General features: G+C 45.9%; 7 protein-coding genes across 18 annotated transcripts in view; 3 read left to right on the forward strand and 4 right to left on the reverse strand.

The window, feature by feature from the left end:
• Nucleotides 1-13,907: 13,907 nt before the first annotated feature.
• Nucleotides 13,908-17,574, reverse strand: KBTBD13 (kelch repeat and BTB domain containing 13). Its single transcript, XM_043555159.1, has one exon. It carries the CDS (start codon nt 17,531-17,533, stop codon nt 16,154-16,156), a length of 1,380 nt encoding a protein of 459 aa, XP_043411094.1. The 5' UTR covers nt 17,534-17,574; the 3' UTR covers nt 13,908-16,153.
• Nucleotides 17,575-22,435: 4,861 nt separating this feature from the next.
• On the forward strand, nt 22,436-40,960 carry RASL12 (RAS like family 12). Its single transcript, XM_043555160.1, has 5 exons — nt 22,436-23,592; nt 25,463-25,519; nt 31,753-31,826; nt 32,522-32,712; nt 35,352-40,960. Exons 1-5 carry the CDS (start codon nt 23,490-23,492, stop codon nt 35,725-35,727), a joined length of 801 nt encoding a protein of 266 aa, XP_043411095.1. The 5' UTR covers nt 22,436-23,489; the 3' UTR covers nt 35,728-40,960.
• Nucleotides 37,420-48,681, reverse strand: SLC51B (solute carrier family 51 subunit beta). Of its 2 annotated transcripts, none has more exons than XM_043555162.1 (4): nt 48,240-48,681; nt 41,170-41,270; nt 40,041-40,131; nt 37,420-37,807 (listed from the first exon to the last, which is right to left on the reverse strand). In XM_043555162.1, the coding sequence occupies exons 2-4, from the start codon at nt 41,264-41,266 to the stop codon at nt 37,594-37,596; spliced, it is 402 nt and encodes a 133-aa protein (XP_043411097.1). In that variant the 5' UTR covers nt 41,267-41,270; nt 48,240-48,681; the 3' UTR covers nt 37,420-37,593. The 2 variants fall into 2 exon arrangements, with proteins under 2 accessions (XP_043411097.1, XP_043411096.1); XM_043555161.1 differs by having other exon boundaries at nt 41,170-41,381.
• A 14,395-nt stretch (nt 48,682-63,076) lies between these two features.
• On the forward strand, nt 63,077-87,190 carry MTFMT (mitochondrial methionyl-tRNA formyltransferase). Its single transcript, XM_043555164.1, has 9 exons — nt 63,077-63,340; nt 65,122-65,331; nt 67,835-67,957; nt 69,953-70,055; nt 71,193-71,268; nt 75,908-75,999; nt 83,181-83,259; nt 84,109-84,191; nt 86,747-87,190. The coding sequence occupies exons 1-9, from the start codon at nt 63,120-63,122 to the stop codon at nt 86,942-86,944; spliced, it is 1,185 nt and encodes a 394-aa protein (XP_043411099.1). The 5' UTR covers nt 63,077-63,119; the 3' UTR covers nt 86,945-87,190.
• A 9,344-nt stretch (nt 87,191-96,534) lies between these two features.
• SPG21 (SPG21 abhydrolase domain containing, maspardin) lies at nt 96,535-117,063 on the forward strand. 6 transcript variants are annotated; one of them, XM_043555167.1, is made up of 10 exons: nt 96,565-96,818; nt 97,433-97,589; nt 100,350-100,436; nt 103,138-103,299; nt 107,373-107,453; nt 108,719-108,864; nt 111,317-111,440; nt 112,242-112,349; nt 114,407-114,547; nt 116,357-117,063. In XM_043555167.1, exons 3-10 carry the CDS (start codon nt 100,374-100,376, stop codon nt 116,471-116,473), a joined length of 942 nt encoding a protein of 313 aa, XP_043411102.1. In that variant the 5' UTR covers nt 96,565-96,818; nt 97,433-97,589; nt 100,350-100,373; the 3' UTR covers nt 116,474-117,063. The 6 variants fall into 6 exon arrangements, with proteins under 6 accessions (XP_043411105.1, XP_043411100.1, XP_043411102.1 ...); XM_043555166.1 differs by lacking the exon at nt 97,433-97,589 and adding an exon at nt 98,944-99,202; XM_043555168.1 differs by lacking the exon at nt 97,433-97,589 and adding an exon at nt 98,944-99,202 and having other exon boundaries at nt 96,566-96,818; nt 111,332-111,440.
• Nucleotides 117,064-120,929: 3,866 nt separating this feature from the next.
• Nucleotides 120,930-154,633, reverse strand: ANKDD1A (ankyrin repeat and death domain containing 1A). 6 transcript variants are annotated; one of them, XM_043555176.1, is made up of 15 exons: nt 154,571-154,633; nt 152,430-152,535; nt 149,566-149,699; nt 144,419-144,523; nt 143,583-143,681; nt 138,870-138,968; nt 138,375-138,473; nt 136,136-136,234; nt 129,499-129,597; nt 128,371-128,469; nt 127,244-127,339; nt 127,133-127,143; nt 124,830-125,008; nt 122,565-122,696; nt 120,930-121,608 (listed from the first exon to the last, which is right to left on the reverse strand). In XM_043555176.1, exons 1-15 carry the CDS (start codon nt 154,616-154,618, stop codon nt 121,547-121,549), a joined length of 1,467 nt encoding a protein of 488 aa, XP_043411111.1. In that variant the 5' UTR covers nt 154,619-154,633; the 3' UTR covers nt 120,930-121,546. The 6 variants fall into 6 exon arrangements, with proteins under 6 accessions (XP_043411111.1, XP_043411107.1, XP_043411108.1 ...); XM_043555172.1 differs by lacking the exons at nt 127,133-127,143; nt 152,430-152,535; nt 154,571-154,633 and having other exon boundaries at nt 124,830-125,034; nt 129,499-129,594; nt 149,566-150,028; XM_043555173.1 differs by lacking the exons at nt 127,133-127,143; nt 152,430-152,535; nt 154,571-154,633 and having other exon boundaries at nt 122,628-122,696; nt 124,830-125,034; nt 149,566-150,028.
• Nucleotides 154,634-199,946: 45,313 nt separating this feature from the next.
• The window catches only part of PLEKHO2 (pleckstrin homology domain containing O2), a 24,022-nt gene continuing 7,844 nt past the window's right edge, over nt 199,947-216,124 (reverse strand). The window contains exons 3-6 of the mRNA XM_043555177.1: nt 213,143-213,259; nt 206,848-206,952; nt 205,204-205,302; nt 199,947-202,902 (exon numbers count right to left, since the gene is read on the reverse strand). Of these exons, the coding sequence (XP_043411112.1) occupies nt 201,898-202,902; nt 205,204-205,302; nt 206,848-206,952; nt 213,143-213,259 (1,326 nt within the window). The 3' untranslated portion in view covers nt 199,947-201,897. The remainder of the gene's footprint in view (nt 202,903-205,203; nt 205,303-206,847; nt 206,953-213,142; nt 213,260-216,124) is intronic.

Raw genomic sequence — 216,124 nt, forward strand, 5'->3', positions numbered from 1 at the left:
TCTGGTCTCCTTCAATACTAAAACAATCAGCTGAGAGTTGAAAGTGTTTGCTTCTGGGGAGGGATAGAGGAGGGAGCATGGACAAGGAACTGTGTTTTTTCATACAAGCCTTGTAAAACTACCTGTATTGGACTCTCTGTGTGCATTAGTAATTTTGATTTTAAGAATACTAAAACAGGGGCACCTGGGTGGCTCAGTTGGTTGAGCATCCGACTTTCGATCTCAGCTCAGGTCTTGATCTCAGAGTTGTGAGTTTGGATCCTGCATTGGGCTCCATGCTGGGTGTGGAGCCTACTTAAATAAATAAATAAATTAATTAATTAATTAATAAAAATAAATACATGGTGAGCAGTTCTTTTTGGTCCTGTGGGCTCCTGGTCATAGTGTGGAAAGAACATCTAACTGGTTCAGAAGACCTAATTCTTATTTTGTTTCTGCTAATGACTGGCTCAAGGCCTCTTTGGGCCTTAGTTTCCCTGGGAAAAGTGGAGAGACTGGACATGGCTACTATCCATAAAAATCCCCTGGAGAGTGTGTTAAAGAGTCCCAGGCCCTACTCCTGGGTGATTTGATTTAAAAAGTCCAGTTTGGCAGCCCCAGGAATCTGTTTTGTTTTTGTAAGAAACTCTCCAGGGTTGTTTTTTGGGTTTTTTTTTTTTTCTTTTTTTTTTTTTTAATTGCTTTTGTTGTTGTTGACCTCCTGCACCCATTTCTTCCAGCCACTAATCTGTTCTCTGTATCTCCAAGCTTGGTTTTTGTTCTTATGGTTTTCTTTTTCAGATTCCATATATAAGAGAAATCATTGTGGTATTTGTCTTTCTCTGTCTGACTTATTTCACTTAGCATAACACCCTTGAAGTCCATCCATGTTGTCTCAAATGGCAAGATTTCATTCCATTTATGGCTGGATAATATTCCATTGTATATATACACCACAGTTCCTTTATCCTTTCATCCATGTATGGACAGTTAGGTTGTTTCCATATCTTGGTTATTGTAAATAATGCTGCAGTGAACATGGGGTGCATCTATCATTTTGAGTTAGTGTTTTTGTTTTCTTTGAATAAATACCCAGAAGTAGAACTTCTGGATCATATGGTAGATCTATTTTTAATTTTTTGAGGAGCCTCCCTAGTGTTTCCCATAGTGACTACACCAGTTGCGTTCCCACGAACAGCGCACAAGGGTTCCTTTTTTTCCACATCTTCACCAACACTTGTTATTTTGTATCATTTTGTTAATAACCATCCTAACTGTTGTGAGATGACATCTCATTGTGGTTTTGATTTGCATTTCCCTGATAATTAGTGATGTTGAGCATCTTTTCATGTACCTGTTAGCCATCTGTATGTCTTCTTTGAAAAGATGTCTATTCAGATCTTCTGCCCATTTTTAAATAGAAAAAAAAATTGTTGTTGTTGAGTTATAGGAGTTCTTTACATGGTTTGGACATTAGCCCATTATCACATATATGATTCACAAATATTTCTCCCATTCATTAGTTGCCTTTTCATTTTGTTGATGGTTTCTTTTGCTGTGCAGAATCGTTTTCTTTTCCACTTGTTCATTTTTGCTTTTGTTGCTTTTGCTTTTGATGTCAGATTAAAAAAATCATCACCAAGACCTATGTCAAGGAACTTACTGCCTATGTTGTCTTCTAGGAGTTTTATGGTTTCAGGTCTTACATTCTAGTCTTTAACCCATTTTCATTTAATTTTTATGTATGGTATAAGATGATGGCTGAGTTTTATTCTTTTGCATGTGTCTGTCCTGTTTCCCCAGCCCCATTTATTGAAGAGACTATCCTTTCCCCATTGTATATTCTTGGCTCCCTTGTTGTAAATTAATTAGCCATATATGTATGGATTTATTTCTGGGTTCTCTGTTCTGTTGCATTGATCCATGTGTCTGTTTTTACACCAGTACCTCTGAGGATTCTTATTCAATATAATGGGCCCAAGCCCAGTGTGTGTGACCCTCAGGGCCAGCAGATCTAGGCCTTCTTCTGCTCTGACAATCTGGCAGTCTTTCCTCATTTGTGGAGCAGACAGGTTGGGACCAGAATTATCTCCAGTCACCCAGGCCTACCCTCTGGAGGACCCCAGGCATTGAGGGGATCAGTTGTGGGAACTGTTCCATGATGAGGCAGCAGAGGTCAGAAGCCAAGACACTAGCGCCCCCGCCCTTCCCAACTGGCCCTGTGCAAAGACCTGCAGCAGTTACCAGAGAATCAAGACCTCTCAGACATCTCCACCCAGCGAGCAGGACTGGACCTGGAGCAGAGGCCCGTAAAAAAAACAAAATCTTCCATGCTTCTCATGGCTTCAACCCAGACACCTTGTTGGAATGTGTAGTGAGGACTTCTGCAGGCCTATACAGGCCTAAACAACGTCTGGGACCAGAACCCAGGACTCCTCAGGTCTATCCAGCCCCTGGGTGCTTTCCACTAAGCCTCAATGCCTGCCAACTTGAAATCACATTAAAAATATTCTTTGGCCTTAAAACTTGCTTTGAGTAACTTGCGGGCAATGCAAAACTATTTGAGAACGTTGGCAAGACGGCATAAAGTTGGTCAAAAACAAAACTGCACTTGAAAAGAATAAAATTCAAGTTCAATTTCTAAAAAAGCAGTGTTAAATCCAAACCCATTTGTATTCTGTTTGTTCTTAAAGATTTTTTAAGTAATCTCTACATCTAGCATAGGGCTCAAACCCACAACCCTGAGACTGAGAGTCACATGCTCCATTGACTGAGCCAGCTAGGTGCCCCTCAAAGCTATGTGTGTTTTGATTAAGGTAGTCTGGCCTCGGCCTGCCACCTTATTAAGTGCCCTTGATTAGAAGCGGCCAATTGGTAGGCTCCTCACTCATGTTGCACGTCCTTCCGCCATGCCACTCCTCCCATCCTTCGCCCACCTGCACAAAACTTCCCACTCCTAGGAAACTACTGCCTGATTTAAAATGGGGCATCAATCTGACCCCTGATTTCAGCTCAGGTCATGATCTCTCAGTTAGTGAGTTTGAACCCTATATCAGGCTCTGTGCTGATGGTGTGAGGCCTGCTTGGGATTTTCTCTCTCTCCCTCCCTCTCTTCCCCTCTCTGCTCACACCCTGTCTCTCAAAATAAATAAATAAACTTAAAAAAACAAAACTACTTTGTTAAAAAAATAAATAAAATGGGGGCATCAATCGGCACATTATAAATTTAAAATGTTTTTAGGAGGTGGGATAGTGTAGTAGTTAAAGGCATGGGTTCTGAAGCTGAAGGTATAGATCTGAGCTGAAACTGTAGCCTTATCACTAACTAGCTGTGTCACCTCTAGAAAGTCCCATATCCTCTCTGTACCTCAGTTCCTTATCTATCAAATAGGGATTCTGAAACCTCCCAGTTGGGATGACTGAATGAGATAGTACACAGGCGGCTTGTGGCATGGTATCTAGTAGCTATTTACTGGTTTATACATATTTATACCCTGCTGTGGTTCTGTAATCACTGCTACCTTTACTCTGATCATCCTCCTCATCACTGTTATGGTCAACAAATCTCTAGCATTTATAATGGAACTCAGAAAACCTGAGAGAACGCCTCCAACCCCACCCATGACTCAGCCTCTCTGGTCAGCAGGGTGTAAGGAAGCCACAGCAGAGGATTCTGGGAGTACCACCTGAGAGAGTAATCTCTACAGCTAATACTAAGGGTCAGGTGACTGTATTGGTGGCCCCTTGAAACAGCAGCAGATGACACACTTTGCTACCTGAAGGCAGGATCTTAACAAGATGACTCTTGGAGAGGGGGCCAGGAGGATGGCGGAGCCAGGGCACTGGGTGGCAACCAAGGTCTGGCCTGGAGAAGCAGAATGAAGCAAATTCTACCTTAGTTCTTGCTGTCACTTCTTTCCCCTCTACTCTGCCTCCTGTGTTCCCACCATGTTCCCTCAGAGCTCAGTGCCAGCAGATTGAAGAAGGCCTCCTGACTCTGGGAGTTTGGGGGTGGGGGGAGGTAGTGTCTCATAGACTATTTCTGGCTGAACTCTCAAGTTCTTTGCTCCCTTTCCGGGGGGGGGGGGGGGGGGAGGTGTGCGTAGATTGCCCTCTAGCTGACCCTTCTGCCTCCTTCTTATAAGGACCTTTTGTGATTACATCGGACCCACCTGGATAATCTAGGATAATCTCCCATCCTGAACCCTTAACTTAATCACATCTCCAAAGTCCTTTTTACCATGTAAGGTAACATAATTCCAAGGATTAGGACATGGATGTCTTCAGGGGACCATTATTCAATGTACCACAGAGGGGCAATGCTTAACCCAAAATAATATGTGACTAATGGTGGAATTTCAAGCAGTCACATAAAGGAGTTTTGTTGTGTTTTGCATTACTCTTTATACAAGGGACGTTTCTATTTTGGAACAGAACGACTACAGAGCAGGCCTTACCCAGAGGCCAGGGTCTCAGGCAAGGCTGGGCGCTCACCAGGCTCAAGCTGACAGCTGGCTCCACTCTTCTCCCACCTCTGGTAGGAGCCTCTGGGGGCTCTTCAACTTGAGTCAGCCTTCTGCAGCTGACAACAGTCTCCTGGCACCAGGAACAGCACCAGCTGAGGGGCTGCCAGAGCCTCCTCTCAGCCCCTGACCTTTCCACTCTGGGGACGGTGGAGGGGGTACACCCTCAGGTGAGGGCTGGCCTCTAACGATCAAGTGGAGAAGTCAGGATCCTCCCCTTCCTGGACCCTTCTTCTCTCTCAGCCCCCTTCCCTCCACACTTCCTCCCAGTCCCTCCCCAGGCTGACCTCTAGCTGCCCTGTCCTCTTATCTGGTGATTAGAGAATTCCTTTGGTGGCCCCTGCAGGGAGCACTCTTAGCCTGTTAAAAGAGGATTTAGGTAGAGATCAATGCTTAACTCATGAATAGTGGCTCTTAAGTGATGGTTTTTAGGCCCAGTAAAAGCTGGCAACTGGAAGGGGTGACCCTCCCGTCTCTTCATCTCATTTGACTATCAATTCTGTCTGTTGTAAAACTCACTGTAAGGAGCATCTGAGGCTCTAGGGAGCTCTGGAAATGAGCTAATCGGGGATGGGGAGAGGTTTCCAGAGCACCCCCCTCCTCCCCAGCATGGGACCTCCCAGTACGTACCTCTCCTCACTCTCCATTCTCAGGGCCAGGGCTTTGTTCCCAGACATGCTGGGGTCAGAGGAAAGCTTTAAGAATCAGGACTCTCCCAGAAACTCTCTCTGGTACGCACACACCCACTGGCCTCAGGGAGGAGTTGTGGGACATATATGGCTGCGTGCTAGGGACAAGGGTGGTCCTGAGTGGGCAAGAACTGATCACTCAGTCCTATTCCAGAGAGGACCCACTCAACTACCAAATCTTTTAAGCGTCTCCCATGAATTCAGCCCGGCACTAGTCCCTCTAAGAAGACACAGCCCCTGTTTCTAGGTGCTACACTCAGTTGGTATAGCCAAAACTACCACCAAAGAACCATTCACTTACTAATTCTTCCACCCAACAAACCTTTATTGCATACCAGCTGGGTGTCAGGCCTTGCTGGACCCACAATTAGGAAAAGGTGGGAAGAAGAATGAGAAATGGCCCGGCCTGGGGCAGGCAGGTCACCAGTGCTAGGTTGGCCAGCGTGGGGTCAGCATGGCAGCTGGCTGAGAGCAGGTCAGCGCCTGTGCTGGTGACGATGGCAGTGGAGGCAGAAGCACAGGCAGGTTTTGGGCCAATGAGGGCGCTGGAGGTTGCACTTTGCCAGCTCCCCCTGTAGACCTGGGTCCTAGCCAGCACCCCTGCTGGCTCTGCTCCCAACTCAGCAGTGGGGCACTCACCCCTGTCCCTGCCTCTCTCCCTCTCCTGGCGAGTGGCCCTGCCTCCTGCCCATTCTCTTCCTGAACCTGTCCTTATAAGGCCACCCACTCAGGAGACGTGTGTGTTGTCTGTCCTCTGGGAAGTTGCCGACACAGCGTCATCGGCTGTTTTACTGTTCCAGATTTTTAATCTATGATTTTATTTATTTATTTATTTATTTATTTATTTATTGTCATTAAAGGAATGTTTTAAGGCTTTGCAGAGACATTAACTGGGTGTTGGGTGAAGGCAGAAGGATGGAAGCCTGGGGCCCAGGACCCAGGATAGACTGGCCCCAGGGCATGGCTTAATCACAGATTCTGAATACCCTCAGCAGTCAAATAATCCCATGAACCTCAGCAGGCCCTGTGCTGAGCACAAGGAAGAGAGGGAGGATGGCCGTCGGAGCGGGGCATCGGGGACTCCACCATGAGGACAGAAAATCCATAAGCCACCAATTCTGGTGCAGCGAGGGCAGCCTCCAGGCAGAGGTGAGACCCCATGCTGCAGGAGCTTTGTGCCTGGCTGGGAGATCTAGGAAGGGGGCACAACTGAGCCAGGCCTGGCAGGATGGGCAGGAGTTCTTCACACAGAGAAGCGGAGGAAGGACATTCCAGTCTGCAGTCACCCAAGCGCAGGACAACCTGGGGCCGGAGGGGAATGGTGAACTCGTCAGTGTGCCTGGACCATTGTGGCTGGCCCTTAAGGAGTCTGGGCTTGGTGCTGCCGCCAGGGAGCAACAGTCAACACAGTGGAGCCAACAAGGATGATGGAAGAGAGACCTTAGCAGTCACTACAGTTTTCTGGACACCCACCTACTCTGTTCCCTTCTACCTATTCCATTCTATTCCAAGGTCACTCCCAATTTTAAGTGACACCAGTGAACATGGAGGAATTTCCTCCCCCAGCTGTGGGCCATCTTAGTGGGTCATCAGTCAAGATGCCCTGTCCTCCCCTGACCAGGGCATGGGCATGTGCCACCCACACAGCACCAGGCTGACTCTTCTGTGTAACCTTGGTATCTTGAGCATACTCATTCTGGCTGCAGCCTCGGAGGGCTGTAGACAGTTCCTGCTGCAGTGGATCCTTGCCACTGATCGGCTCCTATCCTTTCCCAGACAGGTGCTCTGGCCTTCCTGGGAAGCCTGGAGCTGCCCCAAGTCCTTCCAACAGAATCCTGTTCTCCTTAACTTAGCCAAAGATGATTGCTCTTGCTGACAGCCACAGCACCCTGATGGATGCAGTGAGAGAACACGAGTAAAGGCAGCAGCCAAATGGGGTAGGGAGTGTGTCCTATCACTTCTAGAACCTAGAGAAAGGTCTAAGAATGTAAAGTGGGATGAGGGAAAGGTGGTTGGAGACTTGCAAGCCCTGGTTCTCACTGAAGGGACTTCTCTCCGTCAGGGAGCCTACCTTGTGGTCCTATAACTGCCAAAGGGGCTGCCTCCTTCATTCCTCTGTGAAGCCCTGGGCACAGGGACTAAACCTGGTTTGTCTCTCTGACTCTGGTGCCTGCCACAACCGGTGGTTAGAGAATGTGCTCCAAAGTGTTTGCTGAATGAAGAGGAAGGAAGGAAGGGAAGGAGGAAAACCCACGAAAGTTAGCCCACTGAAGGGTGGCCTATACTCAAAGGTAACTGACTTCCACAGAGGTTTCACCAAATTGCCAGGTGAAAGACTCACCAGAAAGTATTAAGGAAAGCTCTGGGTACCTGGGATAACACCATCAGTGAAGTGATTTCAAGGGACAAAGGCAGCCAGTCCCCATTTCTTAAGTGCCCTGCCTCTTAGAGCCTGAAGGGACCACATGCGGGGCCTGGTGGCTACTGGGAGGGGCCTGGTGTTAATTGGCACAAGGCCTCCTAGTACCTCAGGGAAGGGATAGAGGGCCCAGTTGACTCATGACCCCTGGATGTGCTCTTTTGGAGAGAATGTGGCCCCTTTTAGATTGGCAGCAGAGCTGAGCAGAGACAAGCATGGGTCACCGTCCCACAGGCCAGAAGCAGTGACCACACTCTGTGTGGTGGACCAGGCTGAGCTCTGAGGAGAAGGGCAGGTGCTGCAGGTCGAGGAAGGAACACCTCTGTCTCTATGATGAGGGCCTCTGCTCTCTCCATCCCAACCCCAGGCTAGGTGGAGATAGGTGACCAAGGAGATGGCCTAGCAGCAGTTCAGGGCTGTTTTCCAGGTTTCTAGGTCACTACTTCTGAAGCTAAGTGTTGGGCGTTCCCCCAAGGGTTCAGGGCTTTCAGTTACTGGGACCAAGAATATAGGGCTGATACTTTTCAGTATGTGGTGAGAGGACTCACATGCCTGCCCCTCCACCTTACCTGGGCCTATGTCCCTAAGACAGTGCAGGGTCAAGGGGTTATATTCTGGAGACAATGCCTAATCAAGAGGAATGGTGGCAGATACCTTCAAGGCCAAAGCCCCACTCTGGCAATCTCAACCACACCATATAGTCATTAATTACCTTCTCCATCTGGAGTCAGAGCGACTACTACTGGCAGGACAACCCACTGCCCTCGCCTAAGGGCACAGGGCTTTCTGGTTTACCGGCACTTGCTGTGGGCCTCACACTGTCCTAAGCTCCTTCTGTGTACTATCTCACTCACCTCCCAACAGCCCTCACTGACAGATGCCACCTGAGGCTCCGAGAGGTTAACAGCTACCCTAGGTCATGTGGTCAGAAAGTGCTAGAGTTAGAATCCAGAAGGTCTGAGCTAGCAGCTGGAGTATTCTGGCTCCCCTCACCATGGGCCTGGCACACACATGCCCTCATCTGACCACATGACAAACATGTGCACAGATAGGCTATCATCTTCAGTGACAGATACAATGGAGGGCTCAGAAAGGTAATGCAACCAGGCCAACATTACTCAGCAAAATGGATGGCAGCGAAGGTCTCCAGGGTCCCCCTTATGTGTCCTGTAGGATCCCTTCGTTAAACCTGGTAAAGGTCAGGTCTGGCCAGGGCTGCAGGGAACCAGGCCCTACCTAGAGGCCGGGGCTGCAGAACTGCCTGGTCCCTGGCTTGGGATGGGACAGCAGAAGCTGTGCTCCCTGAAGCTCATGCATCTGGTCCTGTTTCCGTTCCCAGCCACTCCTCAGAGAGCCTCTAAAGGTCACTTTTTTCCCCTCAAATTCAAGTGGCTCGGGAGGCAAAGGCCCTAGCTTCCGGACACGGAGGCACCACCCCTTCTGGTAAGATGTTCTTCTGGTTCCCATCACTGTGTAATCAGGCCAAGGCCTGATGGACATTTTCCAGTATCCTTTGCTGTGCCCAAACCTAGCCACTCAGTGATAGAAGCCTGGAGAGACCAGGGCCAGAGGGGACAGGGCATGTATCTCAGCAGGAAAGGATGGCACACTCAAATTGGGTCATCAGAGGCTCTTTGCAAGGGCTGGAAGGCTACTACAGGAACAGTGCAAGACTAATGACAGAGAGGCTCTCACCACTCCTGGGCCTGGAGAGTGAGTGGGAGAGGAGCTGTAACTTAGGCCACTGAAGGGAGATCAGTGTGAGGCAGCCCTCCAGGGAGGGGGCTGAGAACAAAGTCCCCTGACTTCCCATCTTCCCCACCCCTCACCTTCTGCTGGTGCCTCTCTTCTGAACTGGAGTCAAGGGAGCCCAGTGATTTACCCCCCAAGGGCAGCCTCCTGGGGTGAGGAGCAGGAGAAGGGGAGAGTGGACCTGGAAGGGCAGATGGGATCCGTGCAGCAGAGGGCAGGGTGAGGGGCTTGGCACTGGAACTCAGGAAACATGTTATCTAGTTTCCATATTTACCACCTCAAACACCTGCTGTGTCTCCCCACTTCCTACAGAATAGGGACCAAGTTAGCCTGGCATTCAAGGCTGTTTACACTCAGATTCCAACCTACCTCCCTAATGGGAAGGCTAGTGGTGCCTCACATAAGTTATCTGCACAACGACTCTGTATACGGTTAAGTCTTATAATCACAAACATTTCAAAAAGAAACCAAGTTTGCCCAGGTGACACAGCTGGCAAGTGATGGAGCTGGAGTATGAACCCAGGTCCCCTGATGCCAAAGCTGATGCTTACTGATCATGCCATCCTGTCTCCTCACTGAGTGATAAATGCACAGACTACAGGACAGTACTTGGCTTGTCCAAAGCCTGCCTGCCTCATGAAGAGAGTCCTGATAAAGGGAGCGGGTGGAGAAAGGGATGTGGAAGGTGAGCATAACACATGGTGGCCTGTAGGTTCTCACATCACTCTTACCAACCCTCCGGGGCAGGAACTGTCCTGTTTGGAGCTGAGACACATTCATTTTAGCAACATGAAGGTACTTAGCTGTGGTCACAGGGCAGTTACTGTCAGAGCTGGGGTTGACTCCAAGATGAGCTGGCTGCCTGGCAGACACAGCTGGCCCTCTGCTGAGCCTGCAAGATCCTCAGTCCCTTCTTTCCACCCCCACCCCACTAGCAAGCTCCCTTTCTGAGCACCTGCACTTCTCTCTGCTAATCAGGACTGGGGGTGGGGGGGTTAGGCGCATCTACAGAAAGCCCCTGTTAGAATGAAAATGTTACTGAAAAGCAAAGCACACTGGGCCACGCTCAGGATTATCAAAATTAGTGTGTGTGAGAGAGATTTGAAGGGCACAGGTGCCCAGATCCCACATTAGAGTTCAATTCCTTCGTCTCTGTCCACTGAATGAAAGCGGAGGGCTGAAAGAATGGGACGCCAGAAGGGCGAGACTTAACTAGAAAAATAAGGATGGAGGTTTGGAATCAGGGAGGGTAGGCCTGATCGGTCATTTGGGGGGACCTCCCACAGGTGTCCTGCAGGCAGCACAGAGATGCAGCATGGTGTGATGGGAAGAGGATTCTGGAGATGTGGGTTTTAGCTCAGGGTGGTCCCCTGCGTTGCTGTATGTCTCCGGGCTGGTTACTTCCCCCCAACCCTGACTTCCCTTTCCTCCCTGTAAAAAGAGACAGAATACCCTTGCACGAGATGTTTATACCCTGGCCCAAGACCCTGCAGCCTCACGGTAAAGAAGGCTCCCTTTACCTTGTGTTAGTTGCTGAGAAACCAGAGAGGGGGTTCCACCTTTCCATGCTTCCCACTCCAGCTGGGGCCGAATCATGTGGGTTGCAGAGGACACCACATGGATGAGTCCTTAAAGACCCCTCCACGGGAGTCCCATGTTCTGTGCCCAGGATCAGGTGCTCAGAGGAGGACTCTGAGCTGGCATCTGTTTCTCCCACCAGCACAGTTAGCTTGCCCCTATTACTGGCAAATGACAGCAACCTGAAGCAAAGCAATTAGGGTGAAAATGAGACCCAGCTGCTTGGGGCCAAAGGAAAATAAATGGACAGCCCTGTGCATATTCCAGTATTCCACTGCCGAGAGGAGCGATTCCTCACAGGATGATTAGCACTTCCAACTCCAGTGTCCTCCCCTCTACTGAAGGCAGAGAAGTGAAGGCAGAGCTGCTGTTGTTCTCAGATCCCACTCTCCCCTGGAAGTACAGTGAACCCCACAGCGCATCACCTCCCCATGAAAGCCTCCCCTGGTCGCCTGCCCTGCCCCTGCCAGAAATGAGACTCCTCTCCTCTGAAATCTGACAGCCTCTATGAATTTTTCCTCTGATTGATCAGTTCATTCATTCATTCTTTTGACATTCATTGAGCACCATTCATTCATTAAATAATTAAGCCCCTACTATGTTCTAGTCACTGTTCTGGGTCCTGGTGATAGAGCAGTGAAAATCTCTGCCTTTGTGGAGCTCAAGTTTTAGTAGGAGGAAACAGACACTAAAGAAGTAAGTTTAGCATGGTAGATGATGCTAGATGCTATGGAGGAAAATAGGAGAAGGGAGTAGAACAGCAGAGAAGGGGGAAGTAGATTTTATGGCGGGGGGCCGGGGGGGCTCAGGAAAGTCCTCAGAATGAAAGTGATATCTGAGCAAAGGCCTGTAGGAGGTAAGCAGTCATTCAGGGGCTAAGTGGGGGAGGTATGAGTGACACAGGTACCTGTGCAAAGGCCCTGAGGTTGGAATGTGCTCAGTGTGTTTGAAGCAATGTGGCCTGGGGGAGAGTGGTAAGAGATGAAGTGAGGGAGGAAATGGGGCAGGGGATTCTGAAAGGACTTGGGCTTTCACTCGAGTGAAATGAAGAACCACCCAAGGGCCTGAATGGAGAAATAACAAGGTCTGGCTAATATTTCATTAGTATGGCTCAGGCTGACACATGAGCAGACTGAAGGGAAGCAGGCCCTGGGTGGAGGGTGGGAAGTTCCGGCTTCTCCTTCTGCCTCTGTGAGGCAGGCTATATAACCAAAACAGGATAGTTTCCAGGGAAAGGAAAGCTTGGGGTGCAAGGCTTCCAGAGTCTGGGTCAAGGAGAAAGTGTGTGGTGGATTGGAGAGAGATCCAAAGAATTGGGCTGCAGGGCTGTCATGGAGGCTCAGGAAAATGCTCCTTACTGCATTAAGCTCTGTGTGTGTGTGTGTGTGTGTGTGTGTGTGTGTGTGTGCGCGCGCGCGCAGATCTCTCTGGGAGGACAGACTTCTCAAGAGTGGGTTTCCAAGCTGGGACAGAGAGATTTTTTTTTAAATTTTTTTAATGTTTATTTATTTTTGAGACAGAGAGAGAGCATGAACAGGGGAGGGGCAGAGAGAGAGGGAAACACAGAATCTGAAACAGGCTCCAGGTTCTGAGCTGTCAGTACAGAGCCCGACGCGGGGCTCGAACTCATGGACTGTGAGATCATGACCCGAGCTGAAGTCGGACGCTCAACCGACCAAGCCACCCAGGTGCCCCCAGAGAGATTTTTTTAAACCCTGCCATCTGGGTTTAGTAACCCCTAGGTGTCTATGTATATTTGCCCACCTGTCCCTGGTTTGGCCTCCCAAACACCTTCACATGTGGTCAAGTCTAGGTGCCAGGGTATAAGAGGCTGAGAATCCCAAGTCCTTGCTCTTCCACTTGACTGGCTGTGTGACTTTGGGTGACTCATTTGAGCTTTCAGGTGGTTTGCTCACCTGCACACAGACATGGTGAGCACCCTTGCAGTGGGTGGTGGGAGGAATGACAGAGCCTGACCTATAAGGTCAGAGAAGAGGGGCTGTATTATGAAAACCTCTCCACACCTTGTGAAAGGGAGGGACAATCTGTGAAAGTGCAAACAGCCCTCAGAGCCTTAACAAGTCATTAGCACCCTCAGGAAGCAGGCTCTTAGAATACCAGCTAGATCCTAAGGCAAGATAACCCAGGAAAGTTAATTTTCCTATGACAGGCAGAGGGAAAGGGCATTTAGAGGAGCAGGTAAATCCCAATAAGAGGTGGTGCAGAGAGAAGGGTAACAGGGAGAAGAGTGCTAAGGAGACTGGCAGAAACACTCTGTCCATCTCAGAATGTCCATGAAGGAGGGAAGCAGCTACAGACAACAAACATGTGGCCTTGGGTTCAAAGCTGGGCTCTGCTACTTCCTAGTTATGCCTCTTCTAATTACGTGACCTTTGAGTGTTTGGATTTTTTTTTAATCTTCAAGAGTAGGGGTTTTGCCAAGTTGTGTACCACTTAAAATTCTTACAGAGCTTAAATAAACCAACTGTAGGAAAGCTCACTGTGAACACTGCCATTATCATGCACAAAAGACATCTCAGAAAGGGCTGCTCTGAACCAAGGAATACCACCACACCAGGAATACCACCCCACCCTGTGGACAGGTTCACACAGTGAGCTGCAAAAGCTGACAAACACAAAGCTCTGTGGTTTGAGAGGACAGGTGAGCTGATGGATCTCAAGATGACAAATCTCAGGGTGTTCAGCACTGGTCGGGAGGAGTAAGGAGAGTGCTCTAAACTGTTAACAGAAATTATCCAAATAAAAAAAAAATAAGAAAAACACAAAAAATAAAAATAAAAAAAAATAGAAATTATCCATAACTTAGGAATAGGTAGGGGCACCTGGATGGCTCAGCCAGTTAAGCATCCTACTCTTGATTTCAATTCAGGTCATGATCTCATGGTTTGTGGGTTTGAGCCCGCATTGGGCTCTGTGCTGACAGGGTGGAGCCTGCTTGCAATTTTCTCTCCCTCTCTCTCTCCTCACCCCTGCTCATGCTCTCTTTCTCAAAAATAAACATTAAAAAAAAGAGAAATAGGCAAAAGGACTATATATCTTTTCAATGTCATTGTGGGGCAGAGTTGAACAGTTAAGCATTATTTAATTCTCTCGGGAAAAATTAAATACCTCTGTTTTACAATTTACTATTGATTAGAGTCCTGACTTTGCAAAGCTACGTGCTAACTAGTAGCTGCATGTATAAATAGGTATATGCGTGTATGTGAAGTCCAGTACAGAACCACCAAAGTTACAGTTTTATTGTCCTGGAAGACACTAACCAGCTTCACCTCTTATTGTAGCAAAGGTACTTCAATATGTCTTTTCCAACTAAAGACACAAATCTCAAGTGGTCCTCTGAACCACTCTTTTGGTTCTCTTGTTAATGGGTTAAATAAACCTTTGACATGTGATAAAAATTATACTTTGACAGAATCAAAAAGTGAGAGAAGGTATCCAACTCCCACAATGAGGTAGGACTGGAGAGGGAAGACGGATGTGAAAGTACTTTGCGCGTTATTCACAGGATGCAAAAATCAGGATTTATTGTTGTGATTCATCAGATTAGGCTATTCCAGGTCCTGGGCTTCTGAGGGCAGCGTTCTCCAGGGCCTGGGACATAGGTCAGGGAAAAAGGCAGCTAGAGCAGCCCTAATGCTAGGCTCCATGCTGACACTGCATTCTAGGCTTGTGATGAGGTTAGGATCTCCTATGGGTCTCAGGTCCAAGAGGATGGAGACCGTTCGGGACACCCAGAGAAGTCTGCCCAAGGGCATGGAGAAGCTGGAGGACATCTGACCAGAAATCAGGGCAGGAATATTCTAAAGAAGGCACAAGAGTCCTCATCCAACACCAGGTTCCTAAGGAGTACAGCCTTTACAGCCTGAGGTTCTTTCAGGACCTCATTATTTGATTCTGTAGGTGGGAAAGTGCTCAGGTCAGTTGACAGCACAATAGGATCTCTGCGCTTGCCATCTGCACACGTGCATGGCTTCACACATAGAATGATGTCAGTCAGGGGTCCAGTGAGCAATGCAGGTAGCCAAGGTCAGGAACAGCCAACCCTGCACAGAGGAGGTGGGAACAGAGCCAAAAGAAGGGTGAGGGGTGGAGAAGAAAGGCATTCCAGGCCCAGAGAATGGCAGGAGCAGAGGCTAGAGGAGAATGAACCTGCAGAAGGTGGAGGAGGGATACAACTGAGGGAGATGTGACAGTGAGACCCAGCCAGGACTGGGCTCCTACCTTGAGTAACCTACAGTCATTGAAGTTAATAATCCACTGCCCGAAGGGTGATGGTAAATAAGTAAGTGGGCAAGGGGCTTGCAAATGAGCTCTCCCCTGCCAGTCCACATCCTGTAAGGGGGTGTGGGGAACCCTACCACCCCTCCACATCTCACTCCAGGTTTAACTCAGTTATTGTCTCTGCAAGCCATCCCAGCCTCGCCTCCTCCCCAAATGCCTCCATCCACAGCTGTTCCACCTTAAAGGCTGGGCTCTCAGAGCCTCTTGCCACCTGGCCCAGCTTTCCCCCATCTCCTCTTCTGAGCTCTGTCTGCACCTTCTGAGCCTCCCCTGCAGCAGCTAATTATCCTGCCTGTCTTCTCCATACACTTTGTATACGATTCTCCTTCCTACAGTTACCTATCTTTCCTCTCCTTATTTTCCCTTTGCCCAGATTTCTTCAATATTTTGTTTTATTCCATTGTGAAGGTTTTTGTTTTGCCTGTTGCCTTTAGCCCTCGTGGATCAAGACAAGTGTGTGTAAACCTTTTGTTGTCTTGGATTAGACTCTAGGGCTTTGTGGACCCCTCTGGCAACTACAGCTACATTAAGCCTAACACTGCTGGGCACACAGTGGGTGCCTAATTTTTGCCTACTGACTGGCAGTTCGATTAACATCACCTAACTCACTCCTAGCCATTCTCAATTATTGGCCCATTCCCATACAAGCCTGAATTACTGAAATCCTACCCCCTCACTGGCATTGTGACCCACCATCTCTCAGCAGAGCCCAAGTAATTTGAGGGCTCAGACCCTGGCGTTGCCCTAACTCTTTGAATTTCTTGGACATGTTCATATCACCAGAATGCCCAAGACCTGGATGTCTCAACAAGGGAGACAGAAGTTCCACACAGCTCCAAAGGCCGGCTTTATAGACTCTGCCATGGCTCAGTGAAGACTCCGGGATATCCCCTCCTAAGACCAGCCCAAGGTCACAGTTCTGGTGTCGTTGAGGCCACAGGCCCCGGGGCGCCAGGAGGCAGCCTAAGAAGAAAGGTCTGCAAGGAGCCGGGCCTTGGGAAACCGGCCTTCTCCCTGAGCAACCTCCAGGTGCCACCCTCGATGGCATAGAGCAGCGTAAACATGCGGTTGACCGTATAGACTGTATCGCCGCGCACCACCGCTGTGAAGAGAGCTCCCTTGCTGTTGACAAACTGGCCAGGCAGCGCCGTCCACTGGCCCGTGGCCAAGTTGAAGCAGTCGATGGCGCAGTGTAGGAAGTCGTCGGAAGGTCCATTGCGCACCACATAGAGGCTCTCGCGGTGGGCCACCATGCAGTGGCCGTAGCTCTGCGGGCGCCGCAGCTCGGCCACCGGCAGCCACGTGTCGGCCCGCACAGTGTACTCCACTATGGCCGTGGTGTCAGCCGGCCTCCATAGACACACGAAGAGGCGGCCACACGCTTGGGCGCAGGGCACGCCGGCAGCCGGCTGCGGAAGGTCGGCTACGAAGCTCCAGCAACCCGCAGCGGGGTCGTAGCGCTCCACAGAGCTCATGGGCATCCTCTGGAACTCGCCGCCTATGGCGTAGAGGCGGCCATCGAAGCCAGCCAGCGCCGTGTCGTAGCGCGGCTGGTGCGGGCTGGGGAATTCGCGCCACGTGCCGCTGGCCGGGTCATAGCAGAAGCCCAGTTCCACCACCTCCTTGCTGGCGCCTCTCACGCCACCTACGATATACAGCTTGTTGCCCAGCGTGGCTACACCCGCCAGCAGCGTGCTGGCCTCCAGGGGCAGAGCGGCCAGCGTGCGCCACGCGTCTTCCTCCTCATCTAGGTAGCATAGCGTGCGCGACGCGTCCTCCAAGAAGCCGGGCGCTGGCGTGTGCGTGCTCACGGCCACGTAGCTGCTGGGCCGCAGCGCCGCTACGTAGGCGCGCGCCTCGGGCAGCGCCAGCTCAGCCGCCAGGTCGTGCGCGCCGTCGCGGATGAAGAGCGCGGCGCTGTGGAACACGTCGTGCAGGCCGAAGACGGCGGCCGCGTCGCACAGCAGCGCGCAGTTGTCCGACGTGAGGCTGTGCTCCAGAAAGCGCGCCAGCGCTGGCGCCTGCAGGAAGGCGGCGCACTCCACGGCCTGCAGCAGCTCGTCGGCGGCCGCCAGCGCCGGCCGCTCGCCGCGCAGCACCTGCAGCATGGTGTGGAAGCCGCCGGCGCTCAGCGCGCCCAGGCGCACCTCGGCCGCGCGCGTCTCCCGCATGCCGGAGCGGAAAAGGCCACGGAAGAAGCCGCAGTGCTCCACCAGCAGGGCCCGCTCGGCCTGGAAGAGCTGGCCGCCCACCCACACTTGCACCGGGGGGGCCTCTGGGGCCCGCGGCATGGCGAGCCGGTCGGGCGGGGGGCTGCCGCGGGGGCCTGGATTCAGCGGCCACCGGCTCTGGGGCTCCCCCAGAGCGGAAAAAAAACTTCCCGGGGGATATAAATATCTCCTTGGCTAAAGATAGTATGGCTCATGTGATGTGGTGGCCGGCAGGCTGGATGGCTGCGGGCCGGAGGGCATCTGGGAGTCCTGCAGGGTCACTCACTTCCGTGTGGGAAATAGAAACAATAGTGACTACATATGGAGCACCTAATGCATGCGGGGCACTGTGAGAGCTGCTTACAAAGATACCCCCTTTTAACCTGTACTAAAGCGACTGTATGCTCCTGTGCAAGTACCCCAACTCGGCCTTGTTTCCTCAGAGTGTGACCAATAAGAACATCTACCAATTGGGATAATATCTGTAAGATGTTTAAAATGAGGCTGAGAGAATTTACATGACTTGTTCAAGCTCATTCAGCTGGGAAGAAGCAAGGACAGGATTAACATCTAGCCCACCCCACTGGGTTGGGGGGTAGCTAAGTTTCTTGGACGCTGGAGGGAGAGGCAGCAGAGATAAAGCAAATAGAGTGGACCGGACTGGGGTCGGGAGCAGGTTCTAATTTAGCCTGAACCTCTGCCCCTGGCTCTGGGCTGGTTCAGTCTCCTTTTCAGCCTTGATTTCATTCTCTGTAAAAAATGGGAGGGTAGCAGGTGAGCGTCCTTCAAACCTCTGAATGTGGAAGTACTCCTTGACTTGAGCTAGGAATAGGAAGCTGATGTCTGCTCCCCACTCGTCCCTCCGTTGCTGTGTAGCTCTGGACCTTGGGAAAAGGTAAGTGGGGCTGATGAGAGGATCATAAGTATATAGATGGGAAGGGGAGGGGTTCTTGAAATAATATTAGTTAACACTTAATTTGCATGGTATGTCAGGCACTTTCGTAAGCCATTCGACTCCTGTCATTCCTGCAGTAATCCTATGAATAAATACTCTCATTTTTCCTCATTTAATAGATGTTATCCATGTATTGCTCACAGAAACACTATGAGTCTCTATTTCATGGATGAAGAGACTATGGCACCACGAGTTTAGTCACATGCCCAAGGTCACATGGCAAGAGAGTGGCAGAGCTAGGACTGGCTTGCAAACAATCTGACCATAGAGAGTGTTCCCCTGACTACTGTGCTCTGCTGCCTTTCTGTGCTACAAATGCTGGGTATTCACCTCTTGACAGGAGGTCACAATTGGAAGAAACTTCAGGCTCCTGTGGTTTAACCCCTTCATTTACAGTGGAGGACCAAAAAGGGAATTGGCCTGGGTCCTGTAGCTTGGAGCGGACAGCCCTAAGCCTCCTGCTGCTCACTGCAGGGCATTTTCCCCACTGCAAGAAACTTCCTTGAGTGACCAGCTAAGACTTTGGGTTCCAAAATGTCAGGTGGAAGAGAGCTTAGAGACTATTTTCTTCTGCCACCTTACTTTACAGGTGGGGAAACTGAGGCCCAGACCTGTGTAGGATGGTATCTGCCATTCAGGACATGTTCAACTCCAGGCTTTCTTTAGGAAGATGGAGTGGCTCACAGTGACAAAGCCAGAGTTGGGAGGGGGCAGGGGAACTTCTCTCACCGTTAGGACACACACACATGCACAGATCCTCACGTATGAATCTGCAGGCCAATGCAAATGTGCCTCTTCTGCCAGGGAACTCCCACCCAGTTCACTCAATCAAAGCAGGGCAGGGATATGGGGACCACTTGTGTGAGCCTGGGAAGCCAAAGGCCTGGAGGAGGCAGCCAGAAATATCCAGGACGCTCTGCCCCAGGGACCAGACAGGAAGAGTAGGAGGAGATAGAGGGGGTGGGCAGGAGTCCTCACAAATACTATCCCAGGCCCTCTGCCAGCCTCCCTCCTTCCCTGAAGCCAGACATTGGCTGAAAGCCTGACAGTCGCCCTCCTGGAGGAAAGTGGACTCGGCGGTGCCCAGTCCTGATTCTGTCCTTGCTGGTGGCCTCAGGGGTGGGGAGAAGGTATCCAACTGTTCCCATTTCACAGATGAGGAGAGGAAGGCCTATAGATGGCTTGGGCTTTTCCTTGTTATGAACGGAGATGTGGGACAGGGTTGAATCCTGTCCACTGACCCCAGGCCCCAGCCCTGTACTAGCCTTTTCTTAGAGGAGGGAAACAGCTGCCTCCTGCCAGGCCCAACCTAAGGGACAGGGGGACACAGTTCTCCCAAATGGCCTATTCCAGGCACCTGGTAACTGGCAGATAGAGACACTGGCTGACCCTCTCCTGAGAGGAGTGGAAGGAGAGCAATTCTTCCTGGCTGAAGCTGGCTCCCAGTCCCAGTTTTTCACTAGTCCTGCTCTGGCTTCAGTGGGTTGGGGCACTGTGTACACACCCAGCTCTGGCTTCAGCAGCCAGGCAGTGGGGAGGGGGCCACCCAAGGGGGGGTTCATGGCTCTAAGACTGGCCTGAGGATCAGCCATTTGGCCCTCCTCCCAAGGCCCCAGTGGGGTGTTGTCTGCAGCTGGTGAGAGTTTCCTCTACCAGACAGTGAGCATCCCTCTGGGACTCGGAGAGGACGAGGAACTATCCTGGCTGTAGGCAGCCCACAGAGTTCCCAGGCCCTGCCCGACCTCACACCAACCTCTCTCTCCACTTTGCACCCCCATACTGTGTGAGGTTCAGGGTGGGGGCAAGGAAAGGGGGAATCTGTCTGTGTCAGACTCTGAGCCTTTGTAGAGCACTCACCTAGCCTTGTTCATCTCTCTATCCACAGTACCTGGCACCAGGTCTATTAAGTGGACTCCTGGGCCCTAAACCAAGTGGGAGTCCCCAGTGTGATGGAAGAGACACAACCCCATTCCCCAAAGTGCCTGCAGTCTCATAAAGGAGACATAGCCACAAGATGCCCTGAGCCTGATGGTGGACCCCTGGCCTTGCCACCCATGGCAGTGTTTCTGCACACAGGGTAGTGAAGCGCTTGCCTGGGCCTGAGGAAGAGCAGTGGACTAGGAGGCAGGATTCTTGCCAGGTTCTAATGCCAGTACCACCACTGACTTGCAAAAGCTACCCAATCTCTCTGGGCCTTAGTTCTTCATCTGTGAAATGGAGCTTGGATCTGACTTCGAAGGTTCTGTTTAGCTTTGACATCTGAATTTATCACTGAACGACCCCAGAAGTGTTTGTCATATTGTGCTTCCAGGGAATACAGTGATGTCACAAAGGGGTCCCAAAAGCTTACTTTTATGTGGAATGGCTCCTGGGAGGTGAGTGGCAAGGGTAGGACCTGGCATCTGGAAATCTTCACAGGCCCTACCTGTCTAGACCCGTACATGTCCTACTCATTCTCTCCAGAGACATCTATCGAACACATGCTCCAGGTCCACTGCTGGGCAGGGTCATTTTGAGCGCTTGAGGGCCCCTTATAGGAGCCTCAAAGATTGGGTGTAGGGGATAAGGAGGGTCGGGCTACTTTGCCCTGGCAGAATAACCTGTCTCTTGACTTTCAGTGTCCGAACTTCTGTTTGCTAAACAGTTGTGGCTTCTTGGTAGATGGGTGAGAAGTACGTGCTATTCATGTCAGGGGAGTGGAGAAAACTATCTTTTGCTTTTGTGGGCCATGGGCCAAGCTCTGGGTTGGGACACTTTCATGTTATCTCATCTAATCCTTAATATTATCCCTGTTTTAAAGATGAGAAACTGAAGCCCGGGAGGGCAAAGTAGTTGATTCCATGGTCTGACAGTAAATGGCTCATTCCAAAGGCCTTTCCGGTCCAGAAGTGCAACTGGCACTTCTGGGTGGACAAGCAGCCTACAGATGAGGAGACTGAGGATGGGGAAAGGGGCTGGTTGCAGTTGTGAGGCTCACACTTTTATTCCCAAGCCTCATACCAGAGGCAGACTTTGGGCACTTAGCAGTCACAGCTGAGGGCTGAGTAACCAGCTGGCAACTTGTTCAAATAGTCTCTGACCTAGATGAGAGTTAAGGGTCATCTCATCCCATCTTGCAAGTCATGATGGAGTCTCCTTACAACACCTCCTGGAAGTGGTCACCCCCTTGGTTGCCTTCAATATTGGGGGGCTCACTTCCTCTAAAGACAGCCCCTTCTAACTACAGCTCAGATGGTTAGCGTTCACACACCAACCTGGAACCTGCCTCCTTACAGTGCCCATCTATTGGTTGGTCTGCATTTTAAAGGAAAGTAACTTGCCCAGCATCACAGGCAGGGACCTAACAGAGCCCAGGTTTACACCTAGTTGGATCTGCAGGGGTCCACAGCTTACCCTCCAGCAGTTCGCCAATGAGATTGGTTCTGTTCCCATAGACCCCTCCAGAACCAGTCTGTCCTCTCAAGACTGGGGCCAGCCCAGGGAAATGGCTGGAACTTGGCTCCCACTTTTTCTCCACCTACAACTCAAAGGAAAACCCTTGGGCATTAGCTCTGAGAGTGATTTTGGCCCGAGGGTGTAATCTAAACAAATTTTTCCCAACACCTTTCAGTCTTAACACAGCTGGTTTACCATTATCTCCTACGAATACAATTAGGCTGAGTCAGTATTCATGTCCTATTCTGGGAAAGAATTTTCCTTCCTGGTTGAGAAGTTATTACTATCAGGCTCTGACCCCAGACTGCCTTCTGATCTGGCTTTCCATGATTTCTTTTCACATGGGTGGGTAGATTAACTGGGGGAAAGAGAGGGAATTGGGGATGTGGGGTTGGAGGGAGAAGGGCTGCAGTGAGAGGTCTCAGACTCCTATGCCCTTTCCCACTCTAGCCTGGAGTATATTTCAAAAGAGAGGCTCCACCTGGTTCTAGAAAGTACTCAGACCTAGAACCTAGTGATGCTGTCACTCTCAGGCTTGAATCACATAATGGGATTTTGGATTTATTTTCCCCTTTCTTTAGTATATAGATGGGAACACCAATGCTCATAGAAGTGAGGTGACTTGCCCAAGGTCACCTAGTGAAAGAGCTGGCATTAGATTCCCTATGTAGGCCCTTTGCTCTGTGTCCATCATGATCAGATTTATCCTGGGTCCCAAAAGAAATGTCAGGTGACCCCTACCAAGCTCATCCATCAATCCTAGAATCATTATAGGCATGAGAGGGTGCCAGGTTTTAGGATAAGTAAAATGCTCCGTTTACACACTAGGCCACAAACACATGCAACTCATTAACTCCCATCAGGAGTTAATGTAATCCATCGTAATCCAGGATGGGTTAGGTTTCTTGAAGCTGGATACATATTGACCATGAAATGTTAGTAAAGAAGTCTTTTCCCCTTCTCAGGAGTCAGGGTTCTGCCTGGAGTTTGCAGTGATGCCTGAGAGTCCCCACACCGAAAGGCAGGGTAATGTCGTTGGGGAAGTTGTGTGCCAAGGCTGCGCTGGCTGTGACTGTGACCTAGAGAAAGGGCAAGGCTGGGAATTGAACCGGGCAGGCTTCCCGGAGGAGGAGGCGGGGCCAGCTGCGTAGAACAAAGGAAGGAGTGGATTTTTTTGCAGGTGGAAAGAGATTGCACGGAGGTTCAGACTACGCTGGAAACATCCTTCCCCTCACTCCGCCTACCCCAGCCTCTCTCTCTCCGGTCCCGGGCCTTGCCTGCAGGGTCCCGGGGAGCTCCAAGTGGCGACAGCGCTGTCTTCCAGGCGAAGCCTTGCCGTGGGCTGTACGGCCGGCCGGCCAGAGCTCCCTCCCAGCGGGGGGCTCCCGCAGCCCTTACAAGGAGTTTGGCGGCTCTCCTGGCAGCCCCGCCCGCCAGCCTCTACGGGCCCCTCCTCCCGCCCGGCTGGGCCGGGCCGCGGGAACGCAGCCCTCTCCGCTCTCGACGCCGGGCCCGGCGCGGACATCGACGGGCCCGAGCCCGCGAGTGTGAAAGGAGCCGGCGACTAGCTCCCTAGGGCCCCAACAGGCGGGCACGCGGCTCGGGGCCCTTCGGCAGAGGACTCGTGACCTTCTCAGCAGGGTCGCCATGTCCTCGGTGTTCGGGAAACCCCGCGTGGGCAGCGGGTCGCAGAGCGCGCCTCTCGAGGTCAACCTGGCCATCCTGGGACGCCGCGGGGCTGGCAAGTCCGGTGAGTTGGGTAGCGGGACGGAAGACAAGGAGTTAGGGGAAGACCCGAGAGACGGGGAGCAGGTGTGGACGCTGTGGACTTGGTTGCAGGCAGGCTCTCCCACTGGCTTTGGGGCTTCCTGCGCCCAGGTGGGTTGAGTGAGACACCGCGATTTTCTTCTTTGCCTCAGTTTTTCTGTTGCTTGTTTCTCTACTATGTTCTCAGCTCCTCCATCTCTCATCTGTCTTCTGTTCCTTGCCTGTCTTTCCCTTTGTGTCTCAGACACCAGTTGTCTTTCCTCTCTGCTTGTATCTGTGTCTCACGGTCCTCTGCTGATCTCTCCCTTGCTGTTCACTGCTTTCCATCTCCTCTCCCTGGGGCGAGCAGTCGGCCCTGGTGACTAGCACTGCAAGGACATGTTAGGGGCTGATCTCTAGCTCAGGTCCCTAGGAGCTTAGTTACAGCCTTGCTATTCTTCAATTTAGTCTGGGGATGAAGGGAGGTGGTAGAGGTCACTGGCTATTGGGATTTTCCAGGGAGGGGCCACCCCAATTCAATGGATTCTGGAACAAAGTGTGCATTCTTATCAAACGTAATTTTCAAGTTAGACCCCTCTCTTGACTTTCTGGAAACCCCTTAGACTACCATCCCAGGTGTCTGGGCCTTGTTCTTGATGAACCTAGATTTCGGGTTGCCTCTGAGATCATTTCTGTCAACACCGAACTCTGGCTTAAACACTCCTGGCAGCTGTCACCCAAGTGAAGCCCAGGTGGGTGGGTGTCCCCTTAGGCAGAGACCCAGAAAAAGGTTTCGTTCCTCTGTCCTGCCACTTCACAGTCCCAGGCAGCTAAAGGTGGGAGGGCTGTTTTCCAGTTACAGCCATTAGTGACTGGCCAACAAGGGCTCAGTTAGCTATGTTTCTTTCCCCAGAGTGTTCTTTGAGACTCGCTGGGATCCTACTCTCCACTTTTGAAACCAGCCCCCTGACTCAGAGAGGGGACTCTGAATCATGTTTTCCTACAGAAAAGATTTGCCCTTTTCCCTTTGAAAATCAAATTGTAGTTCTGTCTTTGGTATAGTTTAGCCAGTGACTACATGAATGAAGGAATTTAAATTTTAAAGTATGTGTATTCCCTGGGTATTAGTTTGCAGAATGACACTGTAAGGAATCTTGGGAAAGAATTTTAAGGATTTTCTTTAAAATCTCACATTTCTTTTTAAGAGTCCGGCACAATAGTTGGCTGGCCCTGGGGCTTTATGTCACTAAATTCTGAACAAAATCAAAGTTCTATTAATGAAGTACACTTGGGGAGAACTTCATTTTAGGTTTTCCATTCTTTGGGACATCCATGATGAGTGTGGAGGCCCTAGTTGGAGCCAAGACTTGAGATACAGAGGACCAAGGGCTAGAATGTGTTTACTTGAGACATGGGTGTTCATACTCACCCTGGGGATCACAGACTGATCAACTCAGCTCTTAGTCTTTGGTGTATAGCCAAAACTGGAATAAAAGCCCCATATTTCAGAATTTTCATGACTTGACCAGGGTGGGGGATGTTTAGGTAACTGGTTGAGTGGGTCCTGGACCCCTCAGTTTGAGTCTTTAAAAACACCTGTTAGGCTTGCCTCTCATGGTTTTTCTTGCCATAAAAAAAAAAAAAGCCAGGATGCAACCAGGGGGACATGGTTCCTTGTATTTCTGGTTTCTTCTGAGCTTCTTGAACCAACTCCCCAGCTTCTAGACCCATTCCCCCAAAGAGCTGAGCTTAGTGTCAGCCAGGAGTCACAGAGGCTAGATAAGTCCTCCCTAAAATGAGAGGAGCAACCTCTGGGAACCAGCAGCCAAAGACAGCAGGGGATGACTGAGCCAGCTTCTTTCTGTTTCCTGCAGCTCTGACCGTGAAGTTTCTGACCAGGAGGTTTATCAGCGAATACGACCCCAATTTGGGTAAGGAACCACTCCTCCCCATCCTCCTACTGTGTCCCACTTGGATCCCCCCTACCCCTGCCCCCATGCACCCACCTACACTGTGGTGGGCCCAGACCTGACCAGGATTGAACATCTGGGGGCAGAGGGGAGGAACCACCCAGGATGACTCAGCCCGTGGGACAAAATGTTTTACATGCCAGAAATACATCCTTCCACAGCCCACCCCAGACAATTTGGGGGTTGGCTTAATTAGGAAAACTGAGATAGGCTGATTTATCCTAAATTATGAGGTATGTTGAGACTTAAAAAAAATCAAACATAACAGAACGTCTGCAGCCATTAAGTGTTGGTCTTCAAGATGGCCACTCAGTATACTTTTCCAGAAAAGCTGGACAAAGCATTTGAGAAACTATCTAGTGCTACTGGTTGCTGACCCATTTTTGAACCACACAAGAAAACTCATCTTGTTTTATAGCCATATCATGGTATATTGGAAAAAAGGATGCTCTGGTATCAGTCAGAGCTAAGTTTGAACCCTAGCTCTGCCATTTACTGGCTGTACAGCCTTGAAGCAGTCACCTAATCTCTCTGAGCTTCTGTTTCCTCATCTGAAAAGTGGGCATAAAGATGCCTATCTCAGAAAATAACTGTGAGGATTGAAGAAATGACACATGTTAGCCTAGTATTTGACTCACATTAGGCACAATGCATATTCGTTTTTCCTGCCCTTTTCCTTAACGTTTACATTTATTTTTTTTAATTTTTTTTAACGTTTATTTTTGAGACAGAGAGCATGAACAGGGGAGGGGCAGAGAGAGAGGGAGACACAGAATCTGAAACAGGCTCCAGGCTCTGAGCTGTCAGCACAGAGCCCGACGCGGGGCTTGAACTTACGGACTGTGAGATCATGACCTGAGCCGAAGTCGGACGCTTAACCGACCAAGCCACTCAGGCGCCCCATTAACGTTTACATTTATAACATTTGTTTTTTGTAAACTGTTCACTGAAAAAAATGGTGTGTCTGGATACTCTTAGCCTTTTGAAAATGGGGGGTTGCAGTCTGGGATTCTTTTTCACTCATTCCACTGATAAGAATGAAATGAAGCATTTGTGGGACCCTGGGGGCTCTCCAGGGAATCCCAGGGCTGTTGGGCACAGGCTGGAAACCGCAGTATAGCAGGGTGTGCAGCAGGGCCCTGAGGGAATGTGCTGTAACACCTGAAGGAAAGAGCCCCTTAGCCCCTTGGTGCCCTCAGTTCACACTGGAATATTGAATCCCAGTGACGGAGCAGGAAGGGACCTCAGGGCTATTTAGTCTATTGGGTTCTAGAATTTTTTCCCTAAGTAGCAGAATCCCTTCTTCCAAGGTGATCTTAAATAGAACCCCAAGATGTCAAAGAGAAAGCAGAGGGGGTCCCCTCGTTAAGTCAAGAGTACAGGGCAGGCGACTTACTGATAGTCCCTAAGGGATTTGTTTTCTCAAAGTTTGGTTTGACTACCTGCGCTATGACACAGCCCCTCAGTAGAACGGTGGAAGAATTAGGCCCAGGGAGCTGAGGCTTCTGGGCCAAGGTCACACAGCAGGTCTGAGGGGTCTTTTTCTTTTAATGTTTATTTATTTTGGGAGAGAGAGCAAGCAGGGGAGGAGCAGAGAGAGAAGGAGAGAGAGAATCCCAAGCAGGCTCCATGCTGTCAGCGCAAAGCTGGACACAGAGCTTGAACTCACAAACCGTGAGATCATGACCTGAGCTGAAATCAAGAGTTGGAAGCTTAGCCATCTGAGCCACCCAGGCGCCTCCTGAGGGGAGCCTTCTTGATTAGCAGAGGTCAATGCCCATGGGGGTGGGAAACAGGATGTAATTGTGTGCTGGTCAGGGGAGTGTTGAGAGACACCAGAACATGGAAGCAGAAGCAGTGGGGGAATTGAAGACAGGGAGGAGGTGGGAAGGAAAGCCATACAAGCAGGGGGTATTTGGGAAGGGAAAATGAGGATTTCCAAGGGCGGTTCCTCAAAACACAGATCCTGCCTAGCTCAGATATTACATGGGGAATACTTAGGGTAAAAAACATTAGCTGTTTATCTGAAATTCAAATTTAATTGGTCATCCTATATTTTATCTGGCATCCAGCCTCCAGTTTCTTCATCCCTGCCCCCAATTCATACCTTTCCTGCCGGGTCTCGCCAGAGCCTACTACAGTAGTGGTTTGGGCTTCCTGATTGAGTAATTTTGGAGTTCTGACCTGATAGTGGAATGTGTGGTCACACTGTCTGGGGGCGGGGGGGGGGGGCAGGGCAGCCCTCCACAGTGGTCAGTCACCCCAGCCTTAGGTCTCTCTCCCTGGCCCGAGAGCCTGTCAGCTGGAGAGATGACCAGATGCTCCCCTTCAGCCATTCTGGGAGACCAGTCCCACTCCTCCTTGGGATTCTGCCCCAGCATCTAAACATTCCAGCCACTATCCCATGACTGCCTGCAGCAACAGTGGACTCTAGGACCAGAGCCTTTCTTTCTGTGGAGAAAGACCAAGGAGACCAAGGAGAGAGTTAGCCATCAGGACATGTAAAACAACTCTTGCTCCTTTTCAGAGGTCTTCCTTGAACCCAAAGTGAGCTTCTCAAGCATGGAAACCTGTGTTATTCATTTCCGTTTCTAGCATGGAGTGCAGTACTGGGCATGACATATGTACTCTTAAACATGAGATTGAATTTTGGTTTTAGGTTTAGCCTTTAAAGAAGAGCTATGACTATTATCCCCATTTTATAGGTAAAGAAACTGAGGCAGAGAGGGCTCAGTGATTTCCCTATGGAGAACCTCAGGTATAAAGGAAGATGAGTATCACTCCAGTGCCTCTTCACTTAGGATGGCCTTATGTTCTAGAGGGCCTGGAACCAGAGGTCTGCATAGCACTAGGCTCTGGTTTCCCCATCTGGAAGATGGGACCAATAGCTTGTACTCTGTCTGCATAAGGGTTGTGGCTGGGAATGGTGCACCCGGGTGGCTCAGTCGGTTAAGCATCTGACTTGGCTCGGGTCGTGATCTCATGGTTTGTGGGTTTGAGCTTCGCATTGGGTTCTGTGCTGACAGTGCAGAGCCTGAAGCCTGTTTCAGATTCTGTGTCTCCCTCTCTCTCTCTACCCTCTCTCCCTTGTTCATGCCCTGTCTGTGTCTCTCTCTCTCAAAACTAAATGAACATTAAAAAAAATTTTTTTTAAAGCGTTGTGGCTAGGATTGCTGGTAGGAGCTGAGAGAATCAGTGCCTGTGGAAAGGCTGTGCCTGTGCTGAGCACTCCAGGAAGGGCAGGGGTCCCCAGGAGGGAGTCCTCTCAAGGAGGAGCTGGGGAGCACCTTGCCTGGCTTTCTCAGGGCAGAATGACAGCTTCTCACCTCTCTTGCCCTCATCCTGTCCAGCAAAGATGCAGGCACCATTTCTGAGGCATCATTCTACATGCACTCTGACCAGAGCTCCTTTGGCACCTTTATTATTATTATTTTTTAAATGTTTTTATTTATTTTTGAAGGAGAGAGAGACAGAGCATGAGCTGGGGAGGAGCAGAGAGAGAGGGAGGCATAGAATTTGAAGCAGGCTCCGGGCTCTGAGCTGCCAGCACAGGGCCCGACGCGGGGCTCGAACTCAAGAGCCGTGAGATCATGACCTGAGCTGAAGTCGGACGCTCAACCGACTAAGCCACCCAGGTGCCCCTCCTTTGACACCTTTAAAAAGACTATTACTGGGGCGCCTGGGTGGCTCAGTTGGTTAAGCGTCCGACTTCGGGTCAGGTCATGATCTCGTGGTCCGTGAGTTCAAGCCCCGCGTCGGGCTCTGTGCTGACAGCTCAGAGCCCGGAGCCTGTTTCAGATTCTGTGTCTCCCTCTCTCTCTGACCCTCCCCCGTTCGTGCTCTGTCTCTCTCTCTGTCTCAAAAATAAACGTTAAAAATTTTTAAAAAATAAAAATAAAAAAAATAAAAAGACTATTACTGTAAATGAGGGGAAAATAGTTTGGGAAAAGAAGCTTCTCTCAGCATGAAAGTCCCCAGAATGTTATTTAGAACTAGGAATTATGAAACCCATGTGATTAAGGACCCCAGAATGCTCTGGAGAGCAGGACTTGGTGATGGGAAGATAGGATAATACTGTGACTTGGAAAGGACCCCCTACCTCACCTGCCATGGGGGAGGAAGCCAGATAAGATGACATCTGAGGCTTCCCCAAGCTCACCCATACATGTTCCTCCTCCTCAGCTGGCCTGGGAGCTTCTGCTCTTCCCCTGTGCTCTGCCCAGAGTTGGACGATCAGCTGGTCCCCTGAGCAGAGGGTGATGGGCGGCCCCATGCCTAGATGGGGAGGCAGCCCAGTCTAGAAGGCCTGAGTTCACATTCCTTCTACTGATGGAGTGCTGTGTGGCAGTGGGCAAGGTCCCTCCTCCTCTGGGCTTCATCTCTCTCTAGTGGTGCTAACAGTAACTTTGAAAGGCTGTTATGCTGTGAAGAACCACAGGAGACCAACACTAGGCTAAGATTTTCCCCGAGACTGGGCAGGACTCAGTGACTGTTTGGGGAGGGGGGGTGTGGCACAACTAAAAAGGGTGCATCAGACAACTTTGGCAGGAAAATAAAGAAAAATCTGAACAAGATGTAGGCATCTAGGGGCAGCTCTTCTTGCACTAAATATAGTTAAACATTTGGGGCATATTTTCCATTAGATTTTTTTTTTTGTTTTTGAATAAGAGTAGCTATTTATCCAAGTCCCCAAACAGGCTGGGGATGGGAGCTGTCTGTGATTCCTGCTGGCTGCTAGTGGACCTGGCATGTGTCCAGGCCTGGCTCGACTGCCAGTGGCCCTCAGAGAAAAGTGGTGGTGAATTCAGCCAGGGTTGGGGAGGTGGAGGAAAGCAGAGAGGGCCCCAGTTCTGCCCAGGGGCTCTTCTTGGGGTCACTTGGGGCACCCAGGGAAACATGATGGCCAAGTGGACTTATACACATGGGCCAGTGGCACAGGGGAAGGTTGGAGATAGAAAGAATGTCAATATGACAATGAGGTCATCTTTGCATGCCAGGCCATCTGCTGCTTTCTCAGGTTTGAGGGTGTGAGATGCAAAAAAAAAAAAAAAAGAAAGAAAGAAAGAAAGAAAAAAAGTTAAAATTCATGAAATCCAAATAAAGTCAGTAGTTTAGTTCATAGTATGGTACCAATATCAATTTCCTGGTTTTTATCATTTTACTACGGTTATGTAAGGTGTTAACCTTGTGGGGAGCAGAGGGAAGGGCACACAGGAACTCTCTGTACTATTTTGCAATTTCCACACAAGTCCAAAATTATTTCAAAAGAAAAAGAAAAAAAAAATATCAGCTAGGAATGTGAACCTGCCCTGTCAGCTTTGGAGCACCACAGTCCCCTGTCCTTTACCAGACATGTATGATGGGCCAGGCCCCATGCCTGGGGGCCCATCCAGTCCTCACACAGCCCTATGAAACGCAGAAACAAGCATTTAGCACAATGCCTGGCACAGAGTAAAATCTGAAAAATGTTTAGCCAATGTTATGTTATCCCCATTTTAAAGTGAGGAAACAGAGCCTCAAAGAACTGCTTCAAAGAATTGGCCAAGTCACATAGCTAAAAGGTAGCTGAAGTTGGGTTTGATTCCACATTTCCAACCTAAAACGTTTGACTATGCTAGAGTCCTCTGCTATTATTTTGATGAGGAATATTTGTAAAACCTTCTTGGGACTTCTGGACACACACACACACACACACACACACACACACACACACACACGTTGTGTGCTTTTCTTTTCCCATCTCTTGTACCACTGAGTGCAGGAGGATTGTCCTTGGGGGCTTCCTGGGGGCCAGGTATTGTGGTCAGAGGGAAGAGAGTGCAGAAGCTTGGGGTTTGGAGGGGATAGGCTGGCAGTGTAGCTCCAGAGGTCTCTGCTGCTAAACAAGACCATGGGCCACACACTTGATCCTATAGGCTTGGTGGCCAGACCCAGAACACAATCCCAACTCCTATGGCATGTTCTGTGAGTGACCTCTTATGATCTGAACCCTGACAGGTAGAGCAGCCTCTCCTCAGTGGGAGGTTCTGTCTGTGTTCTCCGTTTGGGTGCCAGCCAACGCCTCCCCAGTTGTCCCAGCTCATCCGGCTCCAGAATAGATCCCCCAGGGTCTAGCACAGGGAGGTGGGGACTCAGACCCAATCACCCACTGAGCAGCCTGCACTGCCTCTGACCTGGCTGACCATCTGTTGCAGAGGACACCTACAGCTCCGAAGAGACAGTGGACCACCAGCCTGTCCACCTGAGGGTTATGGATACTGCAGACCCGGTAACAGTACCCCCATTACCCCTGGAGAGCTGAGAGTCCATGCAGCCTCCTGGGAAGTCCTGGTCCCAGAGTGGATGCCTCAGATGGGAATGTGTAAACTTTTTAAGCTCTAGTTTGCTGTGTGACCCTCAATGAGGTGCTGACCTCTCCATTCCGGAATCTCTTCGTTTGCCTAGTGAGAAGGGATGGGATGGGGCCTGGGGAGACCTGATGGTTGCTGACATCAACTCAGAGATCCTCTCTTCTGGGACTTGATGCTCACATACACATGGAGACAGGTGCTTACAAGTGTTTACACAGAGACCCTCTTCGGCCCAGGTCCCCTCAGTGCACACATTCTCCCTATGTTCTCACCATCCCCTGCCAGGACTGGATACCAGTTATTCTCAAAAGCCAAGGGACACCATCAACCTGATGCAAAACCAGCAGTGCCCAGGGATAGCCAGGTCTCTGTAGCAGCCATGCCAGAGTCTTGGCTCTGTGCCTCAGAGGCCAAGGTCTCCAAGTCTCTGGGTGGTGGGAGTGAAGCTTACGAGACAATGTCTCCTTTCACACCAAGCCAAATCCACACTCAAGTGCCCCTTTAAAAAGGGCTCTGTTGGGAACAATATACAAAGACCCAGAGAATGGGGAGGTGGGTGGGCAGCTCAGGTGAAGGCCTTTGCCCCCACCGAGGCTTCCCTCCTTCACCCCAGGATACCCCCAGGAACTGTGAGCGCTACCTGAACTGGGCCCACGCCTTCCTGGTGGTATACAGCATGGACAGCCGCCAGAGTTTCGAAGACAGCAGCAGCTACCTGGAGCTGCTTGCTTTGCACGCCAAGGAGACACAGCGCAGCTCCCCTGCCCTCTTGCTGGGCAACAAGCTGGACATGGCCCAGTACAGGTGAGCACAGACAGTTTGTCCTCCTCTCTGGAGTTCACTTTCCTCATTTGTAAAGGCTGGGTGTCATCATTGGGGATTGTTTGGCTAAATTTGAATAATCCCCTCAAATTTAGGTTAAAGGTAAGTGGTCTTCCAGACAGGCAAGGGCAGGAAAGGAGGAGCTTCTGGCCCACACAGGGGTTGGACCCTGAAAGTTAGAAGAGATGCCACCCCTTCCATCCTCATGGGGCTTTGTGGTCTTTCTCGGCCTCACCCTTCTTGCCTGTCTCTAGGACATTCCATCCTCACTCTCCATAGCTTGTTGATTATTCAGTGCCCAATTCCAGGTCTGAGAAGAAAGGCTGTGATTGGCTCCTGTAATCAGGTGTCTGCTCTGGTCCAACCAGCTCTAGCCTCACCCAAGCATGGCCCGAGGCTCACTCCCACAGTTGGCTGTGCTGAGGGCAGGTTCTCTTAGACTGAGTTGGACTTGAATCAGAGGTCACAGACTGGGCCAGAGGGCAGATTACCAGCAAATACAGCAGCGTTTTGCTTGGCGAGCACAGAGTTTTAAAAGACCTAGAATTGGAATGCTTTGAGGAGGGGCATGCTCTCTCCAGCTGACCACAGGCCTTACCACTCCCCATGGCTTACCTCCACCCTCCCTATACATTTGAGCTGCTTGCCTGGCCCCTGAAAGCATGATGCTTACACTTGATGAGTGACCCCACTGGCCTTCTTCAACACTGACATTTGTCCTATGTGGCCAGCCCACCTTTGAAGTATGGCACCTTCCACCCATTTTCCACCTGTCCCTCCCTGTGCATGGCTAGTACCCTGCTTCCCCAAGCCTCAAAGGCCCATTCTGGTATTAGCAGGGAGGGGACTTAGGTGCAGAACAAATCAGATGGGCAGTGGGACGGGGTGCAGTCTCATGAAGAGGGGCCACGGTAGGAGCCTTTACTGGCCATTCAGCCCTCAGACCAAGACAAATTTCATCTCAGGAAATGAAGGAAGTTGTGTGATCTTAAAACCAAAAGGTGATCTTTGAGGAATTATAGAGCTCACAGTGCCTGCCAGAGGGGTCAGAAGACTGAATTGTGGTAAGTTGTCTTCAGTATGAGGAAAAAATTTAGACAACTGTTTTGATCCTGATCTTTGCCAAAGGGATTGTCTAAAAATGGTTTGGTAGCAAATAACAAAGATTATGGGACTCGAGCAGTTTCAATTCCCTAAGAAAAGTCATGACAGTTATCTTCATTTCCTTCTTTGATCAAGTCCTGAGGTTAGTGGGTCAGGATTTGATGAGCAGTAAAACTTCTAGCTGAGCATTGGTGTGTCTCCCATAATTGTCTTGCAGCTAGAAGGTAAAACATAGGTTAGAGCAGTGGTTCCTGAACCACTGATAAAATTGTCACCAGGCTGCAACAAAATAAGAGGATAATATTACATACCTGTGTCACCCATTCACAAACATGTATACATGTACGGGGTGCTGCATATTCTAAAAATTCACGTTTCAAGCCTCCAGAGTGACAAATCTGTAGATTCAAGCCCATCATAAAAGCAAATAATACCAAGTATTCCTTCAAAAAGGTTTCTTAGGAAGCAGTGAGCTTCCAGACAGGACATCAGCCATGGGTGGGGAGTCTAGATGCTCTGCCTCTGGCCCTTTTTGTCCCAGTTACTCTCTGTCTGATACTCCCCTGGGCAACTAGCCCTCTCCCAATCCCCCTCCCCCTGCCAATTTAACTTTGGCTCAGGAACCTCTTCCCACCAATACCCACCTGTCTCATGGGCTCTGCCACTGTCCTTAGGAATGGCGGATGGGGTGATCAGCAGTGCAGGGTGATCACCAAGATCCAGCCAATGGAACCTTGGCCTCAAGACCTCAGGTACCCCCTACCCCTTCCTTCTTCTGGACATCTGACCTACCCAAGAGCCAATTGTTTTCCTCTCACCTTTAGTCCCATGGCTTTCAGGTCCAAAACTTCCAGGACCTCCCCAGTTAAGTATTCGATCCCACCGTCACAAAAGAGGAGTATAGGACGAAGCTGACAATCGGTGCTGTTCCCTCTCTCCTTTTCTCCCTCCTTGTAATGAAATGCCACCCTTGCTCTCTCTTGCCCCTCCCCTGGACAGGCAGGCAAAACTCCCCATGGGCCCTGAGAGCTCTGACCACAGGCATCCTGAGTCACCTCACCCACCCTGCCTCTGTGGGTCACACCCTTCAGTCCAAACCACTGCCTTTCTCTAGAGTCAGTCCCACAGACCTGGGCTGAGGGTGGCTCATTTCCTGACCAAGGACCCATGCTGGCATAGACGCAGGGCTGGGAATGACCATCTTCCTCGGTGCACAAACAGGGTCTAACCAGTAAGCTTCTCCCTTGCCTACAGCTTTGTTTCTAAATTCTGGCTTTGGTGAGGTCAGCCATCATTCATTGAGCACTGACTCTGTGCCAGGTACTACACTAGGCACACAATACAAGTGGTTTTTCTTAGTTCTTTTAACAACCCTGAGAGGTAGAGGTCACTATCCTGTTGTACAGATGAGATGACTCCAGCTCACCAAGCTGGTGAGTGGGGAGCCGAGTGCAGGCCCAGGCCTGCCCCACTTGGATGCGTGCTCCTGACCCTGCCTCGCCCTGCTTCCCCACCAGGCAGGTCACCAAGGCAGAGGGTGCAGCCTTGGCTGGCAAGTTTGGGTGCCTGTTTTTCGAGGTCTCTGCCTGCCTAGACTTTGAGCATGTGCAACATGTCTTCCACGAGGCCGTGCGGGAGGCGCGGCGGGAACTGGAGAAGAATTCCCTGCCCCGGCCCCTCTTCATCTCCGAGGAGAGGGCCCTGCCACACCAGGCTCCGCTCACTGCCCGGCATGGGCTGGCCAGCTGTACCTTCAACACACTTTCCACCGTCAGTCTGAAGGAGATACCTGCCGTGGCCCAGGCCAAGCTGGTCACTGTGAAGGCATCCCGGGCCCAGAGCAAGCGCAAGGCACCTACCCTGACCCTGTTGAAGGGCTTCAAGATCTTCTGAGGGCACCCCTAAGGATCCCAGACTTAGGGGCTGTGCAGGGCTGCAGGATAGGGGCTGACTTCTCACCACTGGCTTTCCCTCTGATGGAACAATAGCCCTCTGGCGGACAGTTGATCCCTCTTCGAGCACCAAGTAATTTCCCTGACACCCAGCTTACTGTGTGAGCTGGAGGGACAGGCAGAATGCTGCTCTTAGTCCCTCCAGGCCTTGGTTTCCATGGTAACTACTGCTGTTCCCCCACCCTGAAGGGAAGTAGCCACAAAACAACACGGAGACCTGGGTCTGGCTGAAGTGGAAGGAAATTGCAGTGTCCATCATGGTGCCATCACCCCTTCCTGCTCCAGCAACAGCCAGGCCAGATGTGGCCCCTAGTGGACAGCTCTGGATGTCTGGTCAGCACCAGTAGGCCCTGCGTACAAAGAGGCCGAAGAACATTCTACAGGAGCAGACTTGAAGTCCTGGCACCACCTAGTGGACGGAAAGGGCAGAGCGGCTACAGGTTTTGGGTGGCCTGAGCCTGGCCCTCCTGTTGTCTTCTGATTTCACAGAAGCCCCAAGCACCAAACCCCACAGTTTATCCAAGTAAAATCTAGTTTAAATAATCCTATGGGACAGCCTGTGAGAAGCAAAATTCCCAGGAAGGGCTGTTTCTGGTACTTTGCCTCTCAATGAGGATAGAAGGTTGGGGGCTCTAGGTTGCCTTGGGTAGTGAGCATCCAGTGTTTTAGTCACCAGGAAGCAGCCCTGCCTTGTTTTCCCATCTTAAATTAAGGATTCTCTCCACAGACCCTCAGGACCAGCTTCCTGAAGCTTAATGATCGAAGCTGCAGAAAAAAGTCATTCTCTCTAGTGACCATCACACAGGATCCAGAGAGCCTGTAACTGGCAGTATCAGACATCCGGTGGGCACTGTTAGCCTGTCCCAGGCTCATAGGCAGAAACAGTAGAGCAGTTTGTAGTCTGGTCCAGCAAGACCCAGTACCTTTGGCAATGGGTCTGAATGTTCAAAGTCCACTTTTGAAAGATAGAACCTAAAGCATTTTTGGCCACCATAGCTTATACCATAACACTGTGGCTCGGATGTGGGATCAGGACAGCACTCTTGGGATTCCATTGTTAGCACAGGGAGCTCTATAGTTTTCTAACTCTGTTTACCTCAGGGCCCCTGGCCCAAAGGAAATCTCTGGTAGACCCTCAGCAGATAAGCAGGTAAAGGAAATGGTTCTGGTAGGAGGAAGGGGTGGCAAGGGAATTCTGAGCCCAGAATCCTGCTCTTGGCAATTCCAGGAGCTTGGATTAAGAACAACGGCTCTAGAGGTACCTGGGTGGTTCAGTCAGTTAAGCGTCGGCCTTCGGCTCAGGTTATGATCTCGTGGTTTGTGAGTTCGAGCCTCGCGCCAGGCTCTGTGCTGACAGCTTAGAGCCTGAAGCCAGCTTCAGATTCTGTGTCTCTTCTCTCCCTGTCCCTTCCCTGCTTGTGCTCGCGCTCTTTCTCTCTCTCTCTCTCAGAAAAAAAAAAAAAAAAAAAAAAATTTACATTAAAAAAAAAAAGAGCAACAGCTCTAATCCAGCCTTCAGCCCCATTATGTAGATGGAGAGGTTGAGGTCAGAGAGAGGCTATGAACTCCTCAAAACCACACTAGAAGTCGTGGCCTGGCTTCCTGACCCACAGGCCGGCTATGGATTTTGCGATTTTGCTCCAAGCCCCTTGTGTTGAACCACCCCCATTGGAACAAACTGCATTTCCAAATGCCCACTTCAGATGCATTTTAATTAAAAGGAGGGTTTTTTTTTTCATAACAATATTTTGATTGCAGTTCATTCACTGAATCTGCTGACAACATGGGGCGGTGCTCTGGACCCCTCCTAGCTCTCGGATTCTTGTGGGTCTGGAAGGAGAACCAGTGACACCTTTCTCCCTTTTAACTCAGTTTCCACCTGGGCCAAATTTTGCTTTTCTGAGAGCAAAGTCTCTCTTAGCATGTTCAGGTTGTTGTCCTCTCTGGCTCCGGCCTCAGCCAAGTCTTGGACTTCCAGAGTTGTTGTTTCCGGTTTGTTTTTCCTCAGTATCTTTTGATTTCTGGGAGGAGAGAACACGCTGTTGAATCGGGGTTCCCTGAGCTGGGGGACTGAGGGGCTGGGGCAAGACTAGGTCTCGCAAGTGGACTAGCGAGGTGGAAAATCCAGTGGGCAGTTCTGGGAACTGCTGGGGGAGAAAGCCAAGATAGTGTGATGTTCTTTTGGTAGAGAAACAGTTTATACTCACCGGTGCATCGTCTCCCCAGATTCTCATTGCCACCATGAGCTCAACTATTATTGCTACAGGCTCCCCTTCAAGGTGACATGTGGCTCAAAAAGGTCAAAAAAGCACACACCTTAGACTTGCATTTAAGTCTCCTGACTCTGGGTTCCGTGTTCTTTTTGCCAACCCACACATTTTCTATCCCAGGACTTCATTCTACTTAGTGCAGGTCCTTGTTACCCCACACCCCATCTCCACCCTCATCCCACCCCATCCTCAGACAAACTACTTTAGGGAAATTCCTAAGTAACCTTCCTGCTTCTAGGTCCTTGCTTTTCCAAACCAGCCCCCATGCACCAGTCATGTTTCTAAAACTGCAGTGTGCACACATCACGCCTTAACTCAAGCATCTTTAGTGGCTCCTGACTGCCCATGTCCTTAACCTGGCATTCAAGACCCAGCCTTCCTTCCGGTAACTCCCCTAAATGACATCTCCCCGAAGGTGGTTTTACTCAAGGTACCCCTAGACTTCCTGGCCAGAGTAGAGGGACCGAGCTGTGGTAAGAGCTGACTGCCCAGAGAATCTGCTTGGGCCCCAGGAGGAGTAGCTCATTGTCTGCCTTTCCCATGGACAGCCACTTTGCTCCCGAGTTGACCTTGTTGAGGGCAATGCCTCCTGACAGGGTAAGAAAGGCAAGGTCACCTTTTTAGAAGCTATATCCCTTTGGTTCCTCTTATGTCCTGCATCCAGACTAACCTTGCTAAAACATAAGACTTTCATGTCCCTGTTCAAAGCTATTCCCTGGCTCCCCAGTGCCCATGAGCTAGAACCTGAATACCTTGGCATGGCCCCCAGGACCCATACATTCTGGGTCCTGCCCCCTTCTTGTCCTCCCTCTATCCCCATCCCACTTCACATGCCACAGCCACATGGCTGGGCCCTCCTCCTCCAGCATGTCAAGCTTGATATCTGCTGTCCCTCAGTCTGGAAAGCTTCCTTGGCCCACCCTCCCTCTATCTCTTTGCCCTGAAGGCCCCAGATCCCACTACTGTGCTCCCACTGTACTCTCTATGTCCCGTACTGAGCACCTGTCACTCTGAACTACACTTGTCCCTCTACCAAACTGTAAATTCTATAAGGCAGGGGCTGAATCCCTCTTGCCCGTGACTGTGGCTCCCACTCTCAGAACAGAGCTTGGCACTGAGCAGGTGCTCAGCTCTTACCTGCAGAATGAGTAGTGAATGAGGCCACAGCAATTCATAAGTACTAGTTCTCAGTGTGAACAAAGGGCACTGGGTTTGTTTTTTGTTTTTTACTTTATAGCAGAACTGTGAAGAAAATTCATGCATAATATAAAAGCAGAGAAGGAAGAGCACAGAAGCTAGGCCAGCACTTCCTTAGATCCTCAATTACCTTATTCTGTACAATGGAAATAAATAACTTGTGCCTGCCCTACCTTACAGAGCTGTCTTGAGGGTCAAATGAGAGAATGTGAAGATACTTTTCAAATTGTAAAACATGGTACAGATATGAGGGAAGGGTTCTCATTGTTTTTGTTTGAAAGTTACTGATAGTGATGACTGGTGGGTATATAGTAATTGTTGAAAGAAAAATGGAAGGGAGGGAGGGAGGGGGGAAGATGTGTGAACCAAGCATTTATTGAATCATTTCTAGAACCCAACACTGCCAGTCGCTTGGGGAAACAAAATTGAGTCAGATGTGGTCTGTGTCCTCAAGGAGCTCTCAAAAGTCAGCCCTGGAAGTTTATCATCCAGGGAATTTAGCAAAATGCCAATGACCACCCCAGACCCTTTGTATCAGAATCTTTTACTCACTTGTGAGAGTGGCAGAGCTGGGATTTGAACCCAGACCTATGTGACTCCAGAACCAGAGATCCTGACCTCTGCTTGCTGGCCAGGGACAGGGGGTAGTTTTTCAACAGCTTTGTGTTGTCAGAGGACCCCAAAGGCTGCATTTTGCTGTCCCAAAGGGTGGCTAGCCAAGCCCCTATGTGACCCCTCCCTAGATTTCCCCACCTCCCCAGAGACCAGCCCTAGGCCAGCTCCTCACCTGTTTGCCTGGATGCTCTTTCTCAGGAGGACGATGCTTATCACAATCACCACACCCACCAGGGCAAAGATGGAATAATTCCAAGGAGATGCTGGGGAAGGACACACAGAATGGAGCCTTGAGGAGAGGCTGGGTGCCCCTCAGGCCCACCAACAGTTGGGGCTTGGGCTCAGCCTCAGCTCACAGCACTAATCGTCCTCTGCTGTAGGCCGGGTGTTGTAGAGAGACCCCTGCCCTGCAGGAACTTAGTTGTGGGGGAGAGAGACTGGGAGGCATGATTTCTGCTCTACAGAAGCCCTAATCTAAAGAGGGACAGCACGGCAGTTGGATAATCGTGTGGAAAGCGGGGTGTGGGTGGACATAAACTTCACACTCTTCAGAGTTGTGCCAGAGGCCAGCCCTGTGCAGTGCGAGGAAAGGAAGGAAGGAAAGGAGGCTGGGGGTGGGAAGGAAGGGATGGCTGTAAAACTGTTCCACAACTGCCGAAAGAGAACACCTGAAGTGGCTAATCTGAATTTGGATAATAAGATCTGTCCACACAGTGCCAAAGTGAGGCAGAGTCCAGCCTCAAAGCTATTGCATTAGCTGTTCCCCTGCCAGGAATGTTCTTCCCACACATAATCTGCGTGGCTAATCATTTCATCTCCTATAAGCCTTTATGCAAACAAGAGCATCTTAGTGAGGCCTTCCTTGACCATAGTACCTACCCTTCTATTCCCTTTCTGTGCTTAGTTTTTCTCCTTATTACTCATCACCAACATACTATGCATTTTACTTGTGTGTCTGGTTTCTTTTCTGTTTCATTAGAATGTATGCTCCATGAGGGCATGGACATTTGTGCTTTATTCACTGCTGTAACCTCAGTGCTGAGAACAGTGCCTGCTGCACAGAAGGAACTTAATAAATACTTGTGAACGATTAAATAAATGAGTGAATGAATGACCACACCCCAAGGAGAGGAGGGTGCGGGTAGGCCAGACCCCTTGGGGAATTAAGACCCCTCAGCCTCGGTCCCCACCTTGGAGGACATGTGCAGCCTGAAGGATGAGGCTGTGTCAGGGGGCTTCAGCCAGATTCCACTCTGTGTTGAGGACAGACCCCCACCCCCCACCAGTCCCCCACCACTTACCATCTTCTACTCGAAAAAACCAAAGCATTTCTTCCAGCAGTTCCTGAGGCACCACGGTGCCAGCTGGAGCTTGGATGACCCCGTCATTGTGGTCCATGCCCCTGTTCACGGTTGGGATATGTTTCTGACAATGAAATCCTTAGGCCCCTTTGTTCCCAAGCTGCCCACCGGGCCTCCTAGGTTCTGGCCCTTGAGCAAAGCCCTGAAGACCCCTGGAAACAAAGCAGAGAGCATGGATGGATACCCCACCCCAGTTTGACCTCCCTTACTACCCTAACCCAGCTCTCCTCTGGCGCAGAGTTACTGGACCAAGACTGCCTCAGGGCAGGTGGGGTCTGGAGAGGCAGAAACCATTGAAGTGGTGACACTCAAATATTTATTGAGACTCATCATGTGTGGAGAGGAGCACTGACCTGGGAGTAAGGAGGATTGAGTCGCTGGCAGGCTGTGGGACCCTTGTAAGGGACATTTTTCATTTTTGCCTGCCCAGCATCCCCATCCAGCTTCTGCAGCCCAACGCACTAGGTCACCCGGGTTTCTTAGCAAATTGTCCCACCTCTCACCATTGATGCCATGTAATAGCCTATCACAGGCTCCTGTCTCCCCACAAAGCCTGGGCCTATCGGCCTCTCTTCTGGAGACCTGAGACACAGAGCTGAGAATAGGAAAAAGTGTCAGAGAAAGGTAGTCGCCAGCTCCTGCTACTGAAAGCTGGGCTCTCCTCTTTCTCCATCACCATTCCTAGGCCAGATTGGTCAGTCCTCAGCAAACCTCTGATAACTTTTTTTTTCTTTCTCTTTTTTCTTTTTCTTTTTCTTTTTTGGACATGTTGTCAGAATTGTTTTTCTGCCATTTGCAACAGAAAAAACTGAACTCATGCTCCCTGGATAAACCCCTTCCTTAATTTGAGGCTGTTTCCATTCCCACAAAACAAAACAGGTTAAGCTAATTGTGTTTACCAAACCTCAGTCAGTCTCAAAACAGTCACACATCGTGCTTGACATGTTCTTGTACTACCTGTGCTATTACTACTTCATACAAAAATTCCCACTCTCCAGATTAAAATAAGAAGTAGGTGCAATTAACTTTGTTTAATCCAACATATTTTGTTTAATCCAACATATCCCCAAAAGTACCATTTCAATGTAATCAATATAAAAATGGTTGATATATTTTGCATTTTTTTGTACCAGGTCTTTGAAATTGGGTGTAAATTTTACACTTATTGCATGTCTCAGTTCTGACTAGACAGACACATGAGGCTTCTGTATTATACATCACAGGTCTGTGCCCAGGCTGGGGCCCGGCTGTGGCAGCTGATTCTCCCAGCTGTTCTGGGCTCCTGACAGGAGGCCTCAGGCCATGGGAAGTGAGCCTTGATCTAAGACCAAGGGGCTGGCCCCTCATCTGGCTCTGCCTCTGGTTAATTTGTCTAGGCAAATCCCTGGGTCCTCTGAAGAACAAAAAAGGAAATAATAAAAATAGAGGTAGAAATCAATGAAATCAAGGCAGGGGGGAATTGACAAGTTGAACAAAACCAAAAACCTGTTTTTTAAAAATATATTTATAAATAAATCTCTGGCAAGATTGATCCAGAAAAAGAGAAAAGATACAAATAGAACCAAAGTTAGACCAGAGATTTAAATATATAGAAATGTGTTTTGAACCTGGGACACCTGGCATCCAACTCTTGATTTTGGCTCAGGTCATGATCTCATGGTTCATGAGTTCAAGCCCTGTGTGGGGGTCTGTGCTGACAGTGCAGAGCCTGCTTGGGATTCTCTCTGTCTCCCTCTCTCTCTCCCCCTCCCCTGTTCTCTCACTCTCTCTCAAATAATGTTTTTAAATGTATTTTGAACTATATACTAATAAACTTGACAAACCAGAAATGGATGAATTTCTAGAAAAAAAGAAAATGTCAAAACTAGACAAGATACTTGAAACTCTCAGACAAATAAAGTCCAGGTTTAGATGGCTTTAATTGTGAGTTCTAATAAACTCTCAATAAGCAGATAATTCTTACTTTAAATAAGTTGTCCCCCAAAATGAACAGCACCAATTGGATTGTTCTTTTAACACTGGTTTCAAAACTACATGAAGACCATGCAAAAAGAAAAGATGATAGGCCCACTCACTTATGAAAGTAGATGAAAAAATCCTAAATAAAGTACTAATTGCTCAAATTCAACAATGTATTAAGAAAATCATTACCAAGGAAGCTTAATACCAGGAATGGAAGGACAGTTTGACATTAGAAGCTTGTATGATATAACTCTTATGTGGATTCTAAAAAAAAGACTTAGGGGCACCTGAGTGACTCAGTCAGTTAAGTGCCTGACTCTTGGTTTTGGCTCAGGTCATGATCTCATGGTTTGTGAGATCGAGCACCGGGTTGGGCTCCATGCTAGGCATGGAGCCTGCCTGGGATTCTCTCTCTCCCTCTCTCTCTCTCTCTTTGCCCCATCTTGCTCATGTTCTCTCTCTCTCTCTCTCTCAAAATAAAGAACTTAAAAAAATGAATAAAAATAAAAAATGAAAAAAAATTTAAAAGTCAAACTTGTAAAAAATGGAGCGAAATGGTAGTTGCCAGGAAATGTTGGGGGGGAGATAAGCTTTATATTATTTAAGGGTACAAACTTGCAACTAGTAGTACATAAGCCATAGTGATCTAATGCATAAAATAGACAATAATATTATGCTATAATTATGTAATGTGATAAATACAATTACAAAGACAATCATATTACAATATATAAATGTATCAAACTAATGTACACATGAAATTTACACAATATTATATGTAATATAGATTCAATTAAATACATGAATACATAAATAAAGTGTAAAATTTGATAGGAAAGATGTAAAACTCATAATTCTCAGATGACAAGATCATCTACTTAGAAAGACACACAATTAGAACTAATAGAAGCATTTAGTAAAGTTGCTATATACAAGTTCAATAGCATTTCTCACAATATTAGTGAAATTGGAAAATTCAATAAAAATGAGACGCCACTCATAATAGCATCAAAGCCATAAAGCATCTAGATAAACTTTTCCAAGCATAGAAAAGACCTCTATGAAGAAAATTAAAACTGTAGGACAAAAAAAAAAGTTGGTCTGAATAAATGGAGAGACATCTATGATTTTGGAAAGGATAAATATATTATGAACATGTCAATTATCCCCAAGTTAATCTATTAATCCAGTACAATTTCAATCAAAATTCTAGTTGGACTTTTTGAGGATCTTGATAAACTTATTCTAACATTTATATGGAAAAAGTAAACATATAAAAGTAGCTAAGTCAATCTTAAAAAAAAAAGAGGAGAGACTGACCCCACTAGAGGTTGAGACATAGTGATAAAAAATGTGGTTTTGGGGTACCTGGGTGGCTCAGTCACATGAATGTCTGACTCTTGATTTTGGCTAAGGTCATGATCCAAGGTTGTGGGATGGAACCGGCATCAGGCCCCGAGCTAAGCCTGGAGCCTGCCTAAGATTCTCTTTCTCTCTCTCCCTCTGTCCCTCTCCCCCACTCACGTGCTCTCTCAATCTCTCTCTAAACAAATTTTTAAAATATGGTTTTGACACAAGACCAAATCACTATACCAACGGATCAGAACAGAGATTTCATAGAGACCTATGTACACGTGGGAACTGGACACACTAACCAGTAGGTAAAGGAGGAATTGTTCAGTGGATGATGTCAGGGAAACTAGCTACTGATGAAGAAAAGGAAGACGAGGTGCACATCTAACAAACAGCAAACTGAAGTAGACTCCAAAATTAAAAACCTAATTGGAAGAGGAAAAAATATATGTTAATAGAACCAAGGTAGGACTTCTTAAAAGCTCAAATCTTCAATAACAAAAAACTGATGGATTTGATTATATCAAAAATAAGATTATCCGTTCAATGAAGAATACCCTCAATAAAGTAACAAGCACATTTCCAGTTGGGATAAGATATTGATGACGCTTAAAATCAAGAAAAGACTGATATCTAGAGTATACAAAGAATTCTTGCAAATTAACAAGAAAAAGATAGGAACCGTAATAAAAGATAAAGGATATAAACAGGCAATTTACAAAATCAGAAACCCAAAGGCTAGCAAGCATATGAAAAAGTGACCAATCTTTTGGTAATCAAAAGAATGAAAATTAAAACAAAAATGAAATAGCACTTGACATCTATCTGATGGACATAGTTTAAATGGTAGATAATGCTGTGTGTTGGTAGAGCTCTGGGACTATAGCCTTAGGCACTAACAGAGGGCGTGTAGACAGGCCGCCATCTAGAGCAAATCAGCCAAAGTGTACACGACTCACGACACAGCAGTTCTGCTCCTGAGTATGTATATATCCCAAAGAAATTATCCCCAACAGATAAGGGGGCATGCCATACCACTTATGAAAATTCAAAATATATGCACACAAAACTACACGTTTCACAAAACACATTTTTAAAAAAAGATACACATTACACATATTAGGATAGTTATCTCTGGGGGAAGAGGAAAAAGGGGGCAGGAATGGAAATAAAAGTAAAGAAGTAAAACAGAAGAGTTTTGAACAGACCCACGGTGAAAACGTCATGGGGCTAACCAAAAACAAACACAAAAAGAGAACAGAGGGTCTCGGAGGCAATCTCAAGCGCCCCTCTTCTGATACGGCTTTCTGCAATAGCTTTGGACGCTCAGTCAGGAACATCCAAAGATAGCTGGATGGCAAACAGCCAACTAGAAAAACAAAGTATTAGTAAAAGGATTGACATCAGAGTTTTTTTCCAACTCTAAATGCTCTGCGAGAAATAAAGAAGCATCTATATATTTTGAGGGGAAATATTTTGACACAAATATAATACTAAGCAAGTTTGGGGCACCTGGGTGTCTCAGTAGGTTAAGCGTCCGACTTCAGCTCAGGTCATGATCTCACGGTTCATGGGTTCGAGCCCCACATCGGGCTCAGTGCTGACAGCTCAGAGCCTGGAGCCTGCTTTGCATTCTGCCCCTCCCCTGCTCATTCTCTGTCTCTATCTCTCAAAAATAAACTTATAAAAATTTTTTTTAAATACTGAGCTAAGTTTTTCATATATGAATGATCATTTGCGTGTCAAGATAGAGATGGAAGTCAAGGAGAAAAAGTGTTTTATTTTATTTTATTTTATTTTATTTTATTTTATTTTATTTTATTATTTTAAAAAATTTTAAGTAGGCTCCATGCCCAACGTGGAGTCCAATGTGGGGCTTGAACTCATGACCCTAAGATCAAAACCTGAGATGACACTTAGTGAGCCACCCAGGAGCCCCCAACAAAGATCTTTTTTAGACTTTCCTGGACTTGGAAGCTTACTACCTACTTATTACTTACTGAACATCTGTTGAATAAGGAAAAGACAAAGTTACAGGAATGGCTAATGTATGATTTGCTGTTCCAGCTCTAGCTGTCTGTCCAGAGCACTTGCTAAGAAGGGTTGTGATTTTCTGTCCAGTCTCAGATGCAGGAGGGTCTGGATTAACTAGCAACATTGGCCATAGGCTCCTGTCACATATGCAGACCCCCCCCCCCCAGACCCACAGAGAAAAGAGCGTGAAGGTCAAGATAGCCAACACTGACTCTTTCTGGGGAAGTGGATGGAGCCTGGATATGTGGGGTGTTCACTTTGAACATTTCTGTACTGTATACGTTTCTCATGAGTACACACTACCTTCATGCAAACAATACATGTAATTATATATTTTTAAATATGTGTTTTGTATGTATATTTTAAGTATATATTTAGCGTATTTGTATTTTTTTAGTGTTTGTGTATATTCTATCTTTTGAGACAACAGTTCCAATTTTGGATGTTTAATTAATGGAACTAATAAGATGTCAGTTCTTCCCAGCTTGATCTATGGATTCAGTGCAATATCAATCCAAGATCCCAGCAAGTTATTTTATGGATATGGACAAACTGATTGTAAAGTTTATATGGAGAGGAAGACCCAGAGTTAGTCAACATAACACTGAAGGAGAAGAGAAACATCAGAGGACTGATGCTACCTGACTTCAAGACTTACTATAAAGCCACAGTGGACAAGACAGTGGCGTACAAATCTGCATGTGGGCTGATGTCCACAGTGGAATGTGTGTTTTAAATATGTATAATATTGTTATAATAAACATACGCCAACAAACAAACAATGATAACATGAATACAAGCCTAGAACTGAGAGCCAGCCCTCCCTGCTTGTGTTAGAGGCCACAGGAACAAAGGACACGTTTCCTTCAGAGCGCTTATCCAGTTTCCTTCTAGAATGGGCATTGTATTAATATACCTGCTTTAAAAAAAGTATTAACTAGGGGCACCTGGGTGGCTCAGTCACTTAAGTGTCCGACTTCAGCTCAGGTCATGATCCCACAGCTCGTGGGTTCGAGCCCCACATCGGGCTCTGTGCTGACAGCTTGGAGCCTGGAGCCTGCTTCGGATTCTGTGTCTCCTTCTTTCTCTGCCCCTCCCCCACTCATGCTTTGTCTCTGTCTCTCTCAAAAATAAATAAACATTAAAAAATTTTTTTTAGGGGCGCCTGGGTGGCGCAGTCGGTTAAGCGTCCGACTTCAGCCAGGTCACGATCTCGCAGTCCGTGAGTTCGAGCCCCGCGTCAGGCTCTGGGCTGATGGCTCAGAGCCTGGAGCCTGTTTCCGATTCTGTGTCTCCCTCTCTCTCTGCCCCTTCCCCGTTCATGCTCTGTCTCTCTCTGTCCCAAAAATAAATAAACGTTGAAAAAAATTTTTTTTAAAATAAATAAATAAAAAATAAAAAAATTTTTAAATTATTTTTTTTAATTTTTTTAAAATTATTAACTAAACTTCATGATTTATTTGGCTTTCATTTTTCTGTGAGTGTCTTTTTTCCTATTCCAGGGTCCCATCCAGGATATCCCATTGCATTTAGTTATGTCTCCTTAGGCCCCTCTGGGAGATTCCTGTGTTTTACACAGGGCTTAACCATCTGCCATGGGACCATGATTCCTGCCAAAGAGCCCAAGCCACCCATCCCCATGGGAGGTTGATGACACTCACCTGGGATCTGACTTCTGGGCCTGTCTTGATCTGCTGCTGGGAGCAGCGTTGGTTTCTATGTCCTCCCCTTACCGGAGCACTAGGTGGTCTCTGCGCCTGAGCACCCGTCACAGCCGTCACCTGGGGGAACAGTGCTGTAGAGCCTGTGGCAGTGGGGCCCAGCTGGTAGCTCTGCCCTTAGCACACGCCCAGGCCTGGAACCTCCTCTGTCACTCCAGAGTGAATGACCTCTTGAATGAGTGGCCTTAGATGACAAACAGGCTCTGCCTGGCTTTCACGATCTGCAAGAGCCAGCAGCTCCATACTTTCCTTCCTATATGTTGATCTGAAGTAAAGAGAAAACATGTGGACTGTCTTGCCAGCCCAGGCAATGGGCTGGGGAAGACCCTCAGTCTGGGGGTTCCATTACTGCAGGAGGATATGTGGTATACCTGCCCCAGGCCTCTGTTTCCTGCTAGTATCAATATTTAACCACAGAGCTGGGAGCCAAGCCTGGCCTTTTATAGCCTGTGCTTTCTCACAGTGAAGGTCATGGTCTTGTGTAAATTCCCTACAAGAAGTTGTAAAATAAGACCTTTGGAGGGCTAAGTGTTGGGGGAGGCAAGGCAAGTGACCCAGAGAGGAGGAATTCCACAGACTAGGTTGAACAGCATCAAGTGGGAAGGACTTGGTGGGGAAGCAGAGCAAGGCCAGACCCATTTGATTTTTTTTTTTTTTTTTTTTTTTTTATGTTTTGTGAGAGAGAGAGTGAGCTGGGGAGGGGCAGAGAGGGAGACACAGAATCTGAAGCAGGCTCCAGGCTCTGAGCTGTCAGCACAGAGCCTGATGCAGGGCTCGAACTCACAAACTGTGAGGTCATGACCTGAGCCGAAGTCAGACACTTAACCGACTGAGCCACCCAGGTGCCCCCAGACCCATTTGATTCTGATTGTCAGTGGGCTCTGGGCTTTCCCACCCACTGGCTTCTTGCATCTCCAACAGTCTTTGGAGTTGGCTCAGCAAGGAGTTCCCATTTCACAAATGAGCAAACAAATTGAGTGAGGTCAGGTGACAGGTCCAAGTTCCTCTCTAAGTTAATACTGGTTAACGATGTGGATGACGGCGTGGTGCAGAGAAAAGGAGACCCACTAGGAGAACCTAGTCCTACATGGAACCCCAGCTCCTCATCATTTCCTAACTCATTCATTCTTTCAATAAATACTACTTGAGCACCTCCTGCGTGGATACATGGATACAAAGACACTGCTCTCCTGGAGCTCTCTCTTTAGGGGAGGGATGGACAAGCAATAAAAAAGTAAACAAAAACAAGATCATTTCAGCTGGTGACAATTTCTGTGAATAATTTAAACAACAAAATGATATATAGAGAGATTGGGTGGGGGAAATGTGATTCCTATATGACTATGCTAAAAACCGAATGCCAAGGCCCATGCAAAGATCTGGGACAGCAGGTGCAAAGGCACTGAAGAAATAATGAGCATAATGAGTTTGAGGAAAAAAATGGGGGAGGGGTAAAGGAGTTGAGAGATAGTGATAAGGGGAAGTGACCAGAGATAAAGTTAGAAGCGGATTATGCAGAGCTTTGTAAAACAGGATGGGTTTGGGTGAGATGAGAAATCACTAGACAGGAAGTAACGTGGTCTGACTGACATTTATCTAAGATCACTTGGCCTGCTGGGTGGAGAATGGATTGTAAAAGAGCAAAAGAGGAACTAGAAGACTGTTGCATTCATCCCGGCAAGAGACAGCAGTGGTTTGGATCAGGATAGTGACCATGGAGACAATAAGAAGTGCTCTGATTCAGCGTGCATTTTGAGGAGAAAGGCAGATGATAGTTTTCATGAGAGAGGAACTCAACACTAATTCTCTTAAGCACAGAAGGAACTCAAAAGGAATTTATTGGCTCATAAAACTGGGAAAGGCAGGGTGGAGCTGACCTTAGGGATAGCTGGAACCAAGAGCCTGAAGATCCTTCGCTCTTTCTTCAGCTCTCTCCCTGCTTCTTTCTGGATATCAGGCTCCTTGTTCCCACAGGATAGTCATCTCCAAGAACCTGGACCAGGCTGCAGGAAATCCAGGCTCATATCTTTATGGATGGAAGGGAAGGAAGTCCCTTTTCTCAGATCCAGTTTGGCAGTTCCTGAAAAAGGGCTCTATTTGTCCTGGCCCTGATCATATATCCATGTTCTGGATCAGTTGTTATGGCCGGGAGGTGAGGTACCTTGGATGGCTCAAATCTCATGCCCATCGCATAACCATGGCTGTGAGCTGGATAGCTACTCCAGTGTGGGTCCCTGGAGTGACTCCTTGACCTCAATCTTCCACTATCCTCCCTGTCTTGGAGGAATGTCATGGGGGCCTTAAGAAATAAAGCATTGCCAGAACTCAGAAGTCTTCTTGTGTCCACTTCTTGTCACTATCCCCCACAAAGGCAACCACTATTCTGACTTCTAATACCATAGATTAGTTTGGCTTAGTTTTATACTTTATGTAAATTGAATCAATCAAGTATGCAATCTTTTGTGTCTGGCTTCTTTGGCTCAGCATTAAACTTATAGCATTCATCCATGTTATTGTGTGTAGTTGTGGTTCATTCATTCTTATCTACATAGTATTCCATTGTGTGACTATGTCACAGTATTTTTTATCTATGGATCTTGTTTTCAGAAGAAAAATTTCAACCCATCTACTTCTTTCCATTGTCTTGAATACAGATAAAATGGTGAATAGGACATTTAAGGACAGAGGTCATTATATTACAACCTATGAGCCAAATTTGACCTGCGGCTTATTTTTGTAAATAAAGTTTTATTGGAACATGGCCATGCCATTTGCTTACATAATCTCTATGGCTGCTTTCACACTACATTAGCAGAATCAAGCAGTTGTGACAATGATTGTATACCCTGCAAAGCCTAAATGTTTACTCTTTGGCCCTTTACAGAGAAAGTTTGTGGACCCAGGCAATGAGATAAAGGAATCTGGCTCCCTGAATGACCTCATGGAGCAGAGCAGCCTACCTTCCCTGGACCAACTGACTACCTCTGGAGTGTTCTATGTGAGAGAAGTAAACTTTGACATGATTCGAGGTCGAGGCACTGTGCTTGGGATCTCTTCACTACAAAAATCTAGCTAGTACTGTAACTAATACATACATTATTTGTGGCTAATAACTGCTGAATAAGTGAATACCATAGCATTAGAAGAACTAAGTTCTAATCCTGTTCATCCTTGCTACAACCAGCCATGCACCCCTGAGCTTGTCATGTGGACCTCTTTTTCTTATCAAACTGTATAAGCTTCAAAAAGAAGTAAAAAAGAAAGGTATTTTAGAAATTGTTATCAAGAGGAGCCAATTATGTGATGACAAAACACAGGCCCTTTAAACTCAGGAGATTTTCCCCTGGCCCAACCAGTTAGCTTTTCTGTTTTAAAACAAAAACAAAACAAAGAAAAAGAGGAACTCCTGGGTGGCTCAGTTTGTTGAGCATCAGACTCTTGATACTTAAAAAAAAAAAAAATGTTAAAAAAAAAAACCCACCATGAAAAGGGACTTTTTTCCTAATAACAACGGGTGGTGAAAATAGAAAAATACACACTGAGTTGTCTAGGGTCTTGACTCCTCCGCTCAGGGCACTTTAATCTCAGCCCAGGGTTAAGGTACCAGGTAGGGTCCTGCCCTGCTCCAGGGTCTAAGGATAAGCATCTTCCTGCCCTCAGTCTCCTGCTTCTCACACTGAAGATATGATGCCCTCGAGGCTGACAGCCAGCAGAAGCATCAAGGTGGTGGAGACTGCTCTGTATTTCCAGGTCAGCCTATTCTGCTCCTTGGAGTGGGCCATCTATCATCAGCTGATGCCAGGAAGGGCAGACAAGCCCTTGTTTGTTTTTACCTCCATTTTCTTAAGCATCACATACTCAGAAGCCAATTGAATAATTCAGTTCAAACAATAATTCTGGAAAGTCCCCAATAGCAGCACATTCTCTTCTCAGTAAAGAAAACTTAATGGAACATAAAATGAAATCTAGGGGCATCTGGGTGGTTCAGTTGGTTAAGCGATGGACTCTTGATTTTGGCTCAGGTCATGATCTCACAGTGGTGAGATCAAGCCCTGCTCTGGGCATTGAGCCTGCTTAGGATTCTCTCTCCCTCTGATCCTCTCCCACTCATACACAAGCACTAAATAAATAAATAAATAAATAAATAAATAAATAAATAAATAGCAAAGGAAATCTAAAAGTAGTGATGTAAGGAAATGACAACACATGGGAGCTGAGATGGATGGATAAGGATGAAATGTTCAAGATCTGGGAAGGGGTTAAATTATGATACCAACAGAACCACATATTTCTTCTAGGGGCCAATTTTTGTATTAAACCTGGAGGAAGGAAACATATAGTAGAATCAGTGGGGCATTTTTTGAAAAGGTAGGGCAATTAAGTCCAAAATTACTCGTGCTTAAGCCCTGACTTGATGCCTCCATCTGCAAGATGGTGGTTGAGAAGAGAGATGGGTATCCAAAGGGAAGCCATCTTTATGCTGAAGTAAAATGGTATAAGAGAGCAAATTCTTTTTCAACAGATCCATAACTTGCTGGAAGCATTTCAGGAACATTTGCAAAGTATTGGAAGTTTGGGCAGACTGGTGTATAGCAATGGAACAAAGTATGTACTTTCTCCAAGAGAGGACATTCTGCAGCCACCACTTTCATCTTAGCTATAAGCATTTGAAACTTTCTATGTTGCTGACCCTTCTTTATAATCCTCACTTTTCTTTGACCTTTTGCTCCTGGTTACAGTCTAACCAGTTATCTCCTTCAGTTCCTGACTAAATCAAAGTCCAAGAGTAAGCAGAATAAAATCAGTCTCTCAGCCTTTCATTTTAATTATATGGGACATGTGAAGTTTAATCATTCCCGTAGACAGCCCTGTAGGAATAGCTTCGTTTGAAAATGAATTGCTAAGTAATGTGAGGAATGACTAACCATTTGGTAAGAAAGCCTTGTGTATTAATCTATCTGAATTTTGTTGTTATCACCTTTCACAAGCAAGTATTCTTTCAGGGGAACTACATAGCATACAGTTGGCACCAGCATTAAAGGAAACACTTTTTTTTTTTTAATGTTTATTTATTTATTTTTGAGAGAGAGAGAAAGAGTGCATGTGTGCTCATGAGCAGGGGAGGGGCAGAAAGAGAAGCAGAGAGAATCCCAAGCAGGCTCTGCCTGTAGGTGCAGAGCCCAATGCAGGGCTCCAACTCACAAACCATGCATGAGATCATGACCTGAGCTGAGATCAAGAGTCAGATGCTTAACCGACTGAGCCACCCAGGTGCCCCAAAGAAAACACTTCTGACACTTTAGTTAGGACCATTTAAAGTTTTATTACAATCTTGCTATAAGGGGAAAGGCCTCTGGCACTCCTAATTTACAAATTCACCTTTGGTAAATGGTTAGATAATCATTGTTAGACTAGATTTTTAAAAGGAGAAGAATGTTTGATGAAAAGGTCACTAAGACTCTTAACTGGTGTCAGTTGGGTGGGTGGGTGACCATTTTCTAGAACAAGTCTTAATTGTCTTAAATTTAGCAGAAAATTTTCTAAGCATTTTTTTTTTTTTACCAGGAATCATAATTTCTTTCCCGAAGGAAGTTGTGATTAAATCATTAAAAAAGGAGAAAAGTTCTTTCCTCAACCAGGTTTGGGACAATTTTTCTTTTTCTTTTTCTTTTTTTTTATTATGAAATTTGTTGTCAAATTGGTTTCCATACGACACCCAGTGCTCGTGCCAACAGGTGCCCTCAATACCCTTCACCCACCCATCCCTCCCTCCCACCCCCCATAAACCCTCAGTTGACAATTTTTCTTTTAAAGCCTCTCCTTTTGTCTCAGATTATTTTTAAAGATCTGTCTTGGTAAAAAAAAAAAAAAAAAGAGCTGTCTCTATGTTAATTACATTTCTTACCTAGCTGATCACTTTTTACATCTTTTAAAATTTATTTATTTATTTTGAAAGAGAGAGAGAGCGAGAGAGAGCATGCGCACACAAGCTGGGGAGGGGCAGAGAGAAGATCCCAAGCAGGTTCCGTGTTGTCCACCCAGAGCCCCATGTGTGGCTGGAACCCATAAACTGTGAGATCATGACCTGAGCTGAAATCAAGAGTCAGACACTTAACTGACTGAGCCACCCAGGTGCCCCTGCATTTTCTTAAAAATGGAGGCAAGTAGGCATACAAAACATACACAATCATCGTTGCCAGAAGTATTCATGATCACATTAATATTATTCCTTTCAACCAGCTTTGCATATTTGGGAAGAGTTTCTAAATGAATATTGTATGATGATTCATTCTGGTGGTAACAATTTCATGCAGTTTACGAGCCTGAATTATTTAAGTGTTATTCTATGTAGCATGTTTTATTTATTTTTTTTTAAGTTTATTTTTATTTATTTTATTTATTTTTTTTTTGAAACATATTTACGTTTTTATTTAGGAACAATCAAAAGATCTGGGGGCGCCTGGGAGGCACAGTCGGTTAAGCGTCCGACTTCAGCCAGGTCACGATCTCACTGTTCGTGAGTTCGAGCCCCGCGTCAGGCTCTGGGCTGATGGCTCAGAGCCTGGAGCCTGTTTCTGATTCTGTGTCTCCCTCTCTCTCTGCCCCTCCCCCGTTCATGCTCTGTCTCTCTCTGTCCCCAAAAAAATAAACGTCGAAAAAAAATTTTTTTTTAAAAAAAAAGATCTGAAGTACCATTTCGGCCCTTTTTTTTTTCTTTGAAACATATTTATGTTTTTATTTAGGAACAATCAAAAGATCTGAATTAAGTTTATTTTTAAAAGAGAGACAGAGAGAGTGAGCAAGGAAGGGGCAGAGAGAGAAGGAGAAGGAGTCCGAAGCAGGCTCAGCATTGTCAGCACAGAGCCCAATGTGGGGCTCAAACTCACGAACTTTGAGATCATGACCTGAGTGGAAACCAACAGTTGGATGATTAACCGACTGAGCCATCCAGGTGGCCCCTCTATGTGTCATGTTTTAATTCACAGATCCAAAAGAGGCATCAATAAATGCACAAAGACCTTGCTGAATGGTGAGCCAAATTAGAACCATAAGATTAGAAGCAGAAAATTAACTCTTCCCTGTAAATTTTATAAGGCCTTGGGGGCAAATTTCCATTCTTTCCGTGGTGCCAGAAATGCTTTCTACTGACCTTATCAGTGTGTTTGCTCTGAGGCCAGAAAACAAGCACCATCTAATCACCTCACCAGGTTTGGTCATCAGTTTCCAAATCTCTTCTCTAGCTCCCTAAAGTTTGTCAGTGTTTCTGGCCTGCCCAGAAATGGCAGCCTTTACTACCTGTAAGGTTATGAATCCATAAGCCATTTCCTTGGAAGACTTTGTGGTGTCATCTGTATATATGAAATGAGGAATCACTTATCATTCTGTTTGTTTGCTTATCATTGTTTGCAGATTTTATATCTCCAAAAACTTCATGGAAGTTAATGGGTTCTTTTAATAGTCTACATTTTGGAAGTTACAACAAAAAATTTCTGTCATCTATACAAAGGAAAAATAAAAATGTATTTCACTACCCCACACTGACTCACGACTATATATACACACAGTCAGGCATGTGATCAGTGTACTAAGTTGCATTATTAATACTCTATTATATATAAGCACCCCAATTATTTAATTAATTTTGATATACCTACTACATGTGTATTTTAAATAAGTCTACTAAATATACCTCATTAAGTGTACTAATATGCCTCATTACATATATATTTTAAATAAGTGTACTAGGGGCACCTGGGTGGCTCAGTTGGTTGAGCGTCTGACTTCTGCTCAGATCATGATCTCACACAGTTTGTGAATTCGAGCCCCGAGTCGGGTTCTTTGCTGACTGATCGGAGCCTAGAGCCTGCTTCCGGTTCTGTGTCTCCCTCTGTCTCTGCCCCTCCCCTGCTCGTGCTCTGTCTCTCTCAGAAATAAAATAAACATTAAAAAAAATTAAATATAAATAAATAAATAAGTGTACTAAATAATGATAGGTACAATATTGTTTAAAGCTTTAAATTTTGGTTTAAAAAATAAAATTATCCTTGTGAAGTGTATGTTAAGACAATTTTACTGCATTAATTTTATTCTTGTAACTTGAATATGAGGCAAAAAGTACATTTCATACATACAAGAGTATCTGAAAACAACTTTTAAACAGGTTTATTGATTTTTTACATAGCATAGCATGATTTTTTATATAGCATACAATTTATTGATAATTTATATAACATACAATTCACTCATTTAAAGTGTACTTTAGGGGTGCCTGGGGGGCTTAGTCGGTTAAGTCTTCAACGATTTGTTTTTAATATTTGTTTGTTTGTTTGTTTGCTTTAATTTTTAACGTTTTTATTCATTTTTGAGAGCCAGACAGAGAGACAGAGTGCTAGCAGGGGAGGGGCAGAGAGAGGGAGACACAGAATCTGAAGCAGGCTCCAGGCTCTGAGCTGTCAGCACAGAGCTCGATATGGGGCTCAAATCCACAAACTGTGAGATCATGACTTGAGCTGAAGTTGGATGCTCAACCTGAGCCACCCAGGTGCCCCAAACCTCTGACTATTGATTTCAGCTCAGGTCATGATCTCTGGTGAGATTAAGCCCTGCATTGGGCTTTGTGCTGACAGTGCAGAGCCTCCTTGGGATTCTCTGTCTCTATTTCTCTCACATAACAAATAAATAAACTTAAAAAAGAAAAGAAAAGAAAGTGTACTTCAATGGCTTTTAGTATGTTCAGAGTCATGTAGCCATTACCAACAATTAATTTCAGAGCGTTTTCATCCACCCCAAAAGGAACCTTGTGCCAACGGCAGGCACCCCTCATTTCAACCAACACCGACCCCTGCCCTACTTTCTGTCTCTATAAATTTGCCTGTTCTGGACATTTCATGTAGATGGAACCCTACATTTATTTGGTCTTTGTGACTGGTTGTAAAATATATTGTGCAATCTCCAAGTATTTGTATTGTCTCAAGCTACTTCTTTTAATTACTTAATTTTTTTTCAGATAACCAAAAATTCATTTATTAATTATTTTAGATTAATATGCCTAGCTCTTCAAGTTAATTGGTTATCTTGGAATTATGATTTAAATTGACATTAACTACTAAATGAATAGCTGTTGGTATTAAATACACAAGCTAAATATTACTCAGGTAATGCAAGCAACGTAATTCTGTGGTTCCACATGGTTTACAACATTGCCTGAGGTTTACATACTATACTTGTTATTATAATTAAATGTAGCTGAGACCCCATGGTTATATCTACATAGTCTTATTTTTTAGCGTTAACAATTTCAATGGCTGTAAAACAAGCACAGTGTAAGGAATTTGGAAATTTCAATTAATTAGGCTTATCAGAATGTAAATCCAATCCTTACATGAGCTAAAATGGCTTTTTTGGCACTTTACTTATATTGTTATAAAATCAGAGTCTTTTTAAAAATTGGAGTATACTATACACATAGAATCCGTAAGTCACAAATGCATACCTTGATAAATTTTCACAACTGTGCAATCAGCTCCCAGACCAAGAAATGGAGTGTGTCAAGCCACCTAGGAGCCCTCCTGGGCTCCCTTCCAATCACTGCTACCAAACTCCCTACAAGGATAACAACTGTCTTGATTCTAACACCGTGGATTAGTGTGTGTTTTGAACTTTATGTAAGTGGAACCACACAGAATATATACCCTTTTGTGTCTGGCTTCTTTGACTCAGTGTTATGTTGGTGACATCTATCCATGTTGTTGCACGTAGGGATAGCTGGTTCATTCCCATTGCTGTATGGTGTTCCAATTTTTGACAAGTCCATAAATTGTTTATCCATTCGATTGCTTCCAGTTTGGGGCTATTATGAAGAGTCTAGCTATAACATTTGTGAATTTGTCTTTTGGTAAACATGTATACACTAGGAGTGGAGTTGCTGGTCACAGCATATGCATATTTTCAGCCTTAGTAGACACTGCTAAATGATCTTCCAGAGTAGCTCTCCCACCGATAGTGTATGAGAATTCCAGTTGTTCTACATCAGTGCCAAAATTTGGTATTATCTTTTTTGGTTTTGGCCATTCTGATAGTCATGTGTTTATATCTCATTGTAGTTTCAATATGCATTTCCTTGCTGACTAATATGCTTATTGACCCTTGGGATATCCTCTTTTGTGGGGCGTCCAGCTCTTTTTCCCACTGGGTTACCTGCCTTTTAAAATCGATCTATGGAAATTCTTTAATATTCTGAATGCAAGCCCTTTTCTAGATATATGCAATGGATTTCTTTTAAACCATATTTAACACCTATTTAAAACATATTTAACTTGTCCAAGTACTTACCATAATCAAAGAGTTTTGTTTGTTTTTTTAAGTAGAGCACAAGTGGGGGAGATGGACAGAGAGAAAGAGAATCTTAAGCCAGCTCCATGCTCAGCACAGAGCCAGACGTGAGGCTCGATCCCATAACCCTGGGATCATGAGCTGAGCCGAAATCAAGAGTCAGACGCTTAATCAACTGAGCCACCCTGGCGCCTCACCATAATCAAGAGTATTAAGTGAAACTATAATTTTGTTTAATCTTGTTCTATTTGTTTATCAAGTATTGATACAACTTTTATTTTTTTTTTTAATTTTTTTTCAACGTTTATTTATTTTTGGGACAGAGAGACAGAGCATGAACGGGGGAGGGGCAGAGAGAGAGGGAGACACAGAATCGGAAACAGGCTCCAGGCTCTGAGCCATCAGCCCAGAGCCCGACGCGGGGCTCGAACTCACGGACCGCGAGATCGTGACCTGGCTGGAGTTGGACGCTTAACTGACTGCGCCACCCAGGTGCCCCGATTGATACAACTTTTAAGACGTTGGTTTAAAAGTCATATACAGAAAGATTTCTTAGGACTGGCCTAATATCTATTTGGATATCTTTCATTCCTTACATTGTAACCAGACACTTTCTATTAACAAAAACTCCATTGTTCTTTTTTTTTCCTCCTATTATTTTCCCAGCAGTTCTTGAGACCCTTATTCTCAAGAATAATTTTTATAAATGGTTACCAGTCTCTAGACCAGTCAAATTATGAATTCCATGAAATGTGAGAGGTATTACTATCTTGTCAATTTCCTTGCAGAGCTAGGAAAATGTACTTTATAAAAAAAGAAATATTCCTTCCCTTTGTTAATATTGTACAGCTCTTTGCCTGGGGGGAGGGGAACCAAAGATTTTAAGATTTGATCTCCTTGTGTCTATTTTGGTATTTCTCTTGGTTTACTAGGTTACCTACAGCAGCAAAGGAAAACTTCCTTACCCTTAGGCTGCTCCTCATTCCCATAGTACCACAACTGGCTTCCCTTCCTGGGGCTCTGACATTCATCAAATGTCATTTGATCTCTCCAATCTCTCTCCTCAAGGACACCCAATCCTGTGGGCCCACGCTGCCTCTTAAGCTCTTTCCTGGGACGGAAGGACACTCAGGCTCCTAGCAGGGGACAGTCTGTCCAGAAAACAGCCTCCTTACTATTTGTGTCATCATCTATAAGAGGTGGTTGGGGCAACCTATCCCTGTCTGTCCCCAGCAGGTGGCCTTGCAGTCCCAGTCCTGCTTTACAGAGCAGCTGGACACTTGATGAGGGACGTCTACTGAAAGTAAAGAGGGCAGTAACAACACTGACAGCCAAATCTAAGTGAAAAGCACTGGAGCTTGTGAATTAATTGTCCAGCAGGCTCAACGACAGGAAAGGTTGGTGAGCAGTGCCCCCTTGCGGAATTCTGATGCAATCACAGGCAGAAGGTGGTAATAACATGGAACTTCTCACTAAGGGGTTGGCATCCCAAAAGGCTTCATTGGACTGCACCCTGTGGTTGGGTTCCTGACTGTGGCACTGGCCAGATGCCTGTGTACGGTAGACCTTCTCCTGGTCACATGTGGTATTGCCATCCAGACCACATTCAGGAATTCTTGTGGATTCAGGCATTGGCCATTTTACCAATCAGAGCTCTGACCATTTTCCTCCTTGTGCCCCTTCTCCATCTTTCCCAGTGCTCTTGCTGTTCTGTTCCTCCTTTTTGACTCTCAGCACTAAAGGGCTGATCACACACACACACGCACACACAGAAATTTAATCTGTAACAGGTCTCCCCACTCCTCAGAAATCAGATACACATATTCAGGATTAGGGTGAAATGATGGGGAATAGGGAGAGGAGATGTTCCTGCTTCCTCTCTAGATCAGCTCTTCCACCCACCAGACATTAAGGTCAATCTAACATTCTAGATTTCCACCAAACATCTCCACTTCCGTTCCAAAGCATATGAAGCTGAACCGTCATCACAGTTACCACCGAGCAGTCTTCCTGTTTGTCAATGACCCTGCTCTTGTCTTGTCACCCAGACTAAGAACGTGGAGAAATTTCATTGATTCAGCATACACACTAATTCCGCTCATCAGGAGAGAGAACTCCCTGGAAACTGGAGTACCAGGGTAATATTATATCCCAGTCCTCTTGGGTGTGCTTTCTGGACATCTTAAGTTATTACCTAAAACTCCTTGCCATCAGGGGCTGGAGTTCACATTGTCTCTGTGTGCTTTATTGTAGTTCCATCAATGAATTTTCTGGATGTAGAAGTGGACCTCCCCATACATTCCTAAATTACTACCACGGGTTTCAGAAATATTTCCATTTTAGCATCATGGGAAAACTTCAGCCATTACAATCATATCATGTTCAATTTTTTAAAAAGAAGTTTGCTGCAAATCAAAAGATCACCCACTAGAGGGGCGCGTAGGTGGCTGAGTCGGTTGAGAAACCGACTTCAGCTCAGGTCATGATCTCATGGTTGATGGTTTAAACCCTGCATTGTGCTAACAGCTCAGAGTCTGGAGCCTGCTTCGGATTCTGTGTCTCCCTCTCTCTCTCTCTCTGCCGCTCCCCAGCTCGTGCTCTCTCGCTCTCTCTCTCAAAAATAAATAAACGTTAAAAAGAAAAAAAAAGACCATCCACTAGAAAATAAGAAGTCAATGGCAGGAGACAACCCTGTAAGGGAAAGAAACCGGATTGGCCTTGGTCCTCAGACCAAGCAGTCGCTCTGTGGTCGGCAGAGGGCGCTGTGAACAGCTCCTGCAACTCTAGGGAACAGGACTAGCTGTGGGGACCTTGGATTGCAGAAAATTAATCGTAGCATAATGCAGGTTAGCTCAAGGAGATGACGTAAATACAAACAGTCACACTTTAGAGGCACCTGGGTGGTTCAGTCGGTTAAGCGCCCAACTCTTCATTTCAGCTCAGGTCATGATTTCACAGTTCATGGCTCTGCACTGACAGTGTGGAGCCTGCTTGGGATTCTTTCTCCCTGTCTCAAAATAAATAAATAAACTTAAAAAAAAAAAGAGTCACACTTTAGACAGCAGCCAGATTCTGGGGTGAAAACCCAAATGACTATGTGGGTTGCATTTATAGGTCATGTGGTATGGAAAAAGACCATTTTTAACATATTAGAATCATATTTTGCTTACTTGCAGAGGATACTGGAACAAAACTAGATTGAAGGAATAGAAGGTTTGGGTTCCCAGTTCACCCTCCTCATATGTGATCAGATGAGCAGAATCACTGGAAATACAGTCTCTCACTTCCTCTTTGCTTCTCTCTTTTCTATTCCACACACAGATGAATTTGTCAATGTTTATGCATAATAAGACAACTTCCCTCAGCAATTCCAAACTGTGGTGAGAAGCAGTGATTCCCACAGAACATGAAGGAGGCACATGGAAAAGCACATTAAATCCATGCAGGCAAGAGCTAGAGGCTTCTGGGAGCATATCTGAACTTGGTACTGAATAATGGATATCATTTAAAGAGTAAGTGATGTGAGGAGAGCAGTCTAGAAAGAATAGCAAGCAAAGACACAGAAGTAAGGATGTGCAGAGCTCATAATTTAGGGAAGAGGACTGGTCCAAGGTCGGTGGGTCTAAGACTATGTGATGGGAAAATGTGTTAAGAGTAAGATTAGAAAGGAATCTAATCTTCACTCTATAGCCATAAAAAAGATGTGTGATCATACATGAGAAAGCCACTGTGTGGGCCTCCAGAATACAGAATCTAAGCACTAATGGCCCTTACAGGTCTTCTGGAGACAGCTTCTCTGATTTTTTCCCCTGAGAATCTCCCCCATAGCATCGTTCTGTGGGGGAGGGAATCCACAGGATAGGGGCAAGACTGGGGCCTTCGATTCATCAGAATGTGAGGAAATAACTGAGCCTCAGTTTCCTCAGGTACAAAATGGGGGCATTGACTTGCCTGGTACATAGGATTGCGATGAAGACCAAGTGGTTAGGATCACAGACTTTGGAACAACATGAACTAGATGTCAGGACCTCAGGTAGGTAATTCTCTTAATTTCATTGAACCTCGGATTCTCTTCAATAAAATGATATTTACCTTGTATGCTTGATATGAAGATTAACTGATAAAATGGCTATAAAATGCTTAGCCAAAGCATGGCATACAATACTCAGTAAATATTCCTTATCATAATTACTTAATGAATGATATTTTATTGTCTGAAAACACATGATTTGTTCCCAAAAGACTTCTTTTGGGAGACTGCCTAAATCATGCAAACAAATGCAACAAAATTCACGGGGACCCATGAGCCCGCAAATTCCTAGTTAACGCCAACACAGGCGGGCCACGCCTCCAACCGTGCAGGGCACGCCCCTAGTCGCTAGCAGAACCCGCCCTTCAGCTCTCCTCCCCGGCCCCGCCCCTCCGGCCTAGCACGCGCACGCCTCCCATTCCGACGCGCCTGCGCAGGGTAGGCTTCCTTCAGAGGCTATGAGGGTGCTGGTGCGGCGTTGCTGGGGTTCTCGGCCGGCTGGTGGCGGTCCAGACGCAAGGCCGACCCCCCAGTGGCGAGCGCTGGCCGGGCTTGGTGCGTCCCCTGGCGGGGAAGACGGCCGGGGCGTCCGAGTCCGCGGGAAGCCGCCCTGGCGGGTGCTCTTCTTCGGTACGGACCAGTTTGCCCGAGAGGCGTTGCGGGCGCTGCACGCCGCCAGGTACCGGGGCCGGGGCTTGGGGGGCCCGGCTGCCGAAGGCGCTGCTGCCGAGCCACTGCGCCAGCTCCGAGGGCTTGGACTCCTCGTCAGGGATAGCAGCGGCGCCGGAAGGGTCTGGGCCCAGATCTTGGCGTCTCCGGGCGCCCGGAAGGTGCACCGTTCCCGTCTGGTCCCTCCGGTCTACACTCCGGCTCCCGGCTTCATCCGTTCTCCTAGCGCTACCGGGCGCTTCAAGGGGCCAAGCCCGCGCCAGTCGTTTTGCATACCTCATCCACTACAGCCACCACCCCCTTGCCCCATTTGTGTGTAAGGAAACCGGAGCTCGGAGAGGTTAGATTGCCCAAGGTCATCAAATGAGCTGGTTCGGCCTTGAAACGGGGTCTGACTTCAAAGTCCTCCCCTTTCCACTTACTCCTTCTGCCTCCTCTTCATCTAATTTGTACCCTCCAATCCTTTGGGCTTCTTGCGGGTCACAGGCATACCCATGTCTCACTTCCCTGCCCCCCATCTCCTTGTATGCAACGGGACTCAGTTTTCTGGAGCCAAAATGAGGACATAGTCCACAACCGAACTACTTTCAACTGAATAAATTTACAAATCAGAACTCTTAGGTATACATTTAGTATTTCTGAAATTTAACAAATCTTATTTACAGGGGAAAAAATTGAGATCCACTCTGTTCTGAAAGTCCATATGGTATATGGTAGTGGCTCTACCCAAATATACTGCTCTGCCTTCTTTCTCCCAACTTCTGTTATTTCCCCACTCCGTTTCTTCCTGATGTGTCCCCAACACTCATTTCTGCCTTCTCCAAGTCTTCCCTGCAGATTCTACACAGCAGCCCTCCTATTGACTCCCCCGTCAATCCCCTTGTATCATATCCCTCCCTCCAGTGCTCTGCCCTGGCACCCAGAAACACTCCCTTCATACATGTTCCCTTTGCATACCCTCCCTGATGTAATCTCCACATGCTGCTTTCCCCAAATTGCCTGCAGAATCGCACTGCTTGTGTGCTGACCTTTCTGCTGATGTTTCACTTGGCAACTCCATTATTCTTGTGCTTTGTCGCTATATACTCATTTTCTTATTACTTCTCCATACCTGATGCGATACCTGCTAAATTAATTAACCCCACCCCTGGGTACTGGAATACTACACAGCAGGTAAAAAGAAAGTAGTAGTACAAAATGTACTGCTATGAAATGATGCCCATGGGGGTGTGTGTGTGTGTGTGTGTGTGTAAAGTATTTATTGTTTGACTAGCACATGGTTGTGGTACAAAATTCAAAAGGTTCAAAGGATATACAGTGAAAAGTCAGTTCCTTCTGCCTCTATCACTTCCCAGTTCCCCTCTTCACAGACAGCTACTGTTTCCAGTTTTTTATTTTAGAAATGTTCGACAGATATACAAGCAAGTGTATATTTAACCCACTTTTTAAAAAGACTCATAAAATGGTGTATATATAGTGTTAAGAGGAAAAAAACAAAATGCAGAGCAATATATATAATATCCTAGTTGTGTAAAATGTCTGTACTGTATGTGTTTCTGTATGCACAGGAAATTTCTAGAGTCATGCCATCCAAACAGCCACTAGCCACATGTGGCTCTTTAAAAATAATTTAAATTAAATACAAAATAAAAACTCAGTCAGTTGTACTAGTTTTAATCACTTACCCTTAAATGTTTTGTGAATTTAACCACAAAAGTACTGTGGAAGTATGGGAGGTAGTTTAGCTTTGAGTCATTGTCTTAACATTTTCTTCCAATCTTTCCAACGTAGGGAAAACAAAGAGGAAGAGTTAATTGAAAAATTGGAGGTGGTCACAGTGCCCTCCCCATCACCAAAAGGACTGCCAGTGAAGCAATATGCTGTCCAATCTCAGCTTCCTGTGTATGAGTGGCCAGATGTGGGATCTGGAGAATATGACGTTGGAGTGGTAGCTTCATTTGGCCGACTTTTGAGTGAGGCTCTTATTCTTAAATTTCCCTAGTAAGTTTTTTTAAAGGAAATAAAGTATAGAGGACTTGGTCTTTGCATATGGGCCTGGTGTTTAAAGTGCAATGACTTGAATTCTAGTTCTGCTGTCTTTAGTATTTTAAGGTAAAAAAATTGTGTTGGTGTCACGAATATATGATGCTCTTGATCTATGGGCTCTCACTCACCCTCACTTAAATTCCTTGTTTATGGGGACACCTGGGTGGCTCAGTGGGTTGAGCTTCTGATTTCAGCTCAGGTCATGATCTCACAGCTCATGAGTTCGAGCCCCCCATCGGGCTCTGCTCCTGTCAGCACACAGCCTGGTTCCAATCCTCTACCCCCCTCTCTGTGCCTCTCCCCTCCTTGCGTCTTCTGTCTCTCAAAAATAGATAAACATTAACAAGAATAATAAAATAAACTCCATGTATATGCTGACGGCTCCCAAATTTGTCCCTCCAGTTCAGATTTCTCCCTGAATTCCAGGCCGCTGATGCACACTGCCTCCTCCACAGTTCTGCTTGGGTGTCTGATAGGCACCTTACACATAAGATGTCCTAAACTGCATTCCTGAACTTGTGCCCCAAACCTGCTTCTCCCTACATCTTCATCTCAGCAAATGGCAACTCCACCCTTGTAGTTGTTGAGACACAAAACCTTTCAGTCATTCTTATTGCTTATCTCACCCCACACATCCAGTCCATCAGGAAATTCTATTGGCTCTGCCTTCAAATTCTATCTAGAATCTGACTGGCTCTCTCAACACTTTTACTGCTGTTCTCACTGTCATTCTGCAGTAGCCCCCTAACTGGCATCTATTCCTTTCCTTGGCCTTCTCAGTCTTTTACCAACCCAGCAGCCAAGCAGGGGAGAGGCAGAGGGAGAGAGAGAGAATCTTAAGCAGGCTCCACGCCCATCGCAGAGCCCAGCTCGGGGCTCAGTCTCACAACTGTGAAGTCATCATGACCTGAGCCAAACTCAAGAGTCAGACACTGACTGACTGAGCCACCAAGGTGCCCCAAAATGATCCTTTTAAAGCAGAAGTTTGATCATGTCATTCTGCTCAAAATTCTCTGGTGTTTTCCCATCTCAGAAGAGGTCAGAGTCCTTATATGGGCCTACCTACTGGGTTTGGTCCCCTCCTTGCTGTCTTAGTGTTACTCCTTAGGTTCACTCCGCTCCAGCCACACTACACTGGCTTCTCTGCTGTTCTTGAACTTGCCCAGCATTTACCTTCTTCAAGATCTCTGTACTTATTCCCTCTGCCTGGAATATGTTTGCATGTCTTATTCCCACACCTCTTCACATCTTATTGGTAAAATTTTCTGTGACTCCTATTAAAATTGTAGTCTCCTACCTAATACTCCTACTCCTCTGCTTTATTTTTCCCCACAGCCCTTAGAACCATCTGGCAGACTTTTTGCACTTTTTTGTTGTTGTTTCTCTCCCACCCTTTGCGCGTAAGCTCCCTGAGGGCAGAATTTCTTCTCCTTTGGTTCAGTGTTGCTTGTATCCCAGCACTTAGAACAATGCCAGCACATGAACTGTGCTCAGTAAATATTTGTTGGATCAATGAGACTGGTCTGAACAGAGCTTTGAATATAAGACTCTTATCTCTTAGACATACACTCCCAAGTGCATATTCCTGCGGTGGAGACATCATTAAACTAAGATAGCTTCCTTAGTAAATGATTTAAGTTGCGCATCTATGGGCAATATGTGTGTTAGGGTAAAAAAAATACATCATTGGATGGGGATTCAAGAAGCTTGTTTTAGGCATTCTATATGCAAACTAAGTGAAACAAGGGTAATTATGTGACTAAACTATAAACATTCACATTGTCCATGAGATGCACAGTAGGGTTTGAGTAGTTCTTCTCATACAGTATAAAAGGTATTTTTTGCTTTTATTTAAAAACTCCAAGGGGCGCCTGGCTGGCTCAGTCAGTGGAGTATGTGATTATTGATCTTGGGGTTTTAAGTTCAAGCCCCATGTTGGGCGTAGAGATTACTTAAAAAGTAAAATCTTTAAGAACTCCCAGACATCACAGATTATTGTGGAACACCTTTGGAACAGTGAGTTTGTTCTTGTTCTGTTTTTAATTGAGTTTCATTGGCCTTTTATGGTAATAAAGTAAACTTAATCTCTGGCTCCCTTTACTGATGATATAAGACTAGATTTTCTTTTATTTATTTTTGAGAAAGAGAGAACACACGAGCAGGGAAGGGGCAGAGAGAGAGGAGACACAGAATCCCAAGCAGGCTCTGCACTGTCAGTGCAGAGCCCGACGCAGGGCTCAAACTCACCAACTGTGAGATGGTGACCTGAACTGAAATTGAGAGTAAGGTGCTTAACCAGCTGAGCCACCCAGGCACCTCAGGTATAAGACTAGATTTAACTTTGTTTTTCAAACTTTCTCGGGAAGTATAATGATAAAAAGTAGCATATTTGTTTAGGTAGCAGGAACTAAATGGTAAAGCCCATTTGCACACTAATTTCTGCCTTTTTCTGACTCAGTGGCATATTGAATGTCCATCCCAGTTGCCTCCCGAGGTGGCGTGGTCCAGCGCCTATAATCCATACTGTGCTTCATGGAGACACAGTTACTGGAGTGACAATTATGCAAATTAGACCTAAAAGGTAGAAGATATTTTCTTTTCTCTAGACTTTGTAATTTTCAATGTTGCTGTCAATCTGTTTGGAAGGGACATGGAAGTAGATGAATGGATGGTGCTAATTCCCCTTAACTCCAGAGTGCCTTCCCTTTCTGTCTTTTCCTGGTTTCTAACACAAACTATATGTGGTTTTGTATTATGAAGTATCTCTTTAAAGTCCTTGTGAAATGTGTGGCTTGTTGATTGAAATAAATTATACCATTAACAAGTGGATTTCTTTAAAAGATGTGTAAACGAGAGGTGGATTTTTGTTTTGTTTTTTTTTTTTAATTTTTTTTTCAACGTTTATTTATTTTTGGGACAGAGAGAGACAGAGCCTGAACGGGGGAGGGGCAGAGAGAGAGGGAGACACAGAATCGGAAACAGGCTCCAGGCTCTGAGCCATCAGCCCAGAGCCCGACGCGGGGCTTGAACTCACGGACAGTGAGATCGTGACCTGGCTGAAGTTGGACGCTTAACCGACTGCGCCACCCAGGCGCCCAGAGGTGGATTTTTGTATATTAGTTGTTACAAATCTCAGTTCTGTTAGCCTAGGTTTCTGTGGTCAAAAATTTTTGGAACCTGAAATAAGACTATATTGTATGCCAATGTGTAATATGGCTGTCTTAAACATTTAATTTTTTAAAAATCATACTATGCTTTAAGAAACAGGATTATATTAAGTTGCTATCTGTTATCACCTAATGTCCCCATAGAAAATAATTCACAGGTTCACAAGAACAGCTGCATATCTGGGATTTGCTTTAACTAACTTCAGAAAAAGGGAGGAACATGTGAAACAAGTTGCAAAACTTTGATGATTCTAAAATCTGGGTGATGTTATTTGGGGATCAGGTGACAATTCACTCTAGTTTTATGGATGTTTGTAATTTTTCATAGTAAGAATTTTATTAAAGCTTATAGAATAGAAATTAAATTGAAATTAAGTTGGAACTATAATTAACAACCACAAAGTTAAATATTTAAAATAAAGCATATTTCTGGGGCGCCTGGGTGGCGCAGTCGGTTAAGCGTCCGACTTCAGCCAGGTCACGATCTCGCGGTCCGTGGGTTCGAGCCCCGCATCGGGCTCTGGGCTGATGGCTCGGAGCCTGGAGTCTGTTTCCGATTCTGTGTCTCCCTCTCTCTCTGCCCCTCCCCCGTTCAGGCTCTGTCTCTCTCTGTCCCAAAAATAAATAAAAACGTTGGAAAAAAAAAAATTAAAAAAAAATAAATAAATAAAGCATATTTCTAATAAAAGTTGATAGCCAGTATTTACAGAGCTAGATGTAAAAATGTAAGACTATGGGAATGCAAATACACTTGTGCCTACTTATAATCACCAGTGATTATAATCCAGGCAAAACTCTTGTCTTTTGAGAAAGGAATTACAGGAAGAAATCATTATGAATTTAATTGTACTTCCTTGGAAAATCAATTTTTTGCTCTGTGCCTTCATTGTATGAATAGAAACTTTTTAAATACTATTTATTGCTAAAGGTAGAATTATTATTTTTAATGTTTTTTATTTTTTATTTTTGAGAGAGAGACAGTGTGTGAGCAGGGGAGGGACAGAGAGAGAGGGAGACAAAGAATCCAAAGCAGGCTCTAGGCTCTGAGCTGTTAGCACAGAGCCCGAAGCGGGGCTCAAACCCATGAACCATGAGATCATGACCTGAGCCAAAGATGGACGCTTAACAGGCTGAGCCACCCAGGAGCACCAAGGTGGAATTATTTGTAACTGCAATTAAATCCCTAATGTGCAGCTTCATACTTATTTCCTTTGGGAAAAAATAGATTTAAGATCTAAATACAGGCAAGATTTTACTTACTTCAGACTGACCTTTCTCTTTGGCTAATGGCTAACAGTCAAATTCACAACCAGGGTTAAACTATTCTTGTGATGTGTAAACACTCATGTAGACAACCACACTGATCTTAAAAAATAGTAATGTTATCATTTGCTTTTGCTTTTCTATAGGTTTGACGTAGGCCCAATTCTCAAACAGGAAACGGTTCCTGTGCCACCTAAGAGCACCTCAAAGGAACTGGAGGCAGTGCTGTCAAGACTGGGTGCCAACATGGTACAGTTCTCCCATATCCCACTGCTTTCTACTCATTCAGTAGGTCTCCTAACTGTTTATGATGAAAGGAACACTTCCATGATATGAAATTTTCAGCTGTTTTCTTTTAAGTGATTTCTATCCCTGGCTTTCTAAAATTTAGGTTGGCATTTCTCATGTAAGTCTTTGAGAAATTTATCGAGTAGGTGCTTAATAAAGGCCCTCAAATGAAATGCGTGTGTTTCTGTGGTCCACCACACCACGTTTCAGAGGCCTTTAGACTCTTCTTCCCAGTCTCACCCTCAGTCTCATAGAATCACCTGGTGCCCCCGTCAGACTGGCCAGCGGCCATTCACTCGGTGACTGGGCACTTCTCCCACTTCTGTGCCTGTGCAGCCGCCATCGCCTCCACACACACTGGAGTTCTGTGGACCCCCTGGCTATACATGAGCTCTTCAGCTTTGTGTAGCTTGAATCTGCATACAGTAGGTCTGAGTGAATGCTTAGTGACCAAATTAATGATTTTCACATGAACTAGTTAATTTTCTATAGAGGACAGTTTTCCCCCATCTAGATGGTGCTTTCTAATCTAAGCACTCGCCTCAGAAGTGTTTTTGTAATAGTGGCTCTCATTTATCGAGCATTGGCTGGTGTGCCAGGACTATTCTAGAAACTCTGTAGACTTATTATTATTATTATTATTATTATTATTATTATTATTATTTTACCTTCCCAATAAACTTCTCAAATAACTTTTCCACAATACATGCTAGTAGGTGGTGGAATTGGGATTTGAACCCAGAACTGTGTGACTCCAGAGTACATTCTCCTTCTTTGAGGCTCCACTCCCTTCCCTCCCTCAGGGTCAGAGTGTGGATTCTGGAGCACATGCTGTCCTGACACCAGAGCTTACATAGCCAGGCAAAGCTCAGCGTTCTCTAAAAGCATAACATTGCCCCATACCCTGCAGAGAGCAACATCCACACTCAAACTCCATTGAGTAGACACGTGTCATCACAGCTTAAGCCAGTTTACTGCCCTGCCCTGCCCTGCCACACAGCTCCTTCAAAACGTTTGATAGTGTCATGGTACTGAATTATAATGTATTTCTGTTTTTGTTCTCATCTTGAATGTGTTGCTCTCTCTCTTTTTTTTAAGCTTATTTCAGTTTTGAAAAATTTGCCTGAGAGTTTGAGCAATGGAAGGCAGCAGCCAACTGAGGGAGTGACACATGGTGAGCGAGGACTGCGGAGACCCTTCCCTCCTCCATGAGGTTTTGTCTGTCATGATAGCACCTGAACATCCTGACTTCCTCACTTGCACATTTCTCTTAATTTTGACTAAAGATTTAGTGCCCACCTGTATGTCCCTTTCCAAAGAATGGTTGGTATGGTCTCCCTTCCCCTCTTACCCTTATAGCCTCATGAAGGTGTAGAAATTTTTTCCCACTTCTTTATATGGAAAAGTACCAAACAGAGTGAAGTTAAAAGATGGTGAATACCTGTTTTATCCAGAGTCAACAATTATTAATGTTTGGCCACAGTTTTTTTCTGTGTGTGTGTGTGTGTGTGTGTGTGTGTGTGTGTGTGTTTAGTACATATTTTTTTTTAAATCTTTTTTTAATGTTTTTTTTTTTTTGAGAGAGAGAGAGAGACTGTGTGAGTGGGGGAGGGGCAGAGAGAGAGGAAGACACAGAATCTGAAGCACGAGCAGGCTCTGAGCTGTCAGCACAGAGCCTGACATAGGGCTCAAACTCATGAACCAAGAGGTGATGACCTGAGCTGAAGTCTGACGCTTAACCAACTGAGCCACCCAGGCACCCCTATTTAGTACATATTTTTAGATTTCTGCTTAATCGTTTGGAAGTATGCATCGTAACCTGTCATCCCTAAATACTTCAGCATGCATCTCTTAAGAGAAATGAACAGTTCCCTAATAGCATCTAATATCCAGTGCATATTTAAATGTTGCTAATTGTCTAAAAACTTATTTTTTAGCCATTTTTTTTCAAACTAACATCTAATTGTAATTAGTTGTTATGTCTCCTTAATCTAGAGTAATTTCTCCATAAATTTTTTCCTTCCATGTCATTGACTTTTTGAAGAGACCAGGCTAGTTGTCTTTCCTTCCAGTGTTGTTTTAACTTGTTTTTCTAGCCCTTAGATTTCTTGTGAATTGGAAGTTTTAAAGGCTTGATTAGACTCAGGCTTGAAGTTTTTGGAAAGAGTATTTCATAGATGATATTGTGTTCCAATGATATTTGTTTCAGTTTGTTTTTAGTTTTAAGGATTGCTTTTTATTTTTATGATTTGTTTCTTGAACATGTAAAACATTTACGTGATTCAAAAGTCAAAACTGTTTAAAAGGATATACTCAGAGAAGTGTTGCCTCTGTCTACCATAATGTCTACCATATGTCTACCCTGCCATAATACCAGGGTTGTATCGAGGCTGGTGAGGTTAAGTTGGATCACTTGGTTGAGTCCAGTACAAAGATTTGTTTCCGCTTTTGCAGTGGTAGGTAATCTGTGGGGTAATGCTTTGGCACCATGCAAACATCCTGTTCTCTAATAACCTTTCACATAATAATTTTGGCATGGGTTGATGCTTCTTTGTTAAATGATTTATTTCATTAGGGATTGCATAAATGGTGATTTTCCAATTCTTTTTACCTTTAATACTTGACATTATTCTGTAAAGAAGAGCTTTTCATCATTAATTGAAGATGAATTTTAGTTCATCCAAAAATGGTAGGATCAATGCTTGATTCTTTCTGTAACTACCAATTTTTAGAGTAAGAAGTGGGTGCCATAATCACCTTCAATTATGGTAGCAAATGAGATTTTTAAATTATTATATGACTCATGAATTTTCATTTATTGTGTTTTACAGTTAGTTGCATTTATAATTCTTTGTACTGCTCAAGTCATCCCAAATTTGGCCAGTGGAAGCCCCTTAAAGTTGGGTCCTGTATCCTTTATTTTGTTTTTATTAAAAAAAAATTTTTTTTTTAATGTTTATTTACTTTTGAGAGAGACAGAGGACAGTGTGAGTAGGGGAGGGGCAGAAAGAGAGAGGCGGAAACACAGAATCTGAAGCAGGCTCCAGGCTCTGAGCTGTCAGCACAGAGCCAGACACGGGCTCGAACTCTGGATTATGACCTGAGCCAAAGTCAGATGCTTAACCGACTGAGCCACCCAGGTACCCCTGGTTCTGTATCCTTTGACAACCCCAGGTAGTTTTTGAGTGCTTCTTTGCTTTCTTTTTCTAAGATGTCCCAGGCTCACTTTGTGAATTCTCAGCCTTGTTCATTTTAGCAGGGTGTGATATTTAGAAACAGTCTGGTGCAACTGTGTGTTCCAGGTTAAGGTGTCAATAGACAAGGTGAGGCATTATATATATATTTTTTTAATGTTTATTTTTGAGAGAGAGAGAGCACGTGCACGTGTGAACAGGGGAGGGGCAGAGAGAGAGAGGGAGACACAGAATCTGAAAATAGGCTCCAGGCTCTGAGCTGTCAGCACAGAGCCCGACACAGGGCTTGAACTCTGAACAGGAAGATCATGACCTGAACCAAAGTCAGACACTTAACTAAGCCACCCAGGCACCCTGAGGCATTATATTTTTTAAATAATACTTGAGTTCATACTGTTACTGATTTAAATTTTAATTTCAGGGCTTTTCTTATATTTTCTTTTAAACTGTTAATACTTTTTTTTTTTTTAATTTTTTTTTTTTTCAACGTTTATTTATTTTTTGGGACAGAGAGAGACAGAGCATGAACGGGGGAGGGGCAGAGAGAGAGGGAGACACAGAATCGGAAACAGGCTCCAGGCTCTGAGCCATCAGCCCAGAGCCCGACGCGGGGCTTGAACTCAGACCGCGAGATCGTGACCTGGCTGAAGTCGGACGCTTAACCGACTGCGCCACCCAGGCGCCCCTAAACTGTTAACACTTTCAAAAATTAACACTGACCTATTTATTTAATTGCTAGGCATAAAATAGTTTCAAAATTACAACACCAGTATTACTACAAACAGTAAAGCTACTGAGTAATATTTCAGATTTCTCTGCAGTTTTTTTGTCCATAGACTATATATCCTGCTAAGAGTGTGCAGTCAGAGTACCGTGTTCAAAACTTACTGGAGATGATTATTTTTTCCATGTGGTTTTGTTATCTAGTTTGATATATAGTTAAATTTATTTGCTTCAGTTTGTTTTTAATTTTCAGAGTTGCTTTTTTTCCTCTTTATGATTAAATTTGATTTTTTGAATCACATAAAACATCTCTGTGATTAAAAAATTTAAGCCATTTGAGGAATTATACTCAGAGGAGTTTCACTTCCATCCCTAGTTCCTCCTTCCGGTTTCCCTCCCTCTATAAGTAACTAATTTTATGAGTTTCTGATTTAGCCTTCCAGTTGTTTCCTTTTATCAAAATAAGCAAAACCACATATTTTTTAATTGATTTTTCCTTTTTTTCTTTCACAAAAGGTGGCATAAAATATACACTCTTTTGTACCTTTGGGTTTTTTTTAACTTAACAGTGTACCCTGGAAACCCTTTCCTATCAGTAAGAAGAGATTTTCCTTGTTCCTTTTTTTTTTTTAATTTTTTTTAATGTTTATTTATTTTTGAGAGAGAGAGAGTGAGTGGGTAGGGGTAGAGAGAGAGGGAAACACAGGATCTGAAGCAGGCTCCAGGCTCTGAGCTGTCAGCACAGAGCCTCATGTGGGGCTCTAACCCACAAACTGTGAGATCATGACCTGAGCTGAAGTCAGATGCTTAACTGACTGAGCCACCCAGGCGCCCCACCTTGTTCCTTTTTATAGCAGCATAGTTCTTACTTGTGTGGGTAGATCATAATTTATTCAACAGATCCCCTATTGATGGGCACTTTGGGTGTTTTCAAGCTTTTGCTATTTCAAATAATGCCATTGCAGATAACTTGGAGCATATTTTACTTCGTAATCAAATAGATGAGAAATTGCATCTTGGAGTAGTTTTAGTTTACGTTACTTCTATGAGTGAGGTTGAGGATCTTTTTATATGTTTAAGGACTAATTGCATTTCTTTTTTCTGGGAAAGGACATTATATCTTTTGCCCATTTTTCTATCACATTTTTGGTCTTCTCAGCTTTTAGGAGTACTTTATATAATAGATTTTTAAAAATTTTTCTTTAATGTTTGTTTATTTTTGAGAGAGAGACAGAGCGCAAGCAGGGGAGGGCCAGAGAGTGAGGGAGACACAGAATCTGAAGCAGGCTCCAGGCTCTGAACCATCAGCACAAAGCCTGATATGGGGCTTGAACTCAGGAACTGTGAGAGCGTGACCTGAGCCGAAGTCAGACTTCACTTAACTGACTGAGCCACCCAGGTGCCTCTATGTAATAGATTTAAATAAATCTATATGATATAAAGTACTCCTAGATATATTATTATAATATTATATAGATATATATATAGATTAGCATATAACTTATATTTGTTATAAATCTAAAGTATTGTGATAAAAATTATACTTTCAGTTTGTTTTTTTACTTAATTTATGACCTCTCTGTCTTACAAAAGGTTGTTTTTAGTAAAAGCTTACTTTTATGTAGTCATATTTATCATTCTTTAATTGCTTCTGGATTTTGAGTCATTCTTAGGAGGGCTTTTTCTACACTCAGGTTATAAAGAAATTCACTCATTTTTCTTATAGTATTTGTATAGTTAATTTGTTTATTTTTACTTCATATTATGGAAAATTTCAAACATTCAAAAGTTGACAAAATAATACAAGTTCTCTTATATCTATCATTCAGCATCAATGTTACCAATTCATGGCCATCAAACCTGATATTTATTCTTGCTGTTGGCTTTATCTTTCAGCCCCTAAGATTTCTGCTGGTACCAGCTGTATAAAATGGGAGGAGCAAACTTCAGAGCAAATATTCAGACTTTATCGTGCCATTGGAAATATAGTAAGTTGGAAGTCAGATTGCAGTTTTACTTAATTATCTTTGTGTGTGTGTGTGTGTGTAAATATTTTTATTTAGGACTGAATCTCAAACCTAAGAATCCTGAAATTCATTTTATTTTTAAAACTTAAAAAAAAAATTTTGGTCAAATATAACATAAATTTACCATTTCAACAATTTTTAAGTGTATAAATCAGTAGCATTAAGTACATTCATTTCATTGTGCAAACCATTGCCACTGTCCATCTCCAGAACTTGTTCATCATCCCATACTGAAACTCTGTACCCACTGAACACTGATTCCCCCATCTCCCCTTCCCACAGTCTCTGGTAACCACTGTCCTGCTTTCTGTCTCTTAGAATTTGCTTATTCTAGGTACCTCATATAAATGGAATCATACGATATTTGTCCTTTTGTGTCTGGCTTGTTTCACTTTGCATAATGTCTTCAAGGTTCATCAATGTTGTAGCATGTATCAGAATGTCATTCCTTTAAGTTTTTATATGGCCTTAGAATTACAAAGCACTTTTGAATATATATATATTGCAGTTTCCCATAACCAAGTTTTATTACCCATTTCATGGATGAGGGGAATGATGGGTGCCCCATCACTAAATAATATAAATCTCATTCCTAATCTATTGCTTTTTCCAGTACGTCTTTCTGCCTGTAGCCAATTTTTTACAACAGAATTCTTAAATACTCACTTTCTACAGATAGTATACCAAATGGAGTTGTAACTTTAAATTACTTATTTATTACATAATTCTTTATTTGTACTTACAGTATTTATTAAATACTTACTAAAATACCTGGGGTGCTGGGCTGCTTCAGTTAGTGGAGGATGTGACTCTCAGTCTCGAGGTTGTTAAGTTCAAGCCCCACATTGAGGGTGTAGAGATTACTTAAAATCTTTTTTAAAAAACTAAAAATAAATACTTATTAAAATGCCTGAGGGACACCTGGGTGGTTTAGTAGGTTAAGCGTCTGACTCTTGATTTCAGCTCAGGTCATGATCTCGTGGTTTGTGGGTTCGAGCCCCATGTCGGGCTCTGCACAGTGCAGAGCCTGCTTGGGATTCTCTCTCTCTCCCTCTCTCTCTCTCAAAATAAATGAGAATAAACTTTAAAAAATAAATAAATATAAATAAATAAATAAATAAAATGCCTGAGTTAAATTCTCAGTTCTTTGACAAATTTACTGGGTTTTTTTCCCCTTCATTTTGATAGCCTCTTGTGTTGTTTGAACTCCAGGCCTACCAAGTGTGGGATTTTTAATGGACCACCTGTTATTAATGTTGGTTAAAAAGGAGAGCTGTCACTGAATATCTCTAGCATGCCAAGTTCTTCAGTGAAGATCACAATCGCATATTGTGGGTATTATCTGATTTTAAGTTGATGAAATTGAGGCTTGAAGTAGAGAATGGATGGTTATTGAATGATGTTGCACAAGGTCACATTTTTAGTTAGTGAGAGTCGGGTTTTGAACCAGATCTGTCTCACTATAAACCTTGTACTTTCCCCATTGTAGCAGAATGATACAGGGAAAGGAACATGGACTTTAGAGCCAGACAGAACTGGGTTCCCTCTTGTCTCTGCCACTTCCTAGTTTGGTAGACTTGGGAAAGTTATTTAGCTTCTGAGCTTTAGTTTGTTCATCTGAAAATTAGGGCTGATATAATGTATAAGAAGCATCTAGTATAGTTTCTGGCAAAGAGTAGGTACTCATTAAATGTTATCTGCTATTATTCACGTATTCATGCATTCATTAAACAAAATATTTTTTGAGAGCCTATTATGTGTCAGGCATTGTTCTAGGTACTAGAAATACAAATGATGTGAAGATGGAAACAAGCAAATAAGAAAAATATCAGTGTGATAAATTTTTTGATGAAAATTAAAATAGGATAATGTGATAGATTAACTGGAGGTTATTTTAGATTTGGTAGATGGGGAAGGAATCTCTGAACTGAAATTAAGTTTAGATCTGAAAGACAATAAGGAGCCAGTCATGCCAAGATCAGGAAAAGAGCATTTCAGACAGAGGGAGCAGCTAGTACAAAACCTAAGGAAGACTAAACAAGATAAAGACCTCACAAGAAAAGAAAGCCATGTGAATATAGCGGCTTCACAAGAATAGACTTCACAATAAAATAGGCTTTACAATATAGACTTTACAAGAAAAGAAAACCACCTTATGAATATAGCAGCAAAAATCCTCAGCAGAATTACCAAACCAAATCAAACATGTATAAAAAAGGATTATATTCCATGACCAAGTGGGATTTATCTAAGGAATGCAAGATTGAATCAACATAAAAAAATCAATCTATTAACATACCATATTAATAGAATAAAGAGCATATAATTTACTCAATAGAGGCAGAAAAAGCATTTGACAAAATCCAACACCATTTCAGGATAAAAATGTTCAACAAACTAAGAATAGAAGGGAACTTCCTCAACCTGACAAAAACCCACAGCTAACATATTTAATGGTGAAGGCCTGAAAGCTTTCCCCCTAAGATCAGGAATGAAACAAAAATGTCCACACTCACCACTTCTCTTCAACATTCTACTGGAGGTTATAGCTAAGGCTATCAGGCAAGAAAAAAGAAACAATACAGAATCAGACTGGAAAGGAATAACTAAAGCTCTATGTACAGAATCATAAAGAATCCAAAAGAAACTTTTAGAGCTAATAAGCAGTAAAGAAGACCTAAGTAAATGGAGAGACCTCGTTGTTCATGGGTTGGAAGAATATTGTTAAGATGGCACTATTCCCCAATTGATCCACAGACTCAACGCAGTTCCTATAAAAATCCCAGTTGACATCTTTGCAGAAGTTGACATGCTTATCGTAAAATTCATATGGGATCCCAAGAGACCCGGAATAGCCAAAAAATCTTGAAAAAGAAGGACAAGATTAAAGAACTCACCGTTCCTAATTTCAGAACTTACTACAAAGCTTCACTAATGAAGACAGTTGGGTACTGATATAAGAATAGACCTGTTTCTCAATGGGATAGAATTGAGAGCCCAGAAATAAACCTTCACATTTGTGGTCAATCAATTTTTGATAAGGGTGCCACCATAATTTGATGGGACAAGAATAGCCTTTCTTTTTTTTTCAGTTTATTTTTTTAGATAGAAAGTATGAGCAGGGGAGGGGCAGAGAGAGAGAGGAAGAGAGAGAATCCCAAGTAGGCTCTGTGCTGTCAGTGCAGAGCCCGACGTGGCTCAAAGTTGAGATCATGACCTGAGCCAAAACCAAGAGTCGGACACTTAACTGACTGAGCCACCCAGGCACCCCGGGAAGGAATAGTCTGTTTAACACGTGGTGCTTGGACAACTGGATATCCACACTCAAACAAATTTGGATTCCTACCTCACACCATGTATAAAAACGAACTCCAAATGGATCAGAGACCTAAATATAAGAGCTGAAATGATAAGACTCTTGGAAGAAACCTAGGAATAAATCTTCATGATCTTGAATTAGGCAATGGTTCTTAAATATGTTGCCTAAAGCTTAAGTAACCAAACTAAAAATAGAGACATTGGATTTTTTTTTTTATATTTATTTATTTTTGAGAGACTGAGACAAAGTGAGACTGGGGGAAGGGCAGAGAGCGAGGGAGACACAGGATTGGAAACAGGCTCCAGGCTCCGAGCTGTCAGCACAGAGCCTGACGCGGGGCCCGAACCCACAGACTGTGAGATCATGACCTGAGCTGAAGTCGGATGCTCAACTGACTGAGCCACCCAGGCGCCCCAGAAATTGGATTTTAAAATTAAAACCTATTGGGGCTTCAAAGAACATTATCAAGAAAATGAAAAGACAGCTTACAGAGTGGAAGAAAATATTGGCAAATCACCTATCTGATAATTGTCTAGTATCCAGAATATATAAAGATCTTATACAACTCCACAACAAAAAGACAAAACATCGTCATTAGAAAACGGGCCAAGCATCTGAATAGATATTTCTTCCAAGAAGATCTATAAATGGCCACTAACAACATGAAAAAGTGATGATTTTCGTTAGTTGCTACAAAAATACAAATCAAAACTGTACAGAGATACCACTTCATACCCACTAGGATTGCTATAATTAAAAAAACAATAACAAGTGTTGACATGGATAGGTAGAAATTGGGAACCGTCATACATTGTTGGTGGGAATGTAAATGGGTGCAGGTGCTATGGAAAATAGTTTGATAGTTCCTTAAAATATTAAACACAGTTACATTACTATATAATGATCCTTATCTTCTCAACGTTTATTTATTTTTGGGACAGAGAGAGACAGAGCATGAACGGGGGAGGGGCAGAGAGAGAGGGAGACACAGAATCGGAAACAGGCTCCAGGCTCTGAGCCATCAGCCCAGAGCCCGACGCGGGGCTCGAACTCACGGACCGCGAGATCGTGACCTGGCTGAAGTCGGACGCTTAACCGACCAAGCCACCCAGGCGCCCCGATCCTTATCTTCTATAATTAACCTTTTCTCTCTACTGAGAACAAGCTTGTGCTATAACAGAATGAGAACCTAGGAGCCAGGAGGTAAAATTTGATTCCTAGAGCTCCCATTTACTAACCAAGAGCAAAACTCTTTTCTGGGTTTCTGCTTTTTTACCTCTAAAATGGGGTTAATGACCATGTCCACAGCTGCCAAGATCAAAGGAGATAAACCTTGTGAATTAAATCCGTGCAAACATATGATTTTGACAGTAATGATGGTGGATACTGAAATGACTATATTCTTACCATCCCTTTGCTTTCTGTAATGCTGTGATGATAAGGTGAAGATGATCTTTACCCTCCTCAAGAGCAAGAAGAATATATTCTGAACAAGAACTATATGTCTTGCATGTTTATAACTCTCAGTAAACATAAACCTTTTTTTAGTTAGCATGTTTCAAAAATATTTTGATTTCTTTGAAAGAAAGAAGTTACATACATGAAAATTGTTTCATAACTCTTACTGGAAGTGGGTGAAAGAAAAATAAGTCAGCAAATTTGAGAAGAGGATATTGTACTGGGGCGCCTTGGGTGGCTCAGTCGGTTAAGTGTCCGACTGTTTATCTCAGCTCAGATATCGAAATCAGGGTCGTGAGTTCAAGACCCAAACTGGCATGAAGCCTACTTAAAAAATGTTTAAAAATTTTTTAAAAATTAAAAAAAAAAAGAGGATATTGTACCAAGACATGTCACATTGAAGATCATGAACACCTATGAACCAAATGTATTTAATTCTTTGATGCAATGTTCAAATCTTTGCAACAACCTAATTCTTCTGAAAATTAAATGTCCTCTTTAGGGAATCTCATAAAAAGAGCATTGAGCTGAGAATGAGAAAACACAGATTCTGGTGCTTGGCTGTCCTAACTAACTGTGTCTAAACTTGGGAATATAGCTGCATTCTCTGGGCCTCACTTTCCTCATCTATGAAATGGAGGATTGAACTACAGCCTGAAAATCAATTTATTTACTTCAGAAATTTGAGAGAACTTGTGTCCTGGTATGTGTTAATTTTTATGAGTCTAAAATCAAAAGTGACAAAAGTGGCATTTCACACTGTGGGGAAAGGTGAGATGGATTGTCCAGTAAATAGGGTTGGGACAACTGAACTGGTTAGCCATTAGAGGAGGAAGCCCTCAAATCCTGCCTTTCAAAGTCAACATAAAATGTAGATGGATCAAGCATTTAAATATAAAAGAGTAAAGCCACAAAGAACTGGGGAAAAAACACAGTTGAATAATTTTACAATATTAGTAATCTTAAAGTGTGGGATAGCACTTTTAAGTTTGACATGAACCACTGGAGTCATGAGAGAAAAGATTGGCTAATATTACTACAAAAAACTAAAAAAAGTTACACATAGGAAAAAACTACTGTACCCAAGATTCAAAGTCTACACACTGGGAAAAAACTATTAATAGTAGTAAGAAATGGAAAGTAATTGAAATGTCCATCATAAAGGTTTTGGTTGCATAAATTATGGCATAGTCATAAAATGGAATATTGTACAAGTACAGCAGATAAAGACTGAAATAGACATGCATGCACTGATGAAAGTTGCCCACGCTTATTGTTAAGCAAAAAAGTCCCTTTGAAAAACAGTATGCTCTAGATTTTTGTAATATTTGTAGAAAAAACTACAAGGTTATACACATCAAATTGTTAACAGTGGTTACTTCTAGGGATGGGAGTACAGAATACTTACTAAGTTTCTTTAACGTAATTGTGGTAATTTTTTGTAATGAACATAAATCTTACATTAGAAATGTTTGGTTTTTTTTAATGTTTATTTTCGAGAGAGAGAGAGAGCATGAGCAGGGGTGGGGCAGAGAGAGGGAGATGCAGAATCCGAAGCAGGCTTCAGGCTCCGAGCTATCAGCACACAGCCTGATATGGGGCTTGAATCCATGAACTATGAGATCATGACCTGAGTCGAAGTCAGCCGCTTGACCAACTGAACCACCCAGGCGCCCCTTACATTAGAAATGTTAATAAAGATATAAACATTGATTTTTTTTTTTTTTTAGTTTATTTATTGACTTTGAGAGAGAGAGCAAGCTGGAAAGGGGCAGAGAGAGAGAGAGAGAGAGAGAGAGAGAATGAGAGAATCCCAAGTATACACTGCCAGCATGGAGATCATGACCTGAGCTGAAATCCAAAGTTGGTCGCTTAACCAACTGAGCCACCCAGGCACCCCTATTGATTTTTATTTATTTATTTTATTTGTTTATTTAAAAAATTTTTTTAAATGTTTATTTATTTTTGATAGAGACAGAGCATGAGCAGGGGAGGAGCAGAAAGAGAGGGAGACACAGAATCCGAAGCAGGCTCCAGGGTCTGAGCTGTCAGCACAGAGTCCGACGCGGGGCTCGAACTCACGAACCGTGAGATCATGACCTGAGCCAAATTCAGACGCTCAATCGACTGAGCCACCCAGGCGGCCCAAACATTGATTTTAAAAGAGTGTTTTAAGGTCTTACAATCTTGGAGACTTATGTAAAAGGCCACACCTGTGTTCTGTTTTGTAAGGTTTAGAGACTTCGCTCCCAATTCCTCTGTAATGGGGAGAGAAGTCCGACCATAATAATACAAAATAGTAGTTGAAAAGGGTTTGGGGGTTAAGTGTATTCTTTTATTATACCTTCTTTAATTTTCTTTGCAGATTCCGTTGCAGACACTCTGGATGGATAATGCCATTAAACTTCTGGAACTGGTAGAAGTTAATAGTTCAATCCTCACTGGTACTAACTTTTGAATAGCTGATGTGGAAAATGTTTTCACTATAGTCCATTTGAAAATGTGTCTTTTTTACCACAGGTTACAGTTACTAAAAATAAGAGTTCTTTTAGTTTGTGTCAGTTCAATAATTATATTTTATATTCATTTATTGTCTTGCTCTTTGCAGTGTCCATTCACATGTATTTTTTCATTCAGTCATTATAAGAATGTGGGAGGTAGGCAAAGCAGTGTTACTATCCTATTTTAAGCTCTGATTCTTTATATTAAGGTTTTCAGGGAGTGCAAAATGATTTGGTCAGTTTCATTCTGGTGAATATCATAATGAAAATCTTAGTGAGAATCCTAGACCAGGGTGTAGCATTTCATGACACAGTCTGTTCATTCTAAAGCCCATCAGTGCCTCCAAATGTGGTGGACTGAAGGAGTGTGAGTCACAGAGGGAGCTGGCCCAGCACAGAAGGAGTCAGAGTTCCCCAGGAATCTAAGACTTGTTTGGTCATGGATAGAAGGGCCAGCTTAGATCCTAAACTTCCTGTATACCTCTCCACTGGTAGATAGTTATTTCCCCCAAATGGTCAAAATTTCTAAATTCAGCATTTTTAGTTTATCTTGGGAGACTGGGTGAAGGACTCATAAGTTCCTATGCATACTGAAAGCTTCCCTTTGAGTTTGAGATACACACAGCATTATGGCTCCATTGTAAGTTTGGATTACAAAGTCAGGACATCAGCAGGTATGCCCTCTCCAGTATTAGGACTGCCTCCCAGGATGTTTGTTTGATTTTTCAGAAGTGCCATGAAGTTATTTATAATAATTATTTATTCTAATATCCTTTCCCCCCCATTCTTTAGATCCAAAATTAACAGGACAACCTGTTATTCCAGGATCAGTGATATATCACAAACAGTCACAAATACTGCTGGTTTGTTGCAAGGTACATTTTTCTTTTAGTTTTTTTTTTTTTAATTTTTTTTCAACGTTTATTTATTTTGGGGACAGAGAAAGACAGAGCATGAATGGGGGAGGGGCAGAGAGAGGGAGACACAGAATCAGAAACAGGCTCCAGGCTCTGAGCCATCAGCCCAGAGCCTGACGCGGGGCTCGAACTCACAGACCGCGAGATCGTGACCTGGCTGAAGTCGGACGCTTAACCGACTGCGCCACCCAGGCGCCCCTTTTTTAGTTTTAAACTATACTTGTTTTACTGAGTTTAATCATTTTTAGTTAAGATTTTACTCAACTATTTATCCATCAGATTGAACATTGTCTCAATCTGGGCAGTTTTTATTTTTTTTTAAGTATTTATTTAGTTTTTTGAGACAGAGCATGAACGGGGGACGGTCAGAGAGAGAGGGAGACACAGAATCTGAAACAGGCTCCAGGCTCTGAGCTGTCGGCACAGAGCCCGACGCGGGGCTCGAACTCACAGACCGTGAGATCATGACCTGAGTCAAAGTTGGACACTCAACCGACTGAGCCACCCAGGCGCCCCTCAATCTGGGCAGTTTAATTTTCTTAAGAAATAGTTGAATCTCTAGTATAATTTTTTTTAAGTGATGTTTTACCAAAGCATTATTACTCAGATTCAGTAACCTTAGTGTTTTCTTAAAAGAAATTTGTTTATTCTCACTAATCCATTGTAATTAACAAGATCTTGTTAAAACTAACAAGTCTTGGGGCGCCTGGGTGGCTCAGTCGGTTGAGCGTCCAACTTCGGCTCAGGTCATGATCTTACGGTCCGTGAGTTCGAGCCCCGCATTGGGCTCTGTGCTGACAGCTCAGAGCCTGGAGCCTGCTTCGGATTCTGTGTCTCCCTCTCTCTCTGACCCTCCCCTGTTCATGCTCTGTCTCTCTCTGTCTCAAAAATAAATAAAACATTAAAAAAATTAAAAAACAAAAAACTAACAAGTCTTGGGGCACCTGGGTGGATCAGTTGGTTAAGCAACTAACTCTTGATTTTGGCTCAGGTCATGATCTCACAGCTCATGAGTTTGAGCCCCATGCTGATGGCACAGAGCCTGCTTGGGATCCTCTCTGTCCCTCCCCTGTTTTCTCTCTCTCTCTCTCTTTTTCTCTCTAAACAAACAAACAAACTTAAAAAAAACAAACTAACAAGTCTTGTTTAACTAGCAAGTTGTCTTGCTAATATGATGATCACAGAAGACAGACATATGAAAGTATGTAGCTGAACTACCACAGTGCTGGTATCCTACTTGCTTTTAGTGTTCAACAGTGGTTAAAGAGGGGATTTCTTAACTATTTAAAATGACTTGAGGGGCACCTGGGTGGCTCAGTCAGTTGAGCATCTGACTTCGGCTCAGGTCATGATCTCACTGTTGGTGAGTTTGAGCCATGCATCGGGCTCTGTGCAGACAGCTCACAGCTCAGAGCCTGAAGCTTGCTTTGGATTCTGTGTCTTCTCTCTCTCTCTGCCCTTCTCCTGCTCACAGTCTCTCTCTCTCTCAAAAATAAACATTAAAAAATGAAATAAAACAAAATAAAATGACTTTAGAACCATTATTATTTAATGACAGTGGCCTGAGAGCTGTTGCACATTTTTTCCATTTCCTGGTATTTTCCTTCATGGTGTTTATGTGCAATGTTTCATGCTCAAGAGGTTGTGTTTGAAATGTGTGATAAGAGCGCCTGGGTGGCTCAGTTGGTTAAGCGTCCAACTCTTGGTTTCAGCTCAGGTCATATCTCACAGCTTATGAGTTCAAGACCCACATTGGGCTGTGCCCTGACAGCACAGAACCTGCTTGGGATTCTCTCTCTCCCCCTTTCTTCCCTCCCCCACTTGTGCGCTCGCTTGCTCTCTCTCAAAATAAGTAAACATAAATAAATAAATAATAAACTTATTAATGAATGAATGAAAGAGTGGTAGAGTGATCTGACCTACACAGACTATAGATACAGAGCTTCCACATCAACCTCTCTTCATCTTTCTTCAACTTATTCTCTGTAGGGTGCACATGTTTGCTGTCCTTGTCTGGGTCTTTATATATCTGTATTGCAAATCTGCAGTTTACTCTCATAGAAGATGGGGTTGTCTGAACATGTGAGTTTGAGTGCCACCAGTTATGTCACGTCAGACAAATCACTCACCTCTGAGCATCGGTTTTCTCTTCTAAAATCAATTCCCTCTGGGGATGATAGTGGATCTGCCTTTTAGAGCAGTTCTATTTTTGATGACCAGTCATAGTAAGATATATGGACATACTCTAAAAACTGTAAAGTACCATGCAAATATAACATCTTTATTCTGCTTCCTTTATGTTTAAATAGGTTTAATTTATTCAGGTCTGTACATTTGTTATCACTCAGTAATAAATGCAGTCAAAGAAACGTGTATGTTACTTAGTACAGTGCTGTCTGCAGGTAGGCATTTGGTAAGATTTGTAGGTTTGTTTGTTCTCATGATAAAAGTTCTATAAACTAAAATGTAAGAGTTTTGCCACCACTGTCTAGCCACTGTCTTTTGCTCTTTAGGACGGTTGGATTGGTGTTCGATCAGTGATGTTCAAGAAAACGCTAACAGCTACTGATTTCTACAATGGATACCTGCACCCCTGGTACCAGAAAGATTCCCGAGCTCGACCAAGCCAGTGCAGATTTCAGACTCTCACACTGCCAACAAAGAAGAAGCAGGAAAACAAAATTGTTGCTATGCAACAGTGCATTAAGTAGTTAGGAAGTAGATGGACAAGAATCTACTACATATTTGTAATTTATTAAAAGCCTTCTTTACAGGGAATTACCTTGACTTTCAAAGAAGATGACACTGTTGGAGGGAAAGATTATTGTCAAAAGATGAATTACCTCACTTCCCATTTTTTGTTTAACAGTAATTAAAGACTACTTTTCTATTTGAATAACCAAAAAAAGCTTTAAATAAAATTTAATGAAAATAAAATTTTTATTTATAATGTGAAACTCAAGGAGATTTTATCTTTCCATAAAAGCAAATGCAACTAGTGTGTGTGTGTGTGTTTGTGTGTGTGTGTGCCCCCATTGATTATGCTATCATTTCAGCAGTATTTAATCTACATTTCTGACTTTCAACAAGCAGTAAAGTCAGCTCTTAAAAATTTATACACCTTCGGGGCGCCTGGGTGGCTCAGTCAGTTGAGCGTCCGACTTCGGCTCAGGTCACGATCTCGCGGTCTGTGAGTTCGAGCCCCGTGTCGGGCTCTGTGCTGACAGCTCGGAGCCTGGAGCCTGGAGCCTGCTTCGGATTCTGTGTCTCCCTCTCTCTCAGCCCTCTCCCGCTCATGCTCTGTCTCTCTGTCAAAAGTAAATAAACATTTTTAAAAATAAATAAAAATAAAATAAAAACAAAAATTTATACAACTTCTAGTTTTTACAATGTAGTAAACATAATATTTAATTATCTCTGTCACATGGATTTATAGTATTAATTCATATTTTACATCTAGGTTTTCTTAAAGTAGGAATATGCTAACATTTTTCAACTTAATTGTGCAATATAGGTTATTGAGCATCTGGTCTGTACAAATTCATCTCTGTCTCCAAGAAAGTCAAGCACTTCTCGAACAGGAAGGAGATACAGTGGCCAGCTGTTGAATTTTTGAAAATCTTTACATATTGGCTCTTCCTGAAAATCTTCCATTCATTAATTCATCCATTTCACATGTATTGACAGGGTGATCATGTAATTGGTCATTTACATTAGACACATTCGTGAGTAAAGGAAGCACTTAGAAAAATCACTCTTGGACAACAAGCATAAACCAGGACTCTCCTAGGCAAACCAGATTGTATGGACATCCATTCTATTTACTGAACGCTTACAGTGTTACCAGCCTTTATGCTGCTTGCTGGAGATTCAGAGATTAAGTAATACTTGGAATCTTCAATCTACTGGGGAGACAAACATGTAAGCAAATATAATACTGTTAGGAATGACATAATGGAGGCATAATGGAAGCATTAAGTCTCTCTCAAGGGACTTAGTGGAGGCTTTCTAGAGGAGGTAGAGCTGACCTGAGGTTCCAAATGATGAGTTCACAAGGCAGACTAAGGCATTCTAGCATGTGCAGAGGTATGGAGGCATAAAAGAACACTATCTCTCATAGGGGGTTATGGAAATGTTAACTGGATGGTGGGAGCATGATAGCCTTTTATTATCATTTTCTAAACTATAAATTTGCTATGCATTCTCTTCATTGTATGAGCCAGTTACATAAACTTACATATGCAGCTAGCTGGAAAAAAGCTAACTGGATCATGGAAGAGAAACAAATGGCATGTTAAACACGGGGTGGGGGGTGGGATGGGGAAGCACAATGTTTTGAAGAACCTGAAAGAACTGACATGAAAGGAATAGGATGGATGGAGATGAGACTGGAAGAGCAAATCAGGAGGGCCACTTCGCGGAGGGCTGTGAAAACCATGAGAATCGGACCTTTGTCTTGCATGCAATAATCAGAGAAGACCAGATTTGCATTCTGGAAAGGTAACTTTGGTAGTGGGGTGGAAGAGTGGAGGTAAAACCTGTGGCAGGAAGATCTGCTGGGAGGTTAGAAGTATGAATATCTGAGTTATAGCAGCAGTTATGAGGGAGAGGAAAAGGATTTACAAGATTTTTGCTTTCAGACGTGAGAATGTGGGTTATAGTTCGGGTACTATATCGCGTGATGGAGAGTTTTGGCTCCACCACTGACTAGCTCTTTGGTCTCTAACAAGTCCCTTAACATCACTGAACTTTAGCTTCCTCATATGTGAAATGAGGCTGAAGGTTAAACAACAACAACAACAACAACAAAGCACTACCCAAATAGTTTTGAGAATCAGTGACTGTGTGGAAGTGCTTTTTTGCTGTTATTTTTCAGTTAATATGCATGGAGCACTTCCCCCCCTCCTTCCTCCTGTAGGGGCTACTGTCATGTTATTTCAGAGAGAGTGAGAATCAGTGCCATCTAGGAGTCTGCAGGTGTGCAGTAGGAGTGATTGCAGGCGACCTAAGTGCCCACTCAGACACTACCACAGGGAGTGGAGAACCTCACTGAGGGCACAGCTTTCCGCTTATCTCTTCTGATCTCCCACTACCTAATGGTGAATGGTCTCAGGTCTGCACCCCACATTTTATACTATTTCATTAGTATAAAAGGTATTTCATGGTATACCCACTATGCTAATCATGACGTCCAGCTTCCCTTTCCAGCTCACACAGCCTCACTTACAGCCCCGTACTCAGTATTAGGCTGTATTTTTTGTGCAGGTAAAATCATTGGACTGGGCTGGGCCTTGACTCACAGTCTGGCCAAGGGCTAGAGGTGGTCTACCACCAAAGATTCTGCTCAGCAAGGGCAACGGTAATTAGCTAAACAAGACAGTAACCCAAGGCACCCCAAAATAAATAAACTTTAAAAAATAAAATTGGGGCGCCTAGGTGGCTGTCGGTTAAGCATCCAACTTCAGCTCAGGTCATGAACTCACAGTTCATGGGTTCGAGTCCTGCGTTGGGCTCTGTGCTGACAGCTCAGAGCCTGGAGCCTGCTTCAGATTCTGTGTCTCCCTCTCTCTCTGTCCCTCCCCTGCTTGTGCGCTCTCTCTCTCTCTCTCTCTCTCTTTCTCTCTCTCAAAAAAAAAATTAACAATTAAATCTAAAAATAAAACAAAATAATAAAATGTGGATTCCTGGGCCCAACTCCAGACCTTGAATCTGAGTCTGTGAATATGGGACTCTGCCTTTTATCACACTCAACAAATAATTTTTATGCTAGAGTAGTAACAGCTTTAACTAGCACATGGAACTATGGGCTGACCCCTAGGTCCAGGGTCCTCCCGGGATGAGTGGAACACAGCCTATTCTGTACTCTGGCTGAAAGGATGGATTTGCAAAAACATTGCCTCCTTATGCAAGATGCTTCTATTTGAGTTCTTGTCATCGCAGAAAAAAATCAGACTCAAAACAATTCAGTTACTCATTACATGTTGAGTGACCTGGGACAGGTTACTTAAATTCTTTTTTTTTTTTTTAACGTTTATTTATTTTTGAGACAGGGAAAGACAGAGCGTGAACAGCGGAGGGTCAGAGAGAGGGAGACACAGAATCTGAAGCAGGCTCCAGGCTCCAAGCTGTCAGCACAGAGCTTGACACGGGGCTTGAACGCACAGAGTGTGAGATCATGACCTGAGCCGAAGTCGGATGCTTAACCAACTGAGCCACCCAGGTGCCCCAAGTTACTTAAATTCTTTAAACTCTGATTTCTCAGTTTAAAACATGGGTAATACCTACACTGCAGAATAGAAATACATATAGAATATGCCCAAGGAAGTGCCTGGCACAAAGTAGATACTCCATAAGTGCTACCTATTACTGTCACCACAGTCTAACACTGCTATAAAGCCTTCTTTGGGCCTGCAACAATATTTCCTCCTCTGGATGGCAGCAACAGCTTGCTGAGATGCCTTTAGACCAACAGGAGGAAAAGAATTTTAGAGGGGGAAAGGATCTATAATTTAGTAACTCAAAATTTCATTTAAGAGGGGCACCTAGGTGGCTTAGTTGGTCGAGCATCCAGCTCTTGATTTCAGCTCAGGTCATGATCCTAGGGTTGTGAGATGAAGCCCCAAATCGGGCTCTGTCCTGGGCATACATTCTGCTTGAGATTCTCTCTCTCTCTCTCTCTCTCTCTCTCTCTCTCTCTCTCTCTCTCTCAATAAACATTTAAAGAAATCTTTAGGGGTGCTTGGATGGCTCAGTCAGTTAAGCGTCTGACTTCGGCTCAGGTCATGATCTTGCAGTATGTGGGATTGAGCCCTGCATCGGGCTCTGTGCTGACATCTCAGGGCCTGGAGCCTGCTTCGGATTCCATGTCTCCCTCTCTCTCTGCCCCTCTCCCACTTCTACTCTCTCTTCTCTCTCTCAAAAATAAATGAACATTTTAAAAAAGAACAAAAAAAGATCTTTAAAAATTTTTCATTTAAGAGATGATGAAACAAGGACTCAGCAACAGTTTGCTAGTGACAATACTAGGATTAGAACCTCAAGACCACAGTAAATTCTGTTAAAAACAAGAATTTTACTCTTGGTTTGGTTTGGGTGACAAAAAAAGTATATCTGAGCATAAACTCGAGCTCTTGAGAATGGCTGCTGAAAGATGTTTATTGTTTATATTTAAGCTTCTTTTCACCATTTTTCTTAATAGTCATCAAACAATTTCAAAGTAAAGATATACAATTTGGGGAGGCAGAGTCTTAGATTCAAGAAACATGGCATGAGCCCTGGCCCTGCCACTGACCCTAATTCTAGGTTGGTTACTCACCTTCTCTAAATGTGTTTCCTTATCTGTGAAATGAAAATTGTACCGACTTTGCAATGGGTGTCATGAGGAATACATATATATATGTATATATATATATATACATACGTATATATATATATATATATATATATATGTATATATATAATGCACCTGGTACAGTGTCTGGAACGCAGCAGGTTCTCAAAAGCATTATTAGCTAACATTGAGTGCCATCCAGATTTCCAAGGACTTGACCTAAACTATCTCATTTTATCATTACAAATAACCTTGTGAGGCAGGTAATGTTCTCAATCCTCATTTTTCCAGAACATTAAATAGCTAATAAGCGGTACATACAGAGTTCACACTCCACTGGTCTGACACCAGTCTATGAGCCTAACTACTTTCCTACCCTGCCTCTATTTGCAAATGTTTTTATCTTTGATTAGGGAATTCAATGTGTTAGGCCTTAGTGCTCAGGAACAAAGAAATGGGAGCTGTTGTTAATTGAGTGCCTATTATATGCAGGCAATATGCTACACAACTTCTTTCAAAAAGATTTTCTCATTTCAATTACTATTTAATCACTCTCTTTACCACCTCTAAGAATTCATAAAGTTTTCTAGAACCTTACAGACAGAAGCTTATTTTGTAGTATAATAGTGCAGTTCTTGCTTTCCAAGATTCTTTATTGCAGTTTTTCTTCCAGAAGACAGATTATCACTTTGTTATTTACAGAAGAAACATTAATGAGATGCTAAACTGTCACATTAAGAAAAAAAAAAAAGATGTGAGGGGCTCCTGGGTGGCTAAGTCAGTTAAGTGTCTGACCCTTGATTTCAGCTCAGGTCCTGATCTCACAGTTTGTGGGTTCAAGCCCATGTCAGGCTCTGTGCTGACAATGCGGAGCCTGCTTGGGATTCCCTCTATCCCTCTCTCTGCCCCTCTCCTGCTTGCATGTGCTCTCTCTCTCAAAATAAAAAAATAAACTTAAAAAAAATTTTTTTAAAGATTTGATACCTTTGCTCAGGAAAGTTTATATTAAAAAGTTAACAACGGACAAATGTTGGGGTGCCTTGGTGGCTCAGTTAGTTGAGCGTCTGACTTCGGCTCAGGTCATGATCTCACGGCTCAGCTCGTGACTTCAGCCCTGCATCAGGCTCTGTGCTGACAGCTCAGAGCCTGGAGCCTGCTTCGGATTCTGTGTCTCCCTCTCTCTCTGCCCCTAACCCACTCGCATTCTATCTCTGTCTCTCTCAAAAATAAAGAAATAAAAATTTTTTAAAAACAATGGACAAGTGTTATCCAAGAAGTTAAAATATTGTTTCTGTAGAGAAGCATTTTTGTGTGCAGGCTACTTTTTCTTGGTAAGTTTGATTGGAAGGGAGAGGCAGTGGGAGATTATCAGAGAAGAGCAGCTTTGAGGCAAGGCTATTTATAAAGATTCTGTGAGTGCTCGCTTCGGCAGCACATATATAAAGATTCTGTGATATATCTGTCATAAATATATAGAATCTAAAATCTCAGAAAAGGAGAGGCACCTGGGTGGCTCAGTCAGTTGAGCAAGTTGAGTGTCTAACTCTTGATTTTGGCTCAGGTCATGATCCCAGGGTCGTGGGATTGAGCCCCGTGTCAGGCTCTGCACTGAGCATGGAGTCTGCTTAAAATTCTCTCTTTCTCTTTTCCTCTGCCCTTCTCTCCCACTCACGTGCTCTTTCTCTCTCAAACAAAACAAAGTAAAAATATTAAAAATATATAAAATAAAATCTCAGAATTGGAAAGAATTTAGAGATCATTTAGTCTAACCTTGGACTCATTTTACAGAGAAGGAAACCACACTGGAGAGAAGAAATGTCTCGCCCAAAAACAGAACTCAGGTTTCTTAACTCCCAGATGATAATGAATTATTAATTATAAATAACTGTATATAACTTGTTTGATACGACCTTTGTTCGTTAGGAAGCAAGCTATAGAGTAGACATGTCAGCATCTTTCTTGGGCAGTTCCCGAATCCCCATTCTATGTCTGATCCCCATAATTCAGTGTAGTATGTATCTGACACAGACTGGGTCTGGCAATAAGGAAACAGCATTCATTTTTCAGTCTTGGATCTCAGCATAATTTGATATACAATGCTGACATATAATGTATCCTGGACAGCTTTAAAGGATGGTATTCCAAGAACTGGTATTAGTTTAAAAAACTTCAGTGTTTTTTTTTTCTGTTTCACTTTTTCACACATCCATGGTTTCTGAGATAAAATAGAGGTATTTCACTCCAGTGGGTTAAGTGGAGGAGGCAGTCTAAGTGGAGGGAAAAGTATATAATCACCCAGAGGTTTGAGACCTCATTGGGTATTTGGGGTCCTTTCAGAGAGCCTGACCTTCTCTTGCCTATGGACCTTGGACTTTAGTTTGAAGGCAGTAGGGAACTATTAAAGGAAGAGCAGGGTTTAGGGTATGAATATAGTTGCTTTTAATTATTATTTTTTTTATTTGAGAGAGAGAGGGAGGGAGAACATGAATGGGTAAGGGGCAGAGAGGGAGAAAGAGAGATGATCCCAAGCAGGCTCCATGCTGAGCATGGAGCCCAACGTGGGGCTCGATCTCACGACCCTGAGATCGTGACCTGAGCTGAAATCAAGAGTCAGACACTTAACCAACTGAGTCACCCAGGCGCCCCTTAATTATTTTTGAATCACACAATAATATATGAATACATTCTTACATAAATTGAAATACTAAATCTAGAGATGCCTGGGTGGCTCCGTCAGTTAAGTGTCCAACTTGGGCTCAGGTCATGATCTCATGGTTTGTGGGTTCGAGCCCCACATCGGGCTCTCTGCTATCAGCGCAGAGCCCGCTTCAGATCCTCTGTCTCCCTCTCTCTTTGCTCCTCCCCCCCCTCTCAAAAATAAAAATGAAAATGAAAACAAATACTAAATCTAAAGCCAAGGTTCTTTACCCTTCCATCCTCTGGTTTTCCTCAGAGGTAACCACTATTCCATTTGGTGTATATACATACATGCATAGGAGATACAGCTAGGATTATTTTGCACAAGTGTTTTAAAACAGATACTATCCTACCAAAAGATCAATTTGAAGGTTAGAGCTTGGTTTGGACAATTCTGCGAACCAGCTGGCCATCTGTTTACTTTGTTGGTGTTCACAGAGTATTTTGTGAACATTCCAGTTTTTAAGTGAGATTCTCACACAGGGATTGGTGCTGTGGGAACCATCTGGAAGACCCCAACCATGACAGCTGCAAACCCTCAAAGCCATATCCACTGGGTCTGCCTGCACTATGGCCTGCCCTGGGTCAAAAGTTTGCTCCCTGCAGTTGTGCAATTACAGGACAGCTGGAATTCACAGAGATTAAATGTTCCTTGTTCAGATTAGGGAATGGATAATGTGCCTGCCATGTGTTATAGAGCAACTGAATATCCAAACATGACCATGGGGTCCTTTTCTCAGGGGAAAAAAAAAAACATTCATTACTTTGGGTTTGATCTTTTACACTGTAACAAAAGTTCACATGCAACAAAAAGTCTACATAACGAAATGGCTTTTCATTATCAACAGTTGAGTTAAAAATTATTATCAAACTAACAGAATAAGGACTTCTAATTAGGCATATCTATAGCTTAAATCTCATTAGGGCTATTACTAAAGTGAGGTCTGGGGGCGTGGGACATAAGGAAGCCGGAGTTAGGAATACATGTGGATAGATTTATTTATTCTCTCATTAACTCACTGAATATACATTTAGTACCTACTATGAGCCAAATCATGTACTAAGACACTGGTTGAATTACTCTGTTCCTTTTGCCCTAAATTAAAGTTCACAACACACCTGGGGAGACACAAATAATGTAATGAGTACCCATAGTGGTCTTTACGTGCAACCAGTGATTTGCCAGTTATTCCATTCATTAAACTATTCTGAAGTTTTGAAAAAAAGCCACAAGGTTAAAAATCTTCTGTAGAAACATGCCCTATACACTTATGTGGTACTTATAATAAATGACCACTTCCTGGTCATTACACTGACTGGAAATTCTGAAAGAAGTGATGGGGTGAGGAGCCAGAGGCTAACGAGTTACTGTGCTCCTGGGGAATGCATCTGGGATTTGTCAAAGTTCTAGACTAGGACCCAACACTCAAGAGCAGGAAAGCAGAGGTCATGACTAAGGATGCAATTTACTCAGATTCTCCCCTGACCTTAATCCCATAAACAATTGCCTGGGTAAGGGCAAAAACCAAAGGCCTTTAAAGTAGGGTATAAGCTTTCCCTAAAACAAGATTAGGGCAGGCACTTCCAACATGACCTTGTTGCAGGATCACAAAAAGACTTCAAACAAGATTTACATGTTATCCATCCTTATCATACATTCTTTCAGCAAACTGCAAATGTTTTACTGAGTAATCTCCATTACATTTTGCTTAAGAAGAAAGTTTATAAATGTATTAATATTCTCTATTCTTTTAAAGGAAAGTGATGCAGGAGCTGGAGGCTTGGTTGGAGAATGACAGCACAAGTCTGCAAAGTGCTGTGAGGGGTGTTAGAGTGGAGGATATGGAGGGCGACTATGCTCGTGCCAAGAGGAAAAAATCTTGCCAAGCAAAGAAAGTATACAAAGCGCTGCTCACTAAAGCCTGTGACACAAAGGGGGTCGCCTCAAAGCTTTACGTAGCGGAGAGAAAATAGTCCGCACCTGCTTCCTCCAGGAGGGCGCGAACTGAAGGCAGAGGGAGGTCCCAAGGGGCCAGGCGTCCCCTTCTCCCACTCGCACAATCTCTCCCTCGGTGCCCACATCAAATGGGTGACCTAGAGCTGACCCAAAGGGAACTCGAACCTCCTCCCCGCGCCCTCCACCACCTCCAGGGCGGACGCCGACTCCCAACCGGCAGGATGTACCGAGCCGGCCGGGAGTGTCTCACCTTGGTCTCCATCCCTCGCTGTCGTCATGGTGACCGCCGGAGCCACGCAGCCCCGCCCCTTCCTCATGACGTGGCCCCGCCTCCTCCGAACCCGGAAGCGCGAGGCTCGCGCCCACTGCGCGAACCGTTCGGGAGGGGGGAGCGCGGCAGCTGAGGCTCGCCGGGCCGCGCGCCCCGCCCCTCGGAGGCCCGCCCTCCAGCTCGCCCCCACAGCCCGCTGTGCCTGCGGGTACTGAGCGCTCCGGCAGCCGGCGGTGACCCGGACCCAGCCGCCTCCCCGGCCCGCGCCCCTACTGGAGGGAAGAGCCGCCTTGGGGAGGAGGGAAAGGGACGTGGGGGAGGCCACGGCAGGTGAGGGGTGGGCGAGGCCCTGGAAGCAGGGTGTGGGTGTGTGATGTGTATAGGTTTGCAGGTGGGTGTGTATGTACTGTGTGCGGCTGCCTCTGTTGGTGTGACTTTGTTAGTGTGGCCCCTAGTGGGCCGGTCCATGTGATCATGCACGTGACCTCATGTCCCTCTGTGTATGTGTATCTGTCTATCTGTCTGAGGTCAAGTTTGACTTCCTGAGGTGGTCGTTGTACTGTGACCCTGCCTTGTTGTGGCTTTCACAGGCGGGACTGGGAAAGGGTGGGGTCTGTGTTTGGATCGTCTGGGGATGGGGGTGCGGGTCTCTTGACCAGGGCATACTATTGTAATCTGGTCCCGGGGATACACTGCTGCAGCCCGGGAATATGTTTTTCAACTTTTAAGAACTCTGAGCAGAAGCTAGTTATTTTGAAGATTGCACCTCAGCCTGAAAGTGACAAATGTCTTTGTCATTGCTCAGTACCTGGTGTGAGACTTGTGAATGGGGGATGAGGAAAGTAACAGGACTAGAGTGCGTTGCTTTCCTTCTTCTGGCTTTCCTAGGGAGTTGTAAATTCTGCATTTATGCTGCTGCTTTGTCTCCTTGTACAATGTTCCAGCTCCTGTTAGCAGCATGATTCAAGAGACTGAGGAGTAACTTAATAGCTGTGTGCAAATTTCCAAGAGCTTTTATACCAAGACAGTACAAGATGAGGTGTCACAGAAGAAATGTCAAGTTGGCAGCTTTTCCTCCCATGAGGTTTAGACAATAATGGAGTAAGTTCCTGAAGAAAAGAGGGATAAATGTTCCCCTAAAGAAATCTGGAGGAAGAAAGGATAGCTGTGTACTGGTGTGGTGAGCTGTTGAGATTTGCATTAAAAAAGCCAACTGCATTGCCTAGAGACTCTCAGGTCCTAATATTTAGTTACTGCTGGCATTAATAATCACAGACTGTCCATATGTGGATCAACTACAGATTGAGATAAAGGATCCAAAAACCTCTGACTAGTTAATCTGGTTATGTGACTTAAACATTTTTAAAGATGATTTCATTGACTGTAAACTGGCAGGTTCTGTTGAATCCCTGAGGGGTAAGTGCATGTAATTCCTGATGCACACTCACAATTGGCAATTTTATTGTCTAGCACCACAGGGCCAGAGAGGACTGACTGTCCAAAGTACTTCCTGAGGAGGGATTTCTTTAGGCAAGATTAAGGCTGATCTCTGTAGCCCTTTTCCCACCAGCATGAACAGGTGCTTTTGTTTTTGCGAAGAATTGAATTGTGAGAGATCAGATCAGTGTTGAGCTCCTGGTCGACATTCTTTCTTATTTAATACTGACCAGTTTGGTCACAATCTCAGTTAACCTTTTTTTGCCATATACAGAATGTTCCTCTCGTGACTTGGAAAAGTATACCCCTTTAGTGAATGAAAGAGGGCTCGGAGAACAGACTTCCTTTTCATACCACTCACAGCTGCTTTCTCTTTGCAGCAGTGAGTTTTTTTGTTGTTGTTGTTTTTTTAACTTAGATGTCAGTTGGTCAGATGCAACATTTGGTATCTATCTTACCTTTCATGTATTGCCAAACTAACACAAGTGTTAAAATCACTTGCCTCTACAAAAATTTGGTCACAGTTGGGTGGAATCTCTCCATCCAGTGAGATTTGTTATAAAATGTTATACTGAGGTGGTTGTGAATAATGCTGAGGACTGTGGTAAGACACATCTTTCTACTTGTTGCTCTGGGAAGAAGTGAATGTCAGTGAATGTGTGTGCCTGTGTATGATCTGTATGTCTCTGATAGTTTGGTTTGTACCTTGCAGCTGATTCCAAAACTGAATTAATTTATCCCAAGTCTGGCAAATCTAGAAGCTACCTTTCTGGCTTTAAGTAGCTTAGACGTTTTATAAACCTACTGAGTAGATTCCAGTGGCTTAGATTTTTTTTTTTAACATGTTAATATTCGTTAAGAGAAAATGGATATGCAAAGAACGATTTTCTTTATTCCAGGATGAATTATAACTACATCTGTGCACACTGATTTCAGCATAAGACTGGCTAATGATATTCTTGGTACTTTTGAGAACAGCTTATGATTTTAACAAACTTTTCTAAAATTACCATCCTAGCCTTGAGGGAACAGACCATTATTGCAATGTCAAGGTTGTAAATCAAGTTTAATAATGGATGCCTACGTCTCCCATCTCCTTGGGGTTTAGTAACCCCCCCCCCCAAGATTAGAGGTAACTGTTATGATTGCTAAGTTCCCTGAACTCCTGAGTTGGCAGATGTGGAGGGCCAAAAAGGAGTCCCCAGCTCCTGGCCAGTCCAGAGAACTGCACCCGCTGACCAACCACTCAAAATAACAATTCAGAGTCAGCCCAGGAGGTAAGTGTTATGGTCTTGAACACATCCTAGCCTTGTTAGGAAATCCAGACTTGCTCTGGGGGTAGAGGACAGGATACACAGCAAGTATTTGAATCCTTCCAAACCAGGGGGTGGAAGTTCCTCATTTGGCAATAAGAATCTGCAACAGGGAGCTATAATTTCAAGTTCCTGTTACGACAATACAGATGCCTGAGCAAGGAGGGGCAGCCTTTCCCTTGAAGATGCCCAGCCATTCCAAAGCTGTTAGATCCCTGGGTCAGAAGAGACTCTAGGATTGCCTGATCCAGTCTCCTTAGGACATAGTCATCCATTTAGTCAACAGATAATGCCTGTTCTGTGCCAAGCACTGTTCTAGGCTTTGAAAATACAGTGGTGAAACAGTCATAGATGGGAAAGCAAGCTCAAAGAAGGTCAGTGACTCTTCCAAGGTCACGCAGCTATAAAAGCTAGAAATCACTAATCTCACCACAAGAGACTGCGTATTTCTTCTAAAGACCCATGTTTTGTTGCTGGTTATAGTGCCTTCAAGCCTGTCCTGGTATTTGATCATAGATCTTTCAGAGGAGGGTATATCACATTTAATCACATCAAGAACTGCATTAAGAACTACATGTGAGGTTCTGAAACTATGTTCTGCTAGAGTTAGATTTATGGCATTTTGTGACTTGATCAGGACGCAGCTTTCTATTACCCCCTTTCTCTAGTGTGGACTGTTCCCTGAAACTCTATCAGACATCTTTGTTAAAATGGATTCTTAAGATACTGTCAACACATAGGTGATGGTACTGCAGTTTGGAATCATTTACCTAGGACAGGCATTCTGGTGTCAGAACACACTGTCCTACCTCTGGTCCTAGCTCTGCAATAGACAGGAGATCGCTGGTAAGTCATTTAAGTTTTCTAGACCAGGTTCTTCATCCGGAGGAACTAAGAAAGTAATTATCTCTCAGGGCCCCCTCCTGCTCTGTGACTATAGGACTTCACCAAATTGTTTTCTGTAGTTTACGTATATACTGACAAGGTAAAATAGCCCATTTCTTTGGTTTTACCATTTAAAGTATTGTTTTTATAGCTAGACCAGACTCTACATTTGGTTCTGATGTAAACATGAATTCTTGACATGAAACATCACATGCTTTTATTTCAGGGTTAACCTCCATTTCAGCTAATCATGGGAGAGATTAAAGTCTCTCCTGATTATAACTGGTTTAGAAGTACAGTTCCCCTTAAAAAGGTATGTATGGTTTTACTACACCTCTTATTTGCAAAATCTTGTATTGTTTTTGTTTGTGACTTAGATGTTATGCCTTAACAGTGTTTGAGAGTAAAGGCTATTGCCAAATATCAGGAGTCTGGGTCGTAGGGCATAAAGTTCACCCCTTCTTTGTCAAGTGCAGTGAACTCTTGAGACGCATTCAAGAGTAAAAGTGGGTATAACTGTACTCATTATTTTATAATTGCTTTTGTGTATTCAAGCAAACAGGAATATGTGTACTCTGTAGATAGTGGAAAGCTTGCCGCAACAGCAACTATATAGTACGTGCAGTCAGATTCGATTATAAAGCCTTTTCCTGTTCCTCAGATTTAAGATTTTCAAAGGGCCACATTACAGATCCTCTGTAATGGTAGCCATTTTCAGGAAATCTTATTTGCCTGAGGTGTCATTCACAGTGAAGTTTGACTGTCGACTCTGAGTCCCTAATTAATCCCAAATGTTTGGGGATCATACTGGACAAAAGCTAGTTAAGTCACAGAGCAAAGTCTTTGCTGATCCCTTTGCAAAAGTATGAGATGAAAATCATCTATGTCTCTGTTATAATTATTTTGTCAGGGTAGACATCTGTGGAAGTGCCATGCAGGTTTGAATTAACAACAAAACTATTCTCCATATAGAAATTTGAGATTCAGTTCTCCAAGTGTAAACAGAGTATCTGCTAGACAACTGGCACTGTTGTAGGAGGTCAGCAGATACCTTATTTCATTCTTAACAGTTTAACAAAGCTGGTAGTGATGTGCCCCTCTTGCAGATAAGAAAACCAAGGTCCAGAGAGGTTAACATGTTAAAGGTCACTCAGCCTGGTAGAGTCTGCCCATTAAAATCAAATTAATTTGACTTCAGAGTCAGAAGTACTTGACTGCTTACCAAAGGGAGCTGCCCTTCCTTCTTGTTCCCTGGGAAACTCCTGCCCGTACTAAATGATAATTGGGTCTTGCAGTCCCATCCCCTCAAATAATTCATGTGCGCTCATCTTGATAGCTCACTTTCTCAGCAAGATGATCACCAGACCCCAAACAACCCACACTTCTCTAAATATTCTTAGAAGTAGTTATAGGAGGTAGTTTGGTTGATGTGATTTTCTCCAGTTGTGAGATCAGTTTGGTCCACAAGTCATGATAAGTTTGCTTGAAATTTCGTGGTGCTAGATTTTAAATTATCAGATAGATATTGCATCTTCTAAGGGATTTCTGACAAAATTGCCATTCAGAGAACTCTGAGAAAATTGAAGTGATAAACAACTTTTAAGTATTTATGGCTTATATTCAGAACATACTATGTCAATTATATCTCAGTAAAGGGGGGGAGAGAACATGCTATTTTTGTTACTTTTCTCCCAAATAGATTATTGAAATAACTTCCTGGAAAATTTCAGAGATCTAAATATTCTTACCTCATATTAGTTTTATTATTACAAGATTGGGATTTACTGTGTGCCCTGTCAAAAGCCATTAAGAGATTTTTACCACAATCATAGCCTCCCCAAATAAAATAAGAGCAAAATTGTGTGTGGCAAGATGCCAAGGGCAGAAACATGAGTATGAGATATTACTGTCATCATCTGTGACCTGGGGATGTCTCAAAGGGAATTGTTAGGTTCTTCTGGACTGTGCCTTGCCCCGTTTGTCTGCTCCCAGTGATGCCAGTGATCCCAGTCAGTGTGTTACCATCCACAGTGACACCAGGGGCCCACAGCACTGCCAGCTAGGAGCTCTCAGAAAATAGAACCTGGAGGCCTTAAATTTTTTAATGTAAAAGTAGGATAAATAATTGATTTGCACTGGCAAAAGTTCAGGAAGTTCAGGTACTTTTCCAAATATCACGAAAAAGTCAGCCACAGAAAACAAAAAGTAAACTATCATGCAGTGAATAATACTAATATCTAACACTCACTGAAACTCTCCCTGCCAAACTCCACGCTGAGCCCTTGACTTGTCTCAGCTCACTTAATGCTCATCTTTTTTCCCTTTGGGTTAAGAACTACTAATTCAGGAAGGTTTCTGATGCCCTTCCTCCTCCCAACCCTCTTTTCTCAAGAAAACCAGTTTTTTCCTGTGCCCATTCCCTACACCTGACTGACTGGTTTGAAACATTCTTCCAGAACAGGGACACCTACGCCTGCTGTGTCCTTCCTGTTTAGCAGAAGTCTCCCCCTCAAAGACGTGGTGTAGATCAGGTTCCAGAACCATCTCCTGAGTGGTACCATCTCTCCCTAGTTTGTCCCTAGAGCCTGGAGTCTTTCCTCCCCTCCGGACAGCACTGGAGAATGACTGTGCAAATTGCCTCCTACACACACACAAAGCCAGAAGTATGGGGAAGAAATAAGATGCCAATTACAGGGCTTACTGTTTAATGGTAAACAAAACAGGCTTTTATAATCATGGATGGGAAGGAAAATGAAAAACTGATTTTAAAAAAAGCTTTATAGTCTTTGGAAGGATACAAGGCAATTCTGTACAGTATGTTAGCACATAGAAGAAGGAAAAAGAGACCAAAGCAGTTTATTTATTGTACACGCTAGTCTGGGGTGATCCCCAGGGTACCTTGTAACAACCAAGGTGGTGGCATTAAAATTGTCACAGAAATTATAGTGTAAAGTAACAATATCAAACCAAATCCATAAGGTTTTCCATTTTTTTTCTTATAACTTTCCCTCCAGATTATCGTGGATGATGATGATAGTAAAATATGGTCGCTCTATGATGCAGGCCCCAGAAATATCAGGTGTCCTCTGATATTTCTTCCCCCTGTCAGCGGAACTGCAGATGTATTTTTCCGGCAGATTTTGGCTTTGACTGGATGGGGTTACCGGGTTATAGCTGTAAGTATTATTGATTCACTATTACAGTTCAAGTCCACATTTTTTGGGTTTGGTTGTGGGGTTTTTTTTGTTTTGTTTTGTTTTGTATGTGGGTACTTCTGTTCCTGATTAACTATCATAATGGGCTTTTTTTTTTTTTTTTTTAGTTGAGGTAAGATTGTTTTCCTTCTTTAAAATGTGAAATGAAGCCTTTGGAAGGAAGGCGGTGTAGTACACGGACATACAGAGATGCAGAGGGTACAAACTTCTATGGAAACCTCAGTGCCCCGCTTTTATGTACATTCTCTTAACTCTGAATGGTAGGAAGCATTGTCCTTGTTTATAGATGAGGAAATGGAGGTCCAGCCATTTTGGTGATCGTGGCAGGCCATGACCACTAGGTGGTGGAAGGAGAACCAGTCTGAGTCTTCTGACTCCATTTCCACTCCTGGTTCATTACACCACTGCCTGCAAGGGAGCTGAATGTGCAATATTATACAGCAGAGGGGTCTGCTGACATTCAGCTGACTGAAAGCTTGCTTTAACGTAAGTCTTTGACTGTTGGGATGGGTCTTATTATAGCCCATACTCTCAGCATTTACTTAAGAAGTTTTTTGTTTCTAATTGTTATTTTATCACTGAGTTTGGTCTAAATCTAGTTTCCCATCGGTCATTCTTGAATCTCTTCTGGAAGAACAGTGTAGGTGAGGAAGGCACCATTGTTCATGACGCCTCGACTGTGTAACAACGGAGGCTGGCCAGGGGCTCCTGGGTGGCTCAGTCGGTTGAGTGTACAACTCTTGATTTCTGCTCAGGTTTGTGAGATCAAACCTGATCTCAAAATCTGCCTCTCTGTCTCTCTGTCTCTCTGTCTCTCTGTCTCTCTCTCTCTCTCTCTCAATAATAAATAAATAAACGTTAAAAACAAAAAATAATGGAGGCTGGTCTCCTTACTTCTCAGGAAGGAGAGACTCTTGGGCTTTGGAGTTGGCACTTGTTTCCGGGAGCCGGAACAGTAACATGTAAAACGGGTCTCCCTGTGGGAATATTGCTGTTACTGTACATTTTATTTACTATCTGAAGGAGAGAAAATGTGGACCAGATCTCTTTTCTCGGAAGGTAACTTAAAGTTTTACTGGGTTTACCACCAACTGGGGCCACACGGAACAAATCCAGTTCTTCCTCCTGACAGCCCTTCTCGAGAAAACTAGTTATTGTCAGCTTGCTGCCTTCCCCCCAGGTCTTTTCTTTCAGGAGAAATTCTCCACATTCTTTGATCATTCTTCATGTGGCATGTTTTGAGTCTCTGCAACATAATCCTCCCTTGTTCTGGGTTTTCATAATTCCTCTTGGTTGACGGCATTTCAGGAAAGTGGGGTGGCAAGCACACTCATCCCAGCCCTCCACAGCCTAAGACACGACAGTACCTTTCCTGGTAGCCTCTGTTGATCAGCCAGGGAGGGGAAACTGAGCGGCCACAGACGTCTCTCCCACTTCAGAGCACTGTCTGAAGTTGACTGTGTGTGTTTTTGCTCCAAGCTGGCAAGTCCGAATTGCTTTGCCTTTTGGCTGGATATTTCTTCGTGCCCTCAAGCTTCTTGATGTGGGATTTCATTATTTCATTAGCTAGATAATGAATCAAGAAAGGGCCAGGGGCACCTGGCTGGCTCAGCTGGTGTAGTGTGTAACCCTTGATCTCGGGGTTGTGGGTTTGAGCCCCATATTGGGTGCAGAGATTACTTAAAAATAAAACTTAAAAAAGAAAAGGCCAGTGATGTCTTCAAAGTTACTTTGTCCTTATGTGCCTAACCCCACGAAGTTTGTTTTATTTATGTAGTTATTAAAATGTATGTGTTCATTTTTGAGAGAGTGAGAAAGGGGCAGAGAGGGAGGGAGAGAGAGAGAATCCCAAGCAGTCTCCACACTGTCAGCAAGGAGCCCAATGAGGGGCTTGAACCCATGAACCGTGAGATCGTGACCAGAGCCAAAACAGACACCTAACCAACTGAGCCACCCAGGTGCCCCTACCTCACAAGATTTTAAAACTTACTACATACTTATCTAGCAGTTGAAAGGTACCAGTCCTTTTGTCATTTACATTTTTATTGAGATAATTATAGGTTCACCTGTAGTTTTCAGAAATGATACAGAGATATCCCTTTTATACTTTGCCCAGTTTCTCTCAATAGTAACATTTTACAAAACTGTAGTCGGATATTGTAACCAGGGTATGATATTAATACAATCCACCAATCTTAGATTTCCAGTTTCACTTGTACTCAGTTTGTGTGTGTGTGTGTGTGTGTTAAGTTGTGTACAGTTTTATCCCCTATCTTGGGCATAGATATTTTTAAATTAAAGGCTTCATAAAAAAATATTTTTACAATATAGGTTTCTTTTCCTTTTTGTTTTGTTTTTAATGTTTGTTTATTTTTGAGAGAGAGAGAGCACAATTGGGGGTCGGGTAGAGAGAGAGGGAGACAGAGAATCCGAAGCAGGCTCCAGGCTCCAAGCTGTCAGCATAGAGCCTGATGCGGGGTTCAATCCCACAAGCCGAGATAGCATGACCTGAGCCAAAGTCAGACACTTAACTGATTGAGCCACCCAGATGCCCTATAATAGCTTTCTTTTCTATCATCCGACTCCAGTTCTCAGATTATCTGCTAGGGAGCAGCTGTTCTTCATCCTGTCAGAATAGTGGAATCTCATCCACAAATGAAATTTTTAATAGTAAAAGTAACATAATTACAACAAATCTAAAGTTATCCTATTATATACATGATAGTATCGATTCCAGCAACTTGTTAATGACAAAAGGAATCTAAGTTCTTAAAACAACTAGCCTGTCAGACAGGTTTTGCTTATTATTAAAGAGAGTGGAATTCTTTGGTGACAAGCTGGAGTCCTCTAGAAAGGAGGTAGTGACTTGTATTTCTTTTCCTCCTCCTCCTCAGCTTTTATAGGCTACTTAGGGTCAAGCACCATACTTTTTTGGCCACAAATAAAGGTACAAGAAATCAGATATGATGCCTGAGTCAATTAAGAAAAGAGGAACAATTTTATTGAATACGCACTTCAAGCAATGCTGCCAAAAAGAGAGGGAATTCTCCTTAGGATTTTATTTCGAGTTCTCCTGAGCCATACTTTTAGAATTAAATTGGATTAAAGGGAAAACAGTATTTTTTTACTTGAAAGGGTTCTGCTCCTATTCACCCTTGAACCTCGGAGTTTCTTAGCTATTTGGAAAGGAAACAGACATGAATTGAAATTATTATTCACATAATATCTCTTGTGTGCTATTCTTTTTTTAAATTGATCTGTTAGGGGGCACCTGGGAGGCTCAGTCGGTTGAACAGCAGACTTCAGTTTAGGTCTTGATCTTGCGGTTCGTGGGTTCAAGCCTCACATTGGGCTTGCTGCTTTCAGTGCGGAGCCTGCTTCACTCTCTGTCCCCCACTCTCTCTGCCCTTGCCCTACTTACCCTCTCTTTCTCAAAAAATAAATAAAACATTGAAAAAATAATAATAATAAAATAAATTGGTCTAGGGGCACCTGGGTGGCTTAGTTGGTTAAGCGTTTGACTTCAGCTCAGGTCATGATCTCATGGTTCATGGGTGTGAGCCCTGCATTGGGCTCTGTGCTGTCAGCTCAGAGCCTGGAGCCTGCTTCAGATTGTGTGTCTCCCTCTCTCTCTGCCCATCCCCTGCTCATGCTGTGTGTGTATGTGTGTGTGTGTGTGTGTGTGTGTGTGTGTGTGTGTGTGTTTCTCTCTCTCTCAAAAATAAAAGGAGCAGAGCTTGAGCAAATGAGAAATGCTATTATGGGAGTCCTAAATTTTGCATATATATATATTTTTTAATTTTTAAAATATTTATTTATTTTTGAGAGACAGAGTGCAAGTATGGGAGGGGCAGAGAGGGAGACACAGAGTCCGAAGCAGGCTCCAGTCTCTGAGCTGTCAGCACAATGCCCGACATGGGGCTCAAATTCACCAGCTGTGAGATCTTGACCTGAGCCAAAGTTGGACGCTTGAATTGACTGAGCCACCCAGGCTCCCCTATATTTATTATTAATTAATAATGTTATTATTTCAGTTGCAGTATCCAGTTTATTGGGACCATCTTGAATTCTGTGATGGATTTAGAAAACTTTTAGACCATTTACAACTGGATAAAGTGAGTACCCTAAAACTAAATATTTACATGTGATTTTAATGCAGCATTTACATTGTAAAGCCTGGTATTGTCTTTGTTTTGTTTTTAAATGATACTTCTTTTGAGATATAATTCACATACCATTCAATTTACCCTTTTCAAGTGTGTGAGTATGGTTTTTAATATATTCATAGATAGGTACAATATATATTTATATGTGAACATAAATATATTTTATATATAAATAAATATAATATATTCACAAATAGGGTCAATTTTAGGTCATTTTTTTCACCCCAAAAAGAAACCACATATTCATTATTAGTGACTCCTCACCTTTCTTCTCCTACCCCTGGCAACTTAATCTCCTTTCTGCCTGTGTAGATGTACCCATTCTAGGTATTTTATATAAATGGAATCATGCAGTATTCATCTTTTTTTTTAATTTTCTTAGTGTTCATCTTTTCTGACTTCTTTCATTTAGCATAATGTTTGCAAGGCCCGTCTATGTTGTAGCGTGTATCAGTACTCCACCTTTTTATTGTCAAATAATATCCCACTATATAGGTGTACCCCATTTTATTTATCCATTTGTCAGTTGATGCACGTTTGGATTGTTGCCATTGTTTGGCTATTAGAAGTTACACTGCTGTGGGGTGCCTGGGTGGCTCAGTCGGTTAAGCATCTGACTTCGACTCAGGTCATGATCTCATAGCTTGCGAGTTTGAGCCCTGCATCAGGGTCTGTGCTGACAGCTCAGAGCCTGGAGCCTGCTTCAGATTCTGTGTCTCCCTGTCTCTTTGCCCCTCCGCTGCACTCTGTCTCTCTCTCTCTCTCTCTCTCAAAAATAAAAAATAAAACATTTTTAAAAATTAAAAAAAAAAAAGAAATAACACTGCTGTGAACATTCGTGGACACACGAACGTGGACATGTGTTTTCAGTTCTTTTGAGTTTGTACCTAGGAGTAGAATTACCAAATCATAGTTTTCTTAAATATAAATTACTGAGTGGTTTCATTTTCTAGTGTAATCTGTAGATAATATTTTCTTACTTGTATTTGCATGCACAGATTGTTTTCTTGACGGGATGCATAAATTGTACTTAAGTGCAGTGTTTCCTAAATGTTGAACTGCTATCGATATTTTCATCTAAGGACGATGATGACATTATGTATTCTGTGGTTGGTGAGAAGTAAAACTACTTTTTTTTTTTTTTTTTTTTTTTGGTATTTATGTTCAGGATTGATTGTTGTTGTAGTATCCTTCTTGTGTTTGTTTGCAATTAGGTTCACCTGTTTGGGGCTTCTTTGGGAGGCTTTTTGGCCCAGAAATTTGCTGAATACACACACACATCTCCCAGAGTCCATTCCCTCATCCTCTGCAATTCTTTCAGTGACACCTCCATCTTCAACCAAACTTGGACTGCAAACAGGTAAGAACATGAACATTTGGCCAAAATTCTTAGGATTTTCATTCAGTGGAATTTTGAAAATGTTGGCTTGGTGGGGGCGGGGGGTTGTTGCACTAAGCGGTGGGGGTGTGGGGGTGGAAAGGGCTTGTATCTACCTCTGTCTTCTGAAACTTCCCTGGCTTTTAAAACTAGAAACAATCACCTTTGCCAAAGAAAAGAATGGAATGAACTCTGAATTTAGCTATTTCTATTACTCTGAATTATGGGTTAGCTTTGTTTAATATACATTCATGTGATCCTAACAGGTCCTCTTCAGTTGTATATGTAACTAATATGGTGTTCTGCTTGTTCCGCCTACTATGTTGTTAAACAGTTCTGTATATTGACTGACACAGTGTTTTTAGGCATTTTGGCTTCCCCCAATTTTTCATCGTGTTCTGCAAATCATTGTACCCGTTGCTTTTTTCCTTCCCTTTCTGGGTTATTTCCTTGAAATGTGTTTCCAAAAACAGAGAGAATACATTTCGTCTGCCAGCACGTCTTGCACATCATGACACTTTAGTGTTAGTCTGCTTTCGGAAAGATGGAAATGGTGGCCTGCTTCGTGGGGCCACCCATGGGGCGCTTGTTTCCTCTGAGTCGTCCTTTCATTGAAGAGTCCACTTTAGGAGTGCCTGGGTGCCTCAGTCAGTTGAGTGTCCGACTCTTGATTTTGACTCAGGTCATAATCTCACAGTTTGTGGGATTGAGCCCCGTGTCAGGCTCTGCTCTGACAGTGTGGAGCCTGCTTGGGATTCTCTTTCTCTTCCTATCCCCCTCCCCCTCCCCCCACTGGAAAAAGAAAAGTTATTGAAGATAACATTTTGTTTATTTGTTTTTAATTTTTTTCAATGTTTATTCATTTTTTTAAGAGACAGAGACCTAGCATGAGCGGGGGAGGGGCAGAGAGAGAGAGAGAAGGAGGGAGACAGATACAGAATCCAAAGTAGGCTCCAGGCTCTGAGCTATCGGTAGAGAGCCTGACATGGAGCTCGAACCCACAGACCTCAAGATCATGACCTGAGCTAAAGTCGAATGCTTAACCGACTGAGCCACCCAGGCACCCTGAAGATAACATTTTAAGTAATTTGATAAGTATCTAATAGTACCCTAAAGCTAATTTAATGTGATTTTTTTTCATTGCTAGCAAGGCTAGACTCTACCCTAAAAGACAAAGCTCCATGAGTAAACATACCTGTATGATCAGGTTGATTTTTCACAGAATTCTCTAGATAAACATTGTGTTTGTTATTTTCACATTTCTTTAAAATTGTAGGTAGAGCTTGCAACTCTTGATCTCTGGATCATGAGTTTGAGCACCACATTGGGCGTATAGCTTACTCAAAAACAAGTTGTACTCTGTTCTCTTTAAAAATGTTTTCTCGTGTTATCTCAGTAGTTTACTCAGCATTTGTGCAACAATTTCTTACATACATTAGCTACAAATAGTTCATGTCCGGACAATGCACTAAAGCTCACTGATTATTTTTGATGATTTTTAATGTTGTTTTAACTGTCACAAGCCAAGACTGCCCCTACTTTGTTTGTGCCCCTGCATATGAGCTACATTTTATCAAATATCTGAGTGCTTACTTTGTGCCACACATTGAGGCTACAGGGGCAAGCAAAGCCAACAGGGTCTACCCCTCACAGAGGGTACCTAGGCAACATCACCTTGAGAAAATAAGGAAACCCATGGGTGGGATGGAGAAAGTTAACTGAAAGAGGGCCCACTGGCCTTGTGAGGGAAGCTCAACTTCCAACAAGCCAGTCCATTGAGAACACGCATCAGAAGGTGATCTGCACTTTTTATAAGTCATTTTCACCATAGGTTTAGAGAAAGTAGTGTTTACTGTATATAATGGCTCTCAATTCTTGTAATTAATGGAATAAATATCAACTAAAAATCACTTACAGAAATCCATAGATTGAATTGCCTTGAATTAGCCTAATTGAATCTCCTAGGAGAAAACTTTGGCAGTATAACAGCTCCTTCATTTTGCTATTTTGAAATATCAATCAATCAAGGTGATATAAACCTGAAGGTTGGGATCTTAATTTTTCAGTTTTCTAAAGGAAATAGTTTAGCCATTGGAAATAAAGCCAAATAGTAAAAAAAGAAAATAGTAATAATAATAATAATAATGATAAATAATAAATCCTGAGTATTATCAAAATGTCTACCTTGGCAAAGAAACTTGAAATACCACTTATAATTATTCTAAATTCTCAAATAAAACTTTAATCATATTAAACCGTAACTCTTTGGGAGCTCGGGAAAATGTATATAAAAACAAGATGTTTTAAAGCTAGCTCTTTGGAAGAAGAGATAGGTCTTTTTATCTCTAGATCCCAAGAACATAGCTAATACAAAGCTTCAATATTGAATGAATATTTGCTACTTTTGTGTAACCTTGCAAATTTAAATTATCAGGTCCTTGTTTTACAGCTTTTGGCTGATGCCATCATTTATGCTCAAAAAAATAGTTCTTGGAAACTTTTCATCTGGCCCAGTGGACCCTTTGATGGCTGATGCTATTGATTTCATGGTGGACAGGGTAAGGATCATGGCGTTGGGGTGGGGACACCTTATACTAGAAATTTTTGTGTCTCCTTGCTTCCTGATGATATATCTGTCTCATTGAGTATGTATTAGAGATGTTTGCTAAACAGCCTTCCATATTAACTTTAACACAGCCACACAGATTATTACTGTTGGTAAGTAATTCAACAGAATCACTTGGGGGAAGCTTTTAAAAATACAGATTCCAGGGGCACCTGACTGGCTCAGTCAGTATAGCATGGGACTCTTGATCTGGGGATCATGAGTTCGAGCCCCATGTTGGGCATGGAGCCTACATTTAAAAAAAACAAAAACAAAAACAGATTCCAAGGCCTCTCCAGCCCATTGAACTGGAATCCCTGGGTGTGGGAACTGGGAACCTGTATTTTTACTCTGTTCCCCCTCTTTCTCCTTGAGGTGAATCTGAAGTAGCAGGTCTACAGACTTGGATTTAGGGACTACGGGGCTAGATGGTTTTTCTGAGGTCTCTTCCAGCTCCAAAATCTCTTAAAAATGTTTATCTGTCGCTTGTGAGTTATAGGAAGTGGCTTGCTGCCCACAGGTACCTGGTTGAAGAAGCAATTCATGTTGAGGGCTATGGATGCCAGGTTCCCACAGTAGAAAAATGGCACCACCTGGGAGGCCCATGGTCTCACAGATACATTATATTTCCTCCTTGGTGATCTTTCTGGACCCACCACACGTGATACCACCTTTATAAGCACAAATATTACACTTAATGGAAATGTGGGAAACAAAATTAATTCAAAACCTTTGCCTGTGTTTCTTCCTACAGCTGGAAAGTTTGGGTCAGAGTGAACTGGCTTCAAGACTGACCCTGAATTGTCAAAATTCTTATGTGGAACCTCATAAAATTCGGGACATCCCTGTAACCATTATGGATGTAAGCTTCCTTTTAAGTCAAATAGATGCCTTACCCTTTTAACTGTATATATCAAAATCCTCATAATTATTTTGTAATTTTTCAGTGTACCTCTTCCAATGCTGCCTTGGATTTTTTTTACACCCCCCCCCACCCACTTTTTCAGTTCTAAAACAATCAACGTATTGCTTACCCTATTTTTTTCCTGATAGGAATAGCACCATTGAAGTAGGAATAAACATAAACAAACATGGTAGTCCTTACCCATTCTGATATATTTTTGCTACAGTCATCAACAGATATTGCACTTTAGCTATTACACATCTATGTAGCAAAGAAAAGTTGCCTCATGGAGTCAGAGAATCAAGAATTCCATAAAATCTAATTAGCACAAAAGCTTGCTTCTTATATGCTCGAGTTGTGGTAAAATATATGTTACAAAATTTACCATTTTAACCATTTTTAAGTGTACATTAAGTAAACTTAAGTGGCATTAAGTACATTTACAGTGTTGTGCCACCGTCACCATCATCCATTTCCAGAACTTTTCATCATCCCAAACTGAAGCTCTGTACCCATTAAACACTAGCTCGCCATTCCCCCCTCCTTCCAGACCCTGGTACCCAACATTATACTTTCTGTCTCTATGTATTTGACTATTCTATGTACCTCACGTAAGGTACATAGACTATAAGGAATCACATAATATTTGTACTTCTGTGTCTGGCTGAATTCACTTAGCAGAATGTTTTCAAAGTCTATTCATGTCGTGGCGTGTATTAAACGCTGAATAATACTCTCTTGTATGCAGGTACCACATTTGGTTTATCCAGCATCTGTTGATGGACATTTGGGTTATTCCACCTCTGGGCTATTGTGAATAATGCTGCTGTGAGCATTGGTGTACAAATATCTGTTTGAGTACCTACTTTCACACCTTGTGGGTATATACGGAGAAGTGGAATTGCTGAGCCATATGTAATTCTGTTTGACTTTTTGAGAAACCATGATACCATTTTCCACAGTGGTTGTACCATTTTACATTCCCACCAGCAATGCACAAGGGTTCGAATTGTTCCACATCCTCCCCAACACTCGTTATTTTCTGTTTTTTGGTAATAGTGATTCTAATAGATGTGAAGTGGTATTTCATTGTGGTTTGGCTTATTTTTTTTTTAAATCATGTAACTATTTTGCCTCATAAACGGGTTTATTCCTGGATTCAAATAATGTTTTTTAAGAATTGATTTTTGTCCAGAAATTTACAAGCATGTAAATAATAACTTCTCATTCTTCACTGTAATCTCTACATTCCGACATTGACCATGACACAGAACAAGCTTTTCAGTACTGTTGGTAAAATATTTTGTCCTCACAGTGCGTTTGCTCTGTTTGCCCATCTTTCAAAGCTGAGCTCATGTACCCAAAGTTTGGGTCACTGGAAACTGTGTTTAAGCTTTGGCAAGTTGGAAGTGCTGTGTGTGCGTGCGCGCGTGATTAAAAAAATTACTTTTTGAAAAAAAATTACTTTCTGAAAACTTGCTTGAATGTGTGTGTAAACATAAGTTTATGTGGGCAGTAAATGATGTCTAGAATCATACACTCCAAACTGTTAACAGTAGTTCCCCCAGGAAAGGATCTGGACTTTTTCTTATACTCTTAAAAATTTTGTTTTTTGTTTTTGTTTTTGTTTTTCGCTAAGCATATAGTATTTATGTAACTGTTTTTAAGTAGTAATAAAATTTACACGTTCTTTTGGGATTTTAGTGATCTTTTTGAAATTAACTGGCATTTTCAATAATGATTGTTCACTATTAATATTCTTTTAATTCAGTTAACTCTGTTTGAGGGGAAAAAATTCATGGTAGACTTTTCTCCCAAAGAATGCAACAACAAATTCTGTAGCTTATGTTAGAAATCACCAGGGATCAGTAGGAAGAGGTGGCCCAGGCTGGCCAAGGTTCAGCAGCATCTCTTCACAAGAAAGAAATGCTTTGGGAAGCATTTTCCATGATGTGGAAAGAACATATTAAAATACCAGTAGGTTTCAGCCTTTGTTTTTTTTTTTTTTTTTAAAGGTATTTGACCAGAGTGCACTTTCAACCGAAGCTAAAGAAGAAATGTACAAACTGTATCCTAATGCCCGGAGGGCTCACCTTAAAACAGGAGGCAATTTCCCATACCTGTGCAGAAGTGCAGAGGTGAATCTTTATGTACAGGTAAGTCTCAGCTTGGAAGCCAGGGCACTTTGAACCCACAGTGTATAGTTTGAAACACAAAGCTTGTTTTTTTTTTTAATGGTGGAATAGGAGAACTACAGAATTCTCTGTAAGAATGAGGCACTTGCTTGATAAAAGTGGTTTACATTAATAATTTATTTTTTTTTTTTTAATTTTTTTTTTCAACGTTTATTTATTTTTGGGACAGAGAGAGACAGAGCATGAACGGGGGAGGGGCAGTGAGAGAGGGAGACACAGAATCAGAAACAGGCTCCAGGCTCTGAGCCATCAGCCCAGAGCCTGATGCGGGGCTCAAACTCACGGACCGCGAGATCGTGACCTGGCTGAAGTCGGCGCTTAGCCGACTGCGCCACCCAGGCGCCCCTACATTAATAATTTAAAGCAGAATTCAAGCAGGTGTGTTAGAGACAGGTGACTCTCTGCCTACCATCTCTTTTCTAAGAACAGCAGGCCTATATCCACATACCTAGAAGTAGCCATTTGGTATGATGTGACCTTGCTTCCTGGATACAATGAATTCAATCAGAACAGGATACCAGATTCATGAAGCAACTTCCTGATCCATTTTTAGTGCATTAAAATAATACACGCAAAAACTGACAAAAACTGCCACTTTGTCCTCTACCTTAAATGGATATTAAAATAGCAGTGAGGGGGTGTGTGGGTGGCTCAGTCGGCTAAATGTCCAACTCAGGCTCAGGTCATGATCTCACGGTTCATGGGTTCAAACCCTGCATAGGGCTCTGTGCCAACAGCTTGGAGCCTGGAGCCTGCTTCAGATTCTGTGTCTCCCTCTCTCTCTCTGCCCCTCCCCCACTTGTGTTCCCTCTCTCTTTCTCAAAACTAAATAAACATTAAAAAAGATTTTTTTTTTTTTTAAGTTTAAATAGCAATGAGAAATTACTGCTTTGGCAGTTTGGCAAGAAGTATCAAGAACTTCAAAAAACAGTCATGTCCTTTGGTCCTGTCATCCACTTGTGGCAGTGGATCCTAAGTAGAGGACCCTAAATACAGAAAAACTTGATGCCTGGAGCCGTTCGTGATGATCTTACTCTGAACAGCAGAGGATGGGAAAGACCTGAGTCACAGCAGCAGGACAGGAGGGTAAACAACAACTTATGGAGTGGTGTGCCACCATTTAAGATGATGAAATTTATAGGAACTTGGGAGAGACCTGTTACATGTTAAATAAGGAACAAAGATCCCAAATTGTGGGTGTTATTTTTTAATGCTTATTTATTTTGAGAGAGGGGATCGGGAGGAGCAGAGAGAGAGGAAAAGAGAATCCCACACGGGCTCTGCTCTGTCAGCACAGAACCTGACGCAGAGCTTGAACTCAAAAACTGCAAGATCATGACCCAGGCCCAAAATCAAAAATCAGATGCCTAACTGACTGAGCCACCCAGGCGTCCCTCAGATTGTGGTTTTTAAATTTTTTTTTTTTTCAACGTTTATTTTATTTTTTGGGACAGAGAGAGACAGAGCATGAACGGGTAGGGGCAGAGAGAGAGGGAGACACAGAATCGGAAACAGGCTCCAGGCTCTGAGCCATCAGCCCAGAGCCCGATGCGGGGCTCGAACTCCCGGACCGCGAGATCGTGACCTGGCTGAAATCGGACGCTTAACTGACTGTGCCACCCAGGCGCCCCCTCAGATTGTGGTTTTTAAAAATACTTGTTTTCTCTGTGTTTTCCAGTTTGTCTCTTATTAGTACATATTACTGTGTAATTTTAGAAGTATAAAATATGCCATAGTGACATTTAAAAGAACAATTCTATGTTTCTACAGATACATTTGCTGCAATTCCATGGAACCAAATACGCGGCCATTGATCCGTCGATGGTCAGTGCCGAGGAACTTGAGGTGCAGAAAGGCAGCCTCAGCGTCAGTCAGGAGGAGCAATAGTTGTGGTGTTCGTTGTTAATGATGCGTGATCCAGAGAGTTCTTGTACAATCATGGCGTCAGTGCCCGCCTGGCGGAATCTCCATTCGGCTGTCAGGTTCACCGGTTATCACTGTGTTTGGAAGTAGGACTGATTGTCGTCTTTGTGACAGGCGGCAGCTCTTCTAAGCCAGTGTAACTGTTCCGTCTTCGGTTTTTTTAGCTTTTGAATTTGAGGAAGTACTTTTGAAGACTCCCATTTTAAGAATTGTGAAAATTTTGCTACCAAAAGTCATCACCACTGTGTTCTTAAGCAAATATTAATTTCTGAAGTTTGGGATTTTGTGAGGGTTTGTTTCCTTTTTCTTTCCTCCTTTCTTTTTATGTTATTTGCTGTAAATGCTGCACATCCAGACTGTGTATCAGAAGGACATCAGTTATTTTTATGAATTCTTGGTTATTGCCGTTATCAAGTGCCAAGCTGTCACCCTACTGTGTGCTCCCTGCAACATCAACTACTTCTACTTTCCAATTATGCAGAATCATTTTCAGTTTTATCTGTTGTCTTTCTAGCCATTACAGTCATTTGGAATAAAAACTCACTTTCAGCGAATGGCTTTGGTGATTATTGTAGCTGCCCAACTGGGCTACATAGACATAGGAGTTTCTGACAAGAAACCGTGGTGGTGTTGGCCAATTTGGTATGACATTACATAAGTTACTTAATCTCTCTAAGTTGCAGTTTGCTCATTGTAAAGTAACAGTAGGTCTCATTTATTGAGCTGTTACTATGTGCCAGTTACATTTCATACCTTCTTTCTTCCCCCTCAATGGGAATGTGTCTTAAATCTCTTTTAATTTTTTTTTTTTACATTTTTTTTAAAGTAGGTTCCACGCCCAACTTGGAGCTTGAACTCATGACCCTGAGATTGAGAGTTGCATGCTGCACCTACTGAACCAGCCAACTGCCCCAAATCTCTTTCAAACTATATATTCCTTTTTTTTTTCTTGCCATTAATTTGTTGAAGAAATAGGCTCATTTGCTCTATGGAATTCCCCACGATCTAGATTTGGCTGATTGCAGCCTCATGGTGTCCTTTAACTTGTTTCTGTGTCCCTGGTATTTCCCATAAGCTGGTACATACATCTAGAGGGTCAGTCAGGCTCAAATTCAGTCTTTTTGGCAGGAATGTTTCATAGGGCTGCGTGCTTCCCATTTTGTCACTCAGGAGGCACATAACATCTGGTGGTTTCTAAGTGGTTAACATGATGGTTTAGCTGCCCCTGCTTATCACGGCACAGATGTGTCGTTTCATTGGAGGATGCAAAACAGTGACGATAACTCTAATTTTTATCATTCCATTTATTAACTAGAGTTCTCAGATTTAAAAACAAAAATCTTCCCCTCATCAATTATTTGGTTTCTCTGAGGTACAAGTGAGACAGAAAAATCATCATGAGTGCTTCTTTCCCTTTAAGTTTTAAGAATATTGAGTTAGCCATCCTATTTCTGACTTAGTCCCCACCACAACCCTGATTAAACTGATTTTTACAGGTGAGGTCATGGAGACTGGGAGGAGCCAAGAGACTTGCTCACCATCACACAGGAAAGGGCAGAGCTGGGATGTTAACTTGGATCTGACCATCACAAAACCAAGGATCCTTCCACGTAGGCCAGTGTCTGCTCTGACTGTCTTGTGACTCGAGAACAGTCGTGAGTTATGGGAAGCACTTGGGAAGCCATGAAGGTAGGAGCTTAATGTTTTTAACTATTAGCATCTGAGACTCCTTCCCAACCAACAGGAACTCCTATGGGCAGAGCCAGGCCACACATGGCCAGTAGCCCCTTCCTCTCCTGGTACAGCAATGAACTGTGAGACTGCCCTCTGCTTTCTTTTCACATTCTCCCCGTGGGAGCCAATTTTCCCTAACAGCTTTAACTACTCCCTGGTTCTGTGCCCTGAGGATTGCCATTTCCAGCCCCAACGGATTCTGAGCTGGCCTTGAATGCCTGTACATCAGGCCAGCCTTCTACAGGCACACCAGACTCCACCTGTCAAAAGCCACACCCATGACCCCACTGCCCAAATCTAACCCTTCTCTCCTTAACCCACCGCCCCAACTCCCAGCATCACTGTTCCCCAGATGCCCCAGCTAGAAACAGCCATCTTGGATCCCACCCCATCCCCAAGTCTCAAGGTGAAGCAGATACCAAGATGAAACTTTGGGAGCAAGATGGTTATTTAGGGTCAAAGAGAAGAGGTTGTGAAGGGAAGTGGATTGGGCAGGGGAGAAGCTGAGCTGTGACACAGGCATCCCCAAGCACCGGCTGACCACATAGAGGGCTCTTGAGCTAAGAGTGCCCATTGGAATAGTCTCCCGAGGGCTGAAATAGCCAGGCCCTCCTGCCTCTCCAGCTCCTCTCTCCTCTTCTTTCCATGCCTCCTGTGTTCCAACCACACCATCCCCCAAATAGATACATCACACCTCCTCGCCATCGCGCAGACTGGTTTTTTGCTTGGAATGTGCTTCCCCCCACTTCTGCCTTCTCTGTGAGCTTCTCAGACCTTCCTCTCCTTTCCCTTCCCCTTCTCCTTCCTCTTTCTCTTCCCCTTTCCCTTCCCTGAGGAAGAACAAATCCCACAGTTTTCTGTATACACCCAACACATGATAGTACATTATTGTTGTCCCAGCCCCCCCTCACCCCATCACAAGGTCTCAGAGGGCAGGAACCGTGGCTACTCAGCTCTGCAGCCCGGCTCCCAGCAGACTGCCCGGCATGGAACACACTCGGTAAATATTGACTGGTGGCAGAGTTGAGTGGTGTGGTTACAGAGAACCAATCCACAACAGCTTGTCTGACTTGAAATTTTGCCATACTTCTCCCAAACAAAAAAACCATATTGAATGTGAAAGATGTATTTCAACATTTCAATTTTATTTTCTTTAAGAACTTGCTTTTTCGTCTCAAAACACAAAATCCATTTCACAAAATTCATCCAGATAAATAGTCTAAATCCCATGTGGTACAAAATACATTTCCTAAATGGAATATATAGAAGAGAAGGTTTCTCCCCCTCAACACAGCACTTGAAGAGGAAGGGCATAGAGGCCACATGCTGCACTGGGGGTCCAAATCATGCTGTGACTGTGCAGCCTCAGTCCTATAGGTGATTGTGTGTAAAATAGGTTGGTTTCAAAGCCTCTTTTTCTTTCTTTTCATAAGCCTCAGGTATTTTTTAAAAATTGTTAATAGGCTTTATTTTTAAAAACAGTTAAAAATAAAACCTGAGCAGGGATGCCTGGGTGGCTCAGTCACTTAAGTGTCCAACTTCAGCTCAGGTCATGATCTCGTGGTTTGTGGGTTTGAGCCTCGCGTTGGGCCCTGTGCTGACAGCTCAGACCTTAAAGCCTGCTTTGGATTCTGTGTCTTCTCTCTCTGCCCCTCCCCCACTTACACTCTGTCTCTCAAAAATGTTAAAAGTAAAAATAAAAAATAAAAATCTGAGCAGATAGCACAGAGTTCCCATACACCCCTCTGCCCAGCAATTTCTGCCATATTAACTTGCATTGGTCTTGGTATCTAATGTTTGCAGGTTTATCTGTAGGATAAATTCCTCCACGTGGGATTGCTGGGTCAAAGGGCAAATGCATTTGTAATTTTGGTAGATATAATGCCGCCTGCCTTTCAGAGGATTGTTCCACTGTGACCTCCCACTGGCCATGTGTGACGGTTGAAGCCCCTTTCAGCTTTTAACAGTTTTTATTCTGTCTCTCCCTCCTGAGACTCAGACCCAGTGGATAACTCTGTGGGGAGTTTTTCTAAGACAGTGGTCCCTGGGGCACCTGGGTGGCTCAGTTGATTAAGCATCCAGCTCTTGATCTTGGCTCAGGTCTAGAACTTAGGAGTTCAAGCCCCACATCAGGCTCTGCGCTGAGGGTGTGGAGACTGCTTGGAATGCTGTCTCTCCCTCTCTCTCTGCCCCTCCCACCCTGTGCACACGCACTCTCTCTGTCTCTTAAGATAAATAAACTTAAAAAAAAAAAAAAAGAATGACAACTAAATGCAAGATGTGATTCTGGACTGGATCCTGGTCCAGAAAAAGGACATGAATGGTTCAACTAACAAAATTGGAATAAGGTCTGAAGATGAGTTAATAGTATGGTATCAGTGTTAATTTCCTGGTTTTGAAAATTAGACTGTGATTATGTAAGATGGTAATATTTGGGGAAGCTGCATTGTGAAGCATATTCAGAAATTCTTCATACTGTTTCTGCAATGTTTTTGTAAGTCTGAAATGATTTCAAAATAAAATTTTAAAGTTAAAAATAATTCTAGGGGTGCCTGGGTGGCTTAGTCGGTTAAGCATCCAACTCTTGATTTCAGCTCAGATCATGATCTTAGTCGTAGGATTGAGCCCCACGTGGGGCTGTGCACCGAGCATGGAACCTGCTTGGGATTCTCTCTCTCCCTCTCTCCCATGCATGCACTCTCTCTCTCTCTTTCTCTCTCTCTCAAAAAAAATAAATAAATAAATTTTTAAAATTAAATTTCTAAACAAAATGGGAAAAAAAGAATGTGTGTACCTCTTAGAACTGTCAAAGCATATAAATAAGCTTGTGAACAGAAACACTGTTTTTGTAAGCACAGCATTCATTAAAAGCCAGTGAATGAGTTAAAGGAGATCCGTTTTGTAAGTGACAGTTGGAGTCCTTTTGCCAGGCTGGGGAGACAGGAATGCTGGGTTTGGCACCTGACCTCAACAGCCGATTAGCTGCTTATCCATTCTGAGCCTCAGTGTCCTTTCTGAAAAGATGGCCCTTGCATCTCAGGGGACTGCTGTGATGCTCCAAGAGCTGCAAAGGACTGCACCTGTGGGAAGGGATTACCTGCAAAACCTGAACTGGCCCCTGGACTAACCCCTGTGAAAGAGATTACAAACAGTGCCTGCTGGTCCTGCAGGGCTGGGTGTTTCAGTACAAGCAGCTGGAGGTCTGTTAACAGTGATTTTTTAAAAGCCCTTAAATGGTGGTCCTCTTCTGTTCAGGGGCCCCCATTCTGAGTCTCCATGCCCCTGAAGGTCTGGCCTCTCCAGTTACATGGCTGTACACCTCCTGGGGGTACCCGGGTCAGCATTTGCTTTCTTCCTGATGCTTTCTGCAAGACAGAAGAATCCTATTGCTTCATGTTGCCTAAGCTCTGCCTCACAGAGCTGGTTTTAAAAATGTTTTAATTGCCTGCCAGAGTTTGTGTTAAAAAAAAAGAGCAATAATATTTAAGAACGTTTTGAAAAAGAAAAAGTCATCCCTAATTCCTCCACTCTGAAGTGACTGTTTCCCACTTTGCCTGCAGCAGCTGTGAGATACTACAAAGGGGGGCTTTCCTTTTTCCTCTCAATAACATGCTACCCATGTTTTTACTGTTGGTGCGTGACTAACCTAGCCTTCGTTATTATTGGTGACCGCCTAACACCCTGTCCTGTGGTAGCCCCGTAATGCACCATGCCAGGGACGTGTATTACAGTATTTAAGGTTCTTTCATCATGAGCTGATTTTGTTTTTAATGAGGATTAGTACTGAACCTTTTATCTCACTTGCCTGATGATTCCACAGGGTGCCCTGAATCTCAAACCAGGCTTTTGGAATTGACAGACTCAAAAGGTCGTGATGGCCTCAGATATTTTATTTATTTGACCAGCTCTGACTGGTTCAACTCATATTAAGCTACTTCTGGCCTATATATATTACTGCTTGTGAAAAAAGAAGTCTATAGGCTGTTCCAGCCTTATTTTAAACTAGAAACAAAAACAAAAATCAAAGTACAGAGGGCCAGAGATGATAACACCAGTGGCTTTGGGGCTGTGAAAGTTGCAGGCATCATCTAAGCCCAAACCCTCATGGCACAGATGGGGAAATGGGGGCCAGGAGGTACTGTGGTTTGCTCAGGGCTCTGCCTGAATTCCAGTAGACAAGGCTAGGACCAGCAATCTGGAAGGTGCTGCCCCACAGCATTATGGCCTGGGCAGAACTTTGGGGGCCCTGTCACACTCCAAGGTGGGCCATGCAGCTCTGACTCTGGGGCCCAGTATTGCCCTGAGCAGAGGACACTCTTACCAGCCAGGTCCCTCCTGCCAATGGCCACGAGGCCCTCGAACAGTGCTTTGTTGGGGTTCTCACCGGCTATGGCCACACCATGCAGCCAGATAAGCAGCATCCGGTGGCCATGCTCCTGGTAGCTCTTGATGCCTGAGGACCATGAGGAGAGAAAGAGAAGGAGCCAAGTCTGAGAAGATGTCTGTAGTACACATGTCCAGGTGGGAAAGAGCCAAGAGGCCCTTTACCAAGCTCCGGTGGAGCTCAGCCCAGAGATGGGAAGAGGAGGGAAGAGACAGCCTCAGATGGGGTGAGGGTGGAGGTTTTGTATCCTAGAACGTCCCCAACCCCAGGCTTTCTCTTGAGCATCCACCATGCATCCTGTTGGTGTTGCTCTGAAGAGAGAAAGATTTGGCACTTGTTGTTGTGATTCCATGATGCACATGACTGTTCCATTCATCTCTGGCTGCTCATCTGTGCCTTGCACGCTAGCAGCCCTATTTTACAGATGAGAAAACCAGCATAGTGCGAGACACAGGTGGCCATGTTCTCTCCCCTGCACCAGTGATTCTTAGCTGTAACTGCTCATTGGAAACCCTTGGGAAGTCTTAGAAAACAGTGACACCTGGGTTCCATTACCCTCCCCAGAGATTCCAACCTACTTGGGTCTGGGTGCAGCCTGGGCGCTAAGCAGTGTTACATCTTCCCAGGTAATTCCAATGTACAGCCATGTTTGAAAATAATTGCCCACACTCTTCAGTGCCGGAGGAGGGCGTTAACTTGTTACTAAACTCTGTGACAAGGTCTGCTCTCCCAGTCGGGGACACACATGTTTGGGCACAGCCATCAGGGCCGAATCAGTCCATTCACTGGCACATTCAGCAGGCACTTCCTCATGGTGCTGCCCTTGGTGTAGCTGTTTCATTTGACCCATTTATTCACTATTCCTCGCCCCAGCCCCATAATTTACCAGTACTCCTTTATCATCTGTGAAAGTTCTTATCCATCATAGATGCTACTTTTGGACTCCCTGCTCTATTTCACTAACTGGTGTGCATATTTTTATGTTTGGGAAAACATATGTCGGGTATCTCTCTGTGCTTTATTGGAGCTTTATAAAAGGTTGGGTCTGGTTGGATTAGACCCTCTTCACTTTTCCCCCCAGAATATTCATTTAAATATTCCCTCTTTATTCTCTCAAGTGAACTCTAGAATCCTTTAGTCAAGTTTCAAAAACTTTCTATTTTGATTTGATTTGATTAAAACAATCAAGTTTGGGGACACCTGGGTGGTGGCTCAGTCGGTTAAGCATCTCTTGATTTTGGCTAAGGTCATGATCTCATAGTTTCATGAGTTTGAGCCCCGCATTGGGCTCTGTGCTGACAGTGCACAGCCTGCTTGGGATTCTCTCTCTCCTCTCTCTCTCTGCCCCTACCCTGCTTGCTCACTCTTTCAAAATAAATAAATGAACTTAATTTAAAAGTTTTAAAAATAAAGTAAAATATATAAACATTAAAAAAAAACTTTTTAAAAAACTGATTCAAATTTTTAATCTAGTTTGGGAAAAATCAATGTCTACCTGACACTTTCTAGCCAAGAATACAGAATGTCATTCCACTTACCCAAGTCTTTTTTTAATAGTTGAACTAATTTTTACTGTTTTACTCATATGCCATTCATACTTCTTTTTAGAAACACTATTGTAAATGGAATATCTTTTCAAAAATACCCCTATATATTTTTCCCCACTTACTGATAATACATAGGAATACTATGGTGTTTGTATACTTTATCATATCTTTAGCCATTTCACTGAATTATTTTATGCTAAGTTTTTCAGCTGATTCTTCTGGACTGCTCATGTATAGGATTATAGCACCTGAAGTTAGTAAATCTCTCTTCCTTTCCAATATTTTCAGTCTTTATTTCTGTTTGTTTTCTCCCTTAGTACCAGAGCCAACATTTCCAAGTAGAAGTTAAATACTGGTGGCAAGAGCTGGTCCTCTACTTTTTATGGAGAGTGCCTTTAGTTTGTGTGAATGACGAGCTCATTCACAAAGAATGTGAGGTTCACAGGTCAAGGGAGAGGGAGAGGCAGAGGGCTCAGCCTGAGCAAAGGCCTGGAAGGATGGAAGAGCACACGGGATGTTGGCGATGACATGTGGCTTGCCATCCAACTTTACCAGGTTGCACTGGCTTTTCCCCCAGAAATGCAGAAAACTGAACACACAAGTGCCCCCCTTCCACCCACTGGTTGCTCTGGGGTGGGGAGAGGCCGGGTGGTACCTGTCCACTGCTGCTCGATGGCATGGACGTGGGCCTCGGTGAACTCCCAGCAATACGCAAGCTTCTTCCACTCTTGAGGCCGCAGATGCCTGGAAGCCAGTCGCCACAGCACAGAGTGGAATTGCTGCGTTTCCTGCCGATGGTCTTGCTTAAAGGTCAAGTTCTTCCCAGAGGGATCCCTGGGGTCCCTGCACAACACGTGATCCTGTGGGGCAGATCCCAAAAGTGCAGCTGCCACCGGGGGGGGGGGGGGGGGGGGGGACATCCCTGCCAGGCTCTCCCTCGGGAGCCTGGATGGGGTACTGGCATCATCACAGGCCTGGGGTTTCTGGTTTCTCACTCTGTGCCTTGCTTTGACCTCTAGAACCCCAGCTGCTCACATTGTTCCTCCATCCAGAACTCCTTTTCTCACCTCCCTGTCCCTCGACCCCATCACCACAGTCAAGAGACCATCTACATGCCATCTCTTCCAGGCAGCCTTCCCAATTCCTCTCTTTTCTCTGTGTTCTCACAGCACAAGTGCCAGCAGAAGGACTCAGCAGCTGTGGCTAACACCAGTCAAGCCAAGGATCAGGTACTTAAGCAGATTTGCAGAATCTCAACAAGTAGTGAAGGGCGGGGTTACAGAATTCTTTCTATGCAAAGCAGGTGATAAAATGAGAAGTTATAAAAGAAGTATGTGATAGCATCGGTTAAACCCACAAAAGCCTAAGTAAGCCCCTCTAAAGGATGTGGATACAGAGTTCTGGTTGTTAAAAAGCTCAGGTGAGTTCTGGTGTCTGCAGCTGCAAATCTTACATCCTGGTCAACAATGTTCAGTCACCTATGACATGGTGACCAGGGAGACTGACTGGTTCTCATGTGGGTATTCCTCAGAGCAGTGTTCTTAGCCGCATCGGTACATTGGGATCATCCAGGAGCTTTAAGAACTACTGATGCTTGGTTCCCACACCAGAGATTCTGAATGAACTGGCCTTAGGGTGGGAGTGGGGGGCAGGCTGTGATTCTAACCACCCCGCCACCTTGACGTTGAGAACTTTTGAAATCTGAGGTGTTAGAATTACGCACAGAGATGAATCAGTTAATCATACCCTTGGTATTAATATTTTGGGGTTACATTGAGGAGTAACCTGTTAGACATAAAGGGGCTATAATGTTTTTGAGAATCTAGCATGTCCATGAAAGAGAATATCTTATGATTGCTATTGAAATGTGTTATTAACTAATTTTGGAATAGTGATTTTTTTTTTTTTAATTTGAGAGGTATAAGAGAAGTTTACTCAGTTTGCAAACAATATTGAAATGTTTAAGATATTTGAGACTCACTTTATTTATAGGTTTAATTTACTGGATATACTAGGATAACTTAAGAATTTAGGAAGCATTCAAAGTACTTTTAAAAATCTATTATTCACTCAGTTTAGAATGTTTAAGATAGTTTAATTAACTAAGTTTAAACATGGATCCAAACATTAATCAAAAGGCTTCCTTGAAAGTGGAAATTCCTAAAATTCCTAAAATATAGTAGCTGTATAAATGGAATAAGATTTATAACATGAGGGGCGCCTGGGGGGCTCAGTCTGTTGAGCGTCCGACTGCGGCTCAGGTCATGATCTCACGGTCCGTGAGTTCGAGCCCCACGTCGGGCTCTGTGCTGACAGCTCAGAGCCTGGAGCCTGCTTCAGATTCTGTGTCTCCCTCTCTCTGCCCCTTCCCCACTCTCATTCTGTCTCCATCTCTCTCAAAAATAAATACACATTAAAAAAAAAAGATTTATAAAATGATTTTAAAAGTTTAAGGAAAACTAGGTTTTAAAATTCATAATAAATTTAGTATTAATTTTTAAAACTCAAGTAAATGCAAAAATTGTTTTCTGCATAGAAAAACAACCTTCAAAGATGTCAAAAAAACCCCATCCTACCCCCATTTCCTGAGGACTGGAAAAACATAGCCTTAACACCTGCTACTCTTCCCCAGTTCTTCAGCAGACATCACTAATTAATCCCAGCACACTTTCCTTCTGGGCTCAGAAAGTTGCCTGAATAGAACACCCCGAACAGCAATTCCAATCACCTGAAGATGGCAGTGAGCTAAAACCAACTTGCCATCTCTTTATTCATGCATGCCAGCAGGCACACATGAATCCATCAACCAGGGGCTGTGACAGTGTCCAGTAACATCTCCACACTGGCATGGACCTCAGTCTGCTTTGTTTCAGTGTGGTTTAGGTGCTCACTCATCTCCAGATGCTCACAAACAACCCTGGTGTTAGGTAAGGCAGGGATTATCACCTCCTCAGAAACTGAGGGTGGTCCTGAATTGGTCAGGGCTGGGGTTCAAAGCCAGCCCCACCTAGAGCCAAGCCCACACAGTCCCTTTGCAACATGGAGAGACCAAGTGCAGGGTCTCAGTACCTTCTCCCATTTGTAGAGGCGATCAGCTTTTATAATCATGTCCACCAGGCTGATGTGGTTGCTGCGGGCGGCCACTGCCAGGGCAGTTTTCCCTTGCTGCAAGTAAGAAGTAAGAATGGAAGCCAAAGTTGCTACAGGTGGGGCGTAGGGTAGCCTCTAGTACTGACTGCAAACATTCCTGCCCAAGGAAAGCAGTTTCCAGCAGTCTACACCGGAGAGCAGAAAAGTTTTCTGGGCATGGGGAAGGATTGAACGAGGCAAGGATAACAATTCCAGTAAACACCTCTTGTTTCTTTAGAATTTAGAAAGTCTTAGAGCTTATGAAACTCAGCCTACACAACTCCTCAACATTACCTCTGAAATAGCGGTTACCTGCCCCACTTCTCAGATGAAACCAGAGCCCAGGGAAGGGGACCAGGTTCATTAGGTCCATTTGCCCTCCCCACTTCATGCTCCCAGGCCCTTCGCTCCAGACCTCCAGCACAGGGCTGGCCTCAATCTCTCCAGGAACCTGCAGGGAGCTGGGAAGCTCCTCTTTACATATGGCCAGCTACCCTGGGGCCCAGCTCAAAGCAGGGAGCCCCTCCCAGATTCAGCCTCAGGGCCCATTTCTGCCCCCAATTCTTCCCCACACCATACTGGGCCACAGGTGCAAGCCCCTTCCACTCATGAGCCTGTGACATTCTCGGCCTCAGACCAAATCTTCAGCTGGTCTGGAACCTCCGGCACCTGAGCAAGTAGTCAGCCCAGAGGCACAAAGAGCCAGGTAGCTTCCCCACCCCTGTCCTATATTTAGGGGGCTGTGGGACCCTGCTCCTCTACTCCCTCTCCCCCTCCCCACCAGGCGACTCAAGGAGCCCAAAGTCTGAGGAGCCATGAAACAGAAGGTGACCACATCACAATTCTACACCAGGAGAAGGGCAGGCCAAGTCCTGAGGGACCTCAGAGGAGGAAGAGGAAAGTAATGGAGGGGCAGAAAGACTTCCCGGAGGAGGCTGCTTTTGAGCTAGTATATAAAGGATGGGAAGCCTTGAATAGTCGGAGAGCACGAGGCATTTGTAATAGGGTCTCTGGGAAAGAGGGAGCCATGAAAGCTTGAAAGGGAGGCTGGTTGGGAGGAGAGGTACCTTATCTCTCAGGTTTAAGTTAACCCCAGTGACGAGGAGCATCTCTGCTATGTCCTGCCAGGCGTGCTCAGCAGCAAGGTGGAGGGGCGTCTGCTGCCTCTGGAAAAGCCAAAGGGACAGGGGAGTACAAAAGCATGTATGAGTGGCCCAAGACTCAAAGCCAGGACAGTTCCAAGGTGAGTACACTCTTACCTGGGCCTTAAAAAGTTTCTCTAAGAAGTTATGGGAGAGGGTAAGCTGGGTTTAGTCATAAGCCTAATATCAGAGAAAACTTGGTAAAAACAAAAAGCAGAAAGAACAAAGGAAAAAATACCACTTGCTGGCTAAGTCAACCTCTGTAATGATCCTAATATATTTCTTCTAGTCTTTAATGCAGAATGCTTTTGGTTTACTGGTTTTATATGAGATCATCCCGTATATACATTTTGCATCCATTTTTCTACTTAACATAACATTTCCACATATTATGAACACTGTTTTTAACAGCTCCATAGTAGTCTACATCTATAACCATAATCTACCTGACCACTTCTCTCTTATTAAATATTTGGGCAAGACTGATGTTGAAGATTGATAAGCAATGCTGCAATAGATATCTTTGTGCATGAGCTTTTAATGTATTTCTTGAGGCTCAATTCGCTGAAGTGCAAATACTGACAATTTTGAAGGTACGTGATATATCCTGCAAAGCTGCTTTCCACCACTAGTGGCTGTACGTGCTGGCACTGAGGACTACTAGATGGTCAGGGGGAGAGTTGTGGGGATGGGGAATTAAAAGGGTGCCTGACTGGGCACAACTTCAGGACTCAGAAGCTTCTTGTTACACAAGACTGCCCCAGTCACCCCTGTCCTGGGAATATTTCCCAAAGGAAAATAGAATCAATAAAAGGAAATGGTTGAACACAGGAAGATGTTTACTACAGTGTTATATAGACCATGGCAACAGCTTGAAAACCACCAAAATGTTCAAAATAGAGTGGTTCATAAAATGATGTTCTCTTCAACAAATATGAGACAGCTTTTTACAAGCTCAAAAAATTAATTCCTCAACTCTAGGCCATGCTAGGAGATTACAGCCAAGCCCTGCCCACCTGGGAGGGTGCCCAGATGGTTTCTGCAACCACTTACATTGTCAGTGGCATCCAGGTCACTGCCTGCGTCAATGAGGAGCTGGACCAAGGCGGGGAAGTTGTGCCTCACAGCGAGGTGCATAGGAGAGGCTCCCTGCTGGGGGAGAAAACACATGAATCAATTGAACGGTCCCTCCCAGGACTGTCCAGCACAGCTTGGTGCTGGGGGATCGAAGTAGGGAGGGGTATATAGATACAGTGCTTCTAGGTTTGTCCCTTCTTGCTCCTCAGAGGACATGGGTGGCTTGAGGAATCTATAACCCCAAAGGCTGAATCCCTGGAGCCCAAAACTGATCCTCAAGGTGGGTGGGAGCTTGAAGACCCAAGTTTGAGACCTTGCTATGCCAGAAACTCACTGTGGAACTGTGCGCAAGTCATTTCCCTTCTCTGCTCCTCTTCACCTAGCAAGTAATGTTTGCTGAGCTCCCTTGTAGCAACAACACTTAAAATTCTCTAATATCTTATTGAATCCACACACGAACCTAGGAAGTATATATAGGAATGGTGTTACTAGTATTTTCAACTTACAGACAAGAACACTGAGGTTCACAAGACGTAAGTGACTTGCCCAACAGCTAACAGGAACCTTGTGTTATTGGAGTTTCTCCCTTCAATACTCAGGTAGGTGCCTGATTACTGTTTATGTGTGGAAGGAAGGAACGAGGGAGCCAGCCAGGACCAGAACAGAGACCTCACTCCAAGGCAACACACATCCAAGGCCTCACTCAAGGCTGGAAGACTCCTTCATCAGTCATCCCCTCTGATGCCTGACCACATGGCAAAGTAGAGATACTGCAATAGCATCCTTCCCTCTAGGTGATATAGTGACACACACATAGTGGAAAAGTACAAAACCAAAACACTGATGGTGGAAAAACAGGCTCACATTTTAAGTGTAAAAAGATTACAGAACAGAGTACACACACACACACACACATAGATACACACCCCAAAAATGTCCACTACCAGTGTCTATTAGTTTAGGCCAGCAAATGAAAAAAAAAAAGGTTTATTGATATTGGAAAAGAATATTTAAACTATACAATTATTTGTAGGCAATGTGATTGCATATCCAGACAGGTTTAAAAAAGCTATTACCCCCTAAAAAAAAAAAAAAAAAAAAAAACTCTAGTAAAATTAAAAGTCATAGAGCATTCCTATATTGAATGCTACAAGAAATGACATAATTTAAAAAAATATTCACAATATCAAGTATTTATGTAGAGTATAATTGGAAATGGACATATCAAAGGCAAACTAAAAGCTATATAACATCACTGAAGGATATAAAATAAGACATAAAGAAATGGCAAGACTTCATGCTCCTAGTGAAAATACATTAGAGAGGCTCCTGGGTGGCTCAGTCAGTTAAACATCTGACTTAGGCTCAGGTCATGATCTCATGGTTTGTGAGTTCGAGCCCTGCATCAGGCTCTGTGCTGACAGCTCAGACCTAAAGCTTGCCTCGGCTTCTGTCTCTCCTTCTCTCTATGCCCCTCCCCTGCTCACGCTCTGTCTCTCAAAAATAAACATTGAAAAAAATGTATAAAAAAAACATATTACAAAGATGACTATTTTATATTATTTATAAGCTTAATGTAATCCCAAACTCAAATTTCAATAAATACCAAGAATTATTCTGAAACACGTCTAGAAAAAAAATTTGAACACAGGTAAAAACTACCATAAGAATTTCAACTTCAACAATGGCCTCAGATCATTGCCAGATAATAGAAATAAAAATCAGGCCCCAAAAAGGTCTGCTGTGACAGTGAACGGGCAAAAACTAGAAACTGGCTCAAATGCACGACTCAGGTGAGCCTGGAAATCTGTCCAGAACTACAAGTCTGGGCTTTCCAGGAAGCAGAAGGCCATGGAGATAAAACAACCAAATACACTGGATATAGCCTCAGTCGTCCTGGAAACCCATCTGGGGGAATGTGGTCAGAAAGGGGAGTGTAAAGAGAGCAAATATGGCTTTTAGTTGTTTTACATTTTATTTATAAAAACCAAAAGAACCAAAAAGTACACAGGTATCTAGTGAAAAGCTTTCTTCTACCTGCATTCACACACCTGCTCATACCCCCTACTCCTAAACCCCATCGGTAACCTAAATCTCTGCTTTTATGTGTATCCTTCCAGAGACTTTTAAATTTTTTTAATGGAGCAGAACTTTCTATTTTTATTTTGAAATAATTACAGCGTCACATGCAATTAAGAAATAATATAGAGAGTTCTGGTGTATCCTTCACCCACTTTCCCCCAATGGTAATATCTTACAAAACCCTAGTAATATCCCAAGCAGGATAATGACTCTGACAACATCCACCATCTTATTCAGATCCCCCAGCTTCACTTGTAGTCATTTGTACATGTATGTTTAGTTCTACACCATTTTATCACATGTGTATGTTCATGTATCCACTACATAGTCAAGATACACAACAGTTTCCTCACAAGGTCCTGTGTTGTTGTTTTTTTTTAAGATCTTAATTTTTTAAGTTTATTTATTTATTTATTTGTTTATTTTTGAGAGCGGTGGGGAGAGAGAATCCCAAGAAGTCTCTGCACCAACAGTGCAGAGCCCAATGTGGGGCTTGAACCTATGAACTGTGAGATGATGTCCTAAGATGAAATCAAGAGTCAGACACTGAGTAACGGACTGAGGCACCCAGGTGTTCATTTTTTAGAGTAATCTCTACACCCAACGTGGGGCTTGAACTCATGGCTCCAAGATCAAGGGTCCCATGCTCTTTCTGACTGAGCCAGCCAGGCACTCCTGGGGTCTTTTTTAATTGGGAGAAAACGAAAAAGCTAATACACACTTCGGGTGAGAGGACTAAGAAACAAGCAGCCTGGACACTGCTAGTGACTGCAGATTGGCACAACACTTCTAGGAAGGGTTCGGCTTACATATCAAGAGCTAGAAAGATGCTCACAATATTTGACCTCAAATTCCCTATTTCTGAGAATCTTGCCCCCAAAGAGGTCATATGCACAAAGCTATGCTACCTGCATTAGCAAGTAAACCTGATGCTCTACCACAGTTGAGGAGGTTAATAAATCATGGTGCCTCCATTCATCAGACCAAATGTCATCATCAGCAGGCTCTGAGGAACCTCCATGCTGTTCTTCACAGTGGCTGCACAGTGTGCATTCCCACCAACAGGGCATGAGGGTTCCTTTTTGTCCATACCCTCGCCACCACTTATTTCTTACGTTTTTGATTTTAGCCATTCTGATTGGTGTGAGGTGATCTCTCATTGTAGTTTTGATTTGCATTTCCCTGACAATGAGTGATGTTGAACATCTTTTCATATGTCTGTTGTCCACTCATATGTCATCTTTGGAGAAATGTCTGTTCATTTCTTCTGCCTGTTTTTTAATTGGATTATTTATTTTGGGGGGTGTTGAGTTGTATCAGTTCTTTATATATTTTGGATACTACCCCTTTATCAGATATGTCATTTACAAATATCTTCTCCCATTCTGCAGGTTCCTTCTTAGTTTTGTTGACTGTTTCCTTCACTGTGTAGAAACTTATTATTTTTTAATTTTTTTTTCAACGTTTATTTATTTTTGGGACAGAGAGAGACAGAGCATGAACGGGGGAGGGGCAGAGAGAGAGGGAGACACAGAATCAGAAACAGGCTCCAGGCTCTGAGCCATCAGCCCAGAGCCCAACGCGGGGCTCGAACTCACGGACCGCGAGATCGTGACCTGGCTGAAGTCGGACGCTTTTACCGACTGCGCCACCCAGGCGCCCCGAAACTTTTTATTTTGATGTAGTCCCAATAGTTTACTTTTGCTTTTGATTCCTTTGTGTCAGGACACCTAAGTAGAGAAAAGTTGCTATGGTTGATGTCAGAGAAATTACTGTCTGTGCTCTCTTCAAGGATTTTTATGGTTCCAGGTGTCACATTTAGTTCTTTAATCCATTTTGAGCTTATTTTTGTGTATGGTGAAAGAAAGGGGTCCAGTTTCATTCTTTTGCATGTGACTGTCCAGCTTTCCCCACACCATTTGTTGAAGAGACTTTTTCCCATTGTATGTTTATTGCTCCTTTGTCAAAAACTAACTGACCATGACATTGTGGGTTCATTTCTGGGTTTTCCTTTCTATTCTATTGATCTTTGTGTTTGTTTTTATGCCAGTACTATACTGTTTTAATTACTACAGCTTTGAAATACAACTTGATACCGCCCATTTTGTTTTCCTTTTTTAAGATTCCTTTGGCTATTCAGGGTCTTTTGGGTGTCATACAATTTTGGGGATTTTTTGTTCTAGTTCTGTGAAAAATGCTCTTGGTATTTTGATAGGGATTCCATTAAATCTGTACATTGCTTTGGGTAATATGGACATCTTAACAATATTTGTTCTTCCAACCCATGAACATAGAATATCTTTCCATTTCTTTGCATTGTCTGGAATTTCTTTCATCAGCGTTTTATAGCTTTCAGAGCGTAGGTCTTTTATCTCTTTGGTTAAGTTTATTCCTAGATATTTTATTGTTTTTAGTGCAATTGCAGATGGGATTATTTTCTTAGTTTCACTTTCTGCGGTTTCATTATTAGTGTATAGGAAAGCAACAGATTTCTGTACATTGATTTTATATCCTGTGACTTTACTGAATTCATTTATCAACTCTAGTAGTTTTTTTGATGGAATCTTTTGGGTTTTCTATATGTAGTATCACATGATCTGCAAATAATGAAGGTTTTACTTCTTCCTGACCAATTTGGATGCCTTTTATTTCTTTATGTTGTCTAATTGCTAGGGCTAGGACTTCCAGTGCTAAGTTGAATAAAAGTGGTGAGAATGGATATCCTTGTCTTATTCCTGACCTTAGTGGAAAACTCTCAGTTTTTCACCATTGGCTGTGGGCTTTTCATATAAAGCCTTTTATTATGTTGATATATGTTCCCGCTAGACCTACCTTGCAGAGGGTTTTTATCATGAATGGATGTGTGCTTTGTCAAATGCTTTTCTGCGTCTATTGAAATGATCATATGGTTTCTATACTTTCTCTTACTGATGTGATATGGGATTTTTTTTCTTAATTTCACCCTGCTGTTTCATTATGAGTATACAGGAATGCAACAGATTTCTGTACATTGATTTTGTATCCTTAAGTTGAATTTTTTAATTGAAAAAATACTTTAAATTTCAGCTGGGGAAAAAGAAACATTTGAGAATACAAAAGGATAAAAGATTATACTAAGAGACAAGGGTAATTAAAGGAGACTAACTTTATATGCCTTTAAAATAAATTATAAGGCAATAATAATTAAAATAATATGGTACCAGCTCAAGATTAGATATACAACTTACCGAAAGAGAATCACTTGCCCAGATATAAAGCCCATCATATATCAAACTGCAAATATGTGATAAAGGAAAGAAGGAAAAAGCACTAAGAAATGTTATAATTATTTAATAAATTCACTTGACATAGAAGTATTAAAAAATTGGAGGGGAAATCTATTGAGTAATATATCACACCATATACAAAAATACACTTTAGGAAAATTAAAGAGTTAAACATAAAAAATCAAATCATAACTAGAAGATACTGAGTCCTGCTTTGGGTGAGCTCAAGCTCCGCTTTGGGTGAGCCCCACTTCTCTCTCTCTATCTCTCTCTCTGCCCCTCATGGGATTCTCTCTCTCTCCACCCTCGCTCACTTGCACCCTCTCTCTCTCAAAAAAAAAAAAAATGTTCATAAAATCATTATTTATCCTGGCAAAGTTAGAAACGACTTAAATACCAAACAGTTGAAGTACCGTTAAGTGTGATGTGGTCACTGAACTACATCTGGCATTAAAAATGGTTGCTAGAAAAACTCGTAACCTTTGATACCTGAGCTGCATAATCTCCACTGGACTGGAATCAAATTTCTGATGTCTTTATGGGTAAAAACAAATAAGCATCACCCTTTCCAGAATTCTGCCTTAGCCTAGTTACCACACATATGAGGAAAACTGGTAGGGAATAAGGAAAAGTCATTGCTTTACTAGGGTGCTGGGATTAGGGATCTCTATATTCCAAAGAACTGTGTTATACTGCTTTTACAGTAATTTTAAATATAGTGTTTATTTCAGCTATGATATGACCTCTTTCTAATCTAAACAACAGATAGTTCCTCATTTACATAATGGGAATAATAAGAGTGCCTATAGATAAAGAAACAAAGGCCCAGGGAGGTCAAAGCAACTTGCCCAAGGTCATTCAGTGCATGGCAGGGCTAGGCCTCCAAGCCAGGTTATCTGACAAAGTCCATGTCTTAACCACAGGATATACTGTCACCTGTGAGTATACCACACAATATAACAGGACAAAATGAACAACCAAGAGGCTAGATTTGTAATATGAAAGATCATCACTAGGTCCCAATGGATAAATGAGTGGAGAACACAAGCAGATAATTCACTTGGGAGGAAATGCAACTTGGTTGCTAACCCTGTTCTAGCTAGAAGCTTATCTGGCCCACCCTCATGTGGCCAGGTCCCCAGTCCTGGCCCCCATCCCAATCCCAAGGACCTAAAGTGCCCATCTCTGCCTGCTGTGCTTCACCAGTGAGGTCATGAAGACTTTGCAGTGGGGACCCCCCCCTCAACCCAAGCCCCCACACTTACATGATCAGCTATGTTGGTGTGGCCTCCTGCATGGATGAGGGCCCGGGCCACATCCTCAGAGCCACCAAGGGCTGCGTAGTGGAGGCAGCTTTGCTTTTTCTAGAGGGAAACAGGCATCAGTGCCATGTCCTGAAAGCCCCTCACAGTGGGGCTTTGGGATCCATTATTCCATTTATGTCTCACAACCCCGGGACTATTACCCCATTAAACCCTGAAGCTGGAGAAATCAATGCCTTGCCTAGGCCTGGTGACTGGTAAGGGGAGCTCACTGTGGTCTGAGCTTTTCCGTGCCTCCTTTCACAAACTTGAGAATGTACATCAAAGAGGGGAACAAATAAGATTTGCCAGTACAGAGTAAACCCCACCTGGTGCACACCTGCTGGAGTGGGTCTCAACGTGCCCAGGCAGGAGCCTGGCAGAGCCAGTGCAAGGGCTTCACCTTGATGGGCTTTCTAAGTGCTCTTCGTCAATCAGAGCACGCCCCTGGCCAAACGACAAGCTCACGTGAAATACCCCTCCACTCCTCCAGGCAGACCCTTCTAGGTAGCCAACTGTTGCAGACTGCCCAGACTGTTCCCCAGGACTTTCACTTTCAAAACCAGGCCAGTATGGGGCAAAGTGGGACGAGCTGGTCGTCCTCCCAAAGTCCTATCTGAGCTGAGTGCACAAGGGTGAATGGGAACCAGCCCACCTCCCAATGGAAAATGTAATCGCTTTGGGTCAGCCCCCTTCTCAGAGAGCCTGCAAGGGGTGGGAGTGTCCAAATAGAATGTGCCTTCTGCCAGAAACCTCAAGCCAAGGCTGGAGCACAAGGCCCAGTGCAGTGGGCAGCTCTAGCCCTGCCAATGACCGCCAGCTGGACACCACCTCCCCAGTCTCTCAACTCCTATGCTGCTACTGCTGCTTGACATTTCACTTCTTTTGCCCCCTCTCAGTACTGAGCACTGTGCTGGGCACAGAGAAAGGGCTGCTGACCAAAGAGCAATGTCGGGTAGATGGAAGGACATAGTTGGGTGCTCTGGGGCAGGTGCTTTCCCCCTCTGGGTGGGCCTTGGTGTCACCCAGACACCCTGGGGCAAAGGGTGCTACCTGCTAGGGAAGTTCTGCAAATTAAGTGTTTTGTGACTTTTAAGCATTATTCACATTCAGGGGACTTTAACACTGATATCATTATTAAATTTACATTTCGGGCTCTGGGCTGATGGCTCAGAGCCTGGAGCCTGTTTCCGATTCTGTGTCTCCCTCTCTCTCTGCCCCTCCCTCGTTCATGCTCTGTCTCTCTCTGTCCCAAAAATAAATAAACGTTGAAAAAAAAATTAAAAAAAAATAAATTTACATTTGCCATTTTTCTATTTATTTTCTATATGTCTCCTGTCTTTTTTGCTCTTCTGCTTCTCCTTGACTGCCTTCTTTTGTGTTAAACATTTTTAGCATATTTTAATTCCTCTGCTTTTTAACTATTTTTGCTATTATTTTTATTTATTAGTATTATCGCCTTCTGATTGAAATTTAGAACAAATAGAGAATTCCAGATCCTGAAACCATTCAATCAGCCAAGAAAGATTATTGGTCATTGATCTAAAAACAAAAAGCAAAAACAAAACAAAACAAAAACACCAACTTCCTACCTAAAGAAAGGCTACAACCTCCCTTTCCAGGGCACAGAGGAGAATTTCCAACAGCTGACTTAAGGAATACAGTAGTGAGAGAGAGGAGGCCTCTCCCAGGCTCCAGCTCTGAGGGCTGGTGTGGCCCCTTCCCAGACAGGGCAAACTTTCCAGACCATGAGCTCTGGAGTCAGGGGAATGGGCTTTTCAGACTCTGCTTCTTACCAGCTTGTGACCTGCAAAGACACTGAATCTCTCTACAGCTTCAGTTTCTTCATAGGTAAAACAGGGGAAATTTTTCTGAAGTAATAGTTACAAAGGGGACTCATGAACTACCAAATACCCAGCAATAAGAAGACACCAACAGGTGTTGAGCTCCTAATACATCCCAGACACCATGAGGGGTATTTACTCCTCAACAGCAATGTAAAAAAAGTAACTACATAGCATCTCCATTTTGGGAAATGAGGCTCAGAGAATTTAAGTAACTTGCCCACTGTCACAGTGCTCAGTAGTGGAGAAGCCAAGACCACACCCTGGGCCTGCCCTCAGGGCCTCTATTCCCACACAATTAGGGTCAGGGCGAGCTCAGTAGCCAAGGGAAGACATTAGTCCTGGGGAGGCCTGACTACCTGGGTGAGGGCGTTCACGCTGCTCCCAGCCTCAAGGAGCAGCTGCACACAGTCAGGGTGGCTGCCTTCAACCGCTGCGTGTAGGGCAGTCAGACCTTCCTGAAACACAAGGGGAGAGGTATGAGGATGGCAGGGAGGCTGAGGCCAGACCCTGAGATGAGAAGGCACTATGGCTCCAGGCACTATGGCTCCAGGGCTATTGAAGCTCTCCACCACCATGCTACTCTGGACAATAACCTGGGTTATTTGTGGTTCCCTGAGCCCCATACCTGATTTTCTCACCTTGAGGAGCATGTGATATATTCACTCCCGCCCCCACACCCCTGCTCATGTTCTCACCCTCCAAGCTGCCTCACCCCCTGCCCTCTGTCTATTCCCTTTTACTCCAGAAAGTCTCTAGCAAGGGAAAACCAGGCTGCACCACAGGCTGGGGTCCCTTGAAAGCAGGAGTGAGCAAGCATCACGCATCTCTGCATCTTCTGGGTAGTGACTCACCACATTCTGCTCCTCCAGGTCCAGCCTGATGTCCACGAGTCGCTGCAACACAGTCAGGTGGCCGCGGCTAGCAGCCAGGTGAAGGGCTGTGTTCCCCTCCTGCAGGCAGAAGGGCTCCTGAGGGACCAGTAGAATCATAGGCCCTTGAAGGCCACGGGGACCTGCTGGAACCACCCTCATTTTATAGATATGGAAGCTGAGTTCCAAAGAGGGGAAGTGACTTATCTAGGGTCACAGAGCAAGTGTATAACAAACTGCAGCCCTGAACACTGGGCCAGTATCTCCCTGCCCCTGAAAAGTGTGCCTCAAACTACAACCAGGGGCACTTACAAGGGCCAAGTCCTGGTTTTTCCTATTACATGTCAAGGCAGATACATTAGTTGGGGGAAAAAAAAAAAAACTTTCCACACTCCTCTCTAAAGCCAGTCCCTCCTAGATCCATCCCCTCCCCTGCTCAAGGCCAAGGCTCTCCTCTGCTCTCAGGCTGTGCCCAGGCAGCCAGCCACATGGCCTAGTTCAAGATGGTAGCTTCTCACCGAATAGTGTGGCCACACTGACCACACTATTTAAAACCGCAACTTCCACCCTGTGTCCTCCTGATCCCCGATCCTGCTCTGCTCTTCTTTCCCTCTTCCCCCATAGCACCGATAACCTAACACACTCTATAATTTGCTTATATACTTTGCTTATTGTTTATTGTCTGACTCTTCCTGCTAGAACATAAATGCCTCAAGGGCAGGGATTTCTGTCTACTTTGTTCTTCAATGTTTGGGGCCTGGGGCATGTGCCAGACATTCAATAAAATAGTTGTTCAATGAGTAAATACTATGATGGAGAGACTGACATGTGTCTCCTGGAACTTGAGAGCCACAGGGCTGGTAGTTGTCTCACACTTGAGAAGTCTAAAGGTGACAGCAACAGAGCCAAGAGAGGTGGTGCCACTGGGTGGGGCAAAGGCTCCCCAACTTCTTTATATCACAATTGGCTCCTGTCAAGGGTAGTCAGGTGGGGTTGTCCTTTTTTTTAAATTTTTTAAAAAACGTTTATTTATTTTTGAGAGAAAGAGAGCAAGTGAAGGGGGGGGAATAGGGGAGGGACAGAGAGGCAGAAAGAGAGAGACACAGAATCCGAAGCAGGCTCCAGGCCGTCAGCACAGAGCCCAACATGGGTCTTGAACCCACAAACTGTGAGATCATGATCTGAGCCAGACTCAGACGCTTAACCAACTGAGCCACCCATGTGCCCCTGGTGGGGTTGTCCTTAAAAGGATCTTTCTGCAGAGGGCAAGTGGATGGTAAAGGGGCCCAAGCAAGAAGGAGAAGAGCTGGAAGGGACCGGCCAGAGAAGAAGTATGTCCCTAAGGAAGAACCACAGATGGAAGACCAGAGCAGTGGCCCCTGAGGGAACCCACAAAGGCATGAGAAGAGATAATCCAGCTTTAGCCATTCATCATACCCACAAGGGCTCTGGGACATATCTAACTCTACCAGTCATGGGGGCTTCTAGCTCAAGGTCTTTTCCTCAGCCCTGATCTACCTCAGCACCTTCCTGAGGAAGGAATCAAGATATTCACATCAGGCACAGAACTCTTTTTGAAAAAACTTTTTTAAAGTTGTATTTATTTTTGAGAGAGAGAGAGTGACAGATTGTGAGCCAAGAGGGGCAGAGAGAGAGGGACACAGAATCCGAAGTAGGCTCCAGGATCTGAGTTATCAGCACAGAGCCCAACAGGGGGCTCAAACTCACAAACCATGAGATCATGACCTAAGCTGAAGTCAATGCTTAACCAACAGAGCCATCCCAGTGCCCCAAGGCACGGAACTCTTAAGGGCCCAATGAGGGTGTGAACATATGCCAATGCCAAAAGGGTACTTTAAACAGATATAGACATACCTCCCCTCAAGGTAAGTCCACACATACATAAAACAACTATAACTACCTTCTGGGCTGCAAGATGAAACATTTAAATTTCTTCTATGATCATTACCATTTTGTGTTAATAAATAAAAGTTAAGTTTAAAACATCCTCTCAACAACAATGAAATATCCCCTGGACAGCTTTGTTCACTCCTTTCTCACCTTCTCTGCAGATGTGCACACAGCTGCCTGGCTGCTGCAAGCAAGGACCAGGCTGTGGGAAGGTGGCCACGCTGTGAAGTCTGTGTTCAAAGAGACACAAAGGAAGCGGTGAGCCGTGGGAGGCCAACACACGCCCCAGGTAGCAGGACTGTGGAGACAGGGGCAGAGTTTTGTCCTTCTGGGTTATAAATATCCACATCATGCTCTTTGAGGGTGCAGGTGGCACAGACCCCCTAACAGAGCACTCAGCTCTCTATCTGAGCAGGGCAGGGGGGCTCAGAGGCAGGGGAGCTAGGCAGAAGGAGGCCATGGCCTTGGGCCCAGTGCCTGCCGTCTTCTCTCCTCCTGTGAGGATGCTCAGCCTGTCCACCTCTGGGAGGCCTTGTCAGCAGCTCCTCCTTGTTCCCAGTGGAACTAATCACTCTCTCGGGCTCTCAAAGCTTCCTTATCATCACAAGGCCTGTGGTGTGCCCTGTGTTGCTGCTGGGGGGGGGGGGGGGGCGGGGAGGGGGGGGCGGGGTTCTCAGAGGTCTACCTTAGCAGGCTGTGGGGTCCTAGCAGGAGTCAGACATTCAGTGGCCCAGAGCCCAGAGAAGCTTACTATGCCTCCTCCCTCAAAGAAATTCAAAATAAAAACACTTTTCACCTGAAAATACAAAACATAACAGGGGCATGCAATTTTAAAATCTTCTTTCTAGAATTTCTGATTGCAAGATTCTGGGTAAGCTCATCAAAGCTGGGCTTTGCTTGGTTTCCGGTTTTGGTGCTCCAGCCTTCCTGGCACCCTGAGTACAATCATGTTTTTGCCTCCTGGGTAGATGGGTCCCGGCAGGCGCAGTCCTTTACTCCTCTCTGTACTCCCAGTTCCTGGCCCACAGCCTAGTCCAGAGCGTGACCTGCTCAGCCCATGTTTCCAGAATGAAGGAAATCAGCCTGATCTGATTCTCAGGACCAAAAGGATGAGTGTGGACAGCTGGATTGAGTGCAGACCCCAAGGGCTTAGTGCCTCATGAGGCAGCTTGAAGAGAGGCAGCAGCCCAGGGCTGGACATTAGGTTACTAATTCCAAACCCAGATGAACCTCTGTCTTTGCTGTGTGACCTTGGCTAAAGCATCCCCCTCTCTGGACCTTAGTTTCCACATCTATAAAATGAGAATGTTGAATTGGCCCTTAATGAAGAACACTTCCAGTTCTAAGACCCTGTGGTGAATTTACCTATGAGCTCTCTGTCACTAACTTATAAACAGAACTCCTTTATGCTGGCCAAGCACATTAATCAGAAGATTAATAATGAAGTCGGTCCCAGGGTGCTTAGGTGGCTCAGTCAGTTAAGCTTTCGACTCTGGGTTTCAGCTCAGGTCATGATCTCACAATTTATGTGTTCAAGTCCCACTCCTAAGCCTAACAGCATGAAGTTGCTTAGGATTCTCTCTCTCTTCCTCTCTCTCTGCCCCTCCCCCACTTGTGCTCTATTTCTCTCTCAAACTTAAAAAAAATTTTTTTAATAAAAAAAAAATTAAGTCTGTCCCTTTGTTGGAAGCATTGTTTAGGATTTGCTGCAACATACTTGCCTAATGATTCACAATGGCCCCTGATAGGAGTCATTTGCAGGGTCACCTCTTCAATCCCCAGCCCTCCCCTCTTCTCAGATTGGTGAGATCCTGCTAATAAACTCTTCCACCCTGAACGAACTGCTCCCTCCTCCGGCTCTCATTCTATTTTTGCCATAACCATAGTAGATAACTAAATCACAAAGAAAGTAAATAACCAGCAGGTGTGGGGCCACCACCACCCCCTAACTCTTCCCCTCACCCCCAACAATAGACATCCTCAGGGGCATCACAGTGCTGCTCAAAACCACTCCAGGCAGCACCACCAGCCAAAAGATGTGCCATCCTGGCTCCCTACTCTGATCACAGGTTTCCACTAGGGCTGTGGCATCAGGTTCCTTGCCTATGTCTTAGGGGGACGCCTAGGTGGCTCAGTTGGTTAAGCGCCTGACTTCAGCTCAGGTCATGATCTCACGGTTCGTGGGTTCGAGCCCCGTGTCAGGCTCTGTGCTGACATTGTGAAGCCTGGAGCCTGCTTCTGATTCTGTGTCTCCCTCTCTCTCTGCCCCTCCCCTGCTCGCTCACTCTCTCTCTCAAAAATAAATATAAAAAATTTAAGAAAAAAAAAATTATGACTCTTGGATATCTGTGCTTCTCACCAGCAGCACAGGGAGGACCCATAGCATGTGCTCAAGAAATGGCTGCTGGGTGAACATCAGACACTCTCTGATCCTTAAGCTGCCTGCCCCTCCAGCACACTGGAGTCAGAAGTAGGTGCAGGTAAGGGACGCCTAGGGGGCTCAGTCATTTAAGCATCCAACTCTTGATTTCAGCTCAGGTCATGATCTCATGGCTCATGGGTTCAAGCCCCGTGTCAACAGTGCGGGGCCTGCTTGGGATTGTCTCTCTCCCTCTCTCTCTGCCCCTCCCCAGCTTGCATGCATTCGCATGCGTGATCTCTTGCGCTCTCTCTCAAATAAATAAGCTTTTAAAAGAAGAAGAAGACGAAGAAGAAGAAGGCAGCACAGGTAAGCCGCCAGTGCCACACTGGTCACCTCCCTCCCCTGGGACCCAGTTACAGTACCTTGTCTTTCACACTGTGCTCGCAGCCAGAGCCCACAAGGAAGTCCAGAGCGTCCAGCTGCCCATGCTCAGCAGCCCTGTGAAACGCTGTCCTTCCCAGCTGACGGGGGAGGGGAAGAAAGTGGCCCTTCTGCACCCTGCAGTGGGCACGCCCACCCTGCCCACCTAGCCAACTACTCTGGGCTTGCAGAGGGCCTCTCCTGACCCAGAAGCTCTCCCCTCCCCTTACCCTACATGCTTTCCCTGGAAAGCCCAGACTGAACTCTCCAACAAGATCCCACTGGGTGGGGTTCCTCCCCCACTGAAATCCTTCTGTGGCTCCCTGCTGCATACTGAATAAAGGACAGATTTCTGAGGCTTGAAGTCAGTGGAGATTTCCATGCGGGGCTCCCAACAAGCCCCCTGGCTCTCACTCCCCAAATCCCAAACCATCCAAACTCACACACAAAGGGCCCTTTTCTACCTCTAAATCTTTAGCAATGCTCTCCTCTCTATTTATAAAACCTCCCCGCTTTCCAATCTTCCCAACAAAACCCAGTTCATTAACCCAGTTCATTCACCAAATGCCACCTCTTCCAGGAAGCAGAAAGCAGTGGCTCCAATCTCTAACCTACCTAGTTAGTCCTTATCAGAACCTCTCTGAGGGAACTGATCATGTTCCTCCTTTATCTGACTCATTTGTGCCCTAATGCCCCTTCTAGGCCCACAGTTCCCTGAGGGAGGGTCCAGTCTGCACTACCCTCATAGCTCAAAGGATGCACTTAAGGAATGGGCAGGAGTGGCCCCAGGAGCCCCAAGCCCTACGGGAAGGACAAACAGCCTTGAGGCCACTCTTACCTTGTCAGCTTGGTCCAGGGGCACATCCTCCAGGTCTTCCATTATGAATGCGAGCACTGGCACGTGGCCTTTTTGGGCTGCACAGTGTAGTAAGGTCAGGCCGTCCTGGAAACAAGCCCAGGGTGGTCCCTACAGTCTACCAAGGAGGACCCTTCTCACCCACTGGCTGTCTCCCAAACGGTGAATGTTTGCAACCTAGAACACAGCTTTACCATGGAAACAACACAGTATATAAATGGGGAAAACCACAAGTGCCCACTCAGCCTCACAGAGCCTGGTAGGAATTGGGACACCAGAGTTCAAATCCCAGCTCCAGCATTTATCAGCAATGCAGTCTGGTCTTGACCAAGTTATCTGTACCTCTATAAGCCTCCATTTTCTTATAGGTCAAATCAGGATAATAACCCCTGACTACCTCAGTGGGTGGCTGAGGGGGTTGGACAGCATCCCCTACAGCAAGTTTTGTTAAACGCTGAAAAATAATTTGGGATGTAAGGTGAGGTTGTATAGCGCTAATAGTCCTCAGAATACTACCCACCACAGGACATTGTTATAAGGTTCTAGCATCTGCTTACCTTGACACAGCCCCAAAAGAAGAAGGAGGTGACTAAGCACCCAGTGTCTGTCTCTAGGTGATAACCTCCTAACCTTCTGGGGAGGAGTGAGAGCTGATGGGGTCTGCAAGGACTAGGAGGTGTTAAAAAGGAGAAAACAGACCCAAAATGGAGTCACCTGTGCTAAGGCCCACCCATCACCAAATCGAGACTTTAATACCTAAGCTAACTGCAGCTTCAGCCTCTCCCAGATAAGTCATCTTAGCCAGTCATTCTGGATCTTCCTGGTCAATAATAGGGAGGAAATCCACCTGACAGGGGCACCTGAATGGCTTAGTTGGTTAAGGGTCTAATGGTTCATGAATTGGAGCCCTGCATTGGGCTCTGCACTGACAGTGCAGAGCCTGCCTGGGATTTTCTCTCTCTCTCTCTCTCTCTCTTTGTCACTCCCCCATTCTCCAAATAAATAAACTTAAAAAAAACAAACAACCACCTGATAGACCACCCCCACTGTCCCCTGAAGGAAGGTGATCTTGCCTAAAACAATCCAGTCTTTGCTGGAATAACTTCTTTGCCCCACTTCCTTTTGCCTATAAAAGTCTTTCATTTTATACAGCTCCCTGGAGCTCCTTTCTATTTGCTAGATGGGATGCTGCCCAATTCATGAATCATTGAATAAAGCCAATTAGATCTTTAAATTTACTCATTTGAATTTTGTTCTTTAACAGACAGAAGTGGCCAGGGTGGGAAAAGGGGTCGGCAGAAAGATGGTCTCTTGGTTCCAGAAGCAATATTTTAGTGAGGGAGGTTTGCAAATCCTGTTTATAGCCCAGAGCTTCTACCAAGGCATTGCATTATAGCTAGATTGTTTAGAGCACTGTTTTTCAAATGGATTGCAACCATCGATAGATCATAAAAATCAACAGAATGATGTTGTACATCTTGACAGTAATTTGGATTACGCTGAAGTAAAATTTGTCAAATCCCAGTGAATATAAACTTAAGACTTGTATATTTCATTTTAAGCAAAGAAATTGAATTCTAGTGAATGTTATGCATATGGAGTATTTAGAGGGAAGTATAGTGATGTCTATAATTTATCTTGAAACACTTCCAAAATTTATAAAGAACTCTAAAAACTCATCGATGAGATATTAAACAACCCAATTAAAAAGTCATTTGGACACAAAGAAGATATATAGGTGGCAAAGAACCATATGAAAAGATATCTAACATCATTAGTCATTATTGAAATATAAATTAAAACCACAAAGCATTTCTGACAATAGAGTTTGGAAGGGAAAAATGCTAACACTCCAATGGAGAAACCTGGGCGACACCACTTAACCACGTGATCAAGCGTGAAATTATGGTTTATAATAAGAAATATATATTTGGGCTTGGTCCTGTTTCTGGCATATAGGTCCTAAAACCTTTGGAATTTTCCAAGTGTACAGAGCGGTTAAGACGTCTATTGTTAACGTTAATTTGGTGACAAGGGAAGCACCCCCCCCCCCCAAGGTAACTGTAGACGTGGTGGGGGGAGGGGAATGGGGGACTGGTTGCCTGGGGAACCAACTAGACCAGAGGGTTGGAACTTTCAGCCCCACCCCCAGACCTCCAGGGAGGGGAGAGAGGCTGGAGGTTGAATCAATCACCAATGGTCAAGAATTTAATCTATCCCGTCTATGAAACGAAGCCGCCATAAAAACGGGAAAGGACCGGGTTTGGAGAACTTCCAGGTTGGTGAACTCAAGAACGCATCCACGTGCCGGGTCCCATGCTCCACAAGGACAGAAATTCCTTTGTTCAGGACCTCACCCTATGTATCTCTTCATCTGGCTATTGATTTGTATCCTTTAATATCCTTTGTAATATATTTATGATCTAGTGAGTAAACTAGTTTCCTGAGTTCTGTGAGCTGCTCTAGCAAATTAATCAAAACTAAGGAGGGGGTGGTAGGAACCTCTGATTTATAGCTAATCGGTCAGAAGCCCAGGTAACAGCCTGGACTTGGGATTGGCTTCTGAAATGGGGGTGGTCTTGGAGGTCTAAACCCTTAACCAGTGGAATCTGACACTATCTTTAGGCAGATAGTATTGGAATTGAGTTAAATTTGTGGGAAACCCAGTGTCCATGGAGAATTGACTTAATTGCTCGGTGGTGTGGAAAAAAGCACACACATTGGAGTTGGTATCAGAACTGGATCAAGGTAACATCACCAGTGACAGGCCATGTTGGTACTGATAAAGTTAATTCTTTTTTTTTTTTTTTAAATTTTTTTTTTCAATGTTTATTTATTTTTGCAGAGAGAGACAGAGCATGAACGGGGGAGGGGCAGAGAGAGAGGGAGACACAGAATCGGAAACAGGCTCCAGGCTCTGAGCCATCAGCCCAGAGCCCGACGCGGGGCTCAAACTCACGGACCGCGAGATCGTGACCTGGCTGAAGTCGGACGCTTAACCAACTGCGCCACCCAGGTGCCCCTAAAGTTAATTCTTATATTGAGACCTACAAAATGAAGGCTGCCCCAGTGACCTGGCCCAGGTCACAAATCTAAATCTACCTCAGCCTGCACTTACAGGAAACTTAACGTAGAACAATGACAATGTAACATACACTCAGCTGTACTAGCTCCCCTGACCCTAGAAAACGACCCACTAGCCTTACAAAGAAATCCCCCCAGCAGCCAATCCTGCCATTTCTGTGTTGCTGCTTTGGGGGCTCTATAAAATTCGATCTTACCCAAAATCTCTCCAGAAGAGTGTTCAATTGTTGTGAAGGGCTGTACTCCCCCAACCCAGGGACTGTTTTCTTTCGAATAAAGGACATTAAACTTGCTACAAAGCTGCCTTTTGGGGGCACCTGGCTGGCTCAGTTGATCTTTAGGTTGGGAGTTCGAGTCCCACACTACCAAGGCCTTGCATTGGACACTCAGGAGTGCCTGGGTGGCTCAATGGCAGAGAGTTTATTTAAATAAATTATTTTTGTTTTGTCACTGGACAGTATCATATATCCCCTGACAGGAGGCAATGAAGGACACTTAACCTCTGTGGTTTTCTACTCCAAATTCCATGACCCCATTCTAATCATGAGAAAAACATCAGACAAACCCAAATTAAAGGACATTGTGCACAATACCTGACCAGTGCTATTCAAAAGTGTCAAGGTCGTGAAAAACAAGGAAAGACTGAGAAATTGTCATAAAATTGGAGGAGAGTAAGGAGACAAGATGATTAAATACTTTGTAGGACATTAACAGAAAAACTGCTGAAATGTTAATACAGCCTATAGGTTGGTAAAACTCTAGATATCACCGGTGCCTGGCAAAGTAGAGCCAGGTAAACAGTGGGGGAAAAGAAAACTCCAGGGCCAAACAGAGCGTGGCGCAGTCATGGCCTGGCTCAAGGTTCCTCTACAGGTGAGATAAATACCTCCAGGGAGGTCCTCGAACAAGGAATAGAAAAGTAGTGGGTGGGACTGCTTGCAAAGATGGACACAACTATTCCTCACACCTCTGGAAACACCCAAAGCAATGGGATTGTGTACTCTTCTCATTAAGGGGGAGAATCCAATATTCTCTATCCCCTGAATCCAGGCTGGCCCTGCAAGGGGCTTCAAGCAATAAAATATGGTCGAAGTGGTATCGTGGGACTTCCCAGCCTTGGCTTCAAAAGACCATGACACTTCCACTCTTGCATTCGCTCATCATTGCAACTAATACTAAACCTTTAAATAGAAGTTTGTAAAAATAAAAATGTCCCTTTTTTCCCCACACTGAGTTCTAAGGATCTCCAGATTGTGAACCCCTGGCTGACAGCGTTTGGTCCAGAAATGTTTGCATTTTCATAAGGGCCAATGACCCCCTAAAAGGTGAGACACCAGTGCAGAGATCCCCAGCAGAGATCTGACTTGCTGGGAACCCTCCTCCCTCATACCACAGAGCACACCAATGAGCCGGGAGAGACTGCCAGGTTCCCTAATGTGCCAGGCACTGAGCCAGGTACTTTACACAGAGTACTGAGTTTCTCCCTCAGCTCAGAGGTGGATACTAGCATCCCCATTTCCCCAGTGTGAAAACTGAGGCTCAGGATGCTGAAGTAATTTGCCCAAGGTCCCAGGGTTTGGTAACCAGAACTTTCCTCCTTCCACCCCACAAGGGAGACAGGGCCCAGAAGAAGAGGGGAGGAAGCCCCAACCTCTCTCATTAAATCTTCCTAACCACCCTCTGAGGGTGTTACTTTGACTCCTCCTGTGTGAATAAGGAGGCTGCCCAGAGGGCTAGGGACTGTTCCAACATGGCAGAGTGGTAAAGGGTCGGGGACATTAGAAGAAAGAAGCTTTTAATGCTGATGGAAGAACCACCCCAGCAGCTTCTCCCAGCCCCAGTGGAAACACTGAGCGTCCCAACTTCACGGGGCTGAGCTCAGCTGCGACTTCCAGAGGGTTCTCAGAAGGCAGGGGCAAGCTGGGGCAGCAGAGTCACCTGGGGAGTAGGAGGGAGCAGAGGTGGGGGCAGACCCATGCTGCAGGGGCAGGGCACAGAGGCGGCAGAGACTCCGGGAGCAAGGGGTCTGCCATCCGAAGCCTTACCTTGTTCTTGCAGTGGATCTTGGCCCCAGAGTTGACCAAGATCTGCAGGATCTGTAAGTGGCCGAACCAGGCAGACAGGAGAAGCGAGTTCATCCCAAACTGGGGGAGAGGACACAGGGAGGAGGTGAGAAGAATGTAAGCAGGTATGGCTGTGCCACCTGGACCCATGTCTGCACTGAAAATCATACAACCATAAGGGACCATAAGTGCCACCCAGGCTGGGGAGCACCAAGATTTAGGAATATAAAAACCATGGCATTTTTTAAAAATAGGGGCTGAGACAAAATATAGAAATAGGACTTTTTAGTAAAGCCCAAAATAGGGGCTGATTATTGCAAACTTTTATTTTTGCTAAATAAAATTTAAAAAGAAAACAGCTACCATCTATTCTCCCCATCATGTAATAAACAAGGAACATTTTAGGGATGCCTGGGTGGCTCAGTCGGGTGAGCGTCCAACTTCAGGTCGGGTCACGATCTCACAGTTCATGAGTTCAAGCCCCACACTGGTTTGGATCCTCTGTCCTCCTCTCTGTCTGCCCCTCATCCCCCCCTCAAAAATGAATAAACACTAAAAAAGTTCTTTAAAAAAAAAAGCAGGAACATTTTAATACAAAAAGTTGGGGAGAAACTAATTAGAGAAGATGCTCTTTCCAAATACAGCTTCATGAAAAACACACTACATTGTTCTTATTTTCTGATTTGCTATGACTGGTAAAGACCTCACCCTGGACTGGTGTTTGAGAACCAACTGTTTGAATCTCCTACAGGACGTCCTCCAGGCAGATGGCTTAAGCCAGCAGACGCCTTGCCACCTTACAAAGACATCCACTGAACTGAAAAACACCACTCACTGTTGGAAAGTCCCTCTTTCCGCTGTACTAAAATCTGAATCCCTGGTGCCTTCCACCCCACATGCCCTTTGGAACAACTGAGAATATGCCTGGGCCCTTTTCTGATGGCGGCTCACCACCTGTTTGCAGGAGCTCTTCCCCAGCATCTGTGAAGCACTCTGAGATCATCAGAGCCCCTTCCCTGACCTCTGCCCTCATGGGGTTATGCGGAAGACCCAGCACTGGGTACAATATCAGTAATTGTGGGCTGGCTGGCTGATGTATACTCATCCCCAGCCCGGGGCGGGTGGGGGCGGGAAGCCCACAGGAACCTGGGAATGAAAAGGATCAAGGCTCAGGGCTGGGAGAGGAGAGTCATGAGAGCCAGAGCCTCCTGTCAGTGGGAACCCCAGGGATACTTCTGCATCCTAGTTCCAAGAACTGTCCAGGACAGAGCCCTATGGCATATCCCTAGAGACCTTCCCCCCAACAGCAGGATTTCCCTCTCTTGTCTCCCTCACCCTTCTGTCACTAAAGTAGGCATATTCATCACCTTTCTTAATTTTCAAAATACATTTATTACTATTTGCAAAGAAAATAGAGAAGAGTTATAAAAGCACTCTCTCTTAACTATTCTTCCTCATACCTTCTTTTCTCACTCATTCCCTCAAGGAAGAAATAAGAAATAACAGAGCACAGTGGTGACAGTGGAGGGGTCTTTGGGGGCAAAGGCCTATCGCATGACATTCCAGTATTTTATTGGGAAGCTCAGACTAAGGATCCTAGATATTCTCCTTTTAAGAGATTTTTTTTTTAATTTATTTATTTTTGAGAGACAGAGAGAGATAGAATGTGAGTGGGGGGGTGGGGGGGTGGGCGGACAGAGAGGAGCCACCCAGGCACCCCATTATTTAATTATTTTGTGAGAGACGAGGAGAATGCAAGCAGAGGAGGGGCAAAGAGAGAGGGAGAGAATTCCAAGCAGGCTCTACACTGTCAGCACGGAGCCCGACACAGGGCTCAAACTTACAAACTGTGAGATCATGACCTGAGCCTTCAAAATCAAGAGTCAGATGCTTAGACCGAGCCACCCAGGTGTCCCTTTTTTTTTTTTTAATTTTAGAGTGAGAGAGAGAGTGAACTGGGGAGAGGGGCAGAGGGAGAGAAAGAGAGAATCTTAAGCAGGCTCCACACTCAGCATGGAGCCCGACATGGGGTTTGATCCCACAGTGCTGGCATTATGACCTGAGGCGAAATCAAGAGTTGAGCACTCAGGAGTGCCTGGGTGGCTCAGTTGGTTGAGCATCTACTTTGGCTCAGGTCATGATCTCACCGTTCTTGAGTTCAAGCCCTGCATCCGGCTCTGTGCTGACAGCTAAGACCCTGGAGCCTGCTTCAGATTCTGTGTCTCCCTCTCTCTCTGGCCCTCCCCTGCTCTCTCTCTCTCTCTCTCTCAAAAATAAATAAACATTTTAAAAAATTAAAAGTAATAATACATTAGGTGTTGGACATTCAATCCCCTGAGCTACCCACGTGCCCCTAAGCTTAGATTCTTAAGTGTATCCCTGTCAAATGTCATTGTCAGACCCAGCCCTTTCCTCAAACCTAGACCCTGTTATTCTTTAGTGCTCTCTCTCGGCAATGTGTCACCTGCCAATTTGTTAGTAAGACTGTTAGTCTTCATTCCAGTCTCTGGTTAAAGTGTTAAAGAGCAGAGTCCCGTGGCATATCATGAGAGACCTACCTCCTGAGTATTTTACTAAAAAGTCCTTTATCAATCCACCCGATTATTTGTTCTACAGCCCATATCTCTCCCTGGTCACATGGTATTATGTGGGACTGAAAGGCTGAGAACTAAAAAGCTCTTGAAAATGGAGAGGTCCTTATGGCTGTACAGGGGAAAACTGGGATCATTGCAGTGTCACTGGCCCTTGAAGACTGAGGGGAGAGGGGTGAGGGGAGAGGCAGAGAGGCAGAGAGGCAGAGAATATGATCTCAGGATCATTTGGAAATATTAACCCAAATGAGGGGTCCCCTACCGCATCCTCATCGTCCACAGCAACCTCATGCTCCAGGAGCAGCCGCACAGCTTGCTCATGCCCTGCACCCGCAGCCCAGTGCAGGGCTACCCTGCCCACCTGCCAGGAGGGAGAGAAGAGCTGTGAGGCACCAGCTGCCTGCCTGGCCCACCTCCCCACCCCCTCCCACTTCCTTAGCTGCAATTCAGCTGGTCTGCAGGGTGGAAGGGCCTTTGCTGGCTCTAGTGACAAGAGGGCAGGGCCCCAGCCCCACTCAGGCCCTTTTCTCCTCCTCCACATGACAGCAGCTGAAATGAACATAGTCAAACACAATGACTAGACCCATCCGTCTCTCACCTAAAACTGCACAGCTTCCCACTGCTCTTGGGACAAACTCCTAACCCTAGGCCCTGTGAGGCCCTGCCTGCCACGGCTTAGAAATGCCAAACTACTCCCCCACGGCCTGTCTTTGTTCCTGCTGCTCCCTCTGCTGGACAGCCACCAGTCGGAGGATTATTGTCCTAGTCCCTGAGGGCCCCTGACTACCTGGGTCAATCCCCTTCTTCCTTCAGAATGGGCTGAAGGGGCCTGGTCCCCCACCCCTTTGTCAGACTACCCTGGAAGTTCATCATGGTCTTTGGCCTCAGCACATGTGAGCAGGACTGGGGGAATCCTCCTTCCTCCAGCTCATGACCTGCAGTTTTTAGCTTATAAGGGAACAACAAAAGGAAATGCTAATTTTCTGTGTGGTCTTCCTTCCTCAAGGCTTCTGCCCACACTATCCCCTCTTCCTGTCTTCACTCAGGCTCCTGCAAAAATCCCTGGTTGCTACAGGTAGGGGGGGCCCCCTCAGCCCCTCCACATGCTCTCAACTTAATCACAGTGGGAACAACTGTTCATGAGACACATTGTTTAATATCTGTTCTCCCCACCCGGACTCCAAGAGGGCAGGGACTCCATCTGCACAAGTTCTGCTCTGTCCCCAGCACCTAGCACAGTGTCGGCACAGAGTAGGCCCTTCAGAAATACTGACGGATTGAATGAATAAACAAACAAGTAAATGAATGAATCTGGCATTAGCATCCTATCATCCTACAAGTCCATGCTTCCTTGCAAGTGTTTGCCCAGGAGCTGAGACTGAGGCTCCAATTATCAATGAAATGTGTGACCTGAGGTGACTTGTTGACTGTCTGTGCCTGCCTTGATCTATAAATAGGACTAATCCTTCCTGCCCTCCTCACCTCTCAGGGGGTGAGTGAGGACCACCAGGAATCAGGTGGATGAGCACATCAGACATCCCTGGGAATTCCTCTTACTCTTACTGGGCCCCAGGCAGGCCCTGAAGACCCAGGTCATACCCTTGTCGTGTCACCCCAGACAGAGCAGCCTCTGCTGCATGCAGGAATCCTACATCCAACCCTTTCAGCCTCCGCTGACCTCCCACCCAGGCTGACATCCCCCTAAGACAAGCCTGGCAGCCAGAAGCCCCAAGGTAGGGAAAAGCTACCCTGAGTGGCACCCAGGACTATCCCCAGGGCTCCCCATCAGAAGGAATGGCTTTTCTCTGTCTCCTCCCCCAGCGGGGCTATAGATCACCCCATCGGCAGCCTTCCCTGAGGTCTGATCAGTGGGCTAGGTCTGCCTCCCTGTCTGGTCTTTGAGCCCCCCCAGGACCTGCCTGGGCCCATAGTGGGCGCTCAGAGATCTAAACTAAATTGCTTCCTCACACATGCTCAGCCTGTCTTGGTCTGGCCTTTCATGGTCTTGAACCCCTGGATTTCTGACCATAGGCATCATTTCATCTTTCTCCCTCCAGTCTTCTGCCCCTATCTGCCTATCTGTCAGCCTCTGATTCCTAACCTTCAATCCCCCTGCCCTCCTGACTCTAACCTTTGTTCCTTGTGTGTGCCTTTCAGGTGGGGGATGGGGATTGAGCGCGTGAGTTCTCAAATTGCCCAAGCCTGGCTAGGAATCCCTGACTTCAGAGAGGCCTCAGAGACCTTAAGCCAAAGTGGACAATCTGAGCCTCCCCCAAGTAACATATGCAAATGCTCCTGCCTCCGGCTCCAGGAACTGTTCCTCCTGCGTGGAGGTGTCATCATGCAGGCACTATTCCTATCCAGGCACCCTGATTTGGAAGAGCCCCTTTACGAACGTGGTTTCTGGCCCTGATGTTGACTTTCCTCTCGATCAGTTCCTTCATCCTTCCGATGTTGTTCCGACGGGCAGCTTCATGGAGCTGCCTTTCCAGAGGAAGCACTAGGGGCAGAAAAGGGGATATGGAATGAGAGGAGAGGTGAACAGCTCCTCCCTGGCCCTGAACGTGTCCCAGACAGGGGGTCTTCCAGCTGGAAATGGTGGCAGGGATGCCTCTCCCCCCTTTTAGGGGACGTCCCCAGACAAGCTGCTTTTCTTCACTAACTCAACCCATGTCCACACAACCAGGACTCAGCAAAACCCTAAAGATGGGACAGCACGGCAAGACCATCCACAGGAGCCAGGTGTGTGCCTGTCATGGCCCTCAGAGGTGCCCCATCATCTAGTTTTCACGACCCTAAGAGCAGCTCTTGAGGAAGGGAATGGAATTCATTCCCACTGGAGTTGATGACTACCTTTCTATGGCTTTGTCCAGTGAAGAAGGCAGCCAGGATTTACTGAGCCACCTACTTCATCAGGCACGGGCAAGGCCAGAGGCATATCACCCGGCTTCTCTGTCCTCGTCCCTCCATCTCATCTCTCTTCATCCCCAATCCTAACCAGCTGTTGCCTCCCAGCTGTGGGGCCCACCCTGATTTGCCTTCTCTCAGGGCTCCTCTTGCCTCAATGCTGCACCATCATCTCCGACTAGAGGGAGCCTCAGAGCTCCCCCTGCTGGTCTCCTGCCATTGGCAGTGGTGGGCTCTGCTCAGAGGGGTGGTGGCCAAGCCAGGAGGACCCAGGCCTGGTGATGTGGTCCAGGGCACCTCTCACCAGACCCCCACACTGCTGTCATCCTGACTGCTCTTGTCTTGTGAGGATGTCTGGTGTCCTTGGCTGGACTGCAAGCTCCTTGGGGCCTTGGCCACATCTGACCCTTGCTGATCCATCTACAGCTCACAGCAGGCCCAAAGCTGGGCATAAGGAAGAACCCATAAGATTCTGCTTCTATCAGTAACACAAAAATCCTCAGACTAATAGATACCTGTCCCTCCTCCAGAAAGGTTTAGATACACTAGCACAAGGTACAAATATTTGCTGGCCCTTTGCAGTCATCACAGGGCAGGTAATCTGTGGTTTGATTGCCCCCAAACCCACATCATCCTACATGTTTGGTCCAATGTGAATGTCCAGATCTAGCCCATTGGTGTATCCAGGGACAGGTGGCCAGTGACTTGTCAGAGAAGGCTGGAAAGCACTGAGGTGACAGGCCTGCCATCAATTTGCTTTCCAGATATGGGAGAGGGCCTTGTGCTTTCCTGGGACTCAACCTAAGGACCTTGGAGCTGCTGCCCTTGGGCGATCACATGGCCCTAAGTTCAGCTCTGAGTCACTTCCCGGCCATGTGACTTGAGTTACTTTATCCTGTGCCTCAGTTCCCTCATCTGCAAAATGGGGAATGTGTGCCACCCTGTAGGGTTATTGTAATGATTAGATATAAGATATGAAAAGCCCTTAGCATGATATCTGGCAAATAGAGCCATCATCATCATCATCACTATTATTTCTCCAAGGCAAAGGGGTCAGAGAATAAATTCTGGTGGCCAAAGACATGGAAGTGGTAGGGCCTCCTTCACTCAGGGCTCTCTAAGCCTGTGAAATCCCAACCAAAGAAAGCACCTTTCCTACCTGCCCCCCTGCATTATTTTTCTCTATAGCACCCCTCACCACAGATATATGCTATACTTACATATTGATGAGGTTTATTGTCTGCTTCCCCCATTATAAGCCCATGACAGGGGAGGTCTTATTTGTTAATTGCTGAATCCCCAAATTCAGGCCTTGGCACACATTTGTTGAATGAATGAGTGACATACAAATCATTAAAACTCTTCACAGGCATTGGAACCATAAGATGCTGTCCCAATTAAGACTCATTAGTCCCCTGGAAAATCAAACCACAAGCTCAAGTAAATGGAAGGAAAGAGGCTTTGAGGGAGAGGCAGCTTCAGGTCAATATTGCAGGGGAGTGGGGAAAACACCATCTTCCAAGTGTGGTCTTCACTGCTAGCTTTCCCACCCCCAAAGGGGATGCCTTTCTTAAAGGTGAGAAGAGGGCTCTTCTGGAAGAACCCTTCTCAGATCTCAAACACCTCCAAAAGCACTGGGTCCCGAGCTTTTGTTTCCTTAACCTCTTGGCTGAACCAAGATCCATGATCCAAGTTCAGGAAAAAAAGCTGGCACTTTAGATGTGAGTTTAGAGAAGCTGGGGATCTAGTACCCAGTCTGCTACTTTCTAGCAGTTCCTAAGGCTAGCCATGTGACCCTCAGAGGCCTTGGTTTCTTTGGTTGTAAAACTGCAGAAGGGTGAAGAAAGGTATCTGTAGAGATCCCTTCCAGCTCTGACTCCCTTTCTCTTAGTGGAAGCCTACAGGTGGCCTTTTAGTGGCTTGTGTCAGCAAACAGCCAAGGGTCTGAATGGGAGCAAGCAGACCCTGCATGACCCCAGTGAAATCAACCCTAATCTCTTTACCATCCACCTCAACCCATGCATCCTCTTTCTGGCCACATCAAATATACACTGTACCCTGGCCTGGGAGACCTTCCCCATGATGCATGGTCTGCCCAGAATTCCCTCCCCCACACACTAATGCTCCATTGCTGTACATTCTTTGAGGGTGGGTTCAAGAGATCCTCTGACCCAGGCAGAACCCTGCACCCTTTGAAACAGCACCTTGATAGAGCCCCTTAACCCAGTGTGAGGACATTGGCACAATCTTTCTCTCTCCCCCTCCCAGGGTGTGCAGCCAAAGCCTCCCAGGCTGGCTGATGCCCACATGGATGCTGTCTGGCCCAGAGACACTGGCACTGAGCACACTCCTTGAGCAAGACTCTCAGGTGCCCTCATCCCACCTGCAGCACACCACAGCTCCCCTCCTGTGGGTTTCATTTTCCCCATCTGCTATGGTCTTCATTCCCCAACCAATCTCAACATTCTGGCAGAGCTGGGGCCTTCAGCATTTCTACCACTTAACGGCTGTGTGACCTTGGGTAACTTATTTAATCACCCTGGGACTCAGCTTTCTCTTCTGCAAAATGGCGATAACAATATGTCTTACCCATAGGGCCTCTGTGAAGATCAAATAACATGCCTGTCCTGGCTCTTCCCGGCACACAAAGTAAGTACTCAATAAAGGATCGCATAACCATCTTATTTCTAGCTAATGTCTCCACCGCAGCAGCTCCCTGCTCTCGGGAACCGATGGCGCCGCCAAGTCCCAGACGCGCAGCCAATGCTCCCCCCACCCCGGTGTGCGTTCACAAAGAAGCCCACGACCGAGGTGGCCACGAGGACAGCGCCAATCGCAGGCTTGGTCGCTCCCCGCGGGGGTTCGGGGATCCTCTGGGCTCTGCCCGCGCCCGCCCCCGGGTCCCGCGGCGCGGCTGACTCACGGCCGTCGTTCTCCCACGCCGGGGGCTCCTCCATGCCGCCGCTCCGCAGCCCGGGCGCGCGCCTCTGCCCCACCGCCCGCCGCCCGCCGCGCGTCCGCCTGGGCGCGGCGCCGCGAGCGGAGGGAAGGGGGCGCTGAGTTGGGGTCGAAGGGCATGGGTTCCCAGGAGCGCCAGGGTGCGCGCGAAAGCCGCTGCTCCAGACCCTTCGGTCCCTCCTGGCCCTTGAGCATGATGTGGGCGCAGCTGCACGTCACCTACCCCCGTCCCCATCCCCGACCAGGCTGCAGGTGCCTCCTGGAGCTCCCTCGACATCCCGTGCCGATGGCCCCGCGCCTTTCACATCCAAGTCTGGGGGGTCGGGGCCACTCTGGGCTCTGCAGGTCCCCGTGGATGGGGGGGGGGGGATTGTTCCAGCCTCCAGGCCCTGGACATTCGTGCAAGGCCTCTGGCAGGCCCCATCCTCAAGACTCTGGAGCCTGCTCAGCTGCCCGGAGAAGCTAAAAGACTCCAAGGGCTTAGGCGGGCATTTAAGGAACAGACACCCCAGCAAGCCTGTAAGCATATGAAGAGATGGTCAGATTATTTATGATCAGAAAAATACAAGTTAAAATGACAATGAAATATAATTTTCAATTAGACTGGCAAAATTAGAAAGGTAGATGTTGGTAGGTAGGGGAATGAGGAGCTGTGACAGTCAGGTGGACTGCTGGTGGGAGTACCCTGGGGCAACCATTCTGGAAAAACAGTCTGGCAGTAATGAGGGAAACTAAACACAGCGAACTTTGGCCCTAAAATGCAGCTCTTTCTCTTACAGCCTCAGAAAAGGACATGTAAAAGGATGTTCTTTGCTGTGTTGTTGTTTTGTGGTTGCTGGGAGTTGGAGGTGACTTGAGGGTCAGCATTGAGGGAGTGGATGGGTAAAATGTGGTAGTATACAACCAGGGATATCAGTGTGAGGCCTCCGGATTGGGTGGGGGCTGGGGGCACAGACCATGAAAGAATTCACTCAAGGCAGAACCAAAGAGATAGAAGTTTCTTGGATACACTGCAAGGGAGCAGGGGGCAGGACAACAAAGGAGAGACTGCAACAAGGCGATGGGCGGGGAGGGTATAGTTATAGGGTGGAGTGAGGGAGTATGGGAATATATGGAATTTTCCCCTTTTTTGGTAACTGTGCCTGGTTGTATACAAGTAACCCATCGGTCATTTAGGGCTGTTTCGAGGTGGGTCACTTAATGAGCCTGTTTGTATTCAGCCTGGTGGTCACTGTGGGTCCTTTTGCCTTGCTCAAGTTTCCATTGCTCAAGTCTGTTACCTAAAAGCAGCCTCTACAACCAGGTGTGTTCATAGCAACGGGGCTTCAAACAAACATCCAGTGCTGAGCTGAAAAAGTAGAAGAACCCAATGAGACCCTTAACACAATACCAATAAATGCATGCACACAAGACAACACAGATTGAAAAGACACAAACAGAAAGATACACATTAAACATCAGAATGGGTGGCATATCAGACCCCTGAGGGATTGTCCATGTCTTCTCTTCTTTGCCTTTTTGGCTTTAAGGCATTTACAGCCCCTTTAGATTTAGGGATAGTGAAGTCCCAGGCATCTCTACCCCAAGGCAAAGAGCTGTTACTAGTTCTGGGATCAGAGAAGGAAGAATATATTTTAGTTGTTAGTGTAGTTCAGGAGGGCTTCCTGGAGGAGGAAGTATTGGGGATGGCTTTTGAAAAATAACATAATGAAAATAGCTAATAATTAATGAGCCTCAAGCTAAGCACGTTGTGTGGATTATCTCATTTTGTCTCCCAAACCACCCTATATGAAATGGGCATTACCATTTTATGGAAGAGAAACTGAAGCGCAAGAGGGTAAATAACTCTCCCTACCTCACATGGGTAAATGCTGGAGCCAGGGTGGTCTGATTCAAGAGCCAGAGCAGGAGCATCTGGCAGGTGGAGAGGACTCTGATGGAGTCAAAGCACAGACAGCAGGCAGTCAGTCACTCTCTAAGCCCTGGCTTCCCAGATGGATGCAGAAGTGCCAGGGAGCAGTTGGCTGGCATCACTGTCCACCTGCCATCTATGATATCCACTGCCCTGGGCCAGCAGAAAGAAGTGGCTGCTGCTTTCTGCATCTCAAACAAGGATGCTCATATCTTGGGATACATGGTGGTGAATGAGGGCCACAGAAACCACGGTCAGGACTTCAATTTTACATGATGCCCGGGAGAGGATAGAAAAGTTGCGTTTTTATTAAAACATAAAAATGGTTGGGGCGCCTGGGTGGCTCAGTTGGTTAAGTGTCCGACTTTGGCTCAGTTCATGATCTCACTGTTCATGAGTTTAAGCCCTGCATCCGGCTCTCTGCTATCAGTGCAGAGCCATCTTCCAGTCCTCTGTCCCTGTCTCTCTGCCCCTCCTCTACGTGTGTGTGTGCATGGGCGAGTGTGCTCTGTCTCTCTCTCTGTCTCTCAATAATAAATAAATATTTTTTAAAGTTTCAAATAACCAAGGTTATATGAGCAAGAGAGTAAGATGCAAAATCCAGTGGGCCACTTTGGACAAGGGCCGCAGAGTCTTGGGTGTTCACACTGCTCTATCTTTGGGAATATTTGGAGGGAGATATTTGGGGGAACCAAACCCTGGCTCTGTCTTTTTCCTGTCTCTGAGGGTATGCAGAGCCCATTTTCACTCTGCTTCTGCAGTCTTCAACCTAACCCCTCCCCCCATTCTCCCCCAGGCACTCACTCACTCTGGTGACCCCCAGGTCATTCTCAAAGAAGACAGTACCCAGTTCCACACATACATGCTGCCTCCATCCCTTTAGCATTAGGGACTGTGGGGTCAGAGGACAAGAAGAGGTAAATCAGAGACCAGCACAGTTGACAGGGATAGAGAGAGAGCCTGAGAACACAGTTGCTGGAGCTTGGGGTAGGGCATGTGGGGTGGCTCCAGGACCCGTGTGAGTGTGTGTGACAGGGGGACATGATTGACCTAAACACTGACTAGAAATAATGAGGAAATATCAAAGTGAGGAAACACAGATGGAAAACCTGGTTTGACTGTGGAAAAATAATGTCAATTATAGTCATTTATGAGCTCTACATATCGTTTTAGCCTTTTTGTAGCTTAGTAATGACGCACAGCATTTCATTGTTTTTCTTTTTTTTTTTTCAACGTTTATTTATTTTTGGGACAGAGAGAGACAGAGCATGAACGGGGGAGGGTCAGAGAGAGAGGGAGACACAGAATCGGAAACAGGCTCCAGGCTCTGAGCCATCAGCCCAGAGCCTGAGGCGGGGCTCGAACTCACGGACCGCGAGATCGTGACCTGGCTGAAGTCGGACGCTTAACCGACTGCGCCACCCAGGCGCCCCATTTCATTGTTTTTCAATCCCCATGTAACTGAGGCACAGGGGTGCAAGAGCACGTGGCTCTGGGGGTCCCAGACAGACCAGGCCCGACCATGGCTGCAGACAAAATCCAAAGGCAGAGAGACGAGTGGTGGTGGAACAAGAAAGGAATTTATTTCAGTGAGGCCAACACCGGGAAGATAGCGGACTAGCATCTCCAAAGCGCTGAAAATACTTGCAGGATTGTATAAGGAAAATGTGGGACAAAGGTTGGTGGGTACGTGCAGGTGGGCAGTACAGGTCAGGTCCATCATTGTCCTGGGGTCAGTCACGCTGGCTTCGAGCAGTCCCTGTTGCTTGAGGGGGTGGTTTTGGTTTACTGGATGCTTTGCCTGCAGGGTCTTTTGCCTGAGTTAAGAGATAAACTGGAAAGAACTTAATCAACAAATCAATCAATCAAGAACAGATGGAGTCAAAGGGAGGTAGTTGAAGTCCTCTTTCTGGGGGAGGAAAAAAACAATTAAACTTGCTAAAGTTCCTTCAGTAGAATGAAATTTTCTCTGCCCTGCCTCAGGAGCTTTGCACTTACCATTTCCTTTTACTTGGAACAATTCTTCCCCATTCCTTTTCCATGACTAGCTCTTTGTCATTTTTTGACTGGCCTAAGTGTCAATTTCCCAATGTTAGCTGTGCCACCACTACCCTCACTGTCCCTCTCATAGCAGCCTTTTCCTCCAGGACACAGCTACAATTTGTAATTCTGTGACTCACAAATAACACTGGGACGGGGCACCTGGGTGGCTCAGTCGATTAAGCATCTGACTTTGGCTCAGTCATGATCTCACAGTTCATGAGTCTGAGCCCTGCATTGGGCTCTGTGCTGACAGCTCAGAGTCTGGAGCCTGCTTCGGATTCTGTGTCTTTCTCTCTGCCCCTCCACCCCGCGCGCGCGTGCTCTCTCTCTCTCAAAACAAAAAAAAAACAAAAAAACAAAAAACAACCAAACCATATATATATACACGTGTACATATGTATAAATAAAGACTAAAAAAAGATTAAAAAAAAAAAAAAAAACCAAGCTGGGTCTACCTATTCCTACTCAGAGTTCATTGCCCTGTCATTTTCATTTCACGCACAAAAGAAACACTCGTCTGGTCCAAAGCCTTGAAAAATAATGCAAGTCATTATTTTTAAAGTGGCAGGGAATTCAGGACAGTTCAGACTGTTAAAAAGAAAATCGCAGGTCCAAGATGGTGTCACTTATACTAGGCCAAGTCACCAAACAGGAGCTTAATACCTAAGTGCAATTTTGACGTTCCCCCCCCCCCCCCCCCCAAACGTAGTCCTAACTGGTCAGCCAGGAATTTTCTGGTCAGCACCAATGAGGTAATCTGTCACAGGAGCCCTCTCCTTGCCTGGAACAATCCTTTCTTTTCTTTTGCTAATAATTTCTTGTCCCACCCTCCTTCCTATAAAAACCTTCCCTTTTGTAGCACTCCTCAGGAGCTCCCCTCTATGTGCTAGATGAGCTGTGGTTTGATTCTTGAAGCGCTTAAGAAAGCCAATTAGATCTTAAAATTTACTCAGTTGATTTTTCACTTTTTTAACAAGACACAGCCAAACTTCCTGAAAGCCATACTTCAGTATCTCTTTCCCCAAAGGTCTACTGATTCCAGTGGGGCCCCCATTTCTCCCAAATCTCTTCTAATCAGATTCTCTGTTTGTAATGTCCAAATGTTCACTGCACAGCCTGAATTTTCATATAGAATAATTTTGTCTGCTCAGCTAGTCCTGCCACTGGGATCTTCCCCATCACCCCAACAGCCCTATGGGGTGTCCACAAGCAGCCAGTCACCTCCTTCAGACGCTGTAAAGACTTATAGTTTAATACTTTTGAACATGCCATGTGAATATTTATTTGTCTACTTGCTTGTTATTTACCAGCCCCACCCTTTTTTTAAAAAGCAATTTCTATACCCAACAGGAGGCTTAAAGAGTAATCCCAGGCTCCACTGACTAAGGAAGCCAGGTGCCCCCTCCTCTACTTCTTTAATTACTTCTACTCACCATTAAATCATGGGGAGAGAGGGAAGGACAATGAGAGCGTCAGTAGAAGGCAAGTCTTAATAGCACACAACTTCACTAATTGATGGAAGCTCTGACATGTAGATTTGAAGTTCTAAGTGCCCCAAGCAACATTTAGAAGGAGTCCAGAGACTCCTAGATTTTACTCCTCGCTCTGACCTTGCTGGGTTTGGGGGCTGCTCCATTTGGTGGTCGGTGACCATAAGACTTCTCTCAGTTCCAAAGAACTGCTCAGAGTGGTTCCTGGGGCCCCGAGATCTGAGCTGTGAGGCCTCTAGCTGAGATAAAAGGATCAAGACAAAGAGACGATTTTTTTTTCTCCTAATGTTTTGCTTAGAAAAATTTCAAACTTACGGAAGAGTTGAAGGAATAGTACCACATATATTAATATTTTGCCATATTTGCCTTATCTAAGAGACAGGAATTTTGTAAAAAAAACACACACACACACACAAAAATTTACTGTAGAAAATTTCAAATATACATAAAAGTAGAGTGAATGATATAATAATCCTCATATACCTATCATCCAGATTTAGCTGTTAACAATCCTAACTTCCTTCTCTCCCTTGCACTATTTTGAAAAATTTTTTTAATGTTTATTTATTTTTGAGAGACAGAGCATGAGCATGAGCATGAGCAGGGGAGGGGAAGAGAGAGAGACACAGATTCTGAAGCAGGCTCCAGGCTCTGAGCTCTCAGCACAGAGCCTGACGCGGGGCTCGAACCCATGAACCGTGAGATCATGACCTGAACTGAAGTCTGAAGCTTAATGGACTGAGCCACCCAGGTGCCCTCCCCTGCATTATTTTGAAGTAAATTCATATTCAACCACATTCAATGTGCTTTATCCATTGAAGTTATTTTCCTTACTGATGCTCAAATTATGTCCTCTTTGGCCAACTGGCACCTAAACCTTTTTACCTTAACCATAGTCAGCTTCCCTGCTTCTGGTGTGACAAGATACTCCAGATTCATCTAGCACATTCCTCTCGCCAGACCTGGAATCAGCCATCTCTCCAGGGAGTCTTGGGTCCTTTAATGGGGAAGATTTTTAGAGACCAGTCTGGGCTCTAGAGATGGTCCCTGCTACTGGGTTGGTCTTATTTCTAGGACCTTTCAGTGGATAGAGCTAGGAAATGTTTCATTTGTTTCCTGATAAAATGCATCATTTATCATTCCTGATGAAATGCATTCATACTCATGACTGAATATAAGCTCAAATTCAAGACAACAGGGTTTTACCTAACATTATCAAAATTACATCTGTATTTTCTTTCTCCCATGTTGGAAGTCCCACTTCTCAGTGACTCCAACATAATTCCTCATTCACTTTACCTATAAAGTACTCACAACAGTCTGAGAATAACAATTCCAGCATAGAAAACAACAACACGATTCCTAAAAACTGTTTAGGTATTTTTAAGTTTGTCTTGTTGGGGTGCCTGGTAGAGCATGCCACTCTTGGTCTTGAGGTTGTGAGTTCGAGCCCATGTTGGGTGTAGAGATTACTTGCAAGTAAAAAAATGTATAAAAGTTTGTCTTGTCATTTGGATATATCCCGCTAGGGGCATATAATCACATCACTATTTTGAAGTCACTTGGAATAGTTCCTGTGTGGGTATGCCACCAACTCAATGTGCATGGGTTTGAAAAAAAAAAATGCATAGGTCTCTTTCATTTTTGCTTTTTTTAAATGTTAATTTTGTTTATAATATGTAAAATATTTATGTAGTTTCAAAGTCAAGTCTGTGAAGGTTGTCATGGTCAGTTGTCATAGACCAGCAGCTTCCAGCTGGTTCTTGCTCTCCTTCATTCACGTCTAGCTTTTCTTCCCACTTGATGGCCCTACTGACCAACAGTGGCCCTAGGCCACCACAGATGCTCAGAAGCAGACCGAGAGGCATCCTCTATTGAGGAAAGAGCTTCCTATAGACCTCCCTGCAGCTTCCCCTGTAATCGTTTGGGCAGCTGGACATACTTGGTTTCTCATATTGGCTTGCTAGTGACTCCTCTGTTCCCCCAACTCCCCCTTGCAGTCACTATCTTTGCCAGCTCCTTCCACAACTGTGCAAAGCAAATTACTATTAAGAAAGTCTGCATCCTAAAAAAAAAAAAAAGAGAGAGAAAAGAAAATCCCTATCCTGTAATGTCAGAGTGATTCTGCTCTCCAACTGAATCCTAATGGACTACAATAAACTTTTTTGTTGTTGTTGCTTACCCTTATATTGTTTAATTCAATCATATATACGTATATGTAACATGATGTAAACATATATTTTTCTCCCTTTCCTACGATAGCATACTATATACAATTGTCTCACCTTGCCTTTTTTTGAACAGCTTTATTGAGACCATACAAGTCACCCATTTAAGTGTTCATTCCAATGGTTTTTAGTATTGTTCAGAGTTGTATTATCATCACCATTCAATTTCAGAACATTTTCATCACCTAAAAAAGAAACACCATACCTTATAGCTCTTGTTATCCCACTACTGCTGCCACCATGGCCCCGGAAACCACTAACCTACTTTCTGTCTCTACAGATTTGCCTACTGTGGACACCCACCTTGCTTTATTCATAGAACCCACCAGGGTGATCTGTCTGCAGGGGTATGTCGCGATCTTCCTCATTCTTTTTGCAGCCCAAGTCCTTCATTGTGTGGCTTAGTCAACCAGTCCCTGCTGATGGATACGTGCCCTATTTCCAATCTTTTGCTATTACAATAGTTATAATGAATAGCCTCATGCATGTATCATTGGCATTTTTTTTTTTTTTTACCAGCGTATCTATGGGATCTATTCTTAGAAGCAGGGTTGCTGTGTTAAAGGGTAAACGCACATGTGATTTTGCTAGCAATTGCCAAATCCCTTCCATGGAATCTGTACTATTTTGCACTCTATCAGCAATGTATGAGAGTGCCTGTTTCCTCACAGCTTTCCCAACAGAACATGCTGTCAAACTCAGATTTTTGCCAATATGATAGGTAAAAAATGGTAACTCCATGTAATTTTAATTTGTGTTTTGAGCAAAGTTGGTTATCTTGTCTATGTTTAAGAACTATTTTCATTTTTTTTCTGAGAAGAATCTGTTCTTTTTTTTTTAATTAACATTTATTTATTTTTGAGAGAGAGACAGAATGTGAGCAGGGGAGAAGCAGAGAGGAAGACACAGTATCTGAAGCAGGCTCCGGGCCCTGAGCCATCAGCACAGAGCCTGACTCAGGGCTCGAACCCACAAACTGTGAGATCATGACCTGAGACAGAGTAGGACCCCCAACCAACTGAGCAACCCAGGCACCCTGAGAACAATCTGTTCTTATTTCTAGCTCATTTTCTTTATGATTGTTGGCCTTTTCCTTAAAAGAATTTTAAAACAATTTTTATTTCCTGTCTTATTAATGAAGAAACGTTTGTTCATTATCAAAGAAAATTTAAAGTACAGCTTTAAACAAGGAAAACTATACCCACAATTCATATACCCAAAAATGACACTGGGAATCACTTGCTGTATATTATGCTAGCCCCTTTATTTCTCTTTCTCTTTTTCTTTCTTTCTTTTTTCTGAGTACAGTTTAGCTGACACACAGTGTTACATTAGTTTCAGATGAACAACATCATGATTCGGCAAGTTTAGACAAGTTTATTTTTTTTAATTAAAAAGAATTTTTTTAAGGTTTATTTATTTTTGAGAGAGAGAGAGAAAGAACGACAACGAGTGGGGGAGGGGCAGAGAGAAAGGGAGACACAGAATCCAAAGCAGGCTTCCAGGCTCTGAGCTGTTAACACAGAGCCCGACACAAACTCACAAACTGCGAGATCATGACCTGAGCCAAAGTCAGATGCTTAACCAACTGAGCCACCCAGGCACCCTTGGATAAGTTTATAAGTTATGCTATGCTCACCATAAGTGTAGCTACCATAGCTAGCTCCATTCTAACAAAAGAAAGAAGATACTCGTGCGTGCACACACATACGCAACGGCAAAATATTTACTGGTCATGTGCCAGCACGTGGAAGCCAGAGGCTGCACTGGTCTCTCTGCTTAGAGCATCAGCCCTGTTGGGGGAGAGAGGCCTGGAATGCCTGGGAAAAGAAGAGAAGGGTGATGGCAGAAGGTTCTGACCAAGTAGGGTCAGGAGTGGCCAGTGGGCAGCCCCTGGAGAGGTGCCAGTACTGAGTGGGTAGTTTGAGTGTTGCTTACCCAGAGGGGAAGGGTAGGGGGAGGCAGCACAAGGTTAGAACTGGGCTCCAGTGCTGTTCTGCAGTGCCCATCCGTGTGACCCTGGAAAAGTCTCCCCATTTCCTCATAAGGAAATAGGCCTGGATGGTCTTTTAGTTCCCTGCCCACACAATCATTATACTAAGATGGGATGAATAATTCATTGGAAAAAGAAAGCATTGATTAAGGACCCAAAGGAAGACAGGGCTGTTTTCTTTTTCAGGCCCCTGGGCAGCCCCTCAACTTACAAACCTTGAACCCCACCCATACTTCCCAACACTTGTGTACTCCTGTCTTCCTGAGGCTAGTTCCAGCTCTGCCACTCTCTAGCTGTGTGACCTTGGTCAAATCACTACATCTCAATTTCTTCCCTCGATTTCTTCATCTTTGGATAATACTTTTTTATAGGGTCATTTCAAACTGCCTAAAGCAGTCCCCGGCACATACTGAGTGACTCATCACTGTGATAATTATTATCTCCCTGCTTTCTACCCTCCACCTTGTCCCACTGAATCATCCGGACAATCCTGTGAGGCAAGAACTAGTAAATCTAAGCTCCATTTTACAGACAAGGCAAGTGAGGTTCAGAGAGGTTAATGACTTGCCCAGGGGCACACTGCGAACAGGGGAGTTGAGCTTGGAATCCAGGCGTGCCTCTCTCCGAAGAAGGCTAACTCGGTGATCCACAGGGCACTGTAGCTCCCAGGCGAGGCCAAGAACGTCTCTTCCGTCGCGCCCCCAGAGGCGCCCCGACTCTAGGGGGCGCTCTCTCGCGGGGGTAGGAAAGCGTTTTGGAGGAAAACCTCAAGCGCAGTCACGTACTCCGGGGCGGAGGAGCCAGACGTGGGAAGCACGCAGAGGGCGCGCACGTCGCTTCTGCAGCTGCGCAGCTCGTCCAACTGCCGGTCTACACGCGGGAGAACCAGAGCCGGCCAAGAGCTGCCGGCGGTGAATACTTTCATTGCGTCAGGTGTGCGCACCTTAGTGGGCCCCCACCGCGGGCACGAGCGTGACGGAAGCCAGAGTGGCATGAGGAGGGAGCTGCCGGGGATGACGGGGCGGTAGTCTGACCTGAGGTTGGCTGGGTCCGCCCGCCAAGGAGGACGCTCCACGTGGAGAAGCGGGTTCCCGCCCGCCAGCTCCGAGTCTTTCGGAGCTGGTCCTTCACGCCTACTGGCTGCTGCTCTGTTTTCTGAGGCTTTCCTCAGAATCGAGGTGCAGGTCCTTGGGGGTGGGTGAAAGGGGGCAGAGTTGAAGGGATGTAAGGACCGAAGGGGGAATTGCATGTTTAATTCCCCGTCCCCTGACTTTCCCCTTCACTAAGGGCCTCTCAGAGAGCCTCAGGCCTTCATTGACCTGAGTGAAAAGATACAATGACGCTATTCAAATAGAAAGTTTGGCAATTGACTATGGGCTCCTGTCAGAGTAATGGGCATTTAGAACACTGCAGCATGGAGCAAATGCTTCACCCAGAAGAACTTCTAAAGGCCCAATTTCTGAGAGGTGTTTCCCTGGAGGAGGGCTGGGATGATACGTGTTGCGTGCTGGGAAGTGAGGCAGCGCGGCGTGACATGGGCTGCAGGGTGGGGCAGGGTGGGGCAGGGTGCCACCTGGGCACATGGGGTCTGCGTCTCAGCCTCTGTCAGAAGGTCACCCAACCACAGGCACTGTCCAGAAGCAGTGCTAAAGACCCAGGGCTCTGCCTGCCCTGCCAGCATGGCTCAGAGTCGGGGCAGGAGAGGCTGGGGCTGGTGGGATGATAGTGGAAGCACAGTGATGAGAGAGGAGAAGGGAAGTTAAGAGCTCAGAGGCTGGAGCTAGGCAAGACCTTCATTCTCCAGGCCTCAGTTTCCTTATCTGGAAGATGGGGATAATAATGCTAAGGGCTACTGTGAGCATTCAATGAGCCAGTGTTCTAGATAATTCTCTGTAACCAGTGCAAAGGCTAGGCAGGAAACCTCTTCCATAGAAGCCTACCTGATTGCCTCAGACCCTGAATGCTGCTCTTTCCTGGGGGCTCCCAGAGCACATGGTCCAGCCTTCCATACCAGACCTATAGCCTTGATGGGGTGACTGTTTATTTTGCAGCTACCACCATCCCACTATACCGCTTTTCCTGCCCACATCCCTGCCAGACTGAATTTCTCAAGGCAGACATGGTGGCTGATTCATCTCTGCATTAATTCAAAAACAAGGCCAGATAATACTTTGCAAAATGATACTGAAGTTTATTTAAAAAAAAAAAAAAAGTACAAAGAAGCAGCTGAGTTGTGAAAACAAATGCAGTGGGGATGGAGGATGGGACCAGATATTAAGACAATTTGAAAAAGAGCTATCAGAATTTTTTTTAAGTGTACATATACTTTACACTCAATAACTCCATTTTGCAGAACCTTCACACAAATAATAGCAGTGATAGGGCCAAGATAAATGTTCAAGGGCATTTGCTGCAGTATTATTTGTAACTGCAGGAAAGAACTGGAAACAACCCAAGAGACCACTAATAGGGATTGGTGGTCATTTTACAGTATATGTAAATCAAACCATCACACTGTGTGCTTTAAACTTACACAGTGATATGTCAGTTATTTCTCAGTAAATCTGGAAAAAAATAGAGGACGGTCAAGTAAATGGAGATGCAGCCGTACGGTGCAATACTGAGCAGTTGTTAAAAAGAAATGAATGGGTCTATAAGTGCTGAGGTAGGAAGAATGTCTAAGAGACAGCAAGAAACAGAACAGGAAGTATAGTATGAGTCCTTTTCTTTAAAAACATTCTCCCACCACTGCCTTCAAGTTGTCACATCTCCCTAGTCCATCTCAGGATGGCAATCTGGCAGATCCTTTGCTTTGTGGTCCCTTAAGGACATTAAAAGCCTGGTCCAACCCACTTAAAAAAATTTTTTTTATGTTTATTTATTTTTGACAGAGACAGAGCATGAGCAGGGGAGGGTCAGAGAGAGAGGGAGACACAGAATCTGAATCGGTCTCCAGGCTCTGAGCTGTCAGCACAGAGCCTGACGCGGGGCTCAAACTCATAGATCAAGAGATCATGACCTGAGCTGAAGTCGGATGCTCAACCGACTGAGCCACCCAGGTGCCCCCATGGTCCAACCCACTTTAATTTCAAGCTCTTTGCATCTTAAAAGTACATATAGCACCGATCCATACCAGGCTTATCATTTCAAAACATTTCTTTCCTGCCACAGCCCTCTGAAATAGGCACTATGAGTATCATCCTCAATTTACAGATAAAGAAATTACGGGATAGATAGGTTAAACAATTTCCCCAAAGTCACAGATCACAGATGGCAGAATCAGTGTTTACAGTTTCAGAACCTATGTCTTTAACTACTGTTATGTCACTCTAGGCTCATAGGGCCACATATGGTGCTTTTTCTTGGTTCAGGCTTTCCATGGGTACAGCATATACCATTAACTAGATACATTAGCCTTTCCCCTAATGAGGACAGATTGATTGTTTCCAGTCTTGTGCTATCACAAACATTGCTGCAGTGAACGTCTTTGATCAGGTGTTTTTGTGCACTTAGGCAAACAGTTTGGTAGATTAGATTCACAGAAGTGAAATTGCTGGGTTAAAGGGTAAATTTAAATTTGGATAGCTACTCTAGACACCTATTGCTGTATGACAAACCACTCCCAAACTCAATGCTTACCACCATTTTATTTTATTCATAATTTTGTAGGTGAGGAATTCAAGAAGGGCTCAGCGAGATGGTTTATCTTTGCTTCTGTGCCAGGCTGGCTTCATCACTCACAGGACAAGGTCTCAGTACTTCTTGACCTCTCTCTCCAAGTGATGTCATACCCTCCGGGGCTCCCCCACATGGTTTGGGCTTCTCACAGCATGGTGATGTCAGGTAATTGCAGTTCAGGTAAGAGGTGGGAAGTGGAACCTGCTGGGCAAATTAAGGGATATGCTTCAAACTAGAACAGTATCACTTTTGCTAGATTTTGTTGGTCAGAGAACTTACAGACCAGTCCAATTCAAGGGAAGGGAACATCAACCCCATCTCTCTATGGACGAAGTGTCAAAGAATTTGTGCCCATCTTTACTCCACCATGGTAGCTATTCCCAAATTGCCCTCCCAAATGCTGGTCAATTTACATTCCCACAGTGTTTGGGTCTGTCTTTCCCCATCCCCTCACCAACACTATACATCGTATAACATTTCACTGGTGCTAATCTGGCAGTGGAAAATGGCATTTCACTGTTATTTTGTTATGTGTTTCTTTCATTATGAGTGAAGGTGAGCGTCTTTTCATGTATTTACTGTTCATCTGAAGCTTTTCTTTCCTTGTAAATTGCCCATTTTAAAATTTGGGTACTCTTTTTTTCATGTTAATATCTAAAATGTGTATACTGAGGAAACTAGCTCTTTAGCTGACATTATGTTACAAATAGTTTTCCCCAGTGTGTAGCCTTTTGACTTTGTTTTTTGATAATTTTCTCCGTTTGGTTTAATTAGTTACATGTTCAAATGGTCAGTCTTACTTTAACACTTCTGGGTTTTGTGTGGTGTGTTCCTTTCCTTTTTCAGAATTTTTCTGCTCATTTCAAATGTTTATTTTTCCAGAGGAAGATTAATATCATTTTCTGAGGCTCCCTCCCCCATCTTATTGGTATTTGGATTGAAATTACTTTCAGTTGATAAACCCGTTAGAGAAAATGCACAACTTTAGAACTGGAGGGCAGGGCTGATTGTTACCTTGTTTTGAGTCTTCTCTTCTGTAGGACATTGAGGCGTATTGAGAGAGTGAGAGTGCCATCTCAGGAATGCCCCAGTACCCTGGGCACCTTGAGGGAGGGCGCCCAAGAGCCCAGTAAAGGCAGCCCTGGGGTCAGGCAGGCCCTGCACAGGCCTATCCCTGGGAACCCAAGGCTTGGCCAAGGGAGGCCTAGAATAGAACCCCACACTACAACTCTGGACCTCCATGCATGGTGAGTTCAGGCCTCCTTAAAGGAAACATTCCTTAGAGGCCAAGGAGAGGGGCCAAATGTTTCCTCAAAGAGCTGATTCATGAGGTAGGAGATTTCACAGAGTGGCGCCTTGTTCAAGAAACCAAGTAGTAAGGCATTTGCCAAGGACAATCCTACTGGTTTCCACATCACAGCCTTGGGGAGAGGCAGGGATCTGCTCTGGGAACCACAGGTACACGTGGCTGTTCTGAGCACAGAGTTTCAGGCTTGCCTTCCCAACCCTGCTGGGCTCCGCTGTCTTCTCTCCACCCCCTCCTTACCGAGGCTTACCCAAAGGCTTTCCCAGAGGCACCCAGGGAGCCTGAGTGGGCACTCATTTATTCAGGGATCATTTGATGAGTGCTTGCGATGTGCCAGTCCATGTTCTTGGGATGCAGTAGACCAAAATCCCTGCCCTTGTGGAGTTTACAGACATAAAATAACTATGGTGATATATAAAATGTTAGGAGATAGAAGCCACGGAAGAAAATAGGGCAAGGTAAAAGACCTTGGGGTTTGGGGTGGGAGCAGCAGAGAAGGCAGTCAGTATTGCTGGGGAACATCCATTTGCCCTTCAGCCTGGTCCACCAGTGGGGAACCCATGCAGGAAAGCCAAGAAGATGACGAAGGTGCTCACTCCCCTGGCTCCCTCCCTGCATAGTCTCAGCTCCTGTCAGGTGGCCCTCTCCCACAGTGCTCTCCTTCCTATTTTCAGCAGCCATTTCCTTCCCTCCCCCTCAAGCCTGGGAGTAGTAAAGGTGCCCCATGCTTCTGGGCCTGGGCATTACACTCTCCCTTGGGGCTTCCTTACATCCACATCTTTGTGAATATTCATCAAATAATCCTAATCTGAGTTCTGTATTCTGCTGGAACACTGGAAAATACAGTGGCATTTGAGCAGGCTGGAAGGCAGGAAGGTGGTCTGCCATGTAGGTACCTAAGGGAAGAGTGTTCTGAGCAGGGGGAAATATCAGGACAAAGGCCTGGAGAGGGGAAGGCAAGTCTGAACGTTTTGAAGAAAAGCAAGAAGCCAGGGTGGCTGGAGCAGAGGTAAGGGGGGAGGAGTATAACATGGTATCAAAGAGGTGTGTGTTGGGAGGCAGGGCCCTGACTGAGGAGAGACTGATCTTCAACACTATCGTTCTGGCTGCATACGGAGAACCAACTGTGAGAGTTCAAGGGTGGAAACAGGGAGGCTAGTGAGGAGGCCTTTGCAGTATCCCTGGTGGCTCGGATGGCAGCAAGGAAGGAATGAGCCCCCAGGATTTGCTAAAGGGTTGGATGTGGGCTGCTAGAGAAGGGAGGCAAGGATGCTTCAAGGTTTCTGGCCTGTTGGATTTAGCAGGGCTGCTAGGCTTCTTGTGGCTTCCCTGCATCCACCCAGCCTGGCCTTCACGTCCCATCCCTCCGGGTACCACAGACCCATCTCTTCTCTGAGAGGCCTGCCAGCCGCTGCCAGGAGGGATCCTTGAACAAGTTGCAGTGCCCTCTGCTTGGGACCATCTCTCTGCCAGTCCTTGGTCCAGTGTTAGGAGTGGATTCTGCCCCTGGGGCACTGGGAACAGAGGCTAAGCCAGATCCCAAGAGGCAGTCCCAGTGAGTTGACTATTGCCGCTTCAGTGACCTGCTTTATGGGGTACTCCCAGATCCACACTCTTCAGCCTGAGCCCTATGGGTCAGCCAGACCCAATATGACCTGCTTCTTCTTCCATCACTCTCTCAGCTGGCTTCTTCTCAGGCTCCAGGTCTCTGTGGGGCCACCTGAGGCCACAAGTGAAGAGCCTGCCCACGGCTGGCCCAGCCCTTCCTCAGGGACATTGTGATGCTTGGCCCCTCCTGCTGGACATGGTCTTTCAGAATTCCGATTTGGAGGGCCTCCTCCCACAGCATCCTGTGGGGTCACTTGGTGAAGCTGTCACTGCCCAGCCACTGGATACCAGCTGAGTGCCTTCTGGGCCAACTAGGCCTGGCATCCATTGATAATAGAACCACCGTATAGACTTCCGCTGAGCCGGCTCCATGCCGAGCTCTCCTCAGGCTATCCACCCAAGTCCGCTGGTGAACATCCAGCACAGAGGGCTGGTTATAAGAGTGGGTTCTGGGGTACATACTCTGTCACTCATCTGCATATGAGCTTGAACAGTCACCTAACTCTCCAAGCCTCCATTTCCTCAGCTGACCTCCTGGTGGCCCTCCTGCATTGGAGACCCTCATAAGCACTTTCTGAATAAGTCACTGAATGCAATACACTTAACACAGTGCTTGACCCACAGTACGTACTTGGTAAAAGTCAGCTATTTAAATCATCCTCATCTCATGGGGTGCCTGGGTGACTCAGTCAGTTGAGCATCTGACTTCAGCTCAGGTCATGATCTTGCTGATCATGAGTTTGAGCCCCGCATCAGGCTCTGTACTGACAGATCAGAGCCTTGAGCCTGCCTCAGACTATGTGTCTCCCTCTCTCTGTGCCCATCCCCTGCTTGTGTTCTCTCTCTCTTTCTCAAAAATAAATAAAGATTAAAATTTTTTTTTTAAATATCATCCCTGTCTCCAGATGAAGAAACTGAGGCTCAGAGAGGATAGAACTTGTACAAGGCCACAAGGTTGGGAAATGGTGGAACCAGTTTCCCCTGTGCCCTGATCCATCAGTCTATCCCCACCCATGTATTTGTCCCCTTCTTCCCTGTCTCTTTGAGGCCAGCACAGGGTGAGTGTCAGCCCACGAGGAGGCAAATGGAGAAGCTAGAAGCTTACACTCTGAGAATCCCCTAAGGGAGGGAAGATACCTGTCATCATGGGAGATACAAAGATGAATTAAACACAGTCTCAGCTCACAAAGGGCTGCTCAGTCTGGAGCTGGGAGCCACAGACCTCCAGGAGCAGCATCCTTCCCTACATAGAAGATCCAGGAAACCTCCACAGAGAGGACACAGTTGTTGGCTCATTGGATCATATGGGTCACAAGAAATGGTGACCAAACAATCTGAATTTTTTAAGACAGTCCAAGTTTTAACCATTCTAATCCATTATTGGATAAAGCTTCAAGTGCCCCCAAAGAATTCAATATGGTGGCACCTAAATGACCTCTCACAACAAAAATCTATGTTACTTCACATGTCCTCAGCTTAACTTGGAGAAATAGGGCCAGCCACACAGATGCCACCTGTCTCAGCTTTATGGGTGTGTGTGTGTCCACACAGACTCTAACACCAGCCAAAGCTGAGGGTCACCCACTCTGGGGTCATTAAGTGACTCATTGGCTTGGGTAAGCACCCACTCCCCACTCAAGCAATGATCCTAACCCCAGTGCTGGGCACTGTGATGTCTGGTGGGCTGTTTGAATCTTCAGAGAAAACAGACTCTTGCCTTGCACAATTCTTGTCAGGATGAGGGGCAAGGCCTGGCATAGGCATCAAAAGGTTGCACCTAGAGTGTCTCTGACTGGACCTGCTGCCCAGGTACAATGGCTTTGTTCTCTCTACACAGCTTTGCAACCTTAGCATTTTGCTGCAGACCTGCCTTTCACATGGACTCCTGTCAGGACTTTTGGTTTCAGTTTCTGAAAGTTGAAACAAGTCCTGCCCCTTCCCTCTGCTGCCCCTCACACTGTCCTTCCTCCTCCTCTGTCTCCGCCCTTCCTTCCCCTCTCCCTTCCTGGTCAGAAATGGCCCCCTGGTCCCTGGCTCTGTAGGGAAGGGTAAGGAAAAGAGGGGAGGGGATAGGGAAGTGAAGAGAATTACCAGAGACCTCACTCCATTTTCAAGGCTGCTCACGGTTGTGCAAATTGTGCACTGTACAACTCTAGGGGGCGCAGTCCCTTCAGTGCCACCAAAGTTTGCATTATTAGCATACTTTTCAGGAAGATCAAAGTGTCCTGAGAAGAGGCATTTTTTTTCCTGAATTGTCTGAGGTGTTTCAAGTGAGATGAAGGGGCCAAGTGGATTTGGGCTCTGATTCCCCCAGAAGCCCCAGGCTGTCCCCTGTCCCCCCCCCCCCCCCCCCGTACCTCCTCCCAGCTCCAAATCCTTGCATTCTAACCTACTTGTCCCTCACTCCTCACCTTCTCAGCTGGGCTAGAGTTCCAGTTAGAGACTGGTTCAAAATGGACTGGCCAATCACCTCCAGGGCAATTCGCACCACCCCAAAACAAGTCTCTTCCTTTCTAGGCCTCAGTTTCCACATCTGTAATATGTGTAGTGGACAAAATGATCACTAAAGGGGCCTCCAGATTTAACATCTTGAGTTTGTGCTGAGGGTGCCTGGGAAGCAAATAAGTTACAGTTGAATTCAGTGGCAGGGTCCCTTTCACCCTGAAGGAAGGAAGTGGAATGATGGTAGGAGCCCCATGAAGTCACCCAGAGAGGCTGTGTGACCTGGGCAGGTCCCCTAACGTCTCTAAACCTCAGCCCCCTCCCCCAATGAAGTGGGGGTGTTAATACTCACCTTGAAAGTGTGTGGAATAAAGGGAATACCCCATGCAGCCATGCTGGCACAGAGAAGGTGCTCAGAGAGTAGAGGAGAGGGGCCCTGCAGGACTCAAGGAGCCAAGCCCTAGAGCCCTGATTCAGGCTGGGCCTGTGGAGCACAGCAGGACCACCAGGCCTGGCAAGGTCTGAGCTCATGCTCCAGAGCAGGAAACCTACCTGGTTTCCTTTGGGCCTGACAGGCCACCCCCTATCCTTCCTCCGCTGTGGGCTACCCCACCCCCTCTTTGCATGACCACACTTCCGGCAGTATGCCTAGGGACTGCGCAGCTCTGCAGGAACCCCAAAAGGCCCAAACTCTTTAGCCTGGCATGCAAGCCCCACCCTCTGCCCTACCACTCCTTCTGTTCACCAGCGACCTTGAGTCACCTGACACCCCCAAACAAGCCAAGCATTGTCACACCTCCATGCCTTTGCCATGCTCTATCCCTTCTGTGTCACATGCCCTGCCTTCTCCCCTCTCCCTGCCTCACAAGGGAGCTAAATCCCTTTCATTGTTTAGAGGCCAGCTCAAATGTCACCTTCTCTGGGAAGCCTTTCCCTGTCGTCCCAGTAAAGAAAATAATCACCCTTCCTGTTGGCTCCATCAACTCAGGGCTCACAGTGAGGAGTGCTGTGGGGCTGCGTCAATCGCGCCTCCCCCCACCCCCCTCCCCCACCCCCGGGTCTCAGTGCCCTTACCTACGAAATGTTGTCAAATCACCTATTCCTAAGGGGGACGGTGTTGGAAGCCTTCAATAAAAGGGGACACATGAAGCCCCTAAGCATAGGGTGGGCATGCAGTCCATGCCCAATAACCCCTAGCTGAACGTTCAATTCCAGCCAGCCAACCCTGCAGGGAGCAGGAAGGGTGGATCAGGCATCCTTTCCATCCATTTATTCCTGCTCTTCCCACCCCGGGACGCTTCCAGCCCACTGCTCATTGGACACCAATAATGATTGACAGGCTCCAAATCCAATGATTGACCTAGTCCTTGCTGGAGCAAGTGTCCCGCCCCACTTCCCTTTTTGGAGCCTCTCTCTGAGGAAGGCAGAGGCAAGGAGTAATTTTGGGGAGATAGGTCTGATTTTCATGGGCAGCCTTGTAGCAGCCTGTGCAGCCTGCCACCCCACTGATGACTCAGGTCTACTCCCCACCCTTCCCTTTCAGGAAGAGGACATGTTATAATCGCAGTTGTGCTACCTAAAAATAGCTTCAGTTCACAGACACTACATGATCACCAGGCCTTTCTACTTAGCAAAGAGGAAGGCCATTTCTCCACTGTATTCTCCCTCAGCCCCTCTTCAAAAGTGGATCCTTTGGGGTGGAGTCCTAACACTTCTCCGCGGATGGCTTCAGCAGCTGTTTCCTCTCCTGCCTTGGTGCAGAAGACTTTTTGCTGCTTTACAATCAGCTTCTCACAGGTTCCTATTTGTCCTTTACGCCAGAGATACAAGGCAGAGCAGCAGAAGTTATTGTACCCATTTTGCAGATTCAAAACCCAGACCAAGAGAGGTGAGGTCTTGCCCAAGATCACACAGTGAGCTGGTTGTGGAGCTGAGGTGTGGGTACCTGACTCCTCCTACGATGTTCTTTCTCCTCTAGCATGTATTTCCTCCTTGGAAAATGCTGTGGTCGCATCCAAGGCAAAAAAGAGACAGGGGAAGACAGAAAGGTTGGACAGAGCGCAGATTTAAAGAGCAAGACATTCATGCAGCAAACACTTATCAAGCTCCTACTATGTACCAGGCACCACACTGGACACTAGAGATACAGCAGGGAGCAAAAAGTCCACTTTCTGCCTCCACGGAGCTCTACAGTTAAATGGAATGAGAGTTAACTTTTATTGGGGATGGTTTTGTTTTTTAAGTTTATTTATTTTGAAAGAGAGAGTGAGTGCATCTGTGTGCTCACATGTGCTTGAGCACAAGCAGGGGAGGGGCAGAGAAAGGGAGAGAGAGAATCCCAAGCAGGCTCTGCACTGTCAGCATGGAGCCCTACCTGGGGCTCAATCTCATTGTGACATCATGACCTGAGTCAAAATTGAGAGTCAGAAGATTAACCGACTGAGCCATCCAGGCACCCCTGAGCATGTTCTGTACACCAGATGCTTTACAAAGCACTTTTACATGGAATATTACTTTAATTCTCACCAGCATCCCCATAAGGTAGCATATTGGACATTTGTCGTTTGTGTTGGCCACCCAGCACCTGAAATCCCTTCCTATGTGTGGGGGTATTCTTCACTCATGAGGAAGAGCCCAGCTTCCACTACTGAGACTAAGTATGCCAGATACTCCATTTCTCAGCCTACCATGCAGCTTGAGGCTGGGCATGTGACCAACTTTGACCGATTAGTACAACCACCCCAGACTCTGTGTTGAAGCAGTAACTGTACTGATTCATCGTGGCAGTCAGTTAAGGACAATAGGAGCCCCATCTGGCTTCCAGAGGCACCAACAACCATTCATAGGGACAGAGTCTCTCATTCACTGCTGGTGGAGCCAATGTCTGTGCCCAATGGTGGCAGGTAGTATTGTCCTTCCAGCTCTGTGGAGAGATTGAACATTAGAGCTAGTGGAGAAAGGAGAAAATCCTGCCCTGCCTGTAGGTGGGGATCCCTGCTGCTTCCCCCCAGAGGAAGTGAGTTGGTGGGTAGAACCTAGAAATGGCAGGGGGTCTGGGGTGATGTTGAGACTTTCTCTGAGGCTTTCCAGCCTGAGCCCAGTGGCCTGAGCTGGGGTGGATGTGGGCACTGGGTGGTCTCCGAAGACTCCACCTTGTGGCTGCATAATCATCCCTGCCTGAATCCCTGGAGAGCCCCTGTCTGTTCTCATGCAATCCCTTTTCTCCCACCCACCCTCCTCTCCATCCTACTGATCCCTGCCTAGTTCTAGCCCCATGACCTCTGCCTGAACACCTGTAACAGCTCCTAGGTCTCCCTGCCTCAGCTTTGTGTCTTTGCATCCACTCACTACCATCCTTCTTCCTGGAGTCAGGGTGAACCTCTGGGACACAGGACTAATGGAGTCCCACCTTTCCTTAAGTATTTGCCAGGATAGTCTCACCCACAAATGCCATGCCTGGCACCCAAGGCCCTTAAAACCCCCATGACTATGCATGTCAGTCCTCCAGCCCTGTCCCAGAGTTCCGGCTCCACACCTGTTTGTCCAGTCTCCCATACTCCCTTGCCTCTGTGCCCTGCCCCTCACACTTTCTTGCACTGCCTTTGCTTGTGCTGTTCCCTCTGCTAGGAATGCCCTTCCCTATCCCTTCTACTCTTCTCTCTAATAAAGTTTCATTCGTTCTTTTTTTTTAAATTTTTTTAAATATTTATTTTGAGAGAGAGAGAGAACACGAGGGGGGAAGGGACAAAGAAAGGGAGAGAAAATACCGAGGAGGCTCTCCGCACTGCCAGTGCAGAGCCCAATGCAGAGCTTAAACCACAACCTCTGAACTGTGAGATCATGACCTGAACCAAAACCAAGAGTAAGTTGCTTAACTGGCTGAGCCACCCAGACACCTCCAAATCCTTAAACTAGTTTCAAATGCCAACTCATCCATGAAGCTTCCCTCAACCCTACCTAGACTCCCAGTACTATTATTGATTCCTTTATTTTGTTGTTGAGAAGTTCTGTGGTATTTTATAGGTACACAAGTTTGCTATTGCCTGGACCAGGTACTTTGTTATGACAAAAGTTTGGTTGTGGGACCAAGAACTTGGGCTCTTGGTCAGAGAGACCCAGGTTCAAATCTAGGCTTTGCATTTGCATGCTGAGCCATTGTGGGCAAGTCAGTTAACCTTTCCAATGCTCCATTAATTTTTTTTAAGTCTATTTATTTATTTTGAGAGACAGCACATGCTAACATGCCTGTGAGTGAGGGGGGGAGGGGCAGAGAGCAAGGGAGAGAAAGAATCCCAAGCAGACTCTGCACTGTCAGTGCAGAGCCAGACACAGCACTCAAACCCATGGACCGTGAGATCATGACCTGAGCTGAAATCAAGTTGGAAGCTTAACTGACTGAGCCACCCAGACTCTCCTCCAATGCCCCATTTCTTCAGCCTCATTGGGAACCCTGTGACAAATTGGTGGTTTCCCCATCAGTCTGCCCTGTGAACTATGAGCAGCCCCTCTAGGCCCAAGACTGTCTGGGGCATGGGGGTCTTTGCTACCTGCTGAAGCTGTCCTGGTCTCCATGTCTCAGCTCTCTGCCTTTCAAATCCACTTTCCACTATGGAAGCGTGAGGCAGGTCAGAGGGGACAAGCTGGGAGCCTCTAGTTTGGCGTCTCATGGCACCCAGGAGGAAGTGCATAGGTGTGTCCCATCTGTGCGCCTAAATGCTGATGAGTATAAGCAAGTGGCTTTGTGTACACAGAGCTGTGTACAGATTTGGGGGTGTGTGTGAGTGTGTCTATGTGGGGGCACGTGTGCTTGTTTGTGTGTATGTGTGTAATTGCTGTGGTTGTCAACTCAGAGCAAAAAAGCCCACACTTCCTGTTGAGTATCAATTAGAACATTTTTTATAGAAGCCCCACATCTCCCTAGAAGTGTCATCAGAGTTGGGGGAAGAGAGGTGGGAAGGCAGGGCAGGAGGATGGGAGCAGAGGGCAGGAGTCCTAGGTTCTTACCTATTTCGGCTGCCAGGTCATTGCATGACCCTAAACAAGTCACTGTACCTCTCTGGGCCTCAGTTTCCCTTTCTGTAAAAGGATGGGGGATTAGACTGGGTGATCTCTGAACCCTCCTACTCCCTCAGTTTTGGAGACCCAGATTGGTATCCAGAGTATACTCTTCAGAGGGAGACACCACTCACAATCCAGATATCCCACGGAGTGTGTCCCTCATTCTGTTGATCTAACCCTTCTCAGGCCATCCTTGGAAACACCTAGACTCTTCCTTGTGGTTTTATAGGGGAGGGGACAGGAAGGAAGTTTCCACTGGGAAGGAGTTGGTGGCAGCCAGTCTCTCACCCTCATCAGTAACTTCCTCTTCGCCCCCATCCCCACCATGCCCTGCTCCCTCCCAGTTCCCACATCCTCAACCAGAAGAGAAACAAGTTAGTTCCTCAATAGGAAAAGGCAGGAGTCCCTGCCCCTTCCACCCACCCCATCTACAGTGGGCGAGAATACATGGGGCAGAGTCTGGTTTCACAGTCAAAGCTGGCCCCCTCGTTTAACAGATGAGAAAACCCATATAACAAAGAGGACCAGTGACTTGCCAAAGACACACAGTTGAGATGGTGGCAATGCCAGAATTGCCACAGGCAAAATCCCACAGGCTTTTGTACACCATCAGGCCACCCCTCCATGAAGAAGTCTCCCTAACTAATTCTCATTTCTACTGAGGGTAGAGCACAAGAAAAGGAGCTGACATTGCAGCACAGAGACTTGGAGTAGATGCCAGGAAGCACTTCTATACCTAGGATTTATAGACTTGGACAGGTGCCAAAGTAACACCTCTTCCCAGATGTGTTTTTAAAGTAGAATACACTGGAATGCAGTAGCACCTTGTGGTTAGGAAGATGGCTGGAGAGACCAGGTTTCCTGCTTAAGTTATCTTGCAGGGAAGGGGGCAAGATTTCAGAAGGAGGAAGAAATCTACTTTGGCCAGGCCCCATGTTCAGGACTCACACCTATGCCTATGACAGCTGTAGAAGAGAGAATCCCTATTTTTAGATGAGGAAACTGAAGCTCAGAGAGGTTAAGTGAGTTTCCCAAGGTCACACAGCCAGAAAGTACAGTTGATCCTTGAAAAACTCAGGGGTTAAGGGTGCTGACCATCCCCGCACAGTTGAAAATGCAAGTATAACTTTTGATTCTCCCAAAACTTAACTACTGATAGTGTACTGTTGACCTAAAGCCTTACTGATAAGTTGATTAACAGTTGATTAACATGTATTTTGGTGCTTTTTTGTTTAGGTCTTTTTTATTAACATGTTTTTTGTATATTATACATATTATATACTGCAGTCTTACAATAAAGTAAGCTAGAGAAAATAAAGTGTTATTAAGAAAATCATAAGACGGGCACCTGGGTGGCTCAGTCAGTTAAGTATCTGACTCTTGATTTTGGCTTAGGTCATGAACTCACAGTTAGTGTGTTTGAGCCTCGCATCGGGCTCTGTGCTGGCAGCATGCAGCCTGCTTAGGATTCTGTCTTTCTCTTCCTCCTCTCTCTCTGCCTCTTCTCCACTCACACTGTCTCTGTCTCTCAAAATAAATAAATAAATAAACAAATAATTTTTTTAAATTAAAAAAAGAGAGAAAATACATTTACAGTACTGTACTGTGTAAAACAAAAAATCTGCATATAAGCAGACCTGCACAGTTCAAACCCATACTGTTCAAGGGTCAGCTATTGTAGGACCTGTGTGGTACAACACGAAAATCTTTGTTCTTTCCACTAAATGACTTCCCAAAACATGGACCACAAGATGAATTTCAAAACATGGTCCATTAGATGAGTTTAGGTGATAGGTGTGTGAACTGTTTTTTTTTTTCTTTTAATAATACATTGATCCAAATGCAAGTCAGTAAAGATAAATCAGCTCATCAAACTGAAGATTTCACAGATATTATTGCTTAGAAATAGGCTGAAAAAATGTTTTGTTTATCTTTTGATGCCCTTCACCCATTTCTGCCACCCTCTAACCCCCACTTCTGGCAACCACCAGTCTGTTCTCTTTCTATGAGCTTGGGGCTTGAGGTTGTTTTTGTTTTTGTTTTTTTAGATTTCACATGTAAGAGAAGTCATATGGTATTTGTCTTTCTCTATCCGACTTATTGCACTTAGCATAATGCCCTTGAGACCTATCCGTGTTGTCACAAATGGCAAGATCTCATCCTTTTTTCCAGTTCGACAAGCAATGGTTTATTAAGGGGACTTACATACAGAAGTGTGTCTTAGATGGCAGCAAGATGAGCAGATCTTCATTCCTTTTTGTGGCTGAATGATATTCTGTTGCATACATACTCCCCAATTTCTTTATCTATTCATACATCAATGGACACTCAGGTTGTTTTCATCTTGGCTATTGTAAATAATGCTGCAGTGAATATGGGAGTGCAGATATCTTCTCAAATTAGTGTTTTCATTTTCTTCAGATAAATACCCAGAAGTGGAACTGCTGGATCATAGGGTCATTCTATTTTCAATTTTTTGAGGAACCACCCTACTGTTTTCCATAGTGGTTGCACCAATTTACATTCCCACCAAGAGTGCACAAAGGTTCCCTTTTCTCCACATCCTCATCAACACTTGTTATTTCTTGTCTTTTTGATACTAACCATTCTGATAGGTGTGAGGTGGTATCTCATTGTGGTTCTGATTTGCATTTCCCTGATGGTTAGTGCTGTTGAGCAGCTTTTCCATGTACCTGTCAGCCATCTTGTTTGGAAATATACATATTCAGATCTTCTGCCCATTTTTCCATCACATCGTTTGTGTGTTTTTGCTACTGAGTTGTATGAGTTCTTTATATATTTTATTTACTTTTTTTTTTTAATGTTTACTTTTCTTAGAGAAAGAGAGAGCTTGTGCACAAGAACAGGGGAGGGACAGAGAGAGAGGGAGACAGAGGATCTGAAGCAGGCTCTGCACTGACAGCACAGAGCCTGCCAATGTGGGTTCAAACTCACCAACTGTGAGACCATACGTGAGCCGAAGTTGGACGCTTAACCAACTGACCACCCAGGCACCCCTATATATTTTAGATACTAATTCCTTATCAGATAAATGATTGGCAAATATTTTCTCCTATTCAGGAAGTTGCCTTTTTCTTTTGTTGATGGTTTCCTTTGCTGTGCAGAAGCTTTTCATTTTGATGTAGTCCTGTTTGTTTTTCCTTTTGTTACTTTCGGTGTCAAACTCAAAAAACCATCACCAAGACCTATGTCAAGGGTTTGCCTCCTACGTTTTCTTTTTTTCTTTTTTTAATGTTTATTTATTTTTGAGAGAAAGAGAGAGAGACAGAGACAGAGTGTGATTGGAATAGGGCAGAAAGAGAGGGAAACGCAGAATCTGCAGCAGGCTCCAGGCTCTGAGCTGTCAGCACAGAGCCCAATGTGGGGTTTGAACCCACAAACCGTGAGATCATAACCTGAGCCAAAGTCAGACACTTAACCGACTGAGCCACCCAGGTGCCCCAACCTCCTATGTTTTCTTGTAAGAGTTTTATGGTTTCAGGTCTTACATTCAAGTCTTTAATCTAATTTGAGTTAATTTTTGTATGTACTATAAGATAACAGCCCAGTTTCATTCTTTTGTATTCTGTTGTCCAGTTTCCCTGACACCATTTATTAAAGAGACTGTCCTTTTCCCATTGTATATTCTTGCCTCCTTTATTGAAAATTAATTGACCATATATGCATGGACTTATTTCTGGGCTCTCTATTCTGTTCCATTGATCTGTCTGTTTTTATGCCAATACTGTACTAATTACTATTGCTTTGTAATAGAGATTTAAATCAGGGAGCATGATACCTACAACTTTGTTCTTCTTTCTCTAGACTAAGTTTTGAAAAGGAGTTGGTTCAAAGAAAAATATTAAATGGATAATAATTTAGGTAGCAAAAATCTGGAAAATGATGAGTGAATGGCTGGAGATTTAGAAACAGTGCTTGAAACTACCTGGTCAGAGGCCTGTGGGTCTTTGCCTGGCCACCCTAGTTGGCAAATACCTGAGTGATTCCTGAGCGTGCCCCTACCCGCCTCCCCCAAGTCCTTTGGGCCATGCAGGCCTGGGATCAAGTGTGTGTGTGTGGAGGGGGCAGTTCATCCTGGGTAACACCACTCCCAGGGAGATGTGAGATGGGGAAGGGGATGGGCCCAGCTTCTGGGGAAGGAGGCACTGTGCAGGAAGAAGGGCAGGCCTGTGGGGGCTCAGAAGTATGAGATATAGCCACAGAACACCTGCAGTCAGCTCTGAGGAGAGGCTGAAGCTCTCCACTTGGCCTGCCCGGTGTGGGTGTCCCTTCCTCCCTCAGTTTTAGGTCCTCGTTTTTGAGTCCCAGTTCCTACTCTCCTCTGTCCGTGTATCAGTTTCAGCTTTGCTCATTGTCTGAGGAGCCATCCAGGCAAGAGGGAAGCTCTGGGCCTCCCTAAGGAGGCAACTCCATTCCTGGGCCCTCCATTCGGAGCCTGGCCAAGGGAGCCAGTTCCATACGGCTGAACAGCAAGCCTGGCAGCTGGCCGGCCTCCTGGACCCAGGGGACTGAGGGAGGATGCAGAGCCCAGCGAGGGCCTGCCTGGCTGACCCTGCAGTCTGGGGGTCAGTCCCTTGGGGGCAGGTCATCAAGGAGGTCGAGTGTCTCGCTCCAAAGCTAACATAGAAGAGCCCCCGGGGCAGCAGGACAGCATCTTCCCTGTCAGTAGAAAGCTGTGGTGTGGGGTATGGGGAGGAGCTCCATTTCTCCTTAAGCCCCCTTACCATTCTAGCCCTCGGACCTGCTCAGTCTGCCTTAATCACTCATGACCTAGTCACTCACTCAGGATTGGAACACTGAATAATGGTATTTCAGAGAAGTGAGCTATCTTGCCCAAGGCCAGACATAAGGCAAGAAAGAGCCAGGATTCAATCTGATTCTAAACCTCTGCTGTTTCCCCCATCCCTGTGAAAGGAGAGCTCACCATTGGAAAAGAAGTCAGTCCTTCAACTTAGACTTGACCCCCAATTTAAAGTGGTGTGGTTTTTTGTTTGTTTGTTTGTTTGTTTGTTTGTTTGTTTTTTGGAGAGAGGGAGAGAGAGCAGGGGAGAGGCAGAGAGAGAGGGAGACAGAATCCCAAGCAAGCAGGCTCTGCGTTGCCAGCACGGAGTCCGATATGGGTCTTGAATCCATGAATTGTGAGATCATGACCTGAACCAAAATCAAGAGTCAGACGCTTAACCTACTGAGCCACCCAGGCACCCCACTTGATCCTCAGTTTAAATACAAAGCCCACCCACTGGTGGGCTTTTTCACTGGGAAAAGCCACCCTTGAAGCTTTATCACTTTTCTCTACTTTAGTGTGAGTTGGTGACCATTGTGACCTTAGTATCATAAGTGTTTTCATACTATCTCATTTAGTCCATGCCAACAAGAGCAGATATAATGTCCATTTTACAGAGGAAACCAAGACCCAGGAAAGTGGTAATGGGTCCTGCAGTGCCCTGGCCAGCCCCTCTCTCTCTGGACCTTTCTCCCAGAGCACATTTTGATAGATGGGAGAGGAGCTAGCAGGAGGGCCCAGGACCCCAGGAGCGGGAAGGGGGGGCGGGGAACAAGTGGGCTGTAAGGAGAGAACAGAGACTTTCTGGACATTAGGGCCGTCCTGAATTTTAAACCTCATGCCCTTCCTAGGCTTCCAGAGGGACCTGCAGGAATGTGAGGACGACCCTTTGTGAAAGCTAAACAGCTTCCTTTGCCCTCTTCCCCCACTAGCTCTCCCACTGTCAGCCTGTTTTCTAGCCAAAAGACCTTCAGTTCCTTAACCATTCCTCTTAGGACATTGTCTAATTATGGTGAGTGTACATGTAAAGGAAGAAAAATGTACAGAAGACTCAAGGCTGTTTCAGTTAAGTTCGACAATGTAAATGCCTGTTTGGGGGAAAGATTTTTCGGCTAATGGACTAATAGAAGCATTCAGCTGGAGAGCTGTGGATTGCTCACTGTCCAGTGATGGTGGAGAGTTGAATTTCACTTGATTAAGTAAAATACCCAGATCAGTGTTCAACTTTTCAATGTAACTGGAAAATAATCTTAAAAAAAATCAGGATCCACTTTTTAAATGTGGGTATCTCCTAAATATTGCAGGACAGGCCTACATCAGGGGGTCATACCCTTTGTGTGAGAACATGCCATAGCCTCCTTTGTCATCTGGTAAAACCTATAGACCCTGTCTCAGAATAATGTTAAATGCACACAATAAAATAACATAACATACAGGAAAACAACTATATTAAAATATATTTATCAAAAATTTATTTAAAAAAACATTGATATAGTAACAGTGCTTCCTAATTGATGCACGAAATACCAAGATCTAGCAATAGGTCTGATAACTACTATAATTTTGAAATAGTGATGAGCGTAAACCATATTGTGAAATATCTGAAAAAGCCGTAATGGTGATTTGAAAATATCAGTAATTCTATCAGTGACACCATCCCAGGTCCTGCCTACAGTGCTGTGGTTTGTTGCCACATCATTGAAGAGAAAAAATTCAGGTAGAGTTCAGTGAAAATAAAGATGTATTTTTTTTCTCTTCCAAATTGTTAGAGTCCTTGAATTCTATTCTCAGATCTTTGAGGATCCCACAGACCCCAACTCCCCAACTCCTAGACTAGAACTCCTGGTCTAGTTCTAGCTTTTATTTCATAGCATGTATATGTAATTGTATCATAGTTTTTTTTTTTTTTAAGTTGGTTTATTTGTATTTAGAGAGAGAGAGAGAAAGAGGGAATGAGTGGGGGAGGGGGAGGGAGAGGGGGACAGAGAATCTGAAGCAGGCTCTGTGCTGACCAGAGAGCCCAGTGCAGGGCTTGAACTCACAAACTGTGAGTTCATGACTGAGCCAAAGTTGGACACTTAACCGGCTGAGCCACCCAGACGTCCCTATGTCATAGTTCTTAAAAATCTGATTAAATTTACAAACAAAGTGCCTGGCAGATAGTAGATTTCAATAACTGAGAGTCTCCTCAGGCATCTACTGTGGTTACTCCCCTCAGCATTCTTCTGGGGAAAATGGACTCCTAGGGCTACATTGAAGCACTGTGCCCCAGATGCCCACAGACTGCTCAGCCCTGAGCCAGACCTTCCTCCACCAGAGTGGCTTATGTGTCCCTTCTCACACTGATACCATTCAGCTGGAGAGGAATCGAGTTAAGTCTGGGGTTATTTTGACTTGCCCTCAACCCAGGAAGAAGGGTGGCTTCACAGCCCAGCCCTGGGAACCTCCAGCCTCCCGGGGACTCTGAGGCCTCTCAAGGCCTTCTGCACCCAGGGCCCAGAGCTGCCTGCATCACGGGAATCCCCCGGAAGCCTTTAGGCGCCTGTTTCCCCTCTTGACTCATTCGCGTGCAGGAGGAGCACAGTCACGAGCCAGTGTGACTAGGTCAGCGCTGACAGGCTCACAAGACACTTGGCTGGGAATCAGGCCACAGACATTGGCGGCAAGCTGGGAGGCCCGCAGAGCCCAGGGAACAAACAGAAGCCTAGAGAAGAGGTCCACTCCGGCCCCTCAGGCCTCAGGAAGTGGCTCAGCCAGAACTCAAGGCTCTGACTCCCCAGAGCTCATCCCCCACTCCTTTGCAGCCTCCTACCCACCGCTGGGACACTCTTCCCCATGCCCACATTGTCAGTGACCTGGGGACTTGTGCCCATCCATGTGACCCAGGTCCACCACCATCCTTGCTTGCTCCTGAACATCTTCCCCTCATCCTTTCCTTTCTGCTTTCTTATCAAAACCCACCTGCTCAAACGATGAAAAATAAAAAACAGTTGTTTTGTGTCCCTTCAGCCCCTGCTCTCCAGAACAACTCCCAGTTACCTGAGGTACATGGAATTTGGAATTAAAGATCTGTATTCAAGTATTGGATCTGATTAACTACAAAGTCCACTGCCTCTTGGATTCTTGTTCAGTGTCCTCATCTATTGCACGGACAAGTTTAAATTGTTACCCATGTTTAAATTCATAGCAGTTATGAGAATCAAAAACATTTTTAGATGTGAAATCACTTTATAAACTATAAAACACTTTTATGGCTATAATATGGGACTCATGGCTGACAAGTTCAATTAGCAGGGCCTTTCTGGAGAAATGACACAATGGATGGTGTTTCAGGTGGGTGGTGGTTGGTGGGGAGATCCATCTAACCAGAGGGCCCTACCACATATTCCTACCCAGCCCTGAAATCATATCTCCACACATGTAGGCAGAGTCTGGTCTTGAATATGGGTAGGAGTTTGAAAACTCCCAAAGAATGACCACTACCACCCCCAACCCAAAACAGGAAATTGACAGAGTAGATACTGGGGTTGATAGAGACTTGCTTCTGCTTTAGATGTGATTCACCCAGCCTGTCTCAACCATTGTTGAGGGGAGAGACAATGGAATAATGAAACATCTGTTTCTGAGGAGGAAAGCCTGGGAGGTGCGGAGCTGTTGGCTCACAGGAAGGCATTTTCAAACCAGTTGTTGGCTTGGGTGCTTGGAGTGTGACCTGCTAGGAATCTTGCAGGGTTTAGCCCCAGAACGCCTGGATGGCAGACCCTGCTAAGCCATACCCAAACTGTGTGCCTGTGGGTAGGTTGCTGGTCATCTCTGGACCTAGATTTCCTATACAAGGCCTGTGAAATCCTCAAGTCAGCAGAATCTTCTGAGCATTTATGGGTTCCCAAGACAGATGAGTTGCAGGGAAAGATGCGCACCCACCCTGCCTCCCAGTGTTTGCAGGGCCAATGCTTCCACCCAGCACAACCCTTGTCTAGGCTTCCTACATGTCTGTCTCCTTGTTGGGCTGATTCCTGCGAGAGAGCAGCGCCTTCCCATCTTATACTCACATCCACTGTGCACACTGGCCAAGTGGAGGCAGGGAAGGCGGTGCACCTGTGATTACTATTCCAGAACTCACATTGCAGCAGGGCCAGAAGCTCGGGAAGGCCCCTTCCTCCCTGTGAGGCTATGATCACATGTCTGCATTTGTGTTGCTTTCAGAAATTTCATTTAGCGTTCTCCTCTGGGGTCACAGACAACCTCGGGCCCAGCCGGCGGTTGCCCAGTGTCTGGGAATGTTTCATCAGTGCCCTTTCTCCTTCCTTAGAGCCAGTCTGATTCAAGCCCCAGCTCTGTTACTTACTAGCTATAACCTTGGCCAACTCACTTAACCGTTCTGTGCCTGAGTTTCCTCTTCTGTAAAATGGGAATAATAATTCAATCTACTATTGGGTAGAAGTATATTTAGCCTTTAAGAAATGTCAGGTTTTCTTTTCTTTTTTTTTTTAAGTTTATTTAGTTTTGAGAGAAATAGAGCATGAGTGGAGAAGGGGCAGAGAGAGAGGGAGACACGGAATCTGAAGTGGGCTTCAGGCTCTGAGCTGTCAGCATAGAGCCTGACACGGGGCTCAAACCCACAAACTGTGAGATCATGACCTGAGGTGAAGTGGGACGCTTAACCGACTGAGCCACCCAGGCGCCCCTGTCAAATTGTTTTCTGAGGGGGTTGTGCCAATTTATATCCCCAGTAACTGCCTAAGATATGTTATGGTCCACATCCCCTCTTACCTTTGTATTGTCAAACTTTGAAAAATTTGTCAGCAAAATGGATGTACAGTGGTATTTATTATGGTGCTTATTTGCTTTTCCTGAATGCTAATGAGGTTAGGTATGCCCTCACATGTTATTAGCCATTTATATTTTCCCTTCAGTAAAATGCCTATTCATATCTTTGGTTCATTTTTCTCTTGTATTGTTTATGGTTTTTATTAACTGATTTGTAGGAGTTCTCTATTTTTTCTTATATATTCTTACTACTAATCCTTTGGTTATATAAAATAATTTCTCTTCTCCCAGGTTGTAGCCTTATCTTTTCACTTTGTTCAACGTATCTTTTGATGAGAAGTTCTTAATTGTAACAAATTAAGATATCGGATTTTTTCTAAAGGGCTTCATGTTTAACTTTGAAGTTCTCGATCCATCACTCCAGTCTAAAGTGATTTTTTTGTATGTGGTGTGAGGTAGGAGTTCTTTCTCTTCCATATGGATAACTGAATTTTCTAGGTTGAACAGTCTTAGAGCCAATCTTTTTCTTTTTCTTTTCCTGGAACCAATCTTAACTGATTTTGAGGGGGTAGGGAAGAAGGGCCCAGAGAAGTCCGACTGACACAAAATTCCCTCTAAACCTGACCAAGGACTTCTTGAGAGGGTCATATCCAAGGAGTCTAGAGACAAAAAAAAGGCCACATTGCATCTTTGCCCAAGTAACACCTGCCTGCTTCTGAGCTCAGCATTAACTATTTCATTAGTAGGCATAACATACATATATGGCAAATAATAATACGAATGGTAATAATTCAAATAGTACTGAAAAGTATCAGATGAAAGGTTAAATTCTCCCCCTTCCAGAACCACTGCCCAGAGGTACCACTTTAGTAGTAAGTGATTTTTACCTTTTGTGAATTCTCTCCCTATCTGCAAGTGGTATGTTTAATGCCTCTGTTTCTTGATGTATACACCCTAGAATAACTATTCATTCTCTGCTGGAAAAGTTAGTTTCCTTGCATCTGCCCCGTCTCTCCTCCCTTCTTACCCCATTCTCAGTATTTGACTTTTTAAAAACGAATGCTAAATGTTATGCCAATTCCTGCAGCTGCTGCCGCAGCTATATTTCAGGAAGCCCAGCCCTGTGGGGTTGCCGCCAACCTCCCCCCCCTCCGCTCCCCGCCGACCCAGGAGGATGTCAGAAAGGACATCCCATCACCCCATTTCCTGACTGCAGGCATCAACACTGAACTGGACAGAAGGAAAACAGCCTTTTGGTGTCTGGGGCTCTTGCCAACAAGGGTGCAAACGAGAAGAGCGGGAGTGGGAAATGAGAGCCTTGGGAGAGCAGGAGAAGAGTGTTGCGCGCACATTCCACCTGGTTGATGCCCTGCCACAGGCTCCTGTGTGACCTTGGGCAACTCTCTTCCCTGGCCTCTCCATCTGTAAATTGCAGGTTATCAGGGTCATTCCCACTGTAAACTTTCCATGCTAAGAATTAGAGTGGCAGCTCAGGGGAGGACTTTCTGATGAGGAGTAGTGACGCTCTCCAGAGAGACAGGGCGACCACACAGTGATGCTCTGCATGCACGATCCTACTTAATCCTCGCAACCCTCAGCTGGATGTTATTCTCCTCATTTAACAAATGAGGAAACTGGAGGATCAGAGAGGTTCAGCAACTGGTCAGAGGTCACAGGGCAGATCTGTACCACCAATCAAATCCATCACCCAGTCCCGTTGAAGAGCTAAGATATTTGAAAATGCTGAAAACCTCCAGAGTCCCTCTGGGCTTCCAGAAATAGGTTGGAAGGTGGGAGCTTAACCCTTCCTAAGCTCATGGAGGCAGTGATTCTCAGGCCCCCTGAAAGGATTAGCCTAGCCCAGGCCCAGTGGGTCATTCTGAGACCAATTCCTTTCAGGGGACTTTTTACAGCCAGACAAGAGTGGGGGGCTCTTTGGCCTGGGGAGACCTTTGCTCACCCATAGCAAGGACCCCAAACAGTTCAGAATGGCTTGGAGGCTATTCCTTTCCCAAAGCCCTCCCCAGAGACAGAGTTGTTCACACACTCCCCACCCCACTGATAGGCACACTCTCAGCCATACCACATCCTGGGGATTCTGGGGACCCACAGGCCTCAGCCTCAGCATGGCCTGGCACTGGCCCCAGCTGGGGCAGGTCGGCTTCCCTTCAGTCCCCAAGGCCACAGGCCGGGAAGGAAATGAAGGTGGGAGGGGCCCAGAAATGCTGACTTGGTTGGAAGGCTGACTGGGAGGGAAGAAGCACAGAAGGGCCCAGCCCAGCGCTATGGGCAAAGCCAGAAAAGCTGCCTGGGTATCTCTGTGGATTCAGGGCCACAAGAGCCTCTCCTTGACCACCCAGCACTGTTTGTGGCCAAGAGGCTGGGGGAAGAGTCCTGAACACTGAGTCCTGTGAGAGTCCTGAACACACTGGGGGAAGTGTCACACTGAAAATAAGGGACTGAACCAGAGTCTGGCCCTGGTGGCCCAGTGTATAGGGCTTTCCCCTCACCAGCAGCCAAGTCGGGTTGGTGGGCAAAGAAATGCCCATATGTTAAATAAGCCCCTTCCCTGAGAGTCTAGCCTGTAACTCTGCACTTCTGAGCTCACTATAAAGAAATGAATGAAACAAAGAGGCACAAACAAAGCTTCTTTGCTTTTCTGTGAGGGCAGGAGCCCCACCAAGCTGGGGCAAATCTAACAAATGCCCAGAGCCTAAGTCTGAGCTGCTGAACTCCCCTGATATTGTGGCCTGCCAGGGACAGGTGTCTTACACGGCCACAAGCGACTTGTCCACTCACTCCGCATGCTCTCCTGGTTACAGCAATGAGACTAGAAATTGTCCATCTAGGTCAGGGTTTCTCAAGCTCAGCACCACCGACATCTTGGGCCAAATGTTGTGGCATGGGGGGGGGGGGGGGGCGGGCACAGGGTGGGGTATCCTGTACATTGTAGGACGTTTAGCAGCATCCTTGGCCTTCACCCACTGGATGCCAGTAGCACCCCTCGCAGTTGTGACAAACAAAAATACCTCCAGATTTTGCCAAATGTTCCCTGGAGGGCAACATGGCCCCCAGTTGACACCACTGCTCTAGATGCAGCTGGCACACAGTCACCAGGGAAAAAAAGACCAAGAAAATGCAAGATCACCCCTGCAGCTAGGTGTGGCCATTTGTGATCAGTGAGAGGTCAGCAAAGTGCAACTTCCAGGAAGTGTCTTTTTTTTTTTTCCAGGAAGTGTCTTTAAAGGGAAGGTGTATGTCCTTATGATCCCTTCTCCCTTCCCAGAAGTTAGAATACAAGTTATGTGACTGGCATCTTGTTGCTTGTAGGTCATGAAGTAGGAGTCAAGTGATAAGATGGCAGAACAGTAAGAGAAGAGGTGCTATAATAGATGATCATGGAGCTGCTATAATAGGATGGACTCAACTGCCGGACTTGACTCACATGAGAGAAAATTAAACTTGTGTCACTGTTATCTTGGCCTAACACCCCCAGAGCCCAGATTCTGGCCCCTGATGAACTCTCCTGACACCATGGCCTCTAGCCAGTCACAGTCAAATCTAATCCTACAACATCTAAGATATAACTCTACTATACTCATGGCTTCAATCACCCATTTTCTGCATGCGCATGATCTTCAGATTTGCTCCAGTTCAGTTCTGGTAGTTCACTGGACCCCTCCATGTAGCTTTCATCCTCTCCTCAACCTGCCTCTTCCCTGGTGCTCCCCATCACAGGAAAGGGCACCTCCATATCCCAAGTACTCTGTGAGTCATCTGATTTTCCTCCCTCCCATTCTAGCCCTCCCACATCCATGAGACCCAACACCCACCCTCCCCGCCCCCACCCCGGCCATCCTGCTTCCTAAAATATTCTACTCTTCCACACCTTGTCCATTGCCACCTAACTGGTCTCCCTGCCTCCAGTCTCCACACCACAGCCTGTCTCTACCCTCTTTAAAACCCACCCATGACTCCCCTCGGTCTCTAGGACAAAGTCCAAGCTTTCTGAATGAACATCACAACCTTCTGCCACCCCGTGTCCCAGCCCCCCACCCCTTCCTCAGCATCTCCTCCTGCAGGATACCACACAAAGAATTTGCTCTAGAGCCAGTAGCCTGCTGTTCCCTCTGTCTCAAACGCCCTTCCCAATTTCCCTGTTTGGTAAACTCTTACTCTTCCTTCAAGGCCCAGACAAAAGTCACCTCCTCCGGGAGGCTTTGTCTGATTCCCTCAGCAAGAGCAGCCTATTGAGCTCTGCTCTGTGTTGCTGCAGAACTTGCCCATCTAACACAGCTTATCCCACTGCACTCTCTGAGTGGGGGTGCCTGTCTTCCTGACTGGCAGTGAGCAACTTGGGGAGGGATCCCATTTTCTCGGAATCCACAGCACCTAATATAATGTTGGCATAGAGTAGGTGCCCAGCACACAATATTGTTACCCATTCACTAAGCCCGTACTGTGCCAGGCCCTGGGCTAGATGCTTTTTATAAATTGCCTAATTTTATCCTCAAAATCACTCTGCTGGGAGAGATGAGACTGAGATTCGGGGAGGCTGAGCAACTGCTTCAGGTCACACAAATTGTGCATGGCAATGTCAGAGACCAACTCACCAGCTGCCATACTTGGTTCTCTGGTGGGCTTAGGGCTTCACTGCACTGCCAAGCCCAGATATGGTCTCCAGGGAACCACTAATCCCCACAGCTAACCAGACCTGGGTGTAGATCAAGTCCTTTGTCCTTTAATTCAGTTAACATGTTGGGGTTTCTTAAAAAAAAAAAATTAATGGTTGTTTATTTTTTGAGAGAGAAAGAGAAAGAGTGCTAGCCAGGGAGAGGCAGAGAGAGAGAGACGCACATACAGAATCTGAAGCAGGCTCCAGGCTCTGAGCTGTCAGCACAGAGCCTGACACAGGGCTCAAATCCATGAACCATGAGATCATGACCTGAGCCAAAGTCAGACACTTAACTGACTGAGCCACCCAGGAGCCCCCAAGTTGGGATTTCTTAAGAAGGGACTTTTAAGAGGAAATGAAGGGAAAGTCCCTCCCCCCAAGTGTGTGTACACACACACACACCCCTATATGTACACACACACACACACACACACATATTTTTAACACAACCAATGGGCAAATTCAGGTCCTCCCTCTGAGCTATTACTTCCTCTTCTCTAAAACCAGTGAGAGGGACTAGATGGTTTCAAAGATCCTTGTCAGTCCTGATATCTGTGATTCCATGGCTAGTTTCTCAGGTGGATAGTCAGCTGATGAATTTTGTTGGGGAGAGCAGTACCCTAAGAACACAGCTATGGGAGGAGGGGGATAGGGTCATGCTGGGCTGCAAGCAGACCAGCCCCCTCCCCTTTATGACTTGACTTGAGGGGTCCAAAGGGAGAAAGACACTTGCCCAAGAGCCTTCTCCGGCCTCCTCTCCCAGGCCCTAGGATGGCCCTGACCAATATGAAGACTGCGTGCTACCTGCTGGGCCTTCAGGGATCCTGTCCCTTCTCTTGGCCTCATTTTGCATGTCTTCCCTTCCCTGGGCCACTGGCTGTGGTCTCCCAGGCCCTGGCTCTTTCTCCCCCCTCTGGCCAGTGGACCCTCTGGAAAGCCCCACATAGCGCAACACAGGAAGGGGAGAGAGGAGGCTGTGGGCGAGTTCCTGTGGAGGCTCGAGCTCAGCTGTAGCTGCTGGAGCCTGTCATTTCCCTTCCTCCGCCCACCCAGCTGGGAGGCTGAAGAGTTTCATCACAGCTGAGTTGTTGTCCTTATAAGGGAAAGGCCTCCTGAGCCTCTCCCTTGGGCCATGGCTGGCTGGTGGAGAGCCCAGCCAGCCTGGAGTGTCCTCCAGGCTCCAAAAAAGGTGGGGATGCCCCACGCCCCAAGTCAGCCAGAGGTTCCCTAGGCTGAGTGTCCACCTGAAGTCAGACTGTCCAGAGAAAAAGCAGGAAGCCCATGGTGGCCCCAGGCCAGGGCCCCAGGGAATCAGATCCAGATCCTGGCACTAACTTGTTGTCTCCTAGGCAAGTTGTTTAAGCTTGAATTACTAACCTGTAAATGGAGTGAACATAAATACATCTTCCTCATGAGGCCACTGTGGTGACAATGGGAGGTGAGTATAGGCCTGCTAAATAGGATGTGTCCTGTGAGGCCAGGCCACCAGGGTTTGTTAAACATTTTTTATTAGGCAGGCCACAGGCCAAGTGTTTCACAGCAACTCTGTGAAAAAGGGAGAATTAGCCCATTTTATAGACAGGAAAAACCGAGGCAGTTTGCCTAAGGTCACTCGTTCTAGATGTGTCTACCTCCAAATCTAAAGTCATGGTTTTCTACCTGCTGCTTCCTCCAGGATCTTTGTTCCTTTAATAAAATTATGACAACAGGGAGGAATGTTCACCATCATCTCTCTACCCCCATGTTCCCCCCCAGAGCCTCCTCATAACGACATAGAAACCTCCACCTGAGTGTGTATGTGGCCTTTTCTGACAGCTATGTCTCATATGTCTCTGACATGTCTTGTGTCAGGGACATGAGAATAAAGGTCAGGAGGCAGGAAACAGGATATGGAGGAGGGACAAAACACAGTGGCACCAGAAAGACACAGGGAGCTTCCAGGGCCCAGGCTCAGGCAGGGGCAGAGGTAGGGGCAATCCAAATGCCACCCCACCCCCCACCCCAACATTCCCTTCCCCTCTGTCTGAATATGGCCACCTTGTGGTTTGCAAAACCCTGCATTGTAACTACCCACAGGACTTCAGGCCACTGAGATATTGCAGCCACTATTCAAATGAAAGGCCTCCCCTTTTCCACATAGGCCTTCAGCCTCCAGAACCAGAGGGAAAGTTCTCACCACATCCTTCCTCAGCCCTATAGCTGGCCACTAAGACCTTCCCAGCAGCTGCTGTCTCCAAAGTGACCTTCCAGAGGGAACCTCATTCCTGGGCAAGGGGCAAGTGACACCCCTACCAATAAAGGGGTTCTTCTCCCTTACCTTGATTCCTCCTCAGAGATAAGGGACCTGTGAAGGTGAAATGATTCACCTAGGGTCTGCAGGCCACTCTCCAGCATGGCTATGACACATAGGCCAGTGGCAGGGGAATTCAGGCAGGACTCAAGGGTCATTGCCAGTCAATAGACCCTGAGTCAGGTGCTTCCTGTTATGTTGGCCACTGGACTTGTCCAGCAGCCCTCACAGAGGAGGAAGGGAGCCAGCCTTTGGGGAGCACAGCAGTGCTTTTTCACATCAGGGAGTAGGGACATTGTAAATCTTCCTTTCATAGGTGAAGAAACTGAGGCCCTTGAGGCTGAGGAGTCACCAAGGTCTCTGGGTGGGACCTGAACCTTGGCAGTTTGACCTGGAGCTCAGTACACCGGCCCAGGGGCTTCCAAAAAGCACTCAGTGAAGCCCTGGGATCCTGCTGAGATGCATTAGGGTTCCATGGGCACATGGCAAGGCCCAGGCTAACCCCTAATCAGGACCAGGCTCTGAGATTAAAATAACAGCTGGAATCATTTTGAATCATTATAGGGAACACCTGTTCAGGCAAGACTCCTCAATGAATACTAAATCTAGGGGGAAATTTTGATGAGGTGTAACATACTTGTGCAGTCTTAAAATATCTCCCAGATTGTTAGTTACAAGAGAAAAAAAAAATCGTAACTATACAATAGAAAAATCAGACACCTTGACCAGAAGATCAAAATTGACATCACCAAGGAAGGATGAATGAAGGTCATATGTCTCCAGATGTGATGCCCTGAGAAGGACCTAGTATCCCCTATACAGTTTTCTGGCTAAGAATCCATAACCTCAATCTAATTCAGAGGAAACCTCACAATGAAAAATCCCAAGTGAGGAATGATCTATTAAAAACAGTGGGGAGGAAGAACTATATTCTTCAAACATGTCCACATCATGAAAGATAAAGGCTGTGGAAACACTTCGGATTAAAGGAGACTAGAGAGACATGTAATACAATATTTGAGCCTCCACTGGAGGAAAAACATGAGATTATTGGGTCAAATGACAAAACTGAAATAAGAGCGATAAGTATGCCAGTGTTAAACTTACTGAAGTTGATAACTGTATTATGGTTACATGAGAGAATATACTTAAATACTCACTGAAGTATTTATGGATAAGGGACCATGAAAACTAATTCCCCAATGATTCAGAAAAAAATTATATATGTTAAAGACACAAAGCACTCAAAAGATAAACCAATGGGTCAATCTGATAAAGAATACGTGGGTGTTCTTTGTACTGGTCTTATTATTGCAACTTTTCTATTCGAAATCATTTCCAAATTAAGTTTCTAAAAATCGAAAAGCATTGTGCCTTACAACACTTAGCTCCCAGCCTATAGAAACATGTAGGTAGGGGTGGGGAGGGGGTAAAATTGGAGGGCCTGACTGAGTTTAGCAAAGATGCAGCCAAGCCTATGGGAAGGAAGCACTAGAAGGAAGCTTAAAGGACCACTGATGCCACTGACCAACCACTGCTTACCCTCTGCTTCCTTGAGGCCAGCCCTAGAGCTGGTCCCCACACCAACAAACAGGCTTGCAGCAGAGAAGTTCCATAAAAAGGGATTTATTGCCAAACTTCAAGAAAGGCGCTTCATAAACAGAAGACATGGAATGCTATCCTCCTCAAGGAGGCAGGCCAGGCAGACCCTGCATATTCCCAATTCTTCTACCCCTCCCCTTGGGGCCCAGGTCACCAAGGCACAGGAATCCCATAAGAACCCCATAATGGCATTAGGTCACCGAGATGGCCCCAGAGCTACTTGCTCAATCTGGTCATTTATCCGAGGAGGAAACTGAGGCTCTAGTCCCTGGAAACAGGTGACTTGGCTAAAGCCCCAGCTGGTCCAGGCTGCTGGTGGGGGAAAGCTGTTCCCCAAAAGAAGAGTGCAGGGGGCCATGTGACTAGGCACCTGATGCCATTCTTGCTTTCATACTGAAGGCAGATGGAGGGATAGGCAGACCGTGGCATGGCAGCCTCGTTTGTCCAAAGAGTGTAGTTTGAGAAGGCCCGTGGGGGCTCATGGGTCAGAACATAGCTGTTCACCTCCACCTCTGCCCAGTACAGGCTGCAGAGTGGATATCTGCCCCTCTTGATCCCTGGCCACTACCCTCAAGAACAAAGTAGAAGTACAGTAAAGAAGGCATTGACCTGTACTGGCAGGTCTCAGTGGGCACGACTGGTGGTGGAGCAGTGGGCAGAAAGGCCAGGACATGCAGCTGTGACCCTCCCTGTCCTCTTCCAGTAAATAAAAGTGCACATGCTAAAACCCCCCTGAGCAGGCCTTTCAGAAGCTGCTCCTACTCCTATAGGTCCCAGGGAGAGTGGCCGTGCCTTCAGGGCCTCTGCACCTAGATGGAGATTGGGTGTGTTCCCAGAGTCAGGGACAAGTGCAGGGAGAATTGGGGTGGAGGGGAGGCGACAGATAGGGAGAGGCCCAGGCTGCGGGCTTGGACCAGGAAAGGGACAAAAGGAAATGCCCCTTCCACTAGGAAGTTCAGGAAGAGCAGTCCATCTACGGCCTGAGCCAGAGGGGAAGAGGGGAAAGGGAAGTGATTTCAGGCCCCAACATACCCCCATCAGCATCCAAAGAAATGACTGGGATGTTGGGCCTGTTTGGGTTCAGGAGGAAGCATAGAGAGCCAGATATAAATCCCATCTGGGGAGACACAGAAGTTGAGGTGGCTTCTTCTCTGAAGGTTCATTTATAATGAAGTAGGTACAGGATTTTCTGATGTTGACCTCAGAGCCATTCTCGGGTTCACCTCTACAGGAAATGTGCAGGGCTGGACACAAGCTGGTCCAGGGGGAGAGACTAGACTAGGAGACCCTTCAAGTTCTTCCTCTATCCTGGAGTCCTCCAATCACAGTTCACCAGAGAGGAAGGCCTGCAGAATAGGAATCCCACACAGATGCCTTCCACCTGCCTTCACAGGCCCTGGCTGGATTCCAGGTCTCACTCAGCTGACAGAAAAACCTATAACTTGGACCCAAGGCCTTGGCAGCTATTGCGAGTAGGTGGGTAGGGAGGGCTAGTGACGGCTCAAAACTGCCTCTGCCATGACGCTCTCTGCCCGGGAACATCTGGATGTGGGAGCTGTGGAGGGGTGGGGAGGAGGGGGGGCTCAGCTGTGCTCTATTCAGAAGTCAGGAATGTAAACTACTGGGGGTGGGAAGCAGAGATGATGCCACCCCCAGAAACCCCAAGTGCCATGCTAAAGCCCTGGGGCAGTTCAGAACAACCATGCAAGCAACCAAGTGTGTGCTCCCTGCCCAAGCCCAGAAACTGGGCCAGATAGTCAGATAGTGGTCCTGGGTGGCTCCTGGCACCATTGGCCAGGGCAGGGCAGGAAGGATACCAGGAATCTCCATAGTTCCTGGCCATACCCCCAACATGCCTGATGGCCTTTCTACGGCCTGAGCAGAAGCATGTTTTTTGGCAGGGCTGGGCTTTGATGGACTGGGTTGGCTAGGAGGGACCACGCCCTGGCCTGGCAGGCCCTAGGGTGCACTTCTCCGGTAGAGGGTCACCAGCTCTTTCCGCTTTTCCTGTAGCCCAGGTGCTTCCTGGCTCATCTCTCCCAGATCTCTGATTTCCTGCAGGGCTTGGGTGGCCTGCCTCAGCTGCTCCACAGCCTGGCTGAGCAATGTCTCAGCGCTCACAGGGGCCGGTTCACTGCCCAGCACCTGGTTCAACAGTTTCTCCGTCTGTTCTGAGGCCACCTTCACCTCCAGCTGGGCCCGATACAGCCGTTCTCCAGGCTGCCGTGGACGCCGGGGGCCTTCCCCAAGCAGGTTCCCCAGGGAGGAACAGCGGGGATGGAAATGAGATGGCAGGTCCCAGCAGGGCAGTGCTGTGGACGTTGTTGCATCCTTTGGGGTTGTTTCTGGGATGCCCGAGGCCTGGGGTGGATTGACGGGCTCCAGACTGTCATCCACGCCATTCACTGACATCTGTGCTGGATCTGGGGCTGAGGTGTCAGAGGCCTCAGGACTCTGGTCTGGCCCAGAAGCCGCCATCCCACTCATGGAAGCTCTCAGTTTCTCTGATAAGATCTTGGGTGGGGGTGTAGGAGGCTTCCCACCCTCCTTGGGCACAGCCTCAGAAGCCTCAGAACAGGGCACCTGGAGTTCTGTACTCTCAAAGTCAGGGGCGTCCTCGGGGCTGGGGTTCTCCCAGCTCACCTTCAGTTTGTCAGGCAGGACCATGCTGGGGGTCTGCTCAGGGCCACTGTCCTCCTGTACTGGAGTCTCTGAGTTTGCTTGGTGGGACTCAGAGCTTGCTGAGACAGGGGATGGGGCTCTCTCCCCGGCAGGAGTCTCCACTCTGTCACTGAGGCTGGTGGTCTCCGGCAGTGGGGAAGGCTTGGTAGGAGGCATAGGGGGCCTGAGTGTCTCTTGGGGCTGGGCTGCATTGACATCATTGCTGGGGCCAAACACTGGCGGCCCACTATCTGGCACGTCGAGGTCCAGGCGCGAAAGCCCATCAGAAGCTGCATTGGCTACCTGGTAAGGGACAGTATACAGGTGTCATCTTGGATGACTGGCATTTGGATCTGTGCCCACCCATAAGGTACTCAAGTCCTCCCATCCAGGCTGCCCAGGCCCCCAGCCTCCCACTCTCCACATCCTCTGCCCTGGCTTCCAAGGTCACATGATTAGATGCTGAAGTGATTCTCTGATGAATCCTCTCCTCTCCCTCACTCCCATAGAACTCCCTGTTTTGGAATCACAAGCCAGGTCAGAGATAGGTTGTCGTCTTGGTGCCCCAGCCTGTGAAAAAGACTGCTTTTTAGTGGCAACTGTACTGGTCTGGGCAGCAAGAGACATGGCTCCAGCCCTGTTTTTTACCCCTTTCTGGCTCTATGGCCTTGAGAGAACTCCATCTGTGCAAGCACCCATCCAGGGGGGCAATGGGACCAGGACTCAAACACGGCCTCCCAAGTTGTCTCGAGCCCACTTACTTCTGCTTCCCCTCTCTGGAGACCACTGTATGATCTGCCAGCCTCACGCCCAGCCCTCCAGCCCACATCTCTGCAGCCTTTGCCTGCCCAGCTGCTCAGCAGCCAGTGCCTACTCTCCTCATGGCGTCAGATATGACCCCAGACACAGGCAGCCCCATACCGCAGCTGACCGCCAGAGAAGAACAGCTGCACTGAGTTGGCAGCTGCCCCGCACCTGGCCCAAGGGACCCACAGAGACACCCAGCAGCCCCACGGTCATGGAGACCCTCCCAAGGAGCCTCAGAGGCCCCGGAGCAGGGCTGGGCAGGAGGCCTCTCTCAAGGTCCCTTACAGTGGGGGTCTTGGCTGAGAACCCCACTCCCATTTACCACAGGGGATCTGGCCAATACATATACTTGCTCAGTCACTGGGACAGGAGTGCCTCTCTGAATTCTTCTCAGGGGGTCCTTCTTCCAAAGACTGGCCCTTCCCCAACACGTAGCCCTCCCCCTCGGGCATTCCCTTTCTCTCTGGCTACTTCAGGCATTCCCTCTGTGGGCTTTATTCCCTCAGCTGACAGACTTGTCGTTTCAAAAACAACCAAAAACATTTCAAAAACAATCTCCCCAATGACCTCGGCCCCTTCCCTTCTCCCTCTTCCCTACCACGGTCCCCTTCCCTCTGGCACCCCCAGCTCTGCACCCCTTGGGAAACCTAAGCTGAGCCCTTCTCTAATGGGGTCACCGCCTGCCGCTTTCCCCAGACCTGCCCTGTGACTTGTGGATGTCAACCTGGCTGATAACACATCCTGTGCCCTTCTCTCTCTGGAGGTGCCATTCACCTCTCTGGCTTTCTCTTCCTTGGCTGTCTACTGCCTGCCCCGCCCCCCCCCCCCCCCCCAAATGTAGCATTTGCCGAGGTTCTTTCCTGGCCTCCAAAATCTTTCCCCTCACCATCCACCCGCCATCAGCAACATTGGTCAAAAAACGGCTCTTCCCTTACCCTCACTGTGCCCATAACTTCTCCCAATTCCTGGTCCAGGGCCTCCATTCGCCCAGTCAGGCTTGGGGCACCTCTGACAACCCTCCCCTTCTGTCTGGCCCACCTCCCCTAGCCCTGTATTCAGTGGCAAGCCCAGATGTCTCTTGCTTCCCAGGGTCTCTCCCATTGGCCCCTCCTGAGCCCTGGAGGGCCCACCTCCTCCCTCTTCTTCCTGGCCCCTGCCTCTCTCTCCCTTAACCCAACCCACGCTACCCTGGGCATCAAACTGACCTCTGGAATGTACCCTCCTATCCATCCCATCCCCAGCTCCTGCACACCCCAAAGGGATGTGTAGTCAAAGGGACTCAGCACGCCCTAAACCCTCCTGCCTCAGCTCAGGTCATTCCTGTGGCCAGAGAGCTCCCTCACATCAAGTGTGACAAATGAAGCCCTTCTTATCCTTCATGGGTCAGCTCAAGTGCCAATGGGCCCTCTGTGGTCTCTCTTGCCTGGCTTCTGAGAGCCCTCCTCTGTATAGAAGTTAGTCATAACTCTGCTTGAAGCAGTCTGTGGACAGGTCTTTTCTCCATCTGGAAGCTGAGCTCTGAGAAGCAGGGACCAGCCTCAGGGTCTTAGTGTCCCTTAGGGACCAACTCTGAGTAAGGGCAATGTGCAGACTCAATAAGCAAAGCAGGTACATCTACACCCCAAGCACATATGACACATGAGCCTCCACACACAGACACCCCATATACCACTCAGAAAGCCCCAGCTCCAAAAGTCTCCAGGAAAAAGGTGGCCCCAAGCTTGGCTACCACCCTAAGGAGCTGTGGTCCCAGGCTCACCTGACCTCCTACCTGTCTAAGCTGGGACAAAGTCTTACCTCCTTCAGGTGGACTCTTGTAGGTGGCCGGCGCCGCTGGCCCCCACGCACCCGGTCCCGTGTCACATGCTCCAGTGCACAGCTCTTGTCCACTTTTACCTGGGAAGAGGGAACAAGGTTAGTGCCCAGCAGGCCTTGGGGAGAGGAAGAAATGCCCAGACATTAACCTGACTCAGAGGCACGGTCTAGACCCACATCTTCCCTTTATAGGGTCAGGGCCCTACCTCTGGCCCTCTCTTTAAGGCACCTCCCTGTGTCTGGACCTCTGCTTTGCTTCCTGTCCCTATATTGTCTTTGTCATCTCTCTGCCATCTGAGGCTCTCCCTCTCTCTGCAGCCACGCTCTCTGCCTCAGTCTTCCTGCCTGGATATGGGCTACCAGCCCTTGCCCTTCAGTATACTTGCGTATATATACAAAGAGCCCTGAGGCTGTTTTTATGCTTAGCTGTGGGAGCAGAGAGAAGGCAGCCCATGATCCCCTGATGCCTGCCTTCCAGAAAATGGACCCAGTCCTTCTCCCAGGTCCCTTGGGGATAGCCCAGGAGAGAGCAAGGCCTCTGCCCCTTTTGGGCCAGGGTGTCTAGAAGACAGAAAATCCTCTCTGATGGTAAGGAAAGACAGTCAGGAGTAGTTGGGAAGAGTAAATAAGATTTGCATGGGAAATCCAGACTCTGAACCCCGAAGTAGCTTGTCCTTGATGGGGAGTATGGCTAAGACTCTTCAGCCCTTAGGTCAGATTCAGAGTCAGGCCCACCTTGGGTGGGGATGAGGGTGAGGTTCAACTGTCTCTGTTCCTGACTGTTCCACCAAAACTGGGCTGACATCCAGCCCATGTTTCTGGGGCCTCCAATACCTACAATATGCTCTATCACCCCTCACCCATGAAACGGGGACAGTTTCTCTAGCTAGTGAAGGGCTGAGCAAGATACAGTCTCATAAAACATGACATAGAAACCATGGCTGTGAGTCAGGAGACCTGGGTGTTAAGAGGGACTTGCTTGGGAAGATTCCTCCCCTCAGGTCTTAGGCTTCTGCAATCCAAGGGGTCAGTTTAGGTGGACCCCAGGTCAATTTAGCTCAAAGAGCTACAAATCCATGATGTCAGAGACAATCCACCCTAGGAGATCTGGCCCCATGGGATACCCTGCCTACCTCAAACCTAATCACAGCCACTGGTGCTAGAGTCACACTACAGTAACAGGGGGCTAGGTAGTCATTGCAGACAGATGGGGAGGCCCAGGGCCAAAGCCAGCCCAGCCTGGACTTTACAGCCAAACTGAAAAGAGAGCTTTCAAGCTCTCAGACATCCCCCGCCCAGACCCCTCTGGCCTGGGCCCACCTGCTGTTTTCAGCTGAGGCTGGGTTGGAAAGGATGCATGGCTGCCACCAGTTAAATTCTACTCTCCACCTATTCACTTTTTACTTTAAAACAAATTAATTTCCTGACACCTCAGTTTCTTCATCCTTAAAATGAGAACACTTTGAGGGGTGTTGTGATTAAATGAGGTAACAACAGTAGATGTCCCAGTGTCTGTAGCATAATCTCAGGGTTGTCTGAAGTGGGGGGGGTGCGGGGCAGGATCCTCTCTGAGATCACACATGGCGGGAAAGGAGACACAGAGCCATCCATAGGACTGCATCGCACCTCATCAAAAGCCTTGTTCTTGCCTCGGTTGATCCCTTCATTGAGGGCTTTGATCCAGGATTCCTTCTCCTCCCCACTGGTTGCTTGAAACTTGATGTCGCTGACCTGCAGGGGACATGGATGGGGTGGATGGCAGATGTTTAACAGAGTTCACATTTGGGGTCTTAAGGAAGTTTCCCATCCCAGATCCCAAAGTCTGTGATGGCACAGCTGGTCAGGAGCAAACCGAAATGACCCCCCACAACAGGTCTGACAAGGGGCTTTGGGGGAGGGGAGGAGATAGATCAAGCAGAGAAGGGGCTGGCTCTCAGCATGATGCTGCCAGAGATTTGGATTCAAATCAGCCTTGCCCTGTGGAAAGAGCCAAGATCTGGTCTTATTCCATGTGACTTCCCCAGACCAGCTGCCTGTTTTTTCCATAAAGTAGGAGCTGTCCCAGTCTACATCCACACCAGGCTGAGTACAGTGACAGAGGTGACAGGTGTGAAGGGTGTCCATTGGTGAAGGCCCACTGGAACCAGGGCCACATGCAGCTCTCCAGAAGGCCCCACACTCAGCCCTGGCCAAGTGAAAAAGTCCCAGGGTATCCTTTCTGGCCTTGAATCATAGGTTGTATGAGAGAAAGGGCACTGAGGGTCAATTTCAACCCCCTCATCTTACAGATGAGGAAAACAGAGGCTCACAGATGGGATGAGACTTGCACAAGGTGACATAAAGTAATCCCATGACTCAGGACTCTACACCCCATCCCACCCCAGGCATCCCTTCTCATCTCATGCAGGAGCTCCCAGTTCTTACATTAGAATCAGAGAGGGGTACCTGGCCAGCTCAGTCGGTAGAGCATGTGACTCTTGATCTTGGGATTGTGAATTCAATTTCTATGCTGGGTGTAGAGATTACTCAAAAATAAAAAAAAGGGGCACCTGGGTGGCTCAGTCATTTAAGCATGCTGGGTGTAGAGATTACTCAAAAATAAAAAAAAAAGGGGCACCTGGGTGGCTCAGTCACTTAAGCATCCGACTTCGGCTCAGGTCATGATCTAGCAGTTTGTGAGTTCGAGCCCCACATTGGCCTCTGCTGACAGCTCAGAGCCTGGAGCCTGCTTCGGATTCTGTGTCTCCCTCTCTCTCTGCCCCTCCCCTGCTCACACTCCGTCTCTGTCTATCAATAATAAATAAATGTTAAAAAAAGAAACTGCTTAAAAAATAAAAAAAATTGGGGGGCACATGGGTGGTGCAGTCGGTCAAGCGTCCTACTCTTGATTTGAACTCATCATGATCTCACCATTCGTGGGTTTGAGCCCTACATCGGGCTCTGTGCTGGTGGTGTGGAGCCTGCTTGGGACTCTGTCTCTCTCCCTCTCTTTCTACCCTTACCCTCCTTGTGCGCGCGCGCGCGCGCTCTCTCTCTCTCTCTCCCTCTGTCTCAAAATAAATAAATAAACTTTAAAATAAAATAAGGAACACCTGGGTGGCTCAGTTGGTTAAGCATATTACTTCGGCTCAAGTCATGATTTCACAGTTCGTGAGTTGGAGCCCACGTCGGGCTCTGTGCTGACAGCTCAGAGCCTGGAGCCTGTTTCAGATTCTGTGTCTCCCTGTCTCTCTGCCCCTCCCCTGCTTGCGCTCTCTCTGTCTCTGAAAATTAAACATTAAAAAAATGTTTTTAATAAAATAAAATAAAGTAAAATTAAATTTTAATTTTAAAGTGTTTTTGGGGTGCCTAGGTGTCTCAGTCAGTTAAGCATCCAACTTCAGCTCAGGTCATGATCTTACAGTCTGTTAGTTTGAGCCCCATGTTAGGCTCTGTGCTGACGGCTCAGAGCCTGGAGCCTGCTTTGGATTCTGTGTCTCCTTCTCTCTCTGCCCCTCCCCCGCTCATGCTCTGTCTCTGTCTCTCAAAAATGAATAAATGTTTAAAAAATTTAGGGGCACCTGGGTGGCTCAGTCGGTTAAGTGGCCAACTTCGGCTCAGGTCATGATCTCGTGGTCCATGAGTTCGAGCCCCGCATCGGGCTCTGTGCTGACAGCTCAGAGCCTGGAGCCTGTTTCAGATTCTGTGTCTCCCTCTCTCTGACCCTCCCCCATTCATGCTCTGTCTCTCTCTGTCCCAAAAATAAATAAACGTTAAAAAAAAAATTTTTTTTTTAATTAAGAAAAAATAAATGTTTTTAATCCTAAAAAAAAAAAAAGAAGAAACAGAGAGCAGCTCAGAGAACCCCCTCCCTGCCAGGATCCAAGATCAGACAAGAAATGGTAGAAGGAGCAAGACCACACAAACAGAGGGACCACTTTGCATGGCAGACACAATAGCAGTAGGGTCTCTGAGTTGGACAGAACACTGCTTACAGCTGGCTGACCTTGAGCCTTAGTTTCCTCATCTGTAAGGAACCTGTGAGGCACCACAACCTGCCTCATGGAGCTGTGAAGATCAAATAGGTATCTGAAGTGTTGACTGTGGAGCTGGGCATAGAGTGAGTGCTCAGTAATAGGCATTATCACTGTTGGGGGCTCAGGTGGTTAAGTGTCCGACTCCTGATTTCAGCTCAGGTCATGATCTCACAGTCCCTGAATTCGAGCTCCGTGTCAGGCTCTGTGCTGAGAGTGCAGAGTCTGCTTGGGATTCTCTCTCTCCCTGTCTCTGTCTCCCGTTTGTGCATGCACTTGCTTTCTCTCTCTCAAAAAGAATAAAGAAAAAAAAAAAAAAGAATAAAGAAAAAAAAAAGGAATTATCACTATTGCCTTCCTTCTGACAAAAGAGTCCCCGTTTCCTCATCTGGATAAAGGCATAATGCCTAACCCAAACAATGCTGAGGGAATTAAACAGGACTGATGCCAGGGTCCCCGCACACAGTAGGTATTCAGTAAATAGTTACTGAATGAATGAGCCAGTAAATGAATGAACTGGCCCAAAGTTCCTTCCCTTGCCCCGTTTTTGGGTCACTGCCCACTCTGACCTCAAGATGCCCTAGTTCTTTGTCGGGCGGGTGGCCAGCGTGCCCATCCCCCACCCTGGTGTTAGATAGCGCCTTCCCTCCGGACACCTTCAATGTTATGTAACACCACAGTCTGCCTGGCCCCCGCAGCATCCTCGTTATATAACTTCTTCCTGGCTGCTGCCGCCTCCTCCTCATACAGGGCCCTGGGTCCCACCCACCTCCCCATGCCAGGCACAGCCAAATGCTCATTTGCATGACCAGGGTAAATTCGATCCTGGCAGCAGATCTGCAGTTAAGTCAGAAACCCCAGGGCACCTTGGCAACTGCCTCTTAGCCCAGCCATCAGGGCTGCAGGGGGCTCAGGGAGGGACGGTGGCAACATCCAGGCTCTGCAAGGGCCTACCCAGCCCTGTGATGGGGACTGCCAGAAAGGCAGCCCAGGGCCAACCCCTTGGAGCCTAGCTGCTGCTCCTTCTTGCAGGCTCCGAGATGGTGGGGCCCCCGCTTACTGGAGGATTCAGCATGCCAGAGAGCTGCAGAGGCATACCCTTGAAATCAGCCACAGATGGAGCAAGAGTAGGGCAGAGAAAGAGCACTGGCCTGGGAGTCAAGCTAAGAGTTCTAGTCCCACAAACCCACATTGCACAGGCTTATGCACTACTTGGGGCCTCAGTGGGACAAGATCAGAGGCCCAACCCAACCTGCAATCCTGAGGCAGGCCTGGGCATGGAAAAGGGGTCAGCCTGTCTTCTCTTATTTATTCATTCATTCATTCATTCATTCATTTATTTATTTTATTTATTGAGACGAGTGGGGGAGGGGCAGAGAGAGAGAAGGAGATACAGAATCCTAAGCAGGCTCCAGGTTCCTGAAGCAGCCTCCAGGTTCTGTCAGCACAGAGCCTGACGTGGGCTCAAACTCACAAACTGTGAGAACATGACCTGAGCCAAAGTTGGACGCTTAACCAACTGAGCCACCCAGGCGCCCCAGCCTGTGTTCTCTTCTGCTCCCTGTGAAGGAGGTGGCTTCAGGAAGACCTATTGTACTGGCCAAAGGAACCCCCTAGGAGAGGGAATGCAAGGTTAAATGGGACCCAGTCCCACTCTAAGAAACCTTGTTATCCTGGCTGAATGAGCCAGGCATCCCACAAGGGGGACCAGAATGGGGACAAGTGGAATACCAAGAAGTTGTTCCTCTGGCCCCGCCCCTGGCCCTATGTCCTAAAGAGCCACAGGCTACACAGGTCCCTCTCAAGCCCTTCCAAGAAGCCCTGGGGCACAGGCCCTGCTTGGAGTTTCAGAACCAACAGGACTAGCCACAGAATAGGCCCACATGGCCTGGGAAAGAGGGGAGGACAAAATGGCAGAGAGGAAAAAAGTGGGAGGGGGAGAGAGGCAGCAGGAAAGAGGAACGGGCCAAGCTGGCCGAGACCAGCAGGGCAGCAAGGCCCAGCTAGGCCACCCTGCTTCCTGGCAGCGTCCGCCTGTGACCTCATGGCAGGGGTGTGGGGATGGGAGGCAGGGGAAGAGGGGCATGCAAGACACTGGCGTCTTTGTTTATTTGATTAGAGGGGGGGAAAGGCGGCCTCAGGACCAGACAGCCAGGGTCATGTGACCTCCTGGCCAGCGTGTGGCCTCACTGAGGATGGGAACACCCAGGGCGATAGGAAAGGAGGGTGAGAAGACATGGGAGACCTGGTGCTCTGGGCGGTCCACCATCTGACCTCTGGGGAACCCTGCTGTCTGTATGAGTTCCTCGGGCGCCGAGAGTCAGGGAGAGCTGGAACTGGATGTGCTGTCCTCCCACTGCCCTGCAGCCCCCACAACTTGCTCCACAGACTCATCTCCCTGACTTATCATCCTGTTCCCAGAGTCACCCAGAGCCAATCTGAACTCTTGGCAGGATTGGGGGGTGGAAGGCAGGGTGTTGGCCAAAGCAGCTAAGTATGCAGCTGCACAAATAGGCCTCTCTGAAGGTAAGTCCCACACTGAGCTAGGCCCCACCCACCTAAGCCCACCATCAGCTGATTGTCAGAGCTGGGGAGAGAAGAACAGCACTGGCAGAGGACAGAGAAGCATGACCCCATCTGCCTCACATCCATATAAGCTCACTCAGAGAGACACACGAATACCCAGGCAGACCCATGGTCAGGTGAACACTCACCTCTACATAATGTATTCCGCATGTCACTCACACACATACACAACTACAGTGCCTGCTCAGAGAGGAACAGGCAGGGGCTAACTGGCCTGAAAGACCAAAATATGGCTCTCCTCTTCTTAAGAGCCCTAAGCAGCAGATGTCAAGTGAAACCTGGGCTCAACCCCCAATTCCCAGACCTCCACAGTTGTTTCTGTGCTCCACCCACTGCAGAGTAGGACAAAGGGTTAGTAAATAACGCACCACAGCCTCCTCCAGGGCCCCAAGCCCCGAGCCCCAGCACTCAGACGACTTAGGCTCCTGGGCCTTAAAGCTGGGGGAGAACAGAGTAGCCTCCAGCAGGCCCAGACCAGATGCTCCCCAACCCCCAGCCTCTGTGACTCAGCCTGACTCTGCGAGGCTCCACATGATGTGCAGGGGTTGGGACGAGGCGTGGCCCAGCTGCAGATGGGCGCGAGCTGGAAAGAGGTGCTGTACATGCCTGCCTCAAATCTAAACTCTCTCCTGACATCTGTGAAACTATACCATGCATCAACACCCACCCAGACTCCCTGCCAGAGAAATGTGCAAGCAGCAAACATCATCTGCATACACAGCATGTCCCAGGGGGAGAACCTCCCAGGCAAGAGACTTTCTCCGGCTTCAGCCAAAAAAGGAAAGTGCAAAGGGAAGAAAGCTGGGGGGCCGCAGGTCTCTGAGCACTGAGTCCAGGACGGAGGCAGGATGGGTGGCCCACCCAAGAAGGCCTGAGATGAAGTGGAGGCCATAGCCTCCCCTCTGTCCCAGACTGTATCAGTGCTGCAGGCCTGGTGGGCTGAAGGCCTCAGTCCCCAGCTTTCCTGTCTCAGCCCCTGTGCCTCATGTGTCCAGGATGTGGGGAAAGGCCAAGGACCCCACCTCCAACTATAGCCTGGGAAGGAGGCCCCAGTGCCTGGAAGGGGAGAGGCGACCAGACCTCAAAGCAGTGCCCCGAATGCATCTCCTATCAACCAGGCAGTGGGGAGACTCCAGGCCAAAATGAGCAAAAGGTCTAACCTGTGGCAGCCTCTGGGTGTGAGCCTCAGCCACACTCAAGAGACCCTCCAGGGGCTACATCCAGGGGCCTGGCCTGCATTAGAAAGCCTTCCAGGGGTGATCTTCCCAAACCAACCCAGGTGGACCTGGAGGAAGGTCAGACAGCAGTGGGCATAGCCCTACCTTGTTCCCCGGGGATCGCTGCAGGATAAAGCGGTGTTTACGCTTGAGGAGGGCACGAAGGTCCTGGCACTTCTCATAGCTTCCCAGCTCCACTGTCTCCACACACTTCTGCTCGTCCTGAGGAGGGAGATAGAGGGGCCATGAACTAGTGAGAGCCAAATTCACCCAGACCCTCCAACACCCAGGCCCCACCGCAGACCCTGATCTCAGTCAGTGAGGGTATCAATCCATCAGAAGGCAACCTTGAGCTGCCAGTCAATCACAAGATGTGGTATTCAAACCCCGGCAAGTAGACAGTGTTCAGTCCATGCTGGCCGGAGGGAGGCTCAAGGCTCAGCATCCACATGAGAAATGGGGCAGCCAGCCTGGAGGTGGGTAGCGGGGTGGACTCAAATGTGCCTAAGGCCAAAGGAAGAAACAGGGGAAGCTAGAGAAGCCTGCCTGGCGGTCCATGTAGGCCCCAAGGCCAGGCAGAGATTTGTGGAAGAGGCAGCCTGGAAGAGGGAGTAAGATATCACAAAATGAGAGAGAGAAAAAAAAAAAAAAAAAAAAAAGGCTTTCCAGGCAGAGCCACAGAGGGAAGTTTGGGGCTGCATGCCTGCCTTTACCACAATGATCCTGAAGTGACTTCCCCACTTGGCATCTTCCTCTGCTGACCCCTGGCTAGGTGAAGACGCCACTCTCTGTGGCCTACACAATGAAGATGGCAAGGGTTCCTTCAAAAGCAATCCCCCCACTAGCCTGCCACCCTGAAGCCTCATCACTAAGAAGACCAGTGGCCAGGACAGTGGGCCAGCCTCTTCTAGGCCACCGAGGACACTGGCAGGGCTGCCTTCCTGCCCAACAGCCCTGGCACTTGAGTATTTTCTCCATTTGGGATCCACCTACCAGGTGCCTCTCCAGCAAGCTGCCTGCGACAAGCTCCCCAATGTTGGTCAGTTGCTTCCTCTTCCAGGGGAGACCCACATGGAACAACTTCTCACCCTTGAGCATCCAGGGAAGAAGAAGCCAGCCCTGGGGGGTGGGAGTTAGAGGGGAAAGCTGCCCTAGATGCTGGCCAACAAGTTAAGGACATGCTTGCTACTGGACATCACTCAGAGAGCCAGCAAAAGCATCCCCAGGGACTGCGTTGGTGCTCTGCCATTTTGGGTGGAATATCTGGGAGGCAGTGACTCAACTGTTTGCAGAGGAAATGCCCTGATTTCCCTCCATGATCCTGATTTCCCTCCATGATAATCTGCATATCTTAAGAAACCTTGACACTTAGCAAGCACTTTTGCATCTCTGATTCTCCTGAACCTCTCAATCACCTGAAAGCCCAGAGCCCCAGAATTGACCTCACTGTATACAGAAAGAGAATGAGGCCTGGGGGCGAACTGATTTGCCACGAAGCATGGACACAAATGCAAGGGGCAGAGCCAAACTCAGACCTATATCCTGATGCCCAGGCCGGAGCTCTTTCAAGCACACCACACTCCTCCCAGCCAGTCAGAGGCTTGGTGATCAATGCCTTAGCAACAGGTTGCTCTATAGTAGTGGTTCTCTACATGTAGTACCTGGGCCAGTACAGTAGCACCACCTGAGAACTTGTTAGAAATGCCAATTCTCAGGCCCCATCCCACTAAATCATAACCATAGGAGAATGGACCTAACAATCTGACTTTTAGCAAACACCTCAGGTGATTCTGATGTATACAAAAGTTTGAGAACCTCTGCTTTACACCATAGAATCTCAACCTTGTTAGCACCTGGGAGCTTTAGAAACCCCAATGCCCAGGCAACATCCCAGACCAATTTCATCAGGACCTGGGCATGTGGAACCCAGGCATCAGTATTTTTCAAAGGAAAGCTAAGGGTGATAACCACTGACCTGCTCTCTGTTTGGCCCCTCAAGGGAAGGAGAACAGACAGATGGTCAGGGTGGCCTGATCTTTCCCATCCAGGTTCAGTTAAGTGTCTTTTCCCGTATTTGCCTCCAAGCATCTCTTTGCAGCCCCTAGTCTCCAATCCTTTTCAAGTTCCTCCACTCAACATGAAGACTAGTAAGATCCAGGAAACTCTCCCGCCATACCCACAAGCCTGAGCCCTGATGCTTTCTCTCCTCTGAGGTCCCCCATCCACAAAGCACCTGCCAGGAGCAGGCACCATACTAGGTTCTAGGGACACCATGCCATGGGGAAGAACAGTCCTCTAACTCCCTGCTGGGCATCTCTCTCTACCCTGTGCTGCATGTGTCTGCTCTGCTCTCTTTTCTGCCCTACAAAGGGCAGCCCTCAACAGGGGCACACATAGGACCAGTTTGCTGGACTGAATACCTGACTCAGAGTAAGACCCCAGGAAGTCCCCTCCCACCTGCATCCAGAGAAAGGAAGCTGCCTGGGGAAGGATGCCCAGTCCCAGAGAGAGTAGCTCCCCATGTGCAGAGGCCTCCCTCAACTGGACAACTAGTAGCCCAAATATACCCTCCTCTCTCTGAGAACAGAAAGTCAATCCATCCCCACCACCCGGCTCCCCAGGGTTGCCTGACCTGGGTCTCCTCTCCACCCGAAACGCTGAATCATCTGGCCCTTCTGCAGCTCAGAAAAACGGATAAACCAGCAGGCACTGGGCGGGGGCAGCATTTTTGGAATGTCAGCCTCACTGACAGCAAAGAAACAGCCAAGAGTCATTTGCACTCGCCTAGTTCCTTACATCAGAAAGAGGAATTGAACTAATAAGCATTTCTCAATTCCTACTCCTGGGCCAACCTCCCCCACCCCTGAGTGCAAAATTCTTGAAACTGCACTGAGGTTTTTAATAGTGATTTTTTTTAAGCCTGATTTAGATGTTTCGTGTTTACGGGATGTAAAATCCTTCCTGCTTCCTAGCTGTGGCCAGGTGCAGAGACACAGCCCAGGACAAGTCGAGCAGCGCCTGACAGGCTGACAGCTTGGGGGCTTGTCACTCAACTATTACGGCAGCTGGGACTGGAGGAAGGTGTGA

This window comes from Prionailurus bengalensis, chromosome B3, assembly GCF_016509475.1.
Source record: "Prionailurus bengalensis isolate Pbe53 chromosome B3, Fcat_Pben_1.1_paternal_pri, whole genome shotgun sequence".
In the NCBI taxonomy this organism is placed as follows: Eukaryota; Metazoa; Chordata; class Mammalia; order Carnivora; family Felidae; genus Prionailurus; species Prionailurus bengalensis.

Bases quoted from the DNA above. Each gene is read 5' to 3' on its own strand.
- KBTBD13 (XM_043555159.1), bottom strand. From the start codon at position 17,533: ATGCCGCGGGCCCCAGAGGCCCCCCCGGTGCAAGTGTGGGTGGGCGGC.
- RASL12 (XM_043555160.1), top strand. From the start codon at position 23,490: ATGTCCTCGGTGTTCGGGAAACCCCGCGTGGGCAGCGGGTCGCAGAGC. The intron at 31,827-32,521 runs GTAACAGTACCC...CCTTCACCCCAG, and splicing joins TTATGGATACTGCAGACCCG to GATACCCCCAGGAACTGTGA. The intron at 32,713-35,351 runs GTGAGCACAGAC...CTTCCCCACCAG, and splicing joins CTGGACATGGCCCAGTACAG to GCAGGTCACCAAGGCAGAGG.
- SLC51B (XM_043555162.1), bottom strand. From the start codon at position 41,266: ATGGACCACAATGACGGGGTCATCCAAGCTCCAGCTGGCACCGTGGTG. The intron at 40,132-41,169 runs GTAAGTGGTGGG...GTCCTTCCCCAG, and splicing joins GTTTTTTCGAGTAGAAGATG to CATCTCCTTGGAATTATTCC. The intron at 37,808-40,040 runs GTGAGGAGCTGG...CTCTCCTCCCAG, and splicing joins AAGAGCATCCAGGCAAACAG to AAATCAAAAGATACTGAGGA.
- MTFMT (XM_043555164.1), top strand. From the start codon at position 63,120: ATGAGGGTGCTGGTGCGGCGTTGCTGGGGTTCTCGGCCGGCTGGTGGC. The intron at 65,332-67,834 runs GTAAGTTTTTTT...TTTCTGACTCAG, and splicing joins CTTATTCTTAAATTTCCCTA to TGGCATATTGAATGTCCATC. The intron at 84,192-86,746 runs GTACATTTTTCT...TTTGCTCTTTAG, and splicing joins TACTGCTGGTTTGTTGCAAG to GACGGTTGGATTGGTGTTCG.
- SPG21 (XM_043555165.1), top strand. From the start codon at position 100,374: ATGGGAGAGATTAAAGTCTCTCCTGATTATAACTGGTTTAGAAGTACA. The intron at 100,437-103,137 runs GTATGTATGGTT...CTTTCCCTCCAG, and splicing joins GTACAGTTCCCCTTAAAAAG to ATTATCGTGGATGATGATGA. The intron at 108,865-111,316 runs GTAAGAACATGA...TTAAATTATCAG, and splicing joins CAAACTTGGACTGCAAACAG to GTCCTTGTTTTACAGCTTTT.
- ANKDD1A (XM_043555176.1), bottom strand. From the start codon at position 154,618: ATGAAGGAACTGATCGAGAGGAAAGTCAACATCAGGGCCAGAAACCAC. The intron at 136,235-138,374 runs GTAGTCAGGCCT...GTTTCCCTCTAG, and splicing joins GCGTGAACGCCCTCACCCAG to AAAAAGCAAAGCTGCCTCCA. The intron at 121,609-122,564 runs GTAAGAGTGTCC...TCTGTCTTGCAG, and splicing joins TGGCAGGAGGGACCTGGCTG to AAAGCATCAGGAAGAAAGCA.